The 271,310-nt window shown below is 52.9% G+C and overlaps 14 protein-coding genes across 31 annotated transcripts; 10 read left to right on the forward strand and 4 right to left on the reverse strand.

Annotated features, from left to right (window-relative positions):
- Positions 1–2,789: 2,789 nt before the first annotated feature.
- On the reverse strand, positions 2,790–27,894 carry ILRUN (inflammation and lipid regulator with UBA-like and NBR1-like domains). Of its 3 annotated transcripts, none has more exons than XM_062509770.1 (5): positions 27,666–27,890; positions 15,945–16,099; positions 12,534–12,731; positions 10,440–10,768; positions 2,790–2,961 (listed from the first exon to the last, which is right to left on the reverse strand). In XM_062509770.1, exons 1-5 carry the CDS (start codon positions 27,821–27,823, stop codon positions 2,926–2,928), a joined length of 876 nt encoding a protein of 291 aa, XP_062365754.1. In that variant the 5' UTR covers positions 27,824–27,890; the 3' UTR covers positions 2,790–2,925. The 3 variants fall into 3 exon arrangements, with proteins under 3 accessions (XP_062365754.1, XP_062365756.1, XP_062365755.1); XM_062509771.1 differs by lacking the exon at positions 2,790–2,961 and adding an exon at positions 2,968–4,439; XM_062509772.1 differs by lacking the exon at positions 12,534–12,731 and having other exon boundaries at positions 27,666–27,894.
- Positions 27,895–28,552: 658 nt separating this feature from the next.
- On the forward strand, positions 28,553–33,209 carry SNRPC (small nuclear ribonucleoprotein polypeptide C). 2 transcript variants are annotated; one of them, XM_062509613.1, is made up of 6 exons: positions 28,553–28,718; positions 28,947–28,989; positions 29,365–29,473; positions 30,769–30,861; positions 31,416–31,520; positions 32,828–33,209. In XM_062509613.1, exons 1-6 carry the CDS (start codon positions 28,711–28,713, stop codon positions 32,950–32,952), a joined length of 483 nt encoding a protein of 160 aa, XP_062365597.1. In that variant the 5' UTR covers positions 28,553–28,710; the 3' UTR covers positions 32,953–33,209. The 2 variants fall into 2 exon arrangements, with proteins under 2 accessions (XP_062365597.1, XP_062365598.1); XM_062509614.1 differs by having other exon boundaries at positions 30,772–30,861.
- Positions 33,210–33,954: 745 nt separating this feature from the next.
- BLTP3A (bridge-like lipid transfer protein family member 3A) lies at positions 33,955–59,215 on the forward strand. Of its 3 annotated transcripts, XM_062509739.1 has the most exons (21): positions 33,955–34,086; positions 45,345–45,507; positions 46,267–46,305; positions 46,767–46,858; positions 47,051–47,240; positions 47,403–47,543; positions 48,092–48,262; positions 48,793–48,970; positions 49,254–49,340; positions 49,466–49,630; positions 50,097–50,239; positions 50,971–51,112; positions 51,554–51,747; positions 51,996–53,536; positions 53,759–53,955; positions 54,425–54,576; positions 54,661–54,808; positions 55,728–55,999; positions 56,332–56,440; positions 56,813–56,928; positions 57,336–59,215. In XM_062509739.1, the coding sequence occupies exons 1-21, from the start codon at positions 34,043–34,045 to the stop codon at positions 57,459–57,461; spliced, it is 4,410 nt and encodes a 1,469-aa protein (XP_062365723.1). In that variant the 5' UTR covers positions 33,955–34,042; the 3' UTR covers positions 57,462–59,215. The 3 variants fall into 3 exon arrangements, 2 of the variants coding, with proteins under 2 accessions (XP_062365723.1, XP_062365724.1); XR_009934009.1 differs by lacking the exons at positions 56,813–56,928; positions 57,336–59,215 and having other exon boundaries at positions 55,709–55,999; XM_062509740.1 differs by lacking the exons at positions 56,332–56,440; positions 56,813–56,928; positions 57,336–59,215 and having other exon boundaries at positions 55,709–56,071.
- A 217-nt stretch (positions 59,216–59,432) lies between these two features.
- TAF11 (TATA-box binding protein associated factor 11) lies at positions 59,433–61,479 on the reverse strand. Its single transcript, XM_062509472.1, has 5 exons — positions 61,285–61,479; positions 61,083–61,213; positions 60,798–60,885; positions 60,445–60,541; positions 59,433–59,810 (listed from the first exon to the last, which is right to left on the reverse strand). Exons 1-5 carry the CDS (start codon positions 61,477–61,479, stop codon positions 59,680–59,682), a joined length of 642 nt encoding a protein of 213 aa, XP_062365456.1. The 3' UTR covers positions 59,433–59,679.
- Positions 61,480–62,193: 714 nt separating this feature from the next.
- Positions 62,194–139,170, forward strand: ANKS1A (ankyrin repeat and sterile alpha motif domain containing 1A). Of its 4 annotated transcripts, XM_062509699.1 has the most exons (24): positions 62,194–62,396; positions 79,405–79,485; positions 80,210–80,366; positions 82,164–82,226; positions 86,705–87,001; positions 87,593–87,668; positions 87,953–88,054; positions 89,272–89,367; positions 89,452–89,648; positions 91,111–91,203; positions 95,195–95,312; positions 100,951–101,516; positions 112,397–112,463; positions 116,792–116,898; positions 128,035–128,133; positions 128,462–128,614; positions 128,717–128,824; positions 130,468–130,632; positions 130,974–131,099; positions 131,230–131,301; positions 131,706–131,792; positions 132,146–132,283; positions 132,934–133,104; positions 134,270–139,170. In XM_062509699.1, exons 1-24 carry the CDS (start codon positions 62,194–62,196, stop codon positions 134,387–134,389), a joined length of 3,462 nt encoding a protein of 1,153 aa, XP_062365683.1. In that variant the 3' UTR covers positions 134,390–139,170. The 4 variants fall into 4 exon arrangements, with proteins under 4 accessions (XP_062365683.1, XP_062365684.1, XP_062365685.1 ...); XM_062509700.1 differs by lacking the exon at positions 82,164–82,226; XM_062509701.1 differs by lacking the exons at positions 62,194–62,396; positions 79,405–79,485; positions 80,210–80,366; ... (8 more) ...; positions 100,951–101,516; positions 112,397–112,463 and adding an exon at positions 116,475–116,685.
- A 15,878-nt stretch (positions 139,171–155,048) lies between these two features.
- On the forward strand, positions 155,049–183,995 carry SCUBE3 (signal peptide, CUB domain and EGF like domain containing 3). Of its 3 annotated transcripts, none has more exons than XM_062509436.1 (22): positions 155,049–155,133; positions 163,481–163,603; positions 164,414–164,539; positions 167,364–167,498; positions 168,535–168,660; positions 169,577–169,693; positions 175,665–175,781; positions 177,350–177,472; positions 178,613–178,729; positions 179,782–179,900; positions 180,094–180,208; positions 180,507–180,599; positions 180,684–180,800; positions 180,879–181,040; positions 181,294–181,497; positions 181,578–181,739; positions 182,007–182,174; positions 182,263–182,424; positions 182,662–182,859; positions 183,293–183,445; positions 183,607–183,686; positions 183,846–183,995. In XM_062509436.1, the coding sequence occupies exons 1-22, from the start codon at positions 155,049–155,051 to the stop codon at positions 183,993–183,995; spliced, it is 2,952 nt and encodes a 983-aa protein (XP_062365420.1). The 3 variants fall into 3 exon arrangements, with proteins under 3 accessions (XP_062365420.1, XP_062365421.1, XP_062365422.1); XM_062509437.1 differs by having other exon boundaries at positions 168,538–168,660; XM_062509438.1 differs by lacking the exon at positions 155,049–155,133 and adding an exon at positions 161,766–161,781 and having other exon boundaries at positions 179,782–179,904; positions 180,074–180,208.
- Positions 183,996–187,734: 3,739 nt separating this feature from the next.
- Positions 187,735–190,893, reverse strand: RPL10A (ribosomal protein L10a). 2 transcript variants are annotated; one of them, XM_062509385.1, is made up of 6 exons: positions 190,859–190,893; positions 190,587–190,661; positions 190,419–190,499; positions 189,956–190,104; positions 188,990–189,162; positions 187,735–187,949 (listed from the first exon to the last, which is right to left on the reverse strand). In XM_062509385.1, the coding sequence occupies exons 1-6, from the start codon at positions 190,861–190,863 to the stop codon at positions 187,779–187,781; spliced, it is 654 nt and encodes a 217-aa protein (XP_062365369.1). In that variant the 5' UTR covers positions 190,864–190,893; the 3' UTR covers positions 187,735–187,778. The 2 variants fall into 2 exon arrangements, with proteins under 2 accessions (XP_062365369.1, XP_062365371.1); XM_062509387.1 differs by lacking the exon at positions 190,859–190,893 and having other exon boundaries at positions 190,186–190,499; positions 190,587–190,652.
- Positions 190,894–191,481: 588 nt separating this feature from the next.
- Positions 191,482–200,904, forward strand: ZNF76 (zinc finger protein 76). 5 transcript variants are annotated; one of them, XM_062509560.1, is made up of 15 exons: positions 191,482–191,516; positions 192,427–192,595; positions 193,830–193,910; positions 195,003–195,080; positions 195,231–195,433; positions 196,015–196,092; positions 196,437–196,553; positions 196,793–196,868; positions 197,180–197,305; positions 197,403–197,582; positions 197,801–198,034; positions 198,361–198,494; positions 199,209–199,361; positions 199,461–199,564; positions 199,864–200,904. In XM_062509560.1, the coding sequence occupies exons 2-15, from the start codon at positions 192,523–192,525 to the stop codon at positions 200,135–200,137; spliced, it is 1,911 nt and encodes a 636-aa protein (XP_062365544.1). In that variant the 5' UTR covers positions 191,482–191,516; positions 192,427–192,522; the 3' UTR covers positions 200,138–200,904. The 5 variants fall into 5 exon arrangements, with proteins under 5 accessions (XP_062365544.1, XP_062365541.1, XP_062365542.1 ...); XM_062509557.1 differs by lacking the exon at positions 191,482–191,516 and adding an exon at positions 191,529–191,878; XM_062509558.1 differs by lacking the exon at positions 191,482–191,516 and adding an exon at positions 191,529–191,878 and having other exon boundaries at positions 199,451–199,564; positions 199,864–200,117.
- A 501-nt stretch (positions 200,905–201,405) lies between these two features.
- DEF6 (DEF6 guanine nucleotide exchange factor) lies at positions 201,406–212,003 on the forward strand. Its single transcript, XM_062509457.1, has 11 exons — positions 201,406–201,525; positions 205,286–205,426; positions 206,876–207,061; positions 208,482–208,709; positions 208,789–208,935; positions 209,112–209,220; positions 209,300–209,598; positions 210,020–210,186; positions 210,392–210,590; positions 210,976–211,066; positions 211,299–212,003. The coding sequence occupies exons 1-11, from the start codon at positions 201,430–201,432 to the stop codon at positions 211,505–211,507; spliced, it is 1,872 nt and encodes a 623-aa protein (XP_062365441.1). The 5' UTR covers positions 201,406–201,429; the 3' UTR covers positions 211,508–212,003.
- Positions 212,004–215,811: 3,808 nt separating this feature from the next.
- Positions 215,812–231,772, forward strand: PPARD (peroxisome proliferator activated receptor delta). 3 transcript variants are annotated; one of them, XM_062509475.1, is made up of 7 exons: positions 215,812–215,895; positions 225,762–225,990; positions 226,681–226,832; positions 227,541–227,679; positions 228,240–228,442; positions 228,773–229,226; positions 229,622–231,772. In XM_062509475.1, exons 2-7 carry the CDS (start codon positions 225,861–225,863, stop codon positions 229,867–229,869), a joined length of 1,326 nt encoding a protein of 441 aa, XP_062365459.1. In that variant the 5' UTR covers positions 215,812–215,895; positions 225,762–225,860; the 3' UTR covers positions 229,870–231,772. The 3 variants fall into 3 exon arrangements, with proteins under 3 accessions (XP_062365459.1, XP_062365460.1, XP_062365461.1); XM_062509476.1 differs by lacking the exon at positions 215,812–215,895 and having other exon boundaries at positions 225,585–225,990; positions 228,776–229,226; XM_062509477.1 differs by lacking the exons at positions 215,812–215,895; positions 226,681–226,832; positions 227,541–227,679 and having other exon boundaries at positions 225,585–225,990; positions 228,776–229,226.
- An 844-nt stretch (positions 231,773–232,616) lies between these two features.
- LOC134054056 (probable E3 ubiquitin-protein ligase makorin-1) lies at positions 232,617–235,527 on the forward strand. Its single transcript, XM_062509496.1, has 8 exons — positions 232,617–232,728; positions 233,219–233,338; positions 233,437–233,732; positions 233,937–234,028; positions 234,134–234,354; positions 234,605–234,715; positions 234,797–234,920; positions 234,996–235,527. Exons 1-8 carry the CDS (start codon positions 232,676–232,678, stop codon positions 235,149–235,151), a joined length of 1,173 nt encoding a protein of 390 aa, XP_062365480.1. The 5' UTR covers positions 232,617–232,675; the 3' UTR covers positions 235,152–235,527.
- A 183-nt stretch (positions 235,528–235,710) lies between these two features.
- FANCE (FA complementation group E) lies at positions 235,711–242,627 on the forward strand. The gene is made up of 12 exons (XM_062509435.1): positions 235,711–235,715; positions 236,139–236,388; positions 236,653–237,274; positions 237,361–237,405; positions 237,699–237,758; positions 237,840–237,983; positions 238,064–238,187; positions 238,758–238,833; positions 238,961–239,027; positions 239,123–239,248; positions 239,356–239,450; positions 240,119–242,627. The coding sequence occupies exons 2-12, from the start codon at positions 236,165–236,167 to the stop codon at positions 240,120–240,122; spliced, it is 1,587 nt and encodes a 528-aa protein (XP_062365419.1). The 5' UTR covers positions 235,711–235,715; positions 236,139–236,164; the 3' UTR covers positions 240,123–242,627.
- A 13,939-nt stretch (positions 242,628–256,566) lies between these two features.
- MICAL1 (microtubule associated monooxygenase, calponin and LIM domain containing 1) lies at positions 256,567–264,153 on the forward strand. Its single transcript, XM_062509798.1, has 24 exons — positions 256,567–256,827; positions 257,493–257,700; positions 257,779–257,886; positions 258,066–258,164; positions 258,242–258,397; positions 258,603–258,703; positions 258,970–259,227; positions 259,628–259,743; positions 259,826–259,952; positions 260,203–260,275; positions 260,675–260,825; positions 260,899–261,086; positions 261,193–261,299; positions 261,383–261,433; positions 261,531–261,608; positions 261,936–262,110; positions 262,202–262,284; positions 262,394–262,850; positions 262,969–263,096; positions 263,254–263,352; positions 263,477–263,570; positions 263,648–263,747; positions 263,845–263,918; positions 264,023–264,153. Exons 1-24 carry the CDS (start codon positions 256,567–256,569, stop codon positions 264,151–264,153), a joined length of 3,423 nt encoding a protein of 1,140 aa, XP_062365782.1.
- A 1,161-nt stretch (positions 264,154–265,314) lies between these two features.
- On the reverse strand, positions 265,315–269,095 carry SMPD2 (sphingomyelin phosphodiesterase 2). Its single transcript, XM_062509825.1, has 10 exons — positions 268,662–269,095; positions 268,112–268,208; positions 267,949–268,025; positions 267,589–267,682; positions 267,411–267,500; positions 267,003–267,085; positions 266,672–266,804; positions 266,496–266,600; positions 266,265–266,421; positions 265,315–266,038 (listed from the first exon to the last, which is right to left on the reverse strand). The coding sequence occupies exons 1-10, from the start codon at positions 268,709–268,711 to the stop codon at positions 265,695–265,697; spliced, it is 1,230 nt and encodes a 409-aa protein (XP_062365809.1). The 5' UTR covers positions 268,712–269,095; the 3' UTR covers positions 265,315–265,694.
- Between the last annotated feature and the right edge of the window lie 2,215 nt (positions 269,096–271,310).

The following is a 271,310-nucleotide window of genomic DNA, read 5'->3' on the forward strand; positions in this document are numbered from 1 at the left end:
GCTGTGTTAGTGACAGGGTCCAAGTGGCACTCACTTACCACAGGGACCCACTTAGAGGACATGAGAGATGTCCTACATCCTCCCTCTTCCTCAAGGGAGCCGATACAAACTGCAGTGTCACAAGGTCACCTGGGCAGAACTTTGCCAAACTCATCTCCATCTCCCCATTAAAAGCTGGACACTTGAAGCACGAGCAATCTGAGGGTCGGTTGCACCATGAAGCTCCAAGAAGTCAGGAGATGAAACCACCTTTGGCCTCAGTGAAACAGTTTTAACTCAAGGAAAAACACAGAGATAGAGCAACCCGTTTTAAACATCCTTCCAGTGCCACAGCAGGGGCCACAACTCTGGCCCCAAAGAGCCAGCACTCTGTGGATCCCTCAGCTGCCTGGGCAGAGCAGGATGTGAGCAGCAAGAGCTGCAGATCTCAGAGCCCTGCCTTTCCTCACACCCTGGAACGTGTGACCCTTGTCACCAGGACACCAGGGACTGCAAACACGTGTGCGTGCCTTCGGAGTGGGAAAGCACACGGCTACTTGGGGAGCATGCAGGTTTTGATTTTTCAAGACAAGGGAAATAAATTCAGCCTTAGGAGGAGCACAGGAACACGAGTGTGGCAGCCAGGGGACACGGGACAAGCACACGTGCCTGGGCAGCAGAAAGCCAGCGTGGGGGAATCCGAGTGCAAGGGTCTCCCAGGTGCCTCTGCTGTCACCAGACAAAGGTCACAGCACCAGCTCTAACTCTCAGACTCAAACCTTGATTTCCCCTCCCTTCCACTGTGCAGCTGACACAAGGAGCTAATAAAGATAAGGAATCACCTCATCACTTGGACCAAGAGCTGCCTCCAGGGGTTCAGTGCCCTCAGAAGGCGAGCAGCAGTGCTGCAGGTGTGGTGTTCATTTCCTTAGAGGGGCTTGGAAGCCACCTGTGAGGAAAGGAGGGAGTGAGCAAAGATTCCACTTGCCCACATCACATTGAGGGGCTGCAGATCACCCCCCAGATCAATGCTCAGATCTAGGGATCAGAACTAATCCAAGGCAAAATGTTGTTACAACACAAGAAGCAAACCTTCCAGCAGGTTCATTCCAACACTCCCCCAATCCAGGGCACAGCTAGGTGCCCACCAGACTGCAAGGGCAAGTGTCAGGCAGTTCAAATCCTGTGGTGCCACTTGTATGCAGGCAGTTTCTGATCCTATACTTGTTTCTCCCAGCAAACAGATTTCTGAAGGGAGATTTCAGCTAATGGTGATCTGCACCAACTGAACCTCTGAAATATGAACAAAATCCATTGCCCAATCCTTCCTCAGTTGGACATAAGGAACTCCTCCTTGCCCCACGAGGTCCATCCATATGCACTCAGGTACCAGCTGCAACAAAAGATTCCCCCATTCAAAACCAGACACAAAAACAAAAGCAGCCAAGAGCAGCGAGGGCAAAGCCATGCAGTGTGCAGCTCTGACACAGGGAAAAGCCTTCACTGGGAAGATCTGGAAGAAGGTAAAGGGAGCTTTGCATATTCCGGTATCTTTGGCAGATGGCTGTTCCAGCCTGGTGCATTTGGGCAGGACGGCGCTGCTGAGCTCACTCCCCTCTGTTTGTGGGGACAGCACTTCAAAATAAATTCAGCACAGTGCCTGAGACCAAGTTGCAACCCCTCACACTGCACTTCCCAGTCCAGAACGGGGAGGAAAACAGCAGGAACAGAAGAGCAGCCCAAATGTTTTGAAATCCCTCTCCTAACATGAGCCCTGAGAGCCCACTCAGAGCCTCAGAGCAGCCCAGAGGACAAAGGCAGAAGGAGGTGACAGTGGGACCCAGCTGGTGGTGCCAGCTCCTGCTCTGTGCTCCGGAACACATGGATCAGCCTCTAAGCTACACCTCAGCACAGGAGAAACAAATGCAAACTTATGCTCTGAAAGAGAGAGGGGACACTCCAAATGAAAAGGACAGGATGTCTGTGAAGCTTTGCAACTACTAGCAGGTGAATTACAGCTACAGAGATTCCCTTGGCACACAGCTCCAGGCACAGCTACTGCACACGAGAGTGAACAAAAAGGGACTTAAAACTGCTAACCACACAGGACAGCTCAGGAACTTGAATAAATCAGTTTCTTATTAACATGGGTGTGTATTTGTGTACTTCATGTACAAGGGGGAAGGGAGATGAGCCCTCCATGTTATCCCAGAAGTCCCAGAGTCTCCCTCTCCAATTCTGATACCTGTCCATAGCGTGGTTCCCAACGACACGCAGGACAACTTAACAGCAACACCCAAACCAAAAGGAAAAGAAGAAATAAAAGATTAACAAGTCGGTAACTAAAACCAGCAGATGCTGTTAAAAACACAGTGCTGGGTGCAGACCCAACCTGGCATTAAAAAAGCCTGACAGAAGCAGTCCCTGCACAAACCCCAGCGGGTGCTGAGCCAGTCCTGTTCGGCAGCAAACCAGGACACTCTGGGAAAATGCACGCTGTCCCTTAGGCAAAAAACAAACAAAAAAAAAAAGAACAAGAAACAAACAGAAATTAAACATTTGCTCAAACTACAACCGCTCTGTAGGCAAAATATTCTTTTTTAAAGATGGCTTTTAAATTTTCATTTTTAAACTTCTTTTTAAACTACCTAATTACGTGTGAAGATGATTTCTAAAAACCCATAGTGTTGGTGTCTCTTCTTCCTCATAGCATTTACACCACTCTGAAATCCAACAGTCACACATGCATACTCAGGTTTTGGATTTTCCTCTGGAAACAGCTAGTCTTAAGTTACTGGGCTTTTGTTTTTTCTTCTTTTCCAGAACACGGAGGCAGAGAAGGGGGGTCCACGCTGTGTCTGCCACATGAATCCCCCTCCCTTCCCCCAAAAGTCAGCTTTTTCTTAAATTCTCCTCTTGTCGATACCCGTTTTGTGTTTTTGTGTTTTAAGACTGTCCGAAGTGATAAGGACCGTGGAAACCCTGAAAGAAAGTTGGAGACACAATCAATTTTCAACAGGCAAGAAACAAAATGCTCAGTGCTCAGCTCCAAAGAATGCCCAGCCCAGCCCAGGGCTTCCCACCAACCCCACTGTGGCTCCAAGGACACTCCTAAACCACAAGTTCCAAGGTTGGTTTCCTCAGAGAGGGCACTTACCTCTGTCAGATATTTTTTAGGCCAAGGCCATAGAATAACTTGTGTTTTCTACACCAGAATTCCTATAGATGCTACAACACCTGCACACCCAGCCCCTCTAGCCACCACAGTATTTCCCAGAGACATGGGGCTATAACTGGGTAGGAGAATATGCCAGAAAAAAAACCAAGAGAAAAAAGATCTGTGTTCCCACAAGTGTCACGTGTACCTTGTCAAGGTGACAATACACATTTGCCTCCAGTGAAATCAACCAGAGCTTTTACCAAAACCCCCAGAATGCTTCCTACAGAATCCATTTCCCTCCTTTACATCCTGAAGTGAGTCACCTAAATGTCAGATCTAGTCACAGGTCTCAAATTAACAGGAACTCCTTTTGTAATTTCTATTGTCCAGATTAGTTATCCGGGGTTTCATCAGGAAGCAGAAGAAGGACCAATAGGCAGCAAAGGATGCCCCAGCTCACAGGGAGTTGAAGTTTGTCAGTGATGAAGACACAATCCCCACACAAACCCAGACACACACTGAGGTCAGGAGGGAGATGAGGGAGAAAAACTTCTTGTATCTCATGGCAGAGTTGGAAGACCATTATGAAAATGCTTCTAATCACAGTCCAGCTCTTCCCAGCACACTCTGGGTAAGGCAGTGAGGGCCCAAACCATTCCTGTTCTGGCTGAATGGGAAGCTCTGGCCTCAGTTTTCACTATTCTGCCTTTAACGGGACAAATTTCCTAGGAAATACCATTTCCTGCATGTTCTACAGCTTCAAAAATCCCCTCACTGCAAGAGCCAGGGCTGTGGAGCCACGAGTAGGAACACAGATTATGTAAATAATCAACATCATGGGCAAACCCCAGGCTGGAGAGCCCTGCTGCAGATCTGACTAGGAAGGAAGTGCCATGAACAGTCTGTAATCTTGCTACAGCTGGAAAGAAAATGTTTATTCTTGGGGATATAATCAGGTGGTAATACAAGGAAATGGCAAAATGAGGCAGTTCTCAGCAGCTCTCAGAATCCAACCAAGAGGAGGATCAGCAGACAATTAACCAGGACATCTCCTGAACTGTGTGGGAAGTATGAAAGACTGGGAACGTGGAAATTGCTGTTTGCAGACAGAAACACACGCAAGTGATGGAAAAACAAACACACTTCTACCCCAGGAATACACTGCAGTGCCAGCTTATCTTATAAAGCTTTTCAAAAGAGAACAGCCAGCAGATTCCAGCATGACAGTTCACCTGAGGAAGGAGATGCTCCCATCAAAATCCAGAGACTGAGAAATCCAACATTTCCAAAAATACACTCACTGAAACAGGGAGAAGGGGAGAAGCAGGGGAAAAACATTAAGATGGTGTGAGCAGGTGCACAGAAAAAGGACACAGAGGAAAAGCAATGTATATACAGGATCCCAAGCAGTCTCACCTCACAGGGATTAAGCTACTGTACTTAGCACTCTGCAGAAGGAAAACAGGATTTGCTGCCGATTACCTGTACAGACACATTTGCCAAAATTTGCTTCATCCCCGAGCTCCCTGCACACAAAGCTTTGTTTAAACCACTCAGGAGAGGTTTAACTGTCCCCTGCTCCTCTGCTGAGAGCACCCTGTGAGTCCCTTACCCTGTGTCACCTCACAGAGGATGCCAGAGCAAAACCACCTTGCTTGCTTTAATCTGGGCGTTCCACAAGCATCCCCCTGTGGTGTAAGGAACAGCCAGTCCACCTCAGTGTGACATCAGAGCAGCTCATTTGTGTTTTTGGATGCAAAGACCCTGTGAACTCACCATGAGCTGGTTTGCAGGGAAACCCTCTGGACCTCCACATGCTGGTTTCTGGAGCATTTAATTTAAAGCTACGCAATTATGCAAACTGTGTCAGTTAAACTCGGAATTTAGCCCAGCACAAGAGATTCCTCAGCATGTACAGCTCTGCATCACCTGCCACCCTGCACTGAACACTTGCCACCTGGAACGAGCTCCCCTGGCAATGCCAGAGTAGTCCCACAATCCATGACCATGGTCAGCTCCTCCTGGCACAAGGAATTTCACCATGGAAAAGCCCCAAATCTTTCCTTTTGGAATTACCACTCCTCACTGTGTTTCACCTACTCAAGATCCATTACTGGACATGAGAACTTGGCAAAATTGAACCCCACTTGTACCTTTAAGCTGAGTGAGAGCTGCTTTAGTGCAGACCCTGTGCAGGTGACTCCCCCTCCCCTGTCCCATAACATTTAGTCATCAAGCACAATGTAATGGCTTGATACCAGAAAACTTCAGTTACTGCTGCAATGCAAATACCAACCCCCTGTATGACATTTTCAAGCCTCATTATCCCCTCTGTGCAACATTTTACATCAAAAACACGCAAAAATAATTCTGCAGACAATTGCAGTTTTTCCAAGTTGTTTCAATGGAAAGATTATTCCCACTATTTTTGGTACGTTCCCATCTATCCTCCAAGTGGAATCACTGTCTGTATGAAAAGCTCAGCTGCAGCTTTGCAAATTCACTTTCAGTTCTTCCAGAATGTTCCCCAGAAGTAACTGCTCACTTGCTGGTGGGAGCACTGGCTCTTCACACAGACCAGTGTGTGACAACACAGGACTGCGATTTTCCAAGTAAAGACTCTGCATGACAACTACTGGTATAAATCATCATTTGACTCGTGCCTCTAGAAGGGAAGTGAGATGTTTTGTGAAATGAAAACCCTTTGTGAATACTGAGCTCTGTAAACCGAGGTACCTGTGCTGGGAACAAAGCAAGGATTAAGTGAATCTTTCATAAACCATCACACACAGGCTTTCAGACAGCTCTTTATTTCACCTCTGTGACTGAGTCACCACCAATGCAGGTACACTTCCAGGGACAGGAGGTGGATGCACAGCTGCACAGCAATACAGGAGTCTCCCAGTGGACACTGACAGTGGCCCCAGCCCACACTGCAGGTCCCCATCCCCTCAGGCCACTCCTACCCCGTGCTGCTCCAACCTCCAACCTCTCTTACGTAAACTGAGCACAAACAGAGAACAAAGCATCCAGCACTTGTGTTTTATTCCATGCATGCTGTGCAAACATGGCGTGGCTGGGAGACCACCAGGAAGTTCAGGACCTTCTGGGAGCAGGCACTGGCAGGGCTGGTCCAGGTGCCTGTAGGTGAGGAGGCGGCAGGCCTCAGGTACCTGAGTTCCCATGCACAACTCCCTGATGGGCTGTAGGACCAGGATAAACAACAGGCAACTCTGCTGGGCTGCAATGGAGCAAAGCTGGGCTAAAATCAGATTATCTGGCACTTTCTACAGTCTGGAAGGATATGGATTTAATGGATAAGCTGACATGCAGCACCCAAACCATTGATCTCTCACTCATGCCAGCCCAGCCTAGGCTGCAGTGCCCTGGGAGCTCCAAGTCCAATGTTCTCCCACTGTGTCTAAATGGATGTAATCACACAGTGACCAGCCCAGTGTGAAGCCCAGACACCAGGATGGAAGGAGCTTCTCTCCTCCTCTGTGGATGCAAACATTTTTGGGGCATCATCCTCATGCATAGAGACAGTGTGATGCCCAGCTTCCAGTAAAAGTATTTTTGTCTAAAGTTTACAGGGGTACTCCAAAAATCTGCAAATTGGAGAGAAGTGTGGCTTTAGACGCAACAACAACATTTAAGCTCAGAGAGGGGAAGCCAGTTAAAGGCTCCAAGGACATAGGGCTGGTTTCCCCTTATGTACAGAAAGCTGCCAAGCAGCTCAGCTCCACACAGAACAGAGGGAGATGGGCAGCACAAACACAGCAGGAAAAAAGTTCAGATTTTAAAGCTGCGAACTCCAAATACGTTTCTATTTCACTGGGCTTTCAAGAGCAGCACAAGCAATGACCAGGACAGCCAGGCACCATTTGCTTTGGCAGGGATGATGCCCAGTGTCCTGTCCGGGAAAATCTTTGCAGAATCACAACCTCCAGGTGAAGTTTTCTGCATGAAATAGAGAGAAGTGATTCCTCAATTCATGTGAGCAGCAGGCTTAGATACAGATCTATGGATTTTATATGGAGATGTTAAGTACAATCTAAGTGTCAGGATATGGCTATTCATTTCTGATCTTCCCAGACATGGAAACCTGTAAATTTCTTTCCTCAGTGAAGCAATTAAACTCTAATTTCCAGGCACTGTAAGACTGGATCTTGGGATTTTAATGGAAAAGCCAGTCACAAGAGAGCAGCAGTGACTGTGCAGGGTTGCTATGAGACAGGAGTAAATAGGAGGAAGCTGTGTCAACCTCAGATCTCTGGAGAATCCAGAAAAAGTGACTGCCAGAGAATAAAGTATCCATGCATGGGGATTTCTGGGCATCCTATCCTGCACTTAAGCACATCTTTACATCTAAGATCATGCAAAAATTCCACTGGGAACAGATTTAACAATAGCATGCTTCAAGCAAAGCCCTGCCAGGCCCTGGCCTACAGCCTCCCTTTGTGTGTGGAAGGTGGGTAGGGGGCCCCAGGGAGGTGGGTGCCACAGCAGGAATAAAGGGCACACAGCTTGTTCCAAACATGCCACAGGTTTCATCTTACCCACTTACAGGGAATTATGTGTCTGGTTTTGTTTGTTTTTCCCTAGGATACCCACACCACACACTCTGCTGCTGTATAAAAGCATTTTGAATGTTTCCAGGTGTGAAATGCTGCTGTACTTGTCTAACCCAGCAGCAGATGGCACGTCGGCATCACCACAACCCTGACTCCAGTAGGGAGTTCCAGAGGACAAGTCACACCTGCTCAGTACACCAGAGGGAGAACTAATTCCGACAAGGTCTGGCAGTTCCGAGGATGTTTTACACCTGCAGATGGCAGAAACTGCTAGTTTTATCTCAAAGATTTCATGGTCTCATGCACTGCATGGCTGGGTGTCCCCAGTGTCTGTCAGCAGAGGAAGCCTCCACAGTGGTCTGAGAAGTAAAACAAGCCCTTAAATATTTCTAAATACAGGACACATGCTCTTCTCAACACTTTAACTAAACCTGAACCATCTCCTTCACTCACCAAATGGACTGTCAAACACGACTAGGGATTTCCTCCTTCTCCCAGGTACATGAAAGGAGACAAAAATATCAGAAGTCCTGCCCAAGATAAATAAAATCCAGCAATCTTGGGAGTCTGTGCCACTGCCTAACCAACCCCCAGTGCTCTTTTGTCTGCTCTAGAACCAGAAATAAAGCCTTTCACATCAATGCTCAATCACAGGGCAGCAACTTCCAATGCAGTAGCTTTCCTTCTCTGCAGCAGCAGATACAGGTCAGATCCCCTGGGGATGTGGAGAAGATGGGCCAGGTACAGCTTTTCCCAACAGGTACTGGAGCTCCATCTGTTCCTCAAGAAATTCAGTGCTCCTGACATCACCTCTAATAACCCCTTTTATGCTTCAGCAGCATCCCCACATGGGGACACCATGCACACAAAGCGAAAAAAAAAACCCAAACAAAACTGCACCTTTTTTTTTTTTTTTCCCAGAGGCCTGGCCAGGGAATGGGGGTTCACCTGGTCATTTCAAACCAGATCAGATGCCTGGGATGTCCAACTCCCTCAAACTTGTTTACTACAGAACCACTATTGTACCAATATGAATACTGGGCCTGTGGCAGAAAACTTCCTGCCCTGGGCAGGATGGGCAAAGCTGGAACAGGACTCAGATCTTCAGACCTACCAGAACAGCCTCCAAAGGACAAAATAATTTGTCTTAATACGTCACAAACAAAAAGAACTGCAGTAGAGAGAAAAAACACCCAAAAATCAAGTAGCTTTTCCATATCCCCCACCCCAAACGAACAAACAAAAAAACCCCAAAACATAAAGTTGTCCTTTCTGAAGCCACCAAACAAAATGTCTGCTTTAATCTCAGATAAATCCTCAAATCCACCCAAGAATATTCTGTAAACACAAAAAGAAACAAACAATGCCAAAACAAAACAACCAGGAAAAAAATAAAAAGAGGAAAAATCACCTGCCCTGCGTTTGGGGTTAGATTAAAACTGCTGTTTCCTCAGAGCTCAGGGTTACCAGCTAAACCAGCTCACTCCAACCTAGTGACACCTCTCAGGAGATGCTTCACTCTCCTGTTGGCTTGTCTCCCACAGCTGCTCCTTGCCATGGGCTCTCTGGTTCCTCACACCCACATTCTTTGAAGCCATCCCCAGCCTGGCCCCTCGGGAGCACCACGACCCCACCAAAGCAGCAACTTTCAGCACTGCCACTTCAGTGGTGTTTCACTGACAGCTCATCATTTCCCAGGCCATCCACTCCACTGTTATGAGCAGAGCCTGGCAGCAGGAGCCAGCCCAGAGATGGTGTTTGGGAGCACTAAGGGGGAGCAGTCAGGCTCACCCCATATGTGCCGGCCACAAAAAATGCACATCCCTGGGGTAAAGGTCACTAAAACAAGATCCACTGGCACAGGACAGGCAGGTCATCCAGGGAGGAACTAAAGTGCTGTAGGTGAACTAACAGTAGGGCTTTATTAAGTCATTCAGCAACCAAGTGTTATTGTCCTACACAGCCTGCTCAAAGTACAGTAAAGCATTTTTAAAGGATTTAAAAAATCAAACTAGTTTGACATATGACAGTACACACCTACACATACTGCTGCATTAACAGGTGGATTCTGAATTGTAAATAATCCTGCAATTCATTTTTTCACACACAAGCAAATAAAAACAGTCAAAATATCACTCAGGCTCATATAGCATCCACCAAGCAAGCTTTTGAGAGAGATTTAAAGTAAAGATAATTTAAAAGTCACCTACGATTATGAACAAGACAAGGACACAGACAGGAACAGTCCTTTGATTGACTGTTCCTGCAGGCAGCTTCTGGGATCAAAAGGTGAGCTCCGTAGTCTCCCCACACCAGCTAAAAAGAAGTTATCTGGCTAATCTGAAGTTTGAGGGTGTGGTTATTTGTTCTGTGTTCAAAATTATGTCAAACTCAGGACACATCTAGAGAGATATTTTGACTTATTTGCACACGCAACCGGAGCAGGCTCCAGCCACTTGCAGTTACAGCACCCAAACAAGATTATATAAATTTCAAGAAGGACTTGAAGCAAAAACAAAAAGGTGGATCTGGTAGAGTCTATCAGAGGCAAAAAATATTTTAATATAACATGAGGAGTTGGCAGAGTCAGACAGTCAAATTCAGAACCTTCCTTAGCAGGTCTGGCAGAAGCAGAAGGAAAGGGCTTTGCAGTTTGGAAGGAAGAGCAATTACACACCTGCCAGGCTCCTCCCCTACCCGTTCTCCTGCTCGCCCAGGGCACCTACCTTACTGTACGTCACTACCGACAAGTTGTTCGAGTGACTGCTGGGGGACAGATTTACAGAGTTTTGTGACAGTCCATTCTGATCTTGTTCGATTTGGTCAGGAGCAGGCCCCCATGTGTTTTTGCTGATTGTGCCTAGCTCGGAACCCCCAGGGTCTTTTAGGTTGTTTTCATCTGGTTGCCTGTTCTTCTGTGGAGAGGCGAATGGGTTAAAGTTTCCTTCTACCTTGCGATGGGGCTGCGTGTTGAACTCTGTTTCGAAGGATGACAGCTGCTGTGTGACACCCAGAAGTCCTCCAACTTCCACGCTGAGGATCACCCAGATGACATCTGTGGAAAGATACACGTTTGGGTTGTCACTAGATGGAAGTCTATGAAGAAGGGTCAGAAGGAGCAAATGAATTCCATCCTTTACACTATCAAAAAAAGGACTTATTGCTTAAAGCACGTTTTTACAAAGCCTCAGCAGTATTGGTTCCAGTGCCCCCAGTTTAACTAGGCTGGGATCAGCAGTTAGAATTTTAGAAGCCCATTGAGGACAATGGGGTTTTACCTTAGGGGCACACGACTTGTTAAGGGAACTCCACCTGCTACCAGGGCCAGGACCCCCAGTACACACCACGAACCCCCCTAACTGAGAAGTGTACAAACACCCCCACTGACCCCCGCATTCACACACCACTGATTCTTGTACACGCACTCCCACTGACTGCACTGCACAACCACAACTGATCACCCCGAACACACACCCGCATCCCACTGACCTCCCTGTACACACCCCCTCCCACCAGTGATCCCCCTGTACACACCCCCCCCCACCAGTGATCCCCCTGTACACACCCACCCCCACCAGTGATCCCCCTGTACACACCCCCTCCCACCAGTGATCCCCCTGTACACACCCACCCCCACCAGTGATCCCCCTGTACACACCCCCTCCCACCAGTGATCCCCCTGTACACACCCACCCCCACCAGTGATCCCCCCACTCCCCATACGCGCCCCCCTAAAGGCGGCTCTGGAGCGGCCCCGCAGCGCCCTCTGCCGCTCTCTCACGGCCTTGCGGCCCCGGTGCCGCCCCGGGATGGCAGCACCGGACCCCGCCCCAAAACGGGACGAACGTCCGGGCCCCGGGAACGCCGCGTCACACCTGGGGCAGCCGCCAGCAAAGCCACCAGCTCGGCTGCAGGCAAGACTCCCTCGGACTCTGAGCTTGGCGGCCAAAGGGGTTCAATCCTTAGGTCGCGTTCTGGCAAGTGTGCCAACTTCTGGCAATGCAGGGACGTCTCCCATTGTCAGGGGCTGGGAACCCTCTGGAAACCCCGGGAAACCCTCGGCTTTGTGAGCACAGGGGACCAGCAACACAAATTGGACAGGCTGTCCCACCCGCACGGGGCTATCCCTGCCCATCCCTCAGAGACACACTGTGTCCCCTCCAGACACTGAAGAACTGCATGGCAGTGCCAGTGCTGCCAGCAGTCCCCTCCTTCTGGGCACTGGTATTTTTGCCTCCATGTGCCAACACCTCTCACTCAAATCCTGAGACCTGGGATACTCCCAGCTGCCAACAGAGACACAAAGATGTTCTCAGTGTAAACTAAAGCTGGCAGAAAAGGGAGGGAAGTCTGCACTGAAGGCAGACGTTTGAGGCCCAGGCTGAAGCACCAGGCAAAATAGCCAAACGTGTTCTTTAACCAGAAAAATAGCTCACAGGGGATGCACTAAATCACAGCATTAAACCCTGGGCATTAACTTCTCACATGAGGTTTTCACGACTATTTTATGCTCATATGCAGTTCACAATGTTAAGCAATGGAAAACTGGGAAAGAATCTCAACAAGGACCGACCGGAAAGAGTCTCTGTGAGAGTTGTGCACATCCCTTTGTTTTCCAGAGTTTTATGTAATCTGCAGTTTGTTCCAGTGCTTAGAAAACAGTGACCAAGACAACAAAGCAGCTCCCTTGATGTTTTCCTCTGCTCTGTGTTCTATATTTAGGCCTGGGGCTGGCAGACCTCTGCCCTTCTGCTCTGTGTTGGCCCCGTGGTGTCCCTGCTGTCCCCAGTGGGGACGTGGGCTGGGAAGGGGCTGCTCACCTCCGTAGTAGAGTCCCGTGGCAGTGCACATCCGCCACTGTCCCTGATACATTCCGGCGGTGCTGGGGCTGCACATCTGCACGCTGACATCAGCCATCTCCTGTGGCTCCAGGGATCTCACCATCACCATGTTCACGTGGCCAAACTGGTCTCCACCGACATACTTCAGGCAAACGCCTGGGGGCCACGCCTCCGTCCCTGGGATTAGACAGGAGAGGGAATTACTGACAGTGCACCAGGAAAAACTTTGTCTGTTTGTGTAAGGCTGGATGAAACATGCTTGTTAAAACAGTTGGGCAATTGTTGGATGGTCAAAGGAAACCAAGATGCACAGGACACAGCAGCAGTGGATGCTGAGGAAGCCTCATTTTCAGAGCAGGCTTAACTGGTGCATTTATAGACCAGTAGAACAATTCCTATTTGAGTAATCTCCATGTCTTTGTTACACAAAAAAAGTCACAGTAACAGCTTAAAAAAAACCAAACCAAACCAACAAACAAACAAACAACAAAAGAACACACACCTCCCCTTCCCCAGGGCCAGAGGCAGAGACAAGGGCAGGGCTGTGTTTTGTGCCCCCATTTCTATCTCTTTCCATGAAGCTCCTGAACCTTGCCACATCAAATACCTGTTATTTATACAAAGGGTTGGCAACATGTCCTTTCAGGGATTCATTTCTTTCTAAGCCTGTTAGGAGTCTCAAGAGGAACTCATAGTTTGAGGTGTAACTGTAAGTGCCAGCACCATTTCCTAAATGGATTTATTTCTCTCCTTGCACCAACCCTTTTCTCAGGCTTGTGCAAAGGTGGGAAGGGTTGTGAACACATGACTTCTCTGTGGAGATCCATGTTTAGACTACAGACACTGGGACTGACAGCATGACCTGGCAATCAAAGAGACAGAAAACAGGTCCTGCATGCAGGCACTGCTGCCAAAGATAACAAGTGCTGGGGCAGACAGAAAGAGAAAGCGCTTCTGAGAGTCATGAAAAATCAGTTTAGCATAATTTTCTTTTGCTCCTTCCTCAGTCACATCACAAGACTAAGCCAAGGACTGAGAACACCTCCTGCTCAGCTGAGGCTGACGGAAATGGCTACGGAAAGCTGAACCACCACGAAGCTTGGAACTGCTCCGTCTGGTCCGAGGCGAGTGTGCTGGAGGCTGCTCTGACCTCACGTTACCTCAAGGAGCATCCTTTGCAACAGCTTGCCTGCTAATTTAATCCCTGTGGATACTCCAGTGAAGACATGGCAAAGACTGGTTTTCTTTTCAAATCCTTATTTATGGAATTCACAAGCTTGCAGGGAGAGCAGGATGTGCATGAGCGCAGCTGATGTTCAGTGTGGGGGATGTACCAGTACAGCTGGAAAGGTGCTGAGAGAGCAGGGCTCTGAAAGAGGAGCTGGGTGTCTGGCTGACCTCAGCCTGGGGCGTGGGGCACTTGAGCATGAAGCCTCATCTGCAGAGGTTGGCAGCCCAGCAACATAGTTTAGTTCAAATTATTTATGTGATTTTTATCGAGTTTAATGGCTTTAGGCTTGCAAGGTGCCTAGAACGCTTCAACTGATAAGCCTCATAAAATGAAATTATGATTATGTCATTCTATTTCAGTACACTCATCTCTCAGGAGATGATAAATTGCAGAGAGTGTCCTGCAGAGCCAGCAGCAGCTGGGGGCAGAGTGGGGAGAGGAAGCCAGGCTGTTAAATCCTGCTGCCCTTTCAGCAAAGGTTCTACTAGACAAACTGCCCTTTTGGCAGACAAGGCAGCACTGTCCTGCAGGTACCAGAGCAGGGCATTGTTTTTTACTGACACATATGAGAACCTGACTGAACTGAGCTCACAGCTCACATGCCTCAAACTGACAATCTCGGAGCTCTGCCTGTCACACTCATCAGACCTGCAACGCTCCAGTGACACACGCCTCAGGTATTTTGTGTTCCAGAACTGAAGTCATGTAATCAAGGACTCCTGTAGAGCTGTTAAAAACCTTGGCGCTGTTTCAGTTATCTGCCTAACAAGTAGATATTATCTGGAAACAGTACAGCCCTTTGATACTATACCTTAATTAAACCAAATAATGGTTTTCAAATGCTGCAGTTCTCCTCACACTGCACAGTCACAGCCAGCATGTGAAGCTGCACTTCACTAACCCTCAGCAGTGTGGTTGTACCAAGCCCTGGCCTCCAGCACCACTGTTAGGGCACGGGTGGATGCTCTGACAAGCCGGGTTCAAACCACAGAGAAGCCAAAACAAGTCGGCCTTGCCAGGAAATCCTAAATCAAGATGAGCTCCTGTCCTTCATTTTAGAAGACCCAGGAATACATAAGGTGAAACATCCTCTGAACTAGGATGCTAAATTAAGGCTGAATTTGCATCCAGGAAATGGCACATCAGAGGAACAAGGAAGGAAGGAGTCAGAAGGGCCCAAGATAGAGGTATAGTCATAACACACACAAATTACGATACTAAGAGCAGAGTAAGAAGACCTATCACAATTACTAGATTTGGAAGAGCTGTATTTGGGACAGTTATAAAAAATTTGCCAGTCAACTTTTCACAGTACTGGAGTTAAAGCAAGTTCCACATGTAACCCTTCCATTATACTTTCAAACAAAAAGAGGCAGAAAAAGTACACTGAAATATTAAATCCTTCCTCTAGAACACATTCTCTATAAATCAGTGCTCTTAAACATCCTCCCCCCCATGGAAACACTCTTAGATTTTTAGTGTGGTTTTAGTGTGGATATTCACTCCAAGAACTGCAGTTATTCATAAGCAGAAATACTGAGAGAACTGAACCTGACTTATGCTGAGTCCCAACATCACACCTCAGCGTGGGACTGCTTTCCCTCACATAAGTACAAGCAGGTCAATTAAATTCAGACACACTGTTCTAAATGTTCATCCTGTCACTGCACTGCTTGAGGACAAGGGATTTTTTCACATCCATGGATCTCATTTTCCTTTCTAACTGCATCCCACTAGATCAAGCACTGGTGAATATGCTTTGCCCAGCCTCACTTCCTGGATCCCAGTCACTGCTTTGACTTATTTCAAACAGGAATGTGATCTCTCCAGCCCTGCATCCTCTCAGAACATGAAAAGGCAATTCTGCCTGAAGTGGACCTGCCACATGACCCTTGCGTCACTGCCTCATTTGTCTACAAGTTTCCTAGAGTTTGTTTGTGTGGTGGCACGAGGAACAAGACTGGTGACCTGACTGAGTTGCACATCCTGCCACAAAATATTTGTACCACCCCAAGAAGGGGAATTTGCACATGCTGGCAGCACCTCAGGGTGGCTCCAGCCCAGGTCAGTGCACAAGAGTTTCCTGCCTCAAGCCAGCAACCCTCCCATTGGATCCCAGCACCTGCTGTGTGGGGTTTGCTGCAGTCCAAAGGCCTCACCTGTATTCTGTATCCTCCACGTTTTTGTAAACTGGGTATCAGGAGGGATGGACTCTCCTTCACCTATGGTGACATCTTCCACAAATGACATGGAGGGGACATTGATATTTGGACTCTCGAAATCATAGTAGGCTCCAATAGCAGCTTGTAGATTCCTGGAAAGGAAAAAAGCACGTTACAACCTGAAGTACAGGTGGGTCAGGCCCTTTGCACAGGTCATATGTCATTCTAAACAGTTCAGCAAAAATATCTACACTGTAATAACTTTGCTGCTCATGTGTTTTTAAGACGCTTTTATTTCTACTGCATGTGGATTTTCCAAGATAACAAGAGCTCAAAACACAGCACTTTTTCTTTCAAGGGACACTGGTTGAGATCACTTTTCTACTCTGCTTCTATTTTCCCTGGAAATCCTGGAATTTACAAATCTTAGAGGAATCTACTCCAGCAGTTCTTTATGAAACTTGCTGAACAGTTCAGGAGACACCTAGAGAAGAGCTATGCCACAAGAGGCAAACATCGGGCAGTTTCTTCACACCAACCTTGTTACCTCAGCTAATTTCAAAAGGACCAACCCTAACCTCTCCATCTTATTTTGGCACACAAAGTCCAAAAGGAGCACAAAAGGAATAAAACACAGAGAACACTCCTCTGATAACTCTCAGGGCCAAAGGGCACCAGTAGGTGCAGATAATAACTCCAGCCTCGCTGTTTTTGACACATACCATCAGGTACAAACTGTTTATCCATCAATAAAGTGCCTGTTAAGCTCTGGGTAGTCACAGCTCGCAGCAACTTACAAACCACCTGAGTCAAAAGTTCTCACTGAATAAAGATAAATGACAGTGCAAGTCTGTGATATATTAAGGACATTCAGAAAGCCACAATGCTATTGATTCCTGAGCCACGGTGTAGCTACAACTCATGATAATTAATGTGAGAAGAGGAACAGTCAGGCAGGAAGAGGATTCATGAGCCTCAGCTCAGTTCCACGATATACTATTAAGTCATTACGTAAGTGTTTGGCAAGTCATGTAATTCCTCTGTTTATACATGTCTGAGAGGTTATGGCCCTGATTTACATTTTGTGAGTGGGTGCTGTGAGAATGGAGATGAGTAAAATGTCCCCAGATGCAATGGGCATAACAAGTGCTTTTTTTAATTCATGATTGTAGAAGTCTCCGTTACTTTCTTGAGCAGGATGGGGGGAAAAAAAACAAACCAAGACTTCAGGAACTGGGAACCACCACCTAAAACCAAAGCCCTGCAGAAGCTGCTCTGTGTGGGCACAGTGACATATTGAGGAGCTGGGTAGTGGTGGGGTGTCATGTGTCCAAGTCAGAGAGCCAAGGTGAAAGCAAGAGAAACATTTGCAGCGTGACCCTGAGCAAGAGCAAACACAGGGCTTTGTGGGGCTGCTTGCCAGCTGGAAAGAAGCTTGAAACAGTGAGTAAAGAAACTGCCTCCTGTTCAATTCCTACAGTGTTCATGGTAAAAACATTCAAATCAGACATTCTGGATAAAATCTGAACTGCATGGGAGCAGTGTCACTTTCTCCTCACAGAAAACTCAGGGGACTTAAAGTGCAGCAGCAGAATGGGGGCAGCAGCTCAGGGTAGAGCCACACTGTGGGGCACTGGGAGAGGACCCAAAGAGCCCCATCAGTTTTGCCATCAATCCATCCATCACAGCACCAGCAGCCAGCAGATAATCGCTGTGTGAGCCACAGGAGTTCCTGACAGTCTGCTAAGGAGGCACGGGAGGAATGTCCAGCACAAGATGGCCACTGGGATCGATCAGGAATTCAGCAACCCCAGCCTCACAGCCAGACCTTTGCCATCCGTGCCGAGCAGACTTTGGTCCAACACAGGAGCCACCGGGTCCCATGCCGTGGCCAGAACGCTAAATGCCAGAGCAGAAACCATTATTCAGCCTGAGGCGTTTTCTACTTGTCAGGGCTCTGTTTAATCCCGCCAGCTCAGTCAAATGCTGCAGGAAGGGGCCGTGTCACATTAGCCAGTAAACAGAGACAAATGCTCAGTTTTACGTCACCAACCGCCTGTTGCTTATACACTGCACAAGATTTACATAACTCACACCAGGGCTGTGCCAAGAGACTCCTGCTCGCTCACCCAGCTAACACCATGAGCTGGAGTTTAGTTTGCACTAGGATTTCTTCCTGTAGTACAGCAATCCAAGGCAAAAGGTATTGTAGGAGATACAAAAGACAGCAATGCAGCTCTTTCTCTTCCTAATCCATTACTACATAACTACATTTTCAGATGGACCACCACATCTTGTGAGTGATGGTTCTGGAATCAGTGGTACTGACGTCTTATTGACACTGACAGGAAAAAAATAAAAGCTCTGAGGGGCAGATTTCTACTGCAACTCTTTGTGAGGCAGCCTGGCTGTGTTTGTTTGCTGGGCTGCAAACAGGCCTCAGAAGGTAGTGGGCTATTTGTGAACATAGGCCTGGGGCCAGCACTCCCATCCCGGGGTCATATTTCAGAGTGCTTTGCCATTGGGAAACAACAACCCTCCTCTGCAGCATCGAGTTAAAAACTAACTAAAGAACAAGGCCTGCTGGAAACAGATTTGCCCTATTTGTGGTCAAATATTCCCAAACCCACCTGTCCACTCCCACCGTATGATCTGTGTGATGGGGGTTGTTTGAGGCAAGCCTTTTTATGTGTTTCAATGCCTCTTGGACTTTCCAGTAGAGAACTAAAAAGAAGCTTCCAGAAACTGAAAAGAAATTCACAGTGGCAAAAGCCAAAGTCAGGATGACAAAGCAAATCTGCCTTGGGTTCATGTTCCTTGACACAGACACCCCCAGGAGATAGGGACTGAGCGGTGGTGGCGCTCTGTGCTGGAGGCACCCCCAGCTCACACTCTGTCCCACTCCTTCCTTGCTCCAAAACCCCCAAGATCAGCTGGAGGGCAGCACTCCGCAGAAAATGCCACTTGCAGAGGTGAACTCTGCAGTCTGGTGAACTCTGCAGGCAGCTGAGCCCAAGCAGCACCCCCTGCACCGGCCCTTCTGCCACAGGCACAGCATCAGTGCAGCCCACAACCAAATGTGACCCTAATGACAGATACATTAGGGCAAACACACTCAAGGCCCTAAAATTAGTCTATTTTTAAATACATATTTGGGGATTTTTTAGGTCTTTACCCTTGTGCCCAGCTGTAACTGCATAGGCCCTGCTGCAGACACTGCAGGGACAGACACAAGGGTCAGCCCTCAGAGGGTCCAGTTATCATCTGATGGCTTCTGCTCACACATCCCTGCCTGTTTGATTTCACTCCTCAGTGTGACTTACACCACACTACTTACTACCCTCTGCTCTCTGCCATAGGAGATAAATTACTACTATACACCAAACAACTCTGCAAATCCAGCCAGCGTGTTTGACATGATTGAGCTCTCCTAATTACAGGGGTGGTCATGCAGCTCTGTCTTCACAGTGCCCTCCAGGTCTCAATCCCTCCTTACATTCCCAAAATTAAGCAATTTTTCCATTTTTAGAGCAGTCCTGGACCACAGCAGTTTGTAGCCCTGTCACACTTACAGAGCAGGTCTGACAGGATCCTAACTCCCAGGAAAAGCCTGCAGTCACAAGTCACCCCAGAGATGGGGTGAGCCCAGGATGCAGCACCGTGTTCAATTTTAGCCATAAGAGCAAGATTCCAGAGAGAGGGGAGTAGGATGCAAATACAGGTTGTAGCTCCACATCATCAACCAAATCCACTCTAACTCTGGGTATCCCACCCCTTCCTCGCCGAGAGAATCCCATAACTCTCAGGTGTCGAGTGCTTTTCCCACACAACACCAAAGTGTTCCTTTTCAGATCAATCCCTCTGCTCTGCTGCTTCATTTCAAGCCTCAGGAGCTAAATTACAATAGTCAAGTTAAAAGCTTCTCTGTTAATAGTTCTGGTGACATCCCTTATAAACTCTTAAGTGATAGCAAAGAGGTGGCTCATTTTGAGCCCTTCTTTCCCTTCCCCGTTTTTACCAGACAGCCTTTTGTTATGTTAAATCAATATATTTAGTCATTAATTAATTAAAGTAATTCAGTGCTCATAATTAAAAGAAACTCTTCCAAATAAGTTCACAAACTCGAGGCCTCCTTGCACAACCTTCCTGTCCTGCAAACGGCCAGGAGCATACAGGTAAATGGAAACTGTATTTCAGTTAACTGTATCACTTTTTTAGGAGACTGAAGACACTGAAGCACAAAGGCTGCTGAGGCCTCAAGCAAAGCAGGGCATGGGCCCAAGACTCTTCTGCTCCCCAGAATATAGAGAATTCTTTCAGCATAGAGAAGTGCAGTACTTTGGAAGAAAAGCAGTACAAGCAGGTGCTTTGAACATACAAGACAAGGGACATTAGAATTTAAACTGTAAATGCTACAGGAATCTGCAAGCTTTCATATATTGTCAAATTACTTGATGAGAGAGTCAAAGAAAAAAATGTAATTTTTTTTTAAGAACAGATTTTTGGGAGCTAAAAACTCTAAACAAATCACAGCTTATGCTCAAAATCCAGCAAATTTTCCTCTCTCTGGCTCCTGCCCATGCCTACAGCACAGCACCCACCATGGCCTGCTCCTGGGGAGCACTGCAGGGCTCTGCTTCTCCTGAGCTGTAGGAGAACACAACAGACAGAATGCTCCCTCCAATGGCACCTTCCATTTGGAATTTCAGATGGGATGCAGCCCTCAGGTCATGCAGAGACAGCCAGAAATATTTCCTAGGTAACAAATGGACTTGATGATTGGAAGGAAGGTGCCAAGGTCTGTCCCGTGGAGGGAGGGAGGGAGGGAGGAAGGAGCCAGGCAGGTGCCCTCAGCACTCACAGGGTGCAGTGGTTTGTCATGAGCCAAGCAGCTCGAGTGACATTTCCTGGAAATATGCAATGTAGACCCTGGGCAGAGCTAAACAGCACAATAAAATCTCCAGCACAGAACACATGAAGCAGGACACCTTGGACTCCTTCTGTAACTCAAGTCTCCACCTTCACAGACCTCCTCTCGCTCTCCAAATGCAGCCTGTAACCAGGCACCACAGCACCCCATAAGGTGTCTATTGTTAAAAAACAAAAAGAAATAGTGCAGCAGATGGACAGTTTCTCAGTCCCAAATAATGGAACTTCTCTATATGATAAGGGGGGAAAGACTAAAAACGCATATGGGAGAAATCCAAGTGAGGCAACCCCTTAAGTTTCCACAGTCTTAGTTGGATGTTCTTCACCTCAGCCCTCGGGGACCTGGATTGCTGATACTCCAGGTTGGGACATCTTCAACAGCTTCTATTGCTCCTGGAGCAGGAGATGCTTCACTCCAAGCCTCGGAGAAGGCCAAACGGAGTGGAAGAGGACACATGCACATCATGCTGCAGGGAAGCACTTCTGCCTGGAGCTTTCAATTCAAACGTTCAATAGGGATGACACACGGCAATTAAGTGCAAAGTCTCAAGATGTTTTGAAGGGCTGGAATTTTAATCAGTGAATATCTTTCAGCAGACAGAATTTCAGAAAGCAAAATTTCTGTGTCAGTTTTCTTTGTTCTTGACCCCTCTTACACTAAAGTTACACTAAACTCTATGTATGAAGTTGGGGAACTACCTTAGAAGACATCTGATGATGGAAAAGGACGACTGAGGGAAGCTGAAAGCTTTAAGCTGAATTTACACAGCTGAAGGGCGGGGGGGCAGGGGCTAATTTAAAGCTTATGTATTTTTTTTTCCACATGAAGGCACAGAAAAACATTTCATTGTTTTAGCTGAAAGCAGCAGCTCCACATACAAGTGGGGTGTTCTAGGAAAAGTACAGAAACATGTGGTGACAGAAGCAATCCTGCGTCTGCAGGGGTAGCATGAGGAGAGAAACTGAGAGCCCACAGGAGAGAGACTGCCCTCAGAGCACTAAACCATCAAAGAACTCACTTTCCCTGAGCAGCTTTAATGTGTACATAAACACCAACAGCAGCTGCTGAAACCTTCCTGAGATATCTGCACAGGGCTGAGCACATTTTTCCCTGAGCACAGTAAAGCACCTGAGCACAAACCCTTGCCCAATAGCAGCACAATAATGGTGCTACAAGCAGGATCCCCCAGAACCATCCCCAACAGCTGAGCCCTCCCAAAGCAGTTGGTCCCAGCAGCTTTAAGTGGGGGGTAAAATATTCCGAGAATGTCCCAGCGGGAGCTGCCCCTGAAAACGGGCAACAGCTCTTCCCAGTGGAAAGTCATTGAGAGCTGCGAGTACACACGAGATTCTGTAACTGCCAATTCCTCAGTACAAACTATGTTACCAATCTATAATTGTCTGCAGGAAAGTGAAGGGGGATTAAGCTACAGAAACTGTCTGAGAACAAGTTGGGGCATGTAAGGCAGAGTACAGCTGGAGCAAAATTATATTGTATCCAATTCCCAATTCTGCTACAGTTACCTGCTTGTGCCTTCACACCACAGGTACCGAATTTTTCAATGCTTTGTACCTTGGAGCACAATTATACTATGTTCCACAGTTATAAATACAATCTCTTTAGAGTCTAGATTTCATTCAAAATAATCAGGTCAAACACTTGAGTTGTTCTGGAGAAGAGGTGTGGGTTTAGGTTTTTGTTTCTGGGGTTTTTGTGCGTTTCTTTTTTTTTTTTTTATACAGTAGATAAAAGCTTCTAAGAAAATATTTTTAAATTGTTTAATTCTGTCATGTTGCTATTTTTAGTAGCATTAGGAGACAGCTGTGGACACAGAGAGGGAGCAGTCTGGGATGGTTCACAGGCACTAAGAGACATTCAGTGTGTTCCAAGTGAGTCACAAGAGACCAAACAGTTTAAAACCTCTTTTCCCACCCCAACCCAAGGGTGTAAATGACCCTGCACCCCCTGCAATCCACAGAGCTCCCCAGACTGTCCTGACATCCTGGTGACAGCACCTCAGCCAACCACCAGATAGATTTGCTTCTGGGGAGCCCCTTCTGCCTGTGAGGACAGCGTGTCACCAACTGGGTTAGGGCACGATGGACATCAAGTCCAAAGCCTCAGCTTCCTTCTTCCCTACTAAATCATATCAACACCCCATCGATGTTTTGAGGCAACCCTTCTCACCAGATTTGGCCCAGCTGGTCCCCATAAACAAATATTAACCTGACCAGAGTCACATTAAGACATGGATTGCTTGACAAACGTGTACTGAGTCACAGAACACAGGACTCTGGTCTCTGTCACCTGATAACCACAACGGGAAGCAAAGCAACAGGAACTCCCACCCACTGCTGTAACTGGCCCATGGATGCTGGGTGAGAAATGAAAACCCACAGGCATCCCTAGGGAAGGATGATTTATTTGCAGAATCAGGTTCTCAGTTTCCTGCCTCCTCCATGACACGAGATTCCCCACCAAAGGGAAGGGGTGTCAAAACTGAGCTCAAGGTCAGCGGGGAAGTTTTCCTCACATTTGTCAGAAAATGGATTCAATTTTAAGAGCAGCCCAAACACCTGTTCTCAGAGGACACCTGCATGCTGCAGGTGTCTGCAAACATGTGAGGTTAAAAACCAGGAGCAATGCTGGTGTGAGCTACTGTGGGAAACAGTGTGAGTGAATCCCCTTGACCAGATCTGTTCTGTTAAATTCTGAGTGTCCTGACTTCTTACAGAAATACACCTCAATTATTTCTCTGAGTATAAGAGAGTATTGTATAAGTCATGAGAAAAGCAATAAAACCCCTATCAGGTAAACTGTGTCTTTAGACCCCCAATTAAGTACATCCACTTCTGGGCAACACAGGTGTTTCACTGGATAGAAACCACTTGAACAGCCACCCACAAGGATGGAAATGTGAATCTATAGAGCAATTGTAGCACAAAACTGCCCCACCTGACAGGAGAGAGAACAAGGTTTTACTGCAGATTTCTGCAGTATTTTCAGAGAGAAGTTTATCTTAATGCAAAACAGCACCTTGGGAGTACTAGTTAAACCATGACACAGCTACAAATTCTCCTAAACAGATGAAAAAAGCATAAGGATCTCCAGAAGAGATCTGCCAACCTTACAAATAATGACCTTTTTCACCTAAAGCTGGATCCAAAAAGCTTTGTTAAAATAATGCTTTTTTCCCCTCACACAATGGAAACCATCATTACCTGACACATTTCAATTAAATATCACACCTACTGCTCTAATAAAAAATTCAGCTTTCTAAACAAGAACTAAAGAGAATGTTAAGAAATATTACATTACAATATTACAAATTATTGAAATATACATTAGTTCTTCCAAATTGGGAATCTCTGAGCCAGCTACACAAAAATATGGATTTTTAGATCCACCACTATTAACTACTTCAAACTAATTCACTTTCTCATGGAATTAAAGCAGCTCCAAGCCTCTCACCCACAAACCTGGCACACGCGCCAATTAAAAGAAAATCAATTCCTTTTTCTTGTCCCAATACAATTTCCACACCAGCTCTAGAGGAATCCAATTACTTTTACAGAGTTCCAGGAGCTCCCTGTGAAGGCAATCCAAGGCCAAAGGGGTTCAGACTCGCTTCTGGTCATCTCACAGTTCTCTGTGGAGCTGCAGGCAACACGTGGGACTTCAGTGCACCACAAGAATCTCTCCCATGAGCTCCCTCCCTCCCACCTGTAATGGGGCCCAACATCTGGAAGAGAGGGAGCAGAGCCAAGGTAACAGAGGGGAATTTGATCCTGGATGCAACGGCAGCAAAATGCCCTCCCCAGCCCACTGCTCAGGGTTTCCTCCCAAGGAAGAAATGTTTCAGCACCAAAACAGTTCATTTTTGGTTCTGCTTTCTGAACAAAGAAGTTCACTTTTGGTTTTAGGCCGAGAGCGAAAGCTCAGCCTCTCCCTCTGCAGCCTCTTTGAATGGAAAATAAATAACTAAATGGTAAAGCAGGATGGTGTGTGCTGCTGCTGGGGAATGTACAGTCAGGACCTCGGGAATCAGATTTATGCAGCAGGAAGGCAAGAAGTCAGCACAGAAAATAGAGAACTCTAGGAAAGTGTTTAATAAATAGCAGGGAAAGACAAAGGGTCTAACCTGTATTTCCTGCAGATCAAGGAACAGCCTCCGAAACTCTGGATGCATATATTCAACCCAATGCATTTTTTACAGCACTTAATAAAGCCAGCTGGCAGTTCCTTAGCACTGTCCAAGCCTGACAGAGGTCTGAAGGGGCACTGGGCATTCCCGAGAACTAGAGAAGTGGACACAGATTTTTAGAGGCTACTTGCAGGTATTCTTCCCCAGTCATCCATTAATTTTTCCCCCCAGATTGCCAAGCAAGCTATTTAAAAATAATTCCTTTATTCCAGCAGAACTGCTAATTCACTGTAAATCCTCTAACCACAATTACTAATGATGCTATTGGAAATGGTCTTTCAAAGCACACTAAGTTCTGAGTATTCCCTACAGTACATAAAAGACACAGAGTGGGGAAGGAACTGTGGTTCTGCAGATGACAGTTATTGCCAAAGAGCAGCTTTCACACCTGGGAATAAGTTCTAGTGAAAATATTTATGTCTTTGTTAATTAACTCACACGTGGGACATTGCTACAGAGAACCTGGAATACCCAGTGCATGCACTTCTGTCACCCCACCATGAGTTCCCTCACCATTTCCTGCAGGTGAACATCAATCCTGATGCAGAAGGAAGGGATCACTCCTGAAAGAACGTGCCATGCCTTTAACACTTGGAAAAGTGATCTGATAGTCTCATCAAGACAAATTATTTGCAGGACATGCTGGTGCCAGAAGGTTCTGACCCTAATCCCAGGCCACACAAGGCAAACCTGGTAGGGCACCTGAATCACCTGGGCAGTGTGGATTGCACAGGGCCCCTCAATGAGATGGGAAAGGCGCTTCCAGAACAGGAACACGTGTCCTGATTGTCCCTGCTGAGGGACTGCAGGGTCAGTGCAGGGTCAGCCCAGCAGGGCCAACGACCCTATGGTCATCCAGGAAGGGGTGGGAGCTGGGCAGCGGGAGAGGCACAGGGCAGAGCTGGCAGCTGCAATAGCACCAAGCTGGGGGAGAAGGAGCAGTCTCTGCCAGGCTCTGAGCCCCCTCAGAGCAGTCCCAGCCTGTGTTTGCACACACATCTCACCACCCCAATAGGCACATGCCCACCCAGCCACAAGACTTATCAATTAGCACTTCAGAAAAAATGTGAAAACTGATGTTTTCAGAATCAAACTATTGAAACTGGGAAATTAAAGCGATTTTAACCACTTGAGATCTTCTTCAATTGAAACTTTCAATTGAAGCATTTGAAAAAGCCCTTGGTTCTGAGGCTGGATTTGAAATGCTGTTATTTCAAACAAGAATTCGATATTCCAGAATGAAAAGGAGCTGCTTCAGCACAAACCAGGAACCCTGTGGCTACAAAGAGCATCTTCATGTTCAGCTCTGTTCCCTGCTCTCCCCAGGAACCTCAGAGAACCTCAAGGATTACAGTGCAGTGTCAGTTTTAGTAATATCACCAACACATGGATGAGGTGGGAAAGCATCTTCTGCTGGGAACCAACTGTTTCTTCCAAACTCCTGAATTCCTCAAGACCTTCTTTCACATTGTGTTAGCTTACAAAACACAAGGAATTATTCGCTATTCCCCTACTCATGCAGATGCTTATTTGCCACTAGAATTCGATACATAGCTGTAGGAGGAAGGAAAAGCAAAACCAAAAAGCTGACAAAGTTGTCTTATCACTGTTTATAAGCTCAATAGTTCCACACAAGTTTTCTCCCAACTGTTGATATCCTGACCTCCCCTTGGATTTCAGTTTTCAAAGCCGAGGTTTCTGGGTTTGATGTTCTACCTTTAAGCAGAGCTTAGCTAAGTGACCTCTGCTCACCGTGTCTGAAACACACAGCACTTGTTCGCTCTCCTGCAGCCCCCCCTCTGCAGAGTTTTTGGATAAAGGCTGAGAGGTGCAAGAGTTCAAACCGAGCCAAACTCCCGACTCACAGAGCAGCTGCTCCACAACATCCTTTTTACAGTTCCTGGGCTCACTGCACCAGAACACTCCTAGTTGCTGTTTTTCACCCTTGTACTGAATATCTCCCCGTTTTTCTCGAGCTACAGCTTCCCTGATAACCCGTGCCTACTTCTTCCTTGGGCAGTGACACAGAGCCTTTATCAAGACAAACACACACCCCAGAGTCAGAAGATTTAGAGACCCTCAGTTCACAGGCAGACGCTGAGTTTTTCCCAAACACCCCGGGAACTCTCACACGTGCACCGGGGCTACTTCCAGGGTACTACAGGGCCTTTCTCCCACAATTTCCTTTCCTCTGAAGCTGCTTGAAAGTCGGGGCACCACAGCCCGTCCCCGAAGGCAGTCCCTGCCCGCGGCTCACACGCCCAATGTATGTATTCGCCACTCCAACAGCTCCGCGGCCCTTGGACCGGCGAACAGGCAAACCTACACCCTGGGCTGGGGCCGAGACTCAGCCCTGTCCGCCTCGGCCCCGTCCCGCTCGCACTCGGCCATGGGAGCCGCCTCCGGCCCCGCGCCGCCCGGACAGGGGACAGAGGGCCCAGCACAAACACCGCCCGTTCCCCTCCGCCCCGGCGGGGCCCGGAGGCAACCCGGCCGAGGTAGGGGGGCCGGGCCCGTGGCCTCTAGGCCCCGCGAGCCCACTCAGGCCGTCCCGCCCGCCCCCCCCCCGGCCCCGGGCCCTCACCAGTTGGTCATGTCGAGGAAGAAGGCGCAGCCGGCGGGGCTAAGCTGGAAGCCGAGCAGGCGCTGGAACTCGCCGATCAGCACGTCCTTGTCGGTGGTGCCGAGGCAGCTGAACTTCTGCATGAGCTCCGCGTCCAGGTCCACGTCCATGCCCTCCATGGCCGGGGGTCCCGGGGGCTCCGCGGCCGGGCCGGGGCCGCCTCAGCGCCGCGCGCGCGGAGGGGGGCGCGCGGGGGCGGGCGGGGGGAGCGGGTGCGCGCGCGCGCCGCCGGCACTGCGCCTGCGCCGCCCCGCCCCGCGGCGCGCGGCACGCGACGTCACCCCCGGCCGGCGTCACCCCACGCGCGATGAGGGGCGGGGCCGCGTGCCCGCGGGGGGGAAGGAGGGAGCGCGGCAAGGGCGAGGGGGCGGGGCCGCACATGCAAATGAGCACCACGCGTGACGCGAGGGCCCCGCGCGGGCTCCGTTGCGTCACCGGGGGCCGGGGCGATCTCTCGTCTCCGCCCACACCCGCGCGCTGCTATCCATATATGGCGGCGAGTGCGCGTGTTTGTGTATGCAAATGACTTGCCGTGACGTCATGCGGCGCCATGCAAACGAAAGGCGCAAGGCTCGACGGGAGCCTCTTCGGTGTTTTTTTCCGCCTGAAAATGATGTTTTTCATGCAGTTTTCCACCGCGCGAGGTTCCTCCGTGCGCGGCTCGTGATCAGAACCACCGGGTCTGTTCCGTGACGAGAACACAGAGAATAAGGAGAACACGCTCTGGCAGCGCCAGGGTCCCCAGCAAAGCCTGCGCGCCGTGCACCGGCGGGATGATGCCGGCGCTGCCGGTCCTGTGGGCGGGCGATGGCGGCGTGACCAGAGAGGGACGGGCGGGCGAGGGGACGGCTCCACCTGCCGGGCGGGAGAATGACAGAGCGGGAACCATTCGCTGTCACTTCCGGGCCCTACGGCAACTGGCGGGGGTCAAGCTGAGTCCGGCGGCGCTGTGTGAGTGCGTCACTGCGTGCGTGCGTCACGTCCGGCTGGCGGCGGCGGGAGCACAATGCCCAAGTGAGTGCGGGAGGTCGGGCCGGGGCTCCTTGAGGGGCCCGGGCGGGGATCCTCGGGCGGGGCGCGGTGCTTCTCGAGGGTTCTGGTGCTCCCCGCGAGCATAGGGTCGTGAGGGGCGAGGGATGGCCGGGCAGGCCGAGCCCTGAAACCCCGCGGGGTCGTTTCCGGGGCTCCGTTGCCGCTCACAGCGCAAAGGGAGCTCTGAATAACCAGGCTTTTTCCCGGCAGGTTTTACTGTGATTACTGTGACACGTACCTTACCCATGACTCGGTGAGTACCAAAGCCTCGGTTTTAATTCTTTCGTGCTTCAAGAGCATTAAAATAAAATTTGCCTCGGCTAAAAGCCGGTCCCGTGAGATACAGCGGTGTTCCTTAGTGTCTTCCCCTTCCATGCAGCAATGAGGGAGAATGTCCGTGGTGTTCTCCAGCGGGGCAGTGGCAGGATCAGAGAAGGCAGCTGGAGGGCCTCAGGGCAGCTTTTGGAGAGTCAGCATCACTTATCGTGCTGATAAAGCTTCTCATAAACGTTTTGCACATCACCCTTCCTCTGCTTGGGCACAGAAACAAACCTGCTTTATGGTGCTAAATTTCACGTATTTAAAATCGTAACAAACGTAACCTTAGGGTTTCTGTGACCTTTCCTAGCCCTCTGTGAGAAAAACCCACTGCAGTGGCCGGAAGCATAAGGAGAACGTGAAGGACTATTACCAGAAATGGATGGAGGAGCAAGCCCAGAGCCTGATTGACAAAACAAGTAAGGCCAATCTTTCTGTGACTGCAGCTGCCTCCCCACTCCTTCCCCTGCCTTTCCTCCAGCTGCTCTTCCCTGCTTCCACCTTGACTTTTCTTCACTTCCCTTGGGAGTGTTTGCTCGGTCATGAATGAAAACTTGGAGTGTGGATCTTGAGTTCCTCAGGTTTTGGGCTGTCCTAGGGGAGCCTGAGAGCTCTGCCTACCACATAAGAGCTGAGGTTCCCTCCCAGGGCTGGTGGCAGTGGCTCCATGTCACTGTTCATGAGGGCTGTCAGTGCCACCACTCTCTATCTTACAGGGCCACATAACAAACTTGTGCTGTTTGGCAGTGGCACATTTATGCTAAGAGCACGGATAAGAATTCCAAAAGATAGGGAAATGGAAATTAAAACGTGTGGATTGTTGCATTTTTCACATGCTGGGGTTGCTTGCCCTCAGTTCCCAAGTGATTTTTTTTCTGGCACTTAAAGGCTTGACTGAAGTGTGGCATTGTTCCCTCTCTCACTTCAATATGTCTTTTTCCTCTTTGCTCTGAGGAATGTCTCTTTCCTCTGTGAAAGGAATACAAACACCAGATTAACTTTATGGCAGCACTCCTTGGCTCCTAGGGTGTATCAGGTTGGACAGGACCCCTAAGGATCCTGCTCCCAGCTCCATGCAGTACTGCCAAAGACTAAACTGTGTGACCAGCAGCATCATGTGGCTGCTCCCTGAGCTTTGACAGACTCAGAGCCATGCCCGCTTCCCTGGAAAGTGTTCAGTACCCAACCACCTATAGGTGAAGAGTTTTCCTAAAATGCTCAGTCTGGACATCGCCTAACTCATCCTCACTCTATTTTCCTTTGTCTGTTTTCCTTGTGATGCTTCCAACTTCCCCATCTTTTGCCTTCCTTCCAGTCAATACCAGTGGAATTTCTCCCCTTCCTTGCTCCCTCCCCAGCCCTCACCCCATTGCCATTCCAGCACAGCATGTCCCGGTGGAACGCTGCAGATCCCGCAATGTGGTTGATTTTTTTTTTTTTCCTCTCTCGCCCACCCTCCCACCCTGCCCAGGGGTGTGACATCCACGCAGGAGCTCTCTAGTCCCAGCTGTAACAATAATTGTCTCCAGGAGTCTCAGGTGCTCCCCAGGTGCCAGGGATGTGTCCGGCGTGGGGACAGCAGCGCACGCAGCATGACGTGACCGCGGGGCATGACACAGACAAGTGACTCGGCGCTTCCTTGGCCTAGTAACTGGTTTTTTTTTTTCCTGGGATTCTTTCTTTCCTTTTTTTTTTTTTCTTTTCCCCCCCAATGTAGCGGCTGCATTCCAGCAAGGGAAAATTCCACCGACCCCGTTCTCGGCACCACCTCCGGCCGGAGCCATGATTCCACCTCCTCCCAGCATCCGTAAGTTTGGGACAGTTTGGGACTGGGATCATGGCCCTCTAGAGCTGTATTGTTTGTGTCCTCAGCTTGGAAAGAAAAGGCCGTTAAGCTTGAAGCCAAGCCATCTTGAGCTTGTGCTCCTATGGTGTAAGGAAATTCTGTGTAAGAGCAGTTCAGTCCTTACTGTGTCTGATTTCTGGGATGCTGAGTGCACCAGCAGCAGTGGCAATCTCTCATTCCATGGGGCTCCCGTGCAGGTGGTTCTGTTAGAACTGCACAGTGGGTTGGTTTTTCTAAGTAGAATCACTTTGGTAACCTTTTGCCCTTGAGCTGATGAAGGACCCAGAGCCCTCCCAGCCCCAAGTTCTGCTGTTGGCAGTGGCAGCTCCCTGTGCTGGGTGTGCACAGCTGGAGTTGGTAGCCAGCATATTCCTCCTCTGGTCACTTCTAGCACCTGGAATCAGGGCTGGAATGGAGGCAGAGGTAAAGCCACTGAGGCGTTAGTTACTGCCATGTGCTGTGTTACAACTGCAGTGCCGTGAGAGTACCAGTGTCTAACTGTTGTGTCTGTCCAGCTGGCCCCCCCCGGCCTGGTATGATGCCAGCCCCACACATGGGAGGGCCCCCGATGATGCCAATGATGGGCCCACCTCCCCCAGGAATGATGCCAGTCGGACCTGGTAAGTCTGGGATGGGGTAACTCAACCATGGTGGGGCTGGCTGGGAGGGGTCTGGCTGATGTTTTCCTGTCCCACCATCTGCTGGGAGCTCACTGCTCGGCTGGTCACGCTCTGATCACACCTGTGTCACTATTAACCCTGAGTGGGGAGACTACAACAATTTTACAGCTGCTTGTTAAAGCCTCTTTGGTTCTCCTTGAGAGTCACCGACCCCCTGTGCGGCTGGAATTATAGCTCTGGGAAGTTGTAGCTGTTCTCCTTCTGCTCTGGGAAGTTGTAGCTGTTCTCCTTCTGCTCTGAGCAGTAATTGTTTGGGAGTTTGGTGCTTCCAGGTCTAAGGTTTTGCACAAGAGGTGCATTTTTTGCACTAAATGAATGTTACTCTTTAAAGTGTCTCGGGGGAACATGTTCCAGAGAAACAATGGGCCTGGAAAAGGCTTTATCAGAACTGTAAATTAAAATGTCTTTGATGCATTCCACTCCTGAGCTTCCTGGCATTTGAAGAATTCTCAAGGGATATCTTATTGGAGCAGTTCCCAGAACAAATCTATGGGAACACATGCACACGTGCACTGAAAGTAGTGAAGTGTCTTTTGTCTTGTGCCTGCAAGTGTTCTTTAAGTGTTTTCAAAAGCACAAGACAAATGCACAATCTGTGATAATCAGCAGCCTGGCGAAAAGAAATGGCAAAGTGGGATGGAAACCATTATTTCACGGCTGTGTAGTAGAGCCCCTGCTGTTCCCTAGCAGAGGTGCTTGGTGCTTGTCTGTGAGCACATGGGATAGTTTTGCAGTGTTTTTCTCCAAATGAACACTTTTCCAGATGAGTAATTAGGCTCTTGTGTTTGTTGAGTGGCTGGAAATACGTTGTGAGTGAATATTGTCAGAATGGGTGTATAACCCAGGAGCTTGGTTCCTCCTCTGCTGGTGGCTGAGCTCCTTCAGGGAACAGGGATCCATGTCAGCAGCTGCCAGATCAGAGCTTACAGTCTTGGAAAATGGGAGTTTCCTGGAGCAGGGTAGAGAACCTGCCCCTCTGTACAGTGAAATTTCCCCCCTCTGAGCATGGTGAGGCAGATGTTGCTGTGAAGAGAAGCTGTGGCTGCCTCTAGATCCCTGGAAGTGCCCAAGACCAGGTTGGATGGGGCTTGGAGCAACCTGGGATAGGGGAAGGTATCCCTGCCCATGGTAGGGGAGTGGAAATAAATCTTTTAAGGTCCATCCCAACCCAAGCCATCCATGTTCTACCATGACTGGGCAGGTGGTGCTCCCAAGAGCTATTCTCTAACCTGTCTTTCCCCTGGCAGCTCCTGGGATGAGGCCACCCATGGGAGGACACATGCCAATGATGCCAGGGCCCCCAATGATGAGACCCCCCTCCAGACCCATGATGGTGCCAACCAGGCCAGGAATGACCCGTCCAGACAGATAAAGATGGAGATGGAGCTGCCTTTTCATATTAGGACCTTCCCTATGATAAACACCACAGACCTGTGTCCCTGGGGCTTTTTACTCTGTGTGTGGAGGGACTCTGCTGTCACCTCAGCGTGTGGATGGACATACCCTGCACTGACTTGTAGGAGGTCTGGTTTTTTCGGTGTCTCTTCAATTGTATTATTAATCCCCATCCCCCTCCCCCCTCCAGTTGAATGATAAAAACAAGAATAAAGCCTTGATGTTGTTTCCATACAGGCTCGAAGCCTCATTCTGAGCTCTCTCCTGGGGAGGAAAATAAGGGTAGGGAGGAGTTCTGGGCCGTGAGGGAAGTTCAGGGCTGATGGGGGTCCTGGGGGAACCCCTGGGAAGGAGGTCCTGTAGGATCCTGGGGTGGCTCCAGGCTGGTCTGCAGGGGCTATCGTGGGTTGGTCCTGGAGTGGGGTCCAGAGGGGAGTTCCAGCACAGTCCCTGGGTGGGGTCTGGGGTTGGTCCTGGAGTGGGCTCTGGGTGAGGGTCCCAAAGCGAGTCCCTGGAGGTCTGGGGGGCTCACTGTGGCCACCCCTTCCATGCATACGCCCGGAGTGCGGCTGCTGCAGTGCGGGCAGGGCAGGGCTGGGCGGTGCGGACAGGGGGCGGGCGGTGCGGACAGGGGGCGGGCGGTGCGGACAGGGGGCGGGCGGTGCGGACAGGGGGCGGGCGGTGCGGACAGGGCTGGGCGGTGCGGACAGGGGGCGGTGCGGACAGGGGGCGGGCGGTGCGGACAGGGCTGGGCGGTGCGGACAGGGGGCGGGCGGTGAGGACAGGGGGCGGGCGGTGCGGACAGGGCTGGGCGGTGCGGACAGGGGGCGGTGCGGACAGGGGGCGGGCGGTGCGGATAGAGCTGGGCGGTGCGGACAGAGCTGGGCGGTGAGGATAGAGCTGGGCGGTGAGGACAGGGGGTGGGCGGTGAGGATAGAGCTGGGCGGTGCGGACAGGGGGCGGGCGGTGCGGACAGGGCTGGGCGGTGCGGACAGGGGGCGGGCGGTGCGGAGCGGGCGGTACGCGATGGGGTCCCGCTGCCCCCGGGCCTGACCCGCCGGCTCGGCATGGCAGGCATCATCAAGAAGCAGATCCTGAAGCACCTCTCCCGGTGAGTCGCCCGCTACTCTTCCTCCTTCTGCTCATCCTCCTCCTCCCGGGGGGCTGCGGGGCACGAGGCCCCGGGCCTGGGGGTTTGGAGACCGCCGGGCAGCGCCTGTGGGGAACTGCCGGGCCCGGAGGGCTGAGGGCCTGTTCGGGCTGTGGAGCCGCGGGCCCGGGGGGTGTCCGAGGGCCGTGAGAACTGTGCTGTCCGGTGTCCGGGGCAGCGGGCCCATCCTGTCCGGGGTGGCAGAGTCGGAGCCTTCCGAGCCCGGCCGGTGCCCCGGTGTCGCTGCCCAGCGCGGCCCGGCGGGGCCGGCCCTGAGGCGCGGGCAGCGGGAGTTCGGGAGGCGAGAGGGGAGCACGAGCAGCCCCGGCCTGACAGCGGCTTTGTATTCCGTTGGCGTTGTATTGGCGTTGTATTCCGTCATTTTCAGTGAAGTTCATCCAAGGGGTGCGAGGGGCGTTGAGGAAAAGCGGGTGCTCTCTGCGTGAGGCTCTGCTGGGGGAACGCAGCTGCGGCCGCGGCTCTGCCGCTGCTCGGGGCGGGCCTTGGGCACATAGCGGTGCCTCAGTTTCCCTTCACGGCGAGAAAAGAGCTGCTTGTGTTACCTCATGGCTGCGGGCACGACCTCGCTGTGCAGCGCTGCGGGATCAGAGGAGTGTGAACAGAAAGGTACCGTACCTGTGAGGGTGCAGATGAGGGCATAGCACTGCACAGAGCTTGTCCTCTGTGTTCTCTGAGCAGGTCCTTTCCATCCCTGCTGCTGGATTCAGCTGCAGAGTGAGGGGCTTGAAGTGATCTGTGTGGGGTCAGTGCTGGTGTGTTCCATGAATCTCAGCCCTCTGAGGTGGGTTCTGGGAGTGTCTGTAACCCCAGACCACCCGCACACACTCTGAGTGGGCAGTGCAGGGTCTGTCTTGGAATCACCATCTGCTCCATGCTCTGGCTCGCTCGGCACTGTCCTGAAGGAGGACTGATGGAGCTGCTGCTGGAGCTGCTGTGGGTGCTGTTTTAAATGGATTTCTGTCACACCTGACATCCCAAGCCTTCGAGCTTTCTGTATCATTCACGTCACTCAGGGGTGTTGCGGTCAATCCAGATTCAGCCTCCTGGTAAGGAGGCATTCAAGTATTTCATAGCACAGAGAGGTGGGTGAGAGCAGTTCTTGACAGAGGGTGAAACAGAGCTGAGCTTTTTCCTGGGTGCTGCTCCTGTGGGTGTTGATCTTATGGACAATTCTCTCTCTTTACATAAATAAAATTTTGCTGGTTCTTTTGCTTAATTTTGCATTTCAGTCTCTCCTTACCACTGGTGCAGCATATTCTTACCCAAAGGGCCTCTTTTTCCCTTTGATTGGGCCAGTTCTTAGTGGTCACCTGTGTATCCTTTGGGCAGTTCCAAGGAGAGCAAGGAGTCCCAAAACATTCAGCATTTCTGCCTTTTTTCCCTACTATCTAGACTTTGTTGTTTGGGGGATTGATCTGTTCCTGCCCTTCACTTGCAAAAGGATTGTGGATCTTTGCAGAAATGCAATTTGAACCCAGTTTAATGTGTATAAAAAAGATTAAGTTTTTTTGTTCCAGTTTTATTTCCTCTAAATGCCTCATCTTCACCCTCCCTTTGGGTTTTCTTTCGGCCACGCTCGTTTGCCTGGAAGAATGTTGCTACTGAATCATTAATCTGCCTTTATTTTCTGCTCACATTTGCATATGAAATAATTCCTTGTTCTTTTTGTTGTGTCTCCACTTGGAGTCCTTTCTGCATGGGGGTGTGTTTTCGTCCCTCTTCTGTGTGGAAAATTTGCAAGAAAGCTGGCAGGAGAGGCTGCTGGATCAGGGAAATGTGAATGAAGTGTTTCACCTGACTGTTCCTGTGATCCCACGTCACGTGTGTGACAGGATGGCCGTGGTGGTCACGGTGGGGATCAGTGCAGCGGGGCTTTGCTCAGTTGGGAAGGTATTTGATAAGGCTTAGCCTTGTGGTGTGCTTCAGCAGCTTAAATTCCTAGAGCAGGAGAACCTAAAAACTTGCAGAGCTTTCGCCATCTGTGCCTTTCACTCCTTTGTCCTATATTTAGCTTGGAAAAGCAAACAGATGAGGTGGTTTCAGTTCTTGCTGCTTCCAGGCAGGCACAGGGCTGCATTGCTGGGGAGTGTTTGGAACCCAACATCAGGGGCTCCCTGAGAGCTGCCTGGGCATTGGCTGCTGGCTCTGAGCATGGTTGTGTTCCCCAGCCTGTAATTATTCATGGAAGCACATCTGATTCTTTAAAATAAAATCAGTGGGCTGCCTTTACCTCTTCCTGGCATTATTTGATAGTAGCTTCTTCTTGCTGCCTTTGTTTTTGTTTTAAGCAGTGTTGGTGTAGCTGCAGCAGATCTGTGTTCCCAGGGTGTGACAAAGGCCCTGTTTATCCACAAGCCAAACTGCCTTGACTTCATGTGCCACTTTGGGATTTGAGTTCTCAGCACTGCAGTGGAAACCTATGCCAAAATGGCTTTTATTTAATTTCGTTGGAGAGGTTTATCCCTTGCTGCCTATAACAGCTGCTTTGTGACGTTTTCTTTTGGGACACGTGTTGAAGCTTGTGAGCTTGTGGAGTAACAGGCACATGGGACATGGCTTCCAGAGGAAATGCAACGTGCAGTCCTGCTGGGAAGAAATAAAAGCTGGTATCAGCAGAGGAGCAGCTGGACTGGGGTTTGGGGGGCAGGTCTGAGCACAGGGGAAGGAGACCACAAATGTGTCTCACTGTGACAGGGACCCCAGAGAACTGTAACTGAGGAGTGACTTTGGGAACCTCTGAAAGCAGAGTGAAAAGGGAGCAGAGGAGAAATGAGAGAGGAGTTAACAACAGCAGAGGTGTTACCAGAGGGGAAAACCTGTGTGGAAAATGAGACCTGTTTGCAGAGGACAGTGCAGAGCATGTGTCGCCAGTGCAGGCAGATGTGTAACAGATGTGCAGCACAGAAATGAGTGGATAGCAGATTGTGGATTTGGCAAACTGTCCTCAGCACAGGATGAAGCCACCTTTTCAGGTAAGTGAGACAGGCTTTAGAAACAGAATTAAAAGCACTGTTAGAGAGCAGGGGAGCAGCATGTGCAGGGTGTAACACTGAGGTGCTTATTCAGGGCAGGTGAGGTACTCAGCCAGGAGAAATAAAGTCTTGCAGCTTCTCATAAATGGTGCTGCACCTCAGTGGAGGAGGAATGGAGGAGTGCCTCTCCATTCCAGGGATTAGGCCTTGCATCAATTCCAGGCGAGGTTGCCTTGACTCCTGCCCTCTGTCATTTGCCGCTGATGGGTAAGTGAAGAGACCAGGCAGGTTCTCGGTGTAGCTTTAGTTTGTTCTGGACCCATTTGGCAGCGGGGACACGTGGGCGTGGCAGCGTGGGGTCCTAGGGGCTGTTGTTTCCTAGTTTGGATGTGAGGATCTTGGAATCCCTTCCTGGCCCTGAAGATGCCTTTGGTATTATCCCTTCCACGCAGTTGTGCTGCTTCTGTGCCAACACAAAGGACTGAGAGCTGGCTCCCAGACCCAGCACTGTGCTGTGTGTGAGTCCTGCCTGTTCTGCAGTTGCCTTTGGGGCTGTCTGGGACCCCTTGCTCAGGACTGGGACTCCTCCCTGTCCATCCCTGCCATCACAGACCTGCACTCAGGCTGAGGCAGGGCAGAGAAAGGCCTTTGCAGTTGTCATCCTGCCAGGGAGTGAAAGACTCCCTGGGGTCAGAATGGCAGAAGTTGGATGTGCTATCTCAGAGGGACCCATCTCTCCCTTCAGAAAAGGTGTGCAGATGAGACAGAGCTGTTCTTCTACCAAGAAGATGGGATTTATTCTGTGCCATTCAGGAATTCATTGGAATGGACTCTGTGGCTTGCACCAGGCAAGTCAGGCCATGTCACCAGCTCTTTGCCCAGCACAGGAGTGTGGGGAGTTCCCTGAGTCTAAAGAGCACTTTCCCCCCTCAACTTGGATTTCTTGCCCAAATGCTGCAGTCTGGGCACTGCTGTGAGAGAACAGACCCTGAAGTCCTGCTCTGTTTGCCTCTCCCTTGCCCTGAAGTGTTTTGCAGCATCACTGCATGCTCGAGCACTGTGCTGCAGCTGTGTCCTTGCTGCAGTCACAGGATGGCACATGCAGCTCATGAGGACCGTGGGACACCCTTGGAGCCATCAAAAACTATGACGAGTAAGAGAGATTTGCTTACTACCAACCCTTCAAGCTTCTCCCAGTTTCCTGACCTTGATTATAAATTACCTGGAAGCAATTTAGCAAGCATGGTGGGTAAGGAGGAAAGTAAAGAAATTGCATCTGGGAATGGCCTGAAGAAGCTACAGAATCTCAAGTTATTTATACAGCAAAACCTCTGACCAGCTTTGCAGTTCTGGCTTTAGCTGCTTTAATATCCTCCTTTGGTGATCAGGGAAATTTCTGTGATGATCTCTAAGATGATAATTTGCCTAAAATAGCTGTTGCAGCAGTGGGAAGTACATGAAACCACAGAGCTGCCAGCTGTTAAACACTGATAAAAACCGTCACTCTTCCGTCTGCACAGCGTCCTGCTGCCGTGGTTCAGCACGTGCTGTTCAGCCAGGTAATGGTGCCCCAGTGCCCAGGGCAGATCCAGAGCATGAAGCACTTTGTGGCAGGACTTTATGAGGTAGTTTATGAGGAAGGAGCTCTGTCAGGTCCCAGCAGCTGCTGCTGGTGCAGCACCAAACCCCTGGTGATGAGCTTGTCTCTAAATTCTTACATGCTGTACCCAGCAAAGCATGTAAGACTGGATGTAAACTCTTTACCTGGTGTTTTAGTTTGGAAATATTTTATTTTCCCAGTACATTTTGATGGCTTCTTTTACTCCTAAAAATTTTAATATAGAAGAATTATTGATGGCAAGGCAGAACCCCAAGCTATTATGGGTAAAGTAACAACACATCTGCCTCTTCTTTGTTCAAGACAGGGTGGAATGGGCACAGACAGGACATGGCATTTTCCCTCCACAAAGTCTTAAGCCTTCCCTTGTAAAATCATGGTTGCTGTGCCGCACTTTGCTGGGAGAACCAAGCGATCAGTTTTATGGAGCTGCTGGGTGCAAAGTGTTTCCAACCTCTTCTCCTCAGCTCCAGACACGTGTGTGCCGTTTCTGGAATGCTAAATAGCCTCTTGTTGCAGCAGAGGTACATTACACTTGAGTAGCTCAGGAGGAAAACGTGTCCAGAGTTCCTTCACTGCAGCTCTGGGCTTGCAGAGCCCTGTGCTGTCCCTATGGAACTTCCCCAGAGCCCTTCAGCCCCACTGATGGAAAGGGGCTGTTAAAGGGGCTCTTCTTATTTCTCCTGAACTTCCTGAGCCCTTGCCTCCCCTGCAGTTGATCAGTTGAGTTGAATTAGGTAGTAACCTGTTTGTTTCTGCACACTGGAAACAAAAATGATTGCAGGATGAAGAAGTGGAGCTCTGGACTACTGTTTGTATTTGTTAGGTTTCTTTTTGTTTTTCTTTCATGTGTTATTAGCTTGAGGATTAGGTTTGGGAAATTCCCTGGCAAGTGCCGAGGGTTTGCATTCCACATTTATTGAGAGCATGGGGCAGCTGGCATTTAAAATTTACTGAGTGTCCAGGCAAGGAGCTGGAAATAGCAGAGCAGCTCCTCAGCAAAGGTAGAGTTCAGCCCCTGGTAGAGACCTGGCCTCTTCTCCTCTCAGATGAGTTCTTGCTTTTCTTTTCAGGGTTCCCAGTACCCAGTGAGGTGCTGGTGGGTGTGAAGCAAGTTCAGAATGCTCTAGAGAAATATTTGTTGAGTCAAGAAAGTGTCCTTGGTGCCAAGGGAGGCTGCAACCTTCAGGGAGGAGGGAGCTGGAATTCTTTTCTGTGTAATAGTTCAGTCTGATCTGCTTGGAAATGCTGATTTTTCTCCCTGTAAGTTTAACTCTGAATTGAATTCCTAAGCCTTCCCTTAGTCTGGTTGTGTTGCAGGAGGTAACACACAGCCAAGACAACTGATTTTTTATCAGGATGTTTTATGTTTGGCTTCGGGTGACTGAGAGGCCCAGCCTTTCATTCAGTGCAGTTGAAGCCTGGAAAAACAGAAAGCTGATAATGGAAAGCCACCAGCAGTGGCATGTGTGTACAGGGATACCAGATGTGCCTAAATCCACCCTGATAAGGAGTGTGGGACAGGCTGGTACCTCCTTATGTGGAAACTGCCCTGTAACCCAAGCAGAGTGAATTTCTCAAGCTGATTGTCCACTTGGGAAGGTGTTGCTGCCTCACAGGATACCTGGGGTACACAGAGCTGTGCACAGGTGATGAGATGATTTTAAATGTGGTGCTTTCTGTCTTCTTAACAATTGGGCAGTTTGGTGTTGATTGGATTCCCTTAAACTCTAAATGGTTTTGTGCTAAGAGGGTGTGATACCAACTCCATCTCATACTGTGCAATAATTAGTCCCATCCTATGCTAATTCAGTGAGTTTCTCTTCCTCCTGTGCAATTCTGCAGAGCAGCTGTGTGCCCACTCTCAGACAGAGTGGTCCCTGCTAACACTGAAAGTTGGAGGAGGTAAAATGGCTTTTCTTCCTGAATAAGCTTTTAGTTCTTCCTGTGCGTCTTCGAGGCAGCTATTTTTTCCCCTTTTACAGAAGTTTTGGTCACTTGCCTGGTTTTATTTCCTCCAAAATTATTTTTTAGCTCATCCTCAGTCATGTGTGGTTCACTTAAAGCTTCTGCTGCTGCCTTCCTTGAGAGCAGCCCTGATTTGAAAAGTTACTGACTTTTCCTTTTAGCAGTTGTGAACCTTTTGTTCTAGTGAACATACTCTTTGGCTTCTGAGATAAGAGGTTTTAATTTGAGGTGAAATGTCACACCACAAAGATTTTTGGGTTGTAGGAGATCTTCCCAAGGAAGATGGAAATCCCACTAAATGCCCTGTCTGAAACCAGACCAGGCAAGACTTGAAAAGATTTTTGGGAAGGAGCAAATCTGTGTTGGTCAGAATACAGCTGTTGGGATTTTTCCCCTATGTCCAATTCCTGTCATAATTGCTTAAATTATGTATTATATTTTGTATATTTGTATTTGTATTCCAAATTCCAAATCAAAGCAGAAAATCTTGATCTCTTCCCTTGCTGTGACCCTTATGGAGGCAAAAACTCAAGTGGTTCCTGGGCTGGTTTCCCACTGAGCTGATCAATTCCTCCTTTCTGCCTTACCTTTGTTTGGAGGGACTTTTCCAGCTGCTCCCTGCAGCTGTGTCTGGTGTCACAAGTCATGCACTTCCTTCTGCCAAGAGATTTTGCTTGTCATTAAACAAAATCAAGGTCACTGGTGTACAGCTAATTAGCTCTCCCGTATAATAGCCATAGTGACAAAGGTATTCATAGAAATGCTGATGTGGAGCTGGGGATGGTGGCTGTGTACAGCAGCTTGTGATGGCTGCAGGACTGCAGGGAGGAGGCTGAGGCAGAAACTGAGTGTTTGAGAAGAAGGTTCCTGATCCATGTGGCAGCAGGGTAATGAGACAGGGATCTGAGGACAAGTTTTATGATTTCAGATTATGTCTTCTGACATTCTGTCCATGAATTTTCTCAGTTGGAGACAGTGTGGCGAGACAGCTACAAATGTGAACATAAATTTATTTATGATTCTAGCCTGGCTTTGGGCCAGCGGTCAGATTTACTCAAATTCTTCATGCAATCATTGAGTTTGTGGCTTCTGGATATGCAGGCTGAGGAACTGGGCAGTTGTTTTCAGAAGTGACATCATGTTTTGATATATATTCAAGCTGATGATTGAGCAAATAGATTTTCAGGGTTGACTTTTGTCACAGTAATCCCAGCAGGCTCAAAAGGAATGCTGCCCTGTGAGTTTACTGGCTCAGCTCTGCTTGACTTCTGATGGAGCTGCAAAAAAAAAAAAAAAAAGGTGCAAATATCCTCCCGTGTCAGTTTTCCCGATAGCCACCATTTTCATTCAGTTTTTCCTAAGCCAGCAGCCCATGCTGCCAAGGACGTTGCTGTGGGTGAGTGTGAATGGAGAGAGCCTGCCAGCAAACATCTGACACTTTGTGCTCTCGCTGCTTTTCCTCCCCTGCCACTGATCAAAGCAGTTCCTCTCAGTTAACAGCAGAGACCTGGCACCTGTGAACTCTGTGTTCTCAGGAACTCACACCTGAGGTCTCCTGTAAGCCCTGTTTGATGTGGGTGGTGAAGTGGCTCAAGTGTGGGGGTTATTCCCATGGAAAGTCTGGGATTCCTGTACAGGGCAGCAGCTGAAAGCAGGGTTTGACAATGAGCAACATACCCTGGGAAATTTGGGCTTTGTGGTTTAAGAGAAAGAATCTGTTTCCATTTGAGATTTATTTTTTTCCAAAACTTCCAGCTACTGTTGTCCCATCATGGGTGGGGTCTGTAAGCTCTGCTTTGGGGGTGGAATGGCACATTTTGGTGTGTCTGGAATGCCTCATGAAAGGATTCTTTAGTGGAGTCTGGTAGCACCAGAGATGGATTTGGTACCTGCCCAGCAGGGTCTCTGCAGCCTTTCCCTGGAGATGGTGATCAAGAGTTGCTTGGTTTGGCTGGATCAAGTTTCATACCTCGTTCTACACTGTGTCCTGTTTCACAGCTTTGGTTCTTCACAGTGTGTTGGTATTTTTGATACACCTGCACACTAAAGGGAAGTGATGCCCTGGTTCAGACATGTGCTTGTGTTGCCTATAATCAAAAGAAAAAAAAGTCCTTGTGTTAGAAGAGTAAAGTAAAAGCCAGACCTTTATGTGGAAGCTTCCAGGTGTCCTGGTGGTGTTGGGAACACCCAGAATTGAATTTCTACAATTTTATAATGTTAGTTAATTAGGATATCTAACAGGTACATCCAATAGCGATTCAGTTGCCCCAGCCCACCCCTGGGTCAGCCCCTTGGAGCTGGTCCAAGGGGTTCTCTGCCCCACTTCTTTTATGCTTTATTGTAGATCTCCTTGGAATAAGACTAAACAGTATTTCAGGAATGTGTTTAGAAGGTCAGCTTATTGTTCTAAAATCTAGGGGGGAAGGGTAGGAAAACTACTGGAGTTTCAACTTTCAACCATGCATTAGCAATCTACAAATCTACGTATATATGAAAACTATATAAAAAGCTAAAGCATCATTCCCCCCCACCTAGAGAGTTGACAGTAGAGAATTATAGGCAACACTTGTACTTTTCCTCTGCATTACCAGCTGAAAGCAGCTTCTCCTCTGAGCACTCTTATCCTGGGATGAGGCTCCCAGCCCAGGGATGATCCTTCAGTGCAGGTGTGAGAAAGCTCAGCCAGTGGGAGCTGATCACTGCCCATGCCAGCTTTTGAGCTTAAGTGCTGGGTATTACCCACCTGTCCATGTTGTGTTTGGTTTATTCTTAGCATCCAATACCAAGTGGACACAGTGACATCAGCTTTCAGCAGAGCTGGTTCTCTGACACAGCACAAGAGTGCCCCTGGATTGCCTCTGGAGGTGTTTGCTCTGATTTTCAACCATGTCTAGGTTTATGGGTGCTCACAACAGGACTCCAGGCCCAAATCATGTGGATTCTCAGTGCTCCCTGTCAGTGGAGCAGCTGTTGGAACACACTCTGGAATTTTCAGTTTCTTGCTGTGGATGCTGAGAAGCCAGGTTAACCTCAGCCACCTCCCTGGGCGTGTTCAAGCAAGAAGCATTTGGTTCAAGGGATGACGGGTTTGAAAGGAATGTGCAGCCTGGCAGGTGTTGTAAGCTTGGTCTGAGGTGTCAGCGTGTCCCTTTGCCTGGTGGGGAGGGGACAGCAGGGCCCAGGAGCTGTCTTGCAGGGAAAGGGAAGAGAAGCAGTGAGCAAACTCACAGCTGCGTGCTGCCCTCCCCTTGCAGCAGTGCTACATCAATAGTACGGGGTTGACACCAGCATCTCAATACATCTGTCAGACTTTCTCCTCCAAGAAAATGTTTATTTTGGGAAGGCCCTTTTCCCCAAGAAGCCCTGTGCTGATGGCTCAGCTGCTGCTCCAGTGCCTCAGCGAGGTTTGTGCTGCACCCTGAGCTCCTACAGGGGCTGCAGCAGCTGCATCCTGGCAGTGTGGCTATGGTTCCTCCTCTCCTCCTTGAGCTGTGGCTGTTCCTGAAGCCCCTCATGGCTCTCCCAGAGCAGTCCCTGTGGGTGCAGGGGCAGGGCAGTGTGTGACTGGGAGCCTGCTCCTGCTTACACTTACAATAGGGGCTTTCTTTCCATCCTGCTTTCTGGACCACTGTACAGAATGAGAATTAGCATTGCATGGAGGAATGTGTGAAATAAGCCCTGGATTCAGTGGTGGGAAAGTTGTCTGGCAGGAGCTCTTCAAGTTGGAATCTGGTGAGGTGGAAGTGCAGCCCCCTGCTCCCGTGGTGGCAGCTCCTGCACAGGAGTGAGGTTTGATGGAAACAGGAGGGGTTCTGCTGCCACAGAGGGGTTCTCTGACATGGAGAAAAGTGTTGCTGACACTTGTCCAGCCTCTGTGATCTGCTGCCCTCTGAACTGGCTCCTCTGGTTCCTCAGGGGCTGCTCTGGTTTCAGTGAAGTCAGAGACTTTCACACCAGGATCCTCCACTCTTGAGCAGTCCTGCTGCGAGTGTTTCATCCATGCCACTGAAATCTTGGGCACATGAGGGATGTGAAGGGCTGCACACAGAGGAGGTGAAACGCTGGCAGCCCTGGGGAGGAGGAATTTCTAGCAGAGAAAACAGAGGAGGGAAGGCTCTGGGAAGGGAGTTGCTGTTTGGCCCTGCTGACAAGAGAGGCTGTGCTGCAATGGTGGGGTTAAAAAGAGACTGCCACAAAAGTTGTCGTTCATTAATGATCTTCTGCTTTCCTGGGTGAAAAGAATCCAGAGAATTAAACTTTCCCTCGCTGACATGGCAGTTCTGGGGGGAATAAAATTGCTGAGCTGTTGGAGTTGGGCTTTGGTTTTCTTTGGTTTTGTCCTAGGGCAGTTTTGCTGGTTTCCAGGATCCAGAGCTTTAGAAGAAAATTTTCAGTTTCTCAAACTTGAATTTAGTTTACAACAAAAAAAAAAAAAAAAAAAAAAAAAAAAATCCTCCAAATGTCAAAGTCTAGAGGTATTTTTTTCTGGAGCAACCAACTTGCCTTGGGTTTAACAATGTCAGAAAAGGTTTAACAAAGCAGCACACAAACTCTGGTATTAAAATAGCTCTGAAATGCTTGTGCAGTCTCAGCAGCTTTGCTGGTGGCTGTTTTTTAGTTTCCTCTTTTTTTCCTTGTAGGTTTACCAAGAATCTCTCTCCAGACAAAATCAACCTGAGCACGCTGAAAGGTCAGGGGCAGCTGACCAACCTGGAGCTGGATGAGGAGGTGCTGCAGAATGTGCTGGAGCTGCCCACCTGGCTTGCCATCACCCGGGTCTACTGCAACAAGGCCTCCATCAGGGTGAGCTGAGGCAACTTCAAATGGATGAAGTTATCCATTTACATGCAGAATCGCTGGGATTGTGCATGGACTTGCACTTTGCACACTGAACTCTTACAAATTCTTCCTCCTTGTGCTTCTTAGAGCAAAAATTCTGGGGTTTTTAGTTGTTATAAGCTGCCTGGTTTAATTTTACATGGTACTAACCAGTGTTGCATTACTTGAACTCAGAAGTTTTAAGGACATCAAAGAGACTTTCTATAAAAGAGATATGATTCTACTCTGCCAAGTGACAGTAAAATTGAGCTTGTCTTACTCATCTGATGTGCTCTGTTTTTAGAGTCAGATCTGCTCAGTTTAGTAACAAACATTTGTTCTCCCTCCTACAAGAACTGCAGGGTGAATGTTCCTGTATGAAAATAAAATGGAGCTTTTTGGTTTGTGCACAGTCTTCAAAAGAGTTGTGTGACTTCCAGTAACAGCAGCAGTTAGTTGTAAACTCTTAAAGGCCAGGAATGTTCCCCATAGCAGAATTTGACCTGCAGAATATCTGTTACTCCTAATGATATATGAGATCCAAAAGTTCAGCTGGGTTTGTAGATCTGGTGTCTGGAATATCTTTTCCCTTGTCTGTGTCTCTGTTTGACCTGGATACAGTGACACATTGTGGACATTTCTCAGGGAAATGGGGCTCAAAGTTTGGGCTGAGAAGGTTTCCTGCAATTTCTGAAACTTTCCAATGCAAAGATCATGCTGATAACCTCAACTTTATCATTTCAGATCCAGTGGACAAAGCTGAAAACACATCCAATCTGTCTGGTAATGTTGCCTCTCTTGTCTTCTTTCCTTCCTTTCTCCCTTCTTCCTTCCTTCTTATTTTCTTCCTTTTCTTCCTCACTTTTTTGAATCTCTTCTACTTGAGAAAAATTCTGGAGAGGGAGACCATCAAGTGCTCAAATTTTCTTTGGACCTGAATCCTCCAGGCCCTTAGCACATAGGGCCACAAGTACCCTCCCATGAGTCCCTCATTTCACTGCAGGATGGAGCCAGATGAGCTCTCAGGGAAGTCCAGGGCAACCCTGTGCCTGTTTTTTGTTGTTTGTTTTCCCCACTCCTGGGATTTCAGGTTACCCACTGGCACTGATGGTGTGAGAGCTTTAACATATGAGCATTGAGACTTCAGAGCTGGTTGTCCCTGCCCTGGAATCTTACCCCAGGGCTGATGGACTGAGCTTGAGGCTTGGTGTGGTGTTCATGGCTCCCATGTTGTGTCTCTGCAGTACCTGGACAAGGTGGAGGTGGAGATGAGGACGTGTGAGGAGCCTCGGCCACCCAATGGACAGTCCCCCATTGCTCTTGCTGCTGGACAGAGGTCAGACCCTGAGCCCTGCAGCTTCTCCCTGACATCCTACTGGGGTGTGGGGGCTGCTGTTCTCCTTGATTCACCACTGGCCTCCCTGCTCTTGGGTTTAAGTGCCTTTGGTGTTGCTTAAGAACCTCTCTGTGTGAGCCTTACCTCTGCCAGGCCTCTCATCGTGACATGGGGGGGATCTTCTCTTTGCAGTGAATATGGCTTTGCTGAGAAGGTCGTGGAGGGGATGTTTATTGTTGTTAATTCCATCACCATCAAAATTCACTCCAAGGCCTTCCACGCTTCTTTTGAGCTGTGGCAGCTCCAGGGCTACAGTGTCAACCCCAACTGGCAGCAGAGTGACCTGCGCCTCACCCGCATCACGGACCCGCAGAGGGGAGAGGTGAGCCCTTGCTTTTGTATTGGGATCACAGGAGAAAAGTGTGATGAATGGTTTTTCCTTGTTTCACTTAATGTCTTCTGAGTGTTTTGGTTTGTTTTTTTTTTTTTAATCCTTGAAGTTGTGAAAATCTCAGCATTTTGCTGTTTTTCTCCTCGTGGGCAGGTTCTGACGTTCAAGGAGCTCACCTGGCAGACTCTGCGGATAGAGGCAGATGCCACAGACAATGGTGATCAGGATCCTATCACTACTCCTTTGAGACTCATCACCAACCAGGGGAGGATCCAGATCTCTCTCAAGAGAAGGGTGAGGGTTTCCTCCATGCTTTGCAGAATGTGGTCCCACTGCCTGGTCCAGAGATGATGACTATTTCCTCCCACAGTCCTCAACAGCCCTTCTCTCCCTTCAGAAATGTTGAGCCCAAACTGATGATGTCTCCATGTTTTCTGTCAGAGACAGCTGTGTTCTTACCAAATGTCAAAGCAGTTTCTTTCCCAGGGGAGGATCTCGTGGATGGAGTGAGTTTTTCAGTCCCTTTGAACATCCCAAGGAAAGCTGTCATTTCCTTACTGGGAGCTGAAAGCCTGGCAGCCTGATTTTTAGCTGTCAGTGAAAATGTGATGATAAAAAACCTAAAAGAATTAAACAGTGAGCAATTTGAGCAATTTGTCTCCTAAAGAGGAGGTGGCTTTGACTGCTTTCCATCTGAGAGGAGGTGCTGTGGACATGCACCAGATAACATCTCTCAGAGGAGTTTCACAGCAGCCTCCCTTCTTTCTGCTTCTGTGTTTTATGAAGACTCTATGTCTGTGGAGGCAATTTTTCAAGTCCTAACTCCTTCTCTGCTGTTTCAGACCAAAGATTGCAACGTAGTGGCCTCCAAGCTGATGTTTCTGCTGGATGACCTGCTCTGGGTGCTGACAGACTCTCAGCTGAAAGCAATGATGAAATATGCTGAGTCTCTGAGTGAAGCCATGGAGAAATCTGCTCAGCAGAGGAAAAGCCTGGCACCAGAGTCTGTACAAGTGAGTGAGTTTGGATGTTGGTCTGCCAGGGAAAAGGGCAGTTTCTGGTTGTGTGGCATCTGGCCCATATTTACAGCGTTTTCCTTGATGGGAACTCATGTCAGGTCAGTGTCTTGGGGACTGTGGGCTGCCGTGGGGTAGTGAGGTGACTAAATCAGTGGGATTCATTGCTAATAAAACACATTTTCCAAGTCAAGGATGAGGGAAGAAGAATATTTCTGCTGCAGTTGGTAGCTCCAGGGAAACAGGGATCCACACATAGTGAGGTTGCACAGGAGGGATGGGGAATACTTGGCCTTTTTTGCCTAGGAATCTTAAAACATCTTCCAAAAGAAGTGCTTGCAGCTGGCAGAGCCACAAAGAATTTTGCTCATGAGAGCACAGGAAAGGATCCAGACCCTGGGAATCCCAATTCAATCCTATAAACTGATGCCTTACAGTCTGGAAGACTTGTATGAGTTAATTAATTACATTGTAACCTTTGTGTTTTCCTTCTCTGAGTTTTCACTGAGCTTGTCCCTCTCCCACAGATCACCCCCCCTGCTCCCAGTGCCCAGCAGTCCTGGGCTCAGCCCTTTGGAGCCAGCCCCAATGCCAGCAGCATCGGGCAGTACTTTGACAAGCACGACATGAAGGAATCCTCCTACCACCTGCTCATCTCCCGCCTGGACCTGCACATCTGCGACGACAGCCACACCCGGGAGTCAGGTCAGGAGAAGGGAAGACAGCAGCAGGGGAGAAACCAACAGCCAGGGCAGTGATTTTCTGTCTGGAAGAGGGCCGGGAAGCACTTGGGTTTTGCAGGTTGGGATTTGAGTTTCCAGGCCTGGTTCTTACCATATAAATGGTGGATTGAGGTGTCCTTCTCCTTGCCTAGGACAACATTTTGGTGCAGATTCCTAATCCTGGCTGTGGTGGCAGTCAGAGCATTATGGTTCTGAATTCTCCTGGATCAGAGCTTGGCTTACCATGGTTTCTCTGTTCCTCACAGGTGCTTTGAAGCATGGGATGCTGGGCGGTGCCATCCAGCTGACCTTCAGGAGAATGGCTTTTGATTATTATCCTTTCCACAGGGCAGGTAGGGAGCCTGTGGCCTCACAGGAGGGGGATAAAAGATGAGTTTAAAAAACTGTTCTATGATTGCAGAATGGACTGTGAGAAATAAACCACATTTTTAAAGTGGGGATATTTGCTTTTATGCAGGAGATGCCTGCAAGCATTGGGTGAGGTACAGTGAAGCAATGGAGACTCGGGGACAGTGGGCAAAGAAGTTGGTCAGTGAATTTCAAAGTAAGATGGAGAAGTTTTATGAAGAAACAGACCCTACGTTTGCCAGGACTCCATTTTCCCCTTTCAGAAGGAAACCAGGTAATGGTCTTTGATAAAACCAGTAAAGCAGGAGGTGGTAACGATTTTGCTCCAAACAGCAAAACCTTTAGTTGCCTGTCCCCAGCTGAGCAGGCTGATTTTTTGGTGCAGGAATGCATAGCACTCTAAAAGTCATCAATGTCATGGCAAAAGAAAATGGCTGGGAGATCACTGCAGCAAGGATGGACAGGCTGCAGTGGATTATTGTTGAGTTTCTCTGTAAGATACAAGGATGAAATTACATACGTAAGACCTGGCCTAGGAATGTGTTCTCTTGCCACAGAACAGACTCGCCTTTCACAGTGTTCTTCCTTCAAAAGTCCTGAGTGTTTCTCCTGCCCAGCTGCGTTCATCCATTTCTAATTTTGGGGCTGTTAGTTGTGCTCAGTAAGCACAGAGGTGTTGGTACTGATGGTGCTAAGAAGGTGACTAAAACCCTGCTGGTTCTGCCTGTCTGTCCCTGCAGACCCTCCCCAGAGTCCCCAGAAGAGCCCCCCGGAGAAGGGCCGGGCTCCTCCCACGAGTCTCCCGCGGCTCCGGCACCCGCCCTGGCACCGGCTGCGCTCCAGCTGCGTGGTGGTGCGGGTGGATGACCTGGATGTGCACCAGGTAGGGACCTCAGCACTGTCTGCACATGGTAATGGCACTTCTAAAAAGGAAACTGTATGATTCAAGGTATGATTGAAAGAATCATGCAAATCCAACGACATCCAAAGCGCTGCCTGGAGAACCTAAATGCTGTTATGATGTTGCCTGTAAAACATTTAACCCAAGAGTGAACTGCTGATAGTTTTCATGTTCAGAGGGAACTGCATAACCACTGGTTTCTGCCCTTTGTTCCTACCTAAGCTTACACCAAGCATTAGGCAGGCCCAGTGTAAAACATTCCGTGCCTTTGAGAAATCAATGAGGATGTGGATTTTGGACCAAGGAGGAGTAAGTCTCACCTCAGGCTTTCTGCCCTGGATCAGGCCCTGCATCCATGTGCCCTGTATCCATCCAAGAGCTCATTTTGCTCTTTGCAGCACCAGATACTATGACGGACTTGCCATCATATGATGGATGTTACAGACAGCTGTAACAGATTTCTGTTCTGTTTGCTCATGTCACCTAATTCTGCTTGTCACAGCTCTTACTAGCAGTGACAGGAGACACAAAGAACTAAACTCCCTCAAAGGAGAGGAGTTGACAGTATCAGCAGGTATAAGAAAATGATATTTTTGTGTGAAAGCAGTGTATGTTTGATGTGTAAATGAGGCAGATTGAATACAGGCAACTGCGGGGTCACTGGGACACTTGAGTTTGCCAAGTCTGAGTTCTGCATTTCATTCTGTTTTCAGGTCTCTACAGCTGGGCAGCAAAGTAAGAAACCCTCCACCTTGCTTTCCTGTAGTAGAAAAATCTTCAAACTCCCTGACCAGGTCTCTGCAATCCATATTGAATTCACAGAATATTACTTCCCGGACAATCAGGACTTTCCAGGTAATACATCAAGGTTAGCACCTTCTTTCACAAGTTTCTTAGAGTCATCAATGGTCTAGACATGTTATCTGTTGGATAATCTCTGTCCATTGTTGTTTAGTTTTCTGATGTTTGCCATAGTATTTTTTTTTTCCCCTGGGGGAAGGTGGGATGGAGTTTGTGCACAATGTGGAAGCAGAGCTGTGCTTGCAGGAAGGAATTGCAGCAGCTGCTGTTTGCCCAGTTCTTGGGGTTCAGCCCAAGAAGGAGCAGGGCCCTGGGGTGCTCTGGGTGCTGTGCCAGTGTGTAGCCTCATTCCTCTGGGTGCACCACAGCTTCTCCCCCTCCGAGATGTCTCCTGGGGTGGTGAAGCCCCTGCATTGGTGCTGTCAGTGCAGGTTCTGCACTGAGCCGCAGAGCACCCAGGGGGCCTTTGCTGCTATCATTAATGTTTCCTTCTAGTTCCGTGCCCGAACCTGTACATGCAGCTGAATGGCCTGATGCTCACCCTGGACACACCAAGTGTGCTCTGGATAAACCTCTTCTGCCTGGATCTGTGTCGCAGCCTGGAGCAGTTCAAAGCCATCTACAAGCTGGAGGACTCAGGCAAGCAGGATGAGCACGTGGATGTCCGTCTGGATGGCTTCAGGCTGAAGGTACCGTTCTTTTCCTTCCTTTCCCAGTCTTCAGTGTTCTCTCTGTGAAAGGAACATGAGACCAGGACATGGCTGGAGTCCACACTGAGTAGACAAACCTGCCTTCCTCTGGCTTTACTCTGTCTGCCACTTGTGTTGGTTTGGTTTGGTCTGTGGGCAGTAAAACTGGTGCTGAAGTTCTTATCCAGAATAAACCTCTGCTATTCCTTTCTCACTCATGCTTTATCGTGTCTCTCTTCCCCCTGCAGCTCAGCATCCCCGTGGATAAGAAAGTCACAGACCACCGGGACCGGCCGCGGGCCCTGTGTGTTTGCATGTCACAGGTGACAGCCACCAACACCCGCCACGCTCCCTGCTGCAGCTGCCAGGACCTCCAGAGCCTCTTCCGTGAATTTGCAGGGTCGGAGTTCTTCCACTCCAGCTACGTGGAGTTCCCCCGGGCGCAGGACAGGTTCAGCCTCCTGCACACCCTGTTCCTGCGCCACGCCTACCAGGTGGATGACAGGCCACAGAAGCACCCAGGCTTTCCCCTGCTGCCTCACAAAACCTCTGCCTCTGAGGATCTGTGGTCTGTGAATTTCAGTGAGCTCTCCCTGGGCTTTGAGGGGGCTGAAAGCTCCAAGGGCAGAGCCCTTAGCTTTATTGACCCTTTTCCCCTTTCCATATGGGCCTGCCTGCCCAAGAGGTGGGGGCAAGCTCAGATATCTAAACGACAGGAACTGGCCACCTCTGAGGTGAAAATCAAACCTTCTGCCAGCTTTAGCAGTCACTTCAAGAACGAGAACCTCTCCAGAGAACACAGTGTTTGTCAAAGATCAAAGACTGACCAGGATCTGAAGAATATCTATAAGACTCAGGACACGATGGATATCTTGGGAGAATCTGACTGTGAAGTTGATGATGGAGTAGACAGTAAAGAGCTGGAAGCTTCTGCTGATGTTCACGTTCTCATGTCCTCCTCTGTCCATGTCAAAGTTCAACTCAACCACTACCAGTACTTGGTGCTGCTCAGGATGAAGGAAGTTTTGCAAACACTACAGGAGCAGCTGGCCAAAGATACCCAGGAAATGACTGGGTCTCCTTTAGATCCCATGTCAGCTTGTGTGGGAGTTATGTTCCACAGTGCTGAGGTGGCTCTGCTTATGACCCCTGCTCCAGGGCCTGTCGTGGAGCCCAGATCCCTGGACTCGGACACAACGAGCCTGATCGAGTCCGAGCTCTCACCCTCAGACAGCAAGGAGGGGCTGGCAGCTGATGAGAGGGAGCTGAAATCAGAGAGCAGTTCGGAGAAGGGCTTAGGCAGCACCTCAGAGCTCCCAGAGGACAGCAGGGTCCAGGACACTGGTGCCAATGTCCCCCTGGAGATGCTCCCGAGATCTGCCAGCGACGGAGCCCTGAGTACAGCTCCCCGCGGTAAGGGCACAGAGGAGAAAGGCTTGATAGAGGAAGCACATGAAGCTATGGAAGCCCTGCTTACAGAAAAACCAGCAGAGACCAGCAGCCACCCTCAGAGCCCCCCTGCTCTCCCTTCCAGCCCAGCCTCGGACACGCAGCCCTCAGGCAGAGGAGGTGTAGCCCTCAATGGCCAGACAGAGCTCATCCCGCTGCGGAACATCGAGGTGGAACTCTCCAGTGCACTGCACATCACCAAGGATGCCACGAAGGAAGCTCTGCATGCCACCATGGACCTCACCAAGGAGGCCATGTCCCTCACCAAGGATGCCCTGAGCCTGAGCCGGGACAAGATGACCTCCACCATGCAGAGGATGCTGTCCCTGCCCCCAGCCAGGTGAGCAGGCCAGGCTCCCAGACTGCAGCAGAGGGAGACAGAGGCAGCTACTCCCTCTCTTCCCATTGTATTTGTATTGGAGATGGGTTAAGTGTTATCTCGTGGGGCTCTGCTGAGGATACTGAAGTCTTGACTTGCAAGTGGTCAGAGACCAGCACTCAGATAATCTGCAGGCTCAGGCTGCCTGCCTTTATCACTGGTTTTTGTTGGGTTTTTCTGTAGGGATTCTGTGCCCAAGGCAGAGGAGGGAGCGGTGACTCCGGGCGGGGCGGGCAGCGGCCGGATGCGTTTCTTCTCCATGAAGAGGACTTCATCCCAGCATTCATTTGACACCACATCCGTGGATGGGAGTGGCCCCGAGGACGGGCTGTCAGTGGACAGTGATGGCAGTGATGGCTTCGTGATGCTCACAGACTCTGGTAAAGCCCTTGGCTTTTCCTCTCCCTGCCCTCTTCTCACGGGGGTGATTGCTTTGTGCCACAGGCAGCTCGTCCATGCTGTGTTCCTACTTTTGCTGCTCCTTGTTTCTGAAGGTCTTAAGGAGTTGCCTCACAGTGGCTCTTTCTGCTTTTGTAGGTGTCTTTTCTTTGAGATGAGGAGGGTAAATTAGTGTGGGATGACCCTGCATGTCTCAGTGGTGTCCTGAGGACTGTAGGGGCTGTGATGTGCTGGTGGTGGATGGTACACAGCATTTGGGAAGGACTGGTTGGATACTGGGTAGTCTGGACATCTTTCACTTCAACCCTATATTGCTTAAACTCATCTGAGGAGCTGGAGAGAGCTCTCCAGAGGATGGCACCTCCGGAGAGGACAGAGATTCAGGCAGATGCTGACATCAGGACTTCCAGAAAATGAAATGGAATTGAATTGTTGTTACTTCCATTTCAGAACCCAGCCTGGACCCTCTTCCTTCAGGGCAGCTTCCCCAGGCCCACAATGACACGGGCAGCAGAAACAGCCTGGTGGCAGAGGACGAGGGTGGAGTGTCCCCTGAGGTGAACAGCTCCACATCCCAGAGTGAAGACCCCAGTCTACAGCTGGTCAGTGCCTGGCACTGGGGTTCTGTCCCTGAGGGGCTCTGGAAGTGTTTGCTGTAACCCATGAACTCTTGGTGGCTGTTCCAGGTGTCTGTCCTCGTGCTGAAGATGAATGATGTGAACTGTGCAATAGAGGTACAAGGAGATGATTTATCTGTGGCTTTACAAGTGATGAACGTGGTTCCAGAGCAGCTGAACAACGTTGGCATGTGGCAGTTCCTGCGTGGCTACGTGGGTAAGATACTGCACTGTTAGAACTAGGTTTTATACCATCCTCCCTCAGGGAATATTCCATTCACTGGGGTCTCAGTGTTTGGGGTGGTTAGGATTGAAGACAACTCATGTGTGAGGGTTCAGATCTGCCATTTGAAAGATGTTTCCCAAGTGCCTGCACAGTCAGGCTCTGTGGTGCCTAGTAATCATTGATTGGGATTTTTAAAATTGCTGCTAGGTTGCATGAAATGAATTAAAAGAGTGAATAAAGTATGTAGGGAAGCAGTGAAGTTATTCCTGCTCTGAGAAAAATGCTTTTGATCTACAGTCCTTCCTGTAAATTTGAATAAAAAAAAAATAAGCCAAACCTAAGAACAAGCAACTATCCCCCCAACACTCCCAAAAATGTAATCAAACAAAACCAAAAGCAGTTACAACCCCAAACCTGAAGTAAAAAGTGTGAGCAGTTCCCAGGCTGTTGATCCTGCCTTCCCCAGTCCTGCCAGTGGCCATGGTGGAGCAAGGGGATGAGGACAGGCTGGTCAGCTCTGGAGAGTGAACCAGGGCACTGGGTCGGCTGTGGAGATGGAGTTGGGACACTGTGGAGGGCAGCTGGTCCAGTTCTGGGGGGCAGAACTGGGGCAGTTCTGGAGGGTGAGTGGGGCACTGAGCCAAGTCCTGAACATGCAAAACGAGGCCAGTTTTAAAGTGTGGTGAGAGAGGGATGTGCCTGGGACCTTAAACGGTCCAGCTCCAGTTCCAGCTCAGTGTTGTGAGCTCTTAGTCCTTGGAAATTTGGATTTCTCTCATGTGAGGGGTGATGTCAGACCAAGGTCACTTTGGAGTCGCTTTTGGACTGAAATGGGCTTTCCACGATGCCCTTTCTGAGTTGATATCTGATCACTGGCATCCCGTTGTGCAGCGAGATCTCTGTGCCCCAGCTCTAGGAGACCCAGGTGTGGAGAAGCCTGCGAGCCCTGGGGCCGGGCAGCCCCATCCCGAGGTGTGCCTGCGCCTGGAGTCGGGTCCGTGCGCGGCCGCTCGCTCGCCGCTGGCCGAGCGCAACGGCTTCCTCAGAGTGCTGCTCCACAGCTGCTCCACAGAGCTCTGCGCGTCCTGCCTCACCAGCCTGGGACCCTTCCTCGAGGATGAAATCATCCCAGAGGTGATCCCCATGGAGATAGAGGTGGTGGATGCCAAAATCACGTTGAAGGTGAGAGATTCCCCCCAGGGCAGAGCTCACTTGCAGGATTGCACTTGGGAAGGGATGCTATGGCATTGCTGGGGACCTCTGTAGAGCTTTTCTTTTCCTGAGACTGATTTTGCTTCTAACGGCTGCCCTAGGGATAAATGAGGAGCACGAGGAAAGTGTGTACCTGTACACCCTGTACATAAAGCCAGGCCTTTCCCTAGGGTGGACTCACCCCCATGAGTCTGGCAGTGCTTCAGGTCAGGAATGCTGCTCCTGAGGAGGCTGCAGGCAAGGGAAATCTTTTCAAGAGCTGTCACAGCTGCTCATGCCTTCTCTGCTTCATGTTTCTCCAGGATGACAGCCCCCCAGTGTACCCCACCTCCCCTGGCCCTGTCCCCATCACCTTGGCAATGGATCACATTGTGGTGAGGCGCAGGGATGATGGTGTCTTCTGTCTCACAGGTCAGTAACACCCTGGTGGTTTTATTGTCCCTCTGCACCACCAGGCTGTGCTGGAGGAGACTGGGAGGCAATGGCCTGCTGCTGGGAAGTATGGGCTCTGAGATGGGAGCAATCCCTCTTAGTGTTTCCTGCTGTGGGAGCAGTCCCTGTCTCTGTTCCCTGGTGTGAGAATTCCTATCTGGTGTTTTCTTAAGCACACACAGACGGGATCCATTATTACCTTTTAGTTTCTCCATTTTAAAAGGGAAAAGAGAATTTTATTTCCCCATGTAAAAAGAGCAGGGAAAAAAAAGAAGGAAATAAATTATTTTTTTAATTCACACACTCTGTTGTGTGAATGTCCACACCTGAATGGATTCTGTTGCTTTCCAGCTTCCCAAGGGAAGGACTCAGTGAAACAGGAAAAACCTGTGTCAGTCCCTGAGGAGCAGAAGGCCCCATCAGAGTCTGTCTCACCAACCCCAGCAGCAGGAGCACGTGGGCTGCAGGTGAGTCACTGCTGTCTGGACAACAGAGAGCTGGAAATTCTTTTTTGCCTTTGTGTGTTTGCAGTCCTGGGCAAGTGTGGTGAGCTGCAGGAAGGGAGTGCCCCGAGGAGCAGCCTGTTATTCCTCCTCTGAGTGTTTTGAGAAGTGAGGGCACCTTGCCCAGCATGAGCTTACTTGTTCCCTTTCTGATTCTGGTCAAGGATTGTTTTCTGATTGGTTCCATTTTTCTCAGTGTGTCCAGTTCCTTACTAGATAAACAGGAATCAAGAGGTTCCCCAGAAGAGAAATTCTGTCAGTGTGGTTGTATCTCACTGTGTAATTAAACCCAAAATTTCCTGATTTTCCTTGGAGCAGCTCACTGTGTACCTTGTTGAAGACTCCTGCCTGATTCTGTTTGTCTCTTGTAGCTCAAGCAAGTGCCAGAGTTGCAGAGGGAGCTCCAGACCATGAAACTGGCCCTGGCAGAAGCCAACATGGACAAGGCTCGCCTTCTGCAGGAGATCAGGAAGTACAACCCCCTGTTCCAGCTCTGATGGTGCCAGCACTGCCAGGGACAGGGGACCAGCACCAGCAGGGCAGGTTTGGTCATTTCACTGCCAAACAGGTCCAATTCCAGGACTGAAACCAGCTGTGACTGCAGAGGACTGGGGAGAGGGAGGGAGGGGGTCTGGCTGAGACAAATGGAAGGAATGAGGAGGAGTTTGCTCTGTTCTGGCCTGGGAGTGCTGCACTGAGCCAGGGCATGGTAAGCCCACAAACACCAGGTCAGATGCTGGGTGGACACCACATGTCTCTTCATCTGTGAGTGGCTTTCAGCCTCCAGCTTTTGTGGTGACATCTGGAGATGGTCCATGTTGGGGTTTCTGCTTTTTTCACCCTTTATTGTGTTCTTGCCCAGCTGTGCTCACCAGAGGCCATGGCAGGAGCAGAGTGGTCACTTCAGTACCTGGGCAGTGACAGGACAGGGGTGGCAGAAGGGTCAGGGTCCTGCTGGGAGAGCAGGGCTGCTGTCACCTGGAAACAGAGATGGGATTTCCCACTGTGGAGTGAGGGCACACAGCTCACTCTTCCCACAAGAACAGGGTCAAGAGAGTACAGAAATTCCTTCAGATTCCCTTTTCCACCACTAATTCCTTGTGTAGAGATGGATGCAGCATATGAGACTTATTCCACTTCATTCCCACTTAATCCCAAGTTTGGCATTATTGATGCAGGAATTAATTCCTTATATGGCACTGTTTAAACTTTAAGTTTACTATCAGGAATGGGTGAGGGAGGTTGGTTCAGTCTCAGAAGGAGATGACCTGGGTGTTTTTTTGGGATGCACCTTGTCCTCAGAGCTTTATGTGCCCAAGTTCCCTCGTGGGGAGAGGGAGCAGCTGTGGCTGCTGAGGAAGGAGCTGTGGGGTTTTCAGCACCGGGTGGAATCTTTCAGCAGGGCTGGGGAGCTGCTTGGGATGGGACAGCAGAACCACCTGCCAGCCCTGATCCCAAAAGGAAAACACTGGAACACAACCGTGTGGAGCAGCCCCATGTGAGCACCACTGGGAACTGCCCAGAGCCCACAAACAGGAGTTGGATTTTGTTTCACCAAACCTTTGTGCTGCTCCCTCTCCCTGGGGGGAGCGAGAGAATGGATTGCCTGAGGTGGAATGCCACAGGATTCCTGCTTTTTCTTCATTAATTGCTTGAAAATGAGAGGTTTCTCTCTTCTGCTTTTTCAGATTTTCATGACATTGTGTATGGGAAGGGTATGCCAAGGGTTTGCCCAGCCCTGGTGCCCACCTGCAGGGTCCCACAGCTCCTCCACATGTGCAGGCTGAGCACAGCTGGGGCCAGGTTGTTTACAGCAAATTCCTTGCTCCAGCAACTTCAGTCCATGGGTTTTTTTGAAGAATTCAAGCATTTCCTTTGCTCTGAAGACCCAGTAAAAAGGACTGTAACGCAAAATCCACACACATGGGAGGACAAAAGCTCTTGGAGCCCCCCAGACTGTAAATATCAAAGTTTACTTTGTGGAGCCTCTTATTTAAGGATTCTTCCTCTGTTCCAGTGAGAGCCCAGGGAGTTCTGCCCAGCACAGGTGATACGGGATAGCATATGGCCTCAGCACCTCTCACAGGGTCAGGAGCAGTTCCCAGGGCCCCTGGAAAGGGGAGAGGGGGAATGTGCAAGTCTGAACTTGAATTTCAATTTTAGGCAGTATTGGAACTTTGCTGCAGTTTGTTTCCACTGATGCATTTATTGGTTCTATGAACCACAAACAGAATTAAACTTGTTAACCTCGTTCCAGGCTCAGGCTTCTTATCCTGGTTTTCCCTCCCCCCTCCCTTCCCCACACTGCTGTGTTAGGGGCAGCTCCTGGATTTGGAAGCACAGTTGAGCTATGACTTCAGCTGTCTTAGCTCCCAACATGTGTTCCCAGGGAACCAGCCCTGCCCCAGGATGGGAGCAGCTCTGGGAGCACCTTGGGTTGCACAATGAGCAGATCCCAGTCAGGTTAATGAACACTATAATAAGTTTAATGTACAAAAAAAAAAAAAAAAAAGCAACACCTCTGCTCTGCAGCTCTTGGATGTTCCTCTCCCTGCTGTCTTGAGACCCCAAGTCCAGGTCAGGGGTGCATCCAGGCTCTGCCCAGTGTGGGTAGGGACAGCAGGAACATCCTTAAGGTCTCACAGGCCACCCCACAGGGGCCTTAAGGAAGAGTCCACATGGGAAGGTCCTTCAGGAAGCTCATTTCAGTCTCCCTCAGTGGAAGATGATCTTTTTGTACTTGGAGTTGGGGATTTGCCCACGTGCCTTCAGCCTCCGGACGGCCTCCCTCATGTGCTTGGGCTGTAGGGGGGGAAGCTCCCCCCACTTTTCACACACATCCAGAGCTGGAAAAACAGAGAGAGGTCGTGGCAGGGGCAGCTGATCTCTGCCCATCCCCTGCTGCTGCTTCCCTGCACTTTGAAAGGAACAGGTAGCATTTGTGTTTGGGGTTTGCATCTCAGGGCTGTAAATGAACCTGCTCCATGAGCTCCTCCCTGACAGGAGTCCCAGGGCAGCAACCAGGACAAAAAGCACTCGGGCACTGTGGAGATGCTGGATCCAGGGAATGGATGAGCTCAAAGCCTCTGCTCTGGAGTCCTGGGGACTGGGTGTGCTAGGATCCCCCTAACAGCTGAGCAGGAACAGCTCCCAGCCCCTGTCCTAAATTGATCCGAGCACATCCCATGAAGGAAGACTGGGGCAGGTCTAGAAGCTTAAGTAACTCCTCTGTCCCTGTAGCACTAATGAGATCTTAATTATGCAGCTGCTGTGGGGCTGAGGGATAGAGCTGCCATCCCAAGTTCTCTGCCTGAGGAGAAACAGCAACACTGGTGGGATCAGAGGGGCTTCACAGGGCCCTGCTCTGAGCCAGAGCTGCTGCCGGGAGAACCGTGGAAAACCTGGTCCTATTCCACATCCTGCTCCAAGCAGGGAATTTACCCCAGGTTCTTCCATTGTCACTCAGCAGGTATCACTCACCTTCCTCCACCACCTCCCCAACAAACACCTTGGAGATGCCTGACATGGCAATGACGACATTCTGGGACACGGAGGTGCCGGTGATGGACTGGATGAGCTGGGACAGAGACGGGACAGGCAGGGACAGTCAGAGCCCCGCCTGCTGTGACCCCTTAGCCCCACCCAGTCCCTCGGGGGTGCTCGGGGCAGAGCCTGAGCCGCAGCACCAGGTCCTGGTATGGGGGTTTGAGCTTGGAATCAATCCGGCTCAGTTGTCTCAAACAGGTTGAGCCATGGGGGTGGGCACAACGCCAGAAGGGTCCCAGGGAGCACCCAACCCACCCCACTCGCACTCTTGCTCCTCCCTCTCGTACCCGTTTGATGGCAGCCTTGGGGAAGGCAGAGCGGCGATACATCTCGTACCGGTTCAGCTGCTCCTCGGAAAAGGAGGAGACCAGGATCCTGCGGGGGAGAGCGATCATTGACAGCCGTGTGAATGCCGTCCCGCGGTACCACCCAGCGCCGGCAGGAGAGGAGCGCTGGGCTGCAACGCGGGGTGCGAGGGGGAAGCTGGGACAGGCTGCGGCACCGGGGACGGTGGGCTCGGGACCGGGGGACACGATTCCCGAACTCCCAGGCACCGCTGCGCCGGCACTCACTGCATCTTCTGGATCTCGTCCTCGTCCACTTTCTGCTTTTTCTCCTTCCGCTCCTTCAGCTCCAGCTTCACCTTCCGGGCCGCGCATGCCTGCAGCCCCGGGTCCTCCGCGTCCCCGTCCGCGCTCCTCACCTGGGCGAGAGGGCAGCGCTCGTTCTGCGGCCCCGCGGCGCGGCCCGGCCCCGCTCTCGCTCCCGCCTCACCTCCCCGTCCGCCACCTCCGCCTTGAGCTCGCTGCCACCGCCAGCCTCCCCCACCTCGCCTTCTCCCGCTCCCTCTGCGGCTGCCGCGTCTCCTGCGGCCGCCGCCCCATCGCCGGTGGCGGGCGGGGACGAGCCTGCAGGAGGCGGCTCCGGGGCAGCGGCGGCACTGAGCGCCTCTCGGGCCGGGTCCGCCATAGCCGCGCCCGCGACGCCTCCTGATGACAAAACACTGCGGGCGCCGCGAGGAGGCGGAGCCTATCGCCACGGGAACGGTGACGCTTGGCGTCTCGTGACGGCGCACATTTATCGGCGACGCTGGGGGGCGGTGGAGTCTATAGTCATGGCAACGAAGCTGCGGCGACACCGCCTGATGACGAACGACGGAGAGCAGTACGCCGGCGGGCGGTGTATGTTGCCATAGCAACAGCGTCTCGGCAGCGCAGCCTAATGACGCATTCCACGGGTGCTGCCATGGGGGCGGAGTATATCGCCATGCCAACGGCGCCTCCTGATGACGCACAGCTACGGGAGCCGCGAGGGCATGCCAGACTTGTCGTCATGGCAGCGGAGTTGTGGAGGAGGGGGCTCAGCGGGGCTGAGCCCGGGGCCCTGCACACCGGACCCGCTCTGAGCTGCCCTCCCCACACCCGGACCCTGCCGGGACACGGGGTAAGAGCAGCCCCACTGCCCGGACCCCGCAGGTGAAACCTCCCTAGACCCGCCCAAAACGAGCGTGGCTGAGGCGCCACGGGTAGCGCTCGAGGGGCGGGGTTTCCTGTAGGCCCCGCCCCTTTCCCGCACGTCCCCGTGTCACGCCCGTACCACGCCCTGTATACCACGCCCCCTCGTGCTCCTCCCCCGACGCGGCCCCGCCCCGGAAGTCGCGCGGGCGCCCGGGCCGCGCCGGCCATGGGGAAGGAGCAGGAGCTGCTGGAGGCCGCGCGCACCGGGAACCTCCCGGCCGTGGAGAAGCTGCTCTCGGGGAAGCGCCTCAGCTCCGGCTTCGGCGGCTCTGGTGGTGGTGGCGGCAGCGGCGGCGGCTCTGCGGGGGCAGGCGGTGGCGGTAGCGGCGGGAGTGTCGGTGTGGGGCACCCGCTGTCCAGCTTGCTCAGGTGAGCGCGGCCCCGGGGGCGGGGACCGAGGGATTTGAGCTGAGGTGAGAGCTCCCCGCGGACCGGGAGTTGGTTGTGGGGCTGCGGGACAGGAATTGAACAGGAGCTGTGGCTCGCGTGCATGGGGCTGGGGGCTGGAGGGGAACGGGGCTAGAGATAGCTGCAGGGGTTGGATGCGCTCATGGAGTGCAGCGAGAGGGCTGTGGGACAAAGGGATGCCGGGGTCCTGGGGCTGCAGCGCTGCGCGGGAGGCCGGCGGTCTGTCCCCGGTCTGTCTCCCGGGGGGGTAGCCCGGAGCCGGAGGCTCCCCGGGTAGGAATCGAGGGGGTGGGATGAGAAATTGCAGCGGGCTGGGAGTGGCGTGTGAGCTGGGCACCCCTGAGAGTTTGGTGGGGCCAGAGATGCGAGGGGTCTGTGCCAGAAGGAGCTGCGGCGGAGCTCCCTCCTGGGGCTGGTGTGCCCACCCGAGCAGCCAGGGGCTGGTGGGAGAGGACAGGAGAGGGCAGTGACTTTCAGGCTGGCTGGAGCCGGCACTGCCAGGGCTGGGTGCTGCCCGCGGGTGGCCTGTCCCCCTGCCATCAAAGCGCTGCTGTGCAGATGCTGACCGCTGTCGCTGGCCAGCTGTGGTGTGTCTGCAGGGCTCCGTGGCCGGGGCAGGTTCCCGCGGTGGGAGAGCTGCGGGATTGCTTTCCCGGGACAGGTGTCCGGGGCCCTGCGCTGGCATTGTCGCGGCTGGTGGTGACACTTTGCTGGGTTTGGGGTCGGCTCGTCCCCAGCCCCACGCTGTGGAATTTGCTGTTTGAAGCTCTCGGACCCTTGTTAGCTGTTTGGTTTTTTTTCCCCCATTTTTTGGCATCACCTCTTGGTGCTGTGCTTCCGGAGCCACAGCTTTGGGCCACCTCGGCCTCCGCTGGGAATGCTCCAGAGTCTCTGAGTCTCTGAGCAATTGGTTTGTATTGGGATTTGTGGAGGAGATTTGTGTCCGGTGCCATGTGACTCTGTTGCTATGCAATCTGACTGTTCAGAGGGGTATAACTTGCCCCTTTTTGACCGAATTTGGTTTGTTTTAACTTTCATGTAACCCTGTTGGATATCTGCAGGTTGTGTTGGTGGCAGAGGCCTGCAGACATGTGAGAGCTCACCCTGCCCTGGGGCACACGTTCGCCTTTCTGAAACGTAAATCTACCCTTGGGTTGAGCTTTGTTCTCTTTTGATATATTAAACAGCCTGAGCCCTTGTTTGAGTGGGATGGATGTGCCCACAGGGGGCTCAGATAGGTGCAGCTGAACACCCTGTGAGCTGAACCAGATCTGCCACTGCCTGACAGCACCTGGGCACGATGGTGCCTTTTCCCTGCCTTTTCCTGGGCCAGTGCCCATGGTGCCAGAGTGAGAGGCAATCCCTTTGGCTCTGACCTTTACTGTGTTTCTCATATGTAAAGGTGGCTCCCTGCGCTGCCACAGCTGTCACTCATATTCTGTGTTCACACCCATGGCTGTTGGATGTACCTGCTGGTGACACTGGAACTACCCCTTTCCCCTGCCCAAGTCCCAGACCCTGAACCTGTTTCTCCCTGTACAGCTGGGATTTGTGCTTTTGACACCGGTTCCAGGTCTGGCTGCACATTGTGGGACATGGCAACGTGTCCTGTGTGCCACCTGCTGCCATTTAGGGGCTTTGTGACTGCTTCCCACCTCCTGACCACTTCCTGGGCTCTGGCTCTGTAAAGAGACTCCTCCAGGTGAGGCACTTTTGACGAGCTGCTGAGTGTCCCTGCAAAGAGAGATCAGAGGGTGCAGGAAACAGCCTGGGACAGGCTGTAGGGACCAGACAGATGAACTTTAGGGTGGAGAAAGCCTCACCTTTTCCAGTGCTAGAACATAGGAACTTTTCTAATGTAGGGTTTTGCCTTCCTTGGTTGTGGGGAGAAGCCTGACCTCAGTCAGGGCTGTGTGTTCCTTACCTTCCCTTCCTGGGGCAGCCCCTGGCCTGCTCAAGCTGATCCCATGTCCTGATGAGGCTTCTTGTGTCTGTAAGGATCTCTCCTGCCAGGGGAACTGCTGAGCTACTCTCCACCCCCAGAGCTCATTCCCAGAACAGGATCATAAACACTTTGCTGGGCTGGCACCTTTGTTCTTTTCTCCACCTGATTTCAGGTCCCTATTTTATTTATTTTTTAAGTCCTACTGTTTGGACAACCTGTTCCCAAGGCACTTCTCTCCTAAGGTGCCTGTTGCAGCTTTTTCTGTCAATTCTGCATTTCAGGTGCCTTAAAGATACAATTTTGGCTTGGATACAAACCAGGCATTCCCTGGAATTCCCACATTACACCTGGCATGTGCTGAACTGGCACCTGCTCTGAACTGGCATTCATTGGTTTGGGCATTTTTCTTCCAAGGAGAGCAAGTGCTGCTCCATGAAGTAGTAGAAGATGCCCCTGGAAGTAATTTCCTTGGAATGTGGTGTTTTATCAGGTAACCTGGACTGCCATCAGTCTGTTATCAGTTAAATGTGAACTTTGTCATGGTCTGGGCTGCACTGCTCCTTCCCAGGCTGAGCAGGGCCTGCTGGGTGTGGAGGCAGCACAGACTCCAATCACCTATGGCTGCAGGTGAGCAGGAAACAGGATGGGATGGAGTGGCATCAACCACAGGAGGAGGAACTTCAAAAACAATTCAAGTCTCTCTCAAGGGGTGAATGTGCCAGGGTGTAACACTCAGGACATTGGGAAGGAGAATAAATTCTGTGGGAAGCTGATGGGAATGCTGACAGCGGGCTGGGGGAATGAGAAGGATGCAGGAGGGGGAAAATGGGAGTGTGGATTTGCCAGAGCAGATGGTGGGCTCACAAAGAGGTGACGGCTGCCAGGGTTTGGGAGGCTCGGCTCCCTGCTGGCATCCATGCAGCCTCTGGGATCTGCCAGGGCCTGGGGAGCTGCTGGAGGCCCGGCCCAGCAGTCAGGAGCAGATCCTGGCTCCTCAGCCAGGCTCAGCTTTCTCAGATCCAGCCATGAATCGTGGCACAGGCAGTAGCACTGTATGAGGAGCAGGGAGCAGCCAGAGAGAAAACCCACTCTGTGCATGCACAGCTTAAGGCTTGTGAGCAACAGCAAATCCAGAAATCGGAGTTGGTCTGTGAATCCTTGAGGTTTCTTGGGGTTATGAGCCAGTTCTGCATCGAGGCTGCAGAATTTGATGTATTGTATTTTTTTTTTTAGTGGTTCACTGTGAAGTTAAAGGCAGGAAACAACAGAACAGTATGTGGCTGAGCTATCAGGCTGCATTCAGGAGGTTTTGCCAGGAGCAATGAGGGATGGGCTGTGTTAAAGCCAAATCTGCAGAAGCAGCTTTTTATTTTCATCTATTACTGTGAAAAGTCTGGGTCTGTGTTGCCAGAGGGAGAAACTGAGGATGCTGCTGAGCCCCAGATGGGCTATGCAGTCCCCAGGGAGTGTAGCAAGGAGATACTTCTGCTGGGAATGAGGAGTTTGGGTGCACATCTGTTGTGGGAAGGGCCGTGCTGCTCCACAGAAGCCACAGCCCCTTGTTCCAGCCCAGTTTCAGCCGTTGCTGCTGGTGAGGGGTCAGGCTGGTTTAGAGAATAACGTGGTGGGATGGCAGAACACTTGAGGTGGCTTCCAACAGCCCAAGGGTGGTTAGGAGTCAGAAAAATGAGTTCTATTTTAGGAAAGTGGGGTTTGGTATTTGTTCTGGTGCGGCTGATGGTTTACAGCAGGGATTTGATAGTGCCCTGTGTACTCCTGGGAGGTGAGGCTCTGACTGTGCCTGTCTGCTGCCATTCCCTAGGGCTGTTGCCAGGGAGGGAGGGGATTGCCCTGTCTGAGGTCAGGGTTGGGGTGTCTGTCCCTCCATGTGTCCCCAGCCTTGTGGGCAAGCACGGAGTCCTGCAGTCTCCGGCAGAGACAGCAGCAGGAGCAGCAGGGAGGATCCAAGGTCCAGCTTCCAGGGCTGTGCAAACAAGGTGCTTCCCTCTCTTCCCCTTCCCCATCACAAGGGAGCTGCTCCTGCTGCATTCCCACGGAACAGGGCAATGCTGGGTCTTCCCCTCGTCCTGCTGCTGTGATTAATCATCTCACCCATTTTAAACCTTCTTCTTTCCACACCCTCTTGTGCACAGGGCGCAGTGGGACGGATCCCTCTTTAATTATACACCTGAGCATAGGGATTGCTGAAGGTGCTTGTGCCACAGGCACAGGTGTGCACTGGCTCTTGGCTGGGAATTGTTTCCTAAGTACTTCTTTAAGAATTCAAAGGCTGCAGTTTCTGGCTGTGACTCTGTAGTGTTTTGTCTCTCTGTGATCTTGTGATGCAGTTTTGGAAAGTTTTTGTTTGCGTGCTTTGCTCGGCACAGTTCCGTGTTCAGGGCTGGGTCAGGAGCACCGGGTTCTCCTCACTCAGGGACCCCAGAGCAGTGGCATTAGCCCTGCCCTGCTCCACTTGCCCAAGCCAGTGGGCAAAGCAGGACTTGTGGTTTCACAGCACCTGGGGCTTTCTTGGACACGTGGGAATTGATGGGTGGATGGGTTCCTTCCTGTGAAACCCTCTTGACATAGCCCTGTCTCACTCCCTTCCCAAGGGGCTGTGGGCAGCTCCAGGTTTCCAGGGTTTGGTTGGCAGACACAGGGATTGGAAATGGAAGGCTCTGCACACGTGAGTGTTGGGTGGGCTGAACATTCTTCCAGGTATTGGCTTCCCATCAGTCTTTATCCACATGCTGAGTCCTCTGGTGCTCTGGGACTCGCTGTCTTGGGAATGTCAATGTGTCAGACAGAGGGTGAGAAAACAAGCTCAGTTTTTGCCTTGCTTTGAGAATGTTTTGGAGTGCCAGGTTACTTTTGGAAATATTCATGTGCTCATGCAGGTTACCTCAAATGGTCCATCAGGGAGCTGCTGTGAGCTAAGATGTGGTATCAGGAGTGTCATGGGCATCCTGGTGTCAGGTGAGGAGCATCAGGTGTGTTCCATTGTGTTGAGGATGCTGAGGATGTTGGAACCAAGGCAGCTACTGCTACTGTTGGTATAAGATGTGAACAGTCACAGTGTCCCACGGTGGCGGGGGCTGGAGCAGAGCCCAGGCATGAGGCTTCCAGGTGTTTTTCCAGTTGCCAGGTTACACACCTTCCCAGGAGCATTTGCAGGGCTCACCTAAGGTTTGTGTTCTGTTCTCTCATGGAAGGAGCAGCAAAACACATCCACTATATGCGTTTTCTTATTTGCTATGCCATGCCATGCCTGGCTCCAGCACAGGCTGGAGGATCCTGGACAGCTGTACAAAGCCTGGGCTGTTTGTGCTCAGGTGCTTGTGAGACTCGAGTGTCCTGAGGGGATGTTTGTGAGGTTCCCTGATGGTTTTTTGTTTTGTATACCCTGAGTTCTTATCCTGCCATTGAGCTGCGTGAGAAATTTTGGGAACAAAACTCAGCTATGCCTATCACCAAACCTGGAGTACTTGAGTGATGAGATCCTGACATTTCCACAGCCTCGTGGCCTCCACTTGTGTCTTGAAAGTGAAATATCACTGCAGACCTGAGCACAGCCGGAGCACTCTGTGTTCTGAAAGCTGGAGTGATGCAGAGCTCAGCTGGATGCTGAGTGTTTGACAGATGAGTTTGTGCACTTTACAGTGTAAAGATTCCGGCTTGGCCTGGCTGGAATGAGAGGCCCAGCCATCCCCAGCTCATCTTCTCGAGGTTTGGCTGTGCCAGGGGAAACACTGCAGCTGGCAGGGCTAACAAACTCCTGTCTCCCGAGGCTGCACAGTTCCTGGATCCAGCAGGAGGGAAATGCAGGAGGAGCAGCGTCTCCCCTTCCCTTCTGCTCCCTGCACACAGCAGGTCGTGCCCAGCAATGAGTGTTGGTGAAATGGAGCTGCTCCACTCGGTGCCACAGGTCCCCTGCAGCTGTGGAAGGCCCTTTGGCAGGAAGCAAAACTTTCTGGAGATGAATGGTTGGAACAGTATTTGGTGTATTGGGAGCAGCTGAGCCAAGTAACAGTGTTCATCCAGCTGGATTTTTGTGAGGTAATGCATGATTTCAGTGAGACTGAAGGACAAACAAACAGGATAGAAAAGGCATAGGTGAAAGGTGTGACACAGAGTACAGGTAATACAGAATGGAGGAAATGCATTCATGTCAGGCCAGACCAGAAGGAAAGCCCCTCTCAGCTGCCCCGGGACAAAGGACAGGCAGTTCCTGGAGGCTGAGCCACTCCTGTGGCAGTGCCCAAGGGACTGCCAGGCTGGCTCTCAGCAGAGGACATGTGCTGACACCTGCACTCTGTGTGAGCCCATCACCTTTCCGGGCTGGGCTATCCCCTCCTGCTCTGCTCCCCTCCTCAGATGCAGTTGTGGATGCTGTAGTGCTCTGGCTGTGGAATCCTTTCAAGGTGAAGTGTTTTTGAGATGAGAAGGTGCCTCTGAACACGAGTGATGGCTGTTTCCTCTTGTCACTGCCCGATGCTGAGCTGGCACTGTCACTGTCCCAAAGAGCTCGCTCCAGAGTACAGCTTAGTCATGGAAATGAGATAAATCCTATTTCACAGAAACTGGTAAAAATAAAACTATTGAGGATTGATTTGTTTCTATAGCAACCGACTGGCAAAGTGAACACAGCTGCTGTCTGCAGGAGGGAGGAAAACAGAGCTGGAAATGTCGCTGCACCTGGGCTGGCTGTCCAGAGAGCCCGGGGGCTGGGGAGGGGGCAAAGGCTCAAATAAAGACAGGGCAGGAAGGTGTGAGCTGCCTTTGGAATGAAATTTGAGCTGGAGTCTGTGAATGTGCCCTCTTCTTCACAAAACCTAGAGAGCTTAAGAGCTCTTTACGTCCTACCTCCAAAAGGCTGTGCTCCTGCACCCTCATGGGTGGGGAAGTGCCCTGTCCTGGGTCAGGCAGGGCATTAACACCACATGGTACCGGGGTATCCATCACATCACATGCACTTTTCTAGATCCGAATCCAAAATTACTTTGTCCTGGTGCCGTAACTCAATGAGAAATACTCAGTTTTGAGAAGTTTGGATGAATCAGGTTTGAGTTCAACTTTTTTCGATTGCCCTTTAACTGTAACTGAATGTGGTGTTGGATGCTTGGCAGGGATTCATGCAGATGTTTGTATCCTGGAAGAAAATTCAGTTGGGCCTCCAGGCTGCTGGATAAGGGGCTTAAGTTTGGAACTATTTCTATCTCGGCAGTGTGTAGATTTGTGTGGTTTTTACTTTTTCCTAAGCCAAGGATTTTAGCTGGTTCTGGCACATGCAGGATGTTAAGGTGGCTGTTTCCCCAGGATTAGTGAGGGTGAGCTGGTTAAATGTTTGAGAAGCTGCAGGGACCATGTGTACATGCTTGGCTTGCTGACATGTGGCTATTGAGGGTTTCAGGTGAAAATCAGGGTATGCATCTGACATAGGGTGCTGAGAGAATTACAGGAGGAGGAGTGTGTGTACATGGCTTTACTGGACACTCTGCAGGAGCCTGAGTTACTCAGCTGAAGGAAAGTTGAGCTAGAATTGGTTTTTAGGTTTGATAAGCCCAGGTACATTCAAACTCTCCCTTGTTACTTAAATACATGGTTTCTTTTAAAGGTAAATTAGATTTAAAAATAAACCTCAAGCTTTTTCCAGTTGGAAGGAAGTGTCTGTAGTGCCACGTACTGAGGACCCAAGAACAAACCCCTGTCTGAGAGCGAGTGCCATAAATATAATGTAAATACATTATCTCATTAGATTATTATCTAATCCCATTGCCTGCTGTTGTGCAGACTCCTGAGATGAGGAGGGCTGAAGATGTCATAGGTGGTCTTTCAAATCTATTATTGAAGTGGGTTGGAAATGAGGTGAATTGACTTCTGCCTCATCCTAATTAGACACTGAGAAATCCACTCAAGTTTGGCATTACAAAGTGCCTGATTTTAGAACAGAATCTGATTCCAGAGGCTGGGTGCCTGCTGAGGTTTGAAGCACCCCCATGCAGGGACCTAGGTGGGCTCCACAGGCTCTTCCTCACTGCTCTCAGTTTCAGGAATCAGCACAATTTTTTTAGGAATCAGGAACAGGATTAGGAAAAAGCCTTAATCTCTGAAGACTTCAAAGCCTTCAGCCGTTGTCTTGGTTCTGTTACAAGGACAGTGAAATCCATCAGATGATTTAAATAAGGGACTGTGTCCTGTGGACTTGTGTTGGTTTTTTCCTAGGGATTTCTTAAGCCCATGGTTTCTCTCATGGTGAGGACTTTGATAGAGTTGCCTGCCCTGTAAGGGATGTTTGACCTCAATTCATCCCATGGTCCCCATGGATGACTTGTGGCTGTCCTGGAGTGCTGTTAGTAACCACCTTTGCATGATTTCAGTTACTGCATTGTCCCTGTGCCCCTTCATAGCTCCTTTCAGCCTGGTGCAGGCTGTGAAGCTGTGTCTGAGCTCCTGTGGCTCATCTTCTCTGGGTCAGAACAGCTGAAAATGGAACTTGGAGGATGTGTGGAATTTGTGCTGAATTTGGCATTTTGGAAATATTTCCTCTAATCTCAACAGAAATTATTTCACAGGAGGAGTGAAACAGGATGTGACCTTGACATTTCTTTTTACTGAAAATAAAGACTAAAGAGAATTGGTTTAAAAGCTCTGAGGCTTCTGGTTGTTTTATGGGTGTGAGTTGTTACAGCTGAGATATAATTATTTGGTGGGACAATCACAGTAACCCTGAAACTGTTTGAAGTAATGGAGAGTTTTATTCTGCATATATTTAGGAGTCTGACTGGCATATGTATGTTCCTTCTGTACATTAAAAATGTCAGGCTGGGAAAGGCTCTGCTGCTGAAAGCAGCTTCTGGCTGGGAGAGCTCTATTGAACAGAGAAAAGGCTCAGAGCTGGGGCTGTTATTCTTGCAGAGAAGTGGGCAGAAGTATTTCATGGGGTTTGGAACATCTTACGTTGTAAATGTTCCCGGAAGAAGGATGCTTTTTTTCTTGTGAGAAAAAAAAGCTGTTTGAGTTTGTCATTGTAGGGAGAGTCAGAGCTGGCGTTTGGGTGAAACCAGGACTGGAAGCTGCAGATCCACCATGTAATATGTGGGAGATATATGCATATCTCTCTTTGCTGCCTGTTCCATTTCTGGATGTTTTCCAGCATTAGGGGTGGGAGCAGCTGCCCCTGGCAGCTCCTGGGGAGCAGTCCCTGCCCTCCCCTGGGGCTCTCAGAGCGGGGCAGGCCTGTCATGCTCCATCCCTCTGTCTGCCTGGCTCATGCCCTCAGCTCTCAGCACTCGATGTTTTTCAGCTCTAACTTTATCTCTGTACAGATAGCGCAGACAAGTAATGACAACTTCTAGGAGCTATCTCGGGATTTGGGAATAATTTCCTGCCTTGACCATTCACTCCAGTTCCTGCTCTCTAACAGACTGGATTTAAAGGATGCTTCTGGAGTAAAAGGATGTCCTTTATGATTTCCATCCTCCTTTTCCTGAACTTTTCCTTAGTAGCTGTTGTCTAAGTCAGTGCTTTCTCTGCCTGTGTACCATCCACCAGGAACAAGCAGAGCTGGTCACAGAGCTCTGTGGCTGCTCAGGTGTGTCCCCCATGTTCCTGTGTGAGCCTCCATGGGGTCATTTCTCTGTTTGCCCTCCTCCTCTCACTGTCTTTGCTCTCTCCTTTCCCTGTTACTCGCTCTTTGGGCACCCAATTACAAAGCTCATCGAGAAGGAATGTCTCTGGAGTCAGTGGTATGTCTGTGCCTTGTGCCTTGTTTGTGTCCCACACTGCTGCCTGTTAATCTCTCCTTGCTGTGCCTTTCTTTAGCCCTCAGGGACTCCTGGTTAAGCTGGAGCTGGGATTGATGCAGGCTTAAATGGAGCCATGTGGGTGAGCTGCTGTGGGCTGTGTTCAAGGGTAAAGTGTGCTCCAAACGCTTCAGTGGAAGCTTTGTTGTGGCTCTGAATTCTCCAGTCCCGTGTCCCCTTCCTCGAGGGCCTTGCCTCTCATCCTGTCATTCTGCTGTTTGGCATCAGAGCGACTCATTTCCTTTTCACTCCAGCACCGTGTTTCTCCTGCCTGTCCTGATGTCCTGGGCTGCAGTCCAGGGGTCCCTCCCAATGTCCTGGGGTCTCCCCATGTGCACAGAATTGAGCACTGCAGTGCCAGCATCGATTCAGAGTCCTCATATCACTGATCTGGGCAATGTCACAGGGGAAGGGACATGTCGTGCAAAGCTCTGTCTCACTGGTTTCAGTCTCCCTAAGGCAAAAGTGCACTCTGTGTGCAGTTGTTGGTACAAAATAATTGCATTTGCTTTTTTAATTGCTGTAGGGAAGGAGTAATTCGGTTCCTGAGTCTCTGTCTCTGCTTGACTTGGCCTATTTACCTGCTTTTCATCTGCCCTAGGTCAGACACGTCGTGGTTTAATGTTCAGGCATCAGAGCTGGGCAGCAGCCAGGCTGAGAGGGGTGTGAGCAGGATTTGGGAAAGGATGGGCAGCAGTCAGGCTGAGGGGGACTGAGTGTGGGTGACATGGCCCAAAGGGAAGGGCCAGTGCCCAGGAAGAAGCCATGGTGGCCCGGAGGAGCATTGGAGCATGGCTGGCTGGGCTGAGCAGGCAGACCTTGAGAAGTCTTTCAGTGCTGAGATGGGGAGAACATGGGGTGGTTTGTTGCCTCTGTATATAGAGAGGTCTGAGACTTCACCAGGTGTCCATGTTTAAAGTATCACCATCCTCATACCCTTCCAAGTGCAAAGTGCTAGAAATCCCAAATTCCCAGTATTGGATCAGATCTCTGTAGGTGCTGGAAACAAACATTAACTTCGAGGTGTTCTGATCCTGTTGACATTGTCTGACAGTGAGCAGAGGGTGACACATTTTCTGCCATCCCAAAACACTTTATTGACACATCCATCCCATGCAAGGGCACTGGCAGGTGGGGGAGGGCATGTGCTCTACCACAATTTTTTCTGCACATGTTCCTTTTGATGACATTTTTACTCCAAGTCTGAAAGGGAAGGGAACAGTGCAGATGGACATGTTGGGCTCCAGACATGATGCTCCATTGCTGTTGGCTGGCTGACATGTCCTGTGGGATTCTGCAGCTTGTTAAATCATCTCACAAAGGAGAAGGGGGAGGGAAAGCTCCGTGCAAGGTTGCCAGCTGTAGCCAGCTCAGTGCTGCAGCATCAGCTGCTTGGTGGCTTTGATCAGGAATTTGTGGCTTCCCAGGGTTTCCTTCTATTTCTCTGGAAGTGCTCAGTGAAGGGAAGGCCAGTGGGAAAGAGTGGCATCTTTCTAAAAAATTGTGCCTCAGTGGAACCCTGCAGCCTGCACCATCTACCACCATTGTTAATTTTCCCTGCATCTCATTTATTTATTTATTAAATATTGTAATTTTTTCCACTTAGTGCATTTTCTCCAGTGCTGTGGGAGCGGAGCTGAGCCACAAATGGGGAGTGGGGAATGTTTACCTGAGCAGTGAACTGGTTCCTGTTTGCAGTTCCGGGATATTGGTTTATGACATTGATAATGCTGCTCGGTTCACTGAATTTCTGCAGGAATGTTTTGGTTCTTTTTTCTTCTATTCCTCAAAACTAGTCAGATGCAAAAGAAGAGAACAGGACACAAAATCAGTGTTCAGTAAATCTCAGTGAAAGGTTTGTCAGCATTTGGCAAATGTTGTCAAATCTCTGCCCTCTTTTGGGGGTCACTTTCCTGCCTTGAATGAGCCCAGGTTTGGTGTCAAACCCTCCCATGTCCATGCTGTGTGGCTGCTTTCCCATTTTCCCTGCTCTTCCCCTGCCATCACGCTGCCTTTGGACAGGGGGGATGCACTTGCTGCCACACACATCAGACCCCAGAGCTCCTGGACCCCTCTCGGAGACACTGCTTGGCTTTCTCTGGCTCGATGGCCGATCATTTTTGCACTTCTCCCAGCAAAGCTCGTTTGGCTCTGGCCCTGAGGTCAGAGCCAGCATTGGAGCCTGTGCTGTGGGGCTGCTGCTGCTCCATGGCCTGTCATCAGCTGGGAATGCTCCTTAATGGGAGCAGGTTGCAGAATGCCTGTAATGCTTTTAAGAATAAAGAGCAACATATGCACTCAAACCAGACCTATATTTTTCCTGTCCTGCAGCTCTTTATTTGCCCCTGCTTGGAGGGATTCTCTGATGTAGCCCACACTGCCCGCCTGACCCGGCCTTTCTGTCCCCGCTGCCACCCCCCACCATACATTAAGTTTAAATAAATGCATTTTCACTGCCAGGAGCCATCCATAAGGCTAGGGCTGGCCTCTTCCTAATGGGGGATTTGAGCTTGGGTGGTCACATTTCTGTTAGTGATGCCAACCCTGTCTGGTTCCTTTCTAGCGTGAGCTGCAAGCCCAGGAGTTAAATGTGTGATTATCATGGGTCTGTGCTGACCCAAAACAGTCTCCCCTGGAAATGAGGGGTGGGAAATGGTAGACTGGTTCTCAGGGAAACAGATGAGCTCACCTTCTGCCTCCCAGCTCCTGAACTGATCCTTTACATGCTGCTGTCACTTTGCAAACCCATGCAGGTTTCCTGCTCCTGGCCACCCACTGCACCTGAGGAACAAAAGGCTCTGCTCCTTTCTGTAGGAGAAGGGATCATTTGGCCATCAGAGGATTGGTTGCTGCACAGTGTTTCTCCACTGGTGGAAATGCTGGTTTCTTACAGCTCCCTGTTGACCTTACACTAGTTGAACTGTCTGCAGATGTTGGGCAATGAGGCTGGAGCTGTTGGCAATTGTTGTTGTGAGCTGTTGCTTCACTCAGAATGAGCTGGTGAAGTAGGAGCTTGAGGTCTGGCTCTGTGCAGAGGGCCAGGTGTGGCTCTGACTGCTGCAGTGTGTCAGTCGAAGTGGACTGAACCTGAGGATTTTCACGGGAATCCCTGGCCAGTGGCTGTGCTGGAAGTGGGTCTGATTACAGAGCCTGGGCTCGGCAGCTCTCGTTCTGGCCGTGGTGTTGTGTGATGTCAGCTGGGTCACTTCTGTCTGTCCTGCCTTTATTATGGTCCTTGCTTTTCCCTATCCATTCTGGCATCTTGTACTTGAGCTCGTGCCCCTTTGACTTTGAGGAGAATCTGCCCACTTTTCTTACAGCAGATTAAAATCTGGGCCAAGAAGTTGAGGAATGCAGAAATGGAAGCTCGTGGCTTTGGCTTCCTCTGCAGCCACTCCAATAGCTGGAGTCTGACCAGGTGTTCCCCTTGGCAAAACCTGCCAAGAGGGGCTGAGAGTCCCTTGCCCTAGCAATACTCTACTTTAATCTTCTCCAGCCTTGCATCAGCCAGCCATTTGTTTATAAAAGCTGTTGTACTATCTGGTGGTTGGGGTGCATAAGAAGTGGGGTCCCTGCTCTGTTGGGAGTCCCACCATGTCAAACCCTGCCTGCTGGCGAGGTGGCTGCAGCAGTGCCTCCCTCACACTTCAGAAAAACATGAGCAGCTTCCTAACCCTGAGGCCTTGCCCAAAGCCTTTGGGTTGTTTTTGTTCCCTCTGTAAGCAGGAAATACCAAGTGAGGGTCGCATTTGGTTGCAGGAATCCAGTGGTTGTATGGATGTGCATAGCTGGGATGTGTGACTGACCTGCTGTGGTGGCCTCTGGGCAATGGACTCGAGGGAATCCGCCTCCAGCCCCTCACTTGCCCTCCTGACACTTTGTCTCTAAAGCTTTGAGTGAAGCACACAAACATCTGGGGCTGCTTTAAACTTCCTGGTGCTTTTGGGCCAAGCCCAAAGTGTTTGTTGGTGTTTCATTGTGCTTTTTGTGTTGGGTGTGTAAATACAGGGGGTCCAAGGGACTCTGCTGCGCACAAGCGCCTTGAGCTCTCCTGGTGCTTCCTTAACCCATGTCAGTGAGACCAAAAACTGGCCCCAAAAGTTCATCATCTGAGCTGAAAGCACCACGTTGTTCTCTAGGCTTGGCCCTGCTTTAGCTTCTTGCCTGGGGTGGTTTTGTGAGCAGAGTTACTACTGCAGTTGGGAAGAAAGAAATGGAAAAGCAAGAGGACAAATGTGGTCCTGTTTAAAGGTACTTTGGGGTTTTACTCTGACCTGAAGCATGTACTTTATTCAGCAGTTTTCACAAGCAGGAAGCTTTATTTAAGGCCTGCAGCACTTGCTGAATCATGGAACAAGAGAAAACTGAGCACAAGGAATAGTTTAAAAGGAGCAGATTTTGCTGTTTTCAGAGCTTTCCTGATGTCCTCAGTGTTCAGTCTTAGTTATCTTAAGCAGATGCCATCAGGAGCATCTTCAGATGCAGCAAAGGCAGGTGAGACCTGGGTAATCCTTAGAGAACAGAGACCACAGGGTAAAAGCAACCCCCTTCTTTGATGTGAAGGGCTTTTTGGGGAATTGGGGGAGAAAAGAAATCAAAAAGCAGCAAAAAACAAAAGAAATCAAATTGGCTGCAGACCTTTACTGGGGACCTGTATTTACAGCATTCTCCTGCCTGTGCTGGGCTTGGGGTTTCTCTTTAATCAGAAACAGCCCAAATCACTGAGAGTTCTGGGCTTTGTGCTCTGCTTTTCTCAGCACCCTGTTTCCATACCTCAGGAGAATTGTATGGCCTTTCTGGCAGAGCTGAAGAGGAAGAGGAGGAAAGGGAGTGATGTACTTTACTGTAGTCCCCATATCCAACTATAAATAGTTCTCCTCTTGGATCCTTTCAGTTTGATCTTATGGGGTGATTTGACCTTTCTTTGATAAAAGCTTTCTTTATTTGCAGGAATAAAAAGGCAAAGGGGAGGAGAGGACACAGCAGATGTTTTTTTTTTTAATATCTTTAGATCCTGGCAGTTGGTTTCTGCAGCACCCAGCGCTGACTGCTGGGCCAGCTCCCTCCTGGGCTCCAGCTTTTCTCCTCCTTTGAACTCCTTGAATAAACTTTGCATTTTATTCTAAAGCATTGACCTGAAGATTTCTAAGGAAGTGTTTTATCATGGGGACACCACGCTCCAATGGGGATGGATGCCCCGGGCTCCAGTCCCCAGCCCTGCCCACTGCACCACTGACCCTGGTTTTCCTCATTTCATAACTTCAGCTGAAAGAAACATTTGTGTTAATTGCTGCTGGTTTTTCATGTGTTCACCCTCAAGCAGTTTGAGCTCAGCTTCCAAACACAGCTCAGTTTAATGTGTAAAACCACGGGACGCTGGCACTGCCCAGGTTACAGCCCAAGCAAAGACAGCACAGGTGCAATGTTACAACTGCTCTAGACTGCACACAAGGCTTTTTGGCACTAGTTCTAACCATTAATTGCCATGTTAAATCCAGCAATAAATTATTTGGGCAACCACACTGCAAGAGCCCACTTCCAGGAACAAACCAGAGCTGAGCACTCCCCAGTCCCCTTCATGCTTCAGGACTGCAGGGCTAGATCAGACAAGGCACTCCCACACACTCTGAGAGGGAGTTTTTGGTGTCTCACTGACCTTCTGGATGCAGTTCAAGCCATCATCCTGTGAGCAGTGTCATCAGTGCTGGAGGTGCACTGCATGTGTGTATTGATCTGCATCTGCATGTGTGTATCCTCTTGGAGCACAGGATGGTGTGTGGCGTGCAGGATGCCTCAGGATAAGCCTCTGATCCTTTGCAAATGGGATTTTGTGGCTCACTTGCCTGTCCTCTTGGATAAAGTTTCCCCTTAGCTGCCTCTCCTCTAGCAGAGCTTGGGTCCATCTCAGGACTGCAAAGCCTTTTATAATGCTCTACAGATCAAGAGTCACTTGGAAGGGACAGGGACAGACTTTACATTTCCCACTGAAACATGGTCCAGAGTGAGCCTGCTGCTGCTTCATTCCCTTCTGAAGTTCCACTCAGTCTGCACAAGGTTCCTGTTGGTTTGATTTGGTCCTTTCCTGCTATGTGGCACTGAGGTGCTCCTGGCTAGTAGCCCCCCAGTGATGGCTGCTGTTTTAGAAAGCCTCTGGGCCGCGTGAGTTGTTGTGATTTCATGCTGGGGAGGAAATGGATTGCTCAGAGAAGGCCAACTTCAAACAGAGCCACAACTGGCTGATTTTAAACCATTTCAGCTGGGACTCAGAGGATGCTGTTGAGTTTTACCCCCAAAGAAAACAAAGCAGGAAAACGCACCACGTTAGCACAGGTGGGATTGTCAGGGCGTGTAATTAACCCCATGTAATTCCTAAAAGGATGGTGTGTAAAACAGGCCAGCACACACAGATAAGGGGTTGTACTGGAGAGGGCCATTGTCAGGAAAGTTGAACAGTTCCATTTTGCTTATAAGGATATACTGGTTTGAGTTTCATGCCAGTTTCTGGGAGAGGGTGGTCGCCCTGGCGAGGGACAGCAGACGCTACATTCCTTTCGCAGCAAGCTCAGGAGCAACACTGGCCTCTTAACTTGTGCCATTCTGTGCTGATGTGAACAGGACACCCTGCAGGGGCTGGGGAAGAGTAATCCTTGCCAGGGTTAATACTTAAATCTGTTCTGCTTGACTTTGGAGCAAGGGAGAGAAGTTAATGCTCTTAGAAGTACTGGGAGACCACCTACTCTTTGCTACAGACTGCCAGCAGCTGACAGATGGAAGTGATTTTAGGACAGTGAGAAGTCAGTGTGGAATCACAGAGGTGACCAAGAGCAGATTCTGTATCCCACAGTCTGTGACTTACACCCACCCCTTGTGACTCTTGCTGTGGAGAAGGACAGTTTCCCAGAGCCATCAGAATTCTTCTGTGGGGTGTGAATTGCTGTCTCTTGTGGTTCAGTCTAAAGCAAGTCTTGCTTTTTGGCAAGCCTGTGTATGGCTGGAGGATGTGTGGCAGTGGGAGCTGTGACTGGGAATCAGGAGGGTGAGGTGAGGCAGAGGAGTGATTCCCTGTGCTGGCACACTGACCCCTCTGTTCTGCTCCGTGTGACTGCCCCTGACCACAGCTGTCAGAGACCCACCTTGGTGTGAGAGCTGTGCTGGCCCTGCCCTTGCCCTGTCCCTGTTTGGTGTTTGCCTAAGTGTTCCCTGTCTGGTTTTTGCCTTGCAGCATCTGGAGGGGGCCAAACGTGAACTGCGTTGACAGTACTGGATACACCCCGCTGCACCACGCTGCTTTGAATGGCCACAAGTGAGTCCTGTTCCCATGCCTGGGCTCGAAGGGGGTGGATGCTTTGTGCTTCCCTGGCCACCGTTGTGTGGTTCACTCACCAGCTCAGGCACTGGTGCAGCACTACTCCATCTTCAGGGGAAGTGGAGAATGCCACTGCTTTGGCTGATGTGTGATTTTACATCACCAAACACTGAGGTTTTCAGCCACCCTTTTATTTTGAAGCAATTTGGGTAAGCTGTAACACTGTTACCTGTAACCCTGTACCACCAGGGGCTCCCCTGGTGACAGTCCCTACAGTCTTTCTGGTGTTCTGGGTGGTCTGGGTCTGCACCATTTTACAGCTGCCTTGTGTGCATATCATATTTTTAAATAACTTTAGTGTGGTAGAGCTCATGTTGCTCATTGCTGCCTGAGATATTGAGAAATCAAGTAAAATTAAAGTATTTATTCACCCTTGTTGTGCTGATGCAGTTCACTTTGGAGCAGAGGCTCGTGGCTGGCTCGTCCCTGTTCAGCTCCATTAGTATGGAATTAATGTGGATCTTCCCTGAATTCATCTCAGCAATATTTACTTTTTATTTCTTTTTGTGTGGCAGCATTTAACAGGAACGCTTAAAAATTACATTTCAAGAGGCTCTCTGAAACACTCCTGTTCAAATTAACTTCTTGTTCGGTGCTTGCTGCAGAATGTGAGCTGTGGAGGAAGGGCTGAATGTCTCACTGAAGTTCCTGTCTCTTGCAGGGATGTTGTGGAAGTTCTACTGAGGAACGACGCACTCACCAACGTGGCAGATTGTAAGGGCTGTTACCCCCTGCACTTGGCAGCCTGGAAGGGAGATGCTGATATAGTGAAGCTCCTCATCCACCAGGGCCCTTCACACACCAAAGTGAATGAGCAGGTCTGCCTGATTTTCTCTAATGTATCATTGAATCACTTCCCTGGCATGGAGAGAGACTCCTTCTGCTGACTCCTGACCCTTCCCAAACCAGTAGCAATGGTTGTAGGGTTCTACTTGCTGGTGGGATAAGAGGGGCACTGCCTAAAGCAATACATTCAGTTCTGAGTTAGTGGTAGGATGAAAAGGTATTTAAGTTTTATAGAGAGACACATAAATATGAGAACTGCTCAACACTTAGGAAGTAGTCTCCTGCTTCTGGGCTTCTGAAACTAACCCACAGTTTTCTTTTCAGCTGCTGGATAGCTGAGCAGGTTTCTAGTTGTGCAAAGGATCCGTTGGCTCCCTCCTTTGGGAACTAATCCAAGCAGCTTTGTTCAGTCTCTTTGGCCGTGCTCTCTTAGCTGCTCTCCTGGCTTGTCTCTGGCACTTACTCCAGTTCACTAATTTGTAAATTCTAAGAGAATTTTAACACTACTTGCCCCCAGATAAATCCCTAGTTTAACATTAAAGAATTATTGTTGCAATCAGGCAAGAAAAGAAAGCCTCTTGGATTTGTTCCTTTTGTCAAGCTGACGTTTTTGGTCTGGGGTGCAGAGGGAATGAGGGGTGCCAGATGGCTCTGTCCACTGCAGCGGTCTGGCTCCTGTGGAACTGTCCTGTGGACATCAGAGATATCCTAAATTCCAGGGAACTTCTGAAATGCTACTGCTGGAAGGCCCAAATATTCCTGTTGTTGCAGAGTTTTGTTTACAGGAACTGGTTTCATGAATGATGCCAGCTGAATGCTGTCACTGAACTGCCCCTCCCTGAGTGAGTCTAGCAGGTACAGAGTGACAGGCCCAAATCAGGTAAAGCTGCAGTGGGCTATGATTGTCCTGTCCCTAAGGCAGGAGCATCTGATGTTCCTGTGAATCAACTCCCAAACCACTCAGGTGTTCTTTCAGGAGGAAAGGAATGAACCAAAATAGGTTTGCCTGCCTTGGTGCCAGCAGGCTAAACCTGGACATTGATTCCAGAGGTAATTCCCAGGTAGGTCAGACACCCCTGGCCTGAGTTCAGCTCACAGTCAAGGTGAGCAGCTGGGGAAGTCCGTGTTGATTTGCTCCATGGTAGTTTTTCAGAAGCTGGGGAGCAGACTCCTTTCTGAGGCAGGTTTAGGAGTCCCAGACCTGCTACCTGGGGACCCAAGTGCCACGCTGAGGTTTCCCAGGATGGGTAGCTCGATGCACTAGGCTACCCCAGAAATAAGTGCTGCTAAAACAGCATGGAATGAAAAATCTGGTTGTAGTGCAGCTCTATTATTCCTCCAGTGAGCAGGAATAATGAGGAATGTGTGTTCTGATATCTCTGGTGACAGTTTTCCAGTTTGGGGCTGTGGTTAATCATGTCTCCAGGCACAGGTCTGGTTATAGGCTTGAGTGCAGGTAACCCTTTTCAGTCAATCTGACAAGAATTGAGTGAGAGCCCATAGTGTAAATATTCTGCCCTGAGTAGGGCAGCTAGATGGGTGATCTTTGCAAAAGATCCAGAGCTTAGTATGATCCTTGCAGTTACTGTTTCATTAATGTGTGTTTAGTAGGAACCCTGTTAAATGAGAGAAGTCAGCTGAGGAGCCTGTGCTTGGAGCCTGGTCCAGGTTACAGCAATCCCAGCTGGAATGGCTTTTGCTGGCCATGGCTCTGACTGGAACAAGATGTGTCCTGGCCTTCCACCCCTTGGAGTCACCCATTGCTTTGTTGCTGTATCTCACCCATTTCATTATCACATTTTTTTTCTTTTTCCTCTTCCTTTTTGTAGAATGCTCTTGAGATCAAAGAACTCAAAAAGTACGGCCCCTTTGACCCATATATCAATGCCAAGGTGTGTACTTTGCTGTCAGCATTTCACTGCATCATCACTCCAAGCTGCACTCGCGTGCTTCCAGGTGCAATAATACCTGTTCACTTTGCAGCTGCTTGGGGGAAAGGAAAATGGGACCATTGATTTACTGTGGGTTTCTCTCTTTAAAGCAGTTATAGAAACATAATTAAAGGAAAGCTTTTCCTTACTTTCCTGGGGGCTCCTTCCTTGCTTAGCCTTGTAGGACTCGCAGTGATGGTCAGTTTGCTTGATTGGGCTGGATGACTTCCCAAAGGTAAAGTTACTTCAATTGAATGTTCTAGGTTTTGTTTCATGTGCTGATGTTGCTGATAAATGCAAAGAGAAGGATTTTTTTTTTCCTTGCTTAACCATGGTTGCATTTTCTCTGTGGGCTGTTTGGAGTGAATTTTGATGCCTTTTCTCCTACCAAATGCATAATGCTCTGTGTGTTGTTTGAATGGACAGTTAATTCCTGTGGTGGTGGGGAGAAGGGGGGGCAGTGATGTTCCTGCCTCCCTTCCCAAGTCTTCTATGTCCTGCCTATTACATCAGTCTCTCTTTTGATGTTCAGTCTGTGGTGTCATTTGACCCTTCAGCCCTGGTCTCCTGTTCCTGTTTTCTGGCCTGTTTTGTTCCTCTCTTGTTTTTAGTTGTTTTGAGCTACAAAGGACGCAACATCAGATTGTGCAATGTGCTGAGACTGAGCTGTTGAAGAAGCAGATCAAATTCCTGGTGGTGGTTTCTCAGACACCATTTTTCAGTTTTATTTCTAGTGAATCTGCAAGCCAGGGGTGGCAAACAACCTGTTACTCTGTCCTGAGACACCTCTGCCATGAGCCACCATGCCACAGCTGCTTCCAGCCAGTTATTTTGGATCCAGCCATCCATGGCAGATTTTTGTCTGTAGAGCTTCCCTCTGCTTGGTCTGCAGGACCTTAGAAACACACATCCAGAGCTCCTGTGCTTGCTGGGAGTTAGGTGTGGTTTTGCAGAGCCCTGTTTCAGGGTCACCAGTGCCCATCCTCTGAGCACAAATGTGTTCCCATGAAGCTCATCCAAATCTGAATTTTTGCAAAAATCCAGATGGGAATTTTATGCCTTTGTCTTCTGTGAAAACATCATAGTTGAAACAAGCTTCCTAAAACATTGTCAATAACCAAGTAAAATCTTACACACCCCAGTATTGGGATGTTGAATGAAGAAGGAATGTGAAAAGGGAATATCCAGGGAGTTCGCTTATTTTTGTGAATTTTTGTTTACAGAGTCTGCTAATTTGGGTTTTATACTGTGGAGAAGTGCATTATTTAAAACCTCAGTTCAGTGTTCACAGTGGCTGAGGTGCTCTTCAGAGCAAGACAAGATTTTTTGAATCTTTGCTTTGGTTTTAAAGAGAGAGAGATGATTTGCATACAGTTTTTGTGTTCATCACAAGTTCTGAGCAGCTTTGCTCCAGTTCTGGGGCAGGTGTGATGAAGAGCATGTGGAGTTGTACCTATCACACAGACTCTGGTGTTTTCTCAGGAGCAGCCAAGCAGCAGGTTGTCATTAGGGCAGGACTCTGCTGGACACTCAGACACCGACAAAAATCCTACCAAGGAATCTCAGAAGTAGTGTGGTCAGGACTGAAGGGCTGTGTAGCCACTTTCCCCAACCCTGGGGCAGGATCAAGTCTCCTTACACCATTCCTGACCAGGGTTTGTCCACCAGTTTCTCAAAAACCGCAGAGGGACAGCTCTGGCCTTTCTTTGACAGTTTATTCAACCCTTCAGATCTTTGCAGGTCAGAAAAACTTTCCTTTATTTAAACCAAGTCTCCCTCTGCTGTGTCACAGTGTGTTGGGAGCTGGGGGTGCAGAACAGACACAGCACTTGAAGGGGCTGTGGATTCTCCACTTGAGCATGGGATGAGGAGCAGCAGGGCTGTGTGTGGTGAGTGGTATCACATTACCAGGGCTTGAAACCTGTGCTGAAGTCCATAAGAAAGCAGAGCCATCCCTGCTTGTGTCCTGTTTGGGCTCTGTTGATGGGCATTGCTCCCAGACCCTCTCTTCCAGCTGAGAGCTGGGGAGATGCAAGGATTTCTGCAGAAATGCAGCCCCTAGGCCCTCCTGAGTGCTCTGTTTTTCAATGTAGTTCTGAAATTTGAAGCCATGTGCCTTCTGGCTGCTGGAATGGAATTTTCCTTTTCCATCTATGATACATCTGTAGGTCTCAGCACTCCTGCTCACTGCTCTGGTTTGTGCCTGGAGAGGTGGTGCAGGAAGGGAGCAAGCTCTCTTGCCTGGGAGAACTGTAGTATTTTTGGCTGCTCAAAACTCTCCCAAAATGGAGGCAATAAAGAGTCAGGCAGTAGTGGGAGTTTCCACTGCACAATCTGGAAATGGGAGAGACTTGCTGTGATGATTCAGGGGAGTTTTACTGCTTGGTGATCTCTGCTGCAGGAGGAAAGTCTGGGGATTTTGCCTCGAGCATTGGAGCCCCAATCTACTTAGGGAAAATTGGACTGAATTGAAGGGAAGATGAGGGAAGTCTCCAACAATTATATTTTTAAACAATGTTGTGTTCCCGTTTCTGAGCCCTCAGGCAGGTGCTTGGAGGTGCTGCATGCTTTAAAGCCCCCTGAGGGATATGTACCCTGTGTTAGGGAGAAAGGAGAGGGGGGCAGTCATAGCCAAGGAAATCCCCAGTAGATAGGGCTGGCATGGCACCAGCAGCTTCTGCCCCCCCAGCTCTGGGGCAGGGACCTGCTGCTCAGAGGGTCTGGGGTCATCCAGTCTTTCCACAAATCCTGGCAGCAAGGATTCCTCGTGCCACAGGGAGGCTGAGAGCCTGGGCCCAGCTGTTGTGGGCTCCCTGATGCCTGCACTCCCAGCCCTGTCAAATGGGAATAATGGGATTTGCCAGCCCTGTAAATGACCAAGAGCAGCAGTGTGAGCTGACGGACAGGAACGGGCTCTGATGTTCTCTACTCTGTCCCCTCTCACTCCGTTTGTATATTTTTTGTGCAGACTTCTGTATCCTGCAGTGCCCTCTGTCCACGTGTATGTGCCTGCCCCAGGATAGAGCCTGTTTGCCTTGGACCTTCTGTGCTGGCAGTGATGCCTTGCCCCCGTTTGCCTCCTCCCCCTGCATGTGCCTGATTCTGCCTCCTTCCCTTCACTGCTTTACAAAACTGCAGCTGTAGGAGCCTTCCCCAGCTCCTGCTCCCCTCCTGCTTTGCCTGTGGCTGAGAAGTGATGCAAAAGCCAGATACAAACAACTGGGGGATTGACAGGACTCCTGTGAGCCCGAGAACAACTGAACACCTCAGCAGGATCTGAGTGCTCACGCAGCCTCGTGAGTTTGTGACACGATGCAAAATCCTAAGCAGTGTCCCAAGGCATGTGTGTGCTCTCACAGCAGGCAGGCAGGGATCAAGTTCCCTTCTGCAGTGGTGCTGCTGCCTCCAGCAGGATAAGAGCAGTCTGTTTATTTTATTGGAAATGTTAAAATTACAAATTCGACTACGATTCTTTCAGTTGGAGAGTGTAACTGTTTATATTAAACTTTCTTGGGGGTATATTGTTAGATAGTTGTTTTTAAAGTGCTTAAAACAGAATCCCTCTGTGGATGACATAGAATAATAAAACTAGAAACTTGAGAGGAACTTAATTTTCAGAAAAGGCTCTGTTAGATCTGGCCATGTTCCTATTTTGCACCTACACATGTGGGGTGTTGGACTGCTCATCTTTGGGCTTTGCATTGCTGGTTCTTAGCCTGGCTGCTGCTGCACGCTCTGGTTTGGGTCTGGCTTCCAGCTGGGGGTGCTCCCTTATTGCTGAAATATTGCTTCCCTCAGCTGACCTGGGCCCTGGCTTTTTCCTGCAGTGGTGGAATTGCACGGCTCTGTGGTTCACAAACTGCATGGGACTGGCTGCACCCTTTCTCTAAACAGCCAGAATTGCAAAGGCGGAATGACTGTTATAACCAGGATAAGTAGGATTTGAAACAATTGAAGTTTAAATCTTAAATTATGATGATGAAGCTCCAGCAAATAGAATTCACACAACAGGTTGCCTGCCTTATATTCAGCCTTTCATTTTTGTGGCACCCTGAAGTCTGGGATGCTGCCAAGATACCAGCCTGCCTTCCCCAGGTGCCAGCAGCATTAATAGGAATCTGGATACAGCTCAACATCCCTTAAACTTTAGCATGGCCCCTGGATTCTGCCCCTAGTGCTTGGAAAGTCCCTCTTTCCCACATCTGAAGTGCTGGACATCCCCAAAGCTGTGGTTGGGTGGGCCAACCAAGGAGCTTGTGAGGGGATGCTTAACACCCAGGGAGATGGTGAAACATTGCTCAGGCTGGTTCAGACTGGGCTCTCTGCTTCCCCACCGCCTTTTTTTTTTTTCTTTGTCTTGTTTTTGCATTTACTTTTGAATGCTGGAGCAAGACGAGGAGCTGCCCCAGCCCTGACCTGGTGCCGCTTGTGCCCCGCAGAACAACGACAACGAGACAGCGCTGCACTGTGCAGCCCAGCACGGCCACACCGAGGTGGTGAAGGTGCTGCTGGAGGAGCTCACCGACCCCACCATGCGCAACAACAAGTTCGAGACACCCCTGGACCTGGCTGCGCTCTATGGGAGGCTGGAAGTGGTCAAGATGCTCTTGAACGCCCACCCCAACCTGCTAAGCTGCAACACTAAGAAACACACGCCGCTGCACCTGGCAGCCAGGAATGGTCACAAAGCTGTGGTCCACGTCCTCCTAGATGCTGGCATGGACAGCAACTACCAGGTACCTGGTGTGTGTGAGTGGGGCTGGGCTGGTGGCTGGGGATTGGAGAGCTCCACCAAGCCTCCTCGCAGAGGGAGCACTCGCAGAAGCTGAGGAGAGCTTCGTGTTCTGCTGGGCTGTCTGTGCAGCTCGGGGTTGCTGGGGGAGGCTGCCCAGAGGGACTCGGGTGCTGTGCATGCCTCACGGACACGGAGTGAGGGACAGAAACACCCTGTGGCCGAAGCTGTTCTGCCCTGCAGTGCTGTGAGCTCTTGATAGGCAAACGTGTCTCTTCCTATCAAGCCACTTGTGAATGTGCTGTTTTCACAGCAATGGCTTCTGTGTGGGTCTTGTTTTTCCTTGTCAGGACGTGACTTCTTGCCAAGCTGTAGAAGGCCCTTTGTTGGTGTCTCTGATGGAACTGTCCCCATTTTTCCATCCCACATCCTCAGCATTGTAATAACATTGATAGCCTGTCCTCAGCTGTAGGTAGTGCTGCCCACACCTCGTGTACAACGCCGTGTATTTATTGCTTCTGTAACCCTCTAAGCCGTGCCTCCCTCACCATTCCCTGCTGTCTGGCTTCATGCTATGTTTCCATTTAATTTGCAGACTGAGAAAGGCAGTGCTTTGCACGAAGCTGCTTTGTTTGGCAAGACAGATGTGGTACAAATATTGCTGGCTGCAGGTGAGAGAATGTTCCCCCTTTGAAGCACTAATGTGGTGATCCCTTCACCCAGAGCTTGAGGAAATCCCTTTCTAGTGCAGCGGTTTTCTCCATCCAGCTGTCAGAGCTCCTTGGAGCAGGATATAGGAGAGGTTGGCTCTTGGAGTTTGGCTTTAGATTTGTCTCTAGGGTGCCTTTTAGCTCTCCCCCAGTGATGATCACAAATGTGACTTAATGAAATACACCAACATTGCACATAGTTAGACAATATTCTTGTTTTACCCTCTGTACCACTGTGGCCACAGGTATTGATGTGAACATAAAGGATAACAGAGGCCTGACTGCTCTGGACATTGTGAGGGAGCTTCCTTCCCAGAAAAGCCAGCATATAGCAGCTCTCATTGAAGGTGGGTAATGCAGCTCTGTCTCTGGGGAGGAGGGGAAAGTGTGGGGTGCTGATTGTGCTGGGGCAGGTACAGAATGTCCTTTTTTAGACCTGGAAAGTGCTGAAAGCAAAGCAGCTTCAGGCTGTGTTGGAAGAACCGGTGCTGAAATGCTGGGGTGAGCTTCTCCAGACCAAATGTTTGGAGGAGGACTTGGGGGGGTTTAGGAGTTTTAGCCCTTTGCTGAGGGAGTGTGATGTGACTTTTACAGTTTAAATGGGCTTAATTGAGCTTTGTTTAGCTCACTTTAGGAGTTAATTAAAATTAAGGAGAGCCTAAATCTGCTTGCAGAATGCAAAGTAACAGCTTTAGAAATGGTTCTGGTGTAACTCCCCTTTATGTGTCTGTGTAGGCAAATCGTTGTCCACAGATCTCACATCCTGCTCCTCGCCTCCTTGTGAGGCTTGGGCATGGAATTCGCAGATGAGATTCACAGAAAAGGCCTTGATTACTTGTGTTTTATAAAGGAGCTTGGTCCATTGTGTCTGTCCAAATTCGGGAATGAAATGTGACATCTTGGCTAAATTCATACCTTGTAATTACACTGTCTGCATTTCCTCTCAGCTGTGGGGAGGATCAGAAGCATTTGGAGCTGGGGTGTGTTATTCATGCTGAGTATTTGGGAGCTTTGCAGGTTCAAAGCACTTCTCAGACTTTTAACTAAGCTGTGTCTGTGAGGCTGGAATGTTTGAGCTTTATTCTGAAACAGAAGACAAAGATGGGCTTTAAACCTGAAGGTGTTGCAGATAAAGGCTGTTAGTTTTCCCCGGGAGGGAGCTGCTGTTGGACGTTACATCAGCTGAATGTTTCTGGCTTTACCCCTCCTTGGGGGCTGCAGCTGGAATTTGGTTTCTCTTGTTGTGACTCTGTTCAGTGATGGAGTTTGTGTCTACAGCATAAATTTGCTGCGTGGCTCTGTGTCCGTGCAGCAGTTTTGCAGCTTTCTCATTAAACACTCTACAAGTTCAAAGGACCATCCCTACCCTGGTGCCTGTGATTAAAGAGGCTGCATGCTTCTATTTTGGGATCTGAGCTGCAAGTTTTAATAATGGTATTTTTTTTTTGGACACTTAATAAGCTGACAGTTGCCCTTCCACCCACGAGGGAGGAAGTGCCATGTGCTGAAGGGGACAGAAAGCCAGACTGACATGAGCTGACCCTGTCCCCCAACCCCATTGCAGATTACACCGTTGGGAAGAAAAGTGCCAAAGCTGTGGAGAAATCTGCTCCAGCCCCGCTTGCTCCAGCCACCGATCTCTCAGGCCGGACATCTCAGGGTGGGCATCACCAGCACTCCTCTCCCTGCCAGCATCGAGGTCAGGAGATCCAGTGACAATCCCATCTCCCTCTTCCCCCCACAGGTGACGTGGACAAAGCTGTCACAGAACTGATCATCGATTTTGATGTGAACCCTGAAGAAGAGAGCCCATATGAAGCTCTGTACAACGCCACATCCTGCCACTCCCTGGACAGCCTGGCCAGCGGGAGATCGTCCGACCGGGACTCTGTGAATAAGGAAGCTGAACCCAGTGGCCTCAAAGCAGCTGGAGTCAGGCCTGTATGTAGCTCACCCCTGCTTGTCCTAGAGCCACAGAGGGCTGACCTGCAGGGTCAGGTTTTGCAGCAGGCTGCCCAAGCTTGAGGAAATCTTTAAATCCTTCTGTGACATTGATGAGAGCAGGCAGGTGCCTCTGTTTCCCTGCCCTGTTCGCAGGGATTGCCTAAAAACAGCCACTTCTTCATTTTACCTTGTGTTGTATCCTTCTGTTTTCTGGCAGTGCATTGGTGCCAGTGAATCTTGGTCTTTTTTGCAGAAGGGCTGGCCTTTCTCCTAAAAATAGTTCTGGAAACTTGTATGAAGCATCTTCTCATGTCTCACTGCTTTACCAAAGCTAAGGCTCTCAGGAAATTATCTGTAATAACCTGTTGGAGACTAGTTGGCAGTGGAAGGGGTTTTTTTGTGTGTGTATTACTTGTAGAGCTCTGTAGAGGGTACTCCAGGCTTTACAAGGCAGCGCAGATCTCCTGGAACTGTCCCCAGTGAAGTCTTCCTCACCTTCTGTCAGCTGCACCTGCTGCCCCAGTAGTGATCAGCAGGAAGGCTGCTGTGGGGCAGATGGGACACAGGCCCTGCAGTGCTGGGTCAGCTTCAGTCTTTGTGTTCTGGTTGGTTTTCCAAAGCCTGCTCTGTTGAGGCCTTTTTGGACAAAAGGCAGAGCAGCAGTGAACAATTAAACTGCTGGGGTCACAGTAACCATGGTTCCCCTCTGTGCAAAGAGGTGAAGCCTTTGGCTTGTGCTGAGAGCAAGCAGATAGAAATGAAACAAAAGCTTTGGATGATGGACATTTTGGCCAGATCTCTCAGGTTTCCTGTACCAGGCAGTCGTGTTACTGATCAAATCTTGTCATTGTTCTGCGCTGATGGTGTCTGGTATGAAATGAGCTCGGTTCTGTCAAGGAAAGTAAGGAAAGACAAGAGCTGAGCTGCAGTGAAAAGAGAGCAGGAAGAGGGACATGCTGCAGTAGCTTTCTAGAGTTTGAGCAGTGCTGCTCCCTTTGCCATTAGATGGAGCTGTGGCTGGGCAGGAGGTGGCCCCGGGATGTGCTCGGCCTCAGGACTAGGCAGCAGCTCCAGCTGCCCAGTTGCAATCCCAGGATATCAGAGGAGAGCAGTGCAGCATAGTTTCTTGATCCCTAGAGTTTTCCACTATAAAAGGTGCCTCTGGCATCAGTTTCACTAAGCCACAAGCCCTTTCTTATCAGCTCATTGCTTACTCCCCTGTGTAATGCTATGAAGATGCTGGTTTGGGTCTGAGTGAGACCAGTGTGAACAGACTGATGTCCTGAGGAAGAGGAGGAGGAGGAAAGGCAGTGGCCATTGTCCAGCTCTGTGCTGTTAGGGGTGGACTTCTCCTCCAGCCACATTAATTTGAAGAGGTCCTCGCTGCATCCAGAGTAGTGGGGACCTAGAGCTGGTGGGGGCAGAAGGGATGAGCTGACAGTGTCTGTCTCACCTGCAGAGAGAACGTCCTCCCCCACCAGCCAAGCCCCCGCCTGATGAAGAGGAGGAGCAGAATGTGGAGAAGAAGACAGGCCACAGTGCTCCCTGTGAGGTACATGGGGCTGGCTCTGGGGTGTTTTGTGGGAGAGTGGTTTAAACATCAGTTTTAATAGTTTGGGAGGAGCCAAGGATGCTGTTACCTTCTGTGCTCATTGGGCTGTGAATGTGAAGAATTCCCTCACTCAGCACTGCTGCTGTCCCTTACCATGGGAACTTCCTTTGTCCGGTTCTTCCAGGGCACCTCAGAGTTGACCTTCAGCCTTACTTTCCTATTCTTGGCTGAGAATTCCCTTAGGAAGAGATTTTTCTGACTCACGTTGCGATGTGGACCATTGCCCACTAGTAATGATCCCACCACAGGCATCTTCAGTTGGACTGAACCACAAAGGGGCTGTGAGTTCCTGCTTCCTCTGAGCTCCCAGCTGTGGAGGAGCTGCATGGGCTTGTGGCTCCCACTGACACAAGCACAGATCAGGGGCTTGAATTCAGCCAAGGATCTGGCCCAGCATGTGTTCAAAGCTAGGGGTCAGTGCATGTGAGCTGCTTTCTGATGGAACTCAAGCTCTCCCATTTCATATTGTTGCTGCTGGGGCTTCCTGTTGCTTGTCTTATTCACCTGCCTGTGAACCTCAGATCTAAGGACTCTGGGAGACACGGCTGTGGGAAACCACAAATGTGCCTTGGCAACTTCAGCTGACACCCAGGAAAACCTTCAAAGCAAATCCAAATCCTGTGGATTTCTGTGCTCTCCCAAAGGCAGTGGGTTGTGTGTGAAGCTCGTGGAACGTGTGCCACCTCTGCTGTCAGAGCAGGCTCTGGTTCTGCAAGTGCTTTCTTTGAATGTGTTGATCTGCTGGAGTTCTGCAAGGCATAAATGAGATCTGTTTTCTGGAGAGTGTCAAATCCACACGAGACATGGGTGAATATGGCCTGCTGTAATAGAACTGACTGCAGAGAGGGAGTAAACTCTGAGCTGTGCGTGAGCAGGGAAACTGGGCTGTGACATTGTGGACTGATCCCTGCCCTGCTGTTCGAATGCAGGGGGTGGTAACCAGTCCTGTGCCTGGCTCTGGCAGAGGAGAGCTGGGCAGCCGGTCATCGAGTAATTGGGAAGCAGAACTTGTTTATGACAATAATCACGAGGGAGGGAAACGTGCCCTGACCATTCCTGCTGAGCTTTCTTGGCATGTTTAATTACCAAACACCTGCTGTGTTGTCCTGCCTTTAATGGCTTTGGAAGCACAATCCGTTAAAGGGAATCTTGCTGGCAAATGGCAGAGTGACTCGCTGGAGAGACCTTGATTTGTGACCAACTTCAGCGACAAAACTTACAGGCAGCGTGTGGCTGTCTGGAAATGACCTTTTGGACGTACTGATGAGGAGTTTGGGGCTGATCTTTGCTTGCTCCTCCTGGCCTGCTCTTTTCTAACTCTTGCCCATCTTTTATCACCTCAGAGCATACTCTCCCAGGGCTGGGCAGGTGTGCACATGTTCTAGGAATGCTGCAAACATTCTGCTGCAGCATCCCAGTCTGCCACCTTCCAGCCCTGTTCTCCCATTGGAGGCAGGACACTTAGTCATTGAGTATTCTGGGGTTGGGCCAAACTCTAGTTTTCCAAAGTAGTCTTTTTATTCCTTGCCAAACTGGGGCTATCAGTCAAAACAGATGAGCGTAAACAAGAAACTTCACTTTCATCACGGAATAGCGTTAGTACAAACAGGCAAAGGAGCTGATTGTTTGGAGGTGCTTGAGTGGTGCCTTTCACTATCTACAGAAACCTTCTGGGTTTGGAGCTGAGTAAGAGACTGCACTGTCAAATTAAACTCCAGTTCCAGTTGTTTACTGCTTGTCTCCAGAAGGGAAGTGCAGATCAAGGACAAGGCGCCACGTTGGCTCCAGGAGTTTGGTCTGCAGCTCTGGGGAGGGAGAAGAGAAGAAGAGATGAGTTACCCTTGAAAAAGTCTTTCAAAGTCCTCTGCTGTGGATTAATTACACCTTAAAGAGCATCCTGATTGTTCACAGCATCTTATTTTTGGGCTTTGCTAACAATTAACATTTATACATGCAAACAACATGGCTGAAGAACTAAAAGCTGATTTGGAAGAAAGCTTTACTTGGTGGTGTTGCTTCTGGTCACAAAGCCCACAGAGCAAGCAGTGTTCTTTAGCAATGGTCTTCATTTTGAGTGAATTTGAACCTGGAACACTATTTAGAGCTTGGAAGGATGAGAGATGAAGAAAATTAAGTGTCACCAGGCCTGTGAAAGTTCAGAGTAGAAACTGGGGACTGTGTGCTGCTGGAGAGCTTCTGCCTTTAAAGAGGACAGCACAGGAATCATCATCCATAGGAGTGTCAGGAAGACACCAGAGCCTGGCTGAAGCACCAGGCTGCTGCTGTGCTAACAGGCTGCTGCTGGGCAGGACTTTTCCAAGATCACTGGCAAGAACCTCTTACCTGCTGTTCTGATCTGATGGTTTTGTGCCACCATCTGGTCAGAATTTTTCTCTAATTTGCTCATTATGAGTTCCTTCACCTGGAAAGAAGCAGGTCTGCTTGGCAGCTCCTGCACAAAGCAGGTAGAATAAATAAATATTTCCCATGCTGAACATGTCCCGTTTCCTCCCATTGGGAAAGTCACTTTAAAAGCCAGCTGGGTTTGTGCAGAACAGCACATGGATGTCAGAATTTTGTCTGTGCTGCTGACTCTTGGGTGTCTCTCTAAGACTCCTTTAAGCTTCCAGAGCTGGGTTGCAGTCAGGTAGGCACCAGTTTGCCCTTGGAGCAGCTCTGGTGCTTTTACTTTTGGGAGAAGCAGGAGGTGGTCTGTGCTCAGCTCGTGAGACAGTGGCAGGTCCAGGGGTCTGAGCAGTAGAAGGCCCACTGGGGTCATGTTTTATTCAGACCTGTTGTTCCCTGTCCTGGCAGCAGGTAGGAATTGTTTGCTTTCTGGCTTGGGTTTGTCCCACTGTACTTGGGTGTAATCATACATGGGGTCACAGAGTGGTTTGGGCTGGAAGGGACCTTAAAGATCATCCAGTCCTAAGCCCTTGTCATGGGCTGGGACACCTTCCGCTTAACCAGGTTGCTCCAAGCCCTGTCCAACCAACTTCCAGGGCATTCACAATTTTCTCTCACTCCATGCCCCTCCCCAGCTCTCTTGGAGCCTCTTAGGGTGCATTCCTGGGTCATGTTGTGCTCCTGAGACAGGGTTGCATGAACCTGCCAGGATATGGCCAGGAGATGGTGCTGAAAAGCAGCCAGCTGTGCTGGCAGGGTGCCCTGGTGGCCAGTTTTGCCCCTTCAGCACTGGGATGGCACACGAGGATATCCAGTGCCTGTTATCCTTGGCATTGATGCAGACCAACATGTGTGAATCTGCAGCAAGACTGGTCTGGATCCTGCACCAAAACCTCATCCCTGCACATGCCTGGTGGCTTTCCAGAACAGCTCGAGGAGAGTCTGCCAGGGTTACAAACCAGCTCTAAGTAGAGGCTTTGGGGGATTTAAATGAGCACAATTGCTGATGCACTGAAGTTAAACTGAGTTCATACAGTGCTGCCTGAGGACTGTTTAGTTCTGAATATGCCATACATCCTCAGGTCAGAAATGCAGATCTGAGATGCCTGAGAAGGTGGAAGGGATTTGGGCTTTTGTTCTTTCCAGCCCTGTCCTAATAGGGCTGGCAGCTAAAAAGTGAATGACGATGCAAATTCCAATAGCAACAGCGAGCCTGAGATGGGATGAACAGGAATAACGGTCTCAGCTCTTTTCCCCCTCCAGGCTGTCTGCAGCCCTTGCACAGTTGGTCAGTGCTGGAAAGATGTCAGCAGCCTGAAATACTAAAAGTTAAAGGGGTTTGGGTGGGGTTTTCTTTAGGGGATTCAAAAATCCCGAAGGGGAATGTTACATTTTGGCTCACGCTCCGCGGTGAAGGTGTTGCCTCTGCCAATTCTTTGCTTAACCCATGGCATAGAAGCTGTGGGATTTATGCTGGGACAAAGCATTGCTTTGCAGAGCACCACATTGTGCTGTTCTTCATTAGGCCTCTGCTGCCCGGGGGAAAAGCAGGGGAAGTGGAGCTGAGGAAGAGGAACACCCCTACGAGCTGTTGCTCACAGCAGAAACTAAAAAGCCGGTTGCAGTGGACAGGAAAACAAAAGGTGAGTGACCATCCAAAAAGCAGAGCTGTTTGCTTGCATGCACTTCAGGAAAACACGAGGGCAGAGGGCAAGTGGAACAATGAAAGTCTCTGCTGGGTGGGGGCTGGAGGGTGATTGTTGTGTTTCCTGGTAATCTCTCTGTAAAGGAGAGCTCTGAGCATTCCTGTACAGAGTGTCCACTGTGGGACAGTTCAGAGATTGCAAGGATCTGCTCTGTGACCTCAGAAATGCCCAAATCTCATGCCTGGCCAAGCAAAGGCAGAGGGTGAGAGGCTGGAGGCTGTGCCTCTGCCAGGGAAGATGAGCAACACGAGTGTTCCAGTGAGCCGTGTTCTCCATCCAGCTGGCGCTGCAGGTTTCTGCTATCCTGCTGTAAAGTCAACATCCTGCTCTGTGTTTGAGCTAATTTGAGATGGAAACTAACAGAGGAGGAAAACAAAAATGTGTAGAGCAAGAACTAGAACTGTCTGAGACCATGGGGTACACAGGTTGATATTGAGGCAGTTTCTCCTCCCCCAGAAGGACCTTAGAGCTTTACAAAGCATCTGGGAACACCTTGTCTCTTGTGATAGGCTGTTGTTGGCTTTTTGGCTTTCCTTCAACAATAACAACAAAAGATTTGTTTAGAGGGAAAATATTTCCGCTTTATTCAGAAGTCTTGAGCAGAAATTTGGGTGGATTTAGTTTGGATTCTCACACTGGAATCCCTCTAACGATGGACAGAGCTAGCAAGGACTTGAGAAGAAGCCTCATTGACTGCTTTGTCACCTGCAGCTTTTCTCCCCTCCTGTCATTGCTCGGGTCCTGCTGCTCTCGTGGCTGCTCCAGGGTGGCACAAGAGGTCATTGTGTTCCCACCAGCACTTGCCAAAGCCCCTCATTGCCAGAGGCAAATTTTGGGAGCTTTTCAGATTGGTGCTTTGCAGTCTGGGCCAGGAACAGTCCTTGGGCAACAGCCTGAGCCAGGGCTTTCAGGCTTTCATCAGTGGGCAGCTATTGCTGGTTATTCAGGCATGAGCTATTCCAACTGCTCCACTCCTTCCCCTGGCTGCTGAGTCCAGGCTTGCTTGGTAAGAGTGGAGGTGTGTCCTAATAATGTGTCAGCTTAAAACAAAACCTCACAGTAACACAGCTGACTGTTCTTGATGCAGATCTCTTCCCCTGAACACCTGAAGACAGGAGAAGTTGCAGGAAGATCTTTATGGATCCTTTTATGGATCCAGAGCGGAGTCCCATCTTTTAATGTACAGTTGGAAAGAACAAAGCTGTGACTTCATGGTTTGCACTCCATGGAAAGTGTTGGTAACGAGCCTGGAGCCCTTCCCACTGTTACAGTGGGAAAAATCCAAGGATGCAGTTGAGTTTTTCCTCATCTTCCCTGACTTTCCCATTCTTTAAATGCAGTCAGTGTTGTGGCTGATTATGGGGGGAGAAGATAAATTTAAGGAGTGGCAAAGTTAAGCAAGAGTCAAGGGAGAGACCGAAGCCTTGCTTGGGGTGTTGGAGAATTTTCCCACCTCTGGGTCAGAAGGATCCTGGAGCATGAAAGGCAGCAGCTCGATCCCAAAACACAGAACAGGCTGAAGCATGGCTTTGAAATGCTTCTTGGCTCTCAGTCTGAGGGTCTGGCCTTCTGGATGAGTTCTGGAGCAGCCTTTGGTCAGGAGAGGAGGGCTTGGGTTCTTGTGGCTGTTGAAAGGGCGTTTCAGGGCAGCAGAAAGCTGAATTTCAGGCACGCGGGTTTAATGGTGCCTTTCATCTGTGATAGCTGCCTTTGTTCCTCTGGCTGCCAGTTGTCCTGTGTCCAGCAATTAGATGAATGTGGCATTATCCACTGGCTTTGGTGGCCTTTGTGTGTATTAGAGCAGCTCGCTGTCACATGCTGGAGCACTGGAAGAAGTTGGCCTCATGTTTTGGGCAGAGTATCAGAAGTGGTTTAAGCCAAATGCTCTCCAATCCACTTTGGTGTGCAGTCACATGTGTGGAGTCAGGGCACTCAGGCCCTGTAACAGGATGTGAAAATAAGGCAAAAGAAGAGGAATGTGTGTGGAGTGACCAGGAGGAGGCTTCTGAACTCCTGCTGCCTCCAGAGAGACCTAATGGAGGGTGAAAAGCCTTGAGGTTTGACCTGTTTGGCTTCTCAGGAGTCATACCCAGGTGGTGTCAGCAGTGACCAGTTGCAGGTAGGACTGACTTGGTGCCTTCTGGTAGTTCTTACAAACTGGTACTTGTTGAGGTTATTCTGTGCTGCTTCCATAGGAGGTCCAGCTTGAAGTCCCCACTTGGCCCTTCCTCCTGTTAGAGATTTTCTTTGTGGTTATGCTGGTTCAACCAGCACAGTGTGACTGTGCTGCTAAGCAGAGAGCAGAGATGAGCCAGCAATAAAGTCAGAACAAACTGCAGAGAGATTGAAAGAAGCTCTTTTCTGAAAGCCAGAACATGTCTGCTGTAACAGCAAGGTGGACATCACTGTGGGGGTTCTGTGGGGACACTTGGTTATTGCAGGCAAAGGTTTGGGGACAGCTCTTGGTTTGGTGAAGATGAAGTTCAGTACAAGCCCACAGTCTTTGTGTCCATGACAACAAGGTGTTATCATGGACAGAGGACAGAACCCTGTCCCTTATTCCAAGCCAAAGCCTGTGTTTCTGCCGTCATGGTGTTGTGCAGTCACATGAATGATCTCTCTAAGCAGGGCAGTGTCTCATTGCCCTTTCTGAAGAGGGGAGTACAAAAGAGCACAAATTCAGGTGGATAAACTCTGTCTGGAATGACTGAGCCTGGCGAGGTTAACACAGGAGTGTGCCATGCTCAGCTGGGTTACACACGAGGTAGCTGCTGTGGAATGGGCCTGTCTTTCAGTTCTGTTGTAGGTGAAGGACATTTTTGCACCCCTCAAGGCCAGCTGCTTCTTCTGGCCTTCTGTTTTTACAGGAGGGAGATTTGCCTACTCCTCACTTGACAAATTCTGGCATGGTGTAACATGGGCAGCCTTTTCCATGTGCAAATCAGAGGCTGCCATGTGCCTCACTAATTTTAAGGTTGGGGAGCTTGAGCAGGCAGCAGCTGCAGGAACAGCTTCATTCTCCTAATCCAGGGTTGTGAAACAAATCCTGCTGTTGATACATAGGGAAAGAAATCCAGTGGAGGCAGTGCAGTTACAGCTTAGGGTGGAGTGTTTAGGGAAGTGCTTCCTATCTGGAGTCCTCAGGCTGCTGGCAGAGAAGCTCTTACTGGAATCCTCCCGGGGATGCAGACAGTCTGTACCCAGGAAGGGCTCCTGATCCCAGGAAAGGTTGGGAACAACCTCTCCTGTGGGTGAGACCTGCTTCAGGCTGTGGCTGAAAAAGGCAGGATCTATCAAATGATCTGTTCTGGAGCATAAAATCAGTGAAGGGAGTGAAATCCATGAAGGGAGCTGGGCAGAAGTCCCTGTGCTAAGGACCCTTTCTGAGTGTAACTGGAGGAGGAGGAGGATTCTTTCAGATCCCCTAAAAGGAGAGGCATGGAGAGCCCTGCATGTTCCTGCTGTGTGCACCTCGGTGACAAAAAGACTGAGATGACTTTCTGCATTAGTTCTTCTGTCTGCAGCTTTCAGGGCAGGCTCTGAAATGTCTCCTTCAAGATATTTCTCACAATTTCTGAGCAAGTGCTGTTGCCCTCACTCCATCCCTTTCCTGGCAGCTGCCCTGTGTTTCAGAGTCCCTCTTCAGCTCACAGATGAGTGGGTGGCTGGGATTCCTGTGCAACAGGAGCCCTTTTGTGAGGTGCTGGAGCTGAATTTGGAGCACTTTGTTCTGGCTGGACTCAAGTGTTAAGAGCACGTGGCACAAGCTTTGGCCAGCTACCTCTCTGCCTTCAGCAGAAATGTCAGTAAAGGTTTGGCTGGGGCATGCAAGAAATGGTTTCCATGGAAGGGAAGAGGTTGGGAGGAAAAAAGTTCTCCCCACAGGTTTATGTGAGTGTCCCATCCCTGCTGTCTTGCTCACCTCTCTGTGGCTTTGTCTGTCCTGTGAACGTAGCACATCTGATCTCTGAGGTTTGTCCTCTGAGGATTCTCTCCAGCACTGGAGCTTCAGAGCTTTATGCAAAGTAACTGGGTTTAGTCTGGCCTTGTAATCCGGGGTGCTGCTGCTGGTCCCTCTCAACCAGCACTGGGACCTGCCTTCCCCTTGGCAGCTCCAGTCACAGAACTGGTGGTTTATGTGCCTGTGCAAGAGAGTCAACAACTACTTCACTGTCCTGGAATCTCTAACTCATAGGATCCAGGATGAGATAATCCCTCACATCACTTGATCCCAGTGAGGGCTGTGGCTGCTCCTGTGCCTTTGAGAGGGACTCAACCATGCTCATCAGGCACAGGGTACCTGGCACCCCCACTCTAAGAAAAATTACTAGTTCAGCCCTTTCCTGCCCATTTCTGGTGTGAGGGCAGACCACAAAGCCCAGTGGGTATTGGTGTTTGAAAGTCCCATGGTCAGGCTTGGTGCTGGAAAGGTGCTGGGAGTTGGGCTCTCTGCTGCTGCTAACAGGCTGCTTTTAGTTAGAGTAGAACTCATTATTTTGCTCACGGAAAGGAGGGTTCCTTTTGCCTTGGCTTCCCAGAGCTGCTGTCTGCAAAGCAAGTGATTTCCTCTTCACATCCAAACATCCTCTCTGCACTTCAGAGCCTCATTATCGGAGCCTTTCGCTGTATTGTTCCCTTGCAGCATCAATTTTTAGAAATTCAGACTGTAGATTTTGTTCATCACTAAATGGAAGCAGTTAAAATTCACAAGCAATGCTGGGAGGGTGAAGGAATCCTAGGAAACCAAAGTTAGACTTCTTGGCTTGACAGAGTTTTGCTTTTGCAGTTGAAATGCGCCTTCAGCTGTGACAAAGGTGAGTGTGTGTGTATGTGTGTGTGAGCACTTGGGATCAGTCAATTCTTCATGGTTTATGCAGGACCCTGGTACCTGATATTAAAGTTGCTGGGGCACGAGTAGCTGGGAACCAGTGTCACGTTTCTGGGGCAGCTGGTGCTCCACCAGCTCTGACCACTCTGTGCTCAGTTCATTGCAAAAGAGACTTTTTGCTCAAGCTTTTTTTTCTTGCATAAACTGTTTATTTCTCTCCCCTGAGCAGGGAGGAGAGGTTAAACTCGGAAGCCACTAGGGAGGGAAGCAGTGGGTTTTTTTGGGAGCGGATTTTGGAACTCACAGGTTGATTACAGTCCAGGCGTTTTCCCACCCTGCAGCCCGTGCCAAGAGCCGGGCGCACGGCTCTAAATAACACTTTGGCCTTTATGGAAACGGATCAGATGTTCCAGGAGCCTCCGTCTCTGCTGCTCCCACCTCACTTGCTCTCTGCAGGATATAGTTAGCACTTCTCTTGGCCTTATATAGCAAGGCCTGATAGTTAGTGTTAACAGGAATAAAAAACACGGAGAGCTGCCAGATTGCGTAAATCGGGCCAGTGTTTGGAATTTCATAAATGCCATGACTTCGGGTACAAGTTGAGCACACGGAACAATACGGAACTGTTCTCTCTTTATCTCTCCCTCCCTTGCTGAGGGAGGGCAGGGAGAGAGCTGGAATTTTGCTGCTGCTTCTTCTTCCATGTTTTTAATTTCCCCCCTCCTCTCTGTTTTCATCCCCTTGAAGACCACAGGAGGAGCAGCGGCGGCCGCAGCCAGGACTCTGCCGAGAGCCAGGACATCCAGGTGCCAGAGCAGTTTTCAGGGTTGCTCCACGGCTCTTCTCCAATCTGTGAGATAAGCGAGGACCCTTTCAGGCTCGTTTCCTCCGCCGAGAAGGGGGACACGGAAGCCACGAGCCACCCCGCTGCTATGCAGCTGGAGGACACCGAGTTAGCCTCGACAGGACCAGCACGGAGCAGCTCTCCAGACCCCACGCAGACCGCGGTGTACGCCACGGTGCAGCACGTCAGCCGGGCGGATCCTGCAGCCGGAGTCACGCCCCACGTGCCGCAGCACCCCGGCGGTGCCGAGCCAGAGGGGGACAGAGCTGTGGGCAGAGCCCACCCAGGCTGCAAGCCCAAAGCCGAGCTCAAACTCAGCCGCAGCCTGTCCAAGTCGGACTCTGACCTGCTGACCTGCTCCCCGACGGAGGACGATGCCATGGGGAGCCGGAGCGAATCGCTCTCCAACTGCAGCGCCGGGAAGAAGCGGCTGGAGAAGTCCCCATCCTTCGCTTCGGAGTGGGATGAGGTAAGGCTGAGCTTGCTAAAGAGCCTCTGTGCCAGGAATGAGTGTGCAGCAGGAGCTCCCCTCTGCCATGCTGCCCTCAGGGGTCCTGGGTGGGTTCCATTGCTTCCGCTAACTCTCACAAGGCATTAACAGGCACGTGCTCACTTGGGAGTCTGCAAGGTGTTAAATGCCAAAAGATAAAGTTCCTTGGAGTGGGGGAATAGCAGAATTACAAGCAGTTTCAAAGTTTGTTGCTCAAATACAGGGCTTGGTTTCTTTTAGGCAAGCCAGATATGGTTTCACGTCCCCAAAATGAGAAAGACTTGATAACAATGCCCTTCACCAACCTTTATCCTGATTTCCTCCTTCCAGTTCTTCCCTGTTGACTATCCCAATATCTTAGAAGTGTTGTGTTCCTGGGTCCCTGCTGCTGGGGGAGTGTGAGCAGTGCCCGGGGGTTCATGGGGTTGGAAGGAAGACAGTAATTAGGCTGGTTTGTGTATTTGATAGCCCTGCTCTCCTCCTCACACGCTATTTCAGCGGCTGGTTAGCAGTCACTTTATTATCATATCGGACGCCCAAGGACAGTTAAATATTTCATGCACAGAAAGTTGGCCCTGGAGAGCCACTGGGGCAAGATTAAGTGTCCCTCTGAAATTCAGCACCGCAACATTACTGAAACATTCTTTGGGGATGATTCTGTGCTGGGAGAGCCGGGGCTGCGGAAGAGATAAGCTCGGATGAACCACTCTTTGTACTCTGAAAAGGAACTAAAACCCCTGGCGTGGTGCTGGGGGTGTGGAGCCACGTGTGCCGGGCGTGGAAACCCAGGGGAGGGTTGTGCCCCTGCACTGGCTGATGCTCAGCTGCCTCTCCAGCCCTGACTCAGAGAAAATTATCATCTGGGGAAGAGGGAGGTATTTAGAGATGCTAAGAGCAACGTGAGAATCCATTCCTCGGTCCGTTCTCTCCCTCCCCCTCACTCCCTGCCGGGTCTCAGGGTTGCCAAATAGATATTTTCCTCTGCAGCTGCTTGGGCTGGAGAGACTTCACTGTTAATTGCCCAGGTCAGTTGTACCATGGCTTAGGAAAAGGCTCTGCAGCAGGAGGTTCTTTGGAAGGGCTGGATAATTCCCTGTGCTTTTATCTGAGCTGTTTGCAGCAGGCACTCAAAGGGCAGAAGCCTTTGGCACAACTGCACTGGTAGCAGAGGTCAAGTGCTGGGCTGCCTGCACTGCCTCTGCTTCCTCTGCTCAGATGAACCCTTGGAGCTGCTTCCTCCTGTAAACAAATCCCTCATTTCCCCTGAGGCAGCCGGACAAGCCCCAGGAGAGGAATCTGCTTTTCCTTCCCCTCATGTTTAGGTGAGGAAATCAGAGAAAGAATGCGAAAAATTCACATCTGTCTGCAATGGGACAGGTCTCACTTTTTAAATTAAAGTCTGGCTGGTCATAATGGCAACAGTGAGATTTAAACATAAATATAATTCTGTGGTTGTGTGTTGAATTAGTTCCCTGGATGGGATAATGCAGCAGCTCAGAACTGGATGCAACTTGCAGCCTCTGCATTTACCAGGGCAGTATAAACCATGTTGAGCCACCCCTGTTAGCAATGGTTTGGCTTTCCCTCTGTACTGAGGGGAAACAATGGCAGATTTATATTACTCTATTAATTTTAATGGCCTTTATGCAGGTGACTAAGGAGGGAAGTGATCCATGTGCAGCTCTCTCTGTCTCCCAGCTGTACCCAGCAAGCTGAGGACTCTGCCTGCTGGCCTGGCCAGCAGTAGGTGTGTCTGTGCAGGGCACAGGAGCTTGGGGAGGGATCTGTGGTGTCCCTGGACACATGAGATCCACAGCAGAGCCTGAGCTGACCCTGCTCAGGGCTCTGGTGACTGACTGTGGACAGCAGAAAATCTGCTGCTTGTAAGCAAGGGTCATGTCCTTGCCCTGGCCAGGCACTGCCAATGCCCTTTGTTGGAAGTGGAAGGTGATGCTGGCTTTGCCAAAAGGGTGGGATTGGGAAGGAATGATTCACTTGGCAAAGCTCGTCCCTGTTCCCAGTTGCAGCTCCCCTGCTCCAAGGACCTGGCCCAGAGTGTTGCTTTGTGCTCTGTGCTGTCCAGGAGCCTGTTCAGCCCATGTCCCATCTGCTCCTGACCCCTGCTCCTTGCTGGGAGTGGGAGTGCACTGTGCTGCCCCTGCAGCTGCTGTCAGGGGGGACTTCTGTGTGAGCAGAGCAGAGAAACTCCTAAACCAAACATCTATGTATTGCCCAGGGAAGTGAGGGCTGAAGATGCTCAGCCCTGCTCTGGTGGGAAGCAGGGTGGGGGCATGGAGGGATGTGAGGGGGTAGAGCTCTCAGTCAGCATCACTGTTTGAATCCTTCCAAACCTGTCTGAGGGCTGAAGTGATGGATTTGGTTTTCATCATTGGCTCATGAATATTGAGCAGACAGGGATGCGTGGGGCAGCAGCTCACAGGGGGTTTGGTACAAAACCTGTATTTGCACCTCTGAGGGAGGGGGGCTCTGGCCCCCAGCCCCACTGCCAGCCCCCTTTTCAGGGAAGATTAAACTGCTTCTGCTTTGCCTTCCTGCTCTCTAGAGCAGCTCCAGACCTGCCCTTCAGCCTGGTTCATGCTCCAGGCTCCAAGTAGGGATGTCTGCAGTCAAGACCTGGGGTTGCTCTTCTGCCTGGTAGGTGCTGGTAAGAAAAACGATCTGCTAAATGATCAGGGCAGAGAAACAGGAAAGTCTGCTGGGAATTAGCCTCAGACCTGGCTCCTGACATCCCTTAAATATCCCCTGACATCCTCTGCTTCCAGCTGCCTGCTATGAAGTCATCTGTTCCCATGCTGAATTTGAATTTTGGAGGTTCCAGTATCCTTCTCACAAAATGAGGTTGTAGTTCTGTGTTCTGACTTAAGTCCTCCTAGGAAGAGATTAAACATCCTTCAAAAAAAAAAAACATTAAGGAACTGAATAAAACATGCATGTTAGTTTAGGTTTTCTTATATAAAAGGAGGTGCACAGTCTTCCACTATTTTTTTTCCCCCCAAGTGAATTAGCTAATGGATATTCTGTAGCTAATTATGGCTCTGGACATTCATCTCCCAATGACTAACTGCAGTGGTGCTCCATGTCTCCTGCAGAAGGAATGCTTTGCATTTGTAGTAAACATGGATGTGGTGTTTCACTGGTTCCTGACCCATTCTGGGGCTGTTGATGTCCCCTAAGGATGGATGCCAGGAGCAGATGGCACATCTGTGGTGCCTTCCACCTCAGGCGTGGAGCTGGGATGCAACTTGATAGAGGTTGTGGCTGCTGTGAGTGGGTGCCTTTAAACCTTGTCTGAACTGTTGGGTGTTCCAATACCCTGTGGAATCAGTGTCTTAGTTGCAGGCTTACTTTGGAGGATTAACAACATTTGCATTGAAATGTGAAACTTTCTGGAAAGCTTTTGATGCAAAACCTGCCACTGCCTTAAAACAGCCAGGAGCTGAAATTCAGAGCTGCCAGCCAGCACCGTTGAAAGAAAATGCAAATATTCCCCTTGTTACTCAGGAAGAGCTGCTGGTTTTGTGCCTGGTGAAATTGCATGATGTAAAAGCTCAGGTGTTAGCCTCTGCCTCCCAAAATGTTTCATTTATTCTCTTGGTTCAGGTGTTCAAATCTCAGTTTGCCCTGAGTTTGGCTGGTAGGACCAGGCAAGGTGGCTTGAACTATCCCCAGGTGTCCCCTGCCCCAAGCAGACCCTTGCCCTCAGCTCACATTCCAGTTTCCCCTTCGCCTGAAATAGTTGTAATTTGCTTTTATCTAGGGCACAAGCAGTAGTGGGGTCAGTATTTTTGGTCTTGATTTCTGCTAAACAAGCATGGCCATCAAGGTCTTAATCAACTTAATTATTGGGCTGATTATTCTATTGTCTCCAGATCCCAATGCTTCCTCCTGTTTTTCCTGTGCTAAGGTCAGGAATTCTTACATCATCCCTCATGTCCAATCTCTTTTCTTTGCCCCCAGTGGTGAGATTTCCTCCAGCCTGATGAACTTTCTGAAGTGAAAGCTTTTGTGTTTCCACCATTTTAAAATCTGCTGCAAAGGCCCAGCCTGTTGGAATTGTGAGCCAATGTGGAACTAAGCCAGTCCAAGCCAGTGTAAGATAATTTACTTGTTTTACAGGAAAACCAGTGTGCTGAAAGGCAAATGTAAAGACCAGGCATGCTTTATTCCAGCTGCAAGGGTTGGACACAACAGGGGTGATATTTGTACATTTGTATTTGATTTTGCAGCTCCATCCACCTCTGTGTGTGTTTCTGGGAGCTTCTCAAGTGTGTGAACTCAGTATTTGTGAATCAGAAGCTTTTGATTCTTGTGTGAATGATTCGTGCTCTGACGGATGTTTTGGTTATGTAACAGCCTTGTGATCATCAGCGTTTTGGGGACATTTTTGTTTTTTAGGAACAGAAATGTCCGGCCCCGTGTCCTTACTAAATCCAGTCCTTCATTATGTTCTCTTCCTCTTTACGTCGGATCTTCCAGCACTTCCGAAGCTTTTATTTAAATAAAAAGTCTTGAAGTCTCTCTCTCCAGCCTGGAGCAGCTTCACTGCTTTGTCCCATGGGCCAGAGCCAGCCTTGCTTAAGAGCCTTATGTTGCTTTGGGGTTTGTGTTGGAATGCAGGGATATGGAAGGACAGTGAATTGATTCAGTGCTTTCTGGGGGTTTGCCTTTTTTATGGTGACTCAGAGTAGCCATTGTCCAGTTGTTTCCCTGCTTAGGGCAGATGTGTTGTTGCATTTGGTCATTCTCTTTATCATGTCAGTGTTGCATTTTACTGTTTGTCAAAACAACACTGATATTTGGAGGGCTGTGATACTTCAGATCCATCACACACTGTTGTGAAATTCAAGTTTATACCATAAGTTCCTTTTGGTACATGTTTGTATTTGTAACTTTGGGATTTGTACAAAAATACAGGCTGGAGAGTGGCATGAAGCAACAGGCTCTGGTCCCCATCCAAATGAATTTCTCAGAGACCATATTAAGCCAGAAAATGTGTTTGCCTTTATCACTGGCAAACAGTTGCAGAATGATTTGAAACAAATTCAGCAAGTCTCCATGCTTTGTGGAAGGCTGCTGGGGGAGGATGGAGCACAGCAACTCTGGATCCGAGCGCTCAAATGTTCCGTGAACAACTGGCTGGTGCAGTTTAGCTTGGAATTAATAAATGGAGCATTATGTTTTCCAGGCCTCTGGTGTTTGTTATGCTGAGTTCATACAGGCTGGTGTCTTTTGAAGACACGGAATATACTGAGTGGTGAAATATGAGCCGTGTGCTCCATGGGATGGCAATGGGAGAACAGAAGCTGAAGCATCATAAACTGAACCAGAAGTGGTTTATGGGCTGTCACCAACCTAGAAATGAGATCCATGGCCCAAATCCAAATTTTCCAGGTCTGTACCTGTATTAAGGAGTCAGCAGGTATCATCCTGGATCCCGTTCTTGCTCCATCTCTTTCAGACATGCTGGGGTATGCTGCAGTCCTATCATTCTTCTGCTCCAGGATATATCCCAGCTGAGTCTGAGCAGCCCCCCTTCCTCCTTCAGGGGTGCAGTATCAGTCAGTAATGTGAGGTTTGCTATGGTACTGGAGCAGAGTGGAAGTGTCAGTGATTTTGTACTGCATCATCTGTCGACCTCACGTGCCCAAAGTTCTCCCCTGGAGTTTAGAGCTGACCTGCTGGGCTGTGGTGGGGCTGCTCACAACATCACTGGGAGTTTTGTTGTGCTCAAGGGCTGCTCACATCATCACAGGGGGTTTGCTCTTCTCAGAGGGGTTTGAAATTGCAGAAGCAGCTTGTTTGGGGGTTGTTTATGTTTTAATAATTTGATACCAAATCTGCCCCATGCCCCAGCTGTTCAAGCTTGGAAATAATGAAGTCATAACTCCTGACACTCTCCTGGAATTGCAGAAATTTAAAAGACTGATAACCTTTCCACCCAACTTTGTAAGTAGCTTTCAAGACTGAAATCTGCTGCTGGAGCTGCTCTTGTCTGCTAAGCCTGAGCCCCGGGCGGGTTTGTACAATAGGTTATGAACCCTCAGTAATAAGGATTTATAATGGGAATCCTACTATATTCTTAATTATACTCCTGCTGCAGGGTGTCATTATAGTGCACTAACGCCCTCCATATGGCAGATGGTGCGCACTTCATTCTGTGTGGTTTTATTTAATTACAGACTTTTATTTGAGTAACTTTGCTGCTCGGAGTCTGAGGCCTGTGCAGGTGTACTGCACGTCCTTTTCTTGGTGCTCAGGAATCACTGGTGATTTTTAAGCTGCCAGTTTGGTAAGGGGCCACAGAGGAAGCAGAAGACATCGACCCACACAAGGTAGGGAGGCCCTGGTACAGGGTGCCTGGGGAAGATGTGGATGCCCCTGGATCCCTGGAAGTCTTCAAGGCCAGGTTGGACAGGGCTTGGAGCAGCCTGGGAGAGTGGAAGGTGCCCTGCCCATGGCAGTGAGTGGGTCTGGATGAGCTTTAAGGTCCCTTCCAACGCAAACTGTTTGAGGATTCTGTGATTTTAGTTCTCTCAGGGTGACCTTGATGTGTCCTTGGCAGTTCCTGATGCTGCGTGCAGAGACTGAGAACAAACTTCTGCATTTGCATTGATGGTGACTATAAGGTGAGGGTTTATGAAGCACCTTTCAGAAAGCTCCAGGAGCATCAAGATGCCTCCAAGACTTGGGTGAGTGTCACCCTGACACAGTGATGTCAATCTGGTGCTGTCCAGATAAGGCTCCTACCCTCTGTGTGGGCAGACAGCCTGTGTTGTGTGAAGCTCTTTTACTCTGGGAACAAAAGCCCTGGGGCTGGTTTAATGGCCCTCAGTTCTCTCAGTGGGTTCATTGGCTTCAAACTTCAGCAGTGGCTTGCTGAAGAGATCAGTATGGACATGATGGCTTGGCATCCATCAGGGCAGGGTGTGGAACGGGGCTGGCTGTGGAGCAGAGCCTCTGTGGGGCACTGGGGGACAGGGGGGTCACTGCCCTCTACACAGGTGTGGGACCTGTCCATCTCTGGGTCCCTGCTGCTCCTGCAGGCTGGGACCAGAGAACAGGAGACATCCTGCATCCTGCCCATGTAAGAAGCCACTGGCTGCTCCTGCCATGAGCACTCAGGTGGGGAATTACTGTGCAGGACTCTGGTGTGGAAATGTCTCCTGTCCTGCAGCAGGACAGACCTCGGCATGGCACAAGGCCTCGCTGGCCTTCTGCAAACAAATGGCTTTTCCTCTGCTAGCAGAACTCTGCTCAGGATGGTTTGTTTGGAGGCAGCTTCTGTTTTGGAGTCACTGGCCAGTTGCTATGTTCCCATGGCCGCCTGCCTGCCTGGAAGAGCTCGCCCCAGCACTGCAGGACTCTCAGCCACACCCAGCTCCTTTTTTCAGGACATTTTTATCTTTCACCAAATGTAGGCAAATGTGCAAATAGATCCAAGAGCTCCAATCCTGGTGACTGCTCCACAGCTCCTTCTAGGCACATTCCTGCTGTGGGGTTAATGAGGGGATGCTCATGTCCTTGCTGCTTTTCCTTCTCCCAGAGTACTTCAGCTGTGCAGGGGTTTCTCCTTCCCTGGTGGGATTTGAGGGCTCATGGGCTCACCCTCACTGTCCCAGCATGGAGCCAGCTGCCCCTCTGCATTAGGGATAACAGATATGGTTGCATTAATTTAGAAGGGGGAAGCATTATGTGGTTTTATTTCTGTAGCTGTAAAACAAACCACAGAATCCCCACCCCAAACTGACCCCACAGCACAGTCAGAGATGGGCACTTGGTGCTTTCAGTGGAAAAATACAGGTTAAGCCAAAACAAATCAGAACTGAGTGTTCAGGCTACAACTAAGTCTGAGCTGCAGCACTATATTTAAACATGGTATTTTTGTGTTTTAATAATTAACCAGTGGGAAAGAACAACCTAAAAAAACTCTAGCATAGGCTATTTTCAAGGTATCTTCTCTTCAGCCCCATGTGCACAATGGAGTGCAGCTGAGGAAAGGCTGCAGGGATGCTCTAAAGCAGTGGTTCCCTCTCCAGGCTTGTCCTTCCTCTCATTCTTCTCTTTGCAGCCTCCTAACAGTTAAATCAAGCTGGTCAGCCATAAACCTATGCTTGAGGTGGTGTGTGAGTCTGTTTGAGGTGTTTGCATTTTGTGGAGAGCCGAGGGCAGGCCAGGATTTCCCTGCATTAATGGTAATAGCTGGGACTGTGCGTAACCATGACCAGCACTTGGCAGAGGAGGGCTGGGAAAGGTAATCCTCTGCCACGTGATTGCTTAATTTCCATTCAGTTTTATATAGCACAAGGCAATTCCCTGCTTTTGAGGAAAAGGTTGTGGGTGTTTCAGTGCTTCAGAAGCACCTGCAAGTCCTCAAGGCAGTGTTGAGACTGTAGAGCTGGCAGTGCTGGGGGCTGAGCCTGGACAGCATCAAGTCTCTCTCAAATTAGGAGAGAGCAGCATGATGGAAACAAAGGAACTTGGCCTCAGAGTTAATTTGCAATTTGAATCCAGCTAGAGATTCCCAGACAAGATACAAGAGCAGCTCCAGCTCATAGATGTACCTTGTCCTGAAGCTGATGGACACCAATCTGCAAAGTTTAAGGGCATTAAACTTCTGGAGCTTGAACTGAATTGACCTCAAGACCCAAATTGTGCAGCAATTGCTCAGGGTTGCAGCAGTTATCCCAGAAATCCTCTGCAGCTCAGGCTCAGTGCCTGTCCATGGAAGGGAATAGAACTGCCAAGGCCCTTGGTGGTACCTGGGAATGGGGCTGGTTCTGCATCATCTCTCCATTTCCCTCCAGTCCTGCATGGCCATGGATCTCCTGAGGGTACTTGAGGGCACTCTGAAATTCGAAGGTTTTGCTGGAGAGCATTTGCTGCTTTTGGGGTCAAAACCATCTGCTTTGGTGGTTCCTGTTGGAATGAATCCAGCAGTTCCAGTAAAAGTCACATTCAAGTCCTGGCTCCATTCAGGGAATGAGGAGCAAAGAATGCTTTTGCCTTAGGACAGGATCCATGTGTTCACTGACTCCAGACCTCTCCTGGAGTTTCTTTTTAGATCATACTTCCCTTTTCTGCTTTATGTGTTGTGATTCTTATAGTTTTCCCAGGCTGATTTTCAAATCTCCCAGTAAATGGGCATTAACTGCATTTCAAGCCCAGCAGAGGTGCTCATCCTCATGGTTTTCCAGGGGCAGAGGACCTACATCCTTAATAGTTCTGTTACAGCTCAAAGGACTATCTGGTCCCTGGGGAGATTTAACACTGCAAGTGCAGTGTCCACTGCTCCCTGCAGGAGGAGGGACTTCCTGGACATCTGCCTTGGCAGGAGCCTTGTAAGGGTTTTGTTTTGTTTTGTTTTGGTTTGGTTTTTTTTGTTGTTTCACCAAAACCCCTCTCTGGTGGAGCTCAGCTCCAAACTGCCCCTGAATGTGTATGGCAGTCAGATCCAGCCTCTTGCAGCATCCCCAGGAGCTCCTCACACCACTGGGGTGGTTGGGGACTCACCAAACACAGCATCACACTCAGAGCCAGCCAGGGGTGAAGTCCAGGGAAACTTGGACTTCTTCCCCAAATATGTCCTTAAATGACCAGGAGAAAAAAAGTTGAATAAGAGTTGAGGTTTCTTTCCCCACTCTGTGGCCAATCACTTTGCATTCAGCAGCAGCCACTCAGAAGTGCCTTGCAGGGGTGTTTGCTTGGGAGATTTCCTTTTGGGAGTCTTACTGGAGGCACTTCTTGTTTTACTTTATTCTTTTTTAATTTTCTTCTCTGTTATAGAGTGAAGACTAGGCTAAGCAACCAGCCCTGAGCCCCTTGAATGTGTTGCTCTTTGGCAAACAGTGGGGTTCAGTGCTGAGAGTATTGAAGTGACTGAACTGACCAGTTGAGCTGCAGTTTCTCAGGTTTTTCCTCTTACAAACTAACCTGGGAATTGTCAGTTCTCCCTCTGCACCACTGCACTGGAAACCTCAATTTACAAATTCTGCTCAACAGTTGCTTGAAAAGTTTCTCTTCTCATATAAGGAAGTCTCCTGAAGCTTCACTGGGAATTGCAACCTGCATTAATTTATTCTTTTATGTGTGTGGCAAATGCAGCCATTTCTGTGCAGCTCTTAAGTGGACTCAGACCCATTCCAGCAGAGCTTGTACCTTTTCTTCCTCATTGCCTGGAGGTTTGCCTGGAGCTCTAGACTGAATTTCTTGGTCAGAGATGGAGCTGTCTCCTGCCCCCTCTTCCCCGTCCTTCAGGCATTTGCCCCATGATGCTGCTATCCCAAACAATCTGTTTTCAAGAACCTGATCTGGTGGGAGCACAGCTCCATGCATAGGTTTGGGAAGTGTGGTGGTTTAAAAAATAAATCAAGCCAAAACAAAAATGCCCAACAAAACAGAGTGTGGGGAAGGTGAGCTCCCAGTCTGCTTGCTGGGAAGGAGTGGGTGACAGCATTGCTGCAGCTTCACTGCTGCTGTAGGAGGCTGTGTGCTCCTGCAGGGTGAGTGAGGAGGTTGGGGCTTCTTCCTTATCCCCAGGCTATGCTCCAGAGGGATGGTTTTGTTGAAGGTTTTTATTTCCAAGCACTGGCAAGTTGTGGAAGGGAAAGCTCTGCAGAGCCTCAACCTCTGCATATCCTTTCTGAGCCACCCATCCCAACAAAGACCTACCCTGACAAGGTGTTCAGGATACCTCTTCTGGTTCAGAGACACCGTAACATCCTTTCCTGGATTTCTTCAGCTGTCATGTGGGAGGTGAAATCCTGGGCTGCTTTTACCTTTTCCTGAGGCTTTATGAATAATGCAATGTGTGCTTTTTTTTTTTTTTTTTTAACTTCCAGATTGAAAAGATCATGAGTTCCATCGGTGAAGGCATTGACTTTTCCCAGGAGCAGCACAGGATCTCAGGTAGAGTACCCAGCATGTGTCCATCTGTCCTGGCTGTGCTCTGCACACAAACAAGGTGCTGGCTCCTGTGTGTTGATGTCTTTCACCTGCTTTGATTTTGGGAGGGAGAGAAATGCTCTGGCACAGGAGAGCAGACCTGGGTTCCCACATGATGCTCAATGCTGCTGCCAGCAGTTTTAATTCTACACTCCTTGGGAAAATTGCTTTAATATTCCAGGATGCAGCTGCAGGATTTTCCTCCCATTTCTTTCCATGAGGGCAGCAGCTGTGCTGAGCAGGGTTGGAAGGTGCCAGTGGTGGGTCAGTGTGGGTACCATGCTGGCTGTGCCCTTTGCATGTGGTTAATCTGCCAGGTGCCTCAGGGAGGGTGATCCTGGGCATTTCTAAGTGCACCTGCAGGTATCAATACCTGCTGAACAAGGCTCCTGGAGGACACTTAAAATGTGAATTCCCTTCTCTGCCTTTGAATCGTGAAGCTTGCTGGAGAGCTGCCACCATGAGGGATTCTGTCCTTTTAAATCCTTCACCTCCAGACTGCTGCAGCAGAACAGCTCTGACTTGGGATGGGCAGCAGCTCCTCCTGATGAGATGCTAATGCAGATCCACACATGCAGCTCGCAGGGGCTGTGACAGAGCTCACCTTATACCCATTTGTCACTCAGGTTTTTGCTTAGGTGAGGAGGAACCCACTGTTCCCAGTGGGAGTTCAGGCTGATTCAGGCTCTGCATTCCAGGGTCGGGTGGCTTTGCAGAGGAGTTGAAGCTCTGGGTGGGTTTGTGCTCCCTGCTCTGACAGCCCTTCCTGCACCAGTCCAGGCTGTGATGGATCAATAGCACCAGGGGAAGGTTGACGTGGAGGGGACAGAAAGAGCCAGTGCTCCTGCAGAGCTGCAGCTGTGCAGGGAGCTCTCAGCAAGACAGGCACCCTGGAGCAGGTGGACGTGGGAGCTGCTCTGTCCTGAAGCCTGGGTTTTTCCCACGGGCTGTGCTCTGTCATGCTCAGTTTGGGATCCCTCGTGTGCAGATCTTCTGCTGAGCATGTTCCCTGTTTATGCCTCCTTTCCCTGGAGCAGGCAGAGCTCTGCCAGCCCCTTGCTGGGAGCTCTCACACATTTGGCTTTTCCTCCACAGGGCTTTGTGGGACTGTTGTTGTGCTTCAGGTCATGGTGAATGTGCGGGAAGCTGCAGGGAGCTCCCCAAATGCTCTCTCATCCTTAAAATAAGTGAGGTTTGAGGATATTTGGGCTCATGACTAGCTTGGAGTCTGGAAAGATGAAATGCCTTGTTGGCAGTTCCTGTGGGGATAAGTGTATTTGGAGCTGGGTGTATGAGCAGTTATTCTATGCCACTGCCTTGTGTCTGGGTAAGGGCTGGCAAGGCTTTCTTGGATCTTGGGCAGTCAAGGAGCACCATAATTTTAGGGATACCAAACTCCTGGCATCTGCCCTTTTTCTTAAGGGAGTTTGGCCTTGGAACAGATGTTTCTGTCTCTCTGCACCAAGTTTCCACGAGAAGGTGGGGTGATGTTGGTCCAGCACAGCCCACACACTGATTTCATCCTCCAGACAAATGCAAAGGTCACACTAAAGATTATTACTGAAACAATAACACCTGAAAGCCCCTCCTGAACCTGGCAGCCTCTTCCTCTCTGTGCTGTGGGACTTGAGAAGAGCCTTGCAGGAGGCACTGCAGCTTTAGGAATGCACTCATCATTCCACCTCTGCCCACTGGTCCCCCCTCTGCCAGCTGCAGGCCTCTCAAAGGCAATATTGCCAGAATGTGGAGCATAAGGGGAAGGATGGAGCTGAGAAGTAGGAATTGGTTTCAGTCAGAAGTTGTCATCAGGATTTTGCCAGGGGGCAGAAGTACTGTGATTCTTCTGTTCTTGTACCGTCCTTGTAACACACAGATAACAGGTGTATTTTAGTTTTAGGCATCTTAGCTTTCAGCCTGGGATGTTTTAGGTGTCAGTTCTTCTCTTTTTAAAGGAAACCCCTCCATTCCCTCCATCCAAATACTTCCCTCTCTTCATTTTGTCATGACTTGAAGGGGTTTGTAAACAGAAAGCCTGCAGTTGTTATCACTGCAGGTTTCCCTTTTAAAAGCAGAAATGTATTTACAAGTGCACACAGGGCTGAGTAGAGTTAAGTAATTTCAAAAATTAAATTCAGGAGCTCAGGAGAAGGAGCTGCTGTGGTTTCATTCCCCCTCTCAATACCCCGACAGCTCCCAGGAATGCTGTGGTAGGCAGCAGGCACTTCCTCACCTCTCTCTTGATAAATTAATTCCGAGCCAGCCACAAATCACTTGGATCTGTCGAAGCAGACCAGTGACATCATTTTTTAAAACCCCCAAGCCATGTTGTCCATCATCGAGTAAATATTGAGGAGTCAGTGATTTCCACTGGAGAGTTACGGAGCCGCTGCCTCCCTCCCGGGCGGGTGGGAGCACTGGGAGGGGGGAGAGGATGAGGAGAAGGGAGGGACAGCGTGGAGCGTGGGGCTCGCGGCTCAGACAAAGCCGCCGCAGCCGCCAGCGGAGCGCAGGGACCGGCAGGGGAAAGGATGGAGGGGAGGATGGGGAGCATGGAGAGCTGGCGAGCGGGAGCTCCTGGCTCACAGTCTGGGCTGAGCCGCTGCCCCGGAGCATGGGCTGGCTCAGGGAAGGGAGGCAGAAGCCTTTTGTGATCTCGGCGTTGCCGCGTACGCTGGAAGGACCGGCCGGCGTTCCCAAATACCGGCGCGGGAGCAAACCCCGGGACCAGACAGCAGGAATTACCCCAGGAATCTGCAGATGACACCGTGAGCTCTGTGTGTGCAGCCATTGCAGCACAGTGGGGAGGGATGGCTGGAAGGTACCAAACTGCTTCAGCTGACCTGGAGGTTCAAAGGAAGCAAACGGGGGTCTCCCGATCATCCCTTTCTTTGCATCCATGCTGGATACAGACGTGCCAGGGAGCCCGAAAATCTGCCTGTCTTGCATAGCAAATTCCCTGATGAAAAGGAGATCTCTGAACTTTTTTTTGGTCATACTTAAGGTCTTGAGGTTTACTAGAGGAGAGTTAAAAGTCATTGGACTCATCCCAGGGGTGAAGGAAGGGAGAGCTCATCTGCCAGAGCTTCCGTAGGTGTTGGGAGGAATCTCCTTTATCAGAGGCTGAAGGGGAGGTGCCAGGGCATGGCTCGGACTTAAACTGCTGCAGGAAGAAAAGAGAGTGTGCTTGCATTTGCTTTTTTCCTTTTGCCGTGGCTCGGAAGCAGGGAACCGAAATGCCTCCTTCCTGCAGAGCTGCTCCCTGGCTGAGCGAGGGGCTCGACATGACAGCTGCTCTCGGCTGAAGAACATGAAGGAAGGGCAAATCCAGGTGCGTGCCCAACACCTGGCAGGACCAGCAGTGTTGGGTGAGAACTGTCCTGGCCGTGCTGTCACACGGTGCAGTGGTGGGCTCTCTGGGGCCAGCGTGCTGGAATGCCAAGAGGTTCAGGCAGTGTGCTGGAATGCCAAGTGACCGGCTCGCTGGTAGAATGACAGCACCAGGGCTGCTGGACGTGTGCCTGGGCTCCCCATAACACAGTAAAGGCGAGACGAAGCCCCTGCCATGGTTTGCCTCTCTCAGGACTGCTGGAGAGGAAGAGCACAAGCCCTTCCTCTCCGCTGCTGCAGTCTGTGCTTCCTTTGTCTTGCGTGTCTTCCCGCGGACAGCCGCTCTGCCTGGGCTCCTGCTGCTTTCCCGAGCATCCGCCGTGTCCGAGCTGGCTCGGCTGCATGAAGCTGTTTCTCTCAGGCTGCTCCTTGCTCCCCGCTGAGCCGGGGCTGTGTCCAGAGGTGTGTGGATGAGAGGACTGGCACAGCTCTGCTCCCTTCCCTCGCACCTGTGACTGCCTGGGGATGCCTCGGGTGGAAGTTTGCTGCTCTCCTCCCGCCCCCTTCCGCTGAGCCAAGGAGTGGATCCGCATCCCCGTGGGGTTGGGCTTCATGTGCTTGCCTGGCGAGGAACTCACGAGCCCTGACAGCAGTGCCTGTGATCTCAGCGCCCCAGCAGCGCCTCTGAATCTTTGCCTGAGCGAGGAGTTTCTTTTCTGAGTGTGAACTGCGGTACAGATTTGCGCCCGGAGCCCACGGAGGCACTGCGAGCTTGTTGTCCATGCTCTGTGCACACAAGAGGAATTGTCTGCCCGCTGATTTGTTGTACTCTGAGCATAATTTTTTGAGTTTCTTTATGGTAATGACTATGATGTGGCAATGCCATCTGTCCTCCTCAGAGTGCCGCTGCTACCGCCTGAACGGTTTCTCCCTGTTCAAGCGGCTGCCGATTCCTCTCTCGTCAGGTTCGCGGATGCTGGAGCAGAGCGTTGGGGAGTGGCTGGAGTCCATCGGCCTGCAGCAGTACGAGAGCAAGCTGCTCCTGAACGGCTTCGACGATGTTCGCTTCCTGGTGAGTGCCCGGCGGGGATCCCGGGCTCTGGGGAATGGGTTGGCCAAAGCTTCCCGTGTTTCCGATGCCCTGTGTGGGCACCGGGCAGAGCCGGGTTCTCCCGCCCGGCACGGTGGTCTTGGTTGGGCAGAAGGAGTAGATGGGGGGTTATGTTGGGTCTTCACATTTAATTCAGGTGTTTCTGGTTTTCTCGCTAAAGTTTTGGTAGAAAATTTTATCTGCCCCCCTAAATCTTTACTATCCACTTTAGTCCAGAAATGGGAACTGAAATTCGCTGGTGTTTGATGGAGCCCCTGAGCAGTCTGTGCTCTGGGCTGTGAAGGAGGCATCAGACCTCTTGTTGGAACTGTACTTGCTCAGGGCATGCAGGCAGTATGCTAATGAGCTGTACCTAATTGCACTGACACTGTTGGCTCTGAAACCTAATGATGATGACATGGTAACGCTCAGGGTTGAGAGGTTTTAATAACCAGTGTCTAGAAACTTAAAGTAGCACAGTGTAAAAATCTGAGAATTTGTGTGGAATGATGGATGAGCTGCAAAGAGGGAAAATTGTGGTGCTGCAGGAGGGGATCTCTCTGCATGGCTTAAAGAAATGCTTTTGAGCGTGGGCTCCAAGTTTGGCAAATAACAAAAAATGGATGTAAATCTTTGGAAAAGTCGTTCTGGCTAATGCAGCTTCCTGCCTTGGAACAGGAGTGGTGGCATCTCTGGTGCTGGGGACAGTGCAGAGAGGTGACACCAGGAGGATGGGAGCAGGGTTGAGGGGGTTTGGGAATGCACGGTGGCCATCATTGGTGTGGAGGGTATGAGGGGCAGCTGGAGAGAGACAGGAAGCCAGGAAAGGGCATGGATGGAGGCTCAAGGAAGCACACACCTGAGCAGCATCTGTTGGGCTTCTTAAAGACAGGGTCTAATTATGCTTTAAAAAATTACCTGGCCAGGAGGATAAATGTTGTGGGATCTGTCCAGTTGTGCCTCCTGGTCTCCACAGCAAGCAGCCAGGCCATTTGCTTTCCCTTCTCCTGGCAGGACCAACACTCCCCTCCTGAGCTGGGGTTTGCTGTGGTTTATGCCCCGTGTTCCACCTGCCCAGTCCCAAACCCCAGTGGACTCTCAGCCAGGGATGTGTGAGGGTTCAAACAGCTGGGGCTGTTTGGAGATGGTACAACAAATTTAAATGAAGTATCCTTGTAGATCCTCTTGGGATCTTCTGCTGACAGATCTGTGATCATTGTGGAGTGGCTGCTCCCACCCAGCAGTTGCAGGTAAAACACCTTTCCCTTGCCTGGCCCTCACCCAGCTCAGAACTCCAGTAGCAAAGGTTCCTGTGTGTGTCCCTCTTGTGTGGTGGTGTTTGGTACGTGGTAGGATTTGCTGTCTTCATGGCTGGACAGTTTTCTTCCCTGTCCAGTGCTGCATGGCTGCTCCCATTGCAGGAGTTGGCTGCTGCTGGATCCAGGGGATGGGACACTCATTTTCTCATTCCTCTTAAATTTAAAAGGTCAAATAATTTCACAAAGATTTCCTGCAAATCCCAGCTGATTTCCATTTTGCTGCTTATCTCCTTTCCTAGGGAGTTGACCCTGGCACCCGTGCCAGCCCTGGCTTTAAATCCATTCATCCCAGCCCTGAGAACTCCAAGCTAATACATCAGCTCAGCAGGAAAGTTGAATTATTTAGAATCTTTCCCTCTGTGGTGTTTCTTGCCTTCAGCTTCTGGTGTTGGGGGGAGCAAAACCTTCAGATAGTGCACAAGTGAGGAAGAAGTAGTTAAGTTGGTTCTAGTGGTGTTTTTGATGTTCTTGGATGAATTATTAAAACTGCTGTGATCACTGAAGCTGGGCAGAGCAGGGGCTCAGGACACTGAGCTCTGAGTGTTGGGCTGCCCAGTCCTCTTCTTCACACAACCATTGCTTTATTGGCTGCCCCTTCCAGTCTCTAAAAGAGAATATTCCAAGTTAAAAGTGCTACTTTCCTGGAATTAAATGGTTTCTATGAAAGGCTTAGGGCCTCACTGTTTTCAGTATTTCAAGGTCCAAAGAACGCCAGGTAATGGTTTGCAAATCACCAGGTGGGTTATGAGGTTAATTAAGTTTTAGTAGCCCAAAGTAGGAAATTGGAGTCCCTTGATATGAAAACACGTGTTTTCTGTGCAGGATTTTGGATTGCATTGCTCCCTGCTCAGAGAGCTGGAGGATGTTGTGGTGTGCCAGGATGGTCCCTTTGCTCCAGGTGCCTTTTGGGGGCAAACCAGGAGCTTTCCAGGAGAGGTGTTCAGTGTGCAGAGATCATGCAGCTACAGAGCAGGGCAGTATCCTAAAAGAACTCTTTAATTACTGAGGAAGATACTCAGCAACTCAGAGGAGGGTAATGAACAGTCTGACAAGGAGTGTGTCCTGTCACTGCAGCAGGGACCTGTGAGAGCTGGTGTGTGCAGGCGCTGGGGTGCTTGGTGCTGTTCTTCACTGGAGAACCAGGGTTTAAAGTGCCCTGTTTGCCCTGGGTTGTAACAGACACAAACTGGGGGTGCTGGGCTTGCTGGTACTCTGGTGGCCTGTACTGCAGCCGGATCTGGTTTCAGGAATTTTTGATTCCCTGGGTATTTTCAGCTGGTTCCTGTGTTAATCTATGCCCCATGTCACAAGAGCCTCTACCCCCAGGTAAAGGGAAATGATTCATGAGCACACTGTGTGTAAAGGGAGTTTGAAAAGTGCTCTGTAAATATATTTGGCTTCTTAATTAGATGTTAATATAGGAAGGCAGAAACATGTGTTGTTTCCAAAAATAATAATTCTGTTATTTTCAGCACTCCAGGAACTGGGGATTAGGAGATTAGCTGTGCTCCGGCCACGTGCCGGCCTCACTGGACAGGCTGCAGCTGGAGTGGGCAGCAGGGAGGGGGGTGAGGGTCCTGCTCCTCTCAGGGTCTGCTGACCAACAGCTGAGAGGGGCTCGGGGGCCCCACAGCTCCTGCAGGTGACAATGGGATCCATGAGTGTCTCACGGGCTGTGCTGTGGAAGGGAAAGGTGCTCTGGAGTCTCTTCTCTGCTCCTGGGATTTCCAGCTCTGCATCTGGGATAAAGTTGATCCTGATCAAGCATTGGCTTCACTGAGGAGTGGGTATCACTGGCACAAGTCAGCAGGATTATTGGGACATGGATGTGACGTGACGTTGGAGCGCCCTCGTCCATGTACGTGTTCCTGGGAAGGGACCAAGTTCTGCACAGATCTTGGATTGTGTAATCTTTTGGCTTGGTTCAGGGAAGAAAGGGGTGATAAAAGATGGATTTAGGTAGCTAAGATTTCCAAAACACTGACATTCTCTTCCCACATCTGCATATTGAGCCACATCTCTGTGTCTGCAGAAATTCTTCCACTCCCTTCAGGTTACCTACAGTAGCCACACCGTGTTTGTGGACAAGGCAGGGAAGAGGCTTTCCCTGTTATCCTGCCACTCTCGAGCACAAACCCCACTGTCCAAGACAGCAGCTTCTTTCCCTCACCCTCTGCATTGCCACCAAGTGACCTTCATGGCCAGCGCCACTGCCACGGGGCAGTCAGACTGGGACACTCAGCTGCTGCATTTCATATGGAGCTGGAATTGGGCAGCAGCCTGTGCTGGCAGCTGGGATTAGGAACAGCTCAAGTGGAGATAGTGCTTCCAATCCTCCTGCTCTGCTCTGCAGCCCGCTGGGATTCCTTCATCAGAGGGGAAAGTTTATTTGTGTGGTGGGTGAACACAACTGAGGCGAAGCTGCTGGCAGTGGCTGTGCTGTCCTTGACTTAGCAAAAATACAGCTCTGCAAGTAGGATAAAAGCCTCAGCAGCATTGCCTGCCAAATGTGAACAGCTCCAGTGAACCAGGAATGCCCACCCCACCAGCACTGCTGCCTCCCACGTGGAGGAACGCGGCCCCGTAGCGTGCGCCGAGTTCCAGGAGCCTCATTGCCTCATCCCACACCAGGGGAGGGAAATGAAAGGTCAGATCACAAAACTGCAGCAGTGAGTGAGAAGTGTCATCCAGAAAAGTACACAATAAATGCACTTAATTGTCCTTGGCGGGCAATGAGCTGGGGAGCTGGGAGAGCAGGAAAAATGTCACAGGAATATGGACCAAGAGGGATTCTGCTGCTCCTGGAGGTTGGCCCCATCATGTCTGTTCTGCTCACCAGTGCATCTGCCAGAGATGCCCCTTTTGGGAAGTCCATAGGAAATGGATTTTGGGATGCCCAGTGCATTCCTGGTCCCTGCAGCAAACAGAGATTAACCCAGGGAAGCAGCAGGCTGGACTTTGTCCATCTGGAGAGGGCAAGGACGTGGCCACTGTAATGAGAAGGAATTGCAATAATTGATGGTGGAATTCCTGCACAGAAGTGGGGAAGGAAATGCCATTACCTGTTCCCTCACACGGTGTTTTGTGATCCCACAGATCCCATAAATGTACCCGAGATGCTTGCAAAAGCTTTTCCCTTCCCCTGGAGGGCGGGATCTTGCTGCTGCCCCGACAGCTTCCTCTGGGCTGACATCTGAGAAGGGCAAACCCTGCGTGCTCTGGCAGTTGTACCAGTGTTCTGGAGCTGAACTTTTTATTCAGTTCAAAGATATTTTCATTCACAAATGAGCAGGTAAAAGAGAACATAAACCATTTTTTATGGCTTTTTTTTTATTGTTCAAGCCTGGATTCCCATGGAGTGTGTGGAAAGCAGCTAATGCTGATTCAATGAGACAGCGTCAGAAAGGGAAATCTGTTCTCTGCGTGTAGTGCCCTGGGCTCCTCTGGGGGATTTTATTTATTTTTTTATAATTGGGGCAAAGTGGCAGAAAAATGATGGTGGTGGAAGAATGGGGTGTTTGCAAATAATTTAGAGTACTGGTATTAATTTGATTAAATGCAATTCAGGGCCACATTAGATTAGCCTGCGGTGTTGTTCACTAATGGAACAGCCTTTCCTTCCTCTTCTCCTCTGTGTGTGTGAAGGTAAAACCAGGATAAATATGGAGTTGAGGCCGTGGCTGAGGTTGGCTCACCTTGGCTGGAGGTGTGAGCTGAGCTCAGCACCTCTCTGGTGCCTTCCCTGAGGACAACCTCGATCCACATCTGACTGGGTGTGACAAAGCCAGGTCTCCCTTGCTCTTCAGATCCTGGGATTTGGGTGTGGGCTGACATCTGCATGATCCTCATTCTCACCTGGTACCTGCCCTGCTGGACCACTGGCATCTCCTGTGTCCTCAGTCACTCAGCTGTGCCTGATCCAGTTCTGAATGGCCCAGCTTGGTGCACAGCTGCTGGTCCCCTGGACAGCAGCCAGGCTTGGGACATGCTCTGGGAATGTGTCTGCCCCTGAGCTTTTTTCTATTTTCATATAGAACTTGTCATTTTATAGTAGCCATTTGGGAAAAACTGCACTGGCACATTCTGGTAGAGGTTTGCACACAGGAATGATCTCTGAGGAACAGGGGCCCACCAGAGACCCCTGACAGGGTTTTACTGCATCTGCTCTTGTAGAAACACAGCAAGAACGTGGCCTGACCACAGCTGGTGCAGGGATTTTCGTGTAGACTCAGGTTAGCCCTGTGTAGCTCATGCCTGGGCTGTGTCAGGCTGGAACTGAAGCAAGCTCTCCTCAGCTGGGCAGAAATTCTGGGTGGCTGTTTTTGGATCTGGTCACTGCTGCCAGACCCCAGGGACACGTGTCAGTGTCCCCAGACTGACTGTGCAGCACTAAATGAGTCCCTAAGAGTGGGGTTGCACTCTGGGGTAAGGGTCTCTGTGAAGCCCCTGAGTGGGAATCGCTTCATTCAATTAAATGAATTTTGTTTGACATTTCCCCAGTGGGTTCTTGTTGGTCCTTGGGAGGTTCCCAAGGACTGTGCTTTATCCACCATGGTAGGTGTGTTTGGGTTTCCTCTGGAAGGGAATGGTGAGAGCAGAGGCATGCAGGCATCTGGGGTTGAAGGAAGTTTTGAGGATCTTGGGAAATGTGGCAGAGCTGCGCCAAAGTTCCCTGGATAATAGGAATGGACTCCATGGGAAGCAGAGAGGTTGGAGTGGATTTTGAGGAGCAAAGTGGGTGGACCAGAACTGGCAATTTAGAGGATACTTATATTTGATTCATTAGTAGCTCCAGGCCCCATAAACATTAAAAAAGCCAATAAAGTTGCAGTAATTTTTTTTTCTGTCAGTGAAATTGCCTGAACTTGACAACCATGACCGATTCCCTCCGTTGCCATTGTCATGCTGCCAGTCTGCATGGGGAAGAAAATTAAACAAAAACAAAGTGGCTGTGTGCTAATCTCAGATTTATTGTAGGGTTTTGTGTACAAGCCCCTTTCCCTGCCAATGCTCTGTGAGGAGCTGGGGCTTGCTCATCGTCCCTGTGGCAAACAGATCCTTTCCCCTCCTTTCCACTCAAGTTCCCCAGGCTGCAGATGCTGTTAAGGGAAGGCACCAAACTCCACCGATCACGAGGCCAATTGCAAACACAAATTTCCATGGCCAAAAGGGGTCCCCCTGTTCCGAGATCAGGGTGTGCAGGATCCAGCTGTGAGCTGGACACATCTCCCACATCCAGGCTGCCAAAAGCAGAGCAATAGCAGTGACAGCAGAATCTTCGACAAGATGCAAATTGTCTCAAATGCACTCAGGGGAAAAAGAAAAAGAGCTTTGTGTGCACTTTGTATGCACAGAGAGCCTTCAGCTGTCTCTCTGCTTGGGATGTCTGCAGGAGCCTTCGGAGTCTGGGAACGCTGTGTTTGGGTTTTGCATCTGTCGCTTTCGATGGCAGACATGTCCTGGTCCCCACCCTGCCCGTGGTGGACAGGCAGGGTGTGCTCACAGCAGCGTTGGCATCGGGGTCCATCCGCTGCCGGCCCGGCCACGCGTCCTGCACGGAACACTCGGTGCCTCGGGCCCTTCCTTAGCTGGAACGAGAGCATGGACAGACGCCAGGCTCTGGGGAAGAAGCAGCATCTGAAAATTGGGTAGTTAAGTGCCTGCAGAGTGTCCTGCTGGAGGAAGAATCTGGCAGATTTTGGCAGTGCTGCCTTTGGCTCAGTTGCTTTGGGGTCACCTCGGTAGCAGGAGGGGATGCTGCCTTCTGCCAGGTAACCTCTGACTGTTGTTTTTTTTTTCCTTTAATGAGAAACTTGGAGCCTCACGGGCTGTTTAACTACAGTGCAGACAGTGAGGTGTGACCAAAGCCAACCCTTTTTCCAAGAACTCGTGTCTCTGCAGGCAGGTTGGCTGCACTGGCATCCCTCAGGGCTCCCAGTGAGGACATGGGTCACTGGCAGATCCCTGCCCTCCCTTGGGGCAGTGTGGAGGACAAAGACGGGTTTCAGGAGGGTCCCTCATGGTGCTGTGTATTTGTGCCTCTCCATGGAAGGGGCTCAGTTTGGCTTGGAGGAAGCTGAAGGCCAGGTTGGGGGATGAAGGCCCTTCTGACTGTCTGGCATCCCATCCATGCCAGCTGGGACCCAGGCTGGGACTCAGCCTACCCAGTTTCAGGTGTCTGACTGGGCTGATGGTTCAGCTCTTTGGGCAACCAAAGCTGTTTGCCTGGAGCAGAGGAGTTCTGCCCCAGGTAATGCATTTCACCCCGTGTCCCTTCCCTGGCTGAGCCCAAGTGGGAGCTGGTTCCTACAGAGCACATGGTGAGATTTTGGGATGAAGGAGCTGCTGGGTGTCCCTCACTCTCCCAAAATGTGGGTGACAGTGAGAGCTCTGGCCCAGGCCAGCCCTTAGCCTCCCTCACTCTGCTCAGCCCCGCGGAGCTGGGGCACCCAGGAGGAATGTGCAAGGTAAAAGCACTTGTCACAAGGAATAAAATCGGAAACATGTCTTGGGAAATAATTTTTGATTCTAATTGGCATCTCTGAGTGTTTCTGGAGGCTCCTGGAGGACTGGGCTGATGGCTCTCCCCCCTGAGCCTGTCCTCAGAGGACCTGGGGAGAGGCTGGGGCTGGTCTGTGCCCTCAGAGGGGCACTGGGAGGTGGCATCTGCTGACCTGTGGCATGCACCAAGGGAACTTTTGGCTAAAACCAAAAAAGCAGCAGTGGCCCATGCAGAGCAGCTCTGCCTCTTGGCTTTAGTCTGAGGGCATGTTGAGTGCAGACAGGTTTAAAGTCTGGCTCCTCTGTGTGGCTGGCAAAGGTTAAAAGATCTCCAGTGTCTTTATATTTAATTCTCTTTTAGTGGCAGATTATTGTTTTCCATGGGAGTTGAAATCTGGATGGGTATGAAGGACATTTCTCCTGCACCAGGGGCTGGAATGATTTGTTCGGAGCTGCTACGCTTTGTCTATCCTTGTTAAGTACCCAGAGAATATGGACTGCCACCAAGGGAATTTAATGTGACACATAAAAATAAGGAGTGCAGGAGAAAGCAGTAGGCTTCACAGTGTTTAACTACCTTGTATCCTTGCTGCAGAGCAAGCCATTTTCTTAGAATTTGAGATGCCAAAGGTGGGAGAACACCTACTGCCCTGCCTTGGGGCTGGCATTAGTGCCCGGTGGGGGAGCAAGAGCCACCAGCTCCGTGCTGCTCATGTGGGATCAGGCCATGCCAAAGGGGATTAGCACCAAAAAGGGCTCAACACTGGAAAGTGAGCATGAGTGTAAACGTAAATAGGATCAGCAACTTGTTTAGTTGTTATACATAAAAATTATGCATTGCCATTGTCACAGCTCGGTTGGCTGCCGATTGTTCCTGCTGTCTGGGTGGCACAAAAGGAAGGGCTCGCTGTGAGCTCTGCCCTTGCAGCATCTTCCCTGCACTACCCCAGCTTCAGCCCTGGCTCTCTGCAAGGGGATGCAGCCACAGAGCACCAAGATAGGCAGGTCAAGGGAGCAGAGCAGGCCCAGGCACTGAGAACTGCAGGTTTCAGATACCTGAGGTGTGACATGCTGTGGGCACTTCAGTCCCTCCCTGTTCTGCCCCCACACAGGGCAGTTATACTTGACTTTCCAAACCTATGGGAGAAATCCCATCACTTGCTCTGGCCCTCTTTGTTCATTTCAAAAAGCCCTTTCGAAGCCATCTCTCTCTGGGAGATGAATTCCTTGCACACATGCTGTGTTCCTGCCAGGTGAGGTGGCTGTCAGGAGAGTTAATCCCCATTAATCCCTTCCCTCCTCCCCGGAGCCAAGCACACAATCTCCTGCTGTTACAGGAATGCACATTAAATGTGGTTCTTTGGCTTAAAATCTATGAACAAGAAAGGGGAGGGGATGTTTCCATCTTTCTGGTGGGATGCTGCTGCCCACCAGCCAGAGGTCACTGCCTTGGCAGCAGCAGCTCCTTGTGTTAATCGCTGGGAGTTTGTTCCCAATCCAAGAGCGTTGCTGCTTGTGCACCAAATGGGCAGCCTGGAGCTTTCAGCAACAACCTGCCTCTTCTTAGTCGCTGATTTTGTGCAGTTGAGGGGTGCACAGAACAGTTCATGTGATGTGGTTCCATCCTCTCACAGCTCATGGTGTGCAGTGTCACCTGGTGTCCCTTGGCCTCACTCACAGGCTGTGGGGTGCAGAGCAGATGGGTCTGGCCATGGTCTGGTGTCCACAGGGACTCTGGGGCAGTGGCAGTAGCTCTTCTCAGCATGATGGCCCCAACTGACACAGTCTGTGTGAGCTGGCCTTTGGGAAAACATGGAATGAACCCCCTTCCGTGGGCTGCAGAGCCATTTAGTCCTGACTTTTCTGTTTTTTAAACAACTCTCAGACAAATAAATGTCTTTGTGCCCTGGCTGTCCGCTCAGGCTCTGCTTTCCTGTCCCCTCCCAGCCCTCCAGGAATGAAGTGTGTAGGATCTGACCTGCCAAGGGAGGGGGAGGCAGAAGAGCCCCATCAGGGGGTGTTGAGGGCACTGCCTCCTGCCACCCACTGCTCTTTTGCCACTGCTGTTTGCTAAATGACCAGTCTGGGCTGTAGGGCAGCTCTCCCACGAGGCACAGAGATCTCTGGGCATCTCTTACCTCTGCTGTTAATTCCCTGTTTCCCTGAACAGTCCTCTGTGGCCAAGGGAAGAGCAGCTCCTGGGTGGAGAGCCATGTGCCATCCTGCTCTGCTTTCACCATACCTGCTATGGAAGTGCCAGTGATGCTGCTTGGCAGAAGCACAGCAGCTGCTGGCATGGCCAGGAGCAAGGACACGCTCAGGAGGTGGCTGCTCTGGGGCAGCTCACTGCATTTAAAGCAGGTAGCACTCAGCAAAGCACACGTGCTGAAATCCCACAAAAGTGTGGATGGGAAGGGGTAGGAAGCCCTTTCTACCCTTTATGGAGGGTGCCTGGCAATCTGACCTGCCCTCACCTTCCCTGCAGCCGGCCTTAATTGGGTTTTCTCTTATAAAACCAAAATGTGGAACAGTGAAGCGCTGTTGGCACACACCTGCTGGGACTCTCTGGGGAGCAGAGGGAGGCAGGGCCAGGGAGGGGGTGCAGGCTTGAGCTGAAGCCTTCAGTCACAGCAGCGTGGCTCTGCCAGGTGTGGGGAGACGTGTCCTGCTCACCTCTGCCCAGGTAGGAGGGCAGGGAAGCAGGTTGTGACAGGGGCTTTTAAAGGGGGGGTAAGGGCTTCTGCTCTGCAGAGGGAAGGGGGCAGAAAATGGGTTTTAACAGCACAGTGTGGGGTGACTTGGAACATCTCTGAGCCTGCCTGGGGCTGAAGGAGACACCTGAGCTTCCCCTGCTGCCAGGGAAAGTAGTGCAGGTTTCCCTGTGGCTGTGGAGGGAGGTTGAGCAGAACTCAGAGCCCCTGCTTGGGCATGGAGGGGGCTGGGGTTTGCCTGGGCACTGTTAGAGGATGTTTAAAGCCTCTGTGTGTTGAATCCCATGGAGGTGGCTGTAAGCCATGCCCCGGAGCTAAAGGCTGGAAGTGGCTTCCAGAGCAGGGAGGGGAGGGCAGTGCTCCATGTGCTGCAGCTCTGCTCGTGTCAGCCCTCTCTGAGCCCAAGGTCGGTACATGGGGCAGAGCTCCCAGTCTTGGAAGCCTTCATTATCCTCCTTCTCCTCCTCCTCTTGCTGCCAGGATGTACTGGAGGTCAAGTCAGGAGGGTGCTGTAACTGGATGTCCATTCACACACCTGTGTGGCTCCTGTTGTCCCCTTCTCCTATGTCTCCCTCCTGTCCCCACAGGGCTGTAATGTCATGGAAGACCAGGACCTTCGGGATATCGGGATCGGTGACCCACAGCACCGCCGGAAGCTGCTCCAGGCTGCTCGCTCCCTCCCGAAGGTCAGCACCAGCCAAGGATGGGGAAACAAAAGCCAGACCCTGCATCTCCGGCCATGGAGGAATCTCCAGGGCTGTGGGAAGGGTTTGGGGAATAGCAGGGAGGAGGATGAGGAGTATACTGGTCTTCCAGACTATGTGGATGGTGGTAGTTCCATGCTGGGACTGTTACTCCTGCCAGTCTTGATCCCATGCACATTCTTTGTTTGTACAGTGCTTTTGTTACTAGCTAGTGGAGATGGTTATGGCCTGTAAACTGATTTTCACTGACCCCATATCCCTTGGGATCCCAGCTCCTGCAGCTTTCAACACCTTTCTTGTGCTTTCACAGCTGAAACCCCTGGGCTGTGATGGGAATAGCCAGCCATCAGTTCCTGCATGGCTCGACTCCCTTGGGCTGCAGGATTACATCCAGTCCTTCCTCTCAAGTGGCTACAGCTCTATTGACACTGTGAAAAACCTCTGGGAGCTTGAGATAGTAAATGTGAGTATCACCCCTCTCCTGCCCTGTTCCCTAGGGCTGGGACTTGCTACAAGTCTCTCAGAGTAGCTCTGTGCCGCTGGTGACTGTGATCTCTCCCTGCAGGTGCTGAAAGTGAACCTGCTGGGCCATCGGAAGAGGATCATTGCCTCACTGGCAGACAGACCCTACGAGGAGCCACCAGCCAAGCCCCCACGGTTCTCTCAGCTGAGAGTGAGTCCCTGCTCATAGCACCCTGCCTGGCTCATGTGTCAGTGCTGGCACAAATCTTGCTGTGGCCAGTGGAGTCCATTCAGCTGCTCACCTCATCCTCTCCAGCCACCCAGGCAGCAAATACTTGTGCAGGGGCAACCTTGCAGTGAGTAGAGCAAGATAATTCCAGCCCTTCCAGATCAGCCTCTGGATGTTGACCCCATGGGAAAGGTCAGGCTGCCCCTTGGGATCAGGTGCCTGCACTGAAGGGGTGCAGGGTGCCTCTCCCACCTCTGCCTTGCACAGAAGGGAGCTCTGAGCCTACTTTCTTGCCCTTGTTTTCTGGTTGGAGATGTGGGAGCTTTCAGCAGGCAGGAGTGACCCAGCCCAGCTGGAGAGAGGCTGCAGCTGGGATTTGGTGTTTGATTGCACCCTTGGGATCCGGAGCCCTCTCCTGGCCCGGCTGGGCTGCTGAGAGCTCCTTCTCTCGGTGCCAAATAACACTCCACAAGATGTGTGGATGTTGATTTTTGCTGCAGGAGTGGCAGCATTTGGATGTCAAGCCCTTGTTGTGGGGCTTGGCTAGGAGGGAAGCATCACATTCCCTGTTCCTCCTGAAAACTGGCTTTTGAGAGCTGAGTTTGGCAAAAGCTGCTGGGCTCAGAGCGACCCTGTGAGCTCAGGAATGGGGTAGCATATTGTGCTGCCTCCTCCCAGAGAGTGCTAATCAGCTTCCTGGAGCAGGAATTGGAGTGATTGGAATTTACCCATCCTAAACATCTGGTCCTTGCCCTGCTGCAGAGCTCTGCCCTCTTGGATTCCCAAGAGTTTCCAACCCAAACAGCCTTAGATGAAGCAAGTTGGGCTCTTGTGCCCTGCTTGCTGACACAGGATTTTTTAGGAACTGGGTTCAAGTGTGAGAGCAGAGAGAGTTCACACTGGTGCTGCACTGGGAGGGTGCCCAGTACAGACCCCCTGCTCAACCACCTGTGCCGGAGCATGGGAGGGACCAGCAGCCAAGGATCTGCACCGTGAGCTGGGCGAGACCGAAGCAGCAGGGCAGAGGAGGGGAGAAGGCTGATTGAGATGCTGCCCGGGGAGGCTGGCTGGGAGAATGGGCCATTTGCAGCATTTCCTGGCGCTGCAGCTGCTGAGCTCCAGCGTTGGCTGGGGCGGGGGGACGTCAATGGCAAATCAAGCGAGTGGGCTGAATGGGACTAATGCGGCCGCAGCTGTGCCGAGGCTCTGGCCCTGCCTGCGGGCCCTGGGCGCGCTCTGGCGGCGGCTCCCGGGGCTCCTCTGCTAGGATGGCTGATCATCATCGCCCTCGGGTGCTTAGCTTAGTGCTTTAGGGGAGCCCACCCCTCTGGAATCACCTTGCCCCCAGCCCAGTGTGTCCCCTGCCTTCCTGGGATGAGCTCGCAGAGACAGAGGCGTGCTGGGCACAAAGGACTGAGTACACGGCTGAAACCATCCTGGAGCTAATCAGGTGTCTCATGCAGAAGGGAAAGGGTGGGATTGGCACTGAGGCAGGAGCCCCCAGAGCAGGAGCTGACCCCGTTGGTGCCCTCAATGCACCCTGTGTCAGGCGATGTAGAGGGAGCGGTGGGGGCACAGCAGAGCCCAAGCTGACTGGGACCCTTTGTGGTGTCTGCTCCTTCCAGTGCCAGGACTTGATGTCGCAGACGTCGTCGCCCCTGAGCCAGAACGACTCCTGCACAGGCAGATCTGCTGATCTCCTGCTGCCCTCCGGGGACACTGCCAAGAGGCAGCACGATCGTGGCACTGAGGTTGCTCCCTACTCCAGAGCTGAGCGCTACAAAGCACAGGTTAGTGGGTGCTTTTGTGTGTCCTAGGGCCCTCTGCACAGGCTCTCCCATCTCTGGAGACAAGGAGAAGGGAGGATGATGCAGGGAGGGAGCTGGTCAGGCTCAACTTCCCTCAGACATTAGAGCCAGCAATTCCTTTACACCTCAGTTTCACCTCAAAAATGGACGGCTCACACTTCACAAGCACTGGCACCTTAACCCCATGTGCTGCCTCCACCCAGCTCCTGGGGCCCTTGGCCATTGCTGACCTCAATCCTCTCAGTTCAAAGAGCCCCGGTGAGAGCTGTTCCAACCCAGGCTGAGCTCCTTGTGGCTTCACATCCATGTTTCTTCCTGTGCAGGAGGACCGTCGGGAGTCCAAGCTGACCCTGCGCCCCCCTAGCCTGGCAGCCCCATATGCCCCTGTTCAAAACTGGCAGCACCAGCCCGAGAAGCTCATCTTCGAGTCCTGTGGGTATGAGGCCAATGTAAGTGGCTTTTGGTTTGTGGGGGTGGTGAGGATGAGGAGGCTCTGGGGGTCAGGCTGTTGTGGGATCTCAGGGCAATGTCATTGCCATGGGATTGACAGGATTTAACATCTCTCCCTCCTTCACGCAGTACTTGGGCTCCATGTTGATCAAAGACCTCCGAGGGACAGAGTCTACACAGGATGCCTGTGCCAAGATGAGGGTATGGAGACCCCAGGGGCTTCACTTGCAGCCTGTGGTGGATGATGTGGGTTGGGGAGGGGGGAACTCAGTGGTTTCCCCAAACCCCCTAGGGGAACCACTAAACAGGCAGTGCCACTGTTTCTGGTGAAATACCCCTTCCCAGCATTGTTTCCAGTACATGGAAGGCCTGTGCACTGGGAGAGTGGGTGTTTTCACTGGGGAAGTGGTGGCTGGGTTCTCTTCAGATCCCTGTATTTTCCCTCTGCTTCCACTAGGAGCTAACTTTCCTCCTCCCAGATCCCCAAAACTTCCTGTACGGGCCATGGGGGTCTCTGGGGTGGCATGGGGTGGGCTGGGGCAGGGCAGGGGTGAAGAAGGAGCATCCATTCACAGTTGGTCACTTGAATATTCTCATTTCTGAAGAAATCCACGGAGCACATGAAGAAGATACCAACCATAATCCTGTCCATCACATACAAAGGAGTGAAGTTCATCGATGCCTCCAACAAGGTGAGCTGCAGATGCCTCAAAATTGGTGTCTGGAGGGACACAGCCTGCAATCCCACCTGCCTGGGGGCTGCAGGTCATTTCTTGTGGCTCCAGAAGCCACTGCTGATCCTGGGGAGCTTCTGAGGCTGGGGGAGAATACCAAGGTGGCGATGATCACCTCAGTGCCAAAGGCTTGGCATACTGGCTCTTGTGGACCATGTTGCCATTTATTCCTGCCCTGGGAGGGGAGCTGGGACTGATCTGGCTGGGAGACTCCCCTTCCCTGTCCCCAGGACATCCTCCACAGCCACTGTTTGCTGGGTGTATTTGCCATCCCCAGAAGGGTGACGGGTGCTTGTGGTTGACCCCGGCAGAATGTCATTGCTGAGCACGAGATCCGGAACATCTCCTGTGCTGCTCAGGACCCTGAGGATCTCTGCACATTTGCCTATATCACCAAGGACCTGCAGACCAGCCATCACTACTGCCATGTCTTCAGCACTGTGGATGTGGTGAGTGCATTGTCACGTCACATCTCCCAGTCCTTCACAGCCCATTTGTTTCATCCCTCAGCTTCATTGGCTAGTCACAGACTGCTCCTTTCCAGGGTTCTGTCACCCTTTTTTATCATAAAGTAGTCTTGGTTCCAAATGCCTTCCTTTGGACCGCTGTGGACAAAGAGGATATTTGTCTGGCTTCGTTACTGCCATCTCCAGCACTGAATAAAGCAGGACAGGAGCTTTCCCTCCTGGGGAATGTGCTGTGCAAAAACCCCTAACATGCTCTCAATTATATTGAGCATAATGGGCTGATTTAACAACCTTTTAACTCAGAGAGGGTAGGAATGTGATTGGCTTTTATACTTGGGCAGAATTAAAATTGCACAAGACTTTTGGGCTATATTTCTTTATGCTGAACTGAAGTGTTGGTGGGGCTTTACAGGTGGGCAGGGAATCCTGGGCAAGGGGCCCTGGAACAGCATGTTCCAGGCTCCCCCACATCAGGAGCTCAGTGGCTTTGCCAGGGACACAACAGGATGTGACCTGCTGATGGGAAGGCACCAGCTCTGCCAAGGTCTGTGACCCCAGAGCAGTTTCTGAGCACAAGGGGAACTGTGCACAGGGTGATCTGACAGCTTTGCATTCTCTGTGTTCTCTCAAAGAACCTGACGTACGAGATCATCCTCACGTTGGGGCAGGCATTCGAGGTCGCCTACCAGCTCGCCCTGCAAGCCCAGAGGGCAAAGCCTCTGGGTGCTGGAGCAGGAGAAATGATTGAAACAAAATCTTCCAAACCGGTGCCTAAACCACGAGCAGGCATGAGGAAATCTGCGGTACGTGGGTGCAGGCAGGAGTGACTGCTGGGCTGAGCTGGGGGTTGTTGTGGGCAGCACACCCCTACACCTCCCCTGGGTGGTGGGGGAACCCAGACATGGTCCAGGTGCCTGTCTTGCTGCTGGCACTGCAGGTCTGTGCCTGCTGTCAGTTCTGCTGCAGGGATGGGGCTTCTCCTGGTAGCAGGAGAGCAGGCAGAGGTGGGATGGGGCTTCAGTGCCCTGCTGGGTCCAGCACAATCTTCCATGTGCAAACCCTGCAGAGCTGCAGTGAGATACATAGGTGAGCTGCAGTATGGGATTCCCCATAGCCAAACCCAGCCAAGACTGGAGCTGCTGAGGAGCAGGGACTGCTGCACAAGCCACTGCCTTCCTTTAATGTCTCCTTTTGTCTGTGTTCTGCTTGCTCCCCCCGCTCAGGTGCCGCTCCCTCCCGACACCCGCTGTTGTTACTGTCACACCTGTACAACACACCGCCCCTCCTACCTGCCGCTGCAGTCTGTTAGTCCTGGAGCGAAGGTCTTTACCCTTCTTCCTGCCATCCTCCTTTCCGAACTGACCCGGGCTGCCTCCCCATTTCCTGTATCTCCTGCTGTGTCCCCGTGTCCTGCCTCACTGTTGTTCCTCCCCCTGCTCGTTCTGGCCCATGCCGTGGGTTCAGATGAACCCTGGGGATCTGCTGCTCCCACCTGCCCCTGCTGATGCATTGTGGCAGCTCTCAGCTGACCCCACCGCTCCTGCTGGGGTGGTAATAAGTTCCCCGTGGCACCCTGATTTAGCAGGACAAGAGGAAAGAGCCGTGCTTGGTCAGGAGGGTAGATCATGTGGGAGCTCACCTGCCAGGAGCTGTCTCCCTCTGTCCCATTTCTGTAGCGCTCCATTTTTCATGCTTGTTTGAGATGAGCAAAGCTGTCGCTGATGGTGACAGGGACTCACAGCCTAATGCAGGGAGTCATCTTGGGGTGCTGGGTTGAGACTGACGTGGCCAGAAATGTTTTAGCTGTGAAGGACTCAAATGCCTTCCCAGCAAGAGCCGCTTCCTTGCACACGTGCATGGTTTTGGGACGGGCAATAGGCAGGCAGGCACTCTGTGCTTTGAGTCCCTGCTCATTCTGTCCCAGAAGTACGGCTGTCCTAAGATGCCCTTTCTCTCCTTATTTTCTAGCTGGATCCGCCTGAAGTGGACCAAGATTCCCAGTCTCATGCCAGTGTCTCCTGGGTCGTGGACCCCAAGCAGGACTCCAAGCGGACCCTCAGCACTAAGTATGAGACCACTATCTTCTAAAGCAAGCGCCCGCGTCCGCCCCGTCTAACCGTGCCTTTGCGATCTGATCTGTCTGCTCTTCTAAACTCCCTCTTCCTCCGGCTGCTCGCCCTGAGCCCGCCTAGGCACCGCATCCAAGGCAGCAGCACTCAGGAGACTGTAGACTTAAACGGCTTTTGTACCTGATCCTGCTGAACACTGTGAATCTCCTTTCTCGGAAACGAGGGTAGCGCGCTGTAGCTGCCCGTGAGGCGGGAGGAGCAGAGAGGGCAGGCTGCCAGTCGGAGATGTGGATCCAGGAAAGCCGCCCTCTGTTTTCACGTCTTCCCCCCTCGCTCTGGCACTGTGAATCCCTGGGGCAATGTGATGCTCCCCAGGCCTTTTTTTTTTTTTTTTTCTATCTCACCTTGTCCTTGGACTGATGGAGACCTCTTGTCTCTACGGTGCACACACTCCCTCCTCCTAGATCCTCCTCTTCCTGACTGAGCCACGGCTGTGTACTGTTCAGTGAACTCACCTCTCCTTCCCTGCCAGTCGAACCGACACTAACCACTGTGATGCTCTCTGCAAATAACACACAGCACTTCCATTTCCTCACGGCCGCCCTTGCCCACAGTCTCCCTCCTCAAAGGCCAGTGCAGAACTTGTTCTGGGTGGTGGGGGAGCATTGGTTTGGGTTGGGTGTGATCGTTCCCACTGTGAGCTCTGTCCCCTCGGACATGAGGAGGCAGTTGGTTGCATGCATTTCAGTCCCTTGTAGGTTTTTCTTCCCCTCATAGTCCTTGTGTTTACACTCACCAGACTTCTCATGAGTGCTGGTATAGTTCTCATGTGGCAGCCTGTGGTTAAGCTTCCAAAGGCACATGTTGTTGTTAGCCCTAGCCTGGGGAGGGGAGGTGTCAGCTGGACACCACAAGCAGCATCAGCAGGGAGAGGTCAGGGAGCAGCCCTGGGTTATTTGCCCCTGGTGTTAGGGCCTAGCAGCAGCTTGTCTGATTTTAGCTGTGGCTTTGGAGCTGCTGCCTCAGATCTTCCATTTCCCCTCACCTGCGGTGAAATCTGATGTTTTAAAGTCCTTATTCAGCTCTTTCTCAGGAATGAGTTTGATCTCCCAAGTAATTTGCAACTTAATGGCAAACTGACCTCAGACTGAGGGCTCAGCTAGTGGGAACCCAGTGAGAGGACTAAAAGTGTTGTCTTAAATCAAAAAAAAAAAAAAAAGGGAAAGCTCAGTGTAGTGCATACATTTCATATGCCACAGAGCCCCCTGACACAGAGCATCACCCACGTCCTGCAGGGCCACCCTGCCAGCCCAGGCCTTGTCCTCTGGGAGGTTAGGTTTGGGTTCCATCAGCACTTTTCCAAGCTGTAAGAGTGCCCTGAAGGTTTCTGTGTCCCTTTAAGAGAAACTCAGTCTCTGGTGTGGGTGGCAGAGCAGTTTCTATATGTAGGTGTTCACCACCCAGCTGCCACAAGTCCGCCCAGTGTCAGAGGGTCTGAGCTCTTCATCTCCCCTTGCTCTCAGCTGGGAAGGGCAGGTCCCTCCATGCCCCCTAAATCTGGGTCAGGAGAGCATGTGCCTTCCTGAAGGTGACCAAACCCAGCAGGGATCACAGGCAGCCCTGCCCAAACCACGCCACTGCCGCTCTGTGTCCGTAGCCCTGGCGGTTTTTGTGTCCCTAGCTCCGGGCCATTCGCCTCACCTTTCCCAGCACCTGTTTTTGTATGGCTTGGAAATTCATTCCGTTATCTTCCTTTCTGTTTGCCTCTGCGAAGCTGAGCTCCGGGCAGCCGTCTCCTACCACGGGATGTAGTAGCAGGGCAGAGACCTGGGATGCAGTGGCCTCCTGACATGAAGATCATCTCCCTCTGGCATGGGTGGCTGCCTCGGAGTGGGTGCGTGGCTGCTCGGTGAGGGCTCCCAGAGCAGAGGGGGAAGGGACCCATCCTCCGCCGAGGAAAGCTGCTCTCTCCATTCCTAGAGAAGGAAAACTCGAGACTCAGAGGCCAAGAGCGATGTCGCCTTTTCTAGTTTGAGACAAAACATCTTTGGACCTGTTTCTTTTTTTAACGAAGTGACACAGAGCAAATCCGGTTCACGGTTTCAATGCAGTGCTGCAGATTTTTCGTGAGAAAAGAAAAAAACACAAATTTTTATTTACTGAGAATCCCGCAGTCCGGTGAGGAGCACGATAGAAAGTCTTAGCAGGGGTGTGGTGTGCGCATTTCTGACGGTACTTACTCTGCTTCAGCTCTGGGTGAACAGGAGAGAATGCCAAATTCTTGGAGATTGCTTCCCTCCGTGTGAGAACCTGGTGGGGTAAGTCTGTATCCTGTTCTGCAAGCCACTCCGTGCTTTTGTAGCAAATGGAAGCAGCTTGAGGAAAAGAATCTGCGAAAGATCTTTCACCCCAGAGCAGCTGTGGCCAATATCCCCCATGGTACAAATCTTCCTTATCCCCCAAACTGTCGTGTTGCAATACTTGACATTTCTATGGCAAGGAACCCGTTTCTTCCCGTTTCCGCACTGAATTCCTGGGGACGACTCCCTGCTCCAGCCTCTGTGCACGTGTCTTGTTTTTAAATGCAGTTATGCCCTGAAGGGTTGGGGTTTTTTTAAGTATATTCAATTGTGATTTAGCACTTTTTTGATACTAGCTCATTATTTAATTAGTGCAACCGTTTCAGAAGATGAACAAATAAGGAGTTAAATTTTGGGCATTACACTGAAACAGTCCATCCCCAAGGACAAACCACATCAGCCTGAGGGTGGCTTGGCCCCATCTGAGCCCAGTGTCCCCAAAGACACCGCCTCAAAGGTGCTGTGTGCTTGCTTTTATTCCGACTTACAGAGTGTTTCACAGTGGTTTGGGCTGTGACTGACGTGTTTTCAGACTGTTCCCCTCTTGGGGAGAATGTTCAAATGGTTGTGATTTGAATTCTTCAGATGCAAAATGTAGCGCAGCGCATCCGTCGTGTTCTCATCAGGCTGTGTCAGGGCAGTGGGACCTGCTGCCACATGGGAACGCTGTGCCCGAGTAATTCCTGTTTAACTCCAGTTGCTGCTGTATGTCAGGATTTCCTTTATTCTCTCTCACCAGTGAGGCTGGGAGAGAAGTGAACCATAATCCCAAGGGCACAGACCTGTAAAGGATTGGGAAGGGGGAGTGGACATTTTGGGTTAAGTCGATGAATTTAGGAAACCTAACATTCCTTGTTATGCACATGTTGCAATTCATACTGGTGTAAGTGTAAATATGTGGTGTGTTGCCAACAAGTCTTTGGTGAGATTGCAAATTGAACCTCTGCTTGGGAGGAGGGCCACCTTTCCTTTCTGACACGTGAGCTTTTTTTGGAGGTTGGCTTGGAGGTGGTGTGGTGATGAAGACTCCAATCTTCAGGCACTGGGCTCGGTGACCCTGGTGGTCCATTCCAGCCCCACGTGTAAACCTGTGGTTGTCTTTAGTGATCCATTCTTTAGCCAGATACTCCCTTTCTCACCTCACAGACAGAGCAGTTGTTTTGGCAGTTCAGTGTGGTGGGGTCTCTCGAGGGACTCGGTGCTGGAGACTGACCCTGGGCCGTGCCACTTGCTGGCTCCTGGCCACCTTCACCCACCCACTGTGCAGTATTCAGGCTCTTCCTCCCTGCAGGGTTTTGTGCTATCTGGAGGAAAGTGCCCCAAATTTCTGGTGCTGAACATGACATTGCATCCAACTGCATCTGCTGAATTACCTGCCTGGGAGGAGCTGGGGCTGCCCTGGGCCTTGTTCCTCTCTTTAATGACAGATTGTGTTTCACAGACTTTGGTTTGTGGGCTGAGCCCTCACTCACGTCCGGCAGACGAAGTTGCCGAGTTTTGTCTTTCTTTTTATAGGAGGGGATGATTTTTTTTTCAAATTGAAGATGCTTTATCCTTTTTTTTTTTTATTTTGTGTTTACAAAGAAGAAAAAAAAAACAGCGCTAACCTTAGCTGTTCAGCTGACTTTAACCTTGCTTTGGGATTGTTCTTTTTTGAAGAAATTATGCAACTTTTTTGGGATACACGCCTTTCCCCCCTCCCAGGGAGAAGATACAGCACCTTCCAGGCTGTACCTGTAGTGAAGTCCGTACCTTCAGGAGGCTGCTGAGACACAGAACAGATGCCAAAAAGCCCCGAACACGTCCCGTTCTGTGTGCAGCTGAGGTGGAGCCAACGCTTTAATGCTCCTTCCACCCACCTCAGAAGTTTCCAGCAGCAGCAGCAGCATTTCCCCAGCTCTGCTCAGATCCCTATTTTGGAGCTGGCACAACACTCACAATGCTGTCGTGTTGCAAACGTCTCCCTTTTAGATCTCACATTGGTATTACCTTAAATTTGTTTTTCCCCCGAAAGAAAAGTGTCTGTGCTGTTCTCGCTAAGTCAACCCAGCTCAGACATTTTTCTTATCCACTGAAGAATAACCTGGGATTCCCTGACAGGGCAGAGACAGTTGAGTTCAGTTTGCAATGTGGACATTTTTGCTAATTGTGATGTATGGCAGTGGGGCTGATTTGTAATACAAATGTTATTTAATCTGTCTGTATTTTGATACTTGAATTTCCTTTTATTTCCTGTATATACAATTGTTAATCTGTTCAAATTTGTCTGAATTTTAAACATCTTGTGGTACCAAACATAACCAATCTGTGCAACAACATAGACTGACCTCACTACAACAAGGCGAGATTGTAAATATTCCTGGGCTTCCAGCAGTCGTTTTGTTGTTTTCATAATTGTACAACTTAGAACAGACCGAATTAATAAACAACCTTAGACACACGTGTGTGCTGTTGTGTGTGGCCCCAGTGTTGTGCCCAAGTCCTCCTGGGGGTCTGTGTCAAAGCAGGGCACTGGCTGGTGGGGTTTGGGAGCTTTGAATGAAGCTGCTCTTTCTGCAATCAGTCATAATGACCCAAACATTGAATATTATTATTTTGAGACTAATTTATGCATAAAATTACATCCAAATGTTAAAGACAGCACAAGGTTCTGCAACCATTGTGTGCTCTACATGTGATGGAGGGTTAGAAAAGCTCATTTTTACCCCCACTAATGTACATCTGCAAGGGCTGTGTCCCTGGGGGCTGTCATGTACTGGGGATAGCCACTGAAATCCCTTTTTGCAGCATGGCAGCGAGTGGTTCCTGTGACACCAGCACCCATTTGGGCAGCCATAGTTCAGAACATTTACCCAGCAAAGACCTGGGGCTTGCCAGGAACTAGGACATTTCAGTATGTAAAATTAGAGCAAGAAATCCAGACATTTAAATACAGGTTAAAGTTCAGATTTTCATGTCAAGTAAAATCTGGCTGATGTGAAATGCTAAATACACCAGGGATTGCTAAATTTATACCGTATGTTCCATTTCTAATAACAAGGCAAGTCAGGTTTTCAGGCTGACATGAAATACACTGAGCTGGTTTAATGGTTTGAAACACCATGAGGTTTTATCCCTCGCAGCCACAGTCCTGGCTGGGACTGACACCTCAGCAGAGGTTACAGGCCCCAGGCAGAATGAACACCTCGAGTTAAAAAGGCTGATCTGCACTGCAGTTCAATGAGCTCCACAGCCCCCTGCCTTCCCCACCAAATAGTGACAGGTTTTTGAGAAAAAAAAGAGAGCTACTTTTTCTAGTTGAGAGGTTTATTCAGATCCTGATATGCCAAGGGTCACCTCCTGCTGGCCTCAGTGGAGTTGTCGGATGGATTTTTACAAGCTGAGGAAAGATCCGTGAAACTGGATGAGAATGGATTCCACCCCTGCCTGGTACGTGGAGAATGTGATCAGAAATAATCCAGCTTGCAGCTGGGAGAAGTATCTTCCTGAGAATTCCCAAACTCTTGCCTGTTGTAGATCGCACTTCCAAACCTGCACCCAACTTTCAGCAGCTCCTCCTGAATGGAACCAAGGCTTTGGGAAATCTTTTTTGAAAATATTGTCCATTGAGAAAAATTAAAAGGTTGAGGAGAGAAAGAATCCACTGCCCTGTAGGGAGGAAAAGTATGAAAACAAAAAATAATTGGTCAATCAGCAGAAATCTCCTGTGAGAGAAGCTTCCTCAGGCAGCCAGGAGTGGATTAGGGACAGCCCTATTGCAGGAGGATGCTGTAAGAACCAGGAATGCTCTGGAGGGATGCAGATAAACCAGCATCCAGCAGGAACCCAGGTGACACTGTGGCACCTGAGAGCACTCCAGGATCAGGTGTACTCACCTTGCTTTCTCTTTGTCAAACATCCAATTTCTTTCACACAGGAAAAAGCCACATCAGTGACTTAAGGTGGGGAGGGGACAGAGTCTGGCCAGATCCTTCTACAGAAGTTGTAGAGACAGCACAGCTGTTTATTTGTGTGTCTTTATGAAAAAAAGCTGTGAAGTATTCGAGCCCTTCTCCTACCTCGGGGAATAATTCCCTTTGCCCAGGCTCCCAGCAGAGCAGATCCATGGATCCTTGGTTTACTGGGAGGTGAGACCTGGCTCTGCTGTGCTGCTCTGACTGTGGGGTGGGGGCTGCTGTCAAGGGGCTGCTGCTCAGCCTCTCTGGGCTGATCCAGGGGAGCAGACAAACACACAAGATGTTTGCAGGACCAGCCTGGTCATGCTCAGCCAGCAAGAAGCAGGTCTGGGGCACTGCAGGCTGAGGGGATTTGTGTGTGTGGGAGGAACAGCAGGGAAGGGCAGGGAACTGCTTGCACTGACACACAGCATTCATGTCTCAGCACAGGGTTAGCTCCAGGGGCTGGTATCCACAGAATGTTACACTGGATAGAGGATTTCAGCCTCTTAAGAAGGACCTTTAATGAAGTCTGAGGAAGGAGACAGACAGCTATAGAGAAATCTCTGCAGCCTAGGAGGAAGGAAGTCTACATCAAATGCAGCTTCTCCTTTTTAAATAGGCCTCCTAAATGCATTCCCTCATTCCTCACAGGATCTGGGAATCCTTCAAACTTGTGAGAATTCCCAGTTCCTTCTGGGAAGGCTCTCAGCTCTGTTTTCTGCATGCAGGAGCATGAGATGTGCCAGTGACAGGCCTTGAGGGAGGGATTCACGAGGCCTCTGGCTCTTAGAGACATTTCTCTCATCTGCTACTGAGTAGGTGATGAAAGCATCAGTTTTGGAATACCCAGGGTCCATTTAGTGCTTTAGTAGCTCCTGCAGAAGGAGTAGTTCTCTCCCTTTCTCCCTGACTTCCTAGGCAGCTTTTCCAAGAGCTCCTGGAATTTCTTCCATTCATACTGGACATCGAGTGAGTGTAGAGGACCTGGATGGTGACATTCAGCAAGTCCATAACCCCAAAAATCTCATTGGGATGAGACAGTGAATTGAAGGTGCAATAAATGCTGTAAAGTGGGGCTGTTTTGCAATGCTGAGAAAGCTCATCAGATGCATCACTTACTCTGTCTTATCTGAGGGGTAAAAAGGGCACAGCACTCCTCAGAGAAACCCTCCCCACCTTCAGGAAGACCGACAGAATGTTTTTGTAGCTCGTGCTTGTTTCTGCAGTGACAGTGTCAGTCACTTACACAGCTCTTCAGCCAAGACACCAGCACCTCAGAGGAGAGCTCCTCTGCAGAGTCTGCTTTGTTCATGTCACAATCACAGCTTACACACCTGGAGCCTCTAAATCTTTCCGTATTAGTGACTCATACCTGACACTCATCAGATTTAAGAACTTCTTAGGAAATAATGAAGCAATGAATAAATAAAACAGGCTCCAACTCTTTTTTTTTTTCCAGGAGCCATCTTATTTTCTTGGTACTTCTATAGTCAGACCCAAACCCACCTCCATCCCCATTCTCACACATTTTTTTGCTACGAGACAGAGAAAAGCCAAGCCTGAATCTATCTATATCTATATCATATTTATATTTATATTTATATTTATATTTATATTTATATTTATATTTATATTTATATTTATATTTATATTTATATTTATATTTATATTTATATTTATATTTATATTTATATTTATTTATATTTACGCAGACCTGTGTGGGAGAAGCCGACCCCTGGCAGTCCAAAGTCGCTGTCAGGACAATTTAATGCACAATGGTCAGTGTGGAAATGTCACCAGTGACTGCTCAGAGCTGGTTCCAGGAGGGAACTGGTGCAGGCCTGGCTGCAGAAAAGCAGGATAAAAGTAAGGGAAGGAACGCGAACCACAGCCTCGAGAGGAAAAGGGGGTTAAAAGCATTTACTGAGCAGCTTTTGAGTGAGAACGTGCAGGTTTGTGTAAAGACAAATCACGTCTCCGGCTGTGGGCAGGGTGTGAGGGGGGAAACCCGTCTCCCTCTCGTCCCCGGCGCGGGGCTGACCCCTAGTGCCGGCCTCATTGAATTATCACCGGGCACCGAGCGAAGTAACCCCGGGCACCGAGCGAAGTAACCCGGGGCACTGCTCTCGGCCTCTGCCCTCGCCCCGGGATCCATCGCCCACCCCCAAAGCCGCCTTCGGGCCCGGCGGGCCGGGACTCCCCTCAACCGCGCCCCCCTGCCCCGCGAATGGGCCGCGCCAGGCGCCGTGCCGACGCGGCGCTGCGGGGCGCTCCCATTACAGGCGGGGGGGTGGGGGGGGGAGCGAGGGGGGCGACGGCCGCGGTGTGAGGCGGGTCCCGGCTCCGTGCCGAGGGACGGGGCGGCCGCGGCGGCGACACCGCGGGCAACCCGGGGTGTGCCATCCCATCCCAGCCCTGCCATCCCATCCCGGGTGTGCCATCCCATCCCGGGTGTGCCATCCCATCCTGGGTGTGCCATCCCATCCTGGGTGTGCCATCCCATCCCGGGTTGTGCCATCCCATCCCAGCCCTGCCATCCCATCCCGGGTGTGCCATCCCATCCTGGGTGTGCCATCCCACCCCGGCCCTGCCATCCCATCCCGGGTGTGCCATCCCATCCCAGCCCTGCCATCCCATCCCAGCCCTGCCATCCCATCCCGGGTGTGCCATCCCATCCCGGGTGTGCCATCCCATCCCAGCCCTGCCATCCCATCCCGGGTGTGCCATCCTATCCTGGGGTGTGCCATCCCATCCCGGGTGTGCCATCCCATCCTGGGGTGTGCCATCCCATCCTGGGTGTGCCATCCCATCCTGGGGTGTGCCATCCCATCCTGGGTTGTGCCATCCCAATGCAGCCCTGCCATCTCATCCCGACCCTGTCATCCCATCCCAGCCCTGCCATCCCATCCCGGGTGTGCCATCCCATCCCAGCCCTGCCATCCCATCCCAGCCCTGCCATCCCATCCCGGGTGTGCCATCCCATCCCGGCCCTGCCATCCCATCCCGGGTTGTGCCATCCCAATGCAGCCCTGCCATCTCATCCCGACCCTGTCATCCCATCCCAGCCCTGCCATCCCATCCTGGGTGTGCCATCCCATCCTGGGTGTGCCATCCCATCCCGGCCCTGCCATCCCATCCTGGGTGTGCCATCCCATCCCGGGTGTGCCATCCCATCCCGGGTGTGCCATCCCATCTGGGGTGTGCCATCCCATCCCGGGTGTGCCATCCCATCCTGGGTGTGCCATCCCATCCCGGGTGTGCCATCCCATCCCGGGTGTGCCATCCCATCCCAGCCCTGCCATCCTATCCCGGGTGTGCCATCCTATCCTGGGGTGTGCCATCCCATCCTGGGTGTGCCATCCCATCCCGGCCCTGCCATCCCATCCCGGCCCTGCCATCCCATCCCGGGAGCTGCCGCAGGGTCTGGCTGCAGGGATGGTGGCCTGGAGCTGTTGGGTAGCAGCAGTGGGAGCTGCAGGGAGAGCTGCTCACCGTGCAGCCACCACAGCATCCTTCCTCCTGCCTCATTCCTCTGAGTTTGTCCCTTTTCCTTTCCAGAGGAAGGACTTCCAGTCACCTGCTGTAACCTCTCCTGCACTTCTCTGGGATTTGGGTTAAACCTTCCAAAGGGCAAACCCGCAAACCCTGCGATGAGGATCCTTGTGTGCCAATAAACAATTTTCCCTTTTTCTCCCTCCCAGCATTTTTCCCCCTTCTTAATTTATTTCCTCAGCATCCATGACAGCTGTCAGCCTGCACCTGTGGCACTGAGGGATTACTCAGGGCCACAGGGCAGGGGATGGGGATGGGGATGGGGATGGGGATGGGGATGGGGATGGGGATGGGCCAGCTGCTCAGAACCATGGGGACAGTTTATGAGTGGGCAAGCAGCTGAGTGTGAGAAACAAAACCAGTAAAGCTCATCATGAGACCTTCCTGGCCCAAATCCCACCCAGGAATTTCTCTCAGTGCTCCTTGTGCAGCCTTGTGCAGTGCCAGACCCAGCTCCTGCCCCTTTCTGATCCTTAGCTTTGCATGAGGAAGCTGAGGATGGGGAAATGGCATTTATAGAGAATAGAACAGCGCAGCTCCTGAAGGGGCTGCAGTTGACTTTTGTCTCTGTTTCAGAGCAGGGCCCGCTTCTTCCAGCCTGTAAGTCCTGATCCCAGAGGAGGCAATTGTAAGTATTTAAATATATATGCATTTGCCCTGCATTAATTTCCTTTCCCAAGTGACTGGTGACATGAAGGATTGTAATAGCAGAATGTATTTTTAATGCATTTCCTGTAGATTTCTGCAAGGCAATCTAATTCCTGAGTGGGTTTAACTTGCCGCAAAGGCAGAGGACTTCAGGAGCACTGGTAATAGGGCTGGGTGGGTTCTTTTAATCTACTGTTTTAATGAGCTCCATCCATCTCTCTGATTAGATTAATCTCATTCATTTTAGCCAAGTCATCTAGATGAAATCCCGACAGAGGAAATTGGGATTTTGAGTCTTTCAGGGTGAGTGCTTAGAGTGTTAGGCAGCAAAGTCCATAGGGAGATTTCCAATTGGCCCTTTTATCACCTCAGAAGTTTGCAACCCTGGTGATCACATGGGAAAAGGACCATTTAGGCTGCGAATCTGCCTCATGGATGAGGGGCTGTGGAGAGCCCAGCAGGTCTCCTCTGCCCTGCTTGGGCAAGTTCCCTAAGAAATTAAACCCAGCCTGGTGCAGAGGGCTCAGCTTTCCAAGAAGGCTTCCGTTCTCCTGGCAGAGCAGAGAGATTCCATGGCTGGACCTTCCTCACCTGTGGAATGGCCACACTTTTCCAGCAGCACCGTCATGACCGTGCTGGGTGCGGCGAGGGAGAGAGCCTGCCAGTGCAAACAGGAATACCTTCCCCATGGAAGGGGAAATGGATTTTTTGTTTAAAAGATGGCAATATTTTTCCAAGCCTGATGAATATGAAAGTCCCCATTTAAAGGAGTCGAACCAGCGGAGAAACTGGTCACTGTTTGCATGCCCACGCGCCGACAGAGGAGGTGAAAGCAAACTTCCTGGTGTGTCCCGATCCAAATCACCTGGGAGTGAGGCACCGTGCCCCGAGCTGTGAGCTGCCGTGATGAGCAGCCGCAGAAGGTTCTCTGTGTAAAAGCAAACCCCGTCCCAACAGGAGAGGCAAAGCCCCGGTGGTGTCACAGCCCTCACTTCCAAAATGGGAGGGAATTTGGAGCCCAGCAGCCTCATCTGTGGCTCTTGGAAGTTGGCCTTACAGGAGGAAGGTAATGGGGGTGGAGGGCAGAAAACATTAGCAGGTGTTTTGGGAGGGTGTGGAGGGGAGAACAGGGGAAGACTGGAGTTTTCCTCTGCCCAGTCAGCCAGGAAAGCTATTTTTGCAGGAGCTCCTGGGCACCAGACAAGGTTTGGATTGTTCCCGTGTTGGATGCTGGTGCAAATACATGGGCAGACAGCTGGATCCTGAGGAGCTCCCAGTGTCCCAGCAAGCATGTGAAGGGGTATTTTACACCTTGTCCAGGTGAGAGGATGTATTGGCGTTGGGTTTGCCGTAATCCCTGATTTTGGTTTGGGAGTCCTCTGCAGAAGTGAGCACCTGCTGCAGTGCTGCTCTGGCATGGGCATGAAAGGTGTGTATGTGCCCATAACACACCGCATGCTTCACCAGCAGCTGTGGTACCTGTCAATTCCCTACTCCTCAGGTGGGGCATGACCTTTCCTGTGACACATCCCACACACATGAGCTGGCTGTTGCCCCCTCAGTCACACTGGCCATGTCTGAGCTATGGGGAGCAGCCCCTTGGAGCAACCCACCCCTTGTCTTGTCCAGCCTCCTGTGGGCAGTGCCCAGTCTCAGGGTGTCCCAGACCAATCTGTCATCTGTGTGTTTAGGGGATGGGATGGGTAAACTGAGGCTTGGAGGAGTTTGGTTCATGCTCACATGGGCAGCTTGGCCACAGCCCAGGCATTGTGACTGAGAGTTGTGCATGGAGCTGGGGAGATGCTTCTCATGCCATCTCACCCCACTGGACACCTCCACACCTAAAACTGGGTTTGGGCTCCCGTGCAAAGCACTTGGTTGCTGCTGGTGCCGCTGGCTCTGTATAATCTTTGTATTTGCTGACTTGACTTAATTGTGTCTCGGTGGAGAGTTTGGCTCTGGGGAAGCTGGGAAGCTGGAGGTACAGGGAGGACTAAACCACACACAGAGCTCGGGGAGGGATTGTGATCCAAAAAAAAAAAAAAAAGTTCAAAGGTGTTCTTGCCTTAATGCGGTTTATCTAGATTGCTTTATGCTCATTAATCTGGATTAACACAAATTCTCTTGGAATGGCTGGCTGGGGAAGGGTTTGCTCAGCTATTCTGACAAGGACAGACCTTTCAAAAAGTAAAAAGTTTGAACTGGGAAAAAAAAGCCAGGTCCTGTCTGGCATGAGTGCATGGAAGCCTTGTGAGCAGAACAAGGTTGTTTCATCCCTGCTGCCCACATCCAAGTGTCCCTGGCACCCGCAGACACTAATGACTGATCAACTTCCCCCACTACCATGGAGGATTAATCCCCCCTGTTCTTCCTGGGGTGATGTGAGCCCCTTTTCTGGCTGGCATGCTACAGTGGATAGTACAATTAGTTAGTGAACTTCAAGGTAAATGGGAGGTCAAACCCAGATTTGAATGTGATGGTGGGTGTGAGCATGACCCAGGGAGCCATGTGATGTGGGCAACGTCCTGGAGAGGCGGGTGATCACCCTGTCCTCTCCTTTCCCCAGGGCTGGGATTAGGAGAGATTTTACAGCTGAGTGATCAGCCTCATGGTGAGGTTTGGTTCACAGTGGCTCAGCCCCCATCCCCTTATCAAGGAAACTTCTAGGACTTTTATGGCCAGCCTGTGCATCAGCAGTACATTTCATTCCTGTGGGGGACCTGTCCCAGGGAGGCACCACCCCTTTGCATCCATAGAGACTTCCCACCTTGAGAACAGGCAGAGAAACACCCAGTGTGAAACCTGGAACTTGTGGAGATGGATGACAAAGCCCAGTGCTTTGGAGGGGGTTATCTAATGCTTGAACCTACACCTGTGATCTGGATGTACTTTCTTGCTCTTCAAAAGACTTCTCGTGCAGCCTTGGGCAGGTCCTTGCACCAGATGCCACCTTTTTCCACCAGCTGCCTGTGATCAGGATTGCTTGAGTGCCACAGGGCTGGAGACCTCTCGGGGACCAATGGATCAACTCCACGAAGGGCCCAGCTCCATCTCTCAGCAGCCAGGAGCAGCAGCAGGCAAGCAAAGCATTCCTGCAGAGCTGGAATGGGAGTTTTAAGCAGGACCTGGGGCCTGCCCCAAACCCAGGGGACTCCCTCCTCTCCCTGCCCGTGCAAACACCAGATTAACAATTTATTTGACATGTTGTGGCTGGTTAGTTCTTCACCCGCTCCCCTGATCAGAGGGAATAAGTGTTGCAGTGTGCAATAATGTTCATTTCAGGTGAGGGTAAATATAGAAAGGAAAACCTGCTGAGAGCAAGCCATTTATTCCTGCGTTTGGAAGCCTCCGCTCATAAACAGTCAGTCATGCCCATTTGGAAAATCCCAGTGTGGTTTTCTTGGCCATCCTAGAAGAACATTTACTTTCCTGTAGGTTAAAGAAGTCCGTTTTAAATAAAAAAAAAATAATGTAATCTCACTTCCAGCTGCCCTCGGGCATTTAGGGCTTGTTGACACACTAAGGCCGCTCTGTTCTCATGCAAAAGTGGTCTGATGCAGGAATTAGGAAGGAGATCCTGCAGGGCTTCCCCAGCAGGTTGGGCTGTCAGCCCCTTGTTCTTTGAGTTCTCCTTGTTCCCCTCGGGATTTTATCACATTTTAGCCACGTGTAGGATTAAAACTCCCCAGCTTTTGGGGGTTTGGTGTGTGGATTCAGGGAGGTACTGGGGGTGCCCTGAAAGCCCCATGCACAGGGAGGCTGGGGCAGAGGGATGAGCTCATGCTGGGCCAGAAAACCTCTGAGGGTTTTTGGGAGAGCGTGCCAAAGGCAACACGACAGTGAGGGCTGCAGGAGCATCCTTCAAACACTCCAGCAGCCATGGTCAGCCAAGGTGACCTGCTGCAGCACAGGAAAGACACCCCAAAGCAGGGCTGTGGGAGGAGGCTGAGGAAGGTGGGGAGCCCCTGGCACAGCCAAGCTCTGCCTCTCCCCTCTATCCCGAAAATGTCCCTGAGGAGCCGTGCGGGAGAGCGAAGCGGCCGGTTGGAGTTGGACGCCTGCCCCCTCCGGCTCCGCGGCTGGCACCAGCCAGCTGCCCCCTCTGGAGTGTTCTGCAGTCAGTAAGGGTCTCTCCGTGTTTTCTGACAGCCTCTGGATTTGGCTCGGGTTTTGCCTTGGTTTCCAAAGGCAAGAGGCAGTTAAGTCTCTTGGAAGAATGAATTAATTAGCAAATGCCTTTGGTCAGGTCAGTGCCCTGAGCAGTGTGCCCCTGTCTCTGCACCAGGTACAGGCTCAGAGAGGCTGCTCTTACCCTGCCATATTTCCAGAGCTCTACATGCATCGTCTAATAAAAAAGAAAGGGAAAAAGCCTCCCCCGGAACGCAGTATTGACTTTAGTGGTGGCATTTGTGTAAGCAACAAAATATTGACGCAGTTGGCTGGGGTCTGGCCGGGGCTTCTGGAAATAAACTGCTGCCTTGTTAAATTGTAGATGGAAATGCAAGTGGGAAAATGACTGACATCTTACACAAGGCGGGCAAATAAAACCACTGCTTTACTACGGCGTGAAAAAACTCAGGAATTAATAGGTCTCCTTCTGCTCCAGGGTTTTGGATTTATCCCCAAGTGAGATCCATAAACTATTTTAAGGAGAGAAGTGCTACTTTTAAACATGTGTGTCTGGGTCCTGGAGTTCCCGTGGTGTCACAGTTAACCCCTGCCTTGTCACAGCTGTGGGCAGCAGAGCAGCCTCCCACAGCCCCTCTTCCTGAAGGCACGGCTCTTGCCAATGCACAAACACATCAGCACCTGATAAAGGATGAGGTTACTTTCAAAGGATGTTTTCCTACATGTGTTCCCACAGCTTTTGTCAGAAGTGTGTTTCAGACCTCGACCTGGACTCAGAGCTTGATTTTACTAGCGTGGGACATAAAAATGTATTTTAAAAAACACACCTGCTCCAAAGCTGTGTCTGACTCAAATGTGACCCAGCACACCCTAAAAGGCTCCTTTTAACTTCAGTAGCTGAAGACCTTTTATCATCTTCTATGGGAAATGTGATTAACAGAGTTGTAGAGAGTGATGCATCACTTTCCTTTCTACCCAAAGCCCCTTCCTTCTCCACCCACATCCTGATGATCTCCCAGCTGACGTACATGTGCTCGTGGAAAAGCAGGATGAGATAAAACTGTCTCCCAGTGGCACAGGGTCCGACTCACCAGCAGCAGCGACACCAGTGTAATTATACATGCTCCAGTCCAATCTCCCAGTAATTATTCTGGAATAAAAGCCTGCCTATTTCTGTAAGACCTTATGTCACTTGGAAAGCTGTTATAAATTCAGCTGGAAAAAGGGACCCTTATTCTGGGATAAGTGTGGTTAGTGGTTAACTGGGAACAGGGCTATTCCTGGTGTTGCCATCGACCTTCCCGGTGACGCCAGGGTAAGTCACTTCACCTCAGTGTGTGTCACCTTCTCCTGCTGCAGACTGGGAATTACAAACAAGGGCTTTTGCAGGTAGTGTTTTGGGAAGCCCCATGACTCTGGAAAAAAGGTGTCACAAGGTGCCAGGGAGTTATTTAGTGGGACCTGGTGCTTTTTTACCCACCTTGGAGGTATCTGGATCAAACTGTAGGCTGGGGAAATGAGGGACGAATGTTGGGGACCAGTTGAGCCGTGTGAGCCTGGGCTGTTGGCGTGTTACTGGGAATACTGTGTTTTCCTCTAGGTTTTTAAAAATAGTCTATTCTGTTCCAAGTTGTAGACCACAGCCCTCGCTGGGGCATTGAAATGTCTGGGCTGCTGTTTTCTCGAGCCAGCACCTTCCAGTGTTCAGGGTCGGGATGAGGTGCCAGCATCCATCTCCCCAACTGTTGGGTCCAGCAAAGAGGGGGAGTCCTGCCCTGGACTGGCAGCACTGACCCTCTGGTTCTCCTGGACTGGAGGGAAAGGGAAATCTGGTTCCCTCTTCTGCCTGCAGTATCCCTGCCTGGTTCAATAGCTGCTTCTGCAAGCCCTAAGGGCCTCGGGGACTTTTGCTTCTCAGCAGCTTCTTGTGCAGCCTCAGAAACTGCTTTTGGCTCAGCATCACACAAGCACACACAGCTGAAGATGCAGCTCCTTCCTAGCACATGGCATTAAATCCATGCTAGAGATGGGGAGAATCCTCTCGGAGGCTTTTATCATTTGCACAGACAGCGCAGGCTGGCTCACAGCCAGAACCCATCTGCTTGCCGAAGCGGGTGCTGCCCACGGAGCAGCAGGACCAAGGTGCAGATGCCAAGAGGTGAAGGCAGAGCCTGCCCTTGCGCGTTCCCACGGCCTCCGTCCCTGCGCAAGCACCGGAGTGGGGCTCACTGCCGCTCGGAATTGGGCTGGAGCCAAGGAGGCAGAGGGGAAAAAGCCTTTTACAGTCCATTAGTGCTCCCCAGAGCCGTTCAGCCCCTCTCGTCGTAAAAGTGGTGGAAGCCACAGAAACATTACGGCTGGTCTGCAGAAGATGCTGGTCTGCAGAAGATGCCTGCCCACCTCCCGGCTCCATGTCCCTTCCCGGGGGCTTTGCCAAAGCCGCTGGCCCTCAGGGCAGCTCCGGCTGCTGGAATTCCCTCTGGGAACGAGCTGGCAAGGGCTGGTTCCCTGTCCATCCCGAGCTCCCCCCAGGCAAAATGTACATGGGAGGGTTCCAAGTGCAAATGTGTGTGTGCTAATGGGAACTGAATTGCCTCTTGCCCCGCAGCCTTACAGCTTGAGGAAAACAAGGCAGGGGCTAGGAATGACCTCATATCGCCTCCCAGGGAATGTTTTGCCAGATGAAGGGGGGAGAGGCAGCATCAAGACAGCACAATGTATGTATCTCTCTCCCTGTGTAAACATCTCTGTAGCTGCAGAAACCTCTTAAAACCCCGAATGAGAGGAGAACAGCTGCTTTGATCTGTGGATGTGGTTGTTGTTTTCTGAGTGCAGATCCGTTCTTTTTTTAATTTTGCTTCAAATTAAAAAAACGCCTGTTGTGATCTTTTGCTTTTATTTCTTGGCGAGGGACCGGAGAGCGGTGCAGTAAATTTTCATGACTCCCCATGTAACCGTTTCAGCATGGCTGACAATTCCTCGCCGGCTCTTCAGCGCCACAGCACAATGGGCCGAATCTTCTGGCCCTACATGAAGCCAAAGCAAATGGATTTTGCCCAGAAGTGCACGACGGGGAGTGGAGGCAGCAGGGAGGAGAGTCCTGCCACCTCCTTCCCTGCCACACACGCACGCACACACACAAGGCTCTGGCTGGCAGGGTTGTCCCAATGCCTGTGGAGGGTTTTGGAGACAGCTCCCGGGCACGGATCCATGCCAGCCCTATGTGGCAGCAACAGGAGCTGGTGAGGAGCCACTGTGCCGAAGCGCTGGGCTGTCCTGCAGGTGATTTCAGTGTGATTCGTGGCTCTCCCTCCCGACTCCCTGTGTGACGTCGGGAATCCCCATCTGCCCAACTTCTCCCTTGGGGGACAGCCCTGTTCTTGGAGGGGCACCAAGTCATGCACAGCCCTGGCACCACCAGTGGCCCTTTGGCCACTTGACCAGGAAGCGTGCTTTGGGATGAAAGCAGGATTACGTAGCTTTTTTTGGGAATTCCTGGACATCAGCAGTTGGCTCCAACCCCACTGCCTCACTGTGGTACCTGGTAACCCCGTTGGAGGAGTGAGACATGGGGTCAGCCCCTTGGGTCCTGTGCCATGACCCACTCCCCAGCAGTGCAAGGCACTGGGAATAACTGGGTTTAACTGGGAATACTTGGCCGGAGACCTGTCTGTGCTGAGGCACGGGCGCGAGCGAGGAGTTTGTTCATTCCCCCATGCTGTCACGTGGCTGCTCGGTGTTTTGGCGTTTTAATTACACACGGTCCTGTGTATTTAAGGCTGGTTTATGGGTGTTTATACTAATGCGTAAACCTGCAATTTAGAAGCTCAGTTATAAATCAACATTGCTGAAGGTCTTGTCCCTCGTGCCGTGAGATCGGTCTCCAGATTTAGAAGATAGGTTAGAGGGGAAAAAAGGAGGACTGTTTAGTTTTCCTCTGGTTATGATGATAAAGGATCACAGGATGGGGTGCGAGGTGTGGTGCCTGGGCACAGAGATCTGTCAGCGTAACCCAGAGCAGAGTTTCCATTTTGACTCTGCTCTTATGAGTCTCTGCCATAAGAGGCTTATGTTTCTGCAGCAAATTCCAGCCCAGAAAGAAAAGCAGTGCCACAGCAGCTGATCTGATACTCACATGAGCGTGGTGGCACCCCACTAGTGATGTCTTCAGATCAGGATGTGGGATGTAGTGACCAGAGCCCCATCCCACTCAACACCTCAGGGGAGGAGCTTTTGTACCCAGGAGCTCCTGGCACAGACTGGAGTTGGCTTCCTAAAGCAGCATTGCCCAGTGGGATGGCACATTCCCACTGGTAGGTCGTGGTCCTCTCCCAACAGATCCTTAAGGACAACACCTCCACATTCATATTTTTATGTGCAACATTTTTTTACAGCTTTACGAATCATTAATGTACCTTAGTCTCTTATCAACTGGCGTGAAGCCTGGCTGTCCCAGGAATGGGTTTGGGTTACTGGTGTGCTCCTGCAAACACCCTCCCAAAGGGAAGGTCCCTGTGTCATGAGGGCAGTTTTTGTAGGGAAAGACCCAGGGACCCTTCAGCATCCTCCTGTCTGGCTGTGGTCCCTCCTCTCCTTCGTGGGTGCCTTGGCTTATCTGGACATTCCCCACTGCCTCCAGCCCCCTTTGTTGTATCTTTAGGAGTTACTAGAACAAAGGGGGGTTTGGGAGGGTGTAGAGGCAACACAGTGGGCTAGGAAGGAGCCCATGGGCAAGATGACCCTGTGGACAGGATGACCACTGAGGCTCTTGGACCTCCTGTCCCTGGACAGGTGAAATCACTGCACACCTTCCTCCCGATTCTGCTCCTGGCTCCAGCCTTATCTCCCGCTGCAGTTTCCTGGCTGGCGATGCCTCTCCTGGCTCAGGGATCAGCAACACCCTGGAAGAGAGATGGTGCCAGCAGCTGCCAGCACAAGGATGGTCACAGGCTGGAGCAGGGTCCCCCCTGCCTCCCTGGAGTGCTCCCAGCTCCAGGGGGCAGGGCTGTGAGAAGGTTCCACAAGCAAACAAAAAAACTGAATATTTCAGAAAGGTCTTTTTCTTCCCCCTCTAGCCTTATTTCCAGTCCTCCTCACACCTCTCAGGGCAGCCAGCAGAGCTGCTCTCCGGCCCTGTCTCCCTGCCCGGCACCCCCAGACGCTCCCGCAGCCACCAAGCCCATCCAGGTTGTGCCATCTGCAAACTCTTGGGCTTTTTTCATTATAGATATTTTTTTCCTTGTCCTTTTCCTTTCCAACCCTTGCCTTTTCCCATGCCGTACGCCTCCCCCTGGCCCCCCTCCCTTTGCCACCACCCCAAGCCCTCGGCCGGCCGAGGGGCTGCGAGGTGCGGGGTGGGTCTGGGGGTTGCGGGGGGCTTTGCATTGATGCATTGATCGCCCATGGTCTCCGCCTGACCTCCCTGCTCCCAGGGAAGCAGTCTCCATGGCTACTGGCCCTTCTCCTTCAGCGCAGACTGTAAATTCCTGCAGGCAAAGCCCAGCCTTGGGGGTGCGAGGGGGGGAGCCGTGAAGGAGTAACCAAAGCCAAATAGAAAGAAAGAAAGAAAGGCTGGGAGAGAGAAAAAGGGCGTTGCTTGGATGGGGCTCTCCTTTCCACTCCCCTTTCCCAGGTCCCCAGCACCAGGGCAAGGCGCCTGCTTCCCCCCTCCAGCACTGCTGCTCCTGCTCCTGCTGCTGCTGCTCTTGCAAAACTGGAATTGGCTGGGATTATTTAAGGGAAAGAAAAAAAAAAGGAGGAGAAAGGATCAGAGCAGCCGCCAGAGAGAGGGCGATAGAGTCCACTTTCCTCCAACTGCCCTGGGTCTCCCTCCCTCGCTCTCTCCTCCTCAGCAACACCAAGAGCCCCAAACTGAACCCAGAGCAGCTTTTTCCATCAGTTCAGTTCCCTTCCCTCTCTCTGTCTCACACACGACAAGGAGAGAGCCCCTTCCTCCCCTTGATTTTCCTTCGCATGCTCAGCCCCTTGTTTCCTTTAAAGCACTAGAAATCCCCCTTCTTGCCCCCGCTCCTCCCTGCAGACTGGGATTGCAATGGGAGCTTTGCAGATTGCTGGATTTTCCATCCTTTTCTTTCTCCTCCACTCTGGAAACACGCTGGCAAATAAAGCCAGTCAAGGTAAGAGAAAATCTTCCCTGCTCGAAGGTTTGCTGTTTGATGTGTGGATTGGGCAGCCGGATCTCCTCGTTAGAGCTGGGGTTTAAGTGCAGGCTGGAGAAGGCAGCAGCAATAACAACAAACAGTGGAGGGGATTTTAAATGTCGCTTGCAGATATTCTCGCCTACTGCCTTGGAACTAGGGTTGGGTTTGTAAACTCCTTAATGAGTTGCGTTTCTTAGACTTTAGGTTTTTTGTTGTTGTTGTTTGGACTCTTTATCTCAAGGCAAGGGCTGCAGGGGCAGAAAATTAGGGTGGGCAAACAAGTCTGTATCCATCACAGGCAAAATGTGGCTGTTTGGAGGGGCTTGGGGGGCTATTCTGGTTTTGTGTCTGTGAAACGGGGCTAGCACGGCAGCAATGTGGGCGAGGAGGCTGCTCCGGGCTGGGTCGGAGGGCAGGGATGGCGGAGCGGGCGTTGATAACACCAGGAGGCTGCATCTGTGCTCGGGGACTTCACATCGGCACGGGGAAATCTCGGATGTTGGCTGCAGGGTTGTGGGCAGCAGGAAGCTTCGGGTAGCTGAGCATAGCTAAGCGTGAAAATTAAGGGAGCTCTTCCCCTGTCTCGTGGAAAGAGAGATATGTCCCATCCTTATCAACTTCGGGGTTTTCTGTTTCACAACTCCCGTATTGAGCCAGAGCCTCCCTTTTGCCAGACGTACACACGGAGCTTTATGTATGGTCTATCTATACCTTCTTCGCTTTTCTATAGCACCTCTATATTTAGCCCAGATTTTTTCTCTACACGCGCGCGGGAGTGCGTGCGCCCACACGAGCACACACAGCCCTATACATGATCCTCTTGGCTGTCTCAAAGGGGGTTTTTCTCCTTAATTCACCACTATCTGTACAGCCCGTGGGGTTTTCTCTCTTTCTTTCCATAGCATGAAAGGTTTCTCCAGCCCGGCTCTGGCTGTGCTGTTGTGGCAGCTGCACGTTTGTGCGTACGGTGAGATTAAATAGCGTGTGAATGAAATCTCGGAGCGCAGGATATAATGAAAGATCTCTTGTAGGAGGATTCCAGCCACGCGCATGGTCGCCCGAGCCCTGTCACCGACAAAGTTAGAAGGAATTTCAAGGCTATTGTCTTATCTGGCTCAAAGTGTTTCTAAAACAATAGGCGACTTCTCCGGAGGGCAGCCTGGGCAAGCAGGAGAGATTTTCCAGGGCAAAGGTTTGGTGAGAAGGCGTCCAGCTTCACGTAAAGCTTTATGATTTAGGCGCAGAAAGGAATGCTTAGGTTTTTATCCCCCCTCAAATTATCTTGAGTGTATGCATTGCTTTCATTTCTTATCATAATATTTATTTATTAAGGCCTTTTGGTTTCCAGTTCCATTTAAGCCTGAGCCAGAATTGCATTAAAACAGCAAAGTGAAATTCCATCGTGCAGAGACTTGACAGATCCCTTCAGGGAAGGAGAGGGGTGGAGTGGGGGTGGAGAGAGGTGAGCTCAGTCCTGTGCTGGGGTACATCGCCCGCCGTGCGCCCGGGACAGCGCTGGCTCCTCCGGGTGTCCGGCCGCTCACCGGCCTGGGGGGCTGTGCTGGAGAACTGATCCCTGAGGCTGCAGCTGAGGGGTTCTGTGGGCTGGGGGGGGGGGAAGTGTCTGCAGACATGCAAAGGTTGGTGCCTATAGGGCTGAAACGACCTATAGGGCAGGGTGGTATAGACCAGCCTGGTGCTGGTCCTTTTTGATGCCTCACAGGCATCATTAGGGCATCACTGACGGCAGGTACAGCATGTGCCTTTCCTCAGAACCTGCTGTCTCCTGGGTTTTCTGACTGTCACTGAGCTCTTTGAACCCACTCTGTGTGTCTGGGACATGTGTTAGCAGGATGTTTCTCAAAAGCATCAGTTGTGTGTGCCAGGTGACACCCCAAGGATGGGGCACACATCACCCCAAAACCTTTGTCCTTTTGAGGGACAGCCACCCTTGCCAGGTGACTGTCATGGGCTGGGAAGGGCTCCTCTCCCATCAGATGGGGTTGTCTTGATGGGATAACCTTGTGTGGTGGGTCAGGCTTGCTGGGTTATTTCTTGTACTGAATTACCCCAGAAAGTTTAGTCTGTGTGGGAAGAAGGATTTAGAGAGCTGTCTGCTGAGCCTGGAGGGTGTCTGCCAGTGGACCTGGATGGCTGTGGAGTCAGCTTAGGACTAGGCAAGCTTTCAACAGGAGAACTGACAATGTAAATCTAAATAACCATAGGGAGGCTGCTGACATGCATTCACATCAGGGATGGACTCTCTCCCTGTGGTCCCCAGGCCAAGCTGCCCACATGTTGCTGTGCCCACCACTCCTCTGAGTTTTGGATAATGTCACCCTCAGTCCCAACCTCTTGTCTGTCAGTCCATCTCACAGCCTTCCAGACAGAAGAGTTTGTCCTGAGCTCCTGCTCTCAGTGGAGCAGGGCCCTTACCTGCTGTCTGCCAGCATCAGTCCCTCCCTGCAGGCTGGGAGGACAGAGCCCAGGGCCTGGCAGCTCTGCACCATCCTCAGGCAGTGCCAGCCCCTCTGGCAGCACCCTCATCACTGGGAACACATCCCAGGATTTGTCACTTCTCCCTACAACTACTTACACATCCCCTCAGATGATGCTGAGGTGTGGAGCCAGGACAGAGAGGCAGCATCTCCCTGGGAGAGCCCAGCACCCCAGTTTGCAGCCCCTGGCATTCCCACGACCCCAGTTCAGGGTCCTGGGTGGGCTGACAGCCTCAGCCCAGCCCACTGGGCATTGATGGTTCATGGGTGACACCAGCCCTCCTGGCTGGTGCTGTGTGGCTGCCCAGAGCCACAGCCACTGTCCCACAGGAGGGGCTGGTGTGGTGGCATGCACCTGCAAAGCCTACACCACCAGGGATTCTTTTTCTGTAGTTTTTTAAGGAGTCTAAAATTTTCCAATTGCAGTCTGGAGATGCTGTTTGATTCCCCTCCCATTGCCTCCAAACCTCCTCCCCCTTGGCCTCTGCCTTCCTACCTCTCCAGCATTCACAGTGTGCGACTGTTGTGCCTGTCCCCTCCACCCCGCTGAAATATGAAATGTAAAACTGTAAACATTTCACATACACAGTTCAAAGGAGATCTTTGACTGAGGGCGTCTAACGTGCCTGTACCAAGATTAAAAAAAAGGGGAGGGGGTGGGTAGGAAGGAGGGAAGAAGAATTTTTTTGTAACTGCCAACTGGAGTATAAATATTCAGACACCTTGAGTCTTCCAGTGCCGATGTATTGCTCTCTCCAAACTGCTCAGGAGCTGGGGGTTCTTTTCTTTTTTTTTTTTTTTTTTAACCAGAGTACTCCATTTAGGAAAAAAGTATGCGTGATTGACTTTAACCTTCACTTTCAAAATTCTAAGTTCCTTGAGAGGCTTTAGGAGAAGCCTGGGATGGCAAATAAAGTTTGCTCTGTCTGGCAGCACTGGAGGATGCCCAGCTGTGTTTTGGAGAGGCTGCGTCCCTGCTGGAGATCTTGAGATTGTTGCTCCCGGAGCAAAAAAACAAACACATTTTTTAAGGCAAGGCTGGGTCAGTCCGATAAGCCAAAGGAACAACAGCAATGACAATTCCATGGGGAGATGAACACGCTGCTGGCGTGGAGCATCAAACCCTCTGTGAGGAAGTGGTGATGGAATTGGGTTGAAGTGACCAGGGTTGGCACAAGGAGGTGGGATGGAGGTGGAGGGAACACTTCCTATCCAGGGGATGGTGGTGGAACTGGGATCCATCAGGATGACCTGGTCTGCTGCAGAGGATGGACAGCTCAACCTGGCTCTGCCCTCAATGGGAGCAGGAAGCATAAGTGAGGAGGATTAAAAAGCCCTTTTCTGTGTCACTGACAACTTTGGGGAAGCAAAACCCATGGTGAGGGTTACAGAATGGGGTCTGGGTGTTGGACAGTAGGGTCACCAGTGTGGGAATGGCCCCAGGTCCTCGCTGTGACTTGTGGTTCCTCCTCCTTCTGTACTCCATTATTCCACAGGGCCAAGCAATGGGGCTGCATCTCCTGTGTCCCACCTGCTTTGGGGAAAGCTGGGTGGATGTGCAGGGTGCTGGGCTGGTTTGGGGGTCTCCATTGCATGGTGAGATGCAGACATCCCCTCTGAGCCATCCTGAGCACAGGTACCTGCCCAGGGAGCACTGTCACCCCTATACTGGCAGCAAAACATCACCCAGCACCTGAGTCAGGATCTCTGAGTGGAGTTGACACTTTAGCCAGTTTACAGAAGGCTGCCCTGCAGAGCATCCTCCTCCCCTCTCCTGGCCCATATCCCCTCTCAGGGGCTGCCACTGCTCATGGCCATGCTCTGAGCCCGTCCAGCTGTGGCGCAGCACGAGTGGCCCTTGTGAGCTCCCTGGACGAACAAATGATTAATAAACTGCACCACAGTGTCTGAGGTGGTTATTAATACCCTGGTAAAAGGAGCTACTGAAGTTATAAAGCTTTAATTTGGCATTAAGGCAGAGTGGAAACTCCGCGTGTCTGCCAACAGCTACACACACATCCCCATACAGACAGGCTGTTAATATATATGCCTATATAAAAACAAAGAATAAAATTAATTTGTAGAAAAAGCTGAAGCGCTTGCAGGAGAGGGGGAAAAGGATAGTGGGTTTGTTTGTTTAGGATTTTTCAGACCAGTTTTTGCTGTCCTGCCTCACCCCCCTCCTCAAATTTATTACGACTTTTGGCCTAAGGCTAAAACCATCTTTTATTTTAATTTTTTTTTTTTTAAAACAAAATCAGGAAGTGAGGAAAGAGCTTCAATCCAGGCTCTAAAAATATACGATCTGTTGCTGTATCCCCCTGCTCGCTGTCGGGTGTGATGCCGCAGGGCACAGAAGTGATGGCCGGGTGCCCGTGGGCTCTGCCACCACCCTCGGTCAAAGCCCTCGGGCTCCCGGTGGGTGCGCGCCGGTCCCGGGGAGGTGGCGGTCCCCCCGCTTTTGGCACGCTCGAAATGGCAGTGGCGTTGAAACCGTCTGCCTCCTCTGCCTTTGAAATGGAGAATAAAGCTGCAGCTGGAGCGGAACGGGGCCCAACACAGCCAGCGCTGGAAAAATCCCACCCACAACGGAATAAAAAACGTGGCCCGAGGCGCGGGGCGAGCACCGCAACCTCCTGCCCTGCCCCGCAGCCCCCGAGCAGGGCTCCGCCAGGGATGCTGCTGCCCTCTGAGGAGCCCTGCTCAGCCCCAGCGACGTGGGACAGGGAGATGGGGTGAGCAAGGAGCGGGGCCACCGTGGGTGAGACCTGTGGTCCCCAGCGAGACTCAACATCTTCATCAAAACCAAATTCCCCTCTGGGTGCAGAATTCTCCAGTGCCGGGGATTTGAGGCACGGTGTGCCCTTTTGCACCACCCGGTTTGGGCTCATTTCAGGTAGCTTAGGGTGGAAAACAATGTTTTTTTATTATTTGTGGAAGGCTGTAGGGGTATAGGTCTGTAGGGGAGCTGGTAAACCCTCCAAAAAGTCCACCTGGATTTGGGACTTTGAATGGAGTAGGTCTCCTGGAGTAGGGGTACAAGCAGGGCACACCCCAATGAAGAACTACTGAGAGCTAATAGGGACAGGAACATCAGTAAGGACATTTTTATTTAAAAAAAATAAAAAATTCTTCACTTGTCTTGAAGATCAACTCTCTCGCATGGTGGCAGCCGCTCAGAGCACCTGCAGTGAGGCCACAGGCAGCTTTTTGGATGGAGAAAGTTCTCCTGCAGGAAAAATGGGCTGCCCTGAGAGAAAACCTTCCCTTTTCACGGGAAAATGCTGGTTACGTTGACAAAAATGCTAAAAATTGAGTTTTACATAGGGTTTTACTTTAATTCACTACATCATTTCTAAAGGATACTGGGGAGCCAAAATTTCAGCATTCTAAGACTGGGATCTTTGCCAGTCCTGGGACAGCTCCTGGGGTGCCCAGGAGGGTATTTATTCACTCTTCCCACAAACACACCTTTTTTTTTTTTTAATCCTGTAACCTTTCAGAATGACTCTAGCTTTGGAAAAATTACAGAGTGGAAAACTGATAATGTTTTCTTTTGTACTTTTGCTGCTGTGTAATCTTTCCAAAGTTAGAGAACTTTTGAAGTTACAGAATGGGAAAAAAAGGAAAAAGATAGAAAAAAAAAAAAAAAGATGCTATACATGTGTGAGTGGGAAAGGGCCAGAGGTGCATTCAGTGCCTCATGCATGTTGTTTGTGGTCTTGCGTCTGAGAGTGCAGAAGGAAAAAGAAATAGGAAATAAAATTCCCCCAAAAGTGAGATTCCTGGCAAAAGGCTGGGAAAGTTTCAATGATGTGATTTATGCCTGGTGGATGCTTCATGTTCTGAGCGTTTTTAGGGGAAGGAGATGGGGTTTGATGGATGGTCTGTACTGTTTGGGTGCTGGTTCCCACCCGTGTGCCCGGCTGGGTGCCGGGGGAGCCAGACCTGACAACTGTCACCTTGGCCATGACTCCAAGCATGACAACACGATTTATAACTTTGAGGGAACATCTGAAGAGGAGCTCACAGCCATGCAGAGCCAGGACCAGGATCTGCAGATTCAGTAGTCCTTTGGGTTAGCAACAGCTTTGTTGCTGCTGAGTTCCCATGCACATCATGCTCAGTGCTTAGCATCTCCCCATATCCCCCTGCTCTAATGCCACAATGTCCTGGGAGCCCAGTGAGGGATGCAGGAGCCTGAGGAGAAATCACTGGGATGCTGAACAGCCACACTCAGCTCCCCAAAGGGACAAGAGTCTCGTGGGACCCCTGGCACAGGCAGGGGATGACAGTGGGTGCTGGGGTGGCCACAGCACAGTGGCACCGTGACCAGTGCCGTGGCTGCTGTAGGTGCCAGCCAGGAGCAGGGCCCTGGTCCCCGTGGAACCCCTCCACCATCCCCACCGTGGTGGGTCAGCCTCCAGCCGGTGATTAATGGCCCAAGGGAGGCCGTGGTGGCCGCGGGCCATGGCTAATGTCAAATAACAAATATGAATGCGGGCTGTAAATATTTATACAATGCGCAGGCACGTGCCGCCTCCCTGGTGCAGAGACAAAGCTCTCCTCCTCCCGGCCGGGTGACTCACATCTCCCGGCAAGGAGCCACCGGGGTGGCCGGGACAGGGCTCGGGCTGGCCTCCCCGCGGCCGTGGCCCCTGTGCCGCAGGGCTGTCTGCCCGCCCGCTGCTTGCAGAGATGCTTGGGGTCTCTGGGGGGCTCCTGGAGCGCTTCTGTTCTTGGGGCTGCTAAAAAGCAGGTTTTTTAAAGGCAGCTGAGAGCTTTGAAGCCTCACGATCCTCCTGGAGGGGATACAGGGAAGCTGGAGGGACTCTCAGGTCCTCCTTCTCCAGTTAGGAGCTTTCTATCCCTGTGAGAAGAGGTGGAGGCAAATCCCTCCAGGAACAGCGCTGATGCTCCGCACGTGGAGCCGGAGCCTGGGCTGCTCTGGGAGCCCTGCCCATACCTGAGGGGCTGCGGGTGATGCTCAGCCCCACCTGCCCCTCAGCAGCCTGATCTCCAGACACTGGCAGTCACGGAGGGGATGTGCCCGCTTCAGGGCACCACATCTCCCTGACTGCCAGAGCAGAGGAGGCAGTGAGAGCCAGCTGAACAGCCTTTTGCTCACAAACCTCCACTCCATGTGCTCGAGGCTTCTCCATTTCCCACATACCATTCAAACCTCCACTCCCACGGCCTCCTGTCACAGCAAACCTTTGGGCATTGGCGCTTGAGGACATTGCCAGCATGTGAAGCTCTGGATGTGATGTCCTGGGTACCACAGCACTGCATCCCAAACAAGGGGGTTGAGGGGCAAAGGGGGATGGGGATGATGCAAATTTTGTCTGTGTCCCCAAGGAAGCCTTGATGTTTTTCCCAGTTCTCCCTCCTGCTTCTCACTCCTGGCTCCCAGCTTTATTTAATGTGGTCCCTGCTAATTCATGCACATTCCTTAGCACCTAAGAATAGAAAGCCGTGATGATTATTTGGGTGCCTGGTCGGCTCAGGAAACAGCTAATTGGAGGCAGAGACTTTCACCTCTGCCTGGGCTGGCTCCAGCCTGGACTAGGAGTGTCAGAGCAGCATTTCCTATCATCAGACACATAAAAGGGCTCAGGATGACGTGTCCAAGAGGGGACACAGGTTGTGCTGTTTGGGAGCGGACCCAGTGACTCACCATGTCCAGAACCCACCACCATCTGTGTCAGGGCTGGTTGAGGAGCCAGAGGCTGCTGGGATCCATCACCTGGGGTGGCAGCACCACGGGGACACGGGGTAGAGGTCCTAGGCTCTCCCCTTTGCTCCCCTCACCTGAACTCTTGCAGATGTTGACGAGTGCGTGGAGGGCACTGACAACTGCCACATCGACGCCATCTGCCAGAACACCCCCAAGTCCTACAAGTGCATCTGCAAGTCTGGCTACACCGGGGATGGGAAGCACTGCAAAGGTAAGGACACGCTGCTGGCAGAGCCAGCACCCCGTTGAGAGTGACAGCCCCAGCAGGCTGGAGGAGGACTCTGACTGTCCTTGCTGGTGATGGAGGCAGCTGTTGTCCTGGCATAGTTGGGGCTGCCCATGAAGAGTCACTTGGGGCTTCTTTTAAACACTTATTTTCATGGAGGATTTCTGACCTTGAGGCTGCAGGACTATGTTAACAGCTAAAAACATAAGAAACTTAAAAATAAGATATAGAAATAGATATATAGATGATGTGAATATCAATATAGTGTAAATGTAGGTATTGATATAGGTATAGGCATATATCTATCTAGAGATACAACTGAGTGGGGAATAGAAAGAAAATGGGCTCCTTGGAGCAGCAGCAGGAAAGCAGGATTGGGGCAGGAGACAAATTCCCAGCTCTGCTCAAAGCAGGTTCAGGGTCAGGATGGGCCGAGTACAAATAGCAGAGGGATTAAAGTGCTCCAGGCACTGCAGGGCTTTGCCATGGAGACGGGCTGCTCTGCCAGCACCCTGGGAAATCCCAAGAGGCTCCCAGCACTCTGCACCACACTAAACCTGTAAGACACTGGGTTAGCTGGGGGTCCAGCATCTAGGCTGGGGAGAATGGGGATGATTTTGTAGAGTCTGGAGGGATGCTGCAGGTGATAATGGAGCTGAGGACCTGCAGGAACAGGCAGAGAGAACAGAAGACCTCGGGGCACGTCACCAGCCGGGTGACAAAAATGCTGGAGATGGGGAGCAGCACCCGCGGCGGGCAGCAGCCCTGCAGCTCTCCCGCCCTTCTTCTCCCCAGACGTTGACGAGTGCGAGCGGGAAGACAACGCGGGCTGCGTGCACGAGTGCGTGAACATCCCCGGCAACTACCGCTGCACCTGCTACGACGGCTTCCGCCTGGCACACGACGGCCACAACTGCTTAGGTGAGGGATGCCCGCGTGTCGCAGCTCCTCAGTTGCTCCTGCACCTGCTGGCTTTCTTTGCTGGGCAGTTCCCAAGAGCGCAGGCCTGCTGGAGAGCCCTGGAACTCCACGCTTCCTGCGGTGCCGCTCTCAGGGCATTGAGCCAGCTGCAGGCACGTCCTGTGGTCCTGTGCTGCAATGGCTCGCTGAGGACAGGACTGCTCCCTGTTACACGGGGGTGATGTCAAGGGAGGATACTCCATGCTGGGAGAGAAACTCTGTGGCTTCTGGGAAGATTTGGTGAGGCAAAACTGGGAGAGTTTGGTTTGGAGTCTCTCGGGGTGAGGCACAGGCTCCCCACAGCCGCATCCTGCTGCGGCAAGCGGCCGGGCCAGCGGCTCTGTGCCGCTGCCGAGGGCAGGACCAGCTCACCCGGACCCTGCCGCTCGCTCCGCTCGTGCTTGAGGTCAGCCCTGCACCTGCCAAAATAGATGAGTTAATAGCAAATATGGTGGGGATGGGAACCAGCGAAGGGACTGGATAAATAATCCCCGGGCCAAGACAAACCCGGCATCTGCCTACGGAGCGGCCGTGCATCCTCCCTGCCACTTCCCACCGCCCCAAACTCCATCCGGCCGCGGCGGAGCCGAGCTCCCGTCAGAGCCCCGGGGCCCATGGAGCTGCCCGCGCCCGTCAGCCGCTTCCTCCCGCGGCATCCGCGGTGGGAGCTCCGGGGCACGGGGCACCCGCCTCCCCTCTGCCTGCAGCTCATGCTATTTTCTAATTAGTGTCTGCAGAGGGGTCATTAATGAGCTCATCACTGCGAGGAGGAGGAGGAGGGGGAAGGGATTATGGACACATACGCTTTGCATTAACCACCATCACCGGGATCTTTGCAGCCTCCTCGGGAAGGGGGGAGATTTACACAGCTGGGAGGAGGCGCGGGCTGGCGGCTCTGCCTTCCTCTCCCGGGGGAGGATGAGCCCGAGGAGAAGAAAGGAAAGCTGGACGTCATGTGTTTACAGAGTTGGGTGGGAGGGGATGGAGATGGCTGGGGAGCAGCCGGGCAAGCAAGGATCTGGGGGGAGTATGCTGACTCCCACCTTGAGCCCTTCCTTCGCTCATCCCAGCATCTCATCTCTGATCCTGACGTGCTTTGCCCGACCTGCCTGCATCCCCTTTTAGTCAAAAAAAAAAAAAAAAAAAAAAAAAAAAAAAACAAGAAAAGAGAGAGAGAGAGAAACAGAGCAAAGCAGTATGTTGTGCCCAGGCTTTGGCAGTGCCTTGGTCAGCAGCTGAGCTGGACAGGGGTCAAGGTATGTGCCCACCAGAGTCTACTGGCCCCTCCATTGCCTACTCTGGATGACCTTTTGAACAAGGACAGGAATTCAAGCCCCCGTCCTGACACAGGCCCTGCTGGCTTCTGCCCATCTCTGTTGTGTTTAATAAAACAGGTATTAGAGTGGCGGAGTCTCATTTCAGCCATTGGGTTTGAACGGCTGCCTCCTCATTTTTGAGTAGAGCTGGAAGGAGAAGTTGCAAGGCATTAAGCCCTTGTTCTAAGCAGGGGGATTTGAGGAGAGTTATTGGCACCTACAGGACATAGCTTGGCTGGGGTGAACATTGGAGGAAACCATGAGCTTCCTGCCATTGCAGAGGACATCCCTTAATGCCTGGCTGCAGCCCAGGTGTCAGTCCTCACTGCCCTACAGGTGAGAGGGTGTTTCCAGCACCTCCTTTCCAAGACAGCAAATTTGTGGAATGCTCCTGGGCTCTGCTGCCTGGCCATTTCCAGCTAGAGCTGCAGCCCTGCTTTGATATTTCTGAGTGTCCCCTCAGCACTCGCCAGGGGCTGGGCACAGTGCAAGGCACCCACATTGCTCCGGCATCCATCTGTCCATCCATTTTGCCCAAAAGCAAGGGGTTTGGGTGTGTGCTGTGCTGTTTGGGGAGGGGGCCTGGGAGCCCCTGGCACGTGCCATCTCTGAGCCGCTATTCCGGTGTTTCCAGGGGGCCATGCTGGCAGGGCTCAGTTTTCCCCTCAGCCATGGCTCTGCAACGCTCGAGTTCACAGGACGTTTTCTTTGGCATGGGGCCCCTCGCCACCCAGCCCCAGCACTGTGGGCAGAGGGGGCAAGGGGCGGCCACGGCACAGATTTGTCTCTGCTCGAGCCTGGCGTCCTGGTTGCTCTGGCATCTCAGGGCACTGATGAGTTCACTGTCCCCAGAAAGCCTCTAGAAAGAGCAATGGGGAGTTACTCTTCATTAGATGCAGGTTTTGCAGGGCTGGAGCAGGAGCAGCCTGGGGTGAGGGCATTGCTGCTGCCAAGGGGCCACATCTCAGCCCCTTGCAGCCTTGGCTTGTTAAACCAAAACAGGTGTGAGGGCAGCCAGGCAGCGGGGCAGGGGATACGAGTCTCCTTACAAGTAATTATCCCTGCTCTGGGCTAAGGTTTCCCAGCTCCTCCTAATGAAGTGCAGGCATCCCCAGCTGGCAACAGGCTCTGAGGGGCTGGGAGCAGGGGCTGGCTGCAGCCAGCATCCTGGTGAAGCATCCTGGGTGCTTTGGTTTTCTGGGACAAGGAAAACCCCTTTCTCTGTGGTTTGGTGTTCCTTTCTGTAAAACGAGGCTATCAGTGAGGGAAACTGTATGATCCTTGCACTCACTCCTCCTGTGCTTCACCTTTATTCCTTGCACCATCAAGCATTCCCCTTTCTTCCAGCTGGGGGGATCACAGATGTAAGACAGAAGTAGGTTACTACCCAGTAGATCTGTCCCACCCGGTCCCCATCACTTTGGTGTGCCAAAGAGCTGTGCTCACCCCCTGCCACCTTCCCTCTGCAGACCTGGACGAGTGCTCAGAGGGCAACGGTGGCTGCCAGCAGACCTGTGTCAACATGATGGGCAGCTATGAGTGCTTCTGCCGGGAGGGCTTCTTCCTCAGTGACAACCAGCACACCTGCATCCAGCGTCCTGAAGGTCAGTGCTCAGCAGTTTCCATTCCCTGGGGCACCCTCCATCCCTGCGTTTATCAAGCAGGTCTGTCCTCTGTCACCTCTGGCTGCTCCTGCTTGGGTTTAGGTGCTGCTGCTGGGTTCTTGGTGTGGCAGATTTGAAAGTGAATCTATAGCAGGCACGTTGGGAGAGGTGTTAAATGTCCTGCAGAAAACTCTCACAGGCCCCTTGTCCAGGCACAGCAATACTGAGCAGAGGACATTAATCCTATTCCCAGAGCAATTTATTATTAAGTGGAAGGATCTGGAGGTCCTCAACCACCTCAAGAGACACATCTTCCCCTGCCAGGTCTTGCACAGCATTGAGCCCTTCATCTCGGTATCAACTCTAAATTGTTGCCGTCTGGAGCAACCTCTTAGCCAAAATAGGAGGAAATGAGAGATTTTTTTGCGTCTTTGCTGATTTTTATCTCTGCTGCTTGGCAAAGCCAGCTGCGTGTTTTTGCTTTCCTCCTTCCCCTTTCCCAGCTGTGTTGGTCACTGCAGCTCCCCAGGAATCTCGCCCTGCCCAGGACAGCTGAGCAGCTGCACTGGCATCTCCTGCGTCCTCATCTCTTGTGTGTCCAAGAGGGATGAGCTGGCTGCTCCTTCCTCCTGGTGCTACAGTGCTGCTGGGGACAGCGATGCAGGTCCTGGGTCCTGAGCTTAATGGGCTTTAAAGCCCCTGAGAGATGTGGGAGCAGGGTCTCATCCAAGGTGGGAAGGAATCGAAGGCTGAAGGCTCACAGGTAGTTTTGTCCACCTTCCCAAGCAGCTCTGTGCCAGGAGATGACCAGGGTTATCCTGTCCCCACAAAGTCCTCACTGACAAGGTTTCCCTTTGTTGCCATCATCTCCCCATCCCATCCCATCCCATCCCATCCCATCCCATCCCATCCCATCCCATCCCATCCCATCCCATCCCATCCCATCCCATCCCATCCCACCTCAGATATCCTTCTGCCACTGCTGACCAGTACCAGCAGCTTTTGGAGCATTTCTTTGCTTCCTTTTCTCTTTTAGAAGGCATGAACTGCATGAACAAGAACCACGGCTGTGCCCACATCTGCCGGGAGACCCCCAAAGGGGGCATCGCCTGCGAGTGCCGCCCCGGCTTTGAGCTCACCAAGAACCAGCGTGACTGCAAACGTAAGGAGCCCTCCAGGTCTGGGGACGTGGCCTCCCAGAGACCCCCTAACCCTGTCCCAATGGCACAGACACCTCCTGCCCTTGCAGCAAAGCCCTGACCGCCTGGCAGCAGTTGGTTCATTGAGCCTGAAGCTCAGCATGCTAAGATCTGTCTCTGCTGCCCTTACAGACAATGCTTTTGGCACCCCCCTTTACTATGGGATGTTGTGTCCTTACATGACCAGGCTGAAACGGCAGCTCAAGGGGGTTCCAGAGCATCCCCTGTTCTTGTCCCAGTGTTTCACTTCCCAAAGGGGAGGTGAGCAAGGAGAGTGCAATTGGCATGTGTGGAGTGCAGGAATCCTCTCCCTGGGGGTTGTGGTGCTCTCAGCCTGTCTGATCTCCTGCCAGCATCCCACTGGCAATGCCAAGGTTATTAAATAGATATGTAAGTGTTTATGCAATTATTTTTATTTTGTTTCTCATTTGCTGTGTGCAGCAAATATGTAAAATTGCTGATGAAATGAAGGTTTAATCCTAAACTAAATGAACAGCACACCTTGCCCCCTGAGGAGGGCTGGCAGGGATTCCCAAAAGCTCCTGTGTCATTCCTGAGCTCAGGAAAGTTTCACCCTTCCCCCGTAGCTCTGGATTCAGGCTCAGGGCCAACCAGCCCACCAGACCCCTTTCCTTGGACTCCACTGGTGGCATTTAGTAGATATGCAGAGGGAAGACATGAGAAACCACATAACAGCCTGCATCTGCTAAGATCCCACAGGGAAAGTGAAGGGCTTTAGGAATTATCTGTGAGGGGGGGAGGGAGGGAAGTCTCTGAGGGTATGAGGTGTTTCCAAGCCAGCTTTATGTGCTACACGTGGATGCTAGGCAGGGAAGGAGGAGCTGGAGCCATGGTGACACTGGTGCTTTGCTCCCACAGTGACCTGCAACTACGGGAACGGGGGCTGCCAGCACACCTGCGACGACACCGACCAGGGCCCCAAGTGCGGCTGCCACGTCAAATTCCTGCTGCACTCGGACGGGGTGACGTGCATAGGTAGGTCAGGCCATTGCCCACATGCAGGTTGGGGTGTGGGATGGCTCATCTTCATCCCTGGGTGATTTGTCTTTGGCCTGGAGAAGGGTTTTTCCCAAGCCTTGGGCATGTGGCGATTTCCTTCTGCAGAGACCGGTGTGTGTGAGGGATGCTGCGGTACCTGGGGGCACAGGGATGTGTCTGCACAGCCACAGGGAGCAGAATTGATCTTGGTGGTGCTTGAGGGGACACTTGGGGACAGGTTGTTGTGTTGGGGTGCAGGCAGGGGTTTCTGCCTGCTTCTGTGCTGCTGACCAGAGAGCTGTGAGGATGTCCCCATGCTGGGAATTGTTACTGTCACGGGCAGATTTTGGGGGGGATGTGGAGGGGGCAGGTTTGCCCACAGCAATCTGTTCCAACTTGTTATTGTGGGGCCTCGGCTCAGGAACATTGTCTTGCAAAAAAAAAAAAAAAAGCCAAACCAAAACCCCAACAACCTGACAACTCAACCACCCCCAGAATTGTCCTTTTCCTGTGTGTGTTTTCAAATTGTAAAACATCAAGCAGAGATAGAAGTTTTACTGGTTTCATATGCTTGTGCTATTTAACAGCTGCTTTGATTTAAAAAATGTTATATTTGGGGAATGATTAAGTCCACAATTGCTTGAGACATTTGAGTTCTTATTGCAAAATGAAAAAGAAAAAGGAACTGAAAGCAAGAGAGGTTTTGGCTCCTCATATCCCTGCTGTGCCTGAACAGAAAACCCTCCTGTGCTTTCCACAGACGGTTCCATCCTCAGGGCAGAGGATCCCCCCTGAGCCCCTGGCTGCTCCCTGCCAGCTTGAGGGGTGTTTGGGGCTGAGCCCCCAGCAAAGCCCTCCTGCCTGTCAGCTCACTGCTGCCTTAATGTCACTGCTGTCCCCCAGCCTGCTCCCAGGATGGATCCCAATCCCTCCTGGCTGCTGGCAGGCACTCGCAGCCCCTGCTCCCCGCCGTCCTCCTCTTTGCTCCTACAGCCATTGCGCCCTGTCCCACCTCTGAAGACTCTCCCAGAAGGTTGCTGCTGTGCCTGGGTGGGGAGCTCTCCTCCAACAGGGAGCTCAGGACCCTGAGTGTGTCAGCTGGTGGGTTCCTCCTGGATGGAGGGCCCTGCGTGCGGCGTGTGACTTGGGCAGGTTTGGGACCAAGGATGCCCTTGACCTGTTGGGTGTGGGGGGTGAGTGAGCAGCTCTCCAAAGCATCTCGTGATTTGGGGGATGCTCCAGAGCAATCTGTTTGCTGGGCGGGAGGTGGTCTCTGCACTCAGACCCTGGGTACCACAGATGTGAGGGTGGGATCTGGGAGTTTCCGAAATTGCTCATCCTTTTGTCCTTGGCCAAAGTCTCCCTCTTTGGCCTCCCACCCTGCATTGTACCTGCTGGGAAGGCATCTCCCACCAGAGCCAGCACATCCCTATGAGCTCTCTCCTTGTCCACATTTCCGCGGGAAATCAAACACTACGCTAGAGGATTTTAGGAGCAGCACCAGCCCAAAACCCACCACCACACCACGCCTGTCTCATCCCTTTGGGCTCTGCAATCCCCTCTCACAGGAAGGGGTCTGCCCAGCTCCTGCTTTCCCTGGGGTATTTCTGATCCCCAACCCCACCGTGGGAACACCAAGGGGTTGTGCTCCAGCCGCTGGGAGCCAGCAGCCGCCCCGCGGGAATGCCCGGCCGTCAGATTTACAGCCGAGGTACCTGCTCGGATATTTATAACCACCCTTTCTTGTTTTATGGCTCGGGCACAGCAAAGAGCCCTTCCCCATCTACACTGCCCCCTTCGCCGCCCCTTCCCCATTTCCTCCAAAATGTTTCATCATTTCAAGGGGAATAAAGTTTCCAGTGAGGGGAAACGCAAAGTCGTTCCCCGGGCCATGGGCTTTGAAATTGTACGCGGTGCTTTTGATGGGCTGCCGGGACAGGCCCCTGGTCCAGGTTCCCTTCAGATCACACCACACGGCAGGAAGCACGATCAGCCCCTCTGAGTGACAGTTTCATTAGTCCACGGCCGGTGTTTTTCATTTTTCCGCTTTTTATTGCTGCTTTTAAAAATGCAGATAATGAGGAACATTCCTCTAAGCACAAGGGCCATCACTAATGGCTCCCAACATGTCTGCAGGCACAAGGGGGAGGGGGAGACAGGAGGGGAGGCCGATGACCTTATATATTTATATTTATGCTCCAAAAGCAGCCTTAAAAAGAAATTAAAAAGCACATAAAACACCCCTCCATCAGCTAAGGGTGCAGTGGCCATGGGGAGATGCAAAAACGGCTGTCACAGTTGAAGCAGATTCTGGCTTTCCAGGAAGGTTTACCAACCAGGGCATCATTGCAGCTCCTCCCACCTATATTTGGGATGCAGCAGGGCTATCGCTGGGGAGCACCGATGGAGTAGGAGGGGGTGGATGGGGAAGAAATATGATTAGATGGAGAAGGAAACTAAACCCAGCTCAAGTTTTATGGCTGATTTCCTGACCCAGGCCTCGGTGGTTTGCAGCATCATCGCTGATGCTCCCCAGCTTTGTGGAGCTGGGAGTGGTGCCAGGAGCTCTGCAACCACAGCCGGGGTGCGCTGACCCCCGGGTGAGGCTGAGCAGCCCAAGCACACCCAGGATTTGGGCTCACTGCTGGCTTGGCTGCTAAATCCAATGGGTGCAAGTGCTACAGGCGAGATGTGGTTGCCATCCCAAAGCCCATGGCTGCGCAGTGTCCACGTGGCTCCGCTCGGGGATCACCACCTGCCCTGGCAGGTGCTGGTTTTACTTCCAACGAGGGCAGGACCTGGTTCCCCAGACTAACAGGCTGCACTAACGCTGCTCATAACGCGCTTCTCCCGCTCGCATGGGGCTCCAACCAGCCCAGCACAGCTGGAGGGGGCTTGGAGAGGCTGAGGGACATGGAATGCTTGGGAGGTGGGAGAAAAGCTCAAAGGGACAGTTTCCACCAGGCTGGAAAGGCAGCAGAGTCGAACCCATTGATGTGTGTCACCAACCAAGTTCCCTGCTGGACACTGTTTCTAAATCACTTTTTTATAATGTCAAACAGGGGAGAGACACTTCCAGCAACACGTTATCCTTGAGACGTTTTCTAATGGTAAATATTTTTGTTCTCTCTATCTCTACGAAGGGGTCTAACCGTAGATGGTCTCTCCTCTCGAGACCATAACGGGGCTCGGGGGCCGAGCTGCTGCGCTAACCGCATGTCTCACTAACCCTGCCCCACTGCTGCTTCCAAACCCTGCCAGGCCAGCCTGGGGCTGGGCTGAGGGACAGAGCAGGGAACCCTCCCCCTGCTGTGCTTGCATGAGACGGGGGCTCTCACACTGCTTTGGTGACAATCTGCTTTCCAGTGGCTGTGGCAGTGGTTACCCCACACCCAGGAGGAGCTCACAGTGGGCTGCCAGCAGATGCCTGGTGGGGAGGGGGATGCTTGTGCCCATCTCTGCGCTGTGCACTCCCGGTTACCCCTTCCTAGAGCCCACCCGCTCGAGGATGGTCCCCTCTGGGACCTCCAGAGTGTCCCAGGGTTTGGCCTTGCCATGCAGTGGTTCTCAGCCTAGAGCTTCAGCAATGGCAGAGCTGCCATGGCCCTTTACAGGGCTGGGCACCTCCGCAGGGATTTCTTTGCATCCCCATGGGGTCTCCAAACCCTTCACAAGGGTAATGTGATGCCTCTGCTCTGCCACCAAGGAAACTGAGGCAGAAGGTGCAGCGACTTGTTTGTGGTGGGGAATCTTGTTCCTGGATATGCAGGGGACAGGCAAACTCCTGGCACATCCAGGAGCTATCGGAGCTCAGCTCACCAGCACAGGGAGCAGAGACTGCAGCTTTTGGGGGGCTTTGCAGAGCCTTTCACACAGGGGTGGGAGAAGGGGGGGACCCCAGATCTGCACCCTCACCATGCTCCAGCCAGCCCAGCTGTAATCCCTCTGATTACCATGGAATTAATCCCTTTTGGCTCGTGGGATCACATCCTGCTGAGATTGTCACTTCTCAGAAGGTGGAGGTGAGGCCAGAGTGTCTGCATGAGGTTGCTGAATAGGGTGAGCAGTGCCATGGCACAGCAGTCGGGCAGTGAGACCAGAGCTGGGATGGAGGAGGGTAGAAAAGAGTCTGAGTGTGTCTGTGTGTGTGCATGTGTGAAGCTTTGTCCTCTCCCTGCCTGAGCGATGGAGGCCTCACCAAAGCCCTGTGTGGCTGGTGACTCACAGCAGGCTGGGAGCAGCCCTGGGCTGCCAGCTCCGCTGAACAATTGCTGTTCCCTGGGACCATTCCGGAGCCCAGCCCTGTGCTGCCAACCTCCACTGCCTCACAGGTACCCCAGCAGTCCCCTGAAAGCTTTCTGCAAAACCAGGACCCCCCTTCATAGAGGGCTTTGCAGTGGTGCTCTGGCTGTGCTAACCAAGCTCATACCCAATGTCCACCCTGGGCAGCTGCCCTGGGATGGTGGGTAGGCTGGCTTGAATCTCAGGTGTAATTCCCAAAGGTGCAAAGGGGCCAGGAGAGGTGCCACAGTGCTGGAGGAGACTGTGAGCACGGTGACACCACATTCTCTGGAGAGCTCCATCCTCCCTACTGCAGCTTCTTCTCCAGTTCAACCCCGCTGGCAGCAGCACCTGAACCAAGCCAATCGTCTCATCTCCGTGGTGACCCTGTTAAATCAATCCTCCCCAGGCTGCTTCTGCATCAGCTGCTGGAACAAACGCTGGCGTTAAACAAATGATTCACTGAGCTTTCAGAAAGTTTCCCTTCCCTTGGGCGCGGTGTCATCCGTCCCGTGTCCCTCTGCCCAGCGCCGCAGGGACGGGGATGGCCCTGGCACGGCTGGGCCGCGTGAAAACGACCCAGGAATGGCTGGAGGAATAATATCTGCAAGAAATCCTTCCCCTGCCGTTAGGTTTTGTAATTGTGCTGGCGATTAATTTCATAAAATGGTCCCTTTTGTTCTCTTATTATGGGACATCATAAAAATAGCAGTGGCAAGACGAGCACAGAGCGATCCCAGCTCCCGAGCCCCGCGGCAAATGGTTGGATGGTTCAGTCATTCCTACCCCATGCAGCCCTTGCAAAGAGCAGGACAACCTGGGATTTGCTCTTTCCAAGGAATTTCTTCAAGGCATTTTCATCTTGGGTTCCTTGAAGCCCAAATGCCTCATTTATCCAAGCAACCAGCCTTCTGAAAGGAATATTTTATTATCCTTTGTGAACAACTTAATGCACTTCAAACCATTGTTCTGGTGGTTAGGGTTGAAATTGAGGATTGATCTCACAGGGAAGCTGTCAGGCTGAAAATGCTTCATTTAAATTAGTGTCCCTTCTAATCCTACCAGCAACAGCTGACTTTGATAATATTGAAATAATTAGCTTTTTTTTTTCAATTGGATTTTTTTTCCGCTGATGCCGCTTGCCTCTGAGTGTGTGTTTTAATTATATGATGTGTCTCCCAAATTAGCCTGAAACACTGGACCAGCAGCCGTGCCTGAGCAGTGGGTCACAGTCAGGGACCAATGGCACAGGGTCACCCGTGGCTTTGTGGCTTGGTAGCTTGGTGGCAGCGAGGGGGACATCCCCCATGGAGGGAACTGGGGCTATGCCCCCACATCCCTGGGAGCTGCAGCCTGGGCACTCCCAGCAGGACCTGTGTCTGGCTGCTTTTGCACAAGTGCTATGACTTTGTCCCTGGGAAATTGAACTCCTCCTCTTTGGAGCTGCATGGAGGCCTCCATGAGGCCCTGTTTGTGGGGGACACCAGCCCCCATGTGTTCATTATTTCACGGCTCTGTGGCCTCTGTTGCTGTTGTATGAGAGCCAAGGGTGTTTTCCATGGGCTCTGCAGGGAGGTTTGTACCCGCTGCCACTCCCAGGCTGTGCCATGGAGGGACATCTGCACGGCATGACTCCCCCAGCCTTGTGAACACCTCACCCCAGCCTTTCTCTCCCCTTCCCATGCAGAGACATGTGCTGTGAACAACGGAGGCTGTGACAGCAAGTGTCACGACGCGGCCACGGGCGTCCACTGCAGCTGCCCCATGGGCTTCATGCTCCAGCCTGACCGGAAAACATGCAAAGGTAGGTGGGTGTGAGTGGGGCTGGGGTGCTTGCTGCTCATCCTTGGGGGCCTCTGACCCCCGTTTTGTCCTCAGTGCCCTTAGGAAAGGCTCAGATTCAGCTCAGCTCGATATTGCCCCCAGTTCTCAGTGACTTGGTGTTTGCATCTTTGGGGTGGGGACAGGAATCACCCCCCTGCGCGGGGAGTGGGACGCCTTGCTGCAGGCACCATGCTTGGCCCCATGCCCCTGGGAATCCTATGGGGAGGAGGAAAAGGGGGTCAGGTCAAGCTGGAGGCAGTGGCATAGCCCTTGTGGGGCTGGAGGGTCCTGTTCCATCTCAGTCCACCCCACTGCCTCAGCTGCCCCAGGAGAAGGGCTGGATGTGCAGGGAAAGGGAATCCACACCTGCTCTGGTAGTGTGAGATGCACAGGTCCCTCTGGGAACACTGCCCAGCCAGGTCCAAGCACCATGTCCCACGTGGGGGAGAACACCCCGAGATGCTGCACATCCCACCAACGTCCCCAACCACCTGTCCCTGCCAGGCAGGGCAGTCCAGGCTGCTTTCCCTGCACCCCAAACTTGCCCCCCTCAGGGCTGGCCGGTGCCTGTGTTGTGTCTTCTGGCAGCTCTCAGAACTTGACCCCAGCTGAAAGGAAAGCCTGTCCCACTGCTGGCTGCCTGTCTACCTGTTGACTGCTTCCAGAACCCCCTGCCCCTGGTATTTTATCAGAGCATCCACCCCTCTCCCCATTCTGCAGTTTCCAGCGTCGTGCAATAACCTGGAGCCACGTCCCCTGTGTCTGGGGTTTTATTATGGCTGCAGGCAGGTTTACAGCTCACTCCCTCACAGTCATAAAAAGAAAGCCTCAGCCCCAGCCAGACAGAGCTGCTGCCCTAGCACTGGGGGATGGAGGGACAGGGCAGGCCGCTGCTTCCTCCCAGTCTCCTTCCATTCCACAGGTTGTTTCCTAACAGGAAATTTTGTGATTAGTGGAAAAACAAGAAAAATAACCAAAACCCCCACATCCCAACCTCTTTCCAGGTTCTTGGGGCTCTTTGCAGTTACTGTGCATCATCCATTTTAGCTTTGTTAATGGTAGGAGGGAGATGGCAAGCAGAGAGGCAAGGGCTGAAAAGCAGTTATTTTGTCAAGTGGCTGTTTGTGAAGGAGGGGGTTCCCCTCTGGGTCTCTTTCTCTTCCTGCTACTCCTGGTCCCCCAAAGCTGAGCCCAGCCCAAACCTGTGGCTCTGCAAACTCTGGTCTGTTGCTCTCACTCAGCTGAGAGGCTTTTTTGGGGCTCCTGGCTCTATTCTGGGGGAGACTGAGACCTGCAGAAATTAATCATTTTGCACCACTTCCAAGGAGGGCTGAGCCCCAGAGTCCTGCCCTGGCCCACTGTAACACGTTGGCTCCTCAGATGCACACAGAGAAAACCAGCAGGCCTGTTCCCCTGCTGACCATCAGAGCCCAAAGGATTTCCTCCATTTGCCAGCTTGTGGTGGGGACAGCATCCAGAGGGGAGCAGTGGGCTCTGCTGGCCGAGCATCCCAGCCAGGGGGTGATGGGTGTCCCTTGTCCCCACCAGACATTGATGAGTGCCGGCTCAACAACGGCGGCTGCGACCACATCTGCAGGAACACGGTGGGCAGCTTCGAGTGCAGCTGCAAGAAGGGCTACAAGCTGCTCATAAACGAGAGGAACTGCCAAGGTAAGGAACAGTGAGTGCCCAGGCCTCCTGCCCTGTCCCTCCCTGTGCTCCCATGGCTGCTGCTGCAGAAGTGCTGCCCCGGCTGGTCATTCCTCTGGGCTTTCCTGTGGACTGCATACATCCTTCAGGGGATTAGTGTTGGATTTAGACTCTGGTCTGGGGCTTAGTCCTTCCATCTCAGAGCTGGGAACTTGTGGGCTCTTGCAAAGTTAAAGCCAGCAATTAGGCAGATGCCAGGGTTCCCAGTTCTTGGAGGGCAGGAGTGGGGAGAAGATGCCTCCTGCTCACTCCAGAAGGAGCTGGCTGCTCCATGCCGCTTCTTCCACCTTTTTCTCCATGTCCCAACATCTTTCTACACATCCCACATAAACCCAGCAGGTCACTGTGCTGCCCCCGCAGCCCATGGCCAAGGTCAGCGAAGCAGGTGTGCATGAGCCTGAGTGTTGCCTCCTGAAAACACACGGCCAGGGAAGGAGGGGGCTGGCAGGCTCCGGGGCTGCCACTGCTTTCATCTCCGTCCAGGTTCTGTGCTCTGGGAGTTTGACGTGAGCACAGCAATTAACTTAATGAAGCCAATGAAATGATGCTTCAGCCCACCAGGTTGGGTTCACCTCCCAACCGGGGGCCTCCCTGCCCCAGTGAGGTGCCCGCAGCACCGAGCAGGCATTGCTGGCACCATCCCTGAGGCAGGACCTGCCCGCACAGCATTCCTGATCCCTCCCTGGCATCCTCCTGATCCCTCCCTGGCATCCTCCTGATCCCTCCCTGCCCTGGACTGGCAGCAGCGGGAAGCTCCTGCAGCCCTCCCATGCCAGGGACAGGATGCTGGCCCTGTTTGGCCCGTCTGAGGTGCAGAGGGGCTGCAGGAGCTTGTGACAGGGAGGTGCTGCTGCAGTGGGTGAGGAAGAGTCTGGAGGGAGGGAGGGAGCAGGGGGTTCTGGAGCATATTGGTGTTCAAACCCCAGAACATCGGTATTGAGTGCCCAGAGCAATCTGGTTCTGGACCCTTGGAGGATACCAGTGCAGGGTCCCACAGCATCCCTCAGCTTGGTGCAGCAACTGGAGCAGGAAGGGGACAGTCCCTGTGCTCGGGACCTCTGCCGTGCCAGCTCTCACCTCCTCCCCTTGCTTCTCCTCCAGACATCGATGAGTGCTCCTTTGACCGGACCTGCGACCACCTCTGCATCAACACCCCCGGCAGCTTCCAGTGCCTCTGCCACAAGGGCTACACGCTCTACGGGCTCACCCACTGCGGGGGTAGGTAGGGCCAGCTGGGTGCTGGCAGCCTGTCACCCCGCCGGGATCGGGTCCCCAGGAGGGGCATGGGGGGCACAGCCCCGCGGTGCGGCTGCTGTGGGACCCCTGGGGACACTGCCCACCCCAAGGGCGCATGGGGAAGGTTGGTTCCACGCATACCCCGAGCTGAGGCCAGCCAGTGAGGGGGCTCACAGCCAGACTCGCTGGTGTCTGCAACTTCAAACAGAGCGACAGGAACAATTTGCGACTTGTCTGCAGCGGGAGAGAGGGAGAAATCCCCGGCGTTTTTGGCAGGGAACTGTGACGGGGTGGGAAGGGGAACATCAAAAGGGTTTGATTTAAATTTCACAAGGCAGATAGCTCCCAAGGGCGGGGGCGTGCTGCGCCCGGGAAGCGGGGAGGTGGATGAAACATGCTTTGCAGGGACTGCCGGAGCGTGTTGTGGCAGCGGTACCGGCGGCCCGGGATGACGAGCCCGGGTGCTTCAGGGCTGCCTGGCTGGCGAGGGTCAGCGACCCTCCCCATAGTTCTGAACGGCGCAGTGAGTGTGAGCCAGCGCAACCCCTGGGACTGTCTCGGGGTCCCAGCAAAGGGATTGATGGTTCCCACCAATGCCCCGAGTGAGAGGGAGCTGGGCAGGGCGGGCTGTGACGGGCAGCTCCACCCTTGACCTGAAGGATCATTTCAGTGCCTGCTGTAGAGAGGGACCAGAGCTGCTGAGCCTTTTGAGTTCAGTTTCTCAGCGCTCCACATCGGCTCCGTCTGCTGCCCCCACAGCCCACGAGGGGCCGGGGCTGGACTCAGCCTGGATAGGCTGCACCCATCCCTGCCTTGGGGACACCGGGAGCCCGGGTATCCCTTATCCCCATGGAGCTGGCACAGCTGCGGGGAGGTGGCATTGCTGGAAATGCCCTATGGTGCTGATTCCCTGTCCCAGCTGGGCTTAGATTTATCCATCTAGAATGCCAGCCCTGAGACAATGCAGTGATTCAGGGTCAGAGCCAAGGGCTCCCGCTGTCCCTCAGCCACTGCCTCTTCCTTTGTCCCCACAGACATCGATGAGTGCAGCATCAACCGGGGTGGCTGCAAATTCGGCTGCATCAACACTCCTGGCAGCTACCAGTGTACCTGTCCTGCTGGCTGCAAGCTGCACTGGAACAAGAAGGACTGTGTGGGTACGTCAGGCCAGGAGCCAGCACAACTGCTGGAGGAGCTGGGGACTTTGGGGTGCCAGGCTGGGGTCCCTATGATACACTCTGGCACCCTCTCCTCCTCGGTGAATCCCCCCATGAGCTGGAGGGCACAGTGGGTCTGAGCTGTGCCATCCCTGATTGTCATCACCAGCTGGTGCATGTCCCTTGGAGCTGATGAAGTGCCTGCCAGGTTCAGTGCCACCAAGGGCCACCCTCACCTGCAACAAGATGGGCAAGAAGGATAGCTGTGCTCTTTCCTGCACCTCCAAGGCCAGATTTCTGCCAGGTACTGGTGCTAGTGCCACCACCAGCATGAGCAGGGGGGTCCTCATTTCCCTGCATGGCCCAAACTGAGGGGAGAGGAGTGGCTACACACCCAGAATGCAGTGACTGAGGGAGGGAGGGAGGGAGGGAGGGAAGGAGGGAGGTTGCTGCTCAGGAGGGCTCGTTGTTGGGTGTAAATCCATGGGACAGGTCCCTGGTGCAGCATCTTTATGGCAGGGTGCTGGGCATTATCCCCCCAGGGCACAGCTGTGTGTGCCTTCATCACCCTGGCAGAGCCAACTCCCCTTACTCCCTCACAGAGTCCGACAGCAGCTACACGGTGAGCTGTGGGACCCCCGTCCTGCGGCAGGGCGGCCAGCACCGACCCACCAACAGCAGCCAGCAGTGCCTCGGTAAGGGGGCTCCTGGGGTGCCCAGAGCTGCCACCAGCCTGGCTGGGCCATGCCAGGTTGCTGAGCACCCACCTGTTCTTTCAGAGACTGTGGCTGCACCGGTCAAGCAGAAGGCCTCCTTCAAGATCAAGGATGCCAAGTGCCACCTGCACCCACGGACCAAGGGCAAGCAGGAGGAGGCCGGGAAGGCCGGGGCACAAGGTGAGGTGTGATGCTGGGGGAGGTGGGGGTGCCTGTGCCCCAGAAGGGATGAGGTGCTGACCTGTCCCTCACGTGCAGGTGGCTCGGCTCCGTGCTCTGACTGCCAGGTCACCTTCGTCAACCTCAAATGCGACTCATCAAAGAAGGGGAAGGGGCGCCGGGCTCGCAACTCCCCCAACAAAGAGGTGACACGCATCACGTTGGAGTTTGAGGCAGAGATCAAGCCCGAGGAGATCACAGGTGGGTGCAGCACTGGCCTGACCTGTCTTGGGGGCAGGCCCAGGTGGTGGGGCCAGGGACACGATACCATCCCAATGCAGCAAGGGGGGATAAACCAGTCCTCATCTTGCACCAGACTGGCTTGTGCTGGGTAGAACTTGCAACTGAGCATTTGGGGGATGGTTTTAATGCTTCTGGGCTTCCCTCTCCACCCCTCCCTTCTTACTGCATCCCTGTTTCCCCCTGTACCCCCATTCTCTTCTGCACTGCCCAGCCAGCTGCAACCTGCACTGCCTGAGACAGAGAGTGGAGAAAAAGCTGAAGTCGGCCATCAAAGCCCTGAAGAAATCCATCAACCAGGAGCGGTTCCTGCTGCGCTTCTCAGGGATGGAGTACGAGGTGGCCCGGAAGCTGAGTGTGGCCCCGGAGAGGCAGGAGAGCTGTGGGCCGGGCCAGCAGCGCCTGGCCAGCAAGTGTGGTAAGGAGCGTGGTGGGGTGACAAGGGGACCCGGTGGTGACAGCCCCCACAGCATCACCGACGTCCCCCCTGGCTCTCAGTCAGCTGCTCGCAGGGAACCTATTACCACGGGCAGACGGAGCAGTGCGTGCCCTGTCCCCCCGGCACCTACCAGGAGAAGGAGGGACAGCTCTCCTGTGACCTGTGTCCTCGCGGCGACACCTTCGGACCCATAGGAGCCACCAACATCACCGGCTGTACCGGTAAGGAGGGCACAGGGTGGGGCCCGAGGCATGTCCAGAGCTGCAACTTCAACTATTAGCCAGCAGACAGGGAAGCCTTAAGCATCCCCAGGGCCCACAGAAGTTGCTGGTTTGGGTGTTTATTATTTAGAGGGGACCCCAGGAAGGGCAGCATTTGCTCTGGGTATACTGGTGCTGCTGAGGCTGAGGGGGGAGAGGATCTGGGTATGGGGCAGGAGAGCTCCAGGCATGTGGGGTGCCAGGACTGAGCAATGCCTGTGCCTGCAGGTCAGTGTCCCCCTGGCCAGCACTCTGCTGATGGCTTCAAGCCCTGCCAGCCGTGTCCCCGTGGGTCCTACCAGCCCGAAGTGGGACGGGCGCTCTGCTTCCCCTGCGGTGGGGGGCTGACTACCCGCCACGAGGGAGCCCTCTCCTTCCAGGACTGCGACACCAAAGGTAGGTCAGAGCTGGTCCCCAGGAAGGGGTCACCCAGCAGGGTTGTACCAGCAGCTGACACAGCCCCCTGTGCTCCCTGACCCCCCAGTGCAGTGCTCCCCTGGTCACTACTACAACACGAGCGTCCACCGCTGCATCCGCTGCGCCGTGGGCACCTACCAGCCCGATTTCCGGCAGAATTACTGCATCTCCTGCCCTGGCAACACCACCACCGACTTCGATGGCTCCACCTCTGTGTCCCAGTGCAAAAGTAGGCGAGCGGGGGTGCAACAGAAGGGGGGGACAGGTGTGGGGTCCTCCTTCAAAAGTATTTAAAAATCCTGTAGAGTCTGGGGTCATTTCAGTGCTTAGTGCATGCAGGCATGCATGGGGGGTTGCTTAATGGGACACTGTCCCTCTTGCTCAGTAAACCACCCCCAGTGGAACACTTCCCCTCAGTGCCCCCATGCCACTGGTTCCCAGTTGGACCAGTCTCCCTGCCTTGCAGACCGGCAGTGTGGAGGGGAGCTGGGTGAGTACACAGGCTACATCGAGTCCCCCAACTACCCGGGGAATTACCCCGCCAACATTGAGTGCACCTGGAACATCAACCCCCCACCCAAGCGCAAGATCCTCATCGTGGTGCCAGAAATCTTCCTCCCTTCTGAGGACGAGTGTGGCGACGTCTTGGTCATGCGGAAAAACTGTAGGTAACCAAGAGGGCCGCGGTGCTCAGGGGAGGAGCTGGGGAGAAAAAGGTTGGGGTTTGGCAGAACTGCCTTGTGCAAAGGGAGAAAGGTGCATCCCCGGGCAGCAGGAGGGTAATTTTGGGAATAGGGTGAGTGGGGAGATGAGCATCACCCTATTGCCCAGGTGTCTTGCTGGATCTCATGGGGATGTGAGTGGGCTGGGCTGCACACCTCAGCCTTCATTCTGGGGATTAAAAACCCCATTTGGTGCTTTCCAGAGCAAGGAAGGAATAACAATCCCTGGTATGTAACATGAGGTTTATGGGGGGGGCTCAGTCTTGCCCAGCATGGACAATTCCCATCCCTGATGCCACCCTTGACCCAGTAAGGCTGGGGGTAGCCCTGCTGATGGGCAACCACTATTCTGTGTCCCCTTGCTGTTCCCTGAAGCCTCCCCATCCTCCATCACCACCTACGAGACCTGCCAGACCTATGAGAGACCCATCGCTTTCACTGCCCGCTCCCGGAAGCTCTGGATCAACTTCAAAACCAGTGAAGCCAACAGTGCTCGGGGCTTCCAGATCCCCTATGTCACCTATGATGGTGAGATGCCATCCCAGTGTGCTGATGCTTCTCCCCCCACACAGTTTGGGACCCAGGTCACTCCCAATTCAAACCTCCTCTTGTTTGGGGGGAGTGGACTGAAGGATGGAGATCAGAGGTTTTGGGACAAGTGGCAGCTCATGCCCTGTGTATTTTGGCAGAGGACTACGAGCAGCTGGTGGAGGACATCGTGCGGGATGGAAGGCTCTATGCCTCCGAGAACCACCAAGAGATCCTCAAGGTGAGCATGTGCCCCCAGGGCTGTTCTACCCAGAGCTGTGGGTGATGCAGGAGCATCCTTCCCTTTGGGGATGCCTCCTGCTCTCCTTGCACTTAGGGCTTCAGTTCAGGGGACCGTGGGGAGGATGCTGAACCTCCCTCTGTCTTGGCTTCCCTGCAGGACAAGAAGCTCATCAAAGCTTTCTTTGATGTGCTGGCACACCCCCAGAACTACTTCAAGTACACAGAGAAGCACAAGGAGATGCTGCCCCGCTCATTCATCAAACTCCTGCGCTCCAAAGTCTCCAGCTTCCTCCGGCCTTACAAATAGCCCCCTGAGCCCTGCCGTCCCGGGCCGCCCCGCAGCCAAGGAAACCCTCTTCTCCCTTCCTTCTCCTTTCTGATTTCTCCTTCCTCCGCCTGGCTCCAGCAGGATCGCCACTGCTCACCCTGCAGACGTCCCCCCACGATTTCCCTGCGCTCCCAGCCGGGGGCACACTCTGGTCTCATCCAGCGGTGGTGAAGCTGCTCCCCTCTTCTGAAGCAGCTTCTCCGAAGGTTTTAGGAAACTGAAGTAGTGGTCTTTTCGCTGTCCCATGTCCTCCCTTTGGTTTCCTTTATGCCAGGTCTGTCCCCACTCCCTGGTGCCACCAGTAGCCCAGGACAGTGTGGGGGGCCCTTGTATTTGCAGCCCCCCGGGGCACAGGAGGTGACGCCGCGTCCACCGCAGCGCTGGGCCCCGGCTACCAGCGTCGTTTTGCAGAGGTCGAGGGTAAGAGAACTGAGAAAGCCGACTTGATTAAAAAGGAAATGCAAAGGAGTGATGGCAAAGCCCACCAGCACGGCACCGTGGTGGCTCTGTCCCGCTGGAGAGCCGCGCTGGTGCTGGGAGGGAAGCGCAGCCAAGCCACGTTCCCGGAGAACAATGTCTGGCTGCACGGGAGAAAACAGGGAGCAAAGGAGAAGGACTTTCAGCCGGGTTCGATTTTTTTCTTCTTCCCCCTCCACCCCAGACACTTGTGCCAAGAAACCAGACTTTGTTACAAGCTCTGCCAAAGAGTAACTCAGAAAAGCAAGCTTTGAGAAGAGCAGGAGTTAATGTTTGTGCACTAGGATATCCTCCTTTCTACCTTTTTCATATGTATTAAGTGCAATCATTTGAGTCTTCCTTATATTATTTAGAGGGAAGTTGTTTTTTTTTCTACTAGAAACGACAATATTTATAACTGCCTGAGGAATGAGAATGTGTGTTTGCAAGAAAACAAAAACCACCCACCCAGAGCAAGCCGGGCCCTGGGCTGCGCTGACCGATGCGATGGCATCTTCAGGCCATTTCTGCCACGTTTGTCCCCGATAAAAGCCCCTGTCTGGGGGGAGATGGTGCCTCTCCTGCTCGGCGCAATGGGGTGAGTTCTTACAGGGAGTTGGAGGCGTCTTGGTCCGTCCTTGGGGGATGGAGTTGGTCCTCTCAGGCTGATCCACCACAGTTTGGACGTTCTTCAGACCCTGTTGGAGGGGGATCAAGACTCGGCCTTGTCACCTGCTTGCTGCAAAGTGATTTGCTTTCCTGCAGGGGCTCAGGGATGAGCCAGCAGCTGCTGAGGTAGGGTCTGGGGGGCACGCTGGGAGGAGAGGGGAGCTGGCCCTCCACTCAGCCCCGAAATGTCTCCCTCAGGTACAGCGCTCCCTCTGGGGAGAGCCACCCTCATGGACCTGGGGAGGTTTTGTGCTTCTGAGTCCCACCAGGCATTTTTGGCCCCATCCCTCTGTGTGTTCTCATCCTGCAGGGATGCTGTGGGAGCCCCTTCCCAGGGAGTGGGGTGCAGATCCCATCCTGCCACCCCCTGTTTCACTGCATCTGCCTCCCCCAGGCAGGCTCAGCTGGGGATGATGGCCAGGTAGACACCACTGGTGGGTTTGTCCCCCCAGCATCTTCATGTGGACAGACAGGATTCCTAGGGACAGGCAACTGCTGCCACCACACATCCCCTTCCTCTTCCTCCTCCTCCTCCCCAAGCCTCCCTACTTTTCCAGCCCTGCCACCAGTTCTAAGCTGTCATCCTTCCCACACCTTTATCACCATCTTCATCCTCTCAAAGACCTGGAGCTGCCAGAACTAAACATGGTCAACTTGCCTATAGCTCTTCCAGTGGCTGGTCCCTTTCCCTCACTGTCCCTCTGCCCACACCTGAGCCCAGACCTGCTTTTAACAAACCAATTATTTATTGCTCTGCATGTCCCACTGGGTCCATCTGTCCTGCACCTGGGGGAAGCAGCTGCTCATCCCTGTTTTCCCTCCTTGTTCCACACTCCTCCAGCACCCCAAGAGCCTCTCCTGGGCTCTGAGGGGCTGCGGGTGGGCTTAGCACTGGCACAGGGGCTGAGGTTTGTCCCCAGGATGCATCAGTTGGAGAAGCTTTTCCTGATTCATCCCAGCTGTAGATTTTCCTCTCCTGCCGCCGGCTCCCAGCCTATTTGGAAGCTCCACATCTGTGGCCTGAGCTGTTTGTCACTTGGTCTCTGTCTGAAAGCAGCTGCTTTAATGCACAAAAGCTGCTGTAGGGATCTGGAGGGGTTTTGTGGCTCTGGGACAGTGGCACAGGCCAGTGACCTTTGAAAGGGTCCTTCGTATTTAGAAGGAAAAAAAACAATCCCACAGCAAAAATAAAATTTGAGTGCCACAGCCCCTCATACCCACCAGAGTTCATTAACTTTGATTAACTCTGGCTGGTTTAATGTCAGGTCACTGCCCAGCTGCCTTTGTGGGGCATCAGGGCCTTGGGGTGTCCTGGCTGTCACCCTTGTCACCACACCTGCCACCTCCGCTTCCCTGCAGCAGCTGTGGAAGGGTGAAGTGGGCAGCACATGCTCCTGGAATGGCCAAAGGCACCTGGTAATAGTGCTTCCCCCTTCTCCTTTCAACAAATAGCTCAAAAACCCCCCAAAACTCCACAGGGCCCCCACCTCAGAATGGGTTTGAAAGGCTGAAATCCACATCAGCCACCTCGGGGATCAAGGTTTTGAAGCCGGCAAGATAAATGAGGGTTGTTGGGGTTTGGGGCTTTTTTTTTTTTTTTCACGTTGCAAGTACTTGTATCTGCCTTTTGCAGTGGGCCAGGACTTGCCATCTCCAGCAGAAATTATTAAAGTGATGAGCAAGATGTAGTTCATGAAGTTATTTGCACTTGATTAAAAGAAAAAAAAAAAAAAGTTATTTGAACTTTGTAAAAAGAAATGTTTGCATTTTGTATTGTCTTTTTTTAATTATTAAATGGAATTTCTTGGTGTTATGTTGATCTTTCAAAAACTGGCTCTGATGCTTATTTTAAAGGTTTCTAACAGCAGGATCCAGAGCTATTTTCTTTGTTTTGTTCCCTTGGATGCTGACAAGCTTTTCCAGGGCCCAAAGTATTTTTTTCTCCCCCCGCCCTCCCCCCAAGTTTAAACACTGCACTTCCCCAAGCTCTCAGATCCCTGCACAACGTATTTATTCACACACATTACTTGGATGCAACAAATTACATTTTCAACCCAGAACATGGTGTTAGACTGGCCCAGAGGGAAGAGGAGATAGGAAACACCCTCTAGCCCTTGCTGGGCTGCAGCTCTGTCCTTCAGTACCCATGGGCTAATGGACAATGCTCAAGAACTCAGAAGCTGCACCTGGGCACATGTGGGCTGGGGAGGGGCACTGGCACTTAAAGGCTTCTGCTGGCCCACACCAGCCCTCCCAGAGCAGGGCTGGGCTCTCAGCAGGACTCAAGGTGAGCTCTGCACCAGGTAAGCATCCCCTCTGTGAGCACAGGGGGAATCTGGGTTACAGTTAGGAGCCACAGCCCAACTGCTGAACCTGCACTTCCAGGGACACCTCTGCTTTGCTTTGGGGGACAGGGGAGTCCTTCCCCCTCCCTGCCTCTGAAGAGGGGGGATTAGGCTCCTTCACTCAAAATTTCCATATCCCCTGGAATTCATCTCTCAACACAGCATCTGAGGCCTTCCTCAGGAAGACACGAGCAGTTCTTTGGCAAACCCTCCCCGAGGAGCTCTGGAGGAACAGAACCATGCACGGCTGTGGGTGGCTGCAGAGTTTATTGCTGCCCTGCCCCCCCCACCCTTAGTAGAGGCGCTGGGGTTTTCCCATGGTGCTCTTGATGTACAGAGCTCGCACGTTCTGCCAGTTCTTCTTCAGCAGGGACACCAGGAAGTTGATGGCCAGGTGGATGTTGTAGACGAGCTCGTCCTCTGTCATCTTCACGTGACCCACAGCCACAGCCAGACAGAGCACCTGGGGACAGATAGAGGTACAGCTTTCACAGGCAAAGCAAAGGTGACAAGAGCTGACCCACTCAGCTGTGTTAGGCTGTCCCATGGTCTGGACACTGGATATGGCTTCCTCAGCCCATCCCTTGGCTTTTCCACATGGCCTGTGGCTCCCTGTGCCTGTAGCAGCTGAATACCAACTCTAACGTGTGCAGAGGTGACTGGGTGAGGTGGGAGCATGGCTGCCTCCCAGAGATGGAACACCAGGAAGGACCTGTGGCACACTGTGCAGAACTGGAGTTCAGCTCGGGCTTACCCTGCCCCCGAAACACTGCTCTGCCAAGCCCACACCAGCTTCACTTTCTGCCTCTGGGGCCATCCCCCAGCCCTCTCTGCACTGTGACCAAGGCCAGGTCTCCTGCCCCACCTCCCTGCACAGCCTGGAAGTCAACGCTCCTCACAGGCTGGAGGCAGAAGGATTTATGAGTGAACCAACAGGCCAAATGTCAGGACATCATTAGCTCAGCCCTTTTAAATGCTCAAGCATTTGCAAACCCTCACATCTGCTATGTTCTCCCAGCTGTGCCCCAAGGAGTCGCATCTGGCCCACTGACATAGGGTAAGGATGCCTGAACAGGGTTATCTTGGGTGAGGGAGTCAGCTCAACAGCTACAGCAGAGCCCCACAGAGCTGCTCCCAAGGTTACTTGAACAGAGTCAAGTCCCAGACTCACCCCAGCCCCCCAGGGATATGCCTGGCCAAGCATGGTCAGGTCCTACCCCATGGGTAGCAGCCCCATGCTCAGAGCAGCATTAATTACACTGGATTGTGCTCAGCACTGAAACATCTAATCATCTATCTCCTCATCATCTGCTCCAAGACCCATCAACCACAGGTAAATTATTCCTCCTTTCTGGCTGGCCACTGAACACTCTGGGCACCATCTCCCCTTGCTGGAGTAAACCAGCCACAGCTGAAGGAACACTCGAGGGACACCTACAGCCCAACCCAGATATAGCAGAGACAAAAACAACCCCCAGGTACACAATTAAAGCCATGCTTTACCTTCTTCATCTGAAACTTGATGGTCGATTTGACCTCATCCACCTTGGCCACCAGATTCTCATTGTGAGTGAGCAAAGAAGGGAATTTCCCAGCTTTGTTCAGGCCTGGGCCCAGGATTCGAGGAATTTGCTTGATCAAGGACTCGGAAGCCAGGAAGGCATCATACTTCTTAGCTGCAAGGAGACAACCAGGGAGGTAAGGACAGACTCTGCTCCCTCACCAAGCTCAGAGCATGCAGCTGCCTCCCTGAAGATAATTCCAACACTCCCTGCATCCCACCTGAACTGGACCTGGTTTTGCCAACAAATCTTTGAGGCATGACTGTCACAGCAGCCAGGCCTCAGCCCCACTCAATACAGTAAATGACAGCCCTGTTCCCTGAAGGAACTGTCCTTTGCTGAGCCCCAGGTGACACTAAACTCCAAGCTCTGCCACAGCCTGTACACACCAGGATGAACGAGACAGAGGATCCATCTGAGAGAGGCTCAGCCAACAATCACTGTCATTTCCTAACAGCATGTGGCCCATTATGGATTGAGGGGCAAGATCCTGAGGAATGTACCAGAGGGACTCTGGTTCTGGTTCTCAGGGAGGGATTCTCTCTGACCAAGAGAAGATGAATGCATTTCACTCTGTTCATGTAAGAACTACAGGACTACAGCACAGTCTCGCATCTGATGTTTCTCAGCTTTTGCTGCTCTCCAGCTCCCCGACCAGGAAACTGAGGGACACAGCAAAGGATGAAACTGTTGACAGGGACATTTCCTGTGGCTCTCCCTTCCTTGAGGAACCAGGCCCATTCCTGCAGTACTGACCTATAAAACTTGCATTGAAAACAGCCTGGTGACTTTTCTGAGTAGTTCTAGGCAGAATTTAGCACAGGGGCTGATGCTGCTGAGCTTTTCAGCTCTACGATTAATCAGGACATGGAAACCTGAGCACACGGAAAGCCTCGTTGGCACTCACCCAGCTTCTTCACCAGCTTCTTGTTTTTGTTGAGCTTCTTCAGAGCTTCTATGTCCATGTGAGGGATGTCAACTGCTTTGGCTTCATCGCAGTGCTGCTGGTCCCCCAGCAGACAGACCGAGAATTTGGGCCGTGGCGTCGACTTCAACCTAGGGAAAGAAGGAAAGTCCGAGTCAGTGACTGGCCAGCACCACCCTCGAGTCCATGGAGCCAGCACGGAGACACCTTACCACAGCACGGGGCATCTGGCACAGCCGCGAACCTGCCGTCCCCAGCAGGCCGGTGGGGACAGCCCGGGGGCTGCCACACCTCCCCTCATGTTTTAAGACCCAGGGTGAGGGTCCGTCCAGCCGCTCCCACTTGGCCGAGGCGCGCTGGACTCCCCAAGCGGTTCGGCACCGCGGCGGCCCCGAGCAGGGCCGGGCAGGGCCGAAGGCTGGGTAGGAGCGAGAGGATGGCGAACCTGACGGTACCGGAGAACCGCTTGTCCTTCTGCGGGTCATAGTTCTTGAGGCTGATCTGCAGCTCCACCGTCTCCACGAACCTGCGGGAGGAAAACGGGTGAGGCCTGGCCGGGCACGGACGGGGGAAGGTCGAGGCCAGGGGTGACACGTCCGGTACCGGCTCTTACTTGCGCTTCTTGGCACGGCTGCCGTGCAGCACCTCCTTCACCGCCTCGTACAGGGTGTCCCGGGACACTTTGCTGCTGCGGGGGGAAACGGCAGCGCGGGCTCAGGGCCGACCCCGCCCGGGACGCGGCCCCAAGTCTGCCCCGGTCCCCGCAGCTTCCCCCCGCAATCGACCCTGCTGACCGCGCCCCACCGACCGCCCGGACGGCCCCGCGGCCCCCACGGGACGCAGATGGCGGCGGATGGCGAGGAGCAGACGCCAGGCCCCATATACCTCATGGCGGCAGCTGCTCCGAATGAAGAGGCCGAAACAGCGCCTGCGCGGTTTAAATAGTAGCGAGATCTCGCGAGACTCGGATGCGCGGCGCGGCACCGCGCCATGTTGAGAGCGGCGAGGAGCGGCACCCCGGGGCCGCCATGCTGGGAGCGGTGGGGAGCCTCGGCCCGTCCTCATCTCCCTCCTTGTTAAATAAACGCTCAGGATCTCTGCTCCCTGTCTCGGACCACCGCGACAGGAGTTCCTGCATCGTTTCACAGCGTATCCTAGGAGCCCTGGGCTGGCCTCCGCAGCCATGGGGACGGAGAGGGGGCGCGTAAGGAGTTGCCAGGACCGGGGGGCGCGGGCGGCAACGCTGCCCACCCTAACACAGGGCAAGAGCCGCCGACAGCCCAGGCCGGGCACGGCCAGGGAAGCACCTCCTTGTGGCTTCAGGGTTCGCATCGCGCATGCGCCGCAGGCTGTACCCCCGTGCATTGGCCGCCCGGCGGCGCGCGCTGCCCGGCCCAGCCTGGCCCACCCCGGAACCTGTATGGCGGTTGGGGGCGGCCGGGTGTGTGCGGGAACGCCGCCGCTATGCTGGTTGCGGGGTAGGCGGGGCTGGGCGCGGTGCACGTCGGGCCGGCGGCGGACCCGGGCCCGGCGGGTAGCTCAGGTCGGTGTGGGGGATGGGGGGCGGCGATGGCGGCCGGGCCCGAGAGCCGCCTCAGCCCCCGGGTACCGCGCGGGGGGAGCCCGCCGCGTCCCCGCCACCCCCGGGCCCTGCCCTCCCCTCGCTGCTGCCCTCGCAGCCCGTGCCGGCGTTTCCCGGTCTCCTGGGGGGACAGCGGTGCGAGGGCCGCCTCAGCAGCCCCGGGGGAACGCACAGGAGCCTCAGGCGGATGCGGGGAGTGCGGGGCGAGGCGGCGCCGAGCGGGCACCGCGCCCCGAGTGGCGGAGGGGATGGACGGAGCGGTTTGCTTCGTTCCTGGAAATCAAAAGATCAAATATCTGGCTATCGCAGAGCTCGCTCATGAAGTACGCGCTGTAGCTCCTTTGAAAGATAACCTATCAGCAGAGAGCCTCTTTAGCAAAATGTTCTTGTGGGGGTGTGGAGGCTTTAGCATCTTTTGCCTAGAACCTGAAACTGTCCCTCGAAAGGCTGGGAATGAATCAGGAGAGAAGGAGGATGCTTCCAGGGATAAAGCTCATCACCCTGCCCCTGTCTCCTGCACCCCAGAACATGCTCAGCCTGTAGGTTCAGGATTTAAAGTACTTGGAAACAAACCCCGCAGATTATGTGGAGGATGGGAAGGCTTCAAATGTGACATCTGTACTGTCTCTGAGAAGAGTCTGTCAGTTCACTGGTGTGATAAGCTTTGTTTCATATTCGGCTGTGGAATAGATTGTTATCCCTGCCTGCCTTTAGTGTGAGAAGGATGCAGTGCTGTCTGTCTTTATCCTTCATCACCTCAAAAGTCATTTGAGGCTATTCTGGCCTTTCCTAGTGTGCAAAAGTGGAGAAACTAAAGGAGGAGGAGAAACTAAGGGAAGAAATTTAAATGGAATTGTTCTTTTTACTTAAGGCTCGCAGCAAGGACAACGACCCTGTGTCCCACAGGCCCCTGGCTCTGGGCCCCAGTACTCCCAGGCAGGATCCATGTGTGGGGAGTTGGGGCAGGATGGAGAGCCTGGGGCTGCCAGCAGTGACCCTTGGAGATGGCACCACGGCCTACCTGCAGCAAGCTGGCAGAGGTAACAGAACCTCGGGCTGCCAGGGCTGAGAGTCTCTTCCTGGCTCTGAAATTAAAGTCAGACTTACCAAAAGTTCCCCTCACGGCTTGAGAGCTGCCACACGTGTGTGGCCACTTCACACGGGCAGTTGGTGACTGTTGGATTTGCACTGAAGTCTGATGTAAAATAAAATACAAATCAAACATGCCTCTGGTTTGGAAATGAAGCTGTGGAGATGGGAGAGCTGTTGCTGTAGAAAATAAAGGTGTTGTTCAGACTAGAAGAGCCCCATTCTTTCCAGGATTGCTGTGGACAGGGAGCTGATGCTGTGGCCTGCAGGGTTCTGTTCCACCAAAATTTCCCCTGGGCTGAGCAGATGGTTTTGGATCACTGGTGTGCACAGGGTTTGGTTCACAGCAGTGCTTTTCTCACTCAAAGAGGTGCCAAATTCCACACCTGCCCTTACTCTGGTGTTTGTGAGGTGCCCCTTTCTCCACCACCTGCTGCTCCCAGGAAGAGGAGCACACTGTTTCCCAGCCTGCAGAACAGGATGGAGGAGTTGTGCAGCTCCGTGTCCTGGGGGTTGCTCTCCTGCTTTTTTTTTCTGTGCAAACTCACTGCAAGTTTATTACACATGTGGAGCTGGGCTGCCTTGGAACCACCAGTTTGTGTGACCCCTCCCCCCCCCCCCCTTCTCAAACCTTATGCTCCAGGTGAAACCAACCTGGATTCTCCATGTTCAATGGGATGGAGCAATGTCCTCTCTGCATCAAATCATTGGGTAACTAAATCATTATTACAGGTTTGCACAGAGGCTTGGCAGAGTTCAGTCTCTACAGGCCAACAGTGGCAGCACTTTAGGCCCCTTTAGGTGCTGTAATTGTTTCCTAACAGTTGATCCTCTGCCAAAGTAGTAGATAAATCTCCAGGCACTTGCTGATGCTACTCAGCACACCTGGTTGATTTTTAGATCCAACACACGTGTAATTGCTTTCTCTGTGTGCTCTCTCTGCTCCTTGGCATGAGGAGCTGTGAGGGGCAGCTTCTTCAAGAAGCGTTGCCTGAGTGTCTTTGTCATGTGTCCTGTCTAGAAAAGGGCAGTACCAGCATTTTTGGGAAGTGAAGTGCGTTTGTGGGAGAAAGCTGATGCATAACAGCCTAGAAGTGACAATTTCTCTCTTTTGTGGGACTGTGGGAAGCATGTGGGACAGGGGGACTGGGCTCAGCAGCTGATGGCATGTTTTAACTGTTCCAGGTGAAAAGCTGATTGAAGGGCAAGTCATTGAACTTGAAGATGGGACCACAGCTTATATCCACCAGGTGACAGTTCAGAAAGGTGAGGAACACACATTCCCCTCTTTCTGTTTGGAGGGACACCATAGATGTGGCTGCAGCTCTCAGTGCTCCAGCATTTGGGCTTCTCTGTCAGTTCCAGCATAAGGTTTCTGTTGGGGTTTTCTTCCTTGTGGTTTTGAGGCCGAGTAAACAAGGACATTGCCTGCAAAGTTTTTAGGAATCTCATGACAAGGTGAATTTGGTGGAGGTGGAGACAAATGTTTAAGTGTCATTTCTCTTGTGGGCTCTCCCTGTTGTCATACCACAAGTCCAGTGAGCTGTGTGCTGTGTTGGTGCCAGCCACATAGCACACAGAGCTTGTTTCATGTGGGAGCAGTTGGGCAGGAATTTCCTCTGAACTGTGAGATAATAAATTACTTCTGGAATAGGTGTTGATGGGAGGGGTCATGTGGGGATTGTTGGGAACAATGCCACTTTGGTCATTGCCCCATCTGCCAGTGTCACCTCTGAAATTAGATAAGAGGTGTTGAGAATCCAGTTCATGTGGCAGGCACCAGAGTGGCACGGAGGAATCATCCTTGGCCTGGTTAAGATGCAAAAGGCAGGTAGAAAGAGCTCTTATTATTTTGGGCAGTCCTTCCTTAATGCTCCCAAGCTCCTTGTATGTCACCTCCCTCTTCTATTCTCCAAAGGCTGCTTTGAAATTGATGTTTTATAACTGGCTGTGGCTCCTTCCCCTCTTCATCCTCTTCCCTGCCTTCACATGCACAGTGAGAGGGGTTCTCCTTCTCACTCCTGCTTCTCCTGCCATGGGATGTTTGTGTTGTCCTTCACACACCCCTGTGCCAGAGCCATCCTTCTTGTCCAGGGTATGATCTGGCATTTTTGAAACTGGTGAGACACTGCATTACTCCTTTGAGTGAAGGAAGAGGCAAATCTGTGCATGAAGCCTTGAAAACCTCATCATTCACATCAGAAGGGCTCAATGGTGTCTTAAAACCTACAGCTGTGGTTGCCTTTCAGGGCAAGCAGGCAGTTCTGTATCCTCTCCTGCCTGGCAGCCTGAACTGCCACAGTATTCCCAATCATGAGTTCTCCTGGAAGGTGTGCTGATGTATTTCTTTTCTTTTAGAGGTTGTGGCTTTTGAAGATGGGCAGCCAGTGGTGCTGGAGGATGGCAGCATGGCCTTCATACATAGCACAGCTAAAGGTAAAGCACTCCTTGCTCTTTCCCTGGCAGTTGGAGAGAAGCTGCTGAAATGTCTCAGATTTCCAAGGCTGGGGAGCTGAAGCACTTTTTTTTTTATGCCTCATACTGAGCTTTGTTTTTAGCTCTTTACCTGAATGTTTCCTCTTGCAGAGAGTTACGAGCCTGGCACATTCCAGGCTGTCCAGCTAGAGGATGGCTCCACTGCCTACATCCACCGTCCTGTCATCTTGGCCCCTGGCAGCACCATCCTGGAAGTGCAGACAGAAACTGGGCTGGAGGACTTGGCTGGGGAGGAGGAAGACAATGGTTTTGATGTGGACACCATTAATGCATTGCAGCAGTACGTCAGGAAGGTGAGGGCACAGCATGTCTTGGCCCAAGTCTGTGCCCTCTCAGCAGTGCTTTTGTGCATCTGTCTGTCAGCAGCACCAGCTTTGAGAGAAGCAGCTGGACAGGGCTCCAGTATGAGTGCCACTGCTGAGGGGTGCTTGGCACCTGGGGACACAGAACGGAGCTGTTTGGTCCCACGGAGTGCTGGGCCTGCTGCCCTTAACCTGCTGCAGGCTCAGGTTTGGGAAAGGAGGAGAGCTGTGACACAGCCTTTGGTTTGTCAGCAGTGGCTAAGCCATGGCCACTGTCCGCATGGTGACAAAGGCCTCAAAACCAAAACAGCTTCAGATCCTGATGTTCTGTCACTACTGTGTCCCAGCTCAATATCCCAGGTGCTGCCATTTTCTCCCAGCTCCACAGTGCTGTGGAGCAGGGGCTGCCAGGAGGGTGCTGGCAGTGCTGAGCTGGCACAGACCTTCCTGCTGTAGCAGGCCTAGCCCCTGCTCTCTGGGGAAGGCTGAGATTGGCACTGTGGCTGTCACTGCCTTCCTGCTGCACACTGTACAGGGAGGCACAAACAATGTCTGTGCCTCTTCACTCACAGGGGTCTGATGAGGAAGAGGAGGGTGTGACAGACACCTGCTGTATGAAGAGTAAGGACTCCAGCAACATCCCTTCTCAGGTCTGAATTTTTCAGTGACTGGAACTAGGCCGAACTCCTCTTTGCCAGTAATTATAAAGTGTTGTGGCTTCTCTGCTGAGTTAGCAAATACTAACTGTGTGTATTTCAAATGAGCTGAGAAAGAATGTTTAGTGTCTGAGAACCCCCAGTGAGCTGGGCCATGAGAGGGGGAAGTGCAGGTTCCTAGAGCCCTGTCACCTGGGCCTAATCATGTGGGTACAACCTGGTTTGTAGGAGCATGTTTTTGGAGGATAACTGCAGGAGTGCATATGTATGGCATATTTGTGTGGGCTTGGTGAAGCTGTGGTGGCTCGCTGGATTGATTCCAGTACTTGTCTCAGCAGGATTTGCAGGAGGAGGAGGCACAAAGGCAGAGGAAGGGGCAGCAGGTCGGCAGCAGAGCTTTCCGCTGTGGGTACAAAGGCTGTGGCCGCCTCTACACCACTGCCCACCACCTCAAGGTAAAGCAGGTGACATGGCAGTGTGCAGGCCAGACCAGTCCCAGGTTACACTGCCAGAGCAGAATGCTCCATTGTGTGCAGCTGAGTTAGGTGCTGAGCTCCCCAAGGGATCCAGAGATCAATTTGCCAAGGTGAAATCCAACAGGGAACTTCAAATTCTCTCCACCAGCATTTTTCCCACAGTTTTCCTTCTTCCTTGCCTTGGACCTCATTTTAGGGACCCGTTATTTCTTTTCCAGGTACATGAACGTGCTCACACAGGTGACCGGCCATACACATGTGACTTCCCAAGCTGTGGGAAAGCATTTGCTACAGGTAACAGTTTTGAGCAGATTTCGTTTTCTGCCCGACCCAACTCCTGCTGAGCTTCAGTCCTAATTCTGGTGTAGTAGAGCACAATATCCTGAGCATGTAAAGCAAGGAAATCACAGCAAGGAGCCTGGTGGGACTTCATTGATTGTGGGCAGATAATGGTGGAAGCAAGGTTGGAAGTGGTGTTCAGGTTGGTTATTTCTTCCAGTTCAATCTTTGCAGACAATCAAGTACATGGACTGAGGGGAGGTACCCAGCTTGTCATGGTGTTTCTTTCTCATTACAAAATTAGTTGTGGTCTCTGTCTGGGGCAGGGTATGGGCTGAAGAGCCACGTGAGAACACACACAGGTGAGAAACCATACAAATGTCCAGAAGACATGTGCAGCAAAGCCTTCAAAACCTCTGGGGATCTGCAGAAACACATCCGCACACACACAGGTGAGCAGCACAGGGCAGGAACTTAGTGAATGGGCTCCAGGGTACTCCAGGTGGCTGCGTGGCTGCAGGTCTCACCCACATCGCTCTGTCCATGCAGGTGAACGTCCCTTCAAGTGTCCCTTTGTGGGTTGTGGCCGCTCCTTTACCACGTCCAACATCCGCAAGGTTCACATCCGGACACACACGGGCGAGCGGCCCTACATGTGTGCAGAGCCTGGCTGTGGCAGGGGCTTCACCAGTGCCACCAACTACAAGAACCACATGAGAATCCACACAGGTAGGAGAGAGCCAGCAGCAGGGAGATTGGTGGGGCTGGAATGGGCATTTCCAGGCTGAACGTTGTAGGGGTGGCCAGGGAGTTGGAGGAAATAGTGGGAATTGCTTTATTGGATTGATTATTGTTCCAGCAGTCTGTCTCCAGCTATTTGCTCTGGTGGGCAACCCCTCCCCAGAGCACGAGGAGGATGAAGCTCAGCTCTGTGGTCTCTGCCCTAGGGGAGAAGCCGTACCTGTGCACCGTGCCGGGCTGTGGGAAGCGCTTCACAGAGTACTCCAGCCTGTACAAGCACCACGTGGTACACACACACTGCAAGCCCTACACATGCAGCAGCTGTGGCAAGACCTACCGCCAGACCTCCACGCTGGCCATGCACAAGCGCAGCAGCCACGGCGAGCTGGAGGCCACCGAGGAGAGCGAGCAGGCCCTCTACGAGCGGCAGCAGCTGGAGGGTGAGCAGCCACTCCCCCATCAAGGTGTGGCAAAGGGGAAGGAGGTGACAGCAGGAGCAGTCACACCCCTCTCAGACCCAAGTGTGTGCCATAGCCTGCCTGCCCATCAAATCCAGATCTATTAGAAGATCTTTGCTGTAAGTCACAGGTTGGGAACAGGTCCTCACCCATTCTGTGGTACACGGAGAGGTAAAGGCTCTTCTTCCCAGGCCATCACTGGGCTGGTGTCATCGTGGTCCTTGTACTCTTTTGTGCTGGCCTTTGAAGCCACAGGCATGTCCAGAGGCCGCACATGATAATGCTGCTCTTCCCCTTCTCTGATCCAGCTGCTGCAGCTGCTGACAGAGGCTCTCTACTGAAGAGTCAACATATTGCTTTCCTGTCAGAGATGGAGGAAGATGAAGAGGAAGATGCTGTTCCTACACAAGTCTCGCTTATCTCTCAGGATGGGACAGAGCAGGTATGGACATGGACAGCCTCCAGCATGTCAGGGACAGCAGTTATTATCTGAAGTGAGACTCTGCCTCTACTCACCCATGGTGGTTTTTGCAGGGCCTTTTTCCAGCATTTTTTCAGACCTTGGAGCTTCCTGGGCTCTTCTTGCCCTGAGGGCTCCCTCCTACAGCCTCACCCCCTGCTGCAGTGTTAGTTTGGGGGATCTCTGGTCCTGGTGCCCCACCTCGCTGATGGGGTCTCTGTGTGGTGACTGGTAGCCCTTGGCTCCCTGCAGCTCCCCAACTCTGCTGACCCAGGCTGGATTTGGAGATGTTTTGTCATCACTTGTATACAGCAGTGCTTTTCTCATACTTCTCTCCACCAGCTGCCCCTGTGCTGACTGGAAAAAACTTCCTTCTGTGGCACGGGACAAAGGAAACAGCTGCCACCAGTGACCTGTTTCCTCTTAGCCTGAGATGCTCCTGTTGCTTCAATGCACAAAGCTGTCCCCATCCAGGCTTGAGACAAAATGCTGAATGGGAAGGACAGATGTGGTGTAAGGGGGAGGGCTGAAGACCTGAGCTCTGAGTTCTCTGCCATCAGTTTTATCCATGGCCCTGGGCCTTGGAGTTCTCTATGCCTTGAGTCTTGCAGAGAGACTTTCCTCCTTGCCCAGACCAACATGTTGCTAAACTCAGGAGTTGCCTAAGACTCCCTGAGCATCTGCTGTCATCCCCAGGTCAGTCTGTCTCAGGAAGAGCTGCAGGCCCTGGGCAGTGCCATCGACGTGGTGACACAGAGCGGGGTCCTTGCTGTGCCCAAGGGAGAGCTGGCAGGTGGTGACACTGGGACCATGACTGTGGCCAGCACTGATGGCACTGAGGCACAGGAGGTACAGAAAAAGCTGGGACCATCCCTGCTTCCTCTGCTAGAAAAGAACTGCATTTTCTTTTAAAACGTTATTAACTGAACTTTTCCCAGGTGACCATAGTTGCTTCTGGGGCAGTGGTGTCAGAGGAGTCGGACGTTGCCCCGCTCTGTCATCAGCAGGTGGCATTGCTGGCCACCTCCCACGGCACCCACATTGCTGTGCAGGTACCACAGGGCTCTTGCCACTGTCTCCCTCATTCCCTAGCCCTGCTGCATCACTGCTTGTCCAGGGGGCTTACTCCTTAATTCTCAGATGCCCTATGTGCAGAAGACAGCAGGGAGTTCCTGCTGGGATTGCAGAATGCCCGTTTGTAAACAGCCCTACTGCATCATGGCCCTGTCAGCCCTCCTGCTTCACTCCTGTGTCACCCACCTGTGTTGCTCCTCTGTCCTGCTGGGAGCCACCCTGAACTGCCTTTTGGGGGTTCAGCACTCACTCTGTCTCTTCCCCTTCCATCCCCCAGCTGGAAGAGCAGCAGAGCCTGGAGGAAGCCCTCAGCATGGCCACAGCAGTCATCCACTACGAGCCAGTGCCACCTGACACAGCCCTGCCTGACAAGGGGAGCTGAGGCCAGCGGAGCAGCCGGGCCAGGGGGATGGCAACCCCAGCCTGCTGTGTGCAGGGGTGGTGGGTGCTGCAGGCAGGACACAGGGCAGGGACAGTGCCTGAGCCAGTGCCAGCACGTGCCCTGTGTCAGCTGGGACACTGGACAGGGCACTGTGGGGCTGCTGGGGTGACCCTGTCTGAAGGGCTCTTCCCTTCAGGGAGGGAGGGCAAATATACTGGACTGCTGCTTGCTCCTGGGCTCTGAGCAGCAGCCCTCTTTTGAAGGGCGTTTCCTGCCCTCTCCCTCTAGGAATGGTCCAACAGGTCCCCTTTCTTGCCCACCCCTTCAGCTCAGGGGCAAGAGGGCAGCACATGCACAGAAGCAGTAAAGGCCCATCAGAGCAAGCCCAGGCTGTCCTGAGCTCGGTATGGAGGGTGACCTGTTCCTGCTATTGGAGCCAGCACTAGGATGGTTCCAACAGCAGTTCTCCCAATCTCTTTTGTTACACTTCCTTCTCAAGGAAGGCTTCCATAGCAGATTCCTTGACTGTGGAGCACAGCAGCCAGCATTTGCCAGGAGCTGAGCTAGATCTAGATGTAAATGTTGAGTTGAAATAAAACCAAAAATTTGGTTTTTAAAAGGACCCCTCTTCTCTTTGGTGGAAGCTGGGAGGGTAGACTGGATGGTGATGTTCAGCAGCTGTAAGAACTAAGGACATTGAGGAGATTTGTGGAATTGGCCAAACATGTCCTGCCCAGAGGAGGGCTGGGAGCAAGATGAGCTGTACCCTCTGAGCCTTCTGTGTGTAGCTTGGAGGGGCTAAGATGTGTCCCTGAAATCTCACATCAAGCCTCGGGTCTTCCAGGGAGCCCTGCAAGCCTAGATTTAGGGAACTGTGTTTGTGAACACATCCTACGTCCTCCCCCGAGCTGGAGAGAGAGACCTGGGCTGGTGTCCTGCCCCCACAGTTCCATTCAGCCCTTCCACTGCTCCGGGTGCTGGGCGGACAGAGCTGGAGAAGACCTTCGAGATCCTCGAGTGCAGCTGTAAACCTGAGCGTGGTACAGGCTCCCAGCAGTCGCATGGGTGGTTTTTTGGACATCCCAGAGGAGTTTGTAGAGAAAGACGTTTCCGCGGGCACGGAACAGGCACAACCCGGGAGGATGGCACAGGCTGAGCGCTCGTCTGGTGCGTCCGATCCCTTCCACAGGCAGCGCTCCTGCTGCGAGGGGAAGCTGCTGCTTGAGCCGGGGCGGGGATTTCTCTCCCCAAAAACGCAAATTACGGACAGACCTTTTGATCTGTGTGCCGAGCTCAGCAGAGGGTCGGTGAGCTCCGGCCGTGCGGGGAGCGGCGATGGGGCCCGGGGGGTTCCCGGGGCGCCCCGAGCAGGCGGCGCTCCCGCCCCACGTCCCGCCCGCCCGGGCGGCTCCAGGAACCGGATCCGCGGGCTCGGCAGAGCCACTGCCGCCGCCGCCAGCCATGGACCTGCGAGCCGAGCTGCTCAAATCCATCTGGTACGCCTTCACCGCCCTGGATGTGGAGAAGAGCGGCAAGGTCTCCAAATCCCAGCTCAAAGTGAGTCCCCGGGGAGCTCGGGCGGCCCCGGCGCACGGATGGAGGGTGGGCAGCGAGCGGCGGAACGAGTCCGGGGCTGCTTTACATCCCCGCGGGTTTCCACGGAGAAATTGTTAAATATTAAGATCAATAAGATCTTGTTGTTGCCTCCACGCTGGTTCTGGTGAAGTTCTCAGGCTCTTTGGCAACTCCCTTTAAAAAAAACGGGTGAGGGAGAGTTCATGCTCAAATGTTTTTTTTTCTAGATGAAAATGATAAGAAATCTAAATTTTAATTATCAGATTTTTGTGCTTTTTATGGCCAACTAAGAGCCCAAACTCTTTTTGCGTTTTCTTGCTTGCCGGAGCACCTGTGTTTCTACTTGCTGAGCCAGTGGGTCAGGAGGTAGGGACAGGTTGCTTTTAAACAAAAACTCCTCAGTGGTGTGGCCAGAAATAACACAGCACTTTTAAAAACTCTCCCCTTTCCCCTCTCCCCACTCTTAGCAGCTTTCAGAGGGCTCATGCCCTCAGCCCTTCATCAAACCCATCATAGCTTTAAAAACCTTCTTGTCTGCCCCCGAGGCCAGTGTTGCTGGAACACACCAGGGAGCCCCCTGGCTCTGAGAATAATTGCATTTTCAACCTTTGGACATGGTGGGAATATGTTTTTTTCATCCATTTTGGTTCTTGGGCTGGCACTGGGGTTGGAAATGCTGGTTGCTACCAGGGTCTGAGATGAGAGAAGAGACCTGAGCAGAAACATGCTGAGCACTGAGAGGTATTGCGTCAGGACTTGGCAGCTGCTGCCAGTCTGCGAGCCCAGGTTTGAACCACTGCAAAAAGACCCCCTTTTCCTCTATTCCCTCTATTTATAGAGCTTCCCCAAGACAGACTGCAGGGAAGGTGCTAGACTTTGGGAAGGGGGTGTGTTTTGCCCCAGAATTAAGAGTTTTGTTGCCAGAGATCTGGAGGAGAAGCAGCAGGAGGCAGATTCTTCCTGCTCAGCCTTTTTTGCAGCTCAGAGCCTTCAGCTTCCCCCCAGAACTCGTGGCATGTGCCCTGAGAGCCATGCTCACCTGCTAGAACTGTAGAAATAGCTGAAGGAATTAAGGAAAATCCTAAAGTAGGCCAGATCTTAATTCGGTTTGCTAATCCTTGAGAGGGGCTGCTGTGCTCCCTTCACAGCATCCCCTGCATCACTGAGCCTGGCCCAGGCATGGGATGGACCCAAAATCACCAGCAGTGCTTGTCTTGAGAGATTTTATCACCAGTGACAATGCTGAGGCCACAGTGATTCTGATTTTAACAGCAGTTTCATGGACCAATTCGTGCAGGGTCTGCAAACCGTGGTGCAGGGGCTAAGGTGATGCTGGGGATGGCATCTCTGAAATGGTGCCATTACCCAGGGGGACACTTCAGAGGGGAAGGAATGTTCTCCCACACACCTTCAGTGATGGGATGGGTTGGTGGCAGGTCACTGAAGAGCAGAGCTCAGCTCTGAATGACTTTCCCATTGTCTCCAGGTCAGGGAGAGCTTGTTTCCACCCCCAAAAACACTCGAGTTTGCCTCAGCCTACACAGGCCAGCCGCGGTTCAGTGAGGAAGGAATCCAGGGTCTCGCAGCTCTGAGCAATAAAATGTTAAAGCCATGGAGCCCTATCCATACTCGTGCACGGCTGCTGAGCCCTGCCGGGCTGTGCTCTGCTCCCTCACCCGGGCGTGTTGCTGCGCGAAGGGTCTTGAACAGGGGTGGGAGAGACACCGGGTTTGAACCTAGAGGACAAAACCAGCTCCAGAGCTGGGTGGGAGCGTCCTGGCAGAGCGGGGCTGAGCTCCGGCCACGCTCCATGCAGTTGCTGTGAATGTGTCGGGGTTTCCAGCGTGAAGGTGCAGCTGTGGGAAGCCGTTGGGCTCCTTGCAGGGGCACTTGTGCGCAGGCAGGCGCGGTGTGCAGATGCCGCTGTGAGTGTAGGTGTGTGCGCACAGGAAGGAAGGACAGCTTGCGGTCGGGCGCTGTGCACTCAGCGAGGTCGGGTGGTTTGCTCCCAGCTCAGGCACGCCACTAGCCTTGCTCTTGGGAAGAGTTGTGCTCTCAGTGCCATTGCATTCCCCTCCCTGGCTGGGCTGGAAGGGCTGTGGATGCGGGATGGGGTGTGGTCCTTCAGTGTGTGGCTGGAAACACCGAGGACTGTGCTGGTGCTTTTGGGCACCTCTGCTCATGGGTCATGGGTGTGACAGCGGTGGGAGAGGGTGGAGAACAGAAACAAGGCTGGTGCTCAGAGGACTCCAGGGCACTAGGAGGAGTCAGGCAGACCCCTGCCCCCCCCGGCTATGCCCTGTATGCCACGGAGGAGAGGTTGTACCAGCAAACTGCTTTCGTAGCATCCCTTTCCCCTGCTGTTATTCTTTTCCTCCTGTCACTATTTCAGAGCTTGCAAGAGTTTCTCTCCTATCTCCAGTCTCGCCACCATTGACCAGGCCATGGTTTTCCTCTCTGTTTGTCAGTGACAGCCCTGCGAGAGGAGGGGCTTTGGGTCACACAGGAGGGGCTCAGGGTGTCCCCCACGGCCAGGGTCACAAGTGAGACCTCACAGGGCTTTTTAGGGATGCTCTGGGAGGAGGGGCGAAGGATGGAGATGAGGACACACACTGGAAACAGAATGATTCCCAAACTTTGAATTCATCCTGATGGATTTGTTATCGTCCTGGAGGATGCCAATGATATTCCCAGGTTTTTCCACTGCTGTGTGGACCCTGGGGCTGCACTAAGCCCCAAAAGGCACAGCCATAGCAGCAGTGCTCGGGGCTACAGCCCTGTTGTGCGAGCACAGGGTGGAGTCCTGCTGATCCCATTGGTCCAGAGGGTGGAAAAGAGAACGAAAATCTGGTCGAGCAAGAACTGTCTCCAGCTGCAGCAGCCATCATGGCCTCAGGCGGCTCCTCTCCTGTGGGAGGAAATTTCCAGCCTAGCACAGAGGTGCAGAGATGCTGTTCCATCTCCACCAGCCGTTCTCTTGAACCCTTGGCTTGGCAAGCTGCATTGGCAGATCCTGGTGCAGTGGGGAGGTGTCAGTCTGGGACACTCGTTTAACCATCTCCTGCTTCTGGGACGTAAAGGCAAGGAGAGCACCACCTGCCCAGCATCACAAGCTAGAGATGCTGGTGGTGCTCATGGGCAGCCTTGCTCCAGGCTTCCCAGCACATAGAAAATCCGTGAGCTTGTAAACATGCTTTATCTGGGGGGATTTGAACAAAACGGGCTGTTGGCGAGTCTTGCTGAGTATTTCTGAGGATGGTGTGTCTCCAGATCTCCACTGTCTGCTTCCATTCCAGACAAAACCTTTGCTTAGTTTCTCACCAGTCTTTCCTATTTTCATGTTTCCATCTTTCTGTGCCCCCAGCAGACAGTGGCTGCTGCCAGGCTGGGCCATGGTTGTGCCAAATGCATAGCTTGGGGTGGCTTATCAGCTCTTCTAGATCAGAGCGACTACTGTTTGCTCTGAGATGTTTGAAACAGCCCTTTCAAGAAAGAAGTTCCTCATGTGCGAAGAAAAGAAACTAATGTGGAAAAATCCTCGATTTTTTCATGTTTCTAAATGACTCTCTAAGTCATTTACATTTGGAAATTATTCCAAACCCAAACCTTGACTCCATGCTGTGGCTGCTGGGAGGTGATACTATGCAGGGCACAGTTCCCTGTGAGGGGGTGGCACCTTGGGGATGTGCTGGGGCAGGGCTGGAGGTTGTTCACCTTCTCACCACCCCTTGTGCTTGGCCAGGTGCTGTCTCACAACCTGTACACAGTGCTGTGCATCCCCCATGACCCCGTGGCACTGGAAGAGCATTTCCGTGATGACGATGATGGGCCAGTGTCCAGTCAGGGCTACATGCCCTACCTCAACAAGTACATCCTGGACAAGGTGAGTTCTTTGGTCATCCCCTAGACCTGCTGTTCCTCACATGAGGACATTGAGGTTCCTGAGAACTCCCCTTAGCTCTTGGAAATCACATGCCTTGGTGGGTGGAAAGAGGGTGCAGAGAGATGGGGACTGCTCAGGTGAATGCCAAAATGAGTGAGAAATGTTTAATACTCAGAGTCTCCCTGGCAAGGATGAAGTCATCCCTTTGCGTCATGGCTCTGGATGGAGCAGCTTCTCTGCCCACATTTCCTGAAGGGCTCAGAGAGAGAAATCAGCCCCTTTTATCCTCTCTCCAGCCATGCACAAATTTGAGCCATGCTCAAAATTGCTCATCTGGCAAAGAGGAGAGGGAGGAGGATGAGGTGCATGCAGGAGCAGAGTTGGGGTGGACAGGAGCTTTTCCCTTTTTTCTGCAGTTCAAAGATACCTTTGTCTGGCACAGCCAGAGGTTGGTCTGTGGGTGCTGTTTCTTCCAGGCATGTGAGGAGAGGAAGAATGACTGACAGCTTTCTTCCACTGTGTGGTCACAGAAAGGGGCCAGAGCTGGGTGCAGTAACTCTTCGCTCTTCTTGTGTTCTTGTCCCTGTGCCAGTCTCCATCCCTGTGCCCATCTTTGCCTTGCCCAGAGCTGGTCAGCAGCTGCCCAGCCTGGTCCAGCAATACTAATCTTGGCTGCAGGGATCTAGTCTGCAGCAAGCAAGGGCAAAGCCTTCCCCAGCTCCCTCAGCCCAGAGCAGGAGCTGCCCAAGGTCAGCACAGCCCAATCTCCCCATCACCCAGTGGCCAAAATCCTTCCAGTTGGTTCCTTCCCACGTGGTTCTTTGGGAGGTGATATTTAAACCCACCTCTTCTGGTTTCATAATAGCTAATAGAATCTCAGAGGCAGCCTGAGAAGAGGGAAGTGGGTTTTCCTAGTAAGAGAAGCTTTTAGCTTTTGTACTTGAAGGTTTTCCTCCAGCTTAGCTGCTACAGGCCACAGTTTGCTCCTGTACCGGTGGTGCATGGCTCACACAGCTGGGACAGGGCACCCAAGGACAGCCAGAGCTCCTCTGATCCCCATCACAGTTCACCCATCTGCAGCAAATGTGGTGCCTGGGGCAGCTCCCAGTGCCAGGACACAATTAAAGAACAGCATCAGGAACGAGGCTGGTGGAGGCACTATTCCTGCTGGCTGCCTTCAGGCCAGCACTTCACTCCTCACTTCCTCTTTGTGGTTGAATGGGATAACAAGAAATCCCAAACCTTGGAGGTACTGGGAGGTGGGCTTGGAGGGCTCCACATCATCCTGCCTGTGCTGCACCCCAGGGATCCTGCTGGTGCTGCCAATCACCCCATGCTTCTCACTGGACAGATTTTAGGAGTGAGGGTTCTTCTCCCCAACACTTCTTCCCCCAGAACTCCTCTCTGTAGCTCTTCAGCTCCTATTCACCCCCTGACTCCTGCCTGCAGGTGGAGGAAGGTGCTTTTGTCAAAGAAGACTTCGATGAGCTCTGCTGGACCCTGACAGCAAAGAAGAACTACAAACCTGACCGGAATGGGAATAGTGTTGTATCCCACAAGGATGCTTTCAAGCTCTGGTGTCTCTTCAACTTTCTGTCTGAAGACAAATACCCTCTTGTCATGGTGCCAGATGAGGTAGGACCTGCCTCTCCTCCCAGCCCTGACCTCCCAGGTCCCAGGCTCCATGTGTTGGCAGAACCCCATCTGTGGGTGCCACATCCCACTCTCTCTTCCTGGCATGTCCCATGGCATCCTGCAAGATGTGGTGTTCCAGGGGATGAGAGGGAGGAGGCTGAGGATGGGACAAGGGGGCTGTCTGCCCTGGACACCCCCACTGTACCCACAGCCACCCCCACTGCCCAGGGAGAAGAGGGAGACTTTAGAGGGGAGACCCCTTCAAAGTGCTGCAGCCTCTCCTGCCAGAGGGGAGTGGCAGATCAGACCTGGCTGTCCCTCTCCATGGCCACTGCCACCCAGTGCTCAGCTCCTGCCCAGCATGAAGGGTGTTACCACCTTCATGTTTTTGTGCCAGCCAAAGAAAAGCCTATTGCAGTAATCTCTAAATCTCCAAATTCTGCAGCATTTAGGGGGGAATGTTCTCCCTTTCTCTGGGGCCAGATTAAACCCCCATGAGAAGGGGGGGAAGATCTAGGGAGAATGCACAAGTGTAAAGGCAAGTGTGGCCTCAGCAGAAGGAGCTTGTCTGTGCAAATGGCTGCTGTTGCCTTCTACACCATCAACCTCCTGAGATCAGCAGAAAAGTCAAAATTAAAAAAAAAAGGAGGAGAAAAAAGGCAAGAAGCACCACGCTGCGCAGACAGTAGGAGGGCGACCGCACTTCCTGTGCCCTGGGAGAGGTGTTTCCTGTTCCCCAGACCATGAAAAACTGAATCATCCTGAGCAACTCCAAGCCTTGCCCTTCTCACAATTAAATTACATAAAAAAATCCAGCTGGGTGCAGGGACCCTGCTGTGTGTCACCTTCCTGCATGGCTCCCTGCAGTCACCCACCAGTCTCAGTCCCCAGACTGTGGGCAGAGGAGAGCTGGCAGCAAAACTTGAGTTGGAATAAGTCTTCCCCACATCATGTCAACCACCTGGACTCTGTTTATTTGCGATTTTAAAATTATGATCATCTCCACAGGGACCTGTCCCCCTGCTCCTCCCCAGTGATTTTTGGAAAGTAGTGGTGCTGAGCTTGCTGTGGCTTTGAGACATCAGTCCTTGAATGGGGTTCAACAGTGCTGGCCTGTACTGCCTTAGGCTCTTGACTGCTACAGAGTTTTCTTATTCTGCAGACAAACTAGCCAAAACATTCCAGTTTGGGGTTAAAAGGAAGAACCTCCCAGTAGAGGTCAAACTCTAACCCAGTTCCAGTCTCCTGAGCCAGCCTGCTGCCTGGAATGCCTCAACCATCAAAAAGGGTGATCCTTCTGGGATCAGGGTCCTGCATCTCCAGGCTGGAGAGAGATGTGACCTTGGGGTCTCCAAAATGGGTCGATGGGGTGGGGACAACTCTGACTTCTTCCTGTCACTGAGTGTCCCCCTCCCCACAGGTGGAGTACCTGCTGAAGAAGATCTGCACAGCCATGAATGTGGAGCTGAACTCCTGCGAGCTGGAAGATTACCTGTCCCAGGAGCCACAGGGACAGGGCGGACTCACGGTCTGGCAGTTCCTGGACATGGTGAACTCAGGGCGGTTCCTGAGAGGCATCGAGCAGGAGGCCATCAGCATGGCCGTGGAAGAGGTGTACCAGGAGGTCATTGAGGATGTGCTCAAACAGGCAAGGAGCCCACATATTCTGGGGCACAAGCTCCATCCTGCTCCCACCCCGTTTTCATCTCCATGTCTCTTGGGTGCAGGGCTACCTCTGGAAAAAGGGCCAGCTGAGGAGGAACTGGTCGGAGAGGTGGTTCATGCTGAAGCCCAGTGTCCTGTCCTACTACATGAGTGAGGAACGGAAGGAGAAGAAGGGGAGCATCGCATTGGACAAGCACTGCTGTGTGGAGGTACAGCAAGGGCCATGCTCAGCCTGGGGACAGCAGACCCTTCAGACCTCTAGAAGGGAGACCCAAGAACACACAATTTCACATCCATGAGCGTGGCAGAGCCAGTCCGGTGGCCGAAGACAGGGGGATAAGGTGAGGTACAGGGGGTAACACCGTGCTGTGTTCTCTCCCTGCAGGTGTTGCCAGACAGGGATGGGAAGAGGTGCATGTTCTGCGTGAAGACCTCGTCCCGCACCTACGAGATGAGCGCCTCCGACACCCGGCAGCGCCAGGAGTGGACACTCGGTTCGTACCCACCCACACCCCTTCCCCATCTTCCCTAGGGCCCCTGCATGTCCCCACTGACTGCGCCCTCCATCTCCAGCCATCCAGACAGCCATCCGGCTGCAGGCAGAGGGAAAGAAGTCCCTGCACAAAGACCTGAAGCAGAAGCGACGGGAGCAGCGGGAGCAACGAGAGCAGCGCAAGGCGGCCAAGGAGGAGGAGATGCAACGGCTCAAGCAGCTGCAGGAGGAAAAGGAAAGGAAGCTGCAGGAGCTGGAGCTGCTGAAGGAGGCCCAGAGGCAGGCAGAGATCCTGCTGCAGGAGGAGGAGCAGCGGCGGAGGCAGCAGCACGAGGAGATGCAGAGGACCCTGGAAATCCAGCTGCAGGAGGCTGAGCAGGTAGGCGCATCCCACATAGGCTGTGGTGCCCACAGGGTGGGTGCTTCCTTCTCTTCCCCTTGCGCAGGGCAGCCCAGGGGTTTGGATGCACAGTACTGCTGTCACCCATCACCTCTGGGCTCTGTTGTGTCTGAGATCCCTTTGAGCAGGAGATGAGGACAACCTGCCTCAAGGGGCTTTAGCTGGGGGACAGAGAGGTGAGTGCTGGTGCCAGGCTGGACAGGGAACCCATTTCTGACCTCACAGCCAGCACTGACTCCAAATGACACAGCCTGTCTCCTGAGCAGGGGAAACAGCTTTGCTTTGGACCTGTCACCATGGGCTGCCCCATGCTCTGGTCCACTCCACCCAGTGGGCCTAAGTGGGCTCTGGAGACACTGGTGGTGGCCTGGCCAGCTGATGGCTCCTGTCCTTGCCACAGGCTCGTGCCTCCATGCAGGCAGAGATGGTCCTGAAGGAGGCAGAGGCAGAGCGGCAGCGGAAGCGCATCCTGGAGCTGGAGGACATGCAGGAGAGCCTCCAGGAGGCCCTGCAGCAGGAGGTGAAAGCACGGCAGGACGAGGAGGCTGTGAGATATGCACAGGCCAGGTAGGACTAGGGCATCATCCCTCCCCCTCCTTGGGCAGCCCCGCTCCTAGGGCAGCAGCTGGGCATGGGGATGGGCTCCCCAGGGCAGCTCAGTGCTCCCGGGTACTGGGGTGTGTTGGTGACTTCCCAAGATGCAGACTGGGACAGGGAAAGCTGGTGGAAGGAGCGGCGGGGGACATCCTCACTTCTTGCTCTTCACTGTCAGGCTACTGGCTGAGGAAGAGGAGAAGCTGAAACAGCTGATGAAGCTGAAGGAGGAGCAAGAAGAATATATCATCAAAACTCAGAGGGAGAAGCAAGTCCTCAAGTTGGAGATGGAGAACAAGAACAAGTGCCTGGAAGAGGCACAGAAGCAGCTGGAAGAAGTGAGAGTGAACAGGCAGCGGGTGGACCAAGATGTCATGGTGAGCATCATGTCCCTGCCACTTCTCAAGGGACTTTCCAGCCCTCCCAGAGTCACCTCCATACTGGGGAGGACCAAGCCGGAATTGCCCTGGGGGTTTCTGAGCCGTGCCATGTGCAGGCACAGCGTAATGCAGTGGCTGAGACGGGACAAGCGTGTCCTGCCCTGGGGACAAAGCACTGGGTCCAAAGTGATGTTGACAGTGGGAATGTGTGAAGTGGGGAGGTTTGGAGGGGGAGCAGCACGTCTAGAGGAGAGTGAACTGAGTCTCCATCCCAGAGGGAACCTCCAATCCAGGCTTACTCAGGGAAGGGAAACCCGTGCCCACGGTCCCAGATCAGGGGCAGTGGGGCACTGGATCACCCCTTTCCTCCATCCCCTGCCAGGCAGCCCAGCAGAAGCTGCGACAGGCCAGCACCAACGTCAAGCACTGGAACGTCCAGATGAACCGACTGATGCACCCCATCAGGCCAGGAGGTAGGAAACCAGCTGACCACCCTTCCCTGGACCTCCTGAGTGCAGCCATGTTGGGGCTGAGCCCAGACCCCCACACATCTTCCCCTTTTTGGGGGCATCTGGTGGCTGGAAGGACACTCAAGAGAAGATACTGCAATGCCTCCTGCAAGCAGGGACTCCACAAACCTTTTTCTCAGCTGAACAGTCAGCTTGAGCCCCAGGTAAACAACTCTCTTTTTCTGTCTACCCCCAGACAAGCGAACAAACTCGAGTGGAGTCTTCACTGGCTACCCGCCCCTTCTGTCACGGAGAGATTCTTCCCTCAAAGTCAAGCAGAGGGTGGAGGATAAAGGCAGTGACCTCGTGAGACAAAATAGCAAGGAAAACGTGAGCAATGGTGGGAACAGCAGCATGTTGCCATCTCCAGATGCGGACACCATGGCCACAGAGCCCACCAATTAGCCCACCAAGATGGCAGAGCCCAGCTGGGAAGGGCAGGGCTCAGCTTGTCCCTCCAAGTGGATGGTCAGTGAAGCAGTCTCTGGATGGAGCCGAAGTGGGGACCAGCACAGAGCCTACAGGGGACTGTGTAAAGCAGAGGTGCTCCCATTTCCATCAGTAAAGGGCTGCAGCCACCACTTGCCAGGAGGCTCAGGAGTGCCCAGTGCTGGGGAAAGGGCAGTGGGACCTTCTCCTCTGGACTGCTGGACTCAACTCCTTGTGCTCTGTTTTACACACTGTACTAAAAAAACGCCGCTGATGGGTCAGGACCCCGTGGCCCAGGGCTGCAGTTCCCCCTTAGTTTCTACAACAACCCTTCTGCATCACTCTGTGCTCCAGGGGCCTTGCCACCAGCCAAGGACACCTGGACTGACCAAGCAGAGCCTTCTTGTCACTCCCACACCACACCAGGTCCCTAACTACAGCTACCACTGTGGTCCCTGGCAGTGGTTGTTAGTACTGGAGTCACTTAATTAGCAGAAACTAACGACGAATAAAGCTTTTGGAGCTGCTGGCCACAGACGTCTTGCCCCACACAGTAGTAGTCCTGCAGGCACCAGCCCTCTTTCCTTGGCAGTGTGGGGTTTGGATTCCATCTGTGTTAAAGAGCCCTTTGAAAGGAATCAGCCACAACCTGTGGAAAGTGGTACCACCACCAGATTTTGGGTTGGTGTGTGGAGGGCTAAGAGGGACACAGAACAAAACAAAAAAAAGCCCTACTAACACACCGTCATTTGGGTTAGTTTTTCAAGCACCTCTGTATAAACACAGTGCCAGGCACCTGTGGCTTTGGGGTGTTTATAGTCTGGGGCATAGAGCCACGGTCGCCTCTGGAACAGGCCCGGGGAGCAAGCTCTGCACCTACTCCGTCTCTGCTCTCAGATGAGCCGAGTTCATTGGGGAGATTATGATCTGTTTCCTCCCAAGCCTCAGAACGCCGCTGCCCCCGGTCTCACAGTGTTTATCAGTTCTTCTCCACCGTGGCCGCAGGGGCCCCGGGACAAAGCCCTCAGTGTGCCCGGAGTGCGGCGTGGCCCTGGCCCAGTCCCACGCAGCCGCGCTGACGCATGGCGGGGGCACGGGCAGTGCACGGGCCGCGGGTAAAACGCATCACCGCTCCCCCTTCCCTCTGCGCTGGGACACAGCGGGCTGGCCCTAAGCCCTGGGCCGTCCCCTTGTGGGGTCCCTGCCTGCTCCGCACCATCCTGGCCGGGCCACTTGGACATAGGATCCCGCCACTCTGCACGGGTTTTCTGGGCAGTCAGCCCTTCCCAGCTCTGCCCTGAGGCTGGGCTATTGTCTTCTATCGCTGCGCCAGGGGGCCGCGGTGCGAATTGCTGCGGGAAGAAGGGGGTCAGTGCCGCTGCTCGGGTTCCTCAGGCGCGGAGTCAACCACGGTCCGCCGCCATATTGTGCCGCCCTCAGGACGCCCCGCCCCCAGAATGCCAGAGGCAGCGCCTACACTTCCCATGAGGCTCCGCTCCCGCCGCGGGGCGCAGTGCGGGCGGCTCCCGGCAGGGGGCGGTACGGCGCGGAAGGGCGGGGCCGTTGCCGTGGTGACGCGGGCGCGAGGCCCCCCCCGGCGGCAGCGGCGATTGGCCGCGCGCGCGCGGGGTGCGGTGGCGTCAGGGCGTGCGCGGTGACGCGCGGGACGGGGGGTGACGGAGTGGGGGGGGTTGACGGCACGAGCGGGGCCGAGCGCGAGGTGAGCGGGGCCGGGGGAAGCGCGAGGGGCGGGGGGCGTGAGGGACCGGGGCTGTGAGGGGCAGGGCACGTAAGGGACGGGGGGTGTGACGGAGAGGGGCTGTGAGGGACGGAGGCTGTGAGGGACGGGGAGTGTGACAGGGTTGGGGCAGGGGGTGTGAGGGGCAGGGTTTCGTGCGAAGGGGACGTGGGTGTGAAGAGCTGGGGTGTGAGGGGCGTCAGTGACTTTAGGCTGCAGTTCCTCTTGGGAAATCAGGGGAGACTGAGAACGGAACATGGCCCACACGGGAGGATGCTTAGGGGGACATTGTGCCTGTCTTCTGTGCCGGGGGGGGTGGTGGAGGGGGAATTGGCTTTGGTACTGAGGGTACCAGGCACTGAAGGAGTCTGGAGCTGGAAGGAGCAAAGGCAAGAGAATCAGGATGGACCTTGTGCAGAGCATCCAGTGAGGGGCTGCTCCAAGGAGGAAGGATTTGAGAGTCCTTTCTCATCTCTCTTATCTGCCCATTCCACACCCTCCTTCCCTGAGATCCCAGATGAAGAACATGCTTGTGGGAAGGAATCAGATGTGCTGTAGTGTCCGGACAATGCCTGTCATGGTGCTGCAGAGGGGTCTGAGTGTTGGCTGCCCCATGAATCAGAGTCCCAGGGCTGGTTGCAGTGTTAGTCTCTAAAACAATGACCTGTGGGTTGAGGTGGCCCATGTCCCATTTCTTGTTTCTGCTCTACTCTCCTCTCCTCTCCTCCTGCCCTCTCCATGCAAATCCCTTGTTGCCTTCAGCAGAGTATCCTCTTCTGTACGAACATGCTGCAGGCTGAGGTGGGAGTTTTCCTGATGACTTGCCATGTGTCAGGCAGGGACAGCAGAGGAAGTATCCAGGTGGGATGTGCTGGCAGGTTCCCTCCATGCCCTGCTGAGCTGCTGCAAGTGTTGCCTTGTGTGTGGTGTGATGGGCATGTCCTGGCATTTAGCTGTGAGTGGAACAAGGTGAGCCAGGCATCTCAGATCTCTGGCAGCAGTAGCAGAGCACCCTGGTTTGCAATGAGAGAATGAGAGAGAGCTCAGGGTGCGATTTGTACACTCCCTGCATGTGATTCAGCCCTCACTGACAGTGTCAAGGCTAATGCTGTGTTACTGAATCAGGATGAACTTTATTGCTGCTAGAGGTGGGGAAAGCCACCTCCTGATGTGCCAGTGGGGCTGGAAGGACTTTAGTGTTATTCTTTGTCAGAGAGATTAAAGAGAAACTTTGTCAGGATTGTTTAGGAAAACTGTCTTCCATATTGGCGGGGAAGGCATGAGAAACCTCCGCTGTGAAAGTGAAGCTCCTGAGGGCAGATTTGTGGCCCCTCTGAGGCAGAGGCTGGATCCACACTTGGCAGAACTCCAGGCTGTCCTCAGCCCCCACCTCTAAACAAGGGCAATCACTGCCTTCAAGAGGATGTGACTTTGACAACACTGATTGGGAAATCCTGATGTGATTGATGCTGCAGTGCAAGGGACTTGGGTCGTATTTTTGGATCTCACACCTGTGCCCTTGTCTGGATGTGCCTTGATCCTGTAGGGAACACCCTCTACACTCAGGCTGCTGGGATCCTCAGGTTTTGAGGCAGGAGGTTCATGTTCTTATTTCATCTCTCCTGGGCAGCTGCAGCTGCCACTGCCGTGTCAGGCCTGGAAGGATGTGTGGCACTGGGGGTTCACTCTCAGCACAGCATTCACAGGTTGCTGCCGAGCTGTCCAGCCTGGTAGGGGCTGGTGATGCTGGTTTGTTGCTGCCTCACAAGTTGTCCCATGTCAAGGGCAGCAATACAAAATGGGGCTTTTCTGTCAGAGTGGGAGGAGCAGCTAAGCCTGGCTAATGTCAAGGAGGGTATGTGGGTGCAAATAGCATCATGTTCACTACATCTTTGTTTAATGTTTTAGTCCAGTTCGTCTGCATAACTGTCTAAAAATAGGACATATTTTTTCTAAGTCCTCTAGTTCAAAGCCTCATAAACCATTTTTTTTCTGGCATTAGTCTCTTCCTTCTCTTTTGAGCCTGAAATTCATACAAGGAAAAGTTATCAGGAAAACCAAGAAGAGTGAATGAACTCTGTTAAATCCGTACGTTTCAGCCACCCAAGAGGAAGTTCATTAAAGTTGCAGGAACTTTCTGGCAGCCTCTTGAAGGTGGATTAAGCAAGCTGAGTAAACAAGCAGCCTTGTGGCCACCATAGACTTTTCCTAGCATCAACTTTGTGTATTGTCATAAGAGCTCAGGGTCATCAACCTCTGGCTGCAGGTGACTTAAGGCAAAGGTGACATCCATGGTGAGGGGATGGGGCTGTCTCTGCTGGTTCACCCCAGAGTTTGGTCTATCTCCTGGTCTTGGGACAGATGCTGCCTGTGGCAGCGGCCCCCTGGAGTCACCCTGGCCCAGGGTTTCAGCGTGTGAAAGAGGGAGTGTGTATTTAAATTTCAGAGCTGCTGCTGGACCCAGCCCAGTGCTCCCAGCAGCATAAATATCTGGCCTTCAGCACAGCCGTGGAAACTTGCTCTCTGTCCTCCTGCAGATTGCTCCAGCTCTTGGCTGTCGGTGCTGACATGGTGACTGAGCATTGGCTTTCGGCGGCAGGCAGACGGGGACAGCTGCTCCGCAGAGGTAACCCTTCTCCTTTGTACACGGGCCACCAACCCAGGCACTTAGAAGTGTTTTTAAAAACTTAGGGTAGGGAAGAGCCTGGGAAGAGCAGTTTGCTTCCAGCAAATTTCCCTTTGTCCGTGTGCTTAAACTTTCTTAAATTTAATTTTAAATTTGAACTCCCATACCTTATTTTTGTTCCATTTCTGAATATGATTTTATGGATTACTTTAGGAATACACTGTGAGGACCATGGTCTAATCCTGTTCTCCTCAGCTGGCTCTTGCTGTCAAAGCATAATGACAGAACATTTCATTATTTCACTGATGTTTATGACAAATTGGCTTTTGTAGATGAGGGAGGACACATGAGATCCAGGGCTGCCTATGGGTAACCAATCACCCCACAACAATCCCACACACGACCCGGCAGTGGTTCCGGTGCTGTCTGTCGGTGTGAGACAAAGCTGAGCAGGTCATGACAGAGTCAGGACAGGGGTTTGGGGGAGGCGGTCAGCAGGGCCATGGGCGGGCACTGTCCTGCCCACAGACCTCTGAAGTGATTCCTAGAATCAGTGGTGCCGAGGCTGCCTGCATGTGGCTGTGGCTGTGGGTGTGTGTTTGCCTCAATACAGCTCTGAGGTGTTGAGCTGTTGTGGGTTCCGTGTCAGATTGGTGCAGTGGTTACAACATCTCTGTTCTGGTATTCAAGACACAGACTTCCAAGGATCTTCACAGCGTCTGGAGAGGATTTTATAATGAGTCCTGTGAGGCTTTGCTGATGAGAAGAGCATTGTTGTACAGAATAGCTTTCGGGTGTTGATGGATTCTGTCTTTCTTGCATTATGCCTTTTGAAAAATATGTATTTTTGTAAAGTACATCTTGTTGCCCTTTGGGGAATATTTCGTCTGTGGCTATTGAATTATGGACTGGAAATCTGCAAATGTTCTTGAAGACTGAAGGCTTGGCACAACAGGAGACTCTTGGGCTCCTCTGACATACAAATGATGTTTTAGTTGGGTGAGATGATGTTGAAGTGCTTATGCCTGAAAGGATATTTGCTGTCAGAGCCCAGCCTGGCTTGCCCTGACAATGACATTTTAGGTATCAGGGGTTTTGTGGTTTGTACTGACTCTTTTGCTTAGAGCGGGAGCAAACTGATAACCACAGATTCGTCGGGCTGTGTTGCTGCTTCTCATTAGGTGCTGCAGAGTAATCTCTGCATTTTCCAGAAGCGTCTCTGTTCAGAGATGCACTGCTGCAGTGATTTTGGAGACTCTGGGAAAGTCTGGACAAGCAGAAGTGATTTCCATAGTGAGGACAAGTAAGATTTTTCTGTAGAACTAATTTTATTTTTTTGTTAATACTCTGAAATGTGCTTGCCTTGGCAGAATGCCTGGGAAATTACTTTCCCAAAGCAGGGGTTTAGAGTGGAACGATTGATGCCAGTATGAATCCTTTGGTCAAGGAGGTTGTGAAATGCATCTTCCCCAAAATATATGTTTTGGGATGACGTTCACTGAAGCCCTGCTTGATTGCAGGAGGGGTTCAGAGCAGAACTGATTCAGGATGTATCTTAGTTTCATTATGACTTCTTGAAATGCTTTAATAGTCACTGTTTCAGTCATAGTGTCTGGAAAATGTCTGTGTTCTCCAAGGCTTAGCCAAGAGTTTGTGAACATCTGGGATCGTTTTGGTCAGGTCTGTTTGGCTTTGCAAAGGGCTCTGAAACGCATGTGTATGTTGGGGTGCTTTCCTGGGGACTTCACAGACAGACTCTGCTCGAAGTTTTGAGTTTTAGGAGTTTTAGGGTGTCTGTGGTTTGCAGGGGAATCCTGACCATGGAGGAGGAAGTGGCAGGATGAAAACACAAACCAGAAACACAAGTGTTTGTTATGGTGCTGATCAGGCCAGAACCCATCTCTGGGGCTGGGACATAGCCACAGCCTGGTAACTTCCATGTTATCCGAAGCTGTTGCCATCATACTGCATTTCCTGATTCCCCCTAGTCTGGGAACTGGAACTTGAAATAGCAAAAACCACAACATGCATGTTCAACCCTTAACAGGTATGTGGGTTGGAGACAGGGAATAGTTTTAGTGATTTGAAAGGGCAGATGACCTGATAGGGAAGTATATCTTTGGTGGGCTGTTAAGACAGACTGAACTGGGAAACACATGCCTATCTCATTAGGACAGGCTTTGTCAGGGCTTTCCTGGTAGGGGTTGTGTGAGATGGCTTCAAAATAAGCAATGCTTTGTGCAGTCATCTTGTTGATGGGAATCTAAACTCAAATCCCTATCCTGCCTGACTTGTTACAAGCTTTTTTCAATGGAACTCTTGATTTCATCATAATGCAATCTGGGATGTTGCTGAAAATGCCTAAATGAGCATTTCACCTTAAAGTTATTTATATGGATTCTGCTAGAGGTGTTGGCTCTTGAAAGCTGTTAATCCCATGAGGGCTGATGGTCTGAGACCCTCATCTCTGAAAATATCCGTGGGTTCTCATGTCCGTGGGGTAGAACTTGTGTTGTGGAACTCAAGGGACATGAGAATCTCTGGAGAAGGATTGTTGGTGAGCATGAACTTGAGGAGCCTGCTGAGCTACCAGCAGCTGGCTGTGTCAGGAAGCAGTAGCTGTTGTCTGGCTGTGATCTCTGTGGCTCACCCTGTACCCCCAAGATGGTGCCAAAGGCACGAGGATGTTATGAAAGGTGTGAATGCTTTGCTCAAGCGTTTTGTTTTCTGGGGGCTGAGGCAGAAATCCAAATGGTCAGAGCACACTGTGAGTCTTGGCAGGATCACGCTGACACGGTTGCTGCTCCTTTCCCTGCTGAAAAGGCAGGGAAATCTCTGTTGTCCAGGCAGCTATTACCGTGTGAATGTGGCCAAAAATAGTAAGGAAACAACATTCCCATGTAAGTCCCCTGAGAGGGTGTTGTACTAGTTTGTGTGGAAAAGTGATTCTGGAGTTCTCTGGAGGTTTTCTTACGGGGATGCATGCAGTCAGACTGGGACCTTCTGTTTTCCTGCTCCGTGGCTGAAGGGGAGCTGCAGCAGTCGCAGCAATGTGCTCGATAAGTCTCGCTGCGCATGTTCCTGGCCCTGCTGAATCATCGGGACTTGTGCCTGGGCACAATTCCTCTCTGTCAGCTGTGTCCTGGGATCAGGGCGGTGTGGCTGCTGCCCAGGATATTTTGCTAAAGTCTACAAAACCAAGTAGCACTTTTCTGGGAGTCCAAGTGTAAGCATACCAGAACTTACAGGCTGATGGATTTATTCTTTTTCCTGATTAGTCCATGGGATTTAAAATCTGTTGCTGCAAAGAGGAGGAGGCTTGCTATTGGTTTTGTGGTCATTTTTCTGCATCTGGGAGCATTGGCAATGTAGCAATAAAACCTGGGGGCCTGCTCGATGTTTGGCTCTGTGTGTGTGTGTGATCCTAAGTGACTCCTTGGCCCACTGCTGATTTTCTGCCCTCACTACTTTTCTGGGGAGCTGATTGCCCCATCCAAAGCAGGGGTGTCCCAGTGACCCTGAGACTTTGGGGAAATCTAAGCTGGGTGCTGGTGTGCACAGCACTGCCAAACTTGGCCTCACTGACTGCCAGCAGTGCTTCTGTTCACAGCCACAGCTTGTTCTACTTGCCACTTTCCTGGAGTTCCATTTGAGCGCTGCTCTGAGTCTGTAACACCTCGTGCTCAGTGTTTGCCTTGGGAAGTGGCGTTGTTGTTTCTGTGAGCTCCTCCCTCAGCAGCCCTGTTCTATAATTACTGATGTTCCTGAAACCGGATCCTTTCACATGTCCTGCTCAGGTTCGGGAGGACAAGGGGTCCCTAAGCAAACTGACTGCCTTGGAGTACAGCCAGGAGAACTTCAGCAGTTTGGGAAACCGTCACCTTCCAGTGGTTCAGGGAGTTCTGAGCCTCCAACATCCTCACCTTTGGGATGCTAAAGTAAAGGAGAATATATCCCAGACACTCTGGCGTGCGAGTGCCAGGTTTGCAGTGTGATCCCAAAGCATTGCAAATTTCACAGCCACCTCTGCTGTGCCCTGGGCTGTGGGGGGATGATCTCTCCTTGCCAGACTTAACAATCTTCTCAAATAGCAGCACTTCTGTGCCATTTCCAGCACTGAGAAGGCCCAGTGGTGTCACCTTTCCAGTACCTGCTTGTTTCCTGGTGGCTGTCCTTGTTCCGATAGGTCAGAGCCACGTGCCCTTCCTGGTCGTAGGTACTTTGGGCTGTCCTGAGTTGACTGCTAAACACAAATATCAGTCAGCAGTTGGCAGAATGAGATGTGCCAGTTTACTTCCTGAAAGTCATCCTGGGAAAGCCTTGTACAGGAATGTACAACAGGAGAAGATGGTCACAAGCAGTGCAGGGAGCTGACCAGACCTGAGAGTGTGACTGCGAACAGGTGTCAAAATCTGTAATACAGGAATAAACAATAACACTTGGCACTGATCAATTGCTCTTCACTTCCAAAACATGCCGTCTCCATGAGCTAATGCAGCCAGGGAAGGATCAGGAAGGAAGCACTGTAAAAATCCTGGGTTTGTTTCTTTGTAGTGTTTTTTTGGTGTTTTTTTTTTTTGTTTGTGTTTTTGTTGTTTTTGTTTGTTTGTTTGTTTGTTTTTGTTGTTTTTGTTTTGGTTTGTTGTTGTTGTTGTTGTTTTTTGTTTGTTTGTTTGGTTGGTTGGTTATTATGATCAAGGAAATGGAAGTAGGAGACTTGACCAGATTTGCTGAAGGTCATGGAGCAGCACTTGAAGTAAGAGCTAGCAACTGCACAGCTCTTCCCTGCCTGCCCTGCTGCACCCCTTCTTCCAGCACCAGCCTTGGAGCCTGGTGAGGGCAGGTAGTCGCTCTGCTGGGAAGCTGGTGAGGGATGATTCCTCTGTCTTCTTGTATCTGCCATCTCAAGATTTTGGAGCACATCTCATGCATGCTTGCAGCTGCTGGAGCCAGAGACAGCTGCAGCTCGTGGAGAAGAGCAGCCTGGCAGACCCTGCTTTGCACATGACTGAGAGTTCAGTGCCTAAATTCTGCTATTTTTCTGTGTCTGCAGTACCTCCTGCACCCTGAACAAAGCCAGCAGCAAGTTCCTTTTGGAGCAAAATGTCATGACCTGGTTTTGGGGACAGCATCAATCATGGTACAAAAAGAGAAGAATCTGGCAAGTTTTGTAACCTTTTTAATGAGCTGGGATTTTTTTTTCTCCCCTCAGTGCCCAGGAAGTGGGTGAGTTAAAACACGCAATAGATGTGTGATTCATTTTGGCAAGCTAGGCTGCTCAAGGCAGCTGAGGGAATCTCCTGCACCCTGTGTCACAAGTCCCTGAGTAATTAGCAGCAGCTAATTGTCATAGCAGCTCTGGCAGTACCCCTCTGCTTAATGAGGGAAGTTAATGAGGTTCTTCTTGGGGAAGAACAGGTGGTCCACACCGAGCAGCCTTGGAGAGAGAATTACAGGACTGGACTCTGGGACATGGTACAGCATCTAAGCAGATGCTTCAAGGGGAAGGGCCCAGAATGTCCATTGTGGTCAGTGCTGTGTGGGAGGGCTCTTCCTTACTAGCTGTAGTAGTTTATTTTTGTGTGTAGCCTGCCTTGCGGCCAAGACTTTGAGTAAGAGAGGAAACACTCAGCTAGTAAGTGCTGCTGAGATCTCATTGGCTAATATGGGGGTATGCTGATCTTCCAGGAGCAAACATAAACATGTTTTCAGTGTTTGCCTCTCATGTTTTGTACTCTTAGTTACCTTTCCTGTATTGCAGCATCTGCTTAGCTCTTATTTGGCTTTTATTAGTAGTAGCTGACGTGTAGGAGGAGGAGCAGACACTGATACTTGATTAACAGATCTTGGAAGCAGGGACACCACCTGAGGAAGTCTGCAAAAGGTGGTCAACCCGCAGCAATTACATCTCCTTTATGGATTCAGGTCAGTTTTCAATTGTGGATTCAAAATGTGCTGCGCATCACAGTGCTGCTCTATGGAGGACTGAATTCTCATCTCACCCCTTCTGTTTCTTTTCACTGTGAATTGGGTGAATAGTCTTGTCCAAGGGGATAAACACAAGCAAGGAGTGTTCCCATGGTATATTGCTTTCTTTTTGTCATTCCTTATGACCTCTTTTGTAGTACAGTTGTATTGAACAATTGCTTTGAGGGGATCAGCTCTGTGACTTGACTCTTGGGATGTTTGGACATTTCTTTGGTGTTTTGCTTTGCCTGGAAACTCTGAGCTTGGCTCTAGGGTCTACATGTTAATCAGTAGGATTGGCTGCCAGGGGAACTGCCGGGCCACAGGGGCACAAGCTGTTGGTTGATGAATTGGAGGCTTGGATCCTGGTCAGCTCTGGAGAAGTACTATCTTCTTGCAGGGCATCCACACTGAAGATGTATCTCCTTTTAACTTTTATTCCTGTTTTTTTCCTCTCCCGATTGTGCCACGTCTCTCTCCCTGTTCCTGCTGATGGTTTAGCTTGGCATAGATGCCAGCTTCTAGGAAAGACAAACCTGTTGCCCAAGCTATTTGCAGCCAGCAGGCATCAGCCCAAGCCCAGAGCCAGCAAACAAACCCTCCCTGCATCAGCTGCAGAGGAAGCTGCTGGCTCAGCCAGTTACCTAAGCTCCTTGGAACAGGCATTGAGGCAAGGGCACAGCAAGTCATGAGGTGCTTGTCCTCTTGCTCATTCCCATCCTGTGGGAAGAGGAAGGGAAACAGATTTGCTGGATTCTCTGGATATGCTTAGGAAGAAATTTACAGTCTCCATTCTTGTTTCCATCAGTGTCCTGTGAGAGCTGTTGAATGGAAAAAAGGTGTGGGTGTCTATGGCAGGCAGAAATCTCTACCCTTCTTCCTGCAGCTTGAAGCTTGGGTGTTGTGTTCTGGAACAGGACTCAGCCAAGAGGAGACCAAGTTATCCCTTCTCCTGCTCTGGCAACTTTGCCACTGGATATGGAGGCACCAAATAGGTGGAGAGGTTCAAGGATGGAGATGGGCCCTCTGGCTGTCCTTTGTCATTCCCAGTGTTGTCCCACAAAGATTCCAGGCTGCGGTACTGTCAGAGCAGGTCCTTCCTTGTGCTCAGACAGAGAGAGTTTGCACAAACCTCTGGAGAGCTCCAGCTTCCCAAGTCCCCCCTCCCCGTTCCCACTGAAGGGCTTGCAGGAGAACAGAGACGAGCCCGTGAATCCTTGGAGAATCTCCACAGTCTCTGCCTACTGCCTCAGAGCTGTGCGGGGATGAGGACTGAGGTCCCTCTCCTGCCGGGGGCTCTGCCCAGCTGGCTGGCTCCTCGAAGGGCTGCACAGGCATGGCCATGTTCCCAGTCCTTCATCCAGGCAGCGGCTGCCTTGGCCTTTCATCTGCCACAGGCAGGGGCTGCAGCTTCCCGTGTGAGATCAATCTTTTTTGCCAGTCCTCTCCCTCTGTCCCAATTATTTAGAAAATGGGAAGGGCTAAGGGAGAGGCAGGTGTGTGAAAAGCTCCTGCAGCTCCCCTCTGCCCAGGCCCCTGAACTCTTGAACTACAAGGAGATGTGCAAACAATACATTCAGACCCTTCTGGTAAAAGCTTTTCTCTCTCTGCCTCTCCAGCCACTCTCAAAGGGTGGGATTCACACCCATATCCTCTCTGTAATGCCTGTGTGCACATGAGCAGCCTTAGGTGGAGGCCCGTGGAGCTCTCTGTCTGTGTCTTATCCTTCTCACACCCATCCACGACTGACCCAAGCACAGTTTTACAGTTGCTTTTTTGGGTTTTGGGGGAGCAAACTGCATGCCAGAAACTCACTGCTGCCCTGAGAGCACATGGCCCTGAGTAGACCTGGCAGATGGAGGACAGCATGTCAGGGATGTGCCCACATTATTCCAACATGTCCCATGAGACATCTGGGGCAAAGCAGGGAGCTCTATCTGCAGTGGGTTTAAAGCAAGAGGCTTGTGCTGGATGCTAGGGACAAAGGGAATCTCATGAGCTGCTCATTAAGCTGCTGCAGGATGAATTTTCCACTGTAGACAAGTTTCTCCTGCCACAAGCTTCCCTCACTAACTTCTCTTCCAGGCAAAAGTGTTTCCCTGATGTTTATGCGATCATTTATATATAACCCTGAAAACGGTGAAGTTCATTATCCTCCATCTCCAATGAATAGGTTTTCCTGCTTGTCTGCCATGTCCCACCGTGTGGGATGTGTGAGCAGAGGCCAAGGATAACACAGCCCTTCAATGGTCCCTCAGTGCTCATGTGGAGGCACGGGAAGGGAGCACCCCTCTGCCTGCTCCTGCTGCCAAGGAGCACAGGGCAGTGTTCTCACTGTTGCCACTGATGTACCTCAGCTGGAAACAACACCACTGTCCTGCAATCTGAATTCCTAGTGTGGAGGGATAAAATAAAGCCCCCTCAGCCACAGGAGACTCAGGCTCTGGTGCAGCACTAGCTCCAGGGGTGACTAGTGTTCTAGGTTTGTGATGTGTTTGTGTTCACCCTCCCACCTGCAGGTTTTGTTCTCTCCCTGAGCTGCTTCCTTGCTCTTTCAGGGAGCTCTGACCTTGATGTCTTTCCAACAATCCAAGGAGCTGGCTGCAGCTCAATTTTGAAGTGCCAGGTGTGAGGGTCTGCTGCGGGAAGGCAAACAAATCCAGGGAGTCCTGGGTCACTGCTGCCCTCCCCCAGCAAGCCCTGAGCTGTGCTGTGGTCTTGGACATGGGGAACAGATCATGCCAGAGCTTGGGGTTGCCCTTATACAAGGCCCCTGCAAGATCTTGCATTAGTTTAATTTGCATCTGCAAATTGAGGCTTGCTTTGCTGAACCTGGATTTCAGTTGCTTTCCTGATGGGTATTTCTCCACTTAAAAATAACTCTCTTAAGGAAGTGGTTGGAACTTTACATAAGATGGGCTTGAGATATTAATTATTCAAGAAGAGTCAGTTTAGGAATCAAGATCCTGCATGGTTGGGAGGGAGGTGGGAAGGGCTCTGCCATAGCCATGGTACCAGTGCTGCATCATTCAGACGGCTGGAGCTTTTTGTGGGCTCTTTGGGATGGAGTAAGGCAAACAAGGAGCGGAAGTGCGTGGGGGAGGACGGGGCCGTTCCTCCCACAGGAAACCCGGGATAAAGACAGTGCTTGGATTGTGTGGCTGTCGGGATTGCACTGCTGGACCCCGTGGCTGAGCACAGCCCGGCAGCTGCGCAGATCAACAGCAACACGTTCAGCCCTGCTCTTGGCAGCGGAGCCAAGTGCAAACAAACACAAAGGCTGTAACTGGCAGCACTCTGACGGGAAGGAGTGTGAGTGCAGGGCTGACAGGAAGCCATCGGTCATGCAGATGGCCTGCATGGGCCAGGGACTTTTAGCCACTGCCTGCTGCTGCACTGAGCCCTGCTCCCCTAATATCTTCCACCCACTAGCACAGTGTGCTCTGATCAGCTGCTGCTCCCAATCCAGGCTCTGCCACGGCTGGGCAGGGACAGAGGGTGAAGCCAGCCCTACTTTGATCCTTCTGGAGGTGTTGGCTCTATCAGACCCTGGCCCTAGCTGTTACCATCACATCCTTGGCATCAGGTCACTAGCTGCTCAGGGGACACTGTCTGGGGCAGCATTTCTGCTATGGGACTTGTAAGCTGGGGACCCCTGGGTGGCATCTGGGCTGGTTTGTGGTCTGGTGGGCTTTAAAAACAATTCTGTGAGTTTTTGCTTCCTAGAATCCTACAGAATGTTTATTCCAGAGTGCAAAGGGATCTTTAAATGGGCCCTGCTCTGCATGTCTCACTGGCCCAGGAGCAAGCACAGAGCAGGACTGGTGTGGTTGGTGACACTGCCCTGCTGCTGAGCTGCTCTGTGCAGGCACTCAGTGGCCTCTCTTCATGTCCTACAGGCTAGCAGGAACAGCCTGGTGGGGTCCATCTTGGATAGACGCGGATGATGCCAGAGCTATGACAGGGATTGCAGTCTTGGCAGTGAGGGGTGATCAATTATGGAACAACTACAGGAGGAAGTACCTGAGGTCAAGGAAGAGGAAGAGGAAGAGGCAGTGATGGTGGCAAGTGGAACCTCAGACCCAACTGGAGGACCAGACAGCTCGCTGCCTTCAAGCAGCTACACAGGTGAGTGGAGTCACAGTAGTTCATCCTGTGAAGCATCCAGGCACCCACAGCCCCCAGGCAGCATGCTCAGCTGCAAGGGCAGAGGATCTCTCCCTGTATGGAGTTCAGCTGGTTTTAATCTCTACCCTTTGTGAAATAATGCTCCAAGTTATTATGGAGAAGCTTATTTATTCCTCTGAGGTTATTGCACAGCCTTTGGCAATGGCTTTTGCAGTGGAAATTAAAAGGACAGGCAGGTAACATGCTTCAGAGCTCGGGGCCTCCCAGGGTGCTTGGGAATGCTTCCTTGGATATTTCTTGAGGTCCTCAGAGCAAAGTGATTGTAGGAGGTGGGAGATAAGGTTTGTGGATGCAGAAGAGGCACCTCCAGAGCCCTTGACGTTCCAGCTGGGATGTCCTGTGCCAGCAGCTGGTCAACCAGGGATTATAAAATCTGTTGGTTGGGGTTTCATTGCCAGGACACGAATGCCAGAGGGAAGAAAGGAGCATTGATGTGGAGTCTGAGCTGCTGGGGCATTTTTGGCTCTGTTCATGGCATTTGCCTGCAGCCAGTGCCAGATTCCAGATGTGATACTAGAGGCAGGGAGGACTGGGCTAGAAATCCTTCCTCAGCCCCACAGCTGGAGGAGCTGGCCACACGAGGAGCTGTGGCTGTGACATGGAAGGACATGTCCCTGTGTGTATTTGCAGACCTGTCACAGAGCTCCTCTCCCTCGCTGTCGGACCAGCTGCAGATGGGCTGTGAGGAGGCGGCGCTGGGAGCGCTGAACGTGGAATGCAGGGTCTGTGGAGACAAAGCCTCGGGTTTCCACTATGGTGTGCATGCCTGTGAGGGCTGTAAGGTGAGTCCCAGGGACAGTTGGGTTCAGCAGCACCAAGCAGGGGTTAGATCCTAGTGATTGGGCTGCCTCCTCACACAAGCAGATTTGCAGCAAAACAGGATTCGGGATTGGTTGTAAAACAACTCAACCTGTCTATAATGGGGTGAGTATAGGCAGGCAGAAAATGCTGCCCTGGGAGGGGGGCTGAGACCTGTATGGCCCAAACCTTGCCTTGTCATGCTTTGCTGTGTAAGGCAAACCCATCTGTCCCCATTGGGACTTTGAGTTTGCTTTTAAAAATAGTTTCTGTGCTGCAGATCAGCAGTGAGCTGTGTATTTATCTCCCTGGGATCACTGGCTGCAGCTTGGATATTCCTCTGGAATTCTTTCCCCTGCAGCAGATCCAGCAGGGTTGTGTTAGCAGCCCATGTCCTGCCAGACATTCCTGCAGGCTGGGGTTGTCCCATGGTTTGTTCTCCCCTCCCTCTCTATGGGCTTCTGGCACACTCACAGCACCAGGCACAGTGTGCCCCCATGCTTCTTCCTCTGCAGCTCCTTTCTGCCAGCACATGACCTCTCCTTGGGATAGAGACTCTGCTTGCATCAGAGAGACCCAGGGCTCCCCCTCCTCATGCCCTGAACCTCCCTGAAGCTCGTGGGGATAACAAACCAGCCTGGTGCCAAACCATAGGCACTGCTGCTCCATGTCCCCCTGCTCCCTGCCTGCAGGGTTTCTTCCGCCGGACGATCCGCATGAAGCTGGAGTACGAGAAGTGTGAGAGGAGCTGCAAGATTCAGAAGAAGAACCGAAACAAGTGCCAGTACTGCCGCTTCCAGAAATGCCTCTCGCTGGGCATGTCACACAACGGTGAGTGTCATTGCTGCCCACGCACCTGGCCAGCTGGGTGACACAGGGCCAACTGCCCTCCTGTGAAGGGTGCCCATGGCCTGCTGTGCTTCAGCCCGTGGCTCTTCTTGCCTAGGGGTTCGTTCAAACCCAGTGCTTCAAGCATTTCACTCCTTTTCCCCTTTTTCTGTATGAGAAGGGGCTGTTTATTCCCACCATGCAGTACAGCTGCTGGCACATGGCTGTCCCTTACAGACTGGCCCAGAGGGAACTGGACACACAGACTGTTCTGCGCTGAGACTTTTAGACTTCAGGTGTAAGAATCTCAGACCTGGACAAGCAAAGGTGTTAATGGGGGAAGTGGGGTTTGTGCAGGACCCCAGAGGAATGGGATGAGAGTCTGCTCTGAGGAAGCAGCTGTGGCTGGTTAATGAAGGAGCTGCAGCCTGGAGATGCATTGTGTCAGGTAGCTGCAGGTGTTCTCCAGCAGACCTGTCTGCAGTGGCAGACCAAACTGCTGCCTCTCTGGATGCATCTCCTGGGGTGCCCCTGCTGTCCTGAACCCCAGTTTTGTCTCCCAGCAATCCGCTTCGGGCGCATGCCAGAAGCAGAGAAGAGGAAGCTGGTGGCAGGGCTGACGGCCAGTGAGATCAGCTGCCAGAACCCACAGGTGGCTGACCTGAAAGCTTTCTCCAAGCACATTTACAACGCCTACCTGAAGAATTTCAACATGACCAAAAAGAAGGCAAGAGGTATCCTGACCGGGAAAGCCAGCAGCACCCCAGTAAGTTCCCTCCCAGGGCAGGTGGGGTTGGCCATGACCATCATGGGGGACTGTTCTCTGGGAAATGCTGCACGTCTCCCTGCTGCCATAGCTGTTCCACGTGAACCATTCCCACCTGCAGCCAGGTGGGCTCTGCATGTCCTGCCCCTTGCTGGGAAAAGCCCCATTCCGCTGCACACTTGTGCTGTGGTGGGTTGGTGCAGATTGCCTGGGCACTGTCAGCCCCAGAGGCAGGGCACAGCACAGGGAGAGGCAGACAAAATGACTGTCCTGGGCAGAGCTGGCACCTCGAGTCCCCGCAGCAGTCTCCTAACTTGCTTCTTGTTCAAGCAGCCTTTTGTGATCCATGACATGGACACCTTGTGGCAGGCAGAGAAGGGGCTGGTGTGGAAGCAGCTGGTGAATGGCATCCCCCCCTACAAGGAGATCGGGGTGCACGTCTTCTACCGCTGCCAGTGCACCACGGTGGAGACTGTGCGGGAGCTCACCGAGTTCGCCAAGAGCATCCCCAGCTTCATAGGCCTCTACCTGAACGACCAAGTGACTCTGCTCAAGTACGGGGTGCATGAGGCCATCTTTGCCATGCTGGCCTCCATCATGAACAAGGATGGGCTGCTGGTGGCCAACGGGAATGGCTTCGTGACCCGCGAGTTCCTGCGCAGCCTGCGCAAGCCCTTCAGTGAGATCATGGAGCCCAAATTTGAGTTTGCTGTGAAGTTCAACGCTCTGGAGCTGGATGACAGTGACCTGTCGCTGTTTGTGGCTGCCATCATCCTGTGTGGAGGTGAGCGGGTGCCCTTGGCCGTGCCAGGGTCAGGAAAGTACTCCCTACTTAAGAGATGGTTCAGAGGGGGCTAGGGAAGCTGAGCTGCAGCTTGAGGTCAGCCAGGGATGTCTCAGGGGAGTGAGAGAGGAACTGAACGCTTCCAAAACCAAAGCTTCTCTGTAGCTGTGATGCCTGGCAAGCTTGGACCAACAGCAAGGAATGTGGAAGTGGCATCTCCTTATCATGTGCTGCTGTGGGATACATTGCTCAAGGGCACACTTCTCCCATTTGTAGCTGATGAGGTTGAAGTCACTGTGGGTGGGTTACAGTCCCCAGCTCCCTTTCCCCAGGAGCAGCGTGTACTTTGGAGGGCTGCACCATGACCCTGCAGCTACCGTGCTTCCTCTCCACAGACCGCCCTGGCCTGATGAACGTGAAGCAGGTGGAGGATATCCAAGACAACATCCTGCGAGCGCTGGAGTTCCACCTGCAGTCCAACCACCCGGATGCCCAGTACCTCTTCCCCAAGCTGCTGCAGAAGATGGCTGACCTGCGACAGCTGGTGACAGAGCACGCCCAGTTGGTGCAGAAGATCAAGAAGACAGAGACAGAAACATCTCTGCACCCACTTCTGCAGGAGATCTACAAGGACATGTACTAAGGACCTGTTATTTATGAGAATGAAGCCATGGATTCCCATCAAGACTCTTTGTACAGAAACAAAGAAAACCCTTCTCAGTGTCTTCCATTTCTCCTACTGGAAACTCTTTTCTATGTGACCCTGACATACGGTACATAGGGCAAGATGCCGTCAGGATATGCAGCCACCTCCTGCTCGGCCAGGGCTTCCATTAACACACACTAACAAATCTGCAAAGCTGCTGTTCCCGTTCCTATGGCCCAGCTCTGGCTGCTCCCACAGCCGAGCGGCCGCCTGGTTTACATGGCTCAGGCAGCGAGGTCACTGTGGCACCTCGGGTCCCCAGGGTGGGGAGCTCTGGTCCTTAGGAGGGCTGAGAGGGTGCAGGGGCCAGCAGGGCTGACAGCAGCACTTATGATGTGTCTGTATTCTCTTGTTCGTTTGCACTCCAAGGATGTGGTCCTGAGCCGTGAAGTCTGGAACGGTGTGATGAAAGGATGTTTCTCTCTTTCCCAAAGAAAAGCTGGAGTATTTGAATGCAGGTAGGGCTGTCCCACAGATGCATCCCTCCCTGTGCTCTGCAGTGTGTTCCTGTCTCCCAGCAGCACTGTGTGAACTCTGCCTTCCCGGGTGTTAAGTGGGAGCCTTTGCTCCCGGCATCTTCGTTCCATAGTGAACGTGTCCCTTGGCACCTCAGTATAAGAGGCTGGGATGGGGAAGTAGGAGGGGAAGGATTGGACTCCTTAAAGCTACTTTCAGAGCAGAGGCACAGAATCCATGGCTTCCACAGGCTGTTCTGCACAGACATGAGTTACAAAAATGGTGTGTGGAAGGTCAGGGACCTTGAGCTGGTCACAGTTTGGTGTCCTGCCTCAGTTTCCCCTTTGTGAAAGGGACCTGGATTGTCACATGCTGTCTGCTTGGAGCAGGAGCATGAGGATCTGTTAGAGCATTGGTTGCAGAGAGCTTTGCAGCTGTAAACGCCAAGGATTTATAAACAAGGAGGGGGTGGTTGGGATGCTCACAGTGGGCAGGAGCTTCCCAGTGAGTGTGGCTGTGTCAAGGAAGCTGCCAGTCCTCCTCTGCACTGTTCCTAAGACTGAGAGTAGCTCCAGGCTTAGGGGTCTGCCTGAAGCCAGCATCATTCTGTGATTTTGCCTCACAACTTCTCACAGCTGTAGTGAACCATCACCATGCTGCCTGGGCCAGGCCTGGCCCCTGGTGTGGGGGTTGTGTCACTTGGGCTTCGGGCAGGGGGAGGATGGACCTGGGAAGGGCTGTTCCCTTTTCAGGATAATGATGTCTCACTTAAGAAGTGGTACTTCCCTGTCTGCAGCTCATAGTCCCCCGTGTCCTGAGCAGCCTTATTAAAATACTGATATTCCCTAGGAGGGGTTGTGGGAGCAAATTACTCGGTTTTATTTTACTTTCCTCCTCTTCAGGGTAGCAGATTTCCCTGGTGCAATAATTCCTTTAAAACCCAAAGGGGAAGAGCACTGGGCTTTCCCTCCCCATCACAGGGCTGGCCGGTCCCAAACCTCCCCCCTGCAGCCACACTCCACTCCTTTTGCCGTGCCTCAGTTTCCCTGGCCAGCCCTCCCCTCCCTACCTCGAAGGGGTGTTGGGAATTACCGTTTCTGAAGCACTTTGAAGCCCACTGGGGGAAGGCACTGGAGACATGCGTGTGCTGGTTGGAGCCCGGGGGATTTGTCCTTCCCAAAACCCCGGTGGTGTCTCCACCACGGCCGCAATGCAGGACTCGTGCCCATCACCTGGGAAACTTTTTGCTCTTCCTTCCTCGACAGTATAGCAACCCTCAAACTGAAATGTATATTTTTGCTAGATCTACAAACCTCCAAGTGTTTTTAATAATATAAATAGTGTCCACAAACTGACTTGACTTTAAATAAATCTGAACTAAATATTTAAGAACCTTTTAGCGTCCAGCCTGACTTTGTGGGATTTCTCTCAGCACCTGGCAGAGGGCTGTCTGCGGGAGGATTTCTAGCAGAGACAATGTGATTTCCAGGGATTTACCATGATTCCTGGGGCTCTAATTCCCAGATCTCATACCTGCTGTGGTTTTCTTGCCTGCAAACCTATAGCAGCAGAAGGAACCAGTCCTGAGCAGGATCACAGCCTCAGAGGTGGATGCTTCCTGCCCCAAATGCTGCGGGTGGAGCTGGAAATGAGCTGAAAACACCCCAGAAGGGGAACAATGAACTCCAGGCCTGCCATGTGCTGCCCTTGGCCGTGGTGAAACACCTGAGAATTTGCAAGGAGGAGTTGGAGATGCCCCAGGCTCCCCTGTGCCCGGCTTAAGTGCACTGATGGAAGCTGTTCCACGGCTCCCTGCCTCTCCTATGCAGCTGGGGGCACATGGAGCCGTGGTGATGCTGGGCAGGGGACCTGGCGATGTGAAAAATCATCTGGCCGTTCACTCCCTCCCTTCCCAGCGTGGTGGGGGAGCGAACTGAGAAAGCAGTGAAATCCACAGGCTGAGTTAAAGACATTTTAATAGGACTGAAAAAGAAGGGGAAATAGCATTGATAAAAGAATTAGAATATACAGAATGGAGTGATGCACGCTGGAGTGATGCTCCCGTCCAGGCTCCTCACTGCAGGAGCAGTGGGAGCTGCAGAGTCCTTGACTCAATGTAAACAGTGCTCAGCCGGGTGCTTATCAGCTAGCCTGGGCTTGTCCTCCGCCCAAAACACGTGTCCCCGGCTACTAGGGCCGGATCTGAGACTCAATGAGGCTATAAATTGCCCTGGGAGGTAGCCCAGACCTCTTTGCCGCTGGGGAAGAGATAGAAGCAGGCTCGCTGATGGCATCTGGGCCGTCAGGAACCGAGGCAGGCTGTCTGAGACCCGTGTGCAGGTAAAGGCTTAAGGATGGGGTGGCTGGGAGCAGCTTTTGGGGGGTAAAGGCTGGAGATGGGGCACCTCGCTATGGGGGTAGGGAGTGGATTGGGATGGCCGTGATCCACCCTCCCCAGTTCCCCATCCTCCCTCCGGAGATGGGGGTCGGCAGCAGTACGCCAGCCAGGCTCCCCTTCCTGCCAGCCCCAGCCAAGGGCTCCTGCCCTTCTCCCTGCCCCAGCCCTCAGTACCCCTGTCCCCCCAATCCCCAAGAGAGCCCCCGGCCCTGTCTTGGGCTTCTTTTGCTTTGTAATTATCCAGGAGATAAGGCTGGATGGGGCTGGGAGGACACTGGATTCCCCTGCTCTGCCCTTGGCAAGGGCTTCTGATCCCGGACGGGGGGCTTCCAAAATATGTCCCGACACAAACAAAGCTGGAACTTGGGGGGAATGCCAGGGCAGGGCTGGAGCAGTGTTTGACCCCAGCCACGTGGCTCCTCTGGCTAACAGGAATTTTGCCCGTGGATCCTGTCGGTGGGGCCACAGCTGCCACTTCTCACATGACAGAAAATCAGCCCAGGTCTGCAGGTACTTCCAGAGTGGGTTTTGCCGTTATGGAGAGCAGTGCAGGTAAGGAAGGGCTGTGATGCCATGAGGATGGGCTGGGAGCCAAGAGGAGTCACGCTGGACTGATGGAACTCTCTGTCTCTGTCCCTGGGCCCGTCCAGCTACCAGCACATCCAGGAAGAGCCAGCAGCAGTAGGGACCCAATATGGTGTGATGCCCCGCTGCCCCTGCAGCCAGGAGCCTGCTGCTGAGCCCACAGCCATGGACTGGGACCAGGGGGGAGCCCATTGCACCTCGGTCCACCCTGCCCACAGCATGACGTGTGTGGCCTTCAAGTTCCCCAAAGTGAAGGTAGAAGTGGAAGAGAAAGACAAGAAGAACATCCCAGCACTTGGTAACGTCCACTGTGGGGCTGTCAGTGGAGAATTTGTCCCCACAAAAGCTCGAGGTGCCTCAGGTAGGTGCTAGGCTGCCCAGGGGACCACTGGGGTGGTTATAGTGAAGTAGCCTGTGCATGTTTCTGCCTATGACCCAAGTCTGAGTCAAGCTGGGGCTGTGGAGAGCTCTCTCTCCAGTGTGGGGACTGTCACTGCTGAAGCTGCATGCTCTGAGCCCACTAAGCTCTCTGAGCTTTTCCCCTCTAAGAACTCTCTTCCTGCAGACTTCCAACCACAAGGGCCAGCACTGGATGCAGACTCCTCTCACCCCAGAGAGGCAGTTTTGGAGACAGCAACATGGACTGACCCTTCTAAGGTGGGTTTGGGTTCTCCTGTGGCCGGTCATTCCATCACCATGTGGTGTTCCCCTAGGGCAGTGACAGAGCCAGGGGGTTGCCATGGCATGCTGCTCTGCTTGCAGGTCCCTGCAGAGCGAGGTGCTGTGGCAGCCCTGGTCACCACTGCAGCACTAAGAGCCCAGAGTGAGGCCATAGTGTGTGGCATCTGCATGGACAGGGTGTACGAGAAGCCCCTGCCAGAGGAGCGGCTCTTCGGGATCCTCCCAAACTGCAGCCACGCGTACTGTGTTGGGTGCATCCGCAAGTGGCGGCGCAGCCGGGACTTCCAGAGCACTGTCATAAAGTGAGTGGGGATGGGGATGCTGCAGGGTGGTCACTGTTCCCTCTTGCCTGCCCTGAAATTATTCCTTGGGTCTGGTGATGTGGCTTTGGGATTGGTGTGATTTGTCTTTGGGAACAGGTGCTTCAGAGTGGTGGTGGGTGTGGGGGTGCTGGATGAGGCTAGGGCAGCAGAACCAGCCAGTGTGGGTGCTGAGCCCATGCTCCCTGCTCCCTTTTTGGGACACCCAACTGCACCCCTCACCCTCATCCAGGGCCTGCCCAGAGTGCCGGATCACCTCCAGTTACTACATCCCCCACAAATACTGGATCTCAGATGTGGGGGAGAAGGAGAAGCTCATCAGAACCTTCAAGGCACGGACAGGGTGAGTGCGTGGCACTGCTGCAGGTGGTGGGGCTGTGCTGTTCTCAGAGCTACACTCACAACAATGCTTGGAATCCCACAGGAAAATCAGGTGCAAATTCTTCATCCGTGGCCACTGCCCTTTCAGATCAGAGTGCATCTACCTGCATGAGCTGCCTGCCCGCCGGCTGTGGCGGCACAGACGGCAGCAGCTGAGAATGCCCGTGGTAAGTGGGGTGGCACATCCCAGAGCTGGCATGGGCAAAGGGAGGCTGTGGCTCATCCTCCCTCCTCTGCTGCAGGTGTTCATCCCTTCTTCCTCGGAGAGCTCTGACGAGGAGGATGAGGAATTCTGCACGCTCGAGTGGGCTCTTACCCTGGCCATGCTGGAGACAGAATTTCCCTACTTAAGTTATGGCCACGAGATGTTTCTCACTGACTTCAGCGATTCCGACTGAGCCGCGGGGGCCACGCTGGGCCTGTGTGCTGCTGGTGGCCAGGACACATCTCCGGGAGGCAGAAGCGCGTCTGCTTTTGCCTCCTGCCATTTTTTTGGGATGGCTCCGGCCGTGGGATGAAGGAAACAGTCTGGCTGGCATTCATGGGTGCACCGAGCGAGACTTCAGGGCACAGCCCCCCTGCTCTTGCCGCGGTGCCCACTCTGTGCCCGTGGGAGACCCACGGGTGGGGTGGGATGGATGCCGGGAGGAAGCGGGGGGGCTCTGACATCCACGGGCCGGGCGGCGGGGCGCGCAGCAGGGATGACGCGCTGTTTTAAACTTTTTTTTTAGCCAAATCTGGGAATAGCGAAATAAAACGGGTTGTGTAACGCCACGCTTCCGGGAGCCTATGACCTGTGGGCTGGGGGATCCACCCTCGGGTGGAGACAAGGCGGTGTTTGGGTGGGAATTTAAGGGATATTTGTATTACGAGCTCGTTTGCGCGCGGTCGATTTGCGTTTCCTGCGGGCGGGGCCGGAAGCGGCGCCTTGGGGGCAGCGGGAGGAGCCCGGTGGGGACACGGTGAGAGCCGGGGGGGGGAGCGGGCGGTGACACCGGGGACGGCCCGGAGAGAGCGGGCGGTGGTTACCGGGCACGGCAGTGACCGGGGCAGTGCTTGGAGCCGGGGGAGCCCCACCAGCAGCGCCCCCCGGGAGGGAAGAGAGTTGAGCTGGGGCTGCCAGAGAAGGGGTGTTGGAGGGCACGGAGGGACTCCCGGTGCTCCCGCATCCTCCGCTAGGGAGGGCGGGTAAAGGCAGCCCACATAGTTGATGCCGGGGTCGGCACCGAGCACGGCCAGGCAGGTCGTGATCGTCCGGTGCCTCCCGAGTGTGACCCGTGTCCGGTTCTCGCCGGTGTGACCGCGTCCGGCTGTCCCGAGTGTGCCCCGTGTCCGGCTGTCCCCCGTGTGTGCGTGACCGGGTCTGGTGTCCCCGTGTCTCGCAGGTGGCTGTGCAGCCCCCACCGCAGCGATGCAGCCCCAGTGCCCGCCCTGGCTGCAGGTCTGCCCCCGGCCGTGCCGTCTCCTGCTCCACGCTCTGTCCTCCGGCCCCGCCGGGGCGATGGCAGCGCTGCGGGTGCTGCAGCGGGGGCAGCCCCGCGAGGGACCGGGGCAGGCGTTCCCCTGGCAGGCTCTGATCGAAGCGGTGTGCGCCGAGGAGCCCTCACTGGAGGAGCCAAAGGACACCCTGGCTGTGTGAGTTGGATGCGTTTCTAAAACTTGGTGTTTTGCAGGAGTTTTGAGTATCAGGTGCACCGTTTGGGAGAGCACATCTGGTACGGTGGTCCATATGTGAAGTTGGGATCATAGCAGCAACCCACTGGTGTCCCAGCTTGTGTCTGCAAGGGCTGGTGAATGCACTAGGTGCCTCTTGCTTGCTAGTGCTGTGGGACTTTGCTGCACAGGGCAGGTTGGAGTCAGGGTAGGGGGATTTGCTCTGACCAGTCACCTCTTTTCCAGCAAACCACGGCTGCTGCTGCTGCCTGTTTTGTGCCAGAGAAACCTCTTCTCCCTGCTGCTCGTGGTGCAGGATGCAGTGCCAGGGCAATGCCTTTACCGGCTGCTCCAGGCCTTGGAGCAAGATTCCCATGTGGATCCCTGGGTGCAGACACTGGGGGATCTGCTGCGGCAGAGACCCAGAGCAGAGGAGGGTTCCCCACTTCCCACTGTCCTGTCTTCCACATGTCAACAGCAGCTTAGGGGCCTGTGCCAGAAAATTGCCCAGAAGAAACCAGAGGGGCAAAGAAAATGGAACTGGTGCTTCAGCAAGCAGCCTGGTGCCCCTGACTCTGTGCCTCAAGGTGGGAAACACAATAAAGTGCTGGAGGAGAGCCTGGAGTTGGACAGTGAGAGAGAAGAGAAGGGGTTGTTGCTGGAGGAGGAGGTATTTGAGCCCCTGGGCCCCCAGGATTGTGGACATGTGGCAGGGATGGAAGAGGAGGTGCCCAAGGAACCTTCAGGGGACATACCTGCTCAGAGCACAGACAAGGCTGCTCCTGACAGCTCCCAGCAGGAGGCAGCTGGGGAGCTCAGGAAGATTTCTCAGACAGAACTGGCAGCAGAGGTGCAGACCTTTGTCCAGGTACTGTGTAGGGTTTGCTGTCTCCTTCCAGCCAGTGAGCCTTTACAGCCTGATTCCCATTCCTTCATTTATCTCATTTCCCTCAGATGTATGGACAGGGGCTGAAAATGCTGCTGCTGCAGGAGTCCAGTGTAAGTGGTTGATTCTCTCTGTCCTGGAGCTGACGCTCTAAACGGGGTCATGCCAGGGCCTCAGAAGGGGTGGAAAAGGAGGTGGATTTCACAGAGCCAATTGGATGGGGATGAAAAGCCCTGTTGGCACTTCCGCTGGGCTTGGGACACAGACACCTGCCTGCACCTTGCAGGTGCGAGGGGCTGCCTGTGGACTCAACACTGACAGACATGGGGGAAAGGGAGAAGCCCTGGAGCTGTATTTTGTGGGTTGTTTTATTTGGTGCATTAATCAGGACAGTGTTTCCCTCCAGCACTCTGAGCTGCGTATCCCACCCGATCTGAGCATCCTGAACAACTGCTCCCCCAGCCAGGTGAGCCCCAGCATCCCTGCTGCAGCTGCTGCAGGGGCCCTGCTGCTGTCCCTAATGTCCCATCCCCTCTGCCATCCCCAGCTCGAGGGGCTGTGCTCTTTCCTCCAGCTCTCCACATGCCTGGAGCCCTTCCTGGTGCGTTTCTGCAGCTGGCTGCTGGCTCTGACCCCTGACCTCAGCTACACCAGCGCAGCCATCCTGGCAGAGCAGCTCTTCCTCAGGCGAGTACGTGCCAGGACAGAGGAGGGTTCCTGCTCCCTGTTTCCCTCTCCACTGTCCCCACCTCCTGCTTTTTCTGTCCCTAGGTCCTGTCCCTCACCCAGCCACCTTCCCGACACCTCATGGCTGCCCTCACTTCGTTTTGCTCCAAGTATTCCTATCCCTTCTTCCGTGTGCTGGTGGCTGCAGTGCTGCAGGAGCCAGGGGAAGGTGTGGTGGGCTGGTGGGAGGTGTGGCTGCTTTTGGGGGCTGGAGAGGGGCCCCAGCTGCAGAGTGCTGTCTCCTGGGATATATTTGTCAGGTGGAACAGGTATTAGGAACCATGGAGGTGTGGGGCTGTTTTTTTTTCTGGGCAGGTAAACACTTGGGGTTGGGATGGGAGATGGGTTTACAGGTACCTGAGATGGAGTGGAAGGGTTGGCTAGGCTGGCTTATGGCTTTTTTCCTAAAGTACAGTTCCCATACCTCCATGACTGGAGGGCTCCTGGCAGCTCCTGATTCTCAGGCCAAAGCTCCCCCAGGGTGCTGTGCTGGCATGAGGAGAGAGTGAACCCCTGCCACAGTAGCATCCCCTTTTCCCAGAGACTGGTGCTGTTTAAACCCTTGCTGCAGCTGGGCGGAGGAAGCAGGATCATCCTGAGTAGCAGAAGGGGGCACTGCATGGTTTCTACCTGTCCTGTCTGGGACATACCCCTGTGAAGGGGTGCCAGGAAGGGCCGGGCACAACCCCATGGATTTGGCAGCCTCTGGAGGCTCTCCCCTGCTGCTTTGCCCTTGCAGGGGCTGAGCAGACCAAGCTGATGTGCGAGCTCGTGGAGGAGTGCCTGGAGCCACACTCTGTGCAGCTGGTGCTAAGGTGAGGGGTTACAGGGTGAACAGCTCTGCTTTGGCCTCACGCCTACCTGGGTGGGTCCAGCTGGCTCCAGCCATTTGGGAACACCAGCAAGGCTGTGCAGCACCTTTCCTCTTCACTGTCCTTCCAGCCAAATCCTGGAGGTGCCTTTGTCAGAGAAGCTCCTGCCAGTGCTGCAGGCTGTGCTGGGGCGGCAGGTGAGGGACCCACCATTTCCCATGGGTTTCCTTGATGTCTCCAGCAGCGCTGGAGCAAGGACCCACTCTCCTACCTGCTTCTGGGTCTCTTCCAGGAGGTGCTGCCCCCTGAGCTCTTGGATTTCCTGGTCCTGACTCTGTGCCAGCAGGCCCCAGCCTTCGTCACGTCCCTGAGCTTCGCCAAGCTGGTGACAGCTGTGCTCACAGTGTACCACAACCAGGTAAGCGAGGCCAGGCTCAGCTCCTGCAGCTCCTGGGACCTGGCCCAGAGGTCTCAGGTGGGCTCCTGGCAGGGCTGTGCCCTGAGCTCCTGCTGCCTCCATCCCAGGTCAGCCCAGCTCAGCGGAGCAGTCTCGCTGCTGCCCTGGATCAGAGCAATGCAGCACTGAAGAAATCACTGCAGGCTGTGCTGGAAGGGGCCAGGTGAGATGGGTGCAGGGGTCCCTGTTGTAAGGAAAACTAATCCACAAACACCAGAGGTTTATGTCCAACAAGGAGACAGAGGAGTCATTTTGCTTTATTCAAATAAATGGAGAGGCCATGGGGCATTCCCCTGGGGTCTCTCAAATTTTTGGACGATGCAGCCTCCCTTTTATCCTAATTTCCCAGCTGCATTTCGGTCTCTCTTTCCCCATTGGCTGAGACACTTGAGAGGTACAGACTTCCCAGAACACATGATACTTAAGATTCCCCTCTAATGTATAACCCTCCCTTTTAATATTTATTTCTTACAGAATTAATGGTTTTCCCCCATTGTTTCTTTCATTTTTCAAAATCCAGTTTCGTTTATCAGTAAACCTACAGTTTGTTTGTAAAGGCAAATATCTTTTTTTTTTTTTTCCATTCTTCTATCACTGGAATCCTTCCCATTGTTTTTTTTTTTTTTATCTCTCAGTGCTGGTCTTATCTACCAGCAGATTCACAGCTCGTTTGTAAAGACAAATCCCTCATTCCTCTCACTGTCACAGGGGATGGCAAGCTCTGCACCCTGGGCCACCCCAGGGCTGGGGAACCATGCCAGGCCTGCCGTGCCAGAGGTGTGTAGTGGTGTGGCAGTCTTTTTCCTTTTCTTGATTATTGTCTTTTTTCAGGTGACCACCAAAAGGAATGGTGAGGTGACAGCTTCCTTGCGTGGAGGACACTCATTGCACAGCCACCCCTCGCTGGGTTCCCCAGTGAAGTGGGACCCTGCTGGGGGGGTCTGCTCCACACAGTGTGTCCAGGGCCTCCCAGCAGCACCTGGTGTGAGGGGGCTCTTGCTGGGCAGTGCCATCCCAGCCCCCCACACTCCCTGGGGCTCAGAGGGGTCTTGGTTGAACAATTAATGTGTTTCCAGATGTTTTTGTATCTGTACTCCAATAAGGTGACCTGGCAGGGCTGTGGAAGACTTCCAGGTGCTGAGTTTTTACTGCCCAAAACACATCACTGAACCAGGACAGACACTGATTTGAGGCAGCATAAAGTTGATCGTTCTGGACTTAGTTCACTTTCTTGGTTTTACCTCACTCATTCCAAGGCATAAACTCCATACACATCCACATTCCTCCCCAACAGCCAAGCTGCTTTTGGAGTGGTGCAGGCTGGGCTGCTGCTTTGTGTATCTGATCTGCTGGGATTTTCAGATCTCCGGGTGCAGGAGAGTGGGATTTAACTGAATTCCAGCTGAATTTAGCTGGAAAATGTGTGCGTTCTGCTTCAAATCAACCTTTCTTTCCTGTTTGCCTGGCCTGTGAGGGGCCCTGCTGTGAGAGACACATTTCTGGTGATGGTGACACTACTCACTGCCCTTAGAGAAAGTGCTTGTATGGCGTGACTCTGCTCAAAGTTCTATCCTGTTGAAAGTACCCACTGGAAACTTCATCTAGGCACCTCCTAGTCTGAGAGCTGAGAAGAAAAGGTTGGGAGAGAGTGGAAACTCAAGACAGGTAGAGCTAGGGTTTCAATGGAGCTGTTGAAGCATTGCAGACTTCAGGAGCTATTTAAAAATCCATAAACATCTACAAAAGGAGGAGGAGAATTATAACATGCAGGTGTGATGTGTGGCTGCTTCAGGTTTGCTCAATAATGTTTCGATACCAGCCAGAGGAAGGAAACTGTGAAGCATTAGGTGACACTCTTAAGGCTGAGGGCACAGATTTCTTTATATAAGAATCTCCTGAGCTATTTTAGGTGACAGTGGACTGATGAGGCTTCAAAGTCCGCATTAGCTGGAGGATAGAAACCTCCAGGGAGCCAGATTGTTGATGTGTTTGCATTCCAGTGAGTTAGTGGCTGAGTATAGTGAAGCTATTGTAGGGCTGCCCAAAATACGACATAAATAGAAATTGTGCCATGATCATCAAGGTCTAAGCCTGCTCTTCTGGCTTTATTAGGTAGCAGGCTCTGATCTTTGCCGTTTCCCTGCAGAGCTTCTACCAAGTGACCTTGGTGTCATTGTCCCCAGTGCTCTGTCTGGCTGTGGCTGTTGGTCACATGGAGATGACCACTGGCTTGTGGCAAGAACCTTCTTAGCCCTGGTTTTGCTCTTGGCTGCAGCTTATCATGTTCTGTGGGTTCCTCTGAGGTGTTCATGCAGATAGCAATGATGTAAGGAGAACTGGAAGCAAACCCTGGGGACACGGCACATGCCTCTTTATACAGAGGTTGGCAGCACCTGCGCAGAAAACTTGACTTTTGAATCCTCTTGATCCTTTCAAGAACTTTAAAATCCATCCTGAACAGCGCAGAGAGGTGGATGCAGCATAAAACATCAGTCAGATTTTATAGTTCAGCAGAACCTTGACCAAGGGTGGTGGGAGTGCCAGGATTGGCTCTGTCCTTGCCCTGATTTAAGAGTGGTGATGGTGAAGGGAATGGTTTGAAGCTTTGTCTGAGACCTCTCCTAGGCTAGGTAGAAGGCAGCATGTGATTTTCAGCCAGTTTGATATTTGGCAGTGGTTCCTTACCTGCTTCCTCTTCTGTTTGTAACGTGAAGTAAAACTCTACAGAGGGAATTCCCTTTTTGGCCTAGTAGTTCTTGGGGGTTTTTTTTTGAAGGAGATTCATCATATGCAATTGCATGGGTTATCTGTCCACTCTGCTGCTTCCACACCCTCCACAGGGATTTTTGAGCCAGTTTCATGACAAGATGATTCCTCCACTCCCCAGGTGCCTTTGTGGGGCTGTGGTCAGACAGCAGAGAACCTCTTTGGGGTGAGCAGGGGTGTGGGGTCCATGGATGTGAAACACCAGACATCAAAACCATGTAGGAGCCTTGGGCCATGCAGCACCTTGCTGGAAAAGGCTGAAACTCAGTGGCTTTCCTGAAAATGGCCTGTATCCATCCCCGAAGGGGCTGCCCCCTCCAAACACGACCTCCAGGTTGTTGCTGTGTCCACACTTGCAGCAGTGCCGGGGTCACCCCACATCTCCCTGGAGGTAACTCTGTGTCCAGTGCCAGCCTGCTAATCTCGTGTAATTCCCAACGTGCTGATGCAGTTCTGCCTGGAAAGCTGGGGGCTGTGACACCCAAGTGTGAGGCTGAACTGCTCTGTGGGAAGCTTAGCAATATTTATTTTTTTCACTTGGGATTTAAAACTGAATAAAACGAAAGAGCAATTTTCCTTCTTCTTTGTTGTTTTTAGTTGTTTTTGTGGGGGGGGGGGGTTTGTTTGTTTGGTTGGTTTTTTTTTTTTTGCCAACAACCTTTTGATTATAAGACAATGATCATGTTCTCTCTTGGGTCACCTGGTGGCTGCCAGTTCCCTGTCAGCTAGGGAAGCCAGGGCCACAGAAAGGTGAATTTGAGGGAGGGCTGGGGTTCTGTTTTGTGGTTGGGCCCCTGCACAGACCTGTGAATTCCTGCCACATCAGTGGCAGCAGTCAGTGTCAGTCTGAGCAGCTTTCTTCCAAGAAGTCAATAATCCAGATGACTACACTCGCTCTGATCTGAGTTTAGCTCAGCTTCAGGTGCCCTGGAAGATGTTACTCTAGCTGCTGTGAGGGACCTCGCTGGAAGGACAGGGGACAAAGGCAGAGCCCGCAGCCACATGCTGCCACCCACTTCCCTGGGCTGGAAATCTCCCAGCAGGGTCTCATTCCTCCCTGCTGAACAGGTCTGTGTGAGGGGAACTGGGCTGCTTTTCCTTGCTTGAGGCTCTGTGATACCTAGACTGCAGTCACGATTTGGCTTAAAAATAAGAATGCTTAAAAATCCCTGCATTCTTTTGGTAAATGCTTTTAGAGGCTCTTTGAACGGGGTGGGTTGTGAGCAGGGGCATTGCCTCTTGGGAGCCCTCCCCCGAGTGTGGGAAGGAACAGAGGCCCCGGTGCAATGGTGTCCTTGGGTCTGTGTCCCCCACGCTGGTGGGGGGACGCCTGGTCTGCCAGGACACCAGAGCAGAGGCCACAGAGCCTCATGTGCTGCCTGGTGCCAGCTGCTGCTCCTGGAGAGGAAGCTGGGGCTCTCTGCAAGGGTGTCCATCCTTCACTCCCCCCGTTTTGTAACCCCTGGCACTGGAGCTGCCTTCTGGGCTCCTGCTCTGGGAGGTTGCTCAGAGCCAGGGTCAAGCCCGCTCTGGCACTGGGAGGTGCTGTTTGCCCTCTCAGGGCTGAAGAGGTCTGCAGACCCCCAGGTATCCCCCTGGGCATGGGGGGGGGGGGGGGCTACAGCAGCTGCCTGCTGGTAGGGCTGAACATAGAGCCCGACTGCTGTAAGCTCATTAGGGGAAAAAAGCGGCTTTAGAGGATGTGAGGGATTTGAGCAAAGGGGCTGGGCTGGGGATGGGGCAGTGGGGGATGGCCAGTGGGAAAGTGGGGCTCCTGGGCAGAGTGGCTTCCCTGCATCACCGAGTAAGATGCTACAGCGGCTCCTCATCAGCCATTTCGGTTTGGCCTGGTGCTGAGCCCCCCATGAAAGTACGGGGGGATCCCCCATCTCTCCTGACGCCCCCATCCTGCCCGGAGCCTCCTGCCAGGGAGATGCCGAGGCTCAGCTCCGCTCTGCTCCGCAGACAGCGGGCACGGAGGAGCAGTCCTGGTCTTTGCCCAGCTCCGTCGCCTCCTCAGAGCGGGTGCAGGATCTGGCCCCGCACCAAAAGCAGAGGTTTCCTGGCCACCTGCAGACCACTCTGCCCGCCCTGGCCGGCGCGGGGAGCTCCCAGCAGCTCTCATGCATCTCCTTTAAAGGCCTTCTCTCATCGGGCTCGTCGCCGGCAGCTCCGGCTGCCGCAGATGCGGTTGCTCTGCCCTGCGGGGAGGCTCTGCCGCCGGCAGCAGCCCCGACCCCAGGACTGCCGGCCACGCAGTGCCCCTGGCCCCCCTCCCGGGGCTGATGGGGACCCCACGGAGCTGAGTGCCGGGTCCGAGCTGGGTGGCCCCAGCATCTCCCTTCGGCTGCTTGAGAGGAGTTCAGGAAGGTAACGATGTCCTGGGGAGCGTTTGGTCGTCGCCGAGTTGAGGGAAAGAGCCCAGTCTGGCATCTCAGGGATTTCCTTACGCTAAACCAGCTGCGGATCTCGTATCTTTTCCATCCGTAACACAAAGATAGGGAGCGAGTGTCTGTGAGGCTGTCAGAACTGGGGGAAAGCAGCAGCCTGCAGGCTCTGCCGCGGCTGTGATGGATTGAGCACTTTGCACCAGGGACGAGCCCTCCAGAGCACTCTGATGCTCGCTGCTGTGGTGAATTTGCCTGATCCCTGCTGGCTGGAAGCCTGAGCCCCCGGGTGGAGGTGTTAGCGACAATTCCCACTGTATAGGTGTGAAATGGGCTGGCTTTGACAGGTGCCAAGTGCTGCTTTTTGCACCTTCATCAGAGCTGAGCGGGCACTGGGAGCTGGGGGATGGCCCTGCTTGGTGCTGGGGTGACCTGCACTGAGCTTGGCCAAGGCTTTGCACAGGCACGTGGGGCTTCCAGGAGTCCCTGCTCTCTGTCCCCCTAGATCTCTCCTGCATTTCCTGTTCTGGACAAAAAAAATTCTCATTCTCTCCTATATCAGCATGTCCATGGGCACAGCCTGTGAGGGACAGCCCCTTGTGCACAACGACTTCACCCTGGGCTGGGAGAGGGACTTTGTGGACTTCCTGCATCCTCCTCTGATTCCTTAAACATTGTGAAACAGCTTAAATGAGTTGTCCAAGCTCCCTCATATTTGGAAATTTTTATATTTGTCTCTCTGGGTGCTTGGGAATTGTCCTGTCTGCAGCCTGGAGAGCAGGGTATTGCTCCCACTCTACACTGGCTGCTCACAGTGGTTGGTGGCTGCAAATTTACCTCCCCCCATGAAGCTGACCCACATCACAAGCCCAAAATGAGGATTGCCCCGGGGGAAGGAAATGGGGATGGCAAGCGGGAAAGTCCACCCTCAGCACTGCCCAGAAATGAGGCTTGTACTGAATTTCTCATTTGCTTTGCTCCATGCCCGCCCAAATCCCACCAGCCTCCTCCTGAATCACAGCGGGCTCCCCACCTCTTTTCCCACAGATGCCTCCACACTAAGCAGAGGAGCTCGAAGCTCCTGCTGGGTGAGAAAACGCTTTAAAAATATAACATTTAGAGGCGTTCTCCATCTGCGCGCAGCTAATGTGGGTCTCTCACGATAGGTGTGCTGGTCCTGGAGCCTCTGCACTTCACAAATGAAGCCACTGGAAGGGACTTCGCTGGGACAGGGGGAGGAGGAGGCGCAGGGACCGGCCCAGGGGCGCCGGCGGCGGCAGCGGCAGAGGACGAGCTGCCGACCCAGCCCCTCACCTCGGAGGTATGTGCACAAAAAGCTCACCCAGCACCTCTCGGGGTGCTAGCAAGGATGGGACGGTGATGGCAGTGCCAGGCAAGGGACACTGAGCATCGTTTTGGCATGGTGGCCCCTACTCCAGCAGCCACTGCTCTCAGGCTCACCAGGAGGTGAGGGAAAAGCCCTGCTGCAGCCCTTTCCAGAGCCAGGGGTAAAAGTCTGGGGGTTCAAACCCTCTCCTAGTTGGGTGCTGGGCTCCAGCGTGGGGCTGCAGAGGGCTCTTTGCACAGCAGCCCCTGTGTCCCCCTGCAGCGGTGACCTGCCATCCCTGGTGGCCTCCAGCATCAGTGAGCAGGGATGCTACAGAGCTGCCAGACCTTCTGGCACCCAGGACAGGATTTTGGGGTGATAAACCTGTCCTAATGCACTTTTAGGGGGGGCTGCCATCCCCATGGGGGTGCTATGAGATGGTTCCTGGGCTCTGGTTTTGTTGTGGTGCTGGAAGAGGCCGGCTTGCAGCGAGGTCCACTTGGCATCCAGAACAGGATTAAAAAAAAAAAAAAAAAAAAAAGACAGTGCTGAGGCAAAGTACGGCAGTGGCTGGTTGGTGACTCATTGCTGGCTGGAAACCACTTCGGCGGGTCCTCCGTGGGGCTCTGCGGCGGCGGCAGGAGAGGAGGGGGCGGCTCGCCCGAGGCAGGCAGAGCGGGACAGGGACGGAGCAGGCTGTGGAGGATGCTCGGGAAGGACCCAGGTCCTGAGCAGTTCCATCGAGAGAGCTGGGGGAGCTTGGGGGGTGGAATGCTGCCGATGCTTCCGGAGTTTCTTTATTTCTTAACCGGGATTCCCTCCGCAGGGAGCAGCAGGCAGAGCTGTCCGGGCTCTCCACATCTCCGGATGAAGGTAAGGGCAGCCCAGGTGGAGATGGGGTCAGAAGGGTGGGTCTTCCACCCTCCCTCCCTGAGGGTGTTCCCTGGCCTGGCAGCACCTGCCTGTAAGCCCTTCCAGCCCTGGGACCCCAACTCCATCCCCTGGGTTTGCCTCACCAGCTGTAACCCATCCTCTGCACTGGATCCCTGTCCTTCCTCCCCCTGTCCTGGCCCAGTTTAGCTCCAGCTCCCTTAATCCCACAGGGATATTTTGGGATGTACCTGCCAGCTCACATCCCTTGGGTGCTTGCAGGCTGCAAGCCGTGCCAGTGGCAGTTTTGGGGGTCTCCCCTGAAATGGTGTCAGGCTGGGGAGGGGACCCAGCTCCCAACACCCTTTCTGTCCCCAGGCAGGATGAGCAGTCCCCAGAGACACCCAGGTGGAGTTTTGGCCAGGAGCGAGCAGAACATGGAGCAAGTCAGTGAGGTGAGAGGGAGAGAAACAGGTAGGGGACCTTCCCTGCCTGGTTCCTTGGGCTCAGCCAGGCCCCCCCAGCCCCTCTGTGCTGGTCTTCTTGGGATGCTGTGCCAGCACCAGGGAGAAGTTTGCTCCAACAGCACCTTTGTGCCTCCCAGGAGCCAGGCAGGGCCATGCAGGAGTGGGCTGTGGACAGTGACAGGACTAAAGAAGGTGGGTGAGTCCCCATCCCACATCCCAGCTAGGTCCCCTTAGGGGAAGGTTTGAAGTAGCTGGGGACAAGCATGGGAACATACTCTGATGAGGGTCACCTGCCTTGGTGGGGACATGGGGAAGGGGAGATTGGCCTGAGAGAACCTAAAGCCCCCCTGATGCTGGGGGAAGGATTGGGATGGTTCCAAAACATGGGCACCTACCCCCTGCTAAGACAGGAGGGCAGAGGGAGGAGGGAACACCAAGGGAAAGCCCTCACCTGTGATCTCTTGTGGCCCACTGCCTTCCTGCAGATGTAGAAACCCTGGAGGAGTCGCTGCTGAGTCTCCCCAGTGAGCTCTCAGTGCTGGACAGACTTGGCTTGCACAGGTAAGACCAGTGAGCACCTGCATCCCTCCGGGGGCTACAGGACAGGGGGGACCCAGAGCACAGCACAGCTCAGAAGATTGGACTTTCCTCCTTTTCCATTGCACAAGAGTTTCTGTCCACACAATGGGCACTTGGCTTCCCACTTCTTGTGGTGGCTGGCACCCCTGGGAGCAGAACAAGGGCATTTTCAGCATGCAACCCTCATGATTCCTCCATCCCTGACAGCGCTTCTCTTTCTGCAGGGTGGCTTTGACAGAGCAGGACCTTGAGGTGAGGGCTGCTGGGGGCCGTGGGTGGGCTGGGGAAGGGGGACAGAGGACAGACACCTTGCTGGCTCACAGTCCCGTGGCTGTGCCCTGGCTCCTTCAAGCACCGCAGTCCTCTGGCAGCCACCTTATAAACCCGTTCCCAGAGATGCTTTTGGCATTTGGAGGCAGCTGCATTTCCTTGAGTCTGTCCTCTGTGTGCCCAACAATCCTACAAAGTGCTCTGCAGCTGCTGAAGAGCGCCCTTAGCCGGGGAGGCGGCAGGAGCCTCTCTAATAAAAATAATTTCCCTGTGAGTGCCAGGGCTGAGTCAGGCTCAGCTGTCAGCCGGGACCCGCAGCGAGGGCTGGCGTCTGCCCGGCGTGTGCTCTTGCCAGGAGGGCTCAAGATTTCCATGCGTTATCGGCTGCCTGGGGAACGTGTCTCCCCGAGCTGGCATCTCAAGGGACTGTCCCCAGCCTGCAGCAGCCTAATGGGTGCTGGGGCAAGGCAAGTGCTAATTATCTTTAGCACTGCCCCATTTGGTGGCACGCTGGGAGGTCTGTCTGTGCCCTGGGGACAGCACATGGCTCTGGTGGCTTCCTTTCTGCCCCCGTGTCCCACCTCTCACCTCCCCACCCCACAGGCAGCCTTTGCCCACCTCGCCCTGGCTTTTCGCTGCGATGTGTTCACCCTGCAGCAACGGGTGCTGGTGGAGAAACGGGCACGGGATGCAGCAGAAGAAAACATCCAGGAGGAGTTGGGGCAGTGTCGAGCTGCCCTGGAGGTAGGTGGGCACCAGAGCGGGGGGGTTGGCATGTGCTGGGATCATCCAGCCCCAGAGGGGCTTGGACAACTCAAAGTGCCAGCTCCAGCAGCTCCATCCTTTCCCCTCACAGAGGCTGGGCCGATCCTGTGCCAGTGCAGGCTGCAAGGAGATGCTGGAGCAGCTGCAGCACAACCTGGCCGTGCTGTCAGCTGCTGTTGAGCGTGCAACCAGTGCTGCGGAGAAACTGGGGGCTGTACACCAGGTGTGTGCACAGCCCAGGGCTGGCAGTGATGGAAGGTGCTACAGATGGGATGGGAGACTCATCCCTGGGCTTGCTGGGGTTTGTCCCTTCTCACAGTGCTGGCCTTGACCTCATGTTTGCACTTACCAGGGTGCAAGGGATCCATCCACCTGCCCTTGGGAGCGGGAAGGGGATGCACCTGCACTCCCTGGGTGGAGGCACCATGGCATGCACAGGGAGGGACTGGCAGAGACCTGGCCCCTTAGGAGACGGGGGCCCTGATCCCCCATCCCACCTGGCTGCAGGAGGCCCGGATGAGCCGAGCAGCAGAGGTGATGGTCCAGCATGTGGAGAACCTGAAGCGACACCACGTGCGGGAGCACGCGGAGCTGGAGGAGATGAAACGCCTGATCCAACAAAACTCCCGCAACCGGCAGCTGGCAGAGACCCAGGGTGAGGTGGGCTCTGCTGCCAGGGCCTGGGCAGGGTTTGCATGGAGCAACCTTGCAAGATTTGGTCCTGAGCCCCTCTGGTGGGTCAGTGTGGTGACCACAGAGGGAGCTGAGGACTAGTGGTGGGGAACAGCTGATGGGATGGTGAAGGGAACAGCTGGTGACAGTTGTGAGGGGACAGTGGAACAGCAGATGAGTGTAAGAGCAGGTGCTGGTGGCCAGAGCTGTAACCCAGCTGGGAATGTGCATGGGCCCCACGCACAAAAATGATTCTGTTCCTGAACACCAAGCCCCACATGTGCCATTGCTGTGCACAGGACCAAGTCTCCCGGCCCAGGCCACCACCTGTGCCATGCACAGAGCACATGGCCAGGACAGCTTTCAGTGGCAGGGAGCTTTGTGACCATCTGTGCAGCAGCCCCATCCTTGCTTTGGGGGATGATGTAAGGCATCTTCTCTTTGCTCCCAGATGATGTGGAGCCACGGCTGAGACCTCACCCCCTGAAGAGAACTTTCCAGCAGGTAACTGGTTCTAGTTCATGAGTCCCACAGCCACTGCCTCCCCATGCCCTGCTGCCCTCCCTCAACTGGCTGTCCCCACATACCCACTTGTCCCCAAACAATGCCACTGCAGCCAGCTGCTTGCTGCAGAGAAGATCTACTGGAAGTGCCAGGGATGAGGCAAAAATGTAGGGGCAGCCTCAGAGGGCCGTTGGTAGACAGACAGGCTGCCCAGCAAGAGATCTCAGGCAGATCCTTCTTCCATTGCAGGGTCACAGTGCAAGAGCCACAGGCTTGGCTGTTCTTTAGCACCAGCTTGAATTCGACACTGATCCCCTATAGCTCAAGAGGTAGGGGAGGGCTTAGGCAGCCCCACCAGGACAGTTTGTAATGACAGGAACAAACCTCTTGGCTTTGACCTTCCCTGGCTTTCCAGCTTCCCCTCTTAGCTCCAGTGGGAGTTGGCAGTGTCTCATGGTGTCCCTGTGCTGGGGAGGTGCTGGGGAAGGAGGAGGTGAGAAGCAGCTGCACAGTGCTCACCCCCAGCCCCTCTGTTGCAGGGGTCTGCCCGCCGCAGAGTCAGCATCGCCGTCATCCCCAAGCAGCTCTTGGTAAGGACGTGTTCGGTGGGGACAGCCAGGAGCTGTGGCCTCAGGCTCGGTTCTGCATCCCCACTGATGCTCCCACCTTTGGTGCCCAGCCAGGTGCCAGTCCTGACAGCCGAGCAGCCCCAGCAGGTGACCCGGAGCCAGAGGGGGCCCTGCGCTGGCCCAGCATCCCGAGGTAACAGCACTGGGTGGCCGGGCAGCCATGGCAGCAGCTGCCACTGGCCCGTGTGGGACAGCATTGACTCTGGCCTCTCCTTCTCCAGGAGTGAACTGGAGCCACAGGGCCAGGACAGCACCGTGACCGGGAAGCTGGTGGCAGAAGCAGATGGCAGAGGCTCAAGTGCAGGGGATGAGGAACCAGAGCAGCTTGGGCTGACGTGAGCAGCACCCTGCATGTGCCCAGCACATGGCTGCTGGCCTCTCTGTGGTCCCCAGGTGGCCAGCACTTGGGCAGGGGGCTGGGAGATTTAGTGGTGGAAGGCTGGGATGTTGCTTGGCTGCCTCAGCTCAACCCCACTGTGCCTCAGTTTTGCCCATGCATTGTGGGTTGCCCATGCCCTCCTCAGACTTGTTCACTTGGGTTTGTAAAAGGGCCAGTGAGGTCTGGGGAGGAGTTAAGCATCCTCCTTGTCCCCAGACAGGGTGGAGGTGGGATTCGCTCTTCTCCCACAGATGACAAGTGTCTCTGGTCACCTTTTGCCCAGGTCCAAGGGGTCTTCAGTGGAGCTGTGGCGTCCGTGGCTCTTCTTCCCACAGCACTACTGGGTTTTCTTCTGGCTGCTTCTCCTGAGCATCGCCTTCCTCCTCCTCATCCGTGTCCTGGAGTTGCAGCAGCTGCAGTCTGCAACATCATCCAAGGCCTAGCTGGACAGGGGAGGAGGAGATGAGAGGCATCTCTGCTCCTTCCCCACGTCCTGAAACACCAAAACCCTAGAATAATAAAATGGGAGGAAAAATGGGGGAATTGTAATAACGGAGCAGGGGGTAGGATGTAAGGTAGGATCTCTGGTAGGATCCAGGGTATGACTGACACCTCCATATAATCATGAAAGGTTCAGGGAGCTGCAGAAGCTCTCAGTCATGGTGTGAGCTACCTGTTCTCAGTTATATCAAGGGGTGCAGGTGTGCTCCCACACCTCCCCTGTGTTGGGGACAATGTCCCTCAGTGCCACCACACGCCCTCAGTCCCTGCTGTAACTCACATCTAACGCTCCTTTGCTGCTGCCCGGGGGACAGTGCTGGTGCTGGCAGGACCGTGATCAGCCTTTTCCACGGCACCACAAAGTGCTGACAAACAGAGGGAGCTGTTTCCGACCGCCTGGGGAAAGCGCTTGGTTTGACACAGACGCGCTGTTTCCGTGTCCGCCCCAGCCTCTCGCGGTCCCGAAACACGGGTGGGTTTCACTGCACCCCCACCCAGCAGCTTTGCAAGGACCAGAACAGCCCAGCCGAACTGCCATGGTGGGGGTTCTGCACCAGGATCCTCAGGAAGGGGCCGGAGGGACTGCAGAGGGGAGGGATGGAGGTGTTGGGCTGGTCACCCCGCTTGCTGTAGCCGCCGGCATTGCCACGGGTGACTCAAGGTGGCCGACGGAACCAACGCCTGTTTGCCACCTCGCCCCGTGTCCCTGAGTCACCGTCCACAGTCCCGTGACAAGTCGTCCCCGTGCGTCACAGCACACGAGCCCCCTTGTCGTGACACCCGTCCCAGCACACGGCAAATGTCCAGCGGCACCTCGAGGATATTGCCCCCAGAAACCCCAAAAAAGCACCTGGCCAGCAGCGACCAAGGTGACCCCGGGGGCGCCGGCCCCAAGGTACCTTCATTCACCCCCTGGGACCATTCCCACCCGGGCGAAATGGAAACATAAACCCAGAAGCTTCCACGCCAGCTGTGGTGGCCGGGGTCCGGAATTGGGGGGGTCCCCCCGCCCTGGATCCTCCGGTGTCCCCAGCACCCTCATGGCCGATTCTGGCTGCGGGAGGAGCAGCACAGCGCCGTGGGAAGGGGGTGAAGCGCTCTGGCTTCATCACCCGAGTCATTTTGTTTGCTTGGCCAAAAGTCTGTTTTCTCACCCTCAAATACAAAAAAGCCCAGCTGGGCTTGCGCTGTGCCGCTCGTCCAAAGCTCCCGGCGCAGCATCTGCAGCGGCACAAGGCACCGGCACCGCCCGTCCTGGGTGCCCCCGGCCGCGGGGGAGGGTCGGGCAGGCGAGGGGAGGGGAGGGGAAGGCCGAGGAGGGGAGGGCAAAGGAGAGGCGGGCCGGGCCGGCCGGCAGCTGCTCCTTGCGGAGCCGGAGCTCGTTTCCTGCTCGCTGTGGCCCGGCTGGCGCCGGTCCCTCCCCACGCCCCGGTCTGTGCCTCAGTTTCTCCCATCCGAGGGGCTGTGGAGGTGAGTGGAGGGTGAGGATGGGAAGAGCATCCCTGGGCGTGGGGGCGGGGGGTCAGGGCTTTGGTGCTCCCCCCAGCCCAGTGTCCCCCGCTCGGTGCCAGCGTCCCGACCGCCGGTCCCCTCGCCTGCCCCGCTGAGAGCATCGCTGGGCAAAAGGCGGGGACGGGGGGGGGGGAGTGGGGGGGTTGACAAAACCGAGGGGTGATTCTGCGGTCCTAGGGAGGGCTTAGCCCCCCGATCCCGTGTCCTGCGTGTCCCTGGGACGCTCCGTGGCAGGATAGCGCTTTTTCTTCGGCTGACCCCTCCCCACAGCCTCTCCCTGGGGCAGAGGGGTCCCCTCCCTGCTCCATCCTCGCTGCTTTTCCCCTCCAGCCCCTGACTTCTGCTGCCCTCGGGACAAAGGGAAAAGTGAGCAGTCCCTGCTCCTCCTCCTCCTCCGTTCCCAGAATCACCAGTACTCCCAGTGATGAGTAGGATGGGGTGGGAAAAACTTTGCTGAGATCCATGAGGGATGCTCTGTGCATCATCACGCAGATGTCTTTGTCAGAGATGTGCTTTGGGGTAAGGGAGAAGCAGGAAGAGGAAAATTGTGTGGGCTGTGACCAGACTTCCTCTTTTTACCAAAATTCATTTCCGGCCCCCTCCGTGGGCAGGTGTTGGGCAGAGGGGACAGGCTGAGCAGCAAAAATAGGGGGGCACATCTGCTCCTCCCCAGGTGTTATCTGTGCCCAGGGCTCCCTGGGACAGGGCCAGGCTGTTGTGTGTGGATCCCTGGCAAAGGGCCACGCAGGTTTATCCTGTCTCCTCAGCCCTTCTCCCCATGGATCCATGCTGGGGCTTTGCAAAGCTGGGGTATGCTCATGCACCCACATCCCTGCCTCAAACCAGAGGAGCTGGCAGGGATTTTTCCCTCCCTCCAAGGATTAAGACCCACCCAAATCAAGGCAAGTTTCCATGGTGTTGGCCAGGGTGGTCTCCCTGACCAGTCCCACACCTGGGATGTTTCTTCTGAGCACAAAAACATTTGTAAGAGCTTTCAGTGCCTTCACCCCTTCCTGACATCCTCCCAGCTCAGCTGGTAGCTGAAAGCAAGGGCTTTGGCCAAGCTGTTGGGTCCCTCCATCCTGCCCGCTGGCCTTCCACTGGAAGGGCTCTCCTGGGGTCCAGCTCAGCAGCCCGGCCTGCAGTGTCCAGGCTGGATCCCAAACCAGAACAGCCCATCCATGCTGGGAGCCAGCACAGCTGATCCACTGAAAATCCTCCCAGATTTCATCAGCTCTGGAGCCTTGTCCTTTCCCACCCTGTTTCCATGAGCCTGGAAGACATGTGAGCTCCCAAGCAGCTTCCCCCACCTCCTCCCTACAGTCTGCTTCTCCTGCAAGGGCAAGAGGGAGACCCTGATCCGCAGGGTGGGATGGGGTGTCCCTGCTCCGGGGGTGCTCCCCATGTGTCAGACCCTATGCCCATGGGGTGATGTCCCCATAGGCATTTCTGCAGCCAGCCAAAGCCGACTGGAGATGAGTCAGGGCTGGATGCAACCCCCCCTCCTCCCTCCTGTTTTCAGGAACAGTGTTAAGGGAAGAAATGCAAAAGGCTTTGATGGAAGGAGCAGAGCCAGAGGCAGCCTGGCTCAGACTGTGCCCTCCTCCACTGTCACTGGCCTTTGTGGGCTGGAAGCTGGGGTTTTGTATCAAGCCCGCAGGAACTGAGTTTTCCTAGGAGTTTCTGACCTTGCTTGCAGTTGTCAAGGGGGTTTGAGTGTGCCAGAATGCTGGCGGGATAATCCTTTCTGTAGGAAACTGTGTAACACAAGGCTTGTTGTTCTGCCTCCTCTGAGCCTCACTGCCAAGCGTAGGGGCTGGAAAGCTTTCCCAGGCAGCATGCTCCCCCTGGCATCATGTCCAGTGGGAATCAAGGCCGAGAGAAGGGCTTTTTTCAGAGCCAGAGGCTGCTGAGGTTGGAGAAGATGCTCCCAGCCTGAGCAGCTGCCTTTGTCCCATCTCCCTGGGGCTGCTGTGTGGTGACCTTGGCAGGTGCCAATGCAGTGATTTGAACTCCTGGAGGACAACCCATCCTCATGGGGCACTGGGACTGCCAGCGCTGCCTGGGCTGCCTCTATGGTAGGAGGACTGCAAACTCTCTGGGGAGGTTTGCAGCGCTGCCTCAGTTTCCCCAGGCTCATCCTGTCCCACCAGCAGGGCTCAGAGGAAGAGCAGAAATCTGTCCTCAGGTCTCACAGGCCTGTCATGAATGCACAGGCCATGTCCTCTGTCCCCACACTGCCACTCTGGTGGGTGGCAGCCCCTGGTGTGCCACACCTGGTGTCTTATCCTATGTCTGCCCAGGAAGGAAGTGGTTTGAATGCCCAGATTTCCTGAGTGTGATGCCGGAAGGGAAGGTGACCTGCAGAAGTGGTTGCAGGCAAGGTGACCTGCAGAACTGCTTTGCAAGGCACATTCTGGTGTGGGGAGAGTCCTGAGTAAGACTGAGCTTGAAATCCAGCTAGAATTTGGTCCTTCCAGCCAAAATTTAGGCACTTTAAATAGCTCCTTTCTCCACATACCGACCCCCAACCCCCTTCTCCTGAGGGGGGAATAATTTATTCGTGGCATCCTTGTCCCACTGCAGGGTGGCCACCACCTTCCGGGTGCTGCCACGTGCCCATAATAACACTCAGGGCAGAGGGCAAAGACCGGTGGTTCAAAGGTGAGAGCTCTCCGTCTTCCCGAGCCGTTCCAGCAGATCCTCCTTGGCAGCACCTTGTCTCTGCCAGCTGCTTTGCTGCGCTGGGGGAGCCTCTCACAGCCCCGGGGCTTGGCGACAGTGGCCGGAAAAGGCAAAACTTTGTTCTTGGAGCTCGGGCTGGCAAGGCAGAGGGCACAGGCTGGTGCTCGGGGCAGTGCTGGGAGTGGGACACAGATGCAAGGAGAGCTGCTGGTCCCCTGGGAGATGCCAGGGGCTGGGGATTTTGGGATGCCTAGAGGGAATGTGCTGCACCCCTCCTCCCACGGCTTCCGTGGCCCGATGGGGCTGTTTGTAGGGTGATTTGACTTCTACTTGATTTCCTCACCGGGGCTTCCTCTGTGCTAATCTGCTTCCACCTGCTCCAGGAGTGGTAGAAGGGGATGTGGGGGAAAAGGTTACCCCACTCCAGCTGCAGAAGCCAGGCTGCTCCCTCCGGCTCCAGGGCTGGTCTTGCTGGTTTTTGCAGCAGCTGTTTTTGCAGTGGCTGACACTTAAAGCCAGAATCTCTCTCCCATCCCCCTCCCCAGTGAGGCCAAGGTTGCAGAGGAAGGAAGCAGTAACTTTGCTGCAAAATAGTTCGCTCTGCTCTTGACTGTTGCAGGTACCCACTGCATGGAGGAAGCCACTTACTGCTGCCACAGCTCTCCCCATCCCCTACCCTGACACCAGTGTGGCAGGGTGACGCCGTGGCTCTCTGGGTGCCATGGCAGGGTGACACCGTGGCTCTCCGGGTGCAGCATCCAGGAACGGTTCCATCGGCTGCTGCCACAAAGTGTGCCAATTTTGACAGTGCCATCAGCATCCATCAGCACCTGCAGCTGGGAAACCTGGCACTGGGACAGCAGGTCTGGTATGGGATGCTTTGATGCTTTTGGGGGTGGGGACCCAGGAGGGTCCCCTCCCTGCTGACCTCTGCTGTCCCTGTGCCAGGCTTCAGGGTGACACGGCATGAGTGTGCCGGCTGACGAGCCGGGCAACCCGGCCCATGCCATCTTTGAGAGGTTCCTGCGTGCCGGGGAGTGCCGGGAGGTGCTGGGCTGCTTTGTGGAGCTGTGCCAGCAGCTGGGGCTGCACGGCAGTGGGCTGCAGCTCTACCACGGCCTCAAGGCTGCCCTCAACTATTGGAATGCCAAGGCTTTATGGAGCAAGCTGGATAAGAAAGCTGGGCACAAGGACTATGACCAGGGCACAGCCTGTGCTGGCACTAAGGTACGTGGGTTGTGGGGTGAGGGGTTTGGGTCCCTCCCTGCCCTGTGTCCTTGTCTCCAGGGTGAGAACATCCCTTGGGACACTCTGGCTCTCATCCCAGGAGGATGCAGGATGTGCCAGGTGGGAGGTTGGTGGAGTTTAATGGGACAGGTTGTTAATTAGCACTGCTCAGCTCCCCATGGCATGATGCCACCTCAGTGCCACCCAGCCAGTAACATCCTTCCTCCTCCCAGCTGCCTCTCACTGGGAACATCCCATGGCAGGGCTGAAGGAACTGTCAAGGGGAGACAGAAGCACCCCAAGTAGGATGTCCCCTTGGGGACGTCTGTTCCCTGTCCCACGGATTATGGCTTTTGTCCTGACTGCTATACCCTATTGTCCCAGCCCTGTGCAGAAGCTGTCAGGAGACCAAACCCATGTCAGGGCTGCAGCAGACCTGCACCTTATCTCATCAAATGCTTTAATTGCTGCCATTGCTGTGTGAAGGCAAGGTTCAGGGGGTGGGGGGCACCCCGGTTTTCAGGGAGAATCAGGCAGAAAAGGGGAATACTGAGGAGGGCCAGGTCCTAACCCAGCAGACGTGGAGGTGCTGCCTTTGGGGAGTTCACCCAAACCTTTCTCTGGGGCTGCCCACCCACTTCACCACCCGCCCTGTGCTGTGGCAGTGCCTGGTGGTGGGTGCTGGCCCCTGTGGGCTGCGGGTGGCCATCGAGCTGGCGCTGCTGGGTGCCCGTGTGGTGCTGCTGGAGAAGCGCGACTCCTTCTCCCGCAACAACGTCCTGCACCTCTGGCCCTTCACCATCCACGATCTGCGGGCACTGGGAGCCAAGAAATTCTATGGGCGCTTCTGCACTGGCACGTTGGACCACATCAGTGAGTTCTATGGGGACCAGGCTCTGGAGAGTCCAGGGACTCAGGGGTGCAGCCCTGAGAACCTCTCTCCCATCCCAGGTATCCGGCAGCTCCAGCTGATCCTGCTGAAGGTGGCTTTACTCCTGGGGGTGGAGGTGCACATCAATGTGCGGTTCGAGGGCCTTGTTCCTCCTGCAGGGAAAGCAGGTACAGTATCTCTGCTGGGCTGGTGACATTCCTGGGGACAAGGACTGGGCTGTGGGCGGCCACTCTGAGCCCCCCAATCCCTCTGCTAAGCCAGGGCAGGCCTTTTTAGGGGAAATGAGATGCAGCCCCTCTCCTGCTCCCTGGGGACCAGCACGTTATGACCACCCTTCTCCCTGCAGGAGGCTGGCAGGCTGTGCTGCAGCCCAGTTCCTCTCCCCTCACCCACTACGAGTTCAACATCCTCATCTCAGCTGGCGGTGGCAAATTTGTCCCTGAAGGTGACAACAGGTGTCCCTGCAGCCCCGGGGCTAATGTGGGGGGCTGGGTGGGGGCTCACAGCTCTCCCCTCCTGCAGGGTTCAAGCGGAAGGAGACACGTGGGAAGTTGGCCATTGGCATCACCACCAACTTCATCAACCGCCACAGCCGGGCTGAGGTGGAGGTGGCTGAGATCAGCGGCGTGGCCCGAATCTACAACCAGAAGTTCTTCCAGAACCTCTACAACAAAACGGGTCAGTGGTCCTGTGGTCCCAACCCCCACATGTGGAGTGTTGGGGGCTCCTGCCCCCTCCTGAGGGAGCTGGAGGCTCAGCCCCACGATGCCCCCAGTTAAGGGGTGCATGTCCCCATGTGGTACCCACTGCAGGGGATCTTTGGTGTCTGAGCCCAGTGATGGGGCACCCCATGGCCCTGGCTCAGCCCCTTCCCTGTCACCAGGCATTGACCTGGAAAACATCGTGTACTACAAGGATGACACTCACTATTTCGTCATGACGGCCAAGAAGCAGAGCCTGCTCAAGAAGGGGGTCATCCTCCAGGTAAGAAGGGCAGGATCTGGCCCTGGGATCTCACAGCAACGGGCAGCTGAAAGCCTTGAAAGTGGGATGCAAATCGTGGATGCTGGTTTTACTGCACACCCCTGGGGTGGTAGGGGCTGCAGCAGCTATTTTCTGTGCCACATGAAAAATCCTTCCAGGGCAGGGAGAGTGCAAGTGGCACAGCTGCACCCTAGAGCTGGGTGCTCCCAGGCTGAGGGACAAACATCATCTCCCACATCCCAGTCAGCTTCACCCCATCCCCACAGGACAAAGCGGACATCGAGAGCCTCCTGTCCCCAGAGAATGTGAACCGGGATGCCCTCCTTAGCTATGCCAAAGAAGCTGCCAACTTCTCCACCAACTACTGCCTGCCTGAACTGGAGTTTGCCCTCAACCACCGGGACCTGCCGGATGTTGACATGTTTGACTTCACCTGCATGACGCGCTCGGAGAACGCGGCGCTGGTGCGGGAGCACAACGGGAGCCGTCTGCTCCTGGGGCTGGTGGGCGACTGCCTGGTGGAGGTGAGAGCTTCCCCTGCAGCACTGCCTCCTGCCCCTATTTCCCTCTCCCTCCCAGATGCATTGGCTGCAATATATTTCCCCTCTCCAAGTGCTTCTCATCCCAACTGCCAAGTGCACTCCATCCTTGGGCAGGCTCCCCGTAATGGCATGTTTTAGGGAGGTTATCCCCTTCTCCAGCCCCACTGGAGAGTTTGGGTTGGTTCAGGATGGAGGAGCAGCCCAGCCCCTCCCCAGACGCAGCTGTGCTGGCTGGGGAGAAGACGGCCACCCATCCTCTCCGTGCGCGTCCTGCTGCCACTTGCTCTTTCATCCCTGGCCAAGCCTGGCAGCTCCCGGCCTCCTCCCAGCTGCCCCGACCAGCCATGCAAGTCCAGTTCCAGCTCTGCCTTTCCCTCTGCAGCCCTTCTGGCCGCTGGGCACTGGGGTGGCCAGGGGCTTCCTTGCCGCCTTTGACGCAGCATGGATGGTGCGGCAGTGGGAGGCTGGGATCCCCCCGCTGGAGGTGCTGGCCGAGAGGTGAGTGTCCTCATCCCGCTGGGTTGGGTCTGGAGCACGTGAGGATGGTAGCAGTGATGCCAGCCCTGTCCCTTGCACCCAGGGAGAGCATCTACCAGCACCTTTCGCAGACATCCCCTGACAACACCAACAAGAACATCAGTCAGTACAGCATCGACCCGACCACACGCTACCCCAACATCAACCTGCAGGCAATCAAAGCCAGCCAGGTACCTGGCCAGGTCCTGCCGTGGGACCTCCCTAGCTATCACTGTGACACTAATTTACCCAGTCCCCTGTCCCCAAAGGGTGTGTCCTGAAGCCCAGGATATTGAATGCATTGACCATTGTGGATGGCAGAGGGTTCTGGAGAGTTGTGGGGGGATGTCCAGGTGCCCTCCTTGCCAGGGTCAGTTCCCTGCATGGTGTCATTGGCTCTGTACAGGTGGTGACCCACCACTGGCATGTCCCCATTGGCAGGTCAGGGACCTTTACCTCGTGGGCATGGTGGAGGTGGACTCCAAGAGGAAGAGTGACAACCGGCTCAGCACTGGTAGGAGCAACCAGTCCTGCCCCATTCCTTCCAGCAGCCCATGCCCAAGTGGCTACTGCCCTGGTTTTCCTCCCCATCCTTGTTTCTTGCACCCTGGCCTGTGTCCAGCAGGCTGTCCTGGTGACACCAATGGTTTCTATCCCCTCTGCTTGTGGCCCACCTGAGGACAGCCCTCCTGCTGCCTTCTGGGGAGGAGGCTGTGCCCCTCCAGCCTGCACTGATGCTGAGCCATGAAATATTGGCAGATGTTTTATCAACATGTATTGAGACTTGCAGGGATGGTTGTGGGGGACAGGGGGTGTCTCAGGTTGCTTCCATGGGATCCCTTCCCTGTTAAGGCATGGATGCTGAGGCAGGAGGTGGACTGGGGTGGGGTGTCCCCTGTCTCTACCTCCCCAGCAGCCCCTGGAGCTGTCTGTGATGAGCTGCTGAGCTGGTGCCAGGCCAGCACAGCTGGATACCCTGGTGTGAACGTGACCAACTTCAGCACCTCCTGGACCAGTGGCTTGGCCCTCTGTGCCCTCATCCACCACTTCCGCCCGGACCTGGTGTGAGTCCCTGGGACCCCCCCAAACCCTCCACCCTGCAGACCCCACCCTGATGGCAGCCATGTCTTCCCACAGGGACTTTTACTCTGTGGGCTCCCAGGATGCCATTCAGGCCAACCAGATTATGCTGGACATAGCAGAGCAGGAGCTGGGCATCCAGCCTGTCCTCTCCAGTGTTGAGATGGCCACCATGACAGAGCCGGACCGCCTGGACCTCATCACCTACCTCAGCCACTTCTATCAAGTTTTCAGGACCTCTCCAGGTGTGAGATTTTGGGGGATTTGTTCCATCCTGAGCCTCACTGGGGCTGGCTGGCTGTTCTCCTCTTTCTTGAGTGGGTCCCACCAAAATGGCCATGTCCTGTACAGAGGTGGAGGTCAGCAAGAAGCCACTGTCTCCCGGTGGCACGCGAGGGGCCCTCCTCTTCCTCAGCAAGCTGCAGAAGAGCCAGAACCTGGCACACAAACGTGCCCAGGTGAGGGACTCCCACCCAGAACCTCATGACACACCAGAACCCTGTCCCACTCCCCACCCTAACCGCCCCCTTTGGATTCGCAGGAAAGTGCCCAGAAGGACACAGAGACCAAGAAGAGCCGCAGGGACACTGAGGTGGGTCTGCCCCAGGGGCCCCAAGGGGGCCTCTTCTGGGGTAAAGCTGTCCAGGGGGGAGAGTGGGGGGCTGACCCTCCCCTTGGGTCACTTGTAGCTGGACACGGGGCTGGATGGAGACACTCCGGACAGTGCCCACGAGCTGCCGCAAACCATCGTGATGGACCCAGGGCAGGTTGGTCCTTGTGTCACCTGGGGATGGAGAGTCCAGCTCAGGGCAGGTGGGCACCAGGAGGGCACCAGTGGCTGGCAGGGCCGAGCCAAGGGCTGGGACCAGGGCTGCACAAGCAAACGCCCACAGGTTCCAGCTCCTCCCTGCTTGTTTCCTGACCCAACTGGTTTTCCGGAGCCAAGACTTGCCGCTCCCTCACCCATCCCAAGCAGCCAGCGCTGCGAGAGGGGCAAAGCCCTGCCCCGTGCCCCCATGGCTGCTGGCACAGCCACAGGGCAGGGTGGGTGCCAGGTCCCCGGTGCTACCCCAGCCTGTCCTCCCTCGCCGCAGCCACCGAGGGAGAGGACAGGGGAGAACAGTGACGCCTGCTACTTCTGTGGGCGCCGCGTGTACATCCTGGAGCGAGCCAGCGCCGAGGGACGCTTCTTCCACCATGGCTGCTTCCAGTGCCGGCGCTGCGGGGCCACGCTGCGCCTGGGCGACTACGCCTTCGACGAGGAGGATGGTGAGGCAGCTTTTGGGGAGGGGAAATACTTGGGGCACGACTTCTCCACCTTGCAGGTTGTCATGTGAGTTCGCCCCTTCTCCCCTCCCAGGTAATTTTTACTGCTCGCTGCACTACCCCAACCCACCCAGCATGAACCTGGTCCGGGATGAGGCTCCAGCACTGCCTGATGGGGTAAATCATCCTAAATCCCTGTAGGTGTTGGAGGAAAGGCAAAATGTGGAGGGGGATGGTTGGGTGTGGCCCTGTGCTGCATCACGCCTCTGCTTTGGCTCTGTTCTAGGATGCTGCTGCTGCTTCTGCTGCCCACCCACCCTCAGATGCTGAAAGCTTATGTGTGTCCCCCATGGAGTGGGCACCCAGTTCACTTCAGCCCACTCCAGCAGCCGCACAGGCAGGGGAAGAGCCTGGGAAAGTTGAGGACACTGCAGGTGCTGATGACATGGAGGAGCAGGAGTTGCTGACACAGCCTGGGGGTGATATGAGGGAAGAGGAGGTTCCCAGAGCAGAGCCCCAACAGACAGCAGAGGAGGGTGAGGAGAGTGGGGGCAGGAGGAAGATCATCCTTACACCACTGGAGAAGCTCAGTCTATCCACACTGAACCTCACCAGTGAAGCAGAGCCTGAGCCTCCACTGAAGCCAGCTCATCTGCGGCCCCAAGCTGTACCTGGGGCCCTCCCTGCCCTGTGGCAGGGACAAGGCACCTGGAAGGAGGAGGAGAAAATTGACATGGAAAAAGGTAGGTGGTACTAACTGGAGTCTCCAGATGAGCAGAGTTCTCAATTCCTCCAGGACCCTGCTGTATCCCACATCTTGCTCATGAGGAACCAGCCTGAAACAGCTCCTTTCTTGGGCAGATTTGGATGAGAGTGACAGCGAGGAGAAGGAGGAGGAAGAGGAAGAGGATGAGGATGAGGATGAGGATGAGGATGAGGATGAGGATGAGGAGGAGGAATGCACAGGCCTTGGCATTGTGAAAGAATTGGTGAGTATTTTCCCCAAGTGGTGCACCAGCACAGGTGGTAGCTAGGGCTCTTGCTCCTCTCACAGAGCCACTGGGTCTGGCTTAGCTGTGGCTGCCAAGGCAGGAGGTGCCTGGTGCAGGGACTGACCCCCCTGCCTGTGCCACCATCCTTTCACAGTACCCAGACCCCAGGGAAGAGGAGAAATACCCCACCTGGAAGCGCACACTGGCCCGCCGGGCCAGGGAATTCCAGATGAAGAAGTTCTGTAGAGCCCAGGTAACCCCACAGGAGACAGCCAGGTCCCCAGCATGGCACTGTACCCTGTCCCCTCCGTCCTGCTGCTGGTGGCCACATGCTGGCAGGTGCTGGCCTGCAGGTGAGTGCTGCCCTTCTTTTAAAGGCCATCCAGAGGCGGCTGGAGGAGATCGAGGTGACATTCCGGGAACTGGAGCAACAGGGCATCAAGTTGGAAAAGTTACTCCGGGATGAGAATGGTAAGGCCAGGGTGGGCAGAGCACTGTGACCCTGCAAGGGGGGTCTGCACCCCGCTCACCATTCCCCTGTCCTGCAGAGAGCCCGGCTGACCAGCAGACACAGTGGACAAACCAGCTGCTGTACCTGGTGCAGAAGAAGAACAATCTGATGACTGAGGAGTCAGACCTCATGATCGCGTAAGGCTTGGGGGATGTTCCCTGATCAGTGTGGGGGCTCAGCTCACCCCAGTCCCTCATAAACCCAGTACCCAGCACACCCTTTTTCTCCCCACAGAGTGCAGGAACTGAAGCTGGAGGAGCAGCAGTGTCAGCTTGACGAGAAGCTCCGGAGTTACATGAACAAGGAGGGTGAGTGCCAGCACAAGCTAGGGAGAGGATCCTTGTGCATGGTGCAGGGAGCAGGTCAGGGCTTGTGGCCTTCCCAGCTCTATTCTGGCCTCCTGCACCCACAGATACCCTGAAGACACCTGAGGATGAGAAGGCTGAGCAGGAGATCCTGAAGCAGCTGGTGGAGGTGGTGAATAAGCGGAATGTCCTCATCCAGTTTCAGGAGGAGAAGCGGCTCAGCGAGCTGCAGGCTTGATCTGCACAGCCCCCAGAGCCACCAGATCCTCCCCAGGGGACAAGCGGAGTGTGTGTGTGTGTGTGTGTGTGTGTGTGTGTGTGTGTGTGTGTGTGTGTGTGTGTGTGTGTGTGTGTGTGTCTGTGTGTGTGTGTGTGTGTGTGTGTGTGTGTGTGTGTGTCTGTGTGTGTGTGTGTGTGTGTGTCTGTGTGTCTGTGTGTCTGTGTGAGTGCTGGGCTGAGCATCGCTCTGAGCTACCTCTGGAGGTGGTGATGCCCCAGCTGCCTGCAGGTGCCGGCAGCTGCCACAGCAAATCCAGGTCCCTGCTTCCAAAGTCTGTCATGGAGGGGTCAGACCTGCTGGTGGATGCCCACATGAGGAGACACTGAGGAGCACTCAGCTTTGGGGTGCTGAGAGGACATTCCTGTGCGTGGCTGGATTGCCTTTGCCTTGTGCTTGCTGGAAAACAAGACTCACAGGGGACTGCAAGAGGGGGCTGTGGTGGCTCCCAGAAGCAAGGAGGTGACTGGCCACCAGAGGCAGCCACAGGGCAGATGCCATCTGTGCTGGGGCAACTAAAGGAACGGTCCCTCAAAGCCGCCCTGGGATATCCTTCCCAGCTGAGGACATCCATCCCAGCCTGGACTGTCCATCTCAAGGGACATCTGGCTGTGCAATCTGCGGCCAGTGACAGACTGGGCTGATCCAGCCACTCTACACCACTGCTTTTGGATGCCATGTCCATGCTGTCCCCAGCTGCTGCAGGAAACCAGGGTAAGAACCCTACCATGAGCCCCTTGGGCCAGGGAAAGGCTTTTTGTCCAGTAGCTCCGAAGGGAATTGTGCTCAGGGCCAGCACTCTAACACCGAGGGCAAGGGCTGTGCCCTCCTTGCCCCTTTGGGATTTCTTCTGCTTGGCAATGTCACACTGGCCTTTGCACAGACCTCAGACACCCCTACAGTCCCTAGCTGTTGCAAGGTGGTCTCTGTGGCCAAATGGTGCTCGTGGCAGCCCCAGATATGTTGGGATGGGGGTCCCAGGCATAGCAACACCACCCTGTGCTCAGCCCTCATCCTGCCATTCCCCTCAGCACCTCCTCCAGCCCTTCCCGTGTTTGTACCAGCCTTACAATCCTGCTGCAAATCTCCTCCCTTCAAATAAAGCCCCTCTGACCCAGCGCCAAAGGTTAAAATAGCACTTTTATTTTCCATCAGAGTCAGGACTAGTTGCCAGAACAGCCACCAGTGTAAACTTTGAGGCCGCCCAGACAAGGGGGGACTCAGCCTCTCAGGCCTTCCAGCCAGGCCAGTGGGTCCTTCCATGTACAAAAGGGTGTATTTAAAAAGACAGCAATAAAAATCTGCCTCCGTTGTAGTTCTCACAGGGGTCAATGCAATAAATCTACCCCAAAAATCACAATTTCACCCAGAGGCAGCTGTCAAACCTGCACTACTGCATTGGCTGCAGTGCTGCTCACTTAAAACGTGAAGTCAGCTAAAAACAAGGATGAAAAAGAGGACAGGGTGGGGCCAAAGGGACATTGTCGGGACACAGCCTCAGCTCAGCCTTCGCTGGGGCGCTCCTGCAGGGTCCGCAGTGCCATCCACATCTGATCCTCAGTGCCATGCAGCATCTTCACCTCCATGGTATGAAACATGTGGAGACCAGTGGCAAGGATGAGGACACCGAGGGAGAGGAAGGCCAGCAGGCAGAAGGAGAGCTTGGGGAAGGGCTGCTCTACTCCCAGTCCAGCCAGCGTGCCCAGTGCAGCTGCGGCCTGGAGCAGCAGCAGCAGCAGGGCCAGCACGGCCATCCTGCCCCAGGAGTAGCGCTGCTGCTGCGCCGCCCGCAGCCCCACGCCCACCTCTGTCCGTGCCTCCGTCACCACATCTGCCAGTGCCAGGTCTGCAGGGACAGGGGTCACCTCAGCATGGTGGGACCACCATATACCATCCCTATGCCCCCCCACCCCATACCACCCCAATGTCCTTTTCCCCATCTCCACCTCACGGCAGCCCTTCACAAGCAGCACCACAAGGGGAAACATCCCCGAAGAACTCCATCCAGCTCCACCAGTCCATCCACCAGCCCCCAGCACACAGTGGATGCTGGCAGCAGCTCCTTGACTTACCAGCTGTACCAAGGGTGGCACCCGCAGGCTGTCCCTGCCTCTGGATGTGCAGTGTTGCCATCACGGCTTCATGGTCTGAGAAGGGGATGGCCATGCCTGGGGCTGGCCCCGTGGTGGTCTTCAGCTCTTCACACTTCACCGTGAAGCTGGAGATGGCCTGGGTGAGGGGACAAGGGGGTCACACCAGTGCCTCAGCCCCACTCACAGCTGGTGGCAGATGCTCCCCTTTACCTTGTAGAGGATGTAGTCAATGCGGATGCCCAACGGGAAGGGCAGCATCTCTGATTTGTCAGTGAAGCAGTTGTCAGGGACAAGGGTGCAACCATTCTTACAGCCCTGAGACAAGAGCCTGGGTGGGTGAGGGGTTCTTGGTGTGCCCTGGGACCCCACTCAGGCCCTCAGCTCACCTCAAAGCGTGTGGCCTCAGCAAAGGCATCCCGCAGCCCCGTCCAGCCACGCAGCAGCTGGATGCCCACATCTTCAGGGTGCATGTTCAGGTCCCCTCCTAGCAGCACCACATCTGCTGCCTTTGAGGTGTGTCTGTGAGGACAGGGGTGGCTGTCCTTCCCTGCCCTGCCTGGCACCAGACTGGAGTGACTGGGACCTGCCCAGTGCTCCTCAGCCTTACTCCTGATTGGAACTGGTGCAAATGGGAGCTCTCTGCAGTGCAAGGGCCAGGGGCAGAGGTCACCACACACATCCTGGGGACCTGCAGGGCAACACCCCGCAGCTGCTCACCGGATGAACTGTGCCAGCTCCCAGGCCTGCACCAGGCGGTGAGGCAGGTAGGCGTCCTTGTCCCGGCAGTACTCTGCATGCAGCTGGAGAGACAAGCAAAGAGACTGTGACTCCCACGCCAACACCTGCCCTGCTCCCAGGCTCCCTGCAAACCCACCCGACCCCTCCAAACACCTCTGTCTTTATGTCACCCCCACTGGGGACAGCCTGGGATGCTCATTGCAGTGCACAACCAGGTTATGGATCACTGTCCTCTGCTCCAAGCAATATTTTATTAAATCAGTGCACAGTCCAGGGCAGGTGGACAGCAGTGGTTAAAGCAAGGGGACAGTAAAAGAGGGGTATGGCCACTCATTCCCCTCCTCCCCATTGTTCCCTCCATGCTGGGATCTTCCCTGGGATGCTCACATGGGTGACATAGACATTGAAGATGATCCCTGAAATCTTCATAATGACGAGACCGACGGACTTGCCACAGAACCAGTCCCCATGCTGGAGCTGCCCAAGGAGAAGAAGGGCAGGTCAGGGCTACTGAGGCTCTGTGGGGATGGACACCATGGTGCTATGTGTACCCCACCCCACTTACCATATAGGGGTACCCATTCAGTGAGTACTGGTAGAGGAGCGTGTCCAGAATGGGGAATCTGGAGAAGACGCAGAGGCCGCTGCCGATCACCCCACTGTGGGAAGGAAAGAGCACAGTGAGGACACGTGGTTCCCAAAATTTCTGCTTCATGCTAGCCCTGAGCCAGAGTACTCCCCAGACGCCTGGATCCCAGTGTGCTCCTGTGAGCATCCTGCTGCCCAGGCATGGGGTCTCCCACAGTGACAGAGGTGATCTAAAGGACCTGCAGAGGTCTCTGCAAGTGGTAAACCCTGAGGATATGGCACAGCCCTGGCACTGCCCCACAGACAGCCCCAGGGGCACTGACCTTGCCCTTCTCACCTGCGGAAGTAATGGGAGAAGGGATAACAGCCTGCTAGTTTCGCCTTCAGGTCACTGTAGTCCTGCTCGCTCCACACCTGGAGAACAGTGGGATAGGCTGAGAACAGTCACACTCATCTCCCAGGGTGGGAATGGGTGCACTTTGCTCACAAACTGCCCTCACCTCCTGGAGCAGCACCAGGTCAAAGCCCTCCTGGCACAGCTTGTCCCCGATGAGCCGGACGCGCTCCTGCCGCCGCTTGCTCAGGTAGCGGATGGCCCTGCCAGACAGGGGTGACAGTCAAGGCCTGGTGGGGACAGGGTGATGGGGGCTCTTGGGGCCCATTGTGACCCAAAATGAGAGAGAGAAAGAGGGCTCCGGTACCAGTAGAAACAGGATGGAAAGACAGGAAAGGGAAAGGGCCATGTGAGGGCATGGGGACAAGAGGGATATGCAGGGAGGCTGTTTGGGGACAGCTTCTCCTGCCTGCAGAATTGAGGCAGCTCATCCTTGCTTGGGGTGCAAATTGCGGGGTTTTCTGGGGCTAACAAACACTGAGGGGACAGGAGGCACTACCCAGCCAAGCACCTCATGACCCTCTGGGGCTGAGAATGGTGTGACTGCAAAATGAAGGGGCCGTGAAGGTAACCCCAAGGTGGAACCCCTCTCCCAGTGTGGTGCCCCCATCTCCGCCCACACAGCCTGGCACAGACCTGGCAAAGTCAGGACTCACCAGCAGTTGAGGTCGAAGATACGGAGGCGCAGGGTGGGCTCTCCCTCCATCGCTTGCCGGGGCGTTGTGGGGTCCGTGGGCAGTCCCGGGCAGAGGGGGGACCTGCAGGGAGCGGGTTGGGGTGACAGCCCCCAGGAGCCAGTGCAGGCTGCAGGACAGAACTAAGGAGTCAGGCCAGGGAGGCGGAAGGGCTGAGCCAGGGCAAAGGCCAGGAAGGAAGGAAGAGTGCTCAGGGTGCTCCAGCCCTTTCTCTTCCTTTCCTGCATGCAAGGACCACCCCGAACCCTAAATTGCCTCTGTACAGGGATCAATGTACCCAAACCACCCGTGTGAATGGTTTGGATGCCTACATCCAGTGGCTGGGGACACCAGTGGGCCAGGGATGGGGTACAGGGCTCAAACCCCCTCTGCCTATCAGTGACTTGTGGTCCAGGATGGACTTTCACCCTGGTTTCAAAGTGGAGCTGCAAGGCACGGGCATGGGACACCGTCACACACCTCCCCACCCGTGAAGCCCACGGATCCTTTTCGGGACCCCAAACCCCGGTGGAGCCAGCAGCTCCGGAGCAGCCCCAGCGCTCCGCCAGCTCCACTTCTCCTATGCTCGACCCCGTGAGCTCGTCCACTTTCCAGTTTAGAAGCTAAAAAGAGCAACCCCGGAGCTCCAGGATGCCGGAGCGGGCAGCCGAGCTCTGCCTGACCGGCGGGATTACCGAGCAGCTCATCCCGCTCCTGAGCAGCGCTAATTAATGCCGGCGGCTTCTACCGAGCCTGAGCCCCCAGGGGCGCTCCCCGATCCCCGAGGGATGCGGCGGGGACAGCAGCGGGATAAGGAGCGGGACAGCGGCAACAGGTGGAGCGGGGACAGGAGCGGGGAAACAGGAGAGAGGGGACAGGAGCGGGGCAAGCGGGGAAAACAGGAGCATCGGAGCTACAGGAGGAGCGGCGACGACAGCGGGGCAAGAGGGGGAGCGGAGCATTGGGAGGAGCGGAGCTACAGGAGGAGAGGGGCTACAGGCGTAGCGGGACCGGCAGCGGAGCAACAGGCGGAGCGGAGAGACCGGCGGGGCCGAGAGCGGACCTGCAGCGGGCCGGGAGCGGCGCGGGGCCGCGGGACTACGCGTCCCGGCAGGCAGCGGAGCGGGGCGGAAGGGGCAGGACCGGGGCCGGGGCAGGGAGGGCGAATGGGGCCGGGAAGGGTGAATGGGGCCGGGGAGGGTGAATGGGGTAGGGAAGGGTGAATGGGGTAGGGAAGGGTGTGGTGGGTGTAACGGGGCGCGCCGGGGCTGCGGGAGGGATAGCGGGGTACGGGCGGCTCGCAGGACGGGGGAAAGCGGCCGGTGGTGAAACACGCCGCCTGTGTCGTCTGAGTGAGTGTGTAGGGTGGGGGGTGCGGAGGGACAGACCAGCCCTCTGCCTCCCTGTGAGCGAGGGTGCGATCCCCCAAAAGGTGTGTTCCTGAACCCCGCTATGCTGCGGGGAAGCATCTGCCATGGACAACCCAACCTTTCCCAAGCAAACCCTGCAGCAGTGATGCGAACTAGAGCACAACACAGCTGGATGCGGCACCCTTGTACCCAGGATTAGGGTCCCAGGAGAAGCATTACCCAGCCAAGGGGTTAGGAGTTACGTAGGATATGGCATGTCTCATTTTCTTAATCTTGAAGAAAATCCCAAGAAATAAAATAAGAATTTCAGAAGTGCTTGAGCCAACCCATGAACAAATAATTTTAATGGTTTTTTCAGCAGACCGTAGTTTTGTCGGAGCTCCACAGTCTCCTCTCCTTGAAGTTGGACAGATACAGTAAACACAACAAATATATGATACAACCCATCACAGCTGGATTAAAAAAAAATACACAAAAAATATAATACATAAAAAATGGATTTTTAACATTGTGGACTGACACAGCTCTAAAAATGGTGATTGTAACCCTGGTAAGCTTTACAAAGTCTTTAAAAAAATAAAACAGTACTTCATGTGAAATTCATAAATACACTGGAGGAGAACGGAGGGGCTGGGGGGAGTTGAGAAAGTGTCTCTGGGATCATGACTAAACCCCAGCCAGGGCTGCTGGAGGTACCAGTCTGTGTGCGTGGGGTGCAGCGTGAGCCCTGGGCTCGGTGCAGGCAGGAGGGAGGGAGGGAGGGAGGGATGGAGGCACAAACCGGTCCAGTTAACGAAGAGCTTCGTCCCCCATCGGGGCTGGGAGTGGGGCACGCCTGTGTTTTATGGTGGGGGAGTTTTGAATTTTCATTCCCAGAGTTTCAGATCAGTGAGTGAAACAGAAGAAGAAAAAAAAAAAACAACAAAAACCTACAAAACAAACAAACATGCTACATATGAGAACTTGGCCAGAGAGCCCTAGCACAGCCGTGGCATGGTTTGCCAGTGCCTGGCCTTGGAATTTTCCCTCTCTTTCCCCTGCTGCTCCGTCTGCCCTGCTCACAGCAGTCACCTCAGCCCAGTCCCACCACTGAGACCTTGGCCTAGCACAGGGCTGGGGTGGCTCTGCCCCATCCCACAGGGATGGGTGGCTTTTCGCAGCAGCAAGAGGTCAAAGTCCCCATGTCTCACAGGACACGTGGCATCCAAGTGGCAGCCAAGGTGCTTTCCTGAGCTGTGGGGCTATTCCTGCTCCTTGGCAG

Source organism: Cinclus cinclus, chromosome 27 (genome assembly GCF_963662255.1).
Source record: "Cinclus cinclus chromosome 27, bCinCin1.1, whole genome shotgun sequence".
In the NCBI taxonomy this organism is placed as follows: Eukaryota; Metazoa; Chordata; class Aves; order Passeriformes; family Cinclidae; genus Cinclus; species Cinclus cinclus.

What these genes read in the sequence shown, in the direction of transcription:
- MICAL1 (XM_062509798.1), top strand. Translation starts at nt 256,567, where the DNA reads ATGAGTGTGCCGGCTGACGAGCCGGGCAACCCGGCCCATGCCATCTTT. An exon ending in AGAAGGGGGTCATCCTCCAG is followed by an intron (nt 258,704 to 258,969) that starts GTAAGAAGGGCA and finishes CCATCCCCACAG; the next exon opens with GACAAAGCGGACATCGAGAG. An exon ending in AGTTTTCAGGACCTCTCCAG is followed by an intron (nt 261,087 to 261,192) that starts GTGTGAGATTTT and finishes TGTCCTGTACAG; the next exon opens with AGGTGGAGGTCAGCAAGAAG.
- DEF6 (XM_062509457.1), top strand. Translation starts at nt 201,430, where the DNA reads ATGGACCTGCGAGCCGAGCTGCTCAAATCCATCTGGTACGCCTTCACC. An exon ending in TTGAGGATGTGCTCAAACAG is followed by an intron (nt 208,710 to 208,788) that starts GCAAGGAGCCCA and finishes TCTTGGGTGCAG; the next exon opens with GGCTACCTCTGGAAAAAGGG. An exon ending in GCGCCAGGAGTGGACACTCG is followed by an intron (nt 209,221 to 209,299) that starts GTTCGTACCCAC and finishes CTCCATCTCCAG; the next exon opens with CCATCCAGACAGCCATCCGG.
- RPL10A (XM_062509385.1), bottom strand. An exon ending in CGGTTCTCCGGTACCGTCAG is followed by an intron (nt 190,105 to 190,418) that starts GTTCGCCATCCT and finishes TTCTTTCCCTAG; the next exon opens with GTTGAAGTCGACGCCACGGC. An exon ending in GAAGCTGGTGAAGAAGCTGG is followed by an intron (nt 189,163 to 189,955) that starts GTGAGTGCCAAC and finishes GTCTCCTTGCAG; the next exon opens with CTAAGAAGTATGATGCCTTC.
- SCUBE3 (XM_062509436.1), top strand. Translation starts at nt 155,049, where the DNA reads ATGGGAGCTTTGCAGATTGCTGGATTTTCCATCCTTTTCTTTCTCCTC. An exon ending in GGACGGGGTGACGTGCATAG is followed by an intron (nt 169,694 to 175,664) that starts GTAGGTCAGGCC and finishes CTTCCCATGCAG; the next exon opens with AGACATGTGCTGTGAACAAC. An exon ending in AAACGAGAGGAACTGCCAAG is followed by an intron (nt 177,473 to 178,612) that starts GTAAGGAACAGT and finishes CTTCTCCTCCAG; the next exon opens with ACATCGATGAGTGCTCCTTT.
- PPARD (XM_062509475.1), top strand. Translation starts at nt 225,861, where the DNA reads ATGGAACAACTACAGGAGGAAGTACCTGAGGTCAAGGAAGAGGAAGAG. An exon ending in GCTGGGCATGTCACACAACG is followed by an intron (nt 227,680 to 228,239) that starts GTGAGTGTCATT and finishes TTTGTCTCCCAG; the next exon opens with CAATCCGCTTCGGGCGCATG. An exon ending in GGAAAGCCAGCAGCACCCCA is followed by an intron (nt 228,443 to 228,772) that starts GTAAGTTCCCTC and finishes TTCTTGTTCAAG; the next exon opens with CAGCCTTTTGTGATCCATGA.
- TAF11 (XM_062509472.1), bottom strand. Translation starts at nt 61,479, where the DNA reads ATGGCGGACCCGGCCCGAGAGGCGCTCAGTGCCGCCGCTGCCCCGGAG. An exon ending in CGGAGGTGGCGGACGGGGAG is followed by an intron (nt 61,214 to 61,284) that starts GTGAGGCGGGAG and finishes CCTCTCGCCCAG; the next exon opens with GTGAGGAGCGCGGACGGGGA. An exon ending in GACGAGATCCAGAAGATGCA is followed by an intron (nt 60,886 to 61,082) that starts GTGAGTGCCGGC and finishes TCTCCCCCGCAG; the next exon opens with GATCCTGGTCTCCTCCTTTT.
- ZNF76 (XM_062509557.1), top strand. Translation starts at nt 191,543, where the DNA reads ATGGCGGCCGGGCCCGAGAGCCGCCTCAGCCCCCGGGTACCGCGCGGG. An exon ending in CATACATAGCACAGCTAAAG is followed by an intron (nt 195,081 to 195,230) that starts GTAAAGCACTCC and finishes TTCCTCTTGCAG; the next exon opens with AGAGTTACGAGCCTGGCACA. An exon ending in CCACATGAGAATCCACACAG is followed by an intron (nt 197,583 to 197,800) that starts GTAGGAGAGAGC and finishes TCTCTGCCCTAG; the next exon opens with GGGAGAAGCCGTACCTGTGC.
- SNRPC (XM_062509613.1), top strand. An exon ending in CGTACCTTACCCATGACTCG is followed by an intron (nt 28,990 to 29,364) that starts GTGAGTACCAAA and finishes GACCTTTCCTAG; the next exon opens with CCCTCTGTGAGAAAAACCCA. An exon ending in AATGATGCCAGTCGGACCTG is followed by an intron (nt 31,521 to 32,827) that starts GTAAGTCTGGGA and finishes TTCCCCTGGCAG; the next exon opens with CTCCTGGGATGAGGCCACCC.
- BLTP3A (XM_062509739.1), top strand. Translation starts at nt 34,043, where the DNA reads ATGGCAGGCATCATCAAGAAGCAGATCCTGAAGCACCTCTCCCG. An exon ending in GCAACAAGGCCTCCATCAGG is followed by an intron (nt 45,508 to 46,266) that starts GTGAGCTGAGGC and finishes TTATCATTTCAG; the next exon opens with ATCCAGTGGACAAAGCTGAA. An exon ending in CAGCCACACCCGGGAGTCAG is followed by an intron (nt 48,971 to 49,253) that starts GTCAGGAGAAGG and finishes TGTTCCTCACAG; the next exon opens with GTGCTTTGAAGCATGGGATG.
- FANCE (XM_062509435.1), top strand. Translation starts at nt 236,165, where the DNA reads ATGCAGCCCCAGTGCCCGCCCTGGCTGCAGGTCTGCCCCCGGCCGTGC. An exon ending in TGCTGCTGCAGGAGTCCAGT is followed by an intron (nt 237,406 to 237,698) that starts GTAAGTGGTTGA and finishes GTTTCCCTCCAG; the next exon opens with CACTCTGAGCTGCGTATCCC. An exon ending in AGCAGCTCTTCCTCAGGCGA is followed by an intron (nt 237,984 to 238,063) that starts GTACGTGCCAGG and finishes TTCTGTCCCTAG; the next exon opens with GTCCTGTCCCTCACCCAGCC.
- LOC134054056 (XM_062509496.1), top strand. Translation starts at nt 232,676, where the DNA reads ATGGCATCTGGGCCGTCAGGAACCGAGGCAGGCTGTCTGAGACCCGTG. An exon ending in AAAAGCTCGAGGTGCCTCAG is followed by an intron (nt 233,733 to 233,936) that starts GTAGGTGCTAGG and finishes CTCTTCCTGCAG; the next exon opens with ACTTCCAACCACAAGGGCCA. An exon ending in TTCCAGAGCACTGTCATAAA is followed by an intron (nt 234,355 to 234,604) that starts GTGAGTGGGGAT and finishes ACCCTCATCCAG; the next exon opens with GGCCTGCCCAGAGTGCCGGA.
- SMPD2 (XM_062509825.1), bottom strand. Translation starts at nt 268,711, where the DNA reads ATGGAGGGAGAGCCCACCCTGCGCCTCCGTATCTTCGACCTCAACTGC. An exon ending in TCAATGTCTATGTCACCCAT is followed by an intron (nt 267,086 to 267,410) that starts GTGAGCATCCCA and finishes TTGTCTCTCCAG; the next exon opens with CTGCATGCAGAGTACTGCCG. An exon ending in TTGACTACATCCTCTACAAG is followed by an intron (nt 266,422 to 266,495) that starts GTAAAGGGGAGC and finishes CCCCTCACCCAG; the next exon opens with GCCATCTCCAGCTTCACGGT.
- ILRUN (XM_062509770.1), bottom strand. Translation starts at nt 27,823, where the DNA reads ATGGAGGGCATGGACGTGGACCTGGACGCGGAGCTCATGCAGAAGTTC. An exon ending in GTGGAGGATACAGAATACAG is followed by an intron (nt 12,732 to 15,944) that starts GTGAGGCCTTTG and finishes GTCTAATCCCAG; the next exon opens with GGACGGAGGCGTGGCCCCCA. An exon ending in CACGGGACTCTACTACGGAG is followed by an intron (nt 10,769 to 12,533) that starts GTGAGCAGCCCC and finishes ATCTTTCCACAG; the next exon opens with ATGTCATCTGGGTGATCCTC.
- ANKS1A (XM_062509699.1), top strand. Translation starts at nt 62,194, where the DNA reads ATGGGGAAGGAGCAGGAGCTGCTGGAGGCCGCGCGCACCGGGAACCTC. An exon ending in AGTGGACAGGAAAACAAAAG is followed by an intron (nt 95,313 to 100,950) that starts GTGAGTGACCAT and finishes ATCCCCTTGAAG; the next exon opens with ACCACAGGAGGAGCAGCGGC. An exon ending in ATGCCTGTGCCAAGATGAGG is followed by an intron (nt 131,302 to 131,705) that starts GTATGGAGACCC and finishes TCATTTCTGAAG; the next exon opens with AAATCCACGGAGCACATGAA.